The sequence below is a fragment of the Lonchura striata genome, chromosome 1A, assembly GCF_050655825.1.
Source record: "Lonchura striata isolate lonStrDom1 chromosome 1A, ASM5065582v1, whole genome shotgun sequence".
Classification (NCBI taxonomy): Eukaryota; Metazoa; Chordata; class Aves; order Passeriformes; family Estrildidae; genus Lonchura; species Lonchura striata.
The window spans coordinates 23874463-24100362 of record NC_140741.1 but is presented as its reverse complement, the minus strand read 5'-3'; the positions used below and the strand labels follow the sequence as shown (position 1 = coordinate 24100362).

General features: G+C 41.0%; 4 protein-coding genes and 2 long non-coding RNA genes across 20 annotated transcripts; 2 read left to right on the top strand and 4 right to left on the bottom strand.

Annotated features, from left to right (window-relative positions):
* Positions 1 to 8310: 8310 nt before the first annotated feature.
* On the bottom strand, positions 8311 to 79802 carry POLR3B (RNA polymerase III subunit B). 4 transcript variants are annotated; one of them, XM_085569525.1, is made up of 28 exons: positions 79766 to 79802; positions 78020 to 78052; positions 77442 to 77498; positions 77296 to 77360; positions 76863 to 76938; positions 73672 to 73772; positions 71363 to 71454; positions 70603 to 70720; positions 69464 to 69572; positions 62449 to 62571; positions 60814 to 60930; positions 60171 to 60305; positions 55017 to 55178; positions 51613 to 51813; positions 50395 to 50557; positions 48301 to 48454; positions 47019 to 47093; positions 46172 to 46270; positions 42515 to 42642; positions 35567 to 35776; positions 33605 to 33763; positions 32066 to 32183; positions 31469 to 31611; positions 21624 to 21727; positions 20598 to 20764; positions 18185 to 18298; positions 12946 to 13119; positions 8311 to 8896 (listed from the first exon to the last, which is right to left on the bottom strand). In XM_085569525.1, exons 4-28 carry the CDS (start codon positions 77346 to 77348, stop codon positions 8767 to 8769), a joined length of 3225 nt encoding a protein of 1074 aa, XP_085425651.1. In that variant the 5' UTR covers positions 77349 to 77360; positions 77442 to 77498; positions 78020 to 78052; positions 79766 to 79802; the 3' UTR covers positions 8311 to 8766. The 4 variants fall into 4 exon arrangements, with proteins under 4 accessions (XP_085425651.1, XP_085425652.1, XP_021391660.3 ...); XM_085569526.1 differs by lacking the exon at positions 79766 to 79802 and adding an exon at positions 79720 to 79739; XM_021535985.3 differs by lacking the exon at positions 79766 to 79802 and adding an exon at positions 79453 to 79553.
* A 1029-nt stretch (positions 79803 to 80831) lies between these two features.
* TCP11L2 (t-complex 11 like 2) lies at positions 80832 to 96575 on the bottom strand. Of its 11 annotated transcripts, none has more exons than XM_021536038.3 (11): positions 96206 to 96575; positions 93427 to 93539; positions 91324 to 91497; positions 89997 to 90129; positions 89635 to 89755; positions 88680 to 88900; positions 87659 to 87795; positions 86471 to 86658; positions 84952 to 85133; positions 84054 to 84226; positions 80832 to 83498 (listed from the first exon to the last, which is right to left on the bottom strand). In XM_021536038.3, exons 3-11 carry the CDS (start codon positions 91457 to 91459, stop codon positions 83254 to 83256), a joined length of 1536 nt encoding a protein of 511 aa, XP_021391713.1. In that variant the 5' UTR covers positions 91460 to 91497; positions 93427 to 93539; positions 96206 to 96575; the 3' UTR covers positions 80832 to 83253. The 11 variants fall into 11 exon arrangements, with proteins under 11 accessions (XP_021391713.1, XP_021391696.1, XP_021391682.1 ...); XM_021536021.3 differs by having other exon boundaries at positions 89997 to 90132; positions 96105 to 96550; XM_021536007.3 differs by having other exon boundaries at positions 89997 to 90132; positions 96206 to 96550.
* Positions 96576 to 101705: 5130 nt separating this feature from the next.
* CKAP4 (cytoskeleton associated protein 4) lies at positions 101706 to 109547 on the top strand. Its single transcript, XM_021536067.4, has 2 exons — positions 101706 to 102062; positions 106521 to 109547. The coding sequence occupies exons 1-2, from the start codon at positions 101721 to 101723 to the stop codon at positions 107850 to 107852; spliced, it is 1674 nt and encodes a 557-aa protein (XP_021391742.3). The 5' UTR covers positions 101706 to 101720; the 3' UTR covers positions 107853 to 109547.
* LOC146763409 (uncharacterized) lies at positions 108903 to 116852 on the bottom strand. Its single transcript, XR_014952097.1, has 2 exons — positions 113539 to 116852; positions 108903 to 111206 (listed from the first exon to the last, which is right to left on the bottom strand). It is a non-coding gene; the product is annotated as an uncharacterized LOC146763409 (long non-coding RNA).
* A 5406-nt stretch (positions 116853 to 122258) lies between these two features.
* Positions 122259 to 132896, bottom strand: LOC146763408 (uncharacterized). 2 transcript variants are annotated; one of them, XR_014952080.1, is made up of 3 exons: positions 127382 to 132896; positions 125320 to 126295; positions 122259 to 123753 (listed from the first exon to the last, which is right to left on the bottom strand). It is a non-coding gene; the product is annotated as an uncharacterized LOC146763408 (long non-coding RNA). The 2 variants fall into 2 exon arrangements; XR_014952078.1 differs by having other exon boundaries at positions 122259 to 126295.
* A 287-nt stretch (positions 132897 to 133183) lies between these two features.
* On the top strand, positions 133184 to 178826 carry NUAK1 (NUAK family kinase 1). The gene is made up of 7 exons (XM_021536077.4): positions 133184 to 133518; positions 155400 to 155520; positions 165795 to 165946; positions 167225 to 167290; positions 173114 to 173233; positions 173536 to 173668; positions 174743 to 178826. Exons 1-7 carry the CDS (start codon positions 133234 to 133236, stop codon positions 175894 to 175896), a joined length of 2031 nt encoding a protein of 676 aa, XP_021391752.3. The 5' UTR covers positions 133184 to 133233; the 3' UTR covers positions 175897 to 178826.
* Positions 178827 to 225900: the final 47074 nt, after the last annotated feature.

The following is a 225900-nucleotide window of genomic DNA, read 5'->3' as shown; positions in this document are numbered from 1 at the left end:
GCACCGCGCCGGGGCCCCGACGGGGCGGGCGCGGCCGGCTCTGTGCCGCCGCCTCCCCACGGCGGCGCGGCCCCGGGGCCCGGCAGCGCCCACCGCCTCCTGCCCGGCCCGCCCGGGGCTGCCCGGACACCCCCCCGCAGGGGAGCCCCCCGCTCCCGCAGCGAGCGGGCACGCTCAGCCCCGCTAAACGTCCCGCGGGCCGTGCGGGTGCGTTTTGATTGTCACCGCCAAACATTTCCCCACCTTTTTATAGCTTTCTCCCCACCTGCTTTTCCCCCAGGGCTTTACTGTGCATGATGCAAGCACTGAGGGGACCCCGAGGGAAGACCGTGGGTGAGGGCTCCTCGGGGCCAGCCTGCTCTTTTTAGGAGAGCCCCGGGCCCCGTGCGGGGGCAGAAGCCCCCCAAAAACCTCAGGGACATTTTTGTCTCTGAGCAGGGCTCGTTCTTCAAGGGGTTTTGAAACCCGCGTTACCTTTCAAACCCAGAAGATGCCGCCGGCGCCGCCTGTTCGTGGGGAGTTACCTGATGCCCCCACGGCTTCCAGCGGGTGGTCACAGCCCTCGCAGCCCCGGGGCTGAGGCGCCCAGCCAGGGCCGGCACTCGCCCGCGGGCACTCGCCATCCAGCGCTCCGGGCGCGGGGAGTGCCCGCAGGCAGGGCCTGGCTTCTGGAAATGTGGAACACCTGCCGCCGCAGCCGCGGGGAATCCATCACGGGCACCCTGCATCTGTAGAAATTCCACCTTCACCGGTGTAAATCTTCAGAGATGCTTACGTGTTGCTGGTATTTCAGAGATGAGCAAAATGAAAATACAGGATTTGTAAAGATAGGGATATGCTCTTTCTGGGGGCGATGAGAAGGAGGGGATTTAGCACAGCCTGGATGTCTTGAGGCTTGGGCTGTTTTTTGACAGGATGCAAAGGTGTACATTCTCTGCGGAGGGTGATGCGTGGGCAGGATCAGCAGCAGCACTTTTGTTAGACCAGAGGTACCTGCTGCAATGTGTTTACTCCCTGCCTCTCCAGGTTAGTTCCTGTCCCCACATTCTTGTGGAATACGTCAATGCTGTTGCCTTCTGGTTTACCTAATCCCCCCTCAAGTGTCTCAGATCACCCCAATGTACTTCATAGCTACATTATTGTTTCTTGTTTTGCTTACCTATTTAAACAGAATCTCATACTTCTGGATATCCCATAGGACACTTATTAAAGTACTTGAATCTTCTGAAAGCACAGAGCATCTCCTGTGCTGCAGGCTGGCAGTTTTCAGATGGAAGCACTACAAGTTACTAGCTGCAGTTTTTCATTTGATACAATGGGCAGGTCTCAGCAAGGATGCAAAAAGTATACAACTGGGAATTTTCACTCCAAGTTCTTGCCTATGCAGATCATCCAGAAGTCATAAAATATATGGAGTTTAACCCTACACTGCATCAGATAATGCATTTTTAGAGGAGAGGGATTCTGCTGCTATTGTGAAAAGAATACCACTTTTATTCAAGAAAGAAAACAAACTTTTGTTGGTGCAGGAAGGGAGAGCAAGATCATCAAGAGAAGAGAAGACACATTCTAGGCTGCTGAACAACTGGATGCAAAGCTGACATACCAATTTAGGTGACCAACAGATAATGAGTTTCTTTTGATGGCTTAGCAAAACAGAGGCAGATTGGAAGTATGACAGTTTGTATCAACTTACCATTCAGGTATTTTAAGATCTTTCAGAAAAATACATTTCTAGGACTGTCTTTTACTCTACAGCTGTCTGTGCCAGTAGGCTGTGACCACACCTTTTTTTGACATAAAAAGCTCCTTATGCTGATACTACACTCTGAGCATCTGTACTGAACTCTAACAAATATTTTGGGGAAAAACCCCAAGAAAAGCATTTTCAACAAAACTACTGGCACAGGAACACACACACAAAAAAAAAAATTTAAAAAAAGATACTGTTATATATTAATTTAGCTAATTCTACTTAAAGTACTTAAAGGCAACTTTGGGCTGAAGTTGTACTAAAGTTTTCCCATAGAATATCAGGGACACCAGCCTGCATTAGTTTTAGGAACGGATGGGAATTGCTTGTAAAAGGAGTTACATAAGATGGCTCTTTGCAATACCAGGGATCTGAGTTCAGTGACTCAGGGGATCCTTCTGGATCCGATGTATCCCTGTGAAGGCTGTAAGGTTGCTGGCAACAGCCAAACACACAGTGACACTTCATTATTTTAGCAGTGGCCTGTAGTATGTGAGTGGTTCCATATTTTCTTGCCTGAGCCAGCAGCCTCCTCCTCTCAGTATGAACCCATGCTTCTGTCAACCTTCCTTCCCAGCACTGTTCCTGTTTCTGCTATCTTCATCTTCTGGGCAAATCCCATGGAAGAAACAGAGAAGGATCTTGTTTCTGTACTGGCTTCTCTTTCCCACTTCCTCATCTTTATTACCAGAACAGGAAATGTTAACTTTATTTTACATATATTAACACCCCTGAGGAAACTATACATATAGGTGAAGGACAGGATATGGAGTAAGCTGACAGATGACTTCTGGAATCAACTGTGCTTGGGGAACATGATGCTGACAGATGCAGGAACTGGGAGAGGAACATCAAAAGGCTGCCTAGGTAAACAAGAGCACCAATTCCTTCAAAAACCTTTAATTGACACAAGCACCATGAGAAAGTGGCTAGGGCAGACACATATGCAGGTATCTCGGAAAAAATGAGCAGAAGAGCAGAGGCATGCAAATGATGGATTGCACATGCACGGGGCAGGGGGCACCTTCCTTTTAGTTGGAAAGAAAAGTAACATGAATTGCAGCTGGCATGCTGTAACTGTAGGTATTTCTGAAGCCAAGTTTTGTTGAAGATGAGCACAGTCAGCCTTAGATGATCTTCTCTTATTAATGTCTGTGAAAGGAATTTTGCTCAGCCCAAGCTCTCTTCTGTTTATAAAGTAGTGTAGTGACAGTGTTGCCAGAAGAGACCAGTGGAACTATCTGGTTTACACTGGCCACTGGTCAGTCTGCACGGAGGAAGGGAATTCACTCTCCTAGGTAGTATCAGTGTCTGTAGGAGTTGAGAAGAACCACTGCCCCCAGGGCTGCTGACCAGAACGCTCAGCCTGGGAGACACTTGCTGACTTGAGTTTGAGAAAAGGGCAAGCAGTCATCGATTTCTGAGCTTACACCAGATTTAGCTGGCTTTTGTTGTGTGTGGCTGGTACTAGTTACCAGAGGATTTGTACTGTGTGTTGGAAGAAGAGCCAGCCCTAAAAGCTATTATAGACAACAGACACAGAAAAGATCCATTCCAGACTGCATCTCAGCTGCTGAACAACTGGATGTGAAGCTGTCATATCCTTTTAGATGATCGACTGATAATGAGGTTCTTTTGATCTGCTTGGAGCACAGAGAATTACCTTCAGTGCCTGCCTCTGACTGGCAGGGGGAGGCTTGAATGCAGAGTTTAAGTCTCCAATTCACCAGGAGTTCAGGGGAAAACTGTTTCCATTATTAGAACATAATTTTAGCAAGAAATTAGAAATTCGTTGTTAAGCACACCAATTTCTTTCTTAGTTCTTAAGCTATTTCTCAGTTTATAATGGTTTATTATCAAGTAGACAATAACTACAGTGCACTGTCTGGAATTGTGAAGCGTATGCATAGGTCAAGTAGATCCCCAAAACTCAGGCTAGTGAAAGACAAAGGCTCTGCTGCAGTTAGCAGCAGGGAATTGCTTTTGATTTGTATCTAACATGCTGGTTTTATAATGACTGGGAGGAGGGGACAAGGACATGCACAAAGTTATAAGTTATTGGAAAAAATATGTGGTCAATGGAACCACCTCAGAGTTACCTGCCTCAGGAAACACCCAAATAAAGTTGTAACTGCAGTTAGGAAGAAATATAGTTGTGGGTTTTTTTCCCAGTAGTGAGATGCAAAGAGCAATGGGCAGCTCATGAGCTTGGATGAATTTTTTGGAAGATGGAACAAAGGCCTAAGTCCATTTGCTGGGTAGACAACAAAAATCTTTGCTGATTTTGAGACAGCAGGAATAAAGCCATATAGACTGCTTTCTAAAAAAAAAAACAACTTCAAAAATTCTCTGTATTAGCTCTAACCTAGGTTTGGAGAGCTTAACTGAGAGTTCTGGTGTTTTGGGATGTATGTTCATATGTAAGGAAGGCAGAGGGGCTGTATTTGCCTCCCAGGTTCATATGGTGAGTTTTTAAGTGATTGCAGAGATGCAAAAATTGATTCATGCAGTCTTCACTACCTGAAAGCACAGAGTCTGACTGGGGCCACATATCCAGGGCAGAGTAATATTGACAAAAGTAGTTGTCTTTACCCTTGCATCTTTCTACCCCTTCCAAAATGAAGAACTCCTCCACTGAAACTGGTGGGCCCATGCTGAGATGGAAATATATAATGAGAAAGATGGACTGAAGTCAGAAGTCTGTTCAAAAATGTTCAAGTCTCTAGCAGCATTTAGGTCTAAAACATGGATCCATTTTCTGGCCTTCTGAGCCTTAGACACAGAAACTGGAATCCGGATCCTCACCGTGCCTTGCACACGTTAAGCCTCCCAGCACTGGTCCAGATAATAGCAAAGAGTCACCATCTGGCTGGATTTTACGGTTTGATGAAGTGCTCAGTTTTAAGGCAAGCACGTGTCTGGCACCTGGGGACTGTGGAGCCCTGATCCCAGTTCTGGCACAGGTTTTCTGTGGCCCTGGGCAAGTCACGTCCTCTTCAGAGGAGGGAATTCATCAAGTGCCCCATGGCCCTGCTGAAATGGCAAAGGGCTGTAAAACAATCCTCAATCTCTCAGAGGAGAGGCCGGCTGGAGGGGCTCTTAGCAGTGCTAAGCCAGCTCCCTGCCACAGCTCCAGAGGTGCTTGTGCTGAGACATGGATGAGGAGGGCTCCCGTGGGTCCCTGTGGGAGGGCTGCAAGCCAGTGACCTTCTTTCAAGGCTTATGTTCCCACTCACTAGGGCCATCCTCATTCTCAAGAGACTTGGGGCAAAGTACAGACACGTTTTTAGCCCCTCTAGTTTGGTTTTGCAGCTGTGTGACACCAGTTGCTGTCAGGCTTTACAGGTGATCTGAGCAGGGCTTACAAGTCTATTGTCAGGTGCACAGCACTTTTCATTCATTTGCCATTTGTTACCACTAACCAGTGAAATATTGTTCAGTCTTTATAAGTTTTTAATTATGATGTATTCCCATTTTGCTATAAAACACAGATATTTTTCTATTTACCATTAGAAAACATGAGAAAAGACGCAATAATTTCTCATCATCATAAGTCTATGTTTTTCATTGGTTTTCCTCCCTGTTTAAGTAAGAAACAAGGAGTCCAACAAATTAAAAAGCTCTCTTTGCTGCACATTGAAGCTTCTTTGTAAGGAAAACTCTTAACGAGATATGGGAGTTACAAACAAAACCAATTGTGCATAGTGGGAGCCCTTCCGTTACTTTCATCTTAAAATTATTACATCGCAGTATGCCTTTATTTCATAATATATCCTCTCTGAATGCCATAATTGGCCAGTCTGCTTTCATTTTCCTTTATAGTTTGTTAGTTTGTTTTTCTTATTTCTATGTTTGGATACATTTACCTAAAAAAACAAACAAAAAAAACCCAAACCAAACAAAAGTTAAATACCTGTAAGAGTTATGTAAATTATTTGAAGTGACGCAGTTTTTCTGAACTCTAAACTAGTGACCTGTGTTGCTGTCAGTTCCAGAACCAGAAGCCCTGTTCTTTGCTCTCACCCCATAGCATTCTGCACCTCAGCTCTAGCTTCATTCTGTTTCTCACAACCAAACAGCAGGGCTGGACATGTACAGTATTCATTGGGATACACAGCATTTAAACCTTTATCTGCAAAGCAAGTGATAACTTATACTACATGGAGTTAGGTACCTTTTCCAACAGCAGTACACACCTCTAGCTCATATCAGAAAATGGACTGCATGTGGCATTTCAGCCGGGACTGATGCTCAAGACCTTCCTGCTCAACATCAATCCTAGGAAGCTTCTCCTGGGCACTATATACAAGGAAGAAAAAAGTTGCAATGGAATGGAAACCTTGTGGTATTTTTCTAGCCACAGCTCCTAGAGCTAAAGCCTTCAGATTTTGTCAGGTGTTGTTCAGAATATGGTATCTAATTCAGCAGTTAGACAGTGGTGGCAGGGTTGATCTGGGCAATACCAGCTCCAGCAGTGCAGCCATGAGCTTACATAAGACCTTCTTTCTGAAGGCATTCACAGTATAAAAAGGGGGGAGGGGAGGTTGTCTGGGAAGATGATTCAGATGGCTGCAAGGATGGGGCTTACCAGAGGAAAGTAATGTGACAGCTCTGAGGTTCTGTATTTTACCTCATCAGTCCATGCATTATAATTTTTTTCCTGACTACAGTAAGATTCCTTCCATAAATTGCCACTTTGACCAACCATATTCCAGGAATCCATAGGCATTTGTTCTGTTTCTGCTGCTGGTTTTGTAATGCTTATTCCATTGCCAAGAGATTACTTCAAGGTGGCAATTATGATGGAACACAGGCCGCCTCCTAGAGAGAAGTAAGAAGTAAGCATCAGAGTTTCAACCCAGATCTGCATTCAAATAAGCCTCCATTGTAGGCACAGGCTTAGGTCAGGCAAGAGTGATGAATAAATGCAGCTGATATAGGTATCACCAGAGTAGTTGATAGTGGGTGACCCTCACTTACTGCCAGACATGTTTAGTTTCTATGCTTTGCTGGATCCATCATTCTTAAGGCTGCTCCTTTCTTCCTAAACTTATTACAGGGTATCCTTCACCCTCAAAAATCCATTCATCCCCAAGCTTTCATCAGCTTGAGGTGAATGAGCTGCAAGGTTCCTCCTCAGGGTTGCACACAGACCTTTTCTCTCAATCAGGTTACCCCTGAGCACATTCTTTGATCCTCCTCCATCTCTGCTGTAACTGCTTCCATTTCCACACGTGCAGTGTACACATTGCTTAATCTTTCATGTCCTGCAGCTCTGACCACCCAACCTAGGAGACCACCTGGGAGAGGACTAGGGAGCAAGGACCCTTATCCTCAGCAGGTTTCTGGTGCCCCCAGCAGCTGTAGCCTTAGAGGCTCACTCCCTCTGCTGGTGCTCCCGAGCTGCAGCTGGGCCATCTCAGGCACCAAAGCAGAAGTTGTTCATTTGGTTGAGTCTTTTGGTTAACCTCTTCCTCCACAGTGTGGAGAACATTACTCTCTCACTCTCTTAAAACTCTTTGATAAATAACCCTGAGCTGTTTGGGTCCTGGAAGAGGTTCTTCAAGAGCTTTTCCAATCCAGCTGTGCTGTGTTGACATCTCTGTTGTCACCAGTCCAATGGGAAGAAAAATGGGGGGAAAAAAGAGAAGGAATGTAGAGTGTATTTCTTCAGGCTTGGTTTTGAAGTCCAAACACAAAAGTATTAGTTTAAGGATTTTGTGGAAGGCTAAAAAGAAATCTACTCAGGCTGATACTCATCTGTGCTCAGAGCTAAGAGAACAGCAGCAACACGATTGCATGAGCAGTGTCGGGATCAGCAGGATTGTCAGGATCAGTACACGAAGTTCAGCCATATGAGAGGCCAAAGAACATCTCAGAACTTCTACATCATAGGCAGTGTTCTGTATCCTCACTGACCCAGAGTGCTGCTTTTCACTGAAGGAAGTCTGTGCATGTTGATGTCCTTTGCTTAAAAAGGTAACTACATGCTTTGCTGAGCAAGGGCTGGTCAATTTAGAGTATTAAGTGATTCTTAGTTCATCCACTGCTTTATTTCTAGGCCTTAGACCTCATGAAAAAAATCCAGCTGTTCCCTTTCTAAATCCTTTCAGGTCATTTAAACCTGCTTCACTATCAGTGAAGTATTTGTTGTTCTTCATAGGTTTGGTTTTGGTTTGTTCTTAAAATGTTTTGGCTATGTTAATATTTTTAAAAAGTTCTAGAGTCCTGTGACAGCACACTAGGTAATGATCATTACCTAGCGTTTGCAGCCTGTCTTTTCAGGACTTTATTATTATCATCAGTGTATTATCAGATCTGCTACCCTCAGGAGGAATGGAATGGCTATCTGTGTGCTGTATCATGCACTTGCTACATATGCAGTCACCTCCTCCTGTGAGCTTCATGGAAACAGCGTACATTTAGTTGACAGCATATCACCTGTAAAAGCACACAACTGCCAGCACACAAATGCACCTGCATGTTGAAATCTCACTCAAAATGTCTGATCTCAAGCTCTTGAGAAAGTAGTTTCATTTATCTAACATTTACACTAGTTTAGAAAATTTTAACGCTTTAATGAACTGCTTTAGGAACAGCAAATGGTTTAGACATTTTAACACCTTAACATCCTTACACAACTGTCAGCATATTCAGCCAGTATTATTTAAAACATTTATTACAATGGTTTGGAAAACATTTTTAACCTCTATGAATAAGATGTGTATTTAGTTCTGCTTAAGACCTAGCCCAGCAAAGACCTTTCCAAACACAAGCATGGGATTTTTTGAAGTGATCCAAGTGCTTTGCTGGACCATGGCCTTATTCCTCAATTCCCACATCTTCTGTTCTTGACTAATCAAGGCTTCAGAACTGCTCCTAGTATTTTTCACTGACAGACTCTGTTCATTCAGGTTTTAGAGTTTATTCCTGTTCACCAAAAGTCCCAGTTAGATATGCTGGATTTTCATATCATTCCTTAAGGTACTTTTCTAGGGTCTTTTTCATCTTGTTCATTCATTGTACTTAGCAAGTTTTAACCTAGGTATGATGTTCATGGACTGCAGTTCTTGGAATAAGAGTTTACAAGCATAAGGTATGCGTAGAGAAGACACATGACATGATGATTTGCAGTAGTGGCACCTAGGGAAACAAAAAGAAAGTTAAGAGTTGGTCAATAACTTCTGCTGAAAAAACCCAATTGCCACTAGACACTGTTGTTTTATCCACCTGCATTTAAACACTGGCCACAGTCCCAGAAGCCCCAAATGCTTGAGACACATTTTAGTGCTTAAGTCATAGCTTTAAAGTCCTTAAATAATCTGACTGAAATCAACAGGAGCTTAATGTTAAACTTGCACTTTTCTAGGAGGGCAATCACAATGCTCAGGAGCTAACAGGACTGACTTCTGCTTCGTCAGCACTCACATAAATGTCAACAAATTCAGCAGTGCACAGTGACACAAAGAAGGTGAACAAAGCCAAGTGTTTCTGAAAAAATGGTTAATGGTCCAATTTCTGTGCTACATATATGTCACAAAAAGAAGCGTCAGGAAGAAAGAAGGTTTTAAATACACAGTTTCACCCTATAATGTCTCAAATCATTACACTTTCCAGAAAAGAGGCCCTTCTCATCTTACATCTTTAAACTTTAGTCAGCATAGAAATTCAGTAAAACTGCTTTAACACATATTCCTTGTCCTCTTTGCTCTAATGATCTTAAAAATCAGAGATAAAGGGATTTTTTGTCAAATAGATATAACCATGACTATATAAGGAATAAACAGGCTAGCCAGCCATCTTTACAGTATTGGGACTCAAATTCAGTGGTGGTAGAAAATATTTCTTATAAAAATCCATTTCCAATCTCCCTATTTCTTCTTTCTCCCGTATATGAAATTTTCTGATTTTGGAGAGTTGAGAAAGCCACTCCTTTGGGAACACAGAGTGACTCAGCATTTCCTAATGGTCTAACAAAGCTCTTTTTTTTTTTTTTTTTTTGTTCCTGTGTTTCAAATTTATATTTCTGCCATAAAGTCATAATAGTCTGAAGATCCAATCAAAGAAGAATTAGCAGAACTCCTGCAGGTTTCTGTGGTACAGAATGAGGATCACAGTCAATGCAGGTTTATAACCACTTTCCCAGTCCATAATTATAGGAACAGGTACATTTTAGGGTGGGAGGAAGTGACCTGAATGGGAGCCATTCTCCAGCCATGGCAAGCAAGCAGTTGCTCTCTACAGGAGAGACAGAATTCCTTGCAGGCCCTGGAAGCCTGATGAGACACAACTTCTCTGCTATGAGCACGTCTGGCATCTGATTACACCTCCTAGGGACTGAGGAGCAGAGACTACTCACTGCACCCAGGCTCAAAGCTACACCATTCTTGGCCAGCTTTGTACTCGATGGGGACCACCCAGAAAGGTGCAGTAAGCACGAAACTCTATCAAAAAGAGATCACAAAAACAAGTACATGAAAGAACATTTGGTATTGGAATTGACACTAAACTGGTCAGAAAAAGGCAACTGTACCATTCAAGGCTGAATTTAGACCAGAAAAAAAATTTTCTTCATCCATAGTTTAAAATGCACATACTAGGGAGATCAGAATACCTTGTCACCAAAAAATGACCAAATTTTGCTCATTGCATTCACTGCAGTTCTGCTCCTAAGCATCTGTGCAACAGCTAAATTGGAAAATCAGCATAAACCCAGTACATCACAGTAAGTTTCAACCACATTTTTTACAGGGACAAATTCTGTCACAGCCACAAGAACCCCTTTTCCCTGTGAAAATACCAGTTCAGGCCCCAACACTGATCTGCTGTTACTATCTTGCAGAAAAACCTACCCAGGGGCTAGTCCTTGTCTGAGAGGAAGGGCTCATCTTCTGTAAGACAAGTACCCTTAATGCCAGCCACAAACAATGTTTCTAAAAGATTTCTTGCAGCAATGCCTATTTAATGCCTGAGTCACTGAAAAGGCCCATTTGGAAATTTTTTTTAATGACTTCGTCTCTACTGTGATGCTCATTATAGGGCCACTTACCTCAGATACTGGTAGACACAGTATAAAATTTAGCAGAAGCTCTCTTATTGATTACTCTCACATCAGACAGCTTTTCACAGAACCAGATTGCAAGAATGTCTGGCTCTGTCTGAGACAGTAGTTTCTTTCACAATTATTTAAGGAGTTACTTAACTTTGCTATGAACTTCAAAAAATGAAATTTATTAGCAACACCTTAAAAATAGCATTACTTCTAAAGTTCAAATTCCTAATTTTCTTCTTCAAGGTACTTTCAGTTCCTGTGGACTCTGAAAATCTTCAAGGACTGCTCTGAAAGTCAAGGTCTTATTGAAAAAATAATTGAGCTACATCTCCATGTGAGGTTTTTTTAAAGGCAATGCTTTACAGAGTTAGAAGTGGTTAGTTCTTTGATTTATGGCACATGCTTCTTTTCACATTACTTCCTACAACTGTTATTTGCATTGCACTAGCTTTAAGAGACCTGGGTCAGAAAAAAGCTTCCCTTTTTACACACATGGAATACACACTCAAGAAAAACAGGACTCTCAAAAAGGGTTATGGCACAAGAGCCAGCAGCGCCATGCCCAACTGAAAATCACCAATTTCAGGATGTACAGAGGATGAGCAAGATGCTCATCTCTCCTCTGGATTACACATGTTTACCCACCTCTGTCTAAACACCTGCTTCCCCAGGAGCAGAGCTGCTGCTGCTGTCAGCAGACAAAGGTGGTGCTTGGTTTCTGGCCAGAAGCCACATGCTTCAGAAGAAAGGTCTGACCAAGGGCAGAAACAGTAGCTGTCACCTTTACACATCTACAAACTGAGAATACACCTGACTTTCCTACTTCATTACATCATGGAAAAATCACTCTTGAGACAATGAAGTGAATAAAGTCCAATTTCCTGCTTTTCCCAATAAATTGATGCTAATATCAAAGATATGATGTTTCCAACTGTGGTTTTTTTTTGAGTTTAGAAGTTAATCTTTCTCCTCCTCCTTTTAATTCTCTATCTTTTACCAACATAATATTAGTGTAACTTGAACTTGCACCACCTATTTTTTCTTCCCTTAGTTATGGGATTTCAGGTCACCTGGTTTTGCAAAGCTTGCAAGAACATTGTATCTCCCTATTGGTCTCACAAGTTTGTTTTCTGCTTGCCTAAAACAAAACCAGGTCAAAGCAAAATATCAGAGACCTCTAAGACTGTAAACAGAAGTTTGTTTATATTCTAATAATAGTGGTGTATTTTCAGCATGCTACAGGACAACTTTAAATCTAACATCTCAAAATTGCTGAAGAGAAAAGACAGTTAAAGCAAAACCCAGTGTGTTACATGTGGTGAACTCCACAAAGCTTTGACATTCAGTTTTATGCTTCCCCTACATGAAAAACCAGTTTGTTTTCAGGAGACCAACTCAGTACTGTGTTAGGTCTCAGAGTAAGACAGCAAGACCATTAGGCAGTCTAGAAAGAAGTTTCCTAGGGACAAGGCATTCAGGCAGAAGCCAAAGGAATTTCCAAACAGGTAGCTGCTTGTCTCTCAAGTTCCAACATAGCATCAGTGCCTGATGCTTTGAGGAGGAACTCCTTGTTTTATAAGATTACAAAGCTAAAGGCATTTGGGAGTGGCACAGCTAAAGAAAACCAAATGCATGGGATTATGAACTCCATAGCTAGAGAACAAGAAAGCAGGGGATATTGCTTTTTGCTCCTGTTCTTCTGAGCCTGCTCTCACTATTCAGCCTTGCAAGGTTCAAGGTGGGAGTGTAGCAAGAAGATGCGCGACTAGTCCAGTACATTGACACTGCTGTTACCCCTTTTCAAAATACAGATGATGTATGGGATTGGGTGCATGACAACACCTTGCAAGGCTGGGACGGAAGGTCAGCAGACAGACTGAAGGATACAGCCTGCCTTTGGAAGAGAACACTTGTGCCCCCACAACAGGAGAAATCCCCGGCCCATTGACTACACACTCAATTCAGTCCTAACTTCGGTCAGACCACAATAAAGAACCATCCCCATTTTTCCAAATACCAGTTTTGAACTTTTTGATTAAAGTGCATGAGATTGTTAATTAGTGCCTGCGAACTCTTGAAAACTGAGAAGCACTGCAACCAAAGGCAAGGTTCTGTTACACAGAGGAACTTGACAACTTACCATCCAGAGTACCCTAGCAAGCCACACTGGCCACAAACATCCACTTCGAAGGCATCACTTGAAATCATCAGTCTCTCCAACAAAAGCATGCTGGCTCCATAACCTATCAAACAATCCCGTTCCATCTCTCCAAGACGTAAACCACCATCACGGGATCGACCTTCAGTGGGCTGCCTTTGAAATAAACATTTGAGAAATGTAGTAAGTACTCCAAAACACACATTCTATGACTCTAGGTTGTCTTCAAACTGTAAGAACAACACAGGGTTGATGGGCTTTACAAACCAGAGCTGCTGATCTCACAAATGTGCTGCTCCTGTACCTGCAATATGATGCAGTTCTGTAAGTGGCAACTGCAGCACCAGGCTGCAGCTCTTTACCTCTCAGAATGCAGCTGAATAAGTGAAAACAAAAAGATTTCTAAGAGTATCCAAGACAATCTGGACACAGATTTGGCACTTTTTCTTGATGAGACATTGTCGTTTGTAGCGGACAAAATGAAACAATATTCAGCAGTTGAATCAATCATCAGCCTAATGTTTCAGCTGAACTACAGCTAAGACTAATTTCTAAAATAAAGATGGTTTTGATCTGTGAGAGAACATACCAAAATAAGTCAGCAAACAAGTAGTACACATATTGCTACCTCATGATTGAAATGCTATTTTTTAAAGTAACATTTACCTAGTTTATTTTTTTCATGTATGATAGTTAATATACTAATTTTTGTGTTCTATAGGTTCCTCTACACAAGTTAAACTATTATTTATTGTCTGAGGTGTCTTCCTGTCCTTATGGTGCTAGAGGAAAATTTTAATAAAGTAGTAGAGGATACACTAAAGTTTTTGAGGTAAAAAAATAAGATACTGTATATAATCTTAACATTACAACTGCATAAGACAATCTTTTGTTGGATACAATCAAAACTTTTAACCTCTTGTTCGTCATTCTGCAATTTCATAGTAACAATTCTACTCTCATATACCAGTACAATGATGTAGTACTTAGGTTGCAAATATCAGAGCAAACTATGAAGCAAAAACAATCCTGAATTCCTACAGCACTAATATACTGCATGCATTTTGATGAGCATTTCCATCTTAGTATATTCCCTGAAACATGACAGCAAAGAGAAGGAATTTAAAAGAAGTTACTGAGCTTCAATGCTCCCTGAAACCTCATATATATGTGCTGTTTATGACACTTGTAGCAGTGTAATCCACTTAAAATATTCAATGACAGATCTGGCTCATTACTTTTGGAGTATATTTTGTTTCTATTATTTCTAATAACTGCATTTGTTAAGCTTATTACAGATAATAAAAATAAGATTTTGCCCACTTGCTGCAAACCATAGGGAAGAACTTATAAAAGCCTTCAACATCTAATAATCTTTTGTAACATGTAAAAACTAAGCCTAATTACCAGATCAAAACACCTTCTAAAGATGCAAGTTGTATTTGTTTCTAGGGGGAAGTAGTTTCTCTTACTCTGACCACACTGGAACTTTAAAACTAATCTGCTTGTAATTCAAATTGTCCTTTTCATTCATATAACCTTCTGTTTTTCCAACTGTTGGGAGAATGGATAGAAGTTGTTTACATCCTGATTACACTCCCCAGGGCCCCCTCCCTGGATGATGGCACCATCACTGTTCAGATGCTGTTTTAAAGGCTAACCCTGTGTGAATGCAGTTTCTCTTCTGAAGTGCCAAGAGGCAGATTTTAAAAGCAGTTTGGACCTCCAAGGAATCAGGCATTTACTACAGTGCTAGAAGTGCCCAAGTTGTTTTATGAACTGACTGCTATAATATTATTTAATACACAAGTCTGCTTTCAGAAGTTTCACCTGCTGCTGTTGTACAGGTCAAAATGACAAAATAATTTTACAAATGTGAGCCCAAATAAAGTCCCACCCCAATTATGGCAGGATAAAACTGCTGGAAATAGTATGGGATCTCAACTCCATGTGTAGATATGCCATGGGTCTTTCAACAGATAGAGGGTGAACATTTTTAAGGCCGATGAAATTCCATTTAAAAAATACATAAAGCTCCCCAAACAAAAAAATCCAACTTGAACCTTTAGCTGCTAAGTTTCACTCTCACTATGATTAAAGAGTAGCCTTTTCTAAAGTACCAAAAATTTAAATACTGAGATTGAGCCTTTGAAATTAGTCTATCTTCTGCTTCCTAAGATTATCAGATTCTTCTTCCAGCTCACAGAAGTTTTAAAATTCCTCATATAAAAAGTTGTTTAAAATGTTAAAACAGTGCTTATAAAGCATTTGTGCTTCCCCATTCCCACTATACACATGTACAGTGCAGCTGTTGCCTTGGGTGACTAACTTCTTTCTTTATTCTAAATATAACATCAGAAAACAAAGTAGACTCTTGAAAATAAAATTTGGAATATAATGAAAAAGAGATATTTTTAATATTAAAGAAATATGTAAGTTCCTAAAATCCTCAAATGCTAAATAAAATGCAGTGATGTTTTAAATAAAAAATAAGTGATCTTCATTCTATTTAACAGTTGCCTTTAGAATAAAAAAAAACATAAAACAATTAACTTCAGTGTTTTTAAGCACATTAAGAATTTATTGGCACTAATTCTGAATTTTCTGCAAGAACAGTGGGTTCAGCTGAATGGTCTTATTCCTTGTTTCACTGGCCAGTGGGGGAAATAACTCTGCCTCCATGGTCTCAGCAGATCTCCCCTAAGCCTACTAGGGAAAACAAGTAGTTTGAATGAAGTTGTTAGCTGAAACTCTGACCTCCAAGAAGTGGAACATTACCTAAAAACCCTGCCTTGAAGGAGGAGGGCATCCTGTGCTCACAGAGCCCAGAGCACAAAGGGGAGCCCTGAGCACTGCTTGTCCCAGTGCTCCCCTGCAGCACAACAGGACCTGGCACATCTGACATGTCCAAAGACACACAGGTGGCAGCTCTGGCAATGTCCATCAAAACAACTCTGTATGCAGAAAGCTTACACTGCTCTCTTGTAAGAAAAATTAAAAGCAGGTTATCTATTTAAAAGATTCAGTAGGACTGGGTATCTGAGCAAGACCACATATAGAACTGTGTTACACCTTAATTGTCAACTACCCACGGCATTGAAATTAAGGATTGCATTTCATTTCCAGTACCAGTCCAGAGGGCAACATCCTGGTGGGTTTGACCATGTTGACAAAGAGTGCTGCTTTGCAATTCTAAAATGTCTTGTTTTAATCGGAACAATAGCTAGAATCAGGGATGATCAAGAAGCTCAAGTATTCTGCCTTACTCCAGATGGAAATACAGCTTTGCTCTGTCACTTAGGGTACATTTGATATATAATAAAATGCATTTCAAGACAATGACAGCCAAATTCCACGTTGGAAGCTGTTACAGGATTACTTTTAAAATAAAAAAAGAATGTTAGATGCAATCTACTCTCCAGGAAGTGTAATGGATGATAAAAGAATAGAGAATAAGAAAGCTGGCAATGCTGACTCCCTCAGCAGAGGCAATGTCAATAACAAATGTTTAATTATTTGAGAAGAAAAAAGAAAATTCCTCAAAGACTAGTCAAGAGGCAGCATAAATTGAACATCCACTAGCGCTTTCCTGAAAGTCAAATAAAGTCAACTAAGGAGCCCTAATTACATAGTATGATGCTACTGACCAAACAAAGAATTTGCAGAAAGTAAGGGAAGGGAAAAATCACACAAACTTAATCTTTACATATAAACATGCATTGACTTGGTATTCAGGTTTTATTTAAATTCAGTATCTCTGAACAGCTGAGAAGTTGGGGAGGCAATACAAAGGCAAATCAAGGGATTTGGGTAAGCCAGGAGGTCCAGTAAATCCTGCATACTGTAAGCTAAGATAGTTTTCACTTTCATGTGAAGGACCAATAAAATGCTTAACACGCTGAAAAACAGAAAATGGGGCAGACAGCCTATTATTTGGGAATATCATTTATGTTCACATAGGCAAGCAGCTGCGCTTGTGCTACACCTCCTTTTCTCAATGTGGTTGATGAAAATGTTCAGACAAGGGTTACAAAATCTTTTAATTATTTCTTTCCCAGTTCAACCACTGGCATTTATTTCCATGGAAAGCACAAGTTTGTCCTATAGACAGTGTGAGGCTGGAAAGCAAAAAGGCGTAGGAAATCAGCAATGAAAAGCCAAAGAGGAAGACACCTCTGTATCAAGTACAGCAGAGACCTGCTCCACCTTTCTCTAACAGCACATCAATAGGTAGAAGCTGCACTTACTAAGAGCTGTTGTACAGCCAGGTAAAGCAAGAGTGGCAGATCCTCACACAATCAGAGGCATAAAAATAACTGAAGAATTAAAGGATACAAATCATGTTTGTTACAGGGAAGAGTAAGGGACAGACATGACTGTGCTTACATGTTACAAACAGAACAAAGATTGCTATGGTCAGAATCAGTACAAGTTTTGACTGGTTAAAAAGAAAAGTGCCACCATGCAGGAGGTGAGGTATAAGGGTCTACATAATAGCCCAGAAACACTGGCAAAAGACATTTGGAATAATCTTTGCTAGAATATTCAAGATTAGCTGGAATTTAATTTTCTGTCAAGTTTCCGTAAATAACCCTATTGTGATGGAGAGAGGTGAACTAAATGACCCCTTAGAAGCATCCCCAAAGCAAAACCTGTGCCATAAACTCTTTTTTGTGAGCAAGGAATATCAGAAACTTTGAACATGAGTGCAAGCAGACACAGACCTTGGCTTTAAGGAGAAAATGTAAGTAAGTAGCACCAGTAAATGCAGGAGACTTCAATTTCCCCAAAGGGTTTCTTCAAAGTATGTTGAAATAGACCATATTTAAAAATTTCTTCCTTCTACTCATATCTGATTTTGTTAAAGAAAAATACCTATGATATGAGCTAAATACCTAACAAACCTCTTACAATACCTATGATATGAGCAATTTGACAGGAAGGGCCCACAATGTGTACTGCAAATCAGACTGTGTTTTTACCAGCTGCTAGCAGAAGTCTGAGAAGCAAACTCATGTTTTGAACCACATAGAGCACACCTGAACCTTCAGAACAACCTCCTGCCACAGTCTACTGTCAGAGTTTGCAACAATGTAATAACAAGTTCATAGCATTTGGTGCCAAGTATCACAAGGTAAAAACACTTAGTTTTACAGCTATCGGTCAGCTGGGCACACTTCTGCATGTACACAAGAATTTTGCACTTAGCCTGTAATAATACCTGGTGAGCACTGCTCTGGGTCCTCGAGCTCTTGCATGCATTTTATCCAACACCATGTGCTTCAGTTTCTGGTAATACACGGGACCAAAATAGATATATGCTTCCAAAGGCTCCCTGGAAGAGTAAAAAGCAAAGCAAAACCGACAACCACAGTTAGCACATATCTACCTTAAGAGAGGCAAGGGTGTCATGCACAGGAGAAATGTGAACCAATTTGGACATTATGAATCCCAGAAAAATGTGTTTGGGCTTTCTGGGCAACCAGTCTGAAACCTCTTCCAGGGAAATTTGCTGAACACAGGGAAAGTACACTGCCAGCACCACATGCTGCTGTCTCTACTGCAGCAAGGAACAAGCTCCTAAACTCTGCTCTTATGTTGTACAGACGTGCTGCTACAGCTGTAGGTACCTGTTTCAGCTGTACCACGGTAAGCCCCTCCTCTGAACCTGTACAGGAGTGCTTCAACAGTGTCATCAGTAGCCAGGAAGGACTGTAAATGTCTCAGACTCTGAAGAGTGACTTAGTGTATTTCTGTTTACATTCATTCATAAAGGTAAGCATATATGTAAGCAAACACATTCAGCATAAATGCTCAAAACATCCTTTTTGTAGGAGCACTTTAAGAAATTTGCATTTACAACAACCACTTAGCACTGGCACACCGTGAGGCTGACAGTGTCCTCATCCACTAATTCTCCCAGCACAGCACCCTGAGGCACAACCCAAGGCCCAGAGGGGCGAAAGGTCTCCTTGAGTGGCTGTGCATCAGCACAGCTGTCCCGGCAGCATTCCCAGCAGCTGCATCCAGGGGACAAAGATTGCTGCCCTGGCTGGCACTGGGGGCTCAGATGAACTGGGTAAAGGGTTCTTGAGAACTGCATTTAGGCACTCTCATAAGCTTGAGGACATCTGTGAGCAGTGCAGAGGGTGCTACTCCATTCTGTGAGCTGGAATATGGCCGAAGATTTCTATGTTTAAAACACCCCCAACTGAAAGAAGAGTGTATGCGCCTAAGGATCAGAAAACAACCAGTGAAAAGCACTCAATCGTTTCCCAGCTGCCACCTTCACCCAGCTACCACCTACAGCACCGAGAATGACCAGAGTAAACACTGACAGACTCAGCATGGCCACTAATTTGTTTGAGAAAAAAAAAAAAAAGGCAAAATGAAAATGTAAAAACAAGCAGGAGACAACAGTATTATACATCCCTTTCAGAATCATTACTGACATTATGCAATGTTATTCCAAAAGTTGACTATTGAAGAAAATAAAACTTCATTAGACATTTGAAATCCACAAACTTTCACATTCTTATGAAATCTGCCTTCAAATTTCATAACAAACAGATTAAGCCTGTGTAATTTGCATGGAAAAAAGTATCAGTAACCTTAAATAACATCTCCAAATGGGGCACTTTAAAGTTGAAGTTTGGGGATGGGGGATTTTTAGAGCTAGATGATTTTATTCTCCCTAGAAAACATGATTAGTCAGATTTTTTAAAAGCTAACATGTTATACCAACAGGAAGTGTTTCAAGCACCAGGATACTTGATATACAATTTATGAAATATGGAGTGAATAAGGAAAATAAAATTGTATCTCTCAAGCAAAAAAAAGAAGCAACATATGGAATAAGTTGGTAAGAAAGGCAATTAAAATAAGAAGCATATAAAAAAAAAACTTGCAAAAAAGACCTAAACTTGCTCCTTGAGAAGAAGGGGACTGGAAGGATAATAAAAATAGCAGGAAGGTAGGATTAAGATACTTTTTGGAGGGGCAGGCATGTGAAGCCATATGGCTTTTTCCTGTTCCTAAACTATCTTGCGTTCTTTGAACTCTGTGTCTCAGAAGCCAGTCTGATCAACACAGCAGGAAGTTTGCAGATTAGAGTATTATGCCAGACTGAAACATTGTGTAATCGAAAGAAAAAAAAGGAAAAAGGAAAAAAAGAGCACACACAAAATATTCCCAAGAACAGATGCTTGCCTCCAAATCCATATTTACAGTACTATTAAAGTCAACATGAAAATGCTTATCTGATTCCAAGCATATGAAAGACTTTCTGCTGACAGAAATCTGAAATTTCTTCTGTCTCTCAATAAGAAAGCCTTGGTTTTAGCTTTTTTTTTGCCAGGCAGTAAAACTTGAGAAATTTTCGTATGTACCCACAAGGGCCATTCCCATTACAGCCACACATACACTAGCAATTTTTAAAATGTGGTACCACAAAATACTTCTAAGAAAAAAAAAAAATGCACACTATTCTTCAGCCTCTTTTCTCAATCTCACAGAAGAGTTTTCAAACAAGACAAAGTTCTCAAGCTCTGAGACATAAGAAGATTTTTCAGATGTGCCTAAACAGGATTCCCCCACTCTCCTGAAACACCTAAATCTAAAGAGCAGATTCTTACCCAGTGATCCCAGATGTTACATAGTCCTTCCCTAGGTAGTTATAACCATGGCGAATAAGATCTTCACACACATCCTTAACTTTACTGCCGCCAAAAGCCGTTCCATAGTGAAATCTGCCATCGAGTACCCCGGCCTTTCCAGCCAGGAGTTCAATCAACTTTCCTACCTGTGAAAGAAAAGCAGATTTAGCAGCCTGGTCATTAGCACAGGCACATTGCTGGATTGCTCACAGCACAAGTTAGTCAGAGAAAGTGTCCCAGATGGCAGCCTGAGCTATTGCATACAACAGGAGGAATGATTCTGTGTGAAGGGGAAAACTGGACTCATCACAGGGTCTGGGAACACGCTTAAGGTACCAAGTCAGGCAGTCCCACTTCTTCCAGTTATCTGAAAAATGGGCAGGATCAGTGTGGCCTTCTGCTGTAGGAAACAGTCATAGAGACTGATTTGCTGCAGTGTAGCAGGGGGAACAGAAGGGAAGATGCTAACAAAGGAAGAAAGATCAGAGGCTGTGTACAGGAAGCACTGAGTTCCCACAAAAACGCCAGGCAGTGAAGTATTTAGCAGGCAGTGACTCTGCAGCACCACAGGTGCAAGACTTGCCTCAGTTCCAGGGAGGTGTGTATAACTCAAGAAGTTTTATAGGTCTAGATCTATAATTGAAGCTCCTCTCCAACCTTCACCCCAGTCTGCCCCATCCAGATTAGTGGGCACAGGCAATAGGGAAGGAAGAGCAAGAAATTTTCAAACACAAAGGGTGCAAGTGAAGTATTTAGTCGCAGCCCTCTTAGCTTGACACAGAACAAAATGGGAATGGTGCTGAAACAGCCTGCTCCTTTTACAGTAGGATGTTTCAAAACACTGAAACAGAGGGCTGACTACTCAGATCAGAGCAAATGCTGGCAGGATGACTGGAGAATATTCTCAGTGAAATCACACTTGAAGCTTTTTTGTCTCTAGTGGCTCATGCCCTTCTCTTTCCCTCTTGGGGGACGGTGCTACGTGAACGGAGCAGCCCCACTCACCGTCATGCGCGATGGGAAGCCATGAGGGTTCATTATGATATCGGGGCAGATCCCTGTATCACAAAATGGCATGTCCTCCTGAGGAACAATCAGTCCGCACACCCCTGCAGAAGAGAAAACATTTCAATTCACAAAACAGCAAACCACCAGCAGGGCTGACGCTCATCACCAGATTTTCTTTAGTGTTTTCCTCCTCCTCTCTTTCTCATGGATCACTTTTTACCCAGACTCATTACCATGACCAGTACTCCCAACCTGCATACTAGAAGAGAGCCCTTGTGACAGGACTGGCAAAATTAGCATATCCTTATATAATGCTCCCAGTGATTTTTGAGTTAGCAAATTAAGGAAGAAAGCTTTGGATCCTATTTTCAGAAGCAACTAGAAGCTCCTGTCCAATCAGACTGAAATATCTCAAGAGAGACCCAGTTTTTAAAGCTGATGCTATAATTTCCTGAAAGAAAATAATTCAGAAATTTGGCCTCTTAAGTTTTGCCTTTTGACACACAGAATTACTATTGATTTGAAATTTATTTATCATAAGTATCTTTGCAAAATACAGTAAATAAAAACACAACAAATGGGACTTTGACAGGGACTGAGAAGAGACAAATAGGGGAAAATAAAAAATAACAAAGATTTTTTTTCAGATAACATCTGTTTCCTGAGCAAAGACTGCTATCAATAAATTACAAAGTGCAATCCACTACACAGACTGCTTTTATTTTGTCAGTCCATTAACACAATCTGTCCCTTTAAAAGTTTCGGAAGTTTTTTTTCAGTCTCTATATAAAACAAAGAAAATCCTCCAAACTCTAAAAATATTGCAGAAAGAATAAACAGAAACATGAAAACTCATTTTAAATATCCATCATGCATCTCAAAATTTTTCCTTCCAACCCTTAAAACTTTCTATAGTGAACTCTGCAGTTCAACATACTGCAGCTATAAACGATCAAGAGATCTAACATTCAGATTCAGGTGCTAAAATGCAGCTGCTTAAGCCCATACTCCTTTGAACCAAAGCTACTGTTTCAGCTGGACAATTTCTTCCAGAAGCCCTTAGAGCTGAAAAAGTCTGCAAGCTATTTGAGATTAGCCTGCTACAACTGTGCCAGAGCATGCTTTGGGAACAGTCCTGGAGTGGAGGGGGCTCCTGGAAGACTGAGGGTACTGGTTACATCCCTAAAAAGGCATCCCCCGACCAGCCAGCTCACAGGGGGATATCGGCGTCTGCTCAGGAGGGAGCTCCTCTTCCACTGTCCAAGCAAGACAGGGATAGGTGTATGGGACAGTAGTTAATAGAATGAGAATGGAAAGTATGGGGGAAGGGACCAGAAAAAAACCGTCTGGGGCAAGGGTGTGTGTGCTGTTGTATTTTGTTTTTAAACCTATTGAAACTAATTTTCATTGTTCTACTGTGATAAATCAATAACATCCTTTCAGCCCTCCCTGCCAAGGAGCAATCATTTGCTGAAAATAAAAATAAAAAAAAAAAAAAACCAAAAAAAACCCAACAAAAACCTCAAACCAACCCACTATCTCTTCCTTGCACAGCTTTTTTTTTGTCCTAAAATTTTATACATAAATACTCTGTTATATGTGTATTATTGTGCATACATTCTGCCTTATTTGCATCACCATCTAAGAAAGCATTAGGTTGCATCTGGACTTCACAGCACCTGTAAGCCAAGAATTAAATCTCAGCTAACTTAAAATTACTTTAGGCTCTGAAAACCTTTTATATGCCAAGCTGGTTCCCATAGCAGACAGCCACTGTGTTGTTTGTTTTGTGTGAAAGTGAATGATAAAAGATCCATGAAATCGACACAGAAAGGCAGAACAGCAGAAAGAACTGAGGGCTCTCCATCATAGCGGCTTCTACCCTCCGCTGACTTGTGTAACAATAGGACCTACACACCCAACTGCAGATCTAACACAGCTGTGCATTTCATTAGATGAAGAGCACTAGTGACACAAGTAAATAATTAACTTATTCTGGTCCGCTGACTGTGGTTATGAGACCAGTCATAGCTGACAGATTTTAATACAAGTTAACACAAAGACAGCATAATGAGCTTAGAAGTTAAAAACAAAATATTTAGACAGAATCCAGAAATGTGAAGCTTACTAGGCCATTTATAAAGTTTCTATTTTACAGAGAGGGGAAAAAAAGAAAAAAAAAGGGAAAGCTATAAAGCCTCAGTTCTAAGCTTCTGTATTTTAAGAAGTTGCTGAGCCTGTAGCAGATCTATAGCATGTCTGTGTGTATTTAGAGGACAGAGAAGCTTCTTCCTACCCTATGTTTTAAGAAAGTTCATTCAACTGTTAAAAAAATTGAAAGATACTTTTCCTATATACAATGCTACTTCTAAAAATAAGTAACAGCAATTCAATCAAAATGTAAACTTGATTTTATTTTGCAATTGCTTGCTTTCAGAAGCTCTTTAGGAGACTAATACTCGCCGGTCTACACTTTAAGCTCCTGAATTTGCTACTTTTTTTTTTTTTTTTTCTTCACCAGAACAGTACCAGGCAAGCCAACAGCTGCAAAAAAGTGACCAAGTGAATTAATCCATGTAAGGGGAATTACCACTTGCAACTGGCCAATAAAACAGTAAAGGAGAGGAGGCTGGATTTAAAACAGCCTCAAGTTCCAAACCCTGTTCAAGTACAAACTCCATTTCACAAATGAGCTGCTCAACTACACTCCATACAATATTCATAAATAAGGTACCCTCAAACTAGGAGGCTATTTTGCTCTGTGGCTCTTACTAGAGGTTAGTATTTCTTTGTTACTGATTTAGATATCACATGAAAATTGATCCCCAGCATTCATAGAGGACACATGGAATAATATGGTTTCATTCACTTCCCTTCCTTTCACAATTTTTATATGCTGCATCTGGAATCAAGTAATATAATTTGGGACTAAATTCTGTATTACAGTGGGCCTGAATGGCTCTCACCTATACATTCTGGTGTCTCATCTGGGACCAGAATCAAGTACTAACAATCAGAAAAGGCTGCAGACAAAACCAAAACCAAAATGTGTTTTTTAATGTGGATTAACAAGATGGTTATGTGCTTGAGCAAAAAAGCACTAGCAACTTGCTACATCTAATTTCTTTTAATTTAAAAAAATTAAATTCTAGAAAAAAAACTTGTGTACCTATTTTGTAATGTCACTTTAGAAAGAAAATCAGTGAAAATGCTAAGCAAGTCTTTTACAATATCAAAAAGGGGAAAAAAGTGGATTAATAAGCACGGCAGCTTAATGCAAGGGTAACAGTTTAAATTAGAATAACCTTAAATTAGACATCCACAGTGGTTTAACATGCAAGTATAAAACAGCCATAGGCAGTGTTTTTCAATGCTATTGTACAGCAGCCAATAAATGACAGCCCCCTGACTATGCACAATGGCCCCCAGCCCCACACACGCTATCAGCATCAATGCTGACAGCATCTCAAACCCATGTACCTCCACAAGGCACTGACAGCATAAAGAGCCCCTCGCCCCTGTACTTTTGTCTGAGTTTCTTTTCCTAATCAGGAGAAACTCAGGTTTCCAGAGCTGGTACCTTTCGTGTGGCTGCTTTTGCAGTTTGCTGACAAACACGAGCGCAGCCAGACTCAGAGCGCGGTTCGGCGCAGAAGGGGAAGGGGGGTGGCTGGGAGGGGGCAGGGACAGAACACAACACTATGGGAAAGTTTTTCACCAAGCTACGATAAGGTGCCTTCTATACACACACACATGCCAAATGGGGGGAAAAAAAAATCATCAAATAAGTCAAAACAACCTAATATAGAAAACTAATTACTACCAGCAGGAGGGACATTAGAGAGCAAAGGAGACGACGTGAATAGAAGCAGCAGCAGCAATACGAGTTTCTATCAGCAAGATAAAAAGAAGTGCATTACTAAATGTACTTGTTTACTCATTCTAATGATACGGTGGTAAAAGAGCTAAAACTGACTTGAAAGGCCTCTATTTCAGCTTTGCCAGATTTGCCAGAATTTGGAAATACTCTTGAGAAATAAGACAACACCACATAATTAAGCAAAGTTGTAGCAGTAACACTGTGCTGTATGTTACGGACAAGTGACAGATTTGCAAAAATTAGTAAGGCTGAACAACAAATGTACAGCTGTTTCAAAATTCTCTAATTACATACTTTGTTGGCTAACTACGCATAAAAGAAGTCTAGAAGAAAAAAGTGCTGCACCACATAAGCTTTGTTCAATATTGAATCATTCACTGATCTATCATATCACTTGCTACATCCCATTTGACATAAGAGGTAAAGAACAGAATTAAAATTAACAGATAAATAATGCATAAGTAAACTTGATTAGTTTTCTTATTAAAAACATCACTCTAAATGAGAGGAGGTGCTAGAAGACAATACAGTTTGTACACTGCTTTCCCATGAGCTGCTGAATGGTCTGATGTGATAAATTTGCATAGTCTGAAGCACACAAAGAGCTGATTAATTGAAACCCTTACAATGCTTCTGGAAGCAGCTATTGTAAAACAATAACCATAGGAACTTTACAAAATACACATGGCTGAATGAGTCAAGAGCTTAATAAAATGTGTGTTCAGGATACACTATTTGGAAACAGAATTAGAGATTTTTATTCTGTGCCATAAAATCCTAAATCACCCTAATTTCACAAGTTCAGTTGAGGATTTACTGAAAAGGTCAGAAGGTTACCTGTTTGCTGCTTGAGATAAAAAATGCTGTAATTTTCTTCTTAAGATAGGGAGCTAAGCAATGGTTTTGTTAAAAATAAATAGAAAAAACAGTATGAGAAGTTTTAATGGCATTCTGACATTTTTACAAATTCAATTTCTGAAGATAAAAATATGGTAAGATATCCCTACCTTCTCTGATGCCTAATAACTACTCATCATCCCACATTCCTGCAAATGATTGAGAGCAAATTCTTTTTAATGCCACTTAAACCATTTAATTACTATAAACTCACTGAAGTTCTATTAGAGATAAAGTACTAATTCTGACTTGTAACATGGGGAGAAATGACACAAGTAGCTATTTAAAACTAATGTTTTATTTTAAATGTTCTGCTTATCTGTACTGTACAAGTGCCCATTAAAAGGAAAAAGATAAGTTGATCTCCACTATGAAGTTAGGAAAGCAGATGGCAGATGCTCAAACTAATAAAAATTTTAAAAAGTAGGCAAGGTCAGACTTTGGTAGATGAGAGGGATTGTCATGAAGTTTATGTAATTGATAATGCAGTAAATGGATTTTGTTTTGACACTAAAGAACATGGTTCATTTAGGAAAACAAAGACCATCTTTCATGAATTTAAACTTGCTTCCTTGTTTTTAGAGTTGTTTAAGTGCAGATACTTCAGAAAGGTTTAATCCTTTATCTTAGATCTTCAGCTATTAAAAAGCTTCTGTTTGCCAGTTCAAACAATCTCTTGCTTAAATACAGTTTTTCCACTCCTCAGGAATACTGTTCAGTATTGCTGCTTAGTTCTGTGATCTACAGGACCTTTGTTGGAGGTGTTAATCCTTTTTCACATGAGAGACTGAGAAATGTTCTTTCAGAGAAGTGTTATATTGCTTTTTTTCACATCAAAGGAGCCCAACTTTTTCCTCATTGTGACTTGTAGCAAAGCAAGAGGAAATCTGGAAATATAATAATTTACTTTGTATGGAACTCGGATGAAGCTTCTTTAGCTTAACAATTATTTTGCCTTCTGTGCTTTGAAAAGTGACTTTGCTTGAAGAATACAAGATTAAAACAACAAAACAATTAACCAAAAGAAGTTTTTGTATCCTTCTGGAAAATATATGATGCAACATAAGCAAAAACAAAGTTCTGCAGTTCAGGATAAACATATAACTACCAGAGAGGATTTATTTGTGAGACACTAGAAGCTTAGTGACTTTACAGACTACAAAGACAGTCCAGCCCCAAAGATCTTACTGCAATATCCAGTTTGAAGATGAATATGAAAATAAAGCAAAATATATGCATTTCAGAATACGACATGGTGGCCTCATTTGTTTGCTTTTTTTCTCCTTCTCCCCACATAATTCTTTCTGAGAAGCCTTGAAGGACAGACAACCTTTTACAGGCAGCTTGGAAGGAGCGTACTTAAAACAAGGACTCACGTGAAAAAAGGGTGTGGTGGACAGGCCAGAAGTGGTGACCCTTGCCAATACCATGTTGACATGTGAGAGGACACAAACACGGCAGCAAATACAGAGGCAGTGACATAGATCTGTGTTATTACAGGGGCCTACAAAATCTACCTACGTATTTAACGAAAGGCTTTTCTGTAACAAAAGGCTAAAGCTGGTTTGTGAGATTTAATCTGTTGTATCCCAGACACTTTCTAATTCCTTTACTCTGCTTCCTTCTGCTCCAGTTACAAAGCAGAGCTTTGAAATACAAATCAATTTGGCATACAAGAAAAAGACCATCAAAAAGTTTGAGATGTGGTTTGTGCTATCTCTTATTTTGCACACATTTAATTATTTAAAACCCACTACTACTATGATTCCATGAAATCAAATCTCATCTTCATGCATTCCTAGAAAATAAATATACTTCACAAAAAAGACTGACAATGCAGACAGACATATGCTTTTTCTCCTCACTGAACCAAGGTGCTAGTTTAAGATCATTATATATTCAAATGGCCTTTGGCAGGCTTAAAGCTAACAGTCACGAATTAAACTTGAAGTCATCATTGCCTACATTCAGACCAAGATGAGAGAATAAATTCAGAGCTAATTAAAAATTCTCTCAATAGAAAAAATTAAACATCATTATGATTTTTGTTTCATGAGTGTCTATATTCTTCTGATACAATTGATCCTTCCCCAGTTTGATGTCAGAGGATGATACCAAATGTAATGTTAAAAAGCTATCAAAGGAGGTTTTCCCTTTCCTTTTCATGCCTTTTCTCCAGTTCTACTATTGTCAATATTGGTCTCTTCATTTAATTGTTAAACTGCAAAACAGTGAACTGCACTGTTTTCTTAGTATCTATCAAATGTACCTTCTCCATATTCCTCCTTTGTTTACTGCAACATCTTTTTCTATAATGCACTACAGGGCAGTGAACTGAGGTTTACTGCCAGGAAGGCTATGAATCCTAGTAAAATGTAATTATTTGGAATATGATCATTCCCCTGATCACAAGGGACTATGAGTACTATGAACACAAGGGACTAAGAGATTGATGTATGGGACAGCTACAGGCACATCCCTGCAAACTCTGTAACACAACTGTTGCAATGTTCCCACTCACATCTCCAAAACCAAGCTGAAAGTGACATTCTAAATAATTGATGGGTTTGGCTTTTTATTATGATTATTATTATAGTCCCAAGCACAGACAGAGGGTGACCAGCCATTGTTAACCTGACGCAATGCCAGGCATAATTTTGGGTACCCTCAAAGTTTCCTACAGCATTTAATGATACTGCTTTTCATTACCGTGGGATTTCCACAGATAGTTGCTTGCTCTACATTGTGAGATGTCTTATGTGCATTTTATCATATGGAAGGTCCTCAGCACCCAAAGCTGCAGCCTGCCAGACAGAATTGTTTCCTTTTGTCATTCTTCCACTTCACTCATGGTTTTACATTTGTGGAGTATTCTGGTTTTTTTTTTTGGAAGGATATGAAAAAAGTTCATTTACATTTTGTTCAACTATTCCAATTGGTGCACGTTAATAGCCAAAACTAGGAGTTTTAATGTTTTCAGGTAAATCCCCATATTTATAATGATTAATCAAGCAGCTTCTTTAATATAATTTGAAGGCTTTTAAAAAAAATTCTAGTAAGAAAATTTGTCCTGCACAGTACTGATTGCATTATTATAAAATAACTTGCTGTTAAAATACTGTATACCACTTATAAGGAGAAGGGTTTAATTACACAAAGCTGAAACTGTATCAATAAATAGTTATTGAGCTAACAGTGCTCCTAAGTTTTTAAGCACTGTACAACTTCATTGTGTATGAGAATGAAAAAGTGTTTGAAAGAGAATCTACACAAAATCCTTTCTGAAGGAGGATCTTCCCTAAGAAAAGGAAGAATGGGGCAGTTGAACATTCCAATTGCTCAACTCCGAAGCTCTTCCTCCCTTCACTTATCATAAATATCCTATAAGGCTGCAGTGCAAGAACCAGTTTTATAAGGAAGGTCAAATACGTAATGCTGCTTCTTTACTTTTTTGAAACTTTCAATAGTACTGATTCCTAAATCACCTGGGAACTCAGTGGGAATAGCTTTGTATTTTTAGATTAAAAACCATCTTGAAAATACAATCAGGAAAAACATTTCAATGCTTATCAGAAGAGTTTCTCTTCCTTAATAACAACAGAAACAATGGAAGTATTTCCTGAGAATACAGAGTTTCAAAAACCAGTTTTGTGGGTATGTGGAAAAACACGGTGGAATTACAGATGATCTTGCAGAGAGCTGGATGTACTGAGAAAGGCTGTGTTGACTATTCTTATAGATAACACACAGACTTGAGACAGTCTCTGGTAACAGCTGTCACTGTGATCAACTACTGCCTTCTGCACTCATTTTACCTCTTCTGATTGACAGGTCTGCTGTAGGCAGATGTCCTGATCCCCCAACCTGGATGCCACAGAAATGTGGATTACAGTGGTTAGCTCTGCATCTCACAACAGGGATGCAGTCTTTCACTTCAGTTACACCTGGCCAGGAGCTACTAGGACAAGATTGAAAGGGATGTATGGGCTGCAATGGAAAGGATTTGGTAATATCAACCTCTTTACCTTTCCATCACATCTGACAAGAGTCCAAGCAATGTTCTCAAGCCAAAATAAGACCTAAAAATGTAACAAGACTACAAAACCCAGGTAATAGCACAGCATATACATTAACAAATAAAGTCATGCTTCAAATACTACAAGTCTTGATTTTCCAAGTGTACAGAATGCTGAGAATGTGTCAAAACCTGTCCCATACTGACACCAATGAAAACAAGACATGCTGTTGAATTGGTTATAGTCAGGCTGTTTTCAGTCACTTCTTTCTTAACAGTCTTTCCATACCTTCCAACTCTTTGAGATTCAGAGGATGAGCTGAGACTCATTTTTTTTACATTCAGGTCAAACAGAGTTCACTGTTGTGTTTCAGCAGATATAGAAGTAGGTTCCTGATTTTCATTTTCCTAGTAACATTAAAACTTGAGAACTGCATGCCAACAAGCAGCTTCCTAGTGGGCACTCATTTTCAGGTTTTGGTCTGAAGATCCAGAGTTGCTCCAGATCATGTCCCAGGTGTATTTTTAAAAGCATCCCCGTCTTTCTGCTCTTTGCTGGTGAACTCCTAGTTGTGCTCCTGATTTGCTTCCCTTTTACACCGTGGTTCTGAGTTATCTATCTGCAGTCTTGTTTTTAGAGCAGAATGTCTGCACAGACCTGCACACTTCCCATTTCATCTCTCTTCTTTTCTATCTGTTCAGAACCTCTCCAATCTATTGACAACCCACTCACAAATTTATTACCTAAATCCAAATTGTGACTTCAAAAAAAAAAAAAACCAAAAAACCCAACCAAACCTCAAAAACCCGTACTTGTTTAAACTGGGCAACTACTGTATTTTCCAGATTCACAGATCAACCAGGAGTTGTTTTTGCTAATACGTTTCTGTTTCAGAAACATCATTGCTAAATTAGATGAACATAAGAAACTGATATGGCCTTCTACCACTGAATTCATAAAAGATCTGAACCAATCAACGGAAACATACATTATGTATATATGGTAGGGATATACAACAAGAATTTATTTTTATTAAATGTGTCCTTTACCTTTCTGCCCATGCCGACTGCTAAATTTATCTCCAATTTCTGGACGTCTGGTTTGCCTCAGCAACATTTTGATCAAGAAAGCATCCTCTGCATTTGATGAAATCATTACTTTTTCAATGTAAGAATCAGTGGCACCTTTGTAGCTAGTAAAAGAAGCCAAAACATTGGTTTTACTTCTATGAACCAAACACAAGTTACAGACAACTATGTGTGTCTTAGTAAGCTCCTGATCAAACTGTAATCTTTATGGAACTTACATAGAGGAAAAAGGATTTTACATTTATATATATATTAACATACAAGTTCCAGAGTACAGCCTGTTTCTGGAAAAGAAAAATTTTAAGAGTTGCAATAGAAACTAACAGAGAATTAAGCTGAACTTGTAAAGGATAAGGTATGGGGTTTTTTTCCACATGGGCTCTTCTTGACAGCAAAAGCTTCCTCATATATTGCAAATTCCTTCATCTTCAATTAAACAAATAACAGCCAAATATAGTTATAACTATAAGAGGAATGGAGTTTTCTAGAGTTGAGTATTTTTTCAGACAACTTTTCTGCATGTAATTTGCCCAGCTCTGAAGTTATATTGCAACATACGTTACTGGCACATCTTTGTACTGGGGCTGCTGAGGCACACTGCTTCCTTCCAGAGGTGTCTGGGTCACAGTTGGCATAGATTTGTTCACAAGAACTTGCTTATTTTCTACTTTTTCACCTACAGAGAACAAGAACAAAAAGTACCATGAAAATTCATCTGTGTTAGAAATACGTCCTAAGCTTTTAAAAAAAAAAAAGATGGAAGACAAACTGGAAGGAACATGCCCAAGAAGTATGGTCTGTTGTTTTACTAAATATTGAATGGTAAGGGAATCACAAAACCAGTTTTCTTGCAGAGCAGCTTGCATGGTGGGTGCACTATGAGAACAGCTATTCAACATACCCTGGGTCAAAAGTCTGCACAAACACATCTGAAGTCATCTGCTCTAAGTATGGAGAAAATTAACAGGGAACACTTTGTCATGATTGATCTGACAAATTTTAGAAATTCACACCTAAATTTGGGACAGCCTATCATTCCACAATGAGCTGTGCAAACCTACTCTCAGTCCCCTTGTATTTACATATTTCTATTGATACTGGTGTCATATATAGCTTCTGCCTGCTCCATTCCATTATCCTGCCCTTTGAAACCAGATTGAAAACCAGATCAGGAGGATGCCCAATGATACAACTGCACACCAAGTATCTACCTCCCACCTCCTCCACTAAATTACATTGATCTTCAGCCTGTGTCTCTTCTGTCCACATGAACTATCTCAAATAGGTTTTTACCTACATGCTGAGAACAGTCTCAGTCTGGAGTCCAGACCAGTCCTATCTATCCTAATACTTCAGAAGATTCTTGCCTTTTTTTTCTTAATTAACTTTGAAAGCTCCATTGTGATGTGTTAAAGAGCAAAACTGACCCAATTGTGTTACTATAATGGAATTAAATTTAATGCCCTTTAAAACACCTTTCTTACTAGATCTTAGCAGATCTATTAAGCCATTTTCTAACTAAAGGATGACAGTATGGGAAAATTCTTTCTCAAATCTATTACCACTGAAAAGTTATACACCTTTCTTTACATTTCTATTTATTTTTCTTGTGTCTCCCCAAACATCTTTCTAAAGTATTAAAACTGTAAGGTTTTACTTCCTCAAACAACTGCATTAACTGACATCTTGCAAGGAGATTTTGATGTATGAAGTCAAAATAATAAGGAGTCTATCTTTAGCCTTAAGAAAACAACAGTACATGACAGACAAACAGGGAAAAACTACAGTATTAAGAGTTTGCCAGCTTGGGAACATAAGAATACAAATTCTAATGCTTCAGTAGATTCACATAATTAAGAACTCACTCTTCTACTTAAATATAAAGCTACTTTTTTCCTGTACAAAAGTCCCCCCAGTGACTGGTAACATGCTGCTTTGAGGAACTTTTTTTAATTTTCCATTACAATACCACTGTCTTCAATACAAAAAACTCCCAAGATGCTAAGTACAACACAAGGTGCACAAGAAATACTGACAGAACATTAATTTCCACTTTGACTATGAACATGCCCCGAGTGAACATGCAGTCTGACCTACCTGGAGAGCAGATACCATCAGCATCTAAGATCTCATGGCGCCAGATGGGTTTCCGGGTAGCTGCATCCAGCATTGGCCCCATCACCTTATCAAACGTCTGATTCGTGTAACGCTTCAGTGTACACTTGGCATTCTTGTACACAAGACACCTTCCAAAGCCTAAAATGGAACACAAAACCATCTGCCTAGGAACTCAAAGATCTTGTATAACACATGACCAGGATAAAATCTGAGCTATGGAATATAAAATATTATTTATTAGTTTGATTATTCATTGGCTTGAATATGCATAATGTGTACACGGATACCTGGTGATGCACAACTTAAACATCAGATCATGTACACTACATTTTTTTAGACACTGGACTACAGTCCAATTCTGAACTGGCCCAATCTGCTTCTGTATCTCTGCATCACATAATTTCTCTTGAAATCACTGAATCTCTTGAATAATTTCCTGGTCTCCAGGAAGATGTAACATGGGACTGTAATAGGGTGAGAAGAACACCTCTTCCTTTCATGAGTTCTAAGAAACCTGAACTTTTACTCATGTTTGTGGCTGGCAAAAGCTAGTCTACCAGGAAAGTACTGAGTGTTTAGTATAATCAACCCATTATTCTTCTTTTCCTCACCTGAAATTACAGGTACTGTTATAAAGTAAGTGGGTTTCAGATGAGAAAAGTAGCATCTGTGGAATTTCTCTCCAAGTACAGCAACTAACCATGATACTAAAAACTTTAATCACATTTAGAATTACAGAGAGCGAAGAACAAGGCTTGCCAATAATCCTGCATTACTTTAGTTTATTTGAAAGATGGTTGTGGCCACATACAGTACATCTATATCCTCAGATTATGTCAAGTAATTCCTAACAAGCACCACAGTTCTCCCTGTAAATGTTACCAGTCTAACAGAAAACATTCAGTTTTAAATCATGCCTGTTGTTGTTTTAGAAAAGGAGGCATAAATTAAATGCAGCAGACATTAATGCCAAAGATACATGTCTAGGAATACTATTACTGCTGCCTAGCAACTAGGAGGAAGGGAGTTTGAGGGGGGAAAAAAGTGATGGACGAATCTGATTTTGGCCACCCGAAACTAAAACCAGCTTTATCACTGCACTATGCCAGCTCTCAAAGGAATTTATGGAGAAAAGGGAGAGAAGAGAGACTAAGTTTTCAGGCAACTCTCCTCCAGCCCTCAGCAGCATTAACATGAAGTGCTGAAGAAGTGTGGAGAGAGTGAGAGAGTCTAGACCTACACAAACATGGGTCTCTGTTAGTTAACCTTCCCTTTGGTGCTTATGTACTTTTACTTAAAATACATCGCACCACAAAGTTGGCATTTTTTTTTAAGGAAGCAGGTCATTAATTTAGCTCTGGATAAACACGAAATTATTTTGCTTTAGACCATATTATTATTTTCTCTCAGAAAGTAGGCAATACTGCTACTGCTCCCTCAGAACACCAAGCTCACAAACTGCCTCAGGTTCTATTAATTTCCCAAATACATTCACAAATCTAATTTCATCTATTGCTTTTCTTGCTGTGGAAATAATGAGATCTCTCTGTTAGTCATGAAAAAATGGTCAGGTAAACATCTAAAAAGCAAGCCCAACAGAAAAGATTAACTCATGCCTTATGTTTTTTGTAAACCAAGTATTTACACTTTTTTTATTTGAGGTCAGAAGTTAGCCATTTTTTCTTATAACAGCCAGACTCAGAATTTTATATGCATGTTGGCAACCTCACCACACTATTGTATGCATGGAGTTACAATCTCTAATCATACAGAAAACCAACAAAAGCATTCAAGGCAGTTTGGGAATTCAATTTCTTAACTGAAGATCTCATGCTCATAACTGCAATAAAGGTTATTACTGGATAACACTAGAGAAAACAAGTTTATTAGAATATATATTGGAACACACTGGAGAAGTGGGAAAGAACTGATGGATCTTACCTCTGTCCAAAGAGGCTTTATTTAAGACAAGAGCATCTTCAATATCATAGCCACTGTAGCTCATCACAGCGACTGTGGCATTCTGTCCAGCAGGGAGTTTCTCAAAATCTATCAGTTCTATTGTTTTTGTTTTTACCATTGGCTTTTGTGGATAGGCCAGCAGATACATCAGAGTATCTATCCTGTTTCTTTGATTGTATCCAATAGTACCTGCATGTAAAAGAAAAAAAAAAAAAAAGCAGTGAACATTAGTGAGTTTTACATTATTATATTTAAATAAATATATAAGTAATTTCTTAATTTAAGCTCACAGAAAGAATTATTTATTTTCTCCTGAACAGAGAAAACCTGAGCATCAATATAAAAAGAACAACAACAACAAAAGAAATAAAAGCCATTTGAATAAATACAGATAAGATTTTTTTTTTAATTACAACACTGAATCCTGCAAGTATGAAGTTTGCTTTTATTGTTCTCATAGCCACTGGGCTTGGGTTTTTTTTGTGGAGTTCAATTTGTGTTTCAGAGACCTGATCCAAAATTTCATGAGAATCAACAGCCAGACTATCACTGAGTTAAAGAGAAACTGTGGATCAAGCTCTTAATTTTCAACAACATATTTCCTTCCTTTTTGGACAATAATTAGCTCAACAGCAGCCTGTGTTAGAAAGGGACAAAGTATTAACAAAGCATACCACTAGCAGCAGCCAAGAGTGATTTACTTTCTAAAATTAGAAGCACCATGGATAGAAAGACTACAGTAGAAGTCCACTTCTATATTTGTCTTTTTACATGAAATTAATTTTAAATTTACAGTTCAGAATTCAACCCTTTGTATAGACCTCCCAGCTTGAGACTGAAATTTTTGGCCCTGTCCCATCAGAATGCCAAAGTGTCTCCTGAAATCTGAGGAAAAAATAATTAAGACCCAGCAGGGAAACAAACTGTTGTGTAGCAGAACAAAAGTTAAGGCAATCATATGTTATTGGAGTTAGCTGTACCAGGACTATGCTATGTCTCTAAGCAATTAAGAAATTACAGTCTGAAAAGTTAACACCGATTTAAAGTTTTAAGTGCTAAACATTCTGCAGTACTTTGTCCTTAGGATGTAAGTCTTTCAAAACCTTTCCATTTTGTCCTGCAGTATCAGAGCCTGGCTGCTTTCTTGGAAAGGTCAAGGCAGTCAGCATACAAGGAAGATTCACACGGCCAGGAAGCACATCTAAACATAAACCTGCTCATTGGGGAGGTCAGCTTCACATTTCACATGCACCTACTTGCAATTCCCATTTACATAAAGCGTCTAGAAAATCAAACTCTAAAACCAGGAATTTCCAAAGATTTATCCTGTACTTGGCACTAGGCTCATTCTCCTAAACCACAACAGGTCTACCCTTCCCAGGGACAAGAATGGAGAGAGAGTTCAACAGCTATTCCCTCAAAATGGACTGCTACAGCTGGCCTGGACTTTCTCAGGTTCTAGAAAGCAGATTCAATGACACAGGCACAGAATTTAAAAATGACAAGAAAAATCTGGTACAGCTGACAGGTTTGTCTCTTACTTTAAAGCAGATGTTTTTCTGTCTTTTTCTTGTATAAAGAAATGAATCATCTTTGAACAGTATTTTTTGTCTCCAGTAAGACACAACCCAGTAAGGCCTGGATTCCTCAAGACTGAAGACCTTTGCAGTCCCACCCTCAAGGCCCATCATGAAGGCCTATTTCTGATATACCATATATATATATATATATATATATATATATATACCCTACTATATTTCTGATATACCCTGAGATTTCAGTTAGACTTTGTTCCCACTGTACTTTTGACTCGTCTCCCCTGGTTTTCCCAGTATACAGATAGGAAAATATATTTCCAAATTAAAAACTTAAAACGTTCAGAACATTATTCCCCTCTTCATCTAGAATCTCTGTGCTTTCAGGATAGGTTGCAGTGAAGCTCAGCTTAAATGCTTCACAGATAGGTACATTTTCCTGATGTTGAGAAAAAACTTTCCAAGAGAAAGTCATGCCAAACTTAACTTTCAAACTGCTTGCAATTTTCTTCTCCTCTGATATGCTTTGTTATACCTGCTATGGTTTACTGGTTAGGGATGCTAAGACAGGATGAAGTCTGGAATGCTAGTTTATCTTTTACACTTTAAGGGTGTCCTTTACACCCCAGTAACAATCTGTGGAAGTCCCCTATATATCAAAGATTTCAAATGACACTTTAACATATTTCAGGTAACACAAATTATTTCTCTTCAAGTGTTTTACATATTTCAAAACTGGCATTTTTATCAGAAGTTCAGATAAGCCTAACAGAACTGCTACTGTCTGGGAGCCAGAAGCAACTGATATTACTGAGATTTTGAGCTTAGATAACAAACTATATTCAGGCTATTATTCAGGAGATGAATGCTGTATCAAATGGAAAACATATACATATATATCAATGACAGATATCCTAGCAGGAAAGAAACTTGTTAGAGAGTGATTCCAGAGCACAAACGAAATAAATTAGTCAAAAAATATGCAATGTATCAGGAATATTACGCCTAATTGATAGGATTATTTGTATAACCATTAAATCCTTTCTTTAAATTGGGCTAACCAACCACAGCCTGAAACCACAATCTGCTTATGTAAAATAAAGCAGCAGCTCCCTTCAGAGGACTGGTGTTCTGGGATGAGCCCTCTGTGTGGGCACTGAAATGAAGGAAGTCACTAGCTTTATTTCTGTTTTCTCTCTGAAAGAACAGAGCCCTTGTTTGCTCCAGCCAAACAACCAAGCAAAAGTAACGCATAATTAAAGTTCACCATAACAAACCCTGCTCACAATGACTCACATTTATAATTATCCCACCAGCAAGAACCAATTTTTTTCATTGGTAATTAGCCCTGGTTAAAGCAAAACACACAGGGTTGACCTGGATACAACAAAGATAATTTTCTTGCTTTTCTCAGTACTTGATATATTGTGAATGCACGTGTGCATTCTTTCCTTTTTTCCATTTCCTGACAGTTTTTTTCTCTTTCTTTTCAAGTATAATTTGAGTATCCTTTAGTGTGAAATAATCACTACAAAAGCACTATCTACTGATATTTAGCATAAATGAGGCATTGTTATTCCAATGCTGAAAGTTTTGAGAACTCACCAAAACAGCCAGCTAAAATAAGCATTAATCCAATTCTCTGGTGTATCACTTACAACAACATTAAACTGTACAATCTAAATTAACAAGGATACAGAAATCAATCTACTTGAGCCAAAAGGGCTTTTGCTGCACATGTCAAGAAAAGAATTGCTGTTATTCTGTATTTCCTCTGTTTTCACCATGGATTTTCTATGATGTTGTCATTTTATATGAGCACAAAGCAAGAAAGAAAGAAGTACAGTTTTTAAATGTTAGAAATATTCTTTTCACAGTAGAAAGATTAAGGTGCAGGTTAAAAAGATTATGGGTAAAATATGTGTGTGTGTGTGTGAGCTCATTTCTGCCTCAGCACTTCTGTGCCTACTACCAAGGAGAGGAGAGGTGTCAAAACGAGGTCGTGTTGCATAGCACAAACACTCCTCAAAAAGCAGTGGCAGAACAAACTCCAGCCACAGTGCACTCAGATCCAGCTGTGATGACCAGCAACAGTTGGTTTTGTTTTGAGGTTTGTTTAGATTCTGTGCCCCTAGGCTAGCTGTACAAAATCTGGGAGGACTCTGGCTCTCAGTCCACCAAAGAGCTTTCACAACTGTCAAAACCCCTCCAGCACTCAGTTCCTTGAAGCTATTTATCTTTTCAACTCAATTTTAACACATTCAGCTGGCTGCAGTGCAAGGCAGAGCAGTACATAAACGGCTTTGCTACTTCACAGAAGCAGAGCAGAAAGTACATGATACAGTAACAAGATTTTTTTGTAATATCAAAGTTTTTTTTCATTATAAGCTTTTACAACAAAGCTCTCATCTACCTGTGTCTGGCCCCTCAAATACTTCCTTTTCTTTCAGAGGATAAAGTAATAATCAACACCCAAATCCTCCTTTTCTTAGTCAAGACTTGTGCTATGTCATTTGGGTTGAAGCTGCAACGCACAGTTGTTCTGTGAGTGTACAGCTTGCTTTGTGTACCCACACCATCACTTACACAGCAGCACATGTGCATATGCAATATGGGGGATTACTGGCAGGAAAACTGTATTTTTTCATTTTTCAAATTAGGTATTTACACAGTCACAGATGTACAACATGTAAAACTGACTAGGTTTTTATGTCTTAATGGAATTTAAAAGCTCAGTTTAGAACTATTTCTCTGAGTGTAGAAGCCTTTGATCCTCTTAAGCATTATTTTACCAACACATGAAATGCAAATATTTCATTTGTTTGCAATTGAAAAACAAATTGCAAACAGTTGTAGCTTAAAATTGCAGAAGTACTTAAGACAAAAATATGAGAGTCGTGTATTTTCATTTTAAGTACTTCTGAGATTTTAAGCTATAACTGTTAACCTTGCCCTGAAATGTCAACATTCAACTGAGGTCTTTGCAGCTGCTGTTATATTTACTAACTAACTTCCTCTCAGTCTTACAGTTCAAACTGCAACACGTGGTAAGTAATCTATGCCAAAAGTGAGGGGTTTTAATTCAATTTAATTTTACCGAAATCCAGTTTGGTCATTAAGTGCAGCTCTAGTCCTCCAACAAGATGACTCATACTCAAGGGAGGTATTTTTCAGGACATGTAATGCTCTCCAGAAGAAACATTACTATTTTAGGATCTAACACCTGTCAGGGACACTGGATTACAGACTTTGTTGCAATCTCCGATGTTCATTCTTCACTCGTGCTTTCACACCTCTCCTTAGCTTGATGCTGCTTAAAAAGACTTAAAACAAAAAGACTGTCCAAAGCTGCTGGCACAGCCCTGTGATGTGACCAGAGGGGGTGGGTCAGTGTCGACAAGCACAAGGCTCTCCTCTCCCAGCCTGAACCCTGGGCTCCCTTCACCACTCCAGGTTTTGACAATCACGGGAGTGCCACAGAGGACTTGGACATGAGATTCCCCATGGCAGTGCTGGATGAGGAGCTGCTCTGCAATCTCAGTATGGAGGAAGAAAGCAATAAAGGTGGATGGTAAATTAAAGGTTGAGGTTTGAAGCACTACATTACATCTCTTCACAAAAATAAACAGAAAAAAATATGTGCAATGTTTTAGGAATACCCTCTAGGTCTTTGATCAGTGAGTGCAGAGAAAAATCATCTCTGCCCCTACATATTGCCACGTAGGGTGGCTTTTTTTAAAGCAATTATTACAAAAAGCTTCAGGTGTTTGCAGGTACTTCAGTCAGAGCAAAATAAAGCTCAAGTCATGTGCCAACTTTTAAAATTTACTTTTATCTATCTGCTTATTCTTTGAGTCAGGTGTTTTGTCATAACAAACTGAAACAAAGACTTTTTTTATTGCTCAAGATATTCAATGGCTTTTGTGTTCCTAGCGTCAGCAGGAACGTCAGAGGATTGTATCCAAGGAGCTAAATGTGCAAGACCTAGGGTCAAAGCAGCTGAATACACCAACCTCAGAAAACACAGACAATGAATTGCAAATGACACTCAAAACAAAACGGGGAAAAAAACCTTCACACAGAAAACTACAAAAGAACTCCACAGATACTGAATTGGCTTTCTGTACACACTGATCCTGCTTAACTGTGTGTGGTAACTAACCAAACCTTCTGAGACTAATAGTCATAAAATAGAGACTCAGGGGTGGGGGAAAGATAATGGGATGGGGGAGAACTGTAAGGAAAAAGATTGCATTGCTCCTCTTTCCACCCACCCTCCCTTTTTTTTTTAAATTTAAATGAAGAATATGCATCTTGCTATTTTCTTTTTTCATGTGCTCAACATGATGGTTCAGCACAAGGCAGTTACTTTGCTATTAATTCTGCTGGAGAAGTCTCACAAAAAGTGTAGTGTTTAAGCTTTGAACACACAGCACAAAATAAATGGTTTAGTAAACCTAACTGAAGTGGCAGTTCCTTCATGGGACAGAGTTGTGCTACTGTAGCTCCCAACCTGCAAGTAAGCCATCAATACAAGCCATGAAACCAGCCTGTAGAGCACCAGTGTGAATGCAGCTGTCTGAATTGATGTATGACTGCTCAGGCTCCTCTGCCTTGATCACAGGTCATAGACTTGGACACTTTAATGCTGGTTCCACTGAGTATTAATGAAAGGACCAGAACTTAACTGCAGCAAATTTACAAAACAGTTGTGTTTTAATGACTAGATATGACACTGTCAAATTAAACAATAAGTAATCAGAAAATTAATTTTGTTTCAGTGCTCGCCCTCTTCATCCAAAACGGAAAAAGCAAAAAAATCTAAACTATGGCTGTGGAAAGCATTCAAATTACTAACCACTGTCTTTCACACTTGATTCTTCTTATTCTCCGATGTTGGTGTTAACTATTGATATATTTAAGACACTCAACCAGTCAAAGAAATGCTCCTCAATCTGTGCTCTGCCTCTCTTTGTGAGAACACTTTTTAACTCTTTTTTGTCTGGAAACCCACAGCACATTGCAGCATAAAGAGAAGTACAACCCCACTCTGCCAGTCCTGCAGATATGTCGAAAACTTGGAAGTTGTGATAATTTCCAATAAAACGCAATAGAAAATGCAAAAGTGTCCCAGTTTATTAAAATTTTAAGCATTAAGAACTGCAGATATAGTCTTCATTAAGTAAAACTTACTGGTACTTTTCTCACATTAATCTTACCAAGTTTCAGAGGTAAACTCTTTCTTTTCTCAAATCTAAAGAAGCGCTCTTTTACTGTTCCTAGCAAAGTTTTTATGTGAATCAGGAAAGAAGGAATTTTTGTTTGCCACTTTTGCTACATAGCTTCAAAAACTACATAACACTTCAATAAGGAATAAAAAGTGAAGGCTTACCCATGGCTTGTTTCCCCATGGCACACTGGTAAGTGTTCCTTGGGGACTGGTTGTGGTGAGGATATGGAATCAGACCAGCACATACACCCAGAAGTGTGAAAGGCTCAATCTCCAAATGGGTTGTATCTCTTAAAAGAAAGAAAGAGCACCAAATATGGCAGGCTTGTGAACAAACTACTTCAGTAGAATTTATTTAATTTAGCAGTATCTCATAACACTTCAATTCTGTTCAGGAGAATGTAAGTCAGTAGGACAGCAAAACACAGATTCATGACAGGATTTTTATTTTTATTACAAAAACCCAACAACTTTCTTTTGGTTATAAGTGTTTCCACATGAAAAGAAATGAAGGAGAAATAAATCAGGGTTTACGAAATTCCATAATGGAGGAAAAGCCTCCAGATAAGACAACCTGAGGGAGGCTCAGTAAGACAATAAAACATCAGTTTATACAGCAAGACCCAAAATGCCTTAAGGAATGTTTTCTCATGTAATGAGAGCACTCTGCATCAAACTACTAATCTCAGAGATACAGAAATCCACTGGGGAGATGGAAAAAGGAAGAGCACAACAAATTCAGGGATTAAAATGAACTGTTTTAGTTTTCCAAGGTCAGCTATATCAGTTAAGGAGAAAACATCTATCTCCAAACCAGATCCACTACCATAGGTACATGACATAATACAACACTATTTGAAAAGCTCTGCAAACATTTTGGAAGTGATTACGTAGTTAAAAGACAGTAATGATGAGAAGCAAAAAGACAGAGAAAAGGAGTAAAGATAGAGAGACAATTTGTTCTATCTGGCATGAGCTTCAGAAGAGTCCATGACCAACAAAGACAAATCATAGCATGCACTGGGATGCAAGCGGAGAGACTAATAACTAAGAATGAAGTGTACAGTAAAGCTTGGCTGGAGCAGATATGAATTCAAATCAAGGTAAGTAATTAGGAAGTGGGGAATTACAAAATACAGATGATTGTAACTGAACCTATTCAAAGCCTATCTTTCTTGTCATGGATTTACTACAGAGACCTTGGGCTTAAGCATACATTGCTTCTCCCAGACATCTAAACCCAATGTATGCGCAAAATCTCATCTTTAATCTTTGACTTCTCTTGGAAAACTTTCAGAAGACTTTAATTATTTAAATAAATTAATTTGATTATTTAACTTCAGGATCTTGCCAAGGAAGTGACAGAGAAGTCTTTATCATGGCAACACTCAAAATTGACAGCCAAGCTCTGTAAGCTAAAAAAGACTAAGGAATTACTCACATACACATAGAGACTGAAGACAAGTGCCAGCAGGAACTTTCTAGATAAACAATGTATGTACTACTGAAGAATAATGAAATCTGAAAGCTTAAAAAAATAGACCAGGAAATCCTGAAGATTAAGCCAACAAAAATATCTATCAGTGCTAGAAATAAAGTTTTCTAGCACTGAAAAACCTAAAAATCCTGAAGAACCTAAAAATCACCTGCTGACCAGAGGATAGACACTGCTTTTCTCCACTTGATTAAAAGCCTGTTTTAAGAAAATACTAATGGGAGAATCCAAACTGCAAACTTTCTCAATTGCAAAATGGTCTCAAGAGCCGGTAGCAAACTGGAAGCAGAGACTCATCCCCCATTCTGCAGAACTTCACATAACTGGTGACACTTTTCAAACAACAAAACCAGAAGCCTGACACTTACTGATAATGAAGTTTGCAGATTTCTTCAGAGGGTACAAGTGCATGGAAATAGATACACATTTGGATTTAGGGTATTCAACAAATGTCTTCTTCCAGTGAGGTCAATACTAATTCCAAACCAAAGATGATGCAATATACACAGATCCTACTACCTTGTGAACTACTCCAGAGTGCTGATGGGAGACCTTCAAACTTTACAGGGCAGTTAAATTTCTGCAGGTCAGAAATGCCACTGCCTGAACCAGGCCCAAGAAAGGACAGGCAACCTCATGAGTTTGAAAAGTGGAGTTACTAATGTGTAAGGAAGAAACTGAATGCATTAGAGTCAAGTACTCCAAAGAAAACCCCTCTAGTTGGATTGGAAAGATAAAGAGAGGATACTGTAGATGTAAGAAGCCTGTATTATCTGGGATACTTCAGACAGTGGGCTGTATCAGTGGCATTACCAGAACAAGCTGTACCAACATGGTCACACCATTTAAAATGCAAGATGATAATTTGGGGAATGGGGTTACACAACTCAGCTATTCACGATGTAGGGAGCATCTTTACCAAATACAAGGAGGAATGTGCTCATGCAATGCAAGCTCAGATACTTATGGCACTGTTAGCCACTGTTAGCACTGAAGCCATCTCAAAACCATTGATGGACAGTACAAGAATCTTCTGAGCTTCCTGGGAGATGCTGAGGAGTCCTTTCCTCATACTGGTCCACTGGAAGTTCACTTTCTCCTCCACTTTTAGACTAAACAATGATTTCATGTGATACATTCCATTAACCTTTCTAGCTGAGTCAGTTGTCCTGTAACTTAAATTTTCAGCTCTGGTGCTTTATGGAAGCTATTTAATTTTGGCACAAATGACAGCAATTGTGTGTGCTCTTCTTTGTTCATGTACACAGAACTCAGTCAAGAGCATGCAAGAGTAATCTCTTAAAGTGATAAAGTCTTCAAAAGCCTGGGTATGAGCAATGCAATTTAATTAGCAGAGTTAATGCATTATATTTATCAAAGGTTAAAAATAATTGAAGAGGTCACCCAGCTCCTCTGAAATCAATGATGTATATCTATTAGCTTGCAGGAGTACTTGACTGGGACAGATTATTTAGAAAAAGAATTTTCTACTGATCAAAATTTTCTACTTATCATCCACAGAGATAACTTCTAGCATTTCATATTCAGGCTTCAGTTTACAGGATATTGTCAGAGAAACATCAAAAAACAGTAAAAAGATAGGAGGACTTAAAGATTTAAAATAATCCTTCCTTTAATGTGGGCTATTTAATCACAGTCAGAAGACACGAGTAAAAAAAAAAAAATGCAGCAAGTCCTTGAAATATGTTGAAAACGTAACAGATCTGGAAATTTCTCTGAATTAAAATTGCATGTCAAAAATGGTTTTAAGATGTGAGGTAAAGAATACACAGAATGATGCTGACATTTTTATTGGGGCCAATTATACATCCAAAAGTTAAAGGGAAGGTCTCCTTCCAGCACTCCACTTACTGTAAGGTGGATGTCTAGGGTTCCTTTATAGCCAGAAAAGAAATTTCCAAACAATCACGATATGCTAAGATAATCAAATAACATGTGGAACCATTTGCCTTCTGGATACCTATTGGATAAGATTATTTATGATGAGCAGCCCAATGATCAGAACAAAGAAAAGAGCCACATCCAGAGAAAGAAAGGATATACCCTTAAGTATTTAATATTTTTGAGAGTTAGTAGCAGAAAACAACTCTCCCAAAATCTGAACCATTTTTAGTAACTTCCCATGGATAACTTAGGATGTGTGCAGACAGATTTCTATCTTTAGCTTTCATCTGGAGTAGTTTCAACCATTAGCAAGGGAGCAATGTGTACATGTGAAAACAGTAACATTATTTATATGTTTGCATTTCAGAGAGTTAACCTATGAAAGTTTTTCCTGTACTAGTTACTGAATGCATACTTACTTATTGATTGTATTTTCATACAGGGCAATGTTACAGTCATTTTCTTCATTCACATCCAAATATTCGACAAGGCCTTCATGCAAGAAGTCTTCAAAATTCCTATAGATAAATTAAAAATTACACTGAAAGTACTGACCTTATATTTCTGCAAATATGAAATACTTGGTACATATATTAAAGGAATGCAACGTGTAAAGCTAAACCAGATAAATTCTTCTACATGTAAAGTTCTGTGCATATTACATATTGAAGAAAAATGTGGTTTTTTTAATTAATCCTGTTGCCCATTCATTGCTTCACAGTCTGACAGATGAATGTTACTTACTTGAACACCTAAATAAAATCTTCCCATATGTACTCATCATCACTGTAAATGTAGGCAAATATAATAATAATCACACATGTTTTTATGATAGTTTTGTGAAATTTAATTAGCGCTGAATTTAAATGTTTTTGTGTTAGTGTAGGTTTTCTAAAAAATACATTAACTAAGAATCTGCAAGGACTTTCAAAAACTCTGAATATGCCCAGTTTAGGGTGGTTGATACTCCTGTGAGGTGTTTGATTTTTCAGTCAGGAGGATGATACTGCTTCAAACCTTCCACTTGCAGAAAGATGAGGCTGTGAGATGTTTTTATTCTGTATACTCCCCAAATCTCACAGCAGTAACAAAGTAAGAACAACAGCCTGTCTTTGACTTTAAACAGAAAATCTCCAGTACAAAGATTATGAATTTAAATAGGAGAGCAGACTTCTCTAATTAGTTAACCCCAAGACTGTGAAATATTGACTGACTGAACTATCTCCACACAGTATTTACTTAGTGAAGATGTAATGAATGGTGTACCTGTAGCCCTGAGCCAGTTCTTCCATATGCTTGTTTGTGACTGCAGGTTTTTGCTTCTTGACAATTATGTAAGGCCTGAAATTAAAAAAAAAAAAAAATTATAGCAAATACTTAGGCAGTACTGTTCTTAAAATTTATCAGCCTTTAACTGATAACCACATAAATAAAATCAATAACTATTCAGACCTTAGCTTGATACAACTTAAAATGTGTATCAGAAAAAGCAAGACTTAAATTTTGAGGTGAAAGCCATTTTTTCTCCTTTAAATCATTCAACTAAAATTTTGTAAGTTTTACCTACAGATTTTGATGATGGCTTTACAAGGTTTGAGCTTTCTCAAACTAAAAAGCTAAGAACAGCATTTAGTACCGTGGTTATTGCAGGGATTTTAGAGAACACTAAGTGAACAGTTTGTGCTCAAGTGTCCACATGCAGGGCTGCATTTTGCAATTGCCTAGAGGCTGTAAAGTACAGACATTTACTGTGGGTGATCTCTGATGAATCCATAAATTTCAATAGCACATGGATCTCTGAAGGCTTCCCTACCACACAAAAACACTGACACAAAGGATGGCATGCAAGAAGGCAACGTCAAGGGCTGTTGCTATTTGGACAAGTTGCTTTGATAAAGAGCAGCAAATAGCTACAAGATACTTGTGGAGTCCCCTCTGGAGTCCAAATAACTGTTAGAAGACTAATTAGCACTTTTAAATGGTTAATAAGGATACCTGAACAATTGCAGGGTGAGGGGTGCCTCAAAGCAAACTTGGTAAAGCCTTGCAAATCTACATTATTTCTCTTGCTTTTATTTTAAAAATGGGAAGCTTTACTGCCATCTCCCAAACTACACAGATTAGCCCTGGCTGGAAAAGTGATTTCTCTGCCACTGAATATGGCCCTACTCAGGATCTCTTGACCAGGTACAATTAATTGATGGTTTGTGCATTTACTATTTTAGAGCCTCGGACATGCCTCAGACTGCATTCAACATGCTCTGAGATTCAATTAATGAACAAAGCAGAATGCCACCAGTATTTGTGACTGCTGCTTTGGTGAACACAGAATATGCACACAGCCAGTCAATGCTAAAACAGGGATATATTCATTAACCCATTCTGCCTCTCCCAGCCTCTGCCTGTTTTGACTGAGGGCTATTTAAGGAGAAAAGAGATGCTCAAGTCTTACTGAATTTGCTTAAATCTCTTCCCATGAAAGTCTTAGCCCAGTGCATAGAAGTTTATAGCCAGCTCAGTAGTGAGGTAATACTGATGAGAAGTTTACCTGCACAATCTCCCTCCATCAGAGGAAATGTAGACACATCTGTCAGACAGGTTTGTGGAGATGGAAACGAACTCGTTGATATAACCCGCTCGACGCAAGATCCGAAAGGTGTTGACTAATTTCTGGTGATCACGTATGACACCAAGGATGTTACCTGGTCAGAGAGAGAATAAATACCCCTTTGCACATCCAAAGCTATTTACAAATTCTGATCATGTGTGGCATGTGTGGAAGTACTTCCTGCTTCTTGTAAATAATGAGTTGTAAAATCTCTCTTCTCTAACATGAATAAGAACCAGCTCTTTTTTCCTCTCAATTCAAAATTATCAGGATTTCACAAGTCATCTACCTGCATGCTTCCAAAGAGCCCAAGAAACCAAATGGTGTGGTTCTTCCAGCCTTCTTCAAGTATGTTTCTGCTCAGGTGCCCGTTCATCAGTTGGTGCACAAGTTAACAACTCTGAAGTCTGCAATTTCACCTGCACTGAAATGGATTCAAGTTTTCCAAGAACAGACCAAGGAACAGCCCTGCTGCCTTGTCAGAAATTTTAAAGTCCTGATATTTTAATGTAAGTGATCACTCACAACAGTATTAGAATTTCTCTTTTAGGTACTTAGCTCAACTCAGCTATCTTAGGACACTTCAGCTCATACTTTAATATTCTGATGCATAATAAACAAACAGAGTAAAATTCATTTCAAGAGTCACCTGACCAAATTTTAATATATAAAATTTATATTAAAAATATATTTTTTAATATATAAACATCTATGCTCACATTTTTAAAACTTTAAAGGAGAAGACAAAGGATGATAGTTTAGGGAGGTTTTAAGACAACAGAAGGGTCTTTACAGCTTTAAAGAATTTGTACTTAACAGACTATGTGCCTTCTTAAGTCATGAGTTTAAATCAGAATCAAGTCAGCTATCCACAAGTTTGAATTTTTTATGGATTTAACCCACAAACTAGTGGATTCAACAGTAACTTGGCTTGTCCCACTTAGTACTAGTTTATCTACATTTGGGAACAGACTATCTTGTTCTGTACTCTGAACTGAGCTTGTCAAGAAAGAATATTTTGCCTCTGCACTCCCCTTTTGACCATAAGACAGAAGAGAGTGCATGTGGTTTCACTGAACCTTATCTTCAACACACTGCCAGTGAAAAGCAGAGCAAAGATGTAGTTTAGTCAAGTGTTGCTTTTATGTTACCAGGAAAAGGCAGGGTTGAAGAACAACTGCTGCTTAATTCAAGGGTAAATGGAAAACTTACTCATGGTGACAGACATTACAGATTAGTCCCTGGAAGTGGATGCTACTGACAAAAGGCTGTTTTGAAATCACAGTCAAAAATGTCAGTATTTTGAAATATGATACCTGTTGTTTTAGAAACCTAGATCAGTTGTAAAAGAAATATAAACATGCAAATGCAAAGCACGTGTGCCAAATCATCCCTTTAACAAGACAGGCCTGGTTTCCATGGTCTAATTTTTCTCATCACACACAAAGCAAGATGGCCCTTCAAAGGTATTTGTTAAGAGAATAGCATTGCTAAACTTCACAAACAATATTCTGATGTTTCCTTCCTGTTTTTAAAGGCTCTTTAAAATGCACAAATATATATAAAACATATAAAGATAACAGAAAAATAAATGCTTTCTGTATAGGATTTTGTAAATTTATTACAGTATTACATATTACAAATTGAAGTTATTTTCTTTTAAAAGAATCTTATGAATGGCACCTCCTTTGGCCAATAGCTTAAACGCAAACAAACCTCTAGTTGAATGTACATATTTTTGTGCCTATTTATGCAAGTGAGCTTAAAAACAGGGCTGAAATTTGAGAAAGCTTCAGTTTCCCAGCTACACACATCTGCAGTCAGAGTTCTGAAGAAACAACTTCATGAAACTAAGGGCCATCATCTGGCCCATCTACTTTGCCCAACCCTATCAAAATATTTACAGAGGAAATTATTTGCACGTGGAAAGCAGCATCTGCTGTTGACTGTGATCCAAGAACTACTGGAGGGTTTCTGAAGCCTAACTCTCCATCAGCAACAAATCAGAGTCAAGACTGCTGAAAAGTAACATACCATTAAGAAAAACCAGGAACACATTTGGGTATGAAAGTTCTTCACCACAGAGCAAGTTGACATCTTCAACTCCAAGATTACTGGCTAATTTAATAATTGGGCCATCTTCCATATCCGTAGTAATGTGAGTCATGAGGGCAAGGTTTTTAACCAAACCACAGGCCTAGGAAAAAACAAAAACAAAACCCACTAATTTTATCCCTTCTCTTTCTATGTGTTAATATCATATTTTCCTCTCCAAACTGTATTTATGATTGTCAGGAACAAAAAGATGACAAAGTGAAAGAAATTAAACAAACTAATTACCCTGAAATTTTGGAGGGGAAAAAAAAAGAATATTCTATATCACACTGAAATGTAGTGTTTTAGCATTTACAAGCTAATAAAAAATATAGGCGCTGAAATAAATTTTAAGTTAACCAACCAAGTATAACCCTGTACCTAACCAACCAACTATAACCCCAGCTGCTCAGCAACATAATGGAAACACAAAATCAATCAATTTATGAATTTTACACGTATCCTTTATGTTCTAGCACAAACATTAATATTGTTAAATGAAAAAGTATTTTACACAGTGTAACTTTACTTCAGCTGCCTAGTAAGACTAGTTCATATTGACTTATCCAGAAAGTTCATTGTTCTCGCCCCAGAGTTATCTTCAATTCAGAAAAAAAAAAAAAAAAAAGAAAGAAAAGGAAAGCCAAACAAATCAAAAAGACTGTCAGAATCAATTCTTTGACTGAAATATGTACAAAGATATTTTTCTTCCTCAAGCTGATGGCTAAAGAAATGCTGCTACATGTTTCCAGAAACACTGTAGCTTGATGCTGCAACTTCAAAACAGAATGTTTATTACAGAACAAAGGGAGAGGGGTTTAGGACTCCTCTCTTTCTGCTCTCACCAAAAGAGGGCAAGTAGTTACACTGCAAAAATGGGACCTGTTCATGTCATTTTCATATAGCCAAATGAGTTCAGAACTGTTTCAAGACCGTCTATGCAGGAGAAAAAAGGCAATATAGTAAGGAGAACCAGGACATAAACAGGTAGGATATAAGAAGTCACACAAGTTGTGCTACCAGACTGAGGATAATTTATCTCTGCAGAAACCTCCTCTTCAGAATTATTCCTCTGATGGAGGACCATCTGCTTCAAATTAAAGACTGCCTCCATTTGTCAGGACAAGAAACACAGAAAGCAAAATAGAAATTCCTCACCTCTCCTTCAGGAGTGTCAGAAGGGCAGAGCATGCCCCACTGAGATGGCTGTAGCGATCGAGGACCACTGACTTTCCTTGTCTTTTCAAATTGAGAGGAGATCCTGGTCATCATTCCCAGAGCAGATATGTAAGACAAGCGGGACAAGACTTGTGTCACACCTTGCCGGTCCATCTTGAATCTCTTCAGAGACCAATTTCCCTGCAGAATAAAATCATTGTTTCAAAAGAATTTGTGCAGTTCATCCTTGCCTTGACTTTTTCCAGATCTAGATAGAACAATATCTGAGGAGCTTTGCAAAACAAATGTTGCCCATTTATATAAACCAAGTTTCTAACTGCCTATGTGCCTATAAATTCTTACTTACAGAATATCTGTATTAAGTATTAAAGAGAAGCTGAAACAAAAGGACTGCTCTTTCAGATGAGAGGGTACTTTTGCTAATACATATTCCATCACAAAAATAGTCTTTTTCATCTCTCCCTCACAGGTAAATCAATACTCAAATTTAGCTAAATTAAATTATTTTGGTTTTGTTTTATAGATTTTTAAAAATATTTTAAAAAGAAAAAAAGGTCTTTGGAGTGATATAACACTTTTACAATAGATCCCACAAGCTTTCAGTTTTGCCTTTTCCATGATTTTTTACTTTTGTAGGAAACACAGACATTTATGCTGGAGAAGTCTGACATTAAAGCCCTCTGTACTTTTTTGAAGCCTTTTGTTTCTGGAATCCAGAGGAAAAAAGCTCACTGATGTGTCTTCCCAGAGAAGAGTGTGTGTGTGGGAGGAGTAGGTCTTCCCAACTTCCATTTGGTTTACACCTAATATGACATGCAAGATCCATGCACATCTCAGAGGTTTTCTGTTTCAGGACTGTCACAGGCACTCTCACTTTGAGGAGAACAGAGGCACTCACAGCATGTTCTTGGACACAAATATGTGTCCATGCCAAGCAGATTTAATAATCTCTACCGCAATACTGAAATTTGGTGCTACAATTTTTGCCTCCGTGACATTTACTCCATATCCAGTTCTCAGCACCTGAGACAGTGGATACAACAAGTTTCTCCCTGAAATACTATTTACTGTAGGCACCACATTACTGGTCAGTCCAAAGATAACATTTTCCCAAGGACTACCTTCAGCTAATTCTTGAACCCTTTTTGGCAAACTAAGCTCACTGATAAAAAATAATTTGAAGCTCGCTTGCTGTACTACACCAAAACCCTTTTAGAGGGTGATTTGCTTGGCTTTTTTATTTCTACTTTTAACAGCACAATCCCATTCAGTGATCCACAGGAAGAAAACACCATCCATATGAATGGTTTTGTTATTTGCTTCCAGTGGAGACTATCAAATAGCCTCAAATTTGTAATAGCAAGTGGGAAGATATCATGCCCAAGGGCAAGTCAGTCAAAAGAAACCTGTTCATTTGTTTAGCATCTTTGGGAAGGGTTCACTCACTGACCATTCTGTAAAGACTGGGAGTTATGGGAGTGTAAGTGGAAGAAAGCAATAAATCAGTAGTTTTTCTTCACACTAGAAAGTATTGCATCTGTAGGCTAAATAAGTATGTGGCTTCTCCTTTGCTGCCTAGAAAAGTCTAAAATCAAAAAAACTGAGAAAAAGTGGAAGTAAAAATGCTACCTGAAGAAGTCATACAAAATATTCTCTGTGCTTTGGAAGGGACAGATTGGATCCTCCAAAAGTTGTCCACAAAAAAGAAAATCAAAAGGGGCCAGGGCAGTTGTGAGACCACCTGCATTGAGACTATCCTATTAAGAACTCTTGTGAAAGGGAAGTTGCTCCCTCAGTGACATCAGGTGATTCTTCTGATGCTGAAATGTCCATAGGCTTGTGGCACTACTGCTTGCCCAACCTTCTCTTCTGGGGTTTTCCAGGGTAAGGAGAGGACCTGTAGCAAATACCACTGAGCACCACTGTATGGCTGAGGCAGTAGGACTATGAATTCTTTTGCATTCTACTGGTGTAATTATGAATCTGCTCAGTTATTTCATGCTCTTTGAGACTATCATTGAAGCATTCTGGTGAGATTGGAGATTGTCATTTCCAAGAATGATTGTTATGGTATTTGCTTAATCTCTTGAATGGTGTGCACTGGGCATTGTTCCTGAGAAATTATTTTTCAGTGCTTAAGAGCAGATGGTGTTTAACTGCTTATGTGGCAGTAAAAAAAAAAAGTCTAAAGACAGAGGAAGAACGAAGACTTTACTGAAAATGGACTGAATATTTGCAGATTTATCTCTGTCAGTCCAAATGGAAAAACTGGCACAAGCTAGAAGAAAGCACTAGCATTTAGAGAAACAAATCTGTCAATCGTTTTGGTTTCGTGTACTGTGGAGATTTAACTACATTTGAGGCACTCATAAAATTAAACAGTGATAAGCTTTAACACTGGGATTTGTAAGTTACAGACTGTTGGTCATTTTGGATGCAATATGTGGAATTAATTTGTTTACAAGAACCAAAGAAAAACCTCAGTTTCACGCTAGGCAGAAAAGCCCTCTCAAGAGCACCAAAGACTAAAAATTAAGTTCCACAATTTTTACCAGCTCCTAAAATACTTAAGACTAACCTAATTTCTTTTTTAAATTATGCATTTCAGTCTTTTACATGCTACTAGCTGGATTTCAGGAGCAATCTCACAAATTGCTCTTGCAAATCTGAGGTGAAAGACAAAGTTAGTAGCTATTATTGATCTTGTCCACTGGCATGAAGGAATGTATCTGTTCCAGCAGAAGACAGAAACAGGCTAAAATCCAACCAAGACAAATATTTAAAGGGTAATTATCAGTGTTTTTTTTAATATTATGGCATGCAGCAGATTTCCCTGTTACATAGATCACTACCATTAGCAGAGAAGTACCAACTTCTCTGCTGCAAATTTGTTCATTCCAGCAACTTCAAAATAAAAAGGCACTACCCTCAAAGAGCTCAAAATGGAGGTTGAGGGGATTTTTTTCCCTCCTGCTCATGATGTTTTCCTGCTGTTTTTCAAAAATCTTTTGTACAAATGATGTAACCTGACCCCAGCTAAATCCAGATAATAAAAAACCACAGAGTCAAGTAAAACCTAGAAGACAGTTAGGTGGATAAATACAACCATGATCTCTATTTTAAATTTGCCTGTTTCTACCATTCCTTCTCAAAAACTAAAACATCAGTTTGAAATAAAAGATGCTGAATGATTATTGATTCTTACATGAATTCCAAATGCCCTGTCCGTGACAGAGTTTTGCAATTTTAATCTATAAAAAACACGAAATAGATCTGCTTTTCAGACCAAAACCAGAAGATTCACCAAAAATAAATGTACACATTTCCATCATTCACTATGGTGGAAAGGCTCTGTATGCTAGAATGAGAACAGGAATACTCACTGTGGAGATGGCATTGACCATGCCGTTGGTGATCTGGTCCTGCCGCATGTGCTTCACCACATCAAACTGAGCTGCACGCTGCTTGGGGATCACCTGGTCAGCAATCTTCTTCAGCTCAGAGTTAAACTTTTTGAACAAATCTTCAAACAGAAGAGAAAGAAGCTGGAAATACAAAATGATAAAGGGAAAAATTATACTTCTTCAAGTCTAGGAAATGGGAAAGAGAGGGGAGTCACGTGTTCAACATTTCTACCTTGCTACTTCTCAGTTAAAATATCAATTTTCTGTTTCACAAATGATAATTTTATCATAAGTCTTTTGCCTTGTTACATTATTAGAGAACTTGTAATAGAAACTAAGTAGAATGGTCTCAGTTTATGCACTTATTCCCTTTTTTGCTTTAATCTTTCCTTCACAATATTTTAGCACAGCCATACTTCTCCATGCTATCCAACTATTTTCCCGATCTATTACACTACAATCCAGCTGATTTACTTCCTCCTCCCTAAAGTTACAAACTCTTCTGAAGATTTAATACCCTAACTGTACAACACTGCATTACACACAAGATTTGGAGGCAAGACTGGTTTTCACCCTAATACATATCTCAGGTTTCATAGACAGCCTCCTTACTCATACACACTTTTTTTATCCTGATACTTTCTGCCAATCACAATCTGTGGAAAACTAATTACTCCCACAGAGAGTTCACCTGTGGATGTTAAAATCTGTCACTGCTTTCTAGAACTGCTACTATCTGGAAAGTGCAATACTCTTCACAGGTCTCCCTTAAAAAACACAAGCCAACAACCCAGAAAGTCTACAGTTTAGGCAATAAAGCTACTTATCTCAGCTGAATAAGGAAAAAAATCCAAACAATCAATCCAAAATGAACCCAGCAACAGAACCACTCAATAGTGTTGCATTTTAACACAATTATTTCCTGTATATTAATTGCTTCTTAAAATAGCCATAAAAAGAAAAGGCTACCAAAGCTGTAATCTGACTCCAATCTGTTTTGTTCCTGCAGTTTGTTCAGCCTCTCCTTGCAACAGCAATAGTTTTCCAAAACATTTAAATCTGCACCTCATTAGACATTTTAAGTGCTCAAAACAATTAGCTTTGCAAGCAAGCAGTGTAAACTCTAAAGCCCGGCACTCCTGTCCTGGGACTTGAGTCTACAACAGCTCCAAATGTCAGAAGAACAAAAATGCAGCTGCTATCAGTGCCAGAAATGGTAGTTCCCAACGTATAAAGCACCTGGTGTAGAACAAGCTATGTGTTAATCCGTCACAAGCTAAGACATTCTGGAGTAATTTGTACCATGCAATTTTTGTGTATGCAGAATTAAACTGTATTTTAACTGTCTCCATGAAACATAGTCCCCACTTCTCCTTAACTTCTGGAAACAAGAAACTAAACCACACTCATTTCTCTCTCCCTAGGATGGGCTACTAGCTTTCATTTCCTTTCCCCTACGACATGCTCCAGCTGGGCTGACCAAATCAATTTTCAAATGACACTGTAAAGCTGGTGACAACACACACTGCATACTAACCCTTGACAGAAGTGGAATCCCATTGCCACTCTGGACAGACAGGTTTTATAGACCCAACATTGGAATGAGAGGAAGGTGCTGCAGAGCCTCTTCCTTTCTGACGTTTGTAATACCATTAGCAGTTCAAAATGATACTCCCTAACCACTGTCACAAGAAATCCAGTCACCTGCAACTCACCTGCAACATCACAGTTAATTTAAATTAGATTTCCACCAGAAATAAAAACAACTTTTATGAGGCATTGTATTAGGAAGGAAAACACACTGGAGTCCCCAGAAATAAGATTACACAGGAAAAGTTTCAGAAGCAGGAAAAAAGTAAGAGGGGGAAATGTGTCATTATAAGATGGCTGATAGTTTTGTTACATAAGAAATAAACTCTTTTGAAATTAACTACAGTAAACATTTGATCTCAGCAGGTTTGAGCAGCACTTAAAATAATTACTCAGAACATATTTTCATATTTGATTTCTTGGTCATAAAATTGCAAGAATCTCATCACTCCTTATGTCATGGGCACTATAAAGCTACACCACTCTTCCTCTTCTCAAATAAAATCAGTTACACCCCAAGTACACCAACTTGTTACTACTTGCCAGTCTGGAAAGCCTCATACTTTGCTAATTTCACTCACAGACTCTCTAAGAGCTCTGACTATCGGGCAAAGAAGAATTTCACAATAACCACATTATTTAGGTCAAGAGCAAGAGATTAAAGAAAAAGGATGGAATGCCACTGATAATATTCAATGGATTTCGAAGTTAGTCCAGGGCCTTGCAGCCTTCTTCAGAGAGGAGCACTAAAGAGCAAATTTTATGTAAGGAAAAAAAAATACTGACAGCTCACCAATTGATTTTCATTGAAAATCCTAAGAAAAATTAATAAAGAAGTTAAGCTGCTGAAATACAGTTTCAGCAATTAGCTTAATGTCAGAGAATTCTAATTAGGCGCCTTGAGATTGCTATTTAGCGTTTAAGCCTTTAGAGTGCCAAATTCTCCCTTTCACACAAACTGGTTGCAAAATTAAAGACATTAGGCAGCCTTAATTATATTATCAGAACAGCTGGGATTAGGCAATCTCTGAAGTCAAGGCGGTATTCTTTTGTCACAGGGTAGAAATCCCTTGCTTTCCAGGGTGCCGGATTTTGGTGCTGTTCCATATCTCACCCATACAAAGCAAGCTGCATTAGAAACAAAAAAAATGAGGACAAAGAACAGAGTAATGCTTAGCAAATAATGAACACATTAAGGGAAGAGAAAAGGTAGGTGAAAAGATTAAGCCTGAAATCGGTAGGTTTTGCTAACACCTCAGCTGGCACCTGGCCTACCGAGCCTCTAGTGGCAGACAGACTAAAAAAAAGCTCTGTAAACCAGCTTGGCTAGTGGATACAACTCTGTTATCTAAAGCTAAAGCACATTTCGTACTCTCTTGTCCCGTGGGGTGTGAAATTAGCAGCTATTGTTTTCACACATTTTTATAAACACAATGCCATTTATGTCTTTACACTGTTTAGACTGCTGTGTTTTTCTCCTCACATGGGAATCTTTTTTTTTTTTTTTAATTTATTCAGATTTTAAATCAACAGGATTTTTATTCCAGGAACATGCTGGCATTAAAAAACAAACAAACAAAAACCAAACAAACCACCAACAACTATTTTATCCACACAAACTTCAGCTAAACACAAACATCTAGAATCTGGCAAAACTCTACACTATTTAGTCTGCAATCCAACAAAATTGTTATTCCACCAAAAAAAAAAAACCAGAGGGGAATTCAACCATTCAGCTTGAAATGAGCATTTAAAATATCATAAGAGAGAAAGAACTACTCTTAGTAGTTAAAACTAAAATGTGTTAAAACCCCTGTGCACAGTTGTCCTTGATGTAGGAAAAATATGCAGTGGCTTTGTAGTGATGATCCTCTACATTTAAAACATTTTCCCACATAATTTAAAACAACTTTGGTTGTTAGGATCTGTGTGAGCAGAGGCCTTTTTTGTACAGCTTGTAGAAAATTCTTTACCTGCTCTACTTTCTGCTTCTACAAGTATTAGGAAAAAACAAACTACTCCTTCAATCCAATTAAATAAGAACCATCTGATGACAAAGCAACAACTAATTTACTGATTACAATCATACTGAACTACAGCAATGTTATAGCAGAAACCCAAGGAACCCACCACAGCTAAAAATATTTATCCCATTGGAATGTTGCACTAATGTCCATTTACTACTCCTTCCACTTGAGAAACATATTCTGCCTCAGCACCAGTGCAAAAATTTGATGAGCAGTGAAGACATTAATTTGAAGAAAGAATTTCCTTATCCTAACAAGTTAAGAAGTTTTTTTCATTGCCTTTGTGCTTTGAATGTGTTTGAGAGTGACATCTTAGTTTCTTCAGAAAACTAGGAAGCAAAGCATGTGGTTTTTACTCTGAAATAATTGCACTCTGTGTGTGTGTTCACTGTGTGTGTTCACATGTGGGCATAGACAGTAGGGCAAGGTGGAAGGAGGAGTATGATACAATATGCAAGCACACATCTTAAAAAGTGTAATAAAATGAGAATTTCCACTGGATAGGAACAAAAAGGAACAAATATTGTTATGTGTGCAGAAACAGAAATCCCAATACAAATGCCATGGGTGGCAGAGATGCAGCTTCTGCAGCCCAGTGCATTTTGTGTACTTGTCTGAATTTCTGATGCATGATCAATAACCATGGGTGATACCAACTACTAAAACTCCAACTTGCATTAGTACTTAGCACAGCAAAGAAATCCAATCCTAATATAAACTGTTTAACCAAATAAGCACACATGGCAAGGAAAAATCCATGCCATATTAGCTAAGCAGTTCCTTCACCTGACAGGTAAATTCTTCCAGCATTAGCAGAATGCAGTTTGGCCAACAGCTGTGAACTGCCACCCTCTCTACAAAACAACCATGCCAGACACCTTGAACCATTCTCTCCTTTACAGCCCTTTGATACTGCTTCTGCCTCCAGTGCCAAAATTCTGCAAGCAGAGAACCCCACAAAATCTACCTTAGCTGCTAAAGTTAACTTTGAACCACTCACTTTGTTAATTCATGCTACCCTAAAGGCCGGAGAGGCAGCTGACAACAAATGAGCAATCTTATGGGCACCAAATTACAGGAGGCTTGAGTGTCTGTTCTGTGCGTTGGTACATAAGCTGGGTTCTCCACCGTGGGACAGTGTGGACATGACAAGCAGGCACCTCCTTTGTCCCAGTTTATTTCCTTACCCAGCTGCTTGGAGGGCAACACTGGGGGGTGGGTTTTACTGCTGCCTTCTCAACACTAGCGCTGTTATGCCACACCTAGGACTGATGCTGTACTTGTACTCCTCTGTCATTTCATCTGGTATTAAGAGGCAATACAGAAGTGAAGATATATTAATCTCAATCATGGAAGCAGATCTATGAGTCAACACAGAAATGCCAGCAAAAATAAAATGAGAGGGAAAACACTTCAATTGAGAAGACAGGGATACTCTTTATTCTTTATAATGCATCTTTTAAGAGGAGGCAGTAACAAAACCCTTAAAAAACTTGGCTCTGAAGTAAAAACTCACCTGCCCTGCCAGCTCCAAACGTTTATTTCCATAATAGTCTCTGTCATCTACTTTATTTTCTCCTTGAGCCAAAATTACTCTGCGTACCATCACTGCTGTGTATATGCACTTGGCACGAAAATTGAATTCCTTCACCTGTAAACAAAACAAAAAAAAAAAAAACCAAAAAAAACCTAAACAAAACAAAAACATACCAACGTTTCAGGATCAGCCCTTTAGTTCTTATTCAGACAAATGCATCCATTTAAATCTCTGGTAATCTGGGCTGACTGAGTTACAAAAAGTATTTCAGTGCTTTATTTTCTTTAAAAATGCAAAAAATAAACGTTAGTGATTTAGAAACAGATAGCAAATGAAAGTAAGTCAGAATAAAGGTATAGGTCATGAGATGAAAGTCCTGAATTCACACCTAATACTGTCTGGCTACATAGAAAAAAGTGCATAGTTAGATTAGTTCAATGGTACAGCATTTCACAATGATTTCTTTTGACTCAATCCAAATCTTCCCCTTTATTTTGAGGATGACTTACTTTATCTCAGCTACAAAGCCATCAAAGACATTTTTCCCTGCCAACAAAGCTCGCACCATAAATAACCATACAGGCTTACTCCTGTTTAAAAAAAAAAACAGAATGTTACATACAAGCACATGGGTCAGAATGGTTGATGCCAGCAGCTCTCGGGCTTCTTCCATCTTTGTTTTCTTTGGGCCTCCCCACATCCTTTGCCTTCGTACTTTGTTTCCAATGTACTTCAATGCCTGTGAAGGGGGGAATTAACCTGAGTTAATATCAGAATTGTAACCTATATAAATACACACCCATGTGGAGTTATGTGTGCATTCCTCAACCAGTGAAATCTCACCACCAATAGATGATACACTTATCAAACAAATTGCAAAATAACAAAGATGTAAGTGATATGAAGAAAAAAACTCCTGAAAATTTACACAATTGACTATGTATACGATGTGTTTGTCACAGGTTGATAACATTTGGAATGGAAAGTGGTGGAAATTCATGATTACTATGATACTACAAGAAAGGATATAGCAGAGATACGGAAAAAAGGATTCTATAAATTCCAAAAATATCTAGTTTATTTAATCAGACTTTTCACCTTCAGTTCTTTTGTGTATTTGCTAAATTTCATTCAGATATTAAATCATAAGGCAGCATTCCCTGTTTAATATCCCCAAAAGCTACTGTGTGGCATCCAAATCTGTCTCCTGGAGTGCCTTGCAGTGGATTCTTATTCTCCTACCAACTGTCAATCAATCTGCAGAATTCCTAGTGAGATGAGTCAAGAAGCTATCCAAGCCCACACAGGAAGTTCCTGCCTGGAAGCCATGAAGCTATGTGAAAGAATCACCCTCTCCACTAAATGACAGATTATCCTTTTCCATCTGTTACACTCTTCCACAAAGAGCTATCTCTCTATTAACTTCATTTGACATTTCTTGCACAGAATAACTTCTCTATTTCTGTTTTTCTAACTTTGTGAATACTTCACATTCCTCTGTGTTGCTCCATCTCATTCATCTGACTCTGAATTAGGAGCTCTTTAAGCTAACTGGAACCCTCAAAAGCACCCAAAGATGAAAACCAGAAATATGTTCACTTTAAAACACTAAACATCACACACGGAATGATCTGGCAAAGTTTACAATGAAATAGCAGAAATAAGATTAAACTCCAAAAGCTTATTTTAGCAGATTAATATATACCCATTTACTCCCAGCAAAATGGCCCATGTTCTGGCTAACTAAAAAAAGTACTTGAGCTAAGAGAATTCTGCTGTGTCTTTAGCAGGACAGAGGGTAGCTGCTACTGTAGGCTTCCTACAGGAGACTAAAATAGAAGAACATCTACTCATGATGAAATGAAACATTAAATGAAACATCTACTCATGATGAAACATCAACAGGGCTTCAGCAAAATGGGACATGCAAGTCCTTTTCAAGAAAAATTCTGCAACAAACCCCCCTAATTTTATGGACATTGCTATTTGTTATATACAGGGTTATGCCATTAAAACACAGCCTTGGGCTTCTGAAAACAAAGCATTTCTTGACTTTGATTTTTTTTTCTTCTCCAGTTAGGTTATGAGAGCCAAGTCTCACATTTGACAAGTCCAGATCCTTTAAAAAGCCTCAGCTTGAAATAAACCCCCAAAACAAACCTTATAACACAAAGTCTATGTCCTTTGCTGACACAGCAGAGTGGTCAATACCCCCTGTCTTGATTTTTATGGTCTCTAGCCATGTGAAAAGACACACCTGCATCTGTGTAAAAATCTGAGCTTTTTGGCATTCTTCCAGGCTAGGAGCAAATGCAGCCATCACATGTTCCTCTGTGCCAATCATCTGTACAATCTCCTGGTCACTCTCAACACCCATGGCCTAGGAAAAGAAGAAAAGACAGAAATAACACAGGCTTTATGTTAACTCACTGACATTTGCTTATGCTAATTTGGTATTGTTTGTCTGCATTACTACTAAGCAAGAGCTAGTTCTTCTCTAAGAAACTGTGCCATCTGGCACTGGCAGCACATATTCCAACTATGGAAGAACGTTAAATGGAAATCTTGATAAGCAGCAGGAACACACACACTTTTTGGAGAGCCTATTTGGGTTTTTCTCTTTTCTTCACTGACAGGAGTTAAATTCTGTGGGTTTTTTCTTAAGAAAAAAAATACTGAATAAAAACAAAGCAAAGTGTTTAACAATGAAAGCCAAGTCACAATCTACAAGGAAGGAAGGTGAAATTTCTTAAAGGATTACTCACGGTCTCTTACCACAGGCAATTTTGCAAACTCCGCTGACTGTGATGTAGCTCATAATATTTGAGAAATGTTTACAATTTTCCCCCTTTGCAACTCTCTGCATTTAGAAGATGACTTCACTACACAATTCCACTTGAAAGACATTCTATTATTTCACTGATCCATGGACACCTTGTTAGACTTTATACCACGGAAAAAGCTTAATAAACTAAGAAAGCGCTTAACAGGTTTAGAAAAATCTCTCTATCTATAAGTGTTTCAAGGTGGCAGCCAGCAGTGAAGGCTTTTGTGAATTCCAGATGGTGCTAAAGCTCCCCCCTTCACACATTTGCCTGGAGCTCAGCCATATCAAGAAATGGAATAATCTCACTAAACCTCTTCTGGCTGAGTTATAATATGTTTCTCAGAACTTTGTGAGGAAGTTACGTTTGCATTCACATTATTCTCCAAAGTGCCTGCCACAAAGAACATTGTAAATAATGGCCTATGTAGACTCTAGTATTCTGGTTCTCATTAAAAACTGGCAGTGCCCCAAAAAGTCACATTTTACTCAAAAATGCAGAAATACCTTCCCTTCTTATTGCCTTCATGGAGTGTCACTTTGCTTAACACCTAGCTAATGCCATTCCCTCGCAAAACTGTTGCTCTAATTGTAAAATATTCAGCTTCTTTTTTTCTTTCATTTCCTTCTTCTTGAACAAAGAGGTGGCTGAAGTTCCTTTATATTCACACACTGCTTTTTCACCCTGTGGTTTTAAGAAATTTAAAGAACTGCAGAAGTATCACACACCCAAAACACTACGAGGACTCTCCTCTTTTAATGCAAAGCCCAGATCACAATTCCACAATCTCAGACAGACTTGAGAGCCAGCTCAAGATACAGTTACTTCACCAGGTATGATGAGTGTTTCATCATAGTGTGATCCCACTAAGTAGTCACCCCTCTGATCTCAAGCCTATTTTCAGAACCAGAATTTGGCAATGTGATATTATTGTGGCTCTCTGGTTTTCAAATACTATTACACTTGCTCACCCTTTTAAATAAGGTCACACAGTAGTTAAAACATCTCAGCAGAGAAGTTAACAAAATTCCCTTCTGACCTGAAAACCAGACTCAAAAGATAAGTCTACAAAAGCTTGAAAGCTTCACAACAGTAAGTTTCCATGTGTCTAGGATTTAATAGCTGACCAGCAAACTACTTCAGGAACAACAACTAGATTCATACAATTACTGCACTTAGTCTAAAAGCTTTTAGAAGAACAAAATTTTTGTGCCATTCTAGGCACATATAATACAAATACATTTATCTAAAGTACATCAACTGCAAGCTGATATCACCCTATTTCTGTCCATCAGGTTAATTCTAGATTAACCAAACCTTAAGTGTCATATAAAAAATGGAGGGGAAAAAAGTCAATCTAAATTTTTATTATGTTTTTTCATCCATTAAAAACTGAAAGCCATAATAAATTAAGGAGGGTTGATGATTTCTTCTGCCTTGATGAATTCTCTGATCAAGCGTTACATCAAAAGGATGAGAGTAAGATAGATCTTTATGCCTGTGTAGATTTTCTAGCCAGAGTCTGTAGCAGCAAAATCACCTGAGAATTCTAAATTTCTGAGTGGGAAAAGCTAGGATCTGTCACCAAACAACATACGTTGTATTGTTAAAAATGTGTAAATTGAAGGAAATTAATTTATGAGTAATGACTAAAACTCAGGGAAACTACTGAAAAAGATGTGCTAATACAACAGTCTAAAAGTAAACCCATTTAGTCTACTTTACAGTCTCAACAGTCCTGAGCAGAGTTGCATACACAAAACCACCCACATGCAACACTGAAAGGACAAGGAGCAGGCCCATGCTGCCATCAAACAGATTTGTAATCTTAACGCTTTGGTTTTCAGTAAATTTGACCTTTCCAAGAAAAACCAAATAAACAACTAAAAAACCAAACCAACACAAGAGAAGTACTCCATAATTAGCCTGTAGCATCATTAGGACAGCAACAAAATATTCCCTGGTTGTCACTTGTGTTACAGAAACACAGAGTACATCCAATATAGGAACAAGCCCTACACTTAAAACACTCGTGGTCCTAGGACAAAGCTGAGGGAAAGGGAATTAACATAAAAGCAAAGCAGTAGACAAGATGTCTTGTTTCTTTATGATTGGAAGGCAATGTCACAAAGGGGTAATTTTATGGGGGAGGGGGGAAGGAGACATTGTAAAAGCATGCTTTAACAGTGGCAGTGAAAGGATGAGGAAGGACAGAAGAGCAGGCTGCTGAAGACCACAGCTGAAGGCTAGCAGTCAACGAACATAAAACATACAAGGCAAAGCAAGCATTCAGAATACTTAGATCATCCTGAGTTCAAGCAGGAGAAAGTGATCCAAGTGGAGTCAACCCCCTCCTAAGTCTGGGGAGCTTCCCTCTGCCCAAATGTGTGTGTGTCCACCTTTGTGTGTGCACACACACATGTACAGATGAGAGCGTGAGCCCAGCTCTTCCTCCCCTGGCTCATGTCTTAATGATGATGTCTAGGCGTTTCCATGGCACTTCCCTAGAATGTAGTTCTGCACTCCATCAGGCTAAATTACAGCATGGAGACGGGCAGATGACTGGATTAAAAAGATGTCAGGGAAGTTCAAGGTTGACATCACAGACAGAATTGGTCTGGAGCTTTCATAATTCAAAAGATATGGCCTATGAAACAACAGCCATAGGAACCCATAATCCTGCAGATCCAGTCAGACCACCACCCCGCTGTTCACCTAGAGCTGCACCTCCAAGGCTAAAGCAGGTTTGTAAAAATGAAACTCAACTTGCTGTTCAAATCTTTTGCCTCAGGTCTTAAGAGTGGTTTCTTAGAGCTCCCACATAAACTAAAGATATGTCATCTAGTGATTCAGGTCATAAAATTAAACTTTTAAGTCCCTGTAGGTTATTTATAATCCTATGCCTTCCCTAAGTAGTTTTGATGCAGCCTGCAACCTTCACTTACTTCAGCTCCCAGGGATCACTCAAACCTACCAAACTGAGGTCACGAACTCTAAAGAGAAATAGCCCTTTCCTTTGAGCAGCTCTAACTCCCTCCAATGTAGGGAACTTCCTGCAAAAGCAGCAGCATCATCTTACCTCCAACTCCAATGACTTTCAGGATAGAAACACCCTTACATACCACACAAACATTCCACACCTCCTCCAATGCTCACTGCTACCTGAAACTGCCCAAGCCCCCCACGTAAAGCACCTCCTAGCCTGACATATTCAAAAGAGCACTGTGCAGAATTCACACAGCCCTATGAGATGTGAACAGCTGACAGCTAAAACAAAGGTCTGGCGGGTTGCAAAGCGGCTCAAGACACTCTAAATACCCCTGTGATCACATATGTATATTAACTAATGAAGTGTTAATAAGAAGAAGTGTTACAAAGTAAGCAAGACGCAAATTAGATGTGCTTGTTTCCCATTACAAGGCATTTAACAGCCCTTTAAAAACTGCAACAGACACACACTTAAGGGGCAAAATTGTCTGCTTTATGTCACTACTTCATAAGTAAAGTTGCATTTTCATACATAGGGACTGCACTAATGCTTCTGTCACTCATTAGAAGAAACATTACGGAAATCTCTTTAAGCTAGCACAGCTACAAAGCTCTAACTCCCTCATATCTAAAGAACAGATACCCCAAGTCTGCCCTAGAGTAGTGCCAGGCACACGCCTTGTAGCCTATCAAATTTCAGTTAGTTGTAGTCAATGTGCTAAGTTTCACAAAACCACAACTTACATGCATTTGACACAACTGGTTGTAAAATGTCTGAGCATCCCAAAGATCCCTACAGGTCTGGATGGCAGAAAAAACAACGCAACAGGACAAGGTCATTCAGGAATGCGATTATGGGGGAGGATGAACTGAATGCAGATGCCTCTTTAGGGTGACCCTACACAGTCCAGTCCCTATCTATCCAGATCAAGGTACCTTCAGATCTACTCTATCTACTCTACTCCCTACAGCCCAGATGCCTGGGCTTCATTCCTCACCAAAAGCAATGATGGAGAGCACCGTGTTCAGGTCTTCCCCTAGTATGCATCTCTGGCCATGACTTTGTACCTGAAACAAAAGGGTGACCTTAGATTCTTGTTTAGGGAGCTCTAAGAATTTTAGGCCTCAGATCTGCCAGTTGGTGGTGTTTGTAGTGCTCTCTATTTCACAGTCCTTGTTTTTGACAAAGATGTCTAGAGGATATATTAGTAGACCTCCACCTTACAGATGCAGTTGCTTTAAATACACATTAGATTATAAATCTGCAAGCCTTGCTGTCTCTTCTATAATGCTACAATGATTTTCTGCACCTGATCAACTTCTTAAGTCACATACAGAACATCATGTCAATTAAGCTTCTGGGATTAGAAAGACAATCCAAAATTGCCCACTGTCTCTCAGATAGTCCCTGACAATTTATCCACTCTAGCTGGACAATGCACTGAATGGCAGCCCTCTACCAATTACTATTTGTTTCCTTAGTCAAAACACAGAGGTCTGTAGAACTTGATTGTAGCCTGGATGCTGACCAGGGAGGAAATGCAGAGCAATAGATTTTTGCCATTGCTTTCTCATTTTAGTTTTTAATTAGAAATTAAATTTGCAGCTGTTTCAGTACAAGTTAAGGATTCAAAGGCAGTCAAAACTTCAGACCTCAAATCTATACAGCTCTATTTTGCCCCTTGCAGATGTGGATCTCACCATCACAAGAAGCAGAACAGCTACCAGTAACAAGGAAGACACATTCTTCATGCCCAAGGCTTGGGCGTTAGCAGAAAGGAATTATTCTCCTTGCTTTTTCAACAGATCTCCAGTGTATAATACTGCCACGTGAGAGAGCTGAAGTTAGACAGGCATTCCTAAATATGGGATTCTCCAGGCTGAAGGCTATTGCATTTGTAATCTTGCTTCTAGTAGTTAAACAGAATGACATTACAGCAATGCCCAAGAAAGGAAAATGGAGACTGGTGACTTCTTTCATTTCCAGCTGGAGACTCACCAGAAGTAGACAGAAGATGCCTGAATTTCATGTCATTAAAGGAAGAGTAAAAAAGATGACCATTCATGAGAACAGCTGGAATGGAACATTCAGAATAGTTGAAGTGGGTGTAGCTAATTTGCTACTGTATTAAATCAATATAAATAATTGAAAAGCACTACAGCCAAGAGTTTATAACAACTGTAAGCACTTATGTAATTAATAAATGAAAAATTAAGGAATATTATCTAAAATATAAAAGATACATATGAAGAGAGGGATAATTACAGCAAGCATTGTCAGAAGGTAATAAAATAGTCAGTATAATTTTGCTTAGAAAAACAAGCCAACAACCTTCTCTTGAGACAACAACCCAGAGCAGTTACTCTACATGAGCAGGTATTTATCTGTACCAGCACAGGGTGACAAAATGTAATAAAAATCTATAAGGTAAGTTGGAATCCAGCAGTTTGGTATTTGAGCAAATGGATTAAGAGACACATTAACACTTTCCTGCAACACAAGAGTCGTGAACTTAATTCTGGCACTCTTATGTACATTTCTGTCCATAAATACCTCCTCAAATTCCTTTAACCCTGGTCACTAGAAGCAGATTAACTACTCTCTTATTTGAAGAGATTTGCTTAATCAGAAGCACCAGCCATTTACTTCTCCAGCCTAAACCAAATGATTAAACTATTTGCTAGTACCAAGGCACAGCAAGTGCTGCAGTAATTCAGACAAACCCGTAAATAACAACTGCGCTGCGGGCCCGACCAGCTCGGATGCTGCAACCTCGTGCTGCCCTCTCCTGGCACATCACTTCCTGTGACCACCTCTCCAAACCTGTGCTGTAACCCACTACAGAGAACACAAAAAGAGAATTTTGCCTACATCCCTCCAGACGAGGCTTTTTTGTACCTCCAAGAACGCAGCCCAGTCTTCTCCTGCCCACACAACGTACCGGGCTGTAAAGCCACAGCAAAGCAGGACAGGACAGGAAGGAGCTCCAGCTGTTGGCAGGACAGCTCTCAACCTAAGGCCTGGCCATGCCCTGCTGTCTTCTCCAGCAGCTGGACAGAGCATGTCCACCCACCACCTTTCCTGGCAGTAGTCCATACATTGGATTTCACAGACAGAAAACCAGAAACAATGACCCTTAACACAACTTGCAACATAGCTCACAACAAACCAAAATGCTTCTGACTTGTAGCAACAGAGATACCTCATAAGGCAGAGTAAGGGGGTGGCAGGTATTTGTCTTGGCCCAGCAGTGCTCTACTTGCAGGAAAATACAGCACTTATTCTCGTTTTTGCTGTACAATAAAAATGATTTCCCAGGGGGAAAAAGTTTGCAGTTTCTAAGCTCTGCCAAATCCTTCTGTACATATTAACTTGAGAGCTCCTGTCAGTCTTCATTCTTGAACTACAGCACAGCATTTTCCCCCCCTTTTTTTTTTCCAAACAATCAGCTGTGTTACCTTAAATATGATAGCAATGGGAATATCTTCTGACAGAGTGTTGTGCCTCAGGTAAAATCTTCCTTGTTTCACAACCATATTTGTTCTGCTCTTCTTCTCATGAGTGGAACTGAAGTTAAAATAAAAATAACACTATGTCCAACAGAGTGCTTGCACTGATTCTTAGTATCTTTTGTATAGAACTTAGCAAGATTGAACAATCTTTCATCTGAATTAATCCCACTTTCTCCTCTTTTAAAAATTACATCAAACTAGTCAGGGATCAGCCTGTAACTTCAAGAGTGTTATCACCTGTGCTGGGCACTATTTGGAATATTTGACTTAAAGTAGAAGTCTGTGCTTTTCAAAATCATCTTTACATGCTTTGATAATCAGTTTTGATGTAACCAGCAAGGTCAAACTGTGAACAAGTACTGCAACAACAGTGGTAACAACATAACACCATCTGGTGGTCCATTAACCTCATCCAGACTTACTGAGAGACAGCAGAGCAGCTAGGAGAGAAGTGAGGCCTCTGGAGAAGAAAAACCAGCCCTCACACTGAATAGTGACAAGTACCATACAAAAGACCAGAATGCAGCTTAAAAAATAAAAAACAACCAACCAAAGGCCAAATAAAATAGAAACAAAACTTGATCAAGGAGGAAAGGCCAAATTTAGACTACTTTGCCATTTTCAGTAATTTGTGTTGTACAAAAATATTTGTTTCCTCCTCAGCTGCCATTGCCTTTAAAGGTTTCATGCCAGTTTTATGTAGAGAAGCAGACAAAAGGTTACATCCAATTTCCACTGCAGTAATTTCATGTTACTTGCTGCAAATTGAGACCAAACACCATCAATTACAAAGTGTACTTTGTTACACTAAAAATTAGAACTTGCTTTTCCTAATCTGAGATGAATCCTGAAACACATGAGCAACTCTCACTGATTTTTATGGTAATACTATACTGTTTAGGGATTGAAGTTTTAGTATACAAAATGACAGTAGCAAGACAGGAGCACTGAATGCCTACGGTTTTTTTTCAGCTTTTTTTTTTAACTATACTAGGAAGAAACCTCCACAGCTATTTAAACTTCACCAATTAAGTTCTAAAGCTTTGGGTTTATCTCCTTTATGAAATGGTAGGAATTTACCATACCTGGTAACAGAAGCACCAACTGTGCCTTTTCTATCAGCTTCAACAATGATTCTGTTTTTGGATAACTGCTCTTGAATAAGAATGACTTTCTCTACACCTTTAACAATGAAATAGCCACCTAGTTAACAGAAAAAAATATTTTGCATGTCAGTACCCTTGCACCTTACTTGGCTCCTCCAATATGCCTTTGAATATAAATTATTAGAAAGTAAATCTTAAGTACACAATGGGAGAGTAAATTCTCACTTAAAAGAGTAATGAACAAACTTGACAGATAAAAACCAAAGAAGTTGTTTGTTATAACCCTCCAACTCCTCTCTAGATATCAAATATTACCATGCATTATATGCAACACTTTATTCTTGCTTTACAAAAGGCAATGACAAAGGAATTCCCACTCTGGAGGACATTATACTCCATTCTTCTTAATCTGTTAAATTTTCAATGAATGAACTCCAACCTTTTCCCATATAGCACATCACTGTACAACACCATATACAAAATTAAAAATAAAATATTCTATATTTTGGTGTGTTGCTTTTTGGGGTTGAAAACTTTGTCTGCAAATACCAACTATTCATGTTCTCAGCAAAACCCTGACAATTTATTTTAGTTGCAAGCACACACTTGAGAAGTTTCCACAATGACTTAAAGGTGGCAGGAAACATACCAAAGGGGTATTTCTTTGCTGAAAAAGATTTAAAACTCAAAGCACAGACAGGAAAAAAAAAAAAAACCAAAAACATGAGTGAAAATGTACCTGGATCTAACGGACATTCATTTAGTTTGGCAAATTCTGCAGGAGTTTTCCCAGTAAGTACACAATTGGAGCTACGCAGCATTATAGGCATTCTGCAAGAAAACCAGTTACAATTTAAGTTCAGACTCAGACAGAAAAATATGAATAGTCAAATTCAGAACAAACACCAGGCTGAATAAACTGGAAATATACATTTAAGGTGATCAGAACTCATGCATGCTGTAACCAACAGCATGCTCATTTGAGCCCACCTTATTTCATTGAACATGTAATTCAAAAAAGACCTGAAACTGGACACCTGCAAGCAGAAACTACAGACTTCCTATTTAATTGTTGTGCAGCTACTCAGGCATTGTGACAAGCAGGGTCACCAAGGCCAATGACAATTATTGCAAAGACTCCTGGTCCCCAAAACAGTCTGCAGAGAAGAACATGCCACGGCAGATCCACTGTTAACAGTTTTTATTAGATAAAGTTAGTTGATATCTCATTTCCCATACAGGAATGACACCTTCTGGCTGAGAGAGATAGTGCCTCTAATTCATATCCTAAGCATGAAGTTTCCCCAGGAGTAAGCTCTGATTTCTCTGGTGTCCTAGCAGAGAAGCCTGCAAGCAAGCATTTTGTGAAACAACATGTGGTGGAAGGATATTTCAAGAAATTTTTAAAAATTCAATGCTTAGGGAAATAAATAAAAGAAAAACTAAAGATTGACAGACTGCATATAAAGCAAAACTTCTTCATCATGAGGGCGGTCAAACAGTGCAGAAGCTGCACAGGGAAGCTGGGTAGTCTGCATTCATGGAGGCCTTCAGGACCCAACAGGATGAAGCACTGAGCAACCTGGTTTATCACAGACATGACCCATTTTGAGCAGGAGGCGGTACTAGAGGCTGAGGAGATTGTACTCTTTCAACCTGAATTTTTCTGTCTGAATTGTTCTATGATAAATCATGGAATGCTTACTTTCAATTTGGCTTATTTAACAGCTAACCAGCAATGACATTGCAGTTATTATTGAAAAGTGTACTTTTATAGTCAGCTTCATAGTGTACCTTTTCACTCTCAGGTTTTTCATTAAAACTTTGGAAAGAGAGTAGTTTACTTCCAAAAAGAAAGCTGTATTTCACAAAAGACAAAAATAGTTTACCACTACATCTACCAAAAGACCTCCATGCCTTTAGCCTCTTCTACAGAAAAGCTGACTTTTGACCCAGCTTACAGAATTTCCCTCCTTGGTGTACAGCCTTTGTAAGAACTGTTCCAAGTGTTTTCTAAAATACACATTGACAAAAATTATTCATGAGTCCTACTACACAAATATTTTCAACCTCTGAGATTTTTCATTCAAATTTACTTCAATAAGAAACAAGATTGCACTATACTTTTTGTATTCAGATCTCATAAATTATTTTCCTTCCTGTTTTCATATTCTTTTATACTAAAGGAAAACTGATGAACTAAAATTCTGTATTTCTGCAGAGTATAAAAAGCTATCTTGTCACTGTATATCACTAAGAAAGTGCTTCCTAGAGATAAGAAGCTTCCTATGACAAGCAAAATCTATCACACACAATATAAGCTTAATGCATTGGCTGTTTATATCAGAAACAGGAAGCAGTTGGCATAAGGTAAAATGGAATACTCAAATACCATTAACTGAAAACTCTGGTGAAACATCTGTTCCAGTCCAAACTGCATGTCAAACAAGACCACTGGCCAAAGGAAACAAGTATAATACCAGGGACAGATAAGGAAAATTATTTCCCATGGAAATAATAACTAGATATTAACAGTTTTTAACAGCAAAAAACTTTTTGCATGTATGTCCTTAAAGCCAGTCTAACATTATAATTTAAGCAATTTTAAATGAAAGCTTAACTTGTGCAGCAGAACAAATGCTTGCTTTCCTGGTTTTATCATCCACCTTCCACAGATGCTACTCTACATACTATGTATGAAAGACTGAGTAATTTGGCTACAAAGCAAACATGCCTGATTTAATTTTACTATAATGCAGCTTGCAGCTCCAGGCATGCATTTTCCTCTGTGGTTTTATACCAACAGAATTAGAGACAACATTTATCCTTATATCCATCCTTCTCTGGAAGGAGACATTATCAGAAGCTTTTGCAAAACAAGATCTTAGACCATAAAAATCCTGTACAGCTGTTTATGAAGAGTTGCCTGTTCATTGTTTCTTTTAACAAGGGAGCAAGGTTGGCCTACATCTGTTTTTCAGTAAAAACTCTTCCCAGCATGGCAGTACATGAAAACTGATAGCAGCACCTCAGCAAGTGGTGCCTCACCTGCCAATGGGTAACGCATTGCGGATGATCCTCTGGCTGCCTCGGGTGTATTCAATATCCACAGTAATCGGTGCGGAATAGGTCATGTCCCTCAGGCGGCACTGAAACAACAACAGGCACACAACAGGTCAGGTGTTGCCTCAAGAATCTCTCTTAAAAACAGCCCTGTCCTGTAAATTCTCACAAAGAAATCAAGCAAAGCAAAGCTTCGGCAACATCTTCATGATACCTGAAGAATGTTTGACACACTCTCCTGTTTAAAACAAAATCTAAGAAAGTCCATATACAATTGCTCTGATTTTCAAAATTAACCAGCAGACCTCTGCCTTCAGAAGACAGCACTGCAGAGCTTAACTCCTAAACTCTCTAATTAAACCAACAGGTCTAATCAAACCAACAGCTCTAATTAACCAACAGGTCTAATCAGTAGTGCTAGCACAAAGATCAGCGTGTCTGAGCAGTGCTCAGCTCAGGGACATTTCTATACTGCAGACTCTCAACAGCTGAAGACCTGTGCTGCCATATGAAGTCTGACAGAATGGAAAGGCACAAGACTGAGAGACACACCATGCTACTTTATTATCAGAATGAGCAAACCTCACTGTACAGTACCATTTCTAAAGATGACTTACCGAAGGCTCACTACAGAATCACTTCCTGCAAAGATTCCCAGAATTTGTCTGCAAATTCCTTGGAGACCAAGAGAAGCAAAATAAACATATCTAAGGCATTAGATACCTCAAGGCTCAATAATTTCTAATCCAATCTTTCTGGTCTGCTCTCCCCAGCCTCACTCTAAGATGCTGCCAGCCCCTAAGGTATTGTGTCTCTTCATGCAAGACAGGCCTTACTGCACCTGCTGAACACAACAGAGCAACTCACAGCAAGTCATTCGTGACCTCACCGAGCATGCTTTACCTTTCAGCTCCAGGATTACAGGTTTATCAGTAGTCAGACTTGCACTTACACTTCTGCAGTCCTTCAGTGTATTGATTATGTACTAATAAAAGGCAATTAAGATTGTGCTGTGTATTGAAAATGCAGCTCTATAGAAAAATACGCCTCAACAATCTTCACAAACTTGATGCTTCTCCTCTTCACGCTACAAAGTAAACCTCTTCTCCAGTAATAAAATACTGATATACAGCAGCAGCTTTCAAGCCATACCTTGAACCAAACTAGGTGCCATTCTGCTCCCAGCAACTACATCCAATTTAAAAGTAACTGAGAGTATTTCCATATCCTAATTACTTTAAATTCATCTGTATGAATAGTTTGTGAAACTCCCATAAGGACTGGAGTAAAAAGAGTTAGACAGGCTTTAGTGCTACCTGGGGGAAAAAATCAGTACTACTTGGGACTCTCTGGGTATGCTTTTTTAACACAAGACACAGATATAAAATACAAATTACAGTGCAATATTCCAGTATGTGTATTTTTGTATCACCTTCCTTGAGGTACCTTCTTACTATAGACACCTGAAAATAAAAGACAGGCATGACTTGATATACACTCAGACCCTCATAAAAATCTAATGATTTTAGGTGGTTTTGGGAAGGAATTTTATAAGCTTTCAATAGAGAAACACAACAGCAGACTCCTATCTAATATTCTTTTAAGGCACCCAGGCTTGACCTGAGCAGCATCCTATTTAAGAAAATAACTATGGTCGCTGTTTGTGTACAGAACAGCAACAATAAAGAGATATTATGCACTAGCATTAAGCATCAATGAGAAGACAAGAGACACAAGAGTATCTCATTCTAAACTCAAGGTCAATGTGCTCTATTAAGCATTTATTTTGCCTTCTTCTGCATGTACAAACACTTTAGCTATACAGCAAGCAAGCATATTAATACCTGAATTCTTGAATATGAGTTATTTGCCACAAACAATTTTTTGCATAAAATTTCATTCATATTAATGTTTCCTGTTTCCTTTTGTGCATATTCACATTTACTGACAGAATATTAACTATGTATTTGTGAGATGCAGCAACAATCATGTATTACACCTGGCTGAGTTACTGGCTTTATTCTAAAGCTTTCCATCAAACCAAATGATATTAGAGTGAGGTCACTGCAGACAGAAAGTGGCTATGCCCAAGTGGCAGCCACTAGACAGCTGATTCTTACAGAATTTCTCCAAAGCACAGAATCTATTTCATTATAGTCTAGATCAGATGCCAAAAAACATTTCAAGTATCAAGTGGATAGAGCAAGGAAAAAGCATCTGATACATGAACTGAGTTATGAGGTTGACAACAGGCTGCATGCAGGTAAATAAGTGCAAGTTCCAAGCTCGGTTCTCCCTCCAGAGACCAAAAAGAAGTGGTCACTACCTCTGTTGCAGTGGTATAAATCTCAAAGCACAGTAGCAGGAGAGAAATACTGTGTTCCTGAGCACTTTGAAGAGAACTGAATGTCTTAGATACTTGAAAGCAATCCTAAGAAGTTCAAAGTTTATGTTAGCTTATGGCTTTCTCATACATACAAGAGCTACCTTGTATCCTGTTGGTCAAAACCAAGAGACTTTCCGATTTCAGTCACAGCACCATGTCCTCCAACACACATCTTTATTCCAGAAGTACACAACCCATCTGGTAACCTACATGCCTACAGCACTGCAATGAAATAAAATATACCCCCCAGAAGGATAATGTTCTTCTGTAGCTTCTTGTAATTTTAACAATTTCCATCTGTTTCTGCTTAAAATTCCCACGTTTGCTTTATGACTTTAAAAATAAGAGCAAAAAATCAGATACAAGTTCTCAAAGACTGGAAAGGAAACAGAGACTGAAGTGACCTATGGTGCAGACAGTAGCAAGGCTAATATTAAAAATAAGTAAATGAGAATATCAAAAAAACCTACATTATGGCATGAGGACTTCAGCTCTGTCATGAGGAGAGTCACAAGATGAAGCAAGAGAAGTATACTTTTCACTACTTTCATAGAAACCCACTCAAATTCACCTAACACAAAATACTGAATACAGAAAAAAAAAAGAACCCTCAACAATTTAGAATAAAATTAAAAATATTTATGTAATGATGTTTCAGTCTCTGAAGCTTGCTTTTACAGTGATGGTGGAATGCAATGCACTACCAAATGTAACACACATGTACTCAAAATTACATGCAGCTATTTTCCAAGACAAAAAAACTCAACAAGACAGATGCAAATATTAATACCTCATGAGGTGATACAGGTCGTGTCACATTGAAGCTTTCTTCCACATCTGGAGTACCCACATAGATATTGAGGTACCTGTAATACAGTTTCAAAATGAGCAATGAGGCAAATATTTTTCAAAGAATCTGAAGGAAGCAAAATTTTACATATACTGAAAAATTAAATTATTTTGATGAACACAGTTTGACAATTTGACAATAATGACCAATGATTCTTCCTAAAGTAACTCACTGTATTTGAGTTGTGGTCAAATTAGTTCAAATTTAGCCTGCATGTGCAGTAAACCTTTAAATCTTCCCATATTTCATTGCATAAAGTAGGAGATAAGTCATGAAAAACACCCTCTTGATTTATACCTACAGAAGTGCTTATAAACAAACCCCTGAGACAATACTCATGCTGCTACTGATATGGAAATCATCTCATGCTTACTTCAGATACCACATTGGGTCGGCATCACTTGTCACTTTTTCATTTGCCTTCATGATTTTCTTTATCTGGAGGAGAAAAAGAACAAAATGGAACCATGGCCTTTTCTGAGTATCAAGAGCCACTCTCCCCCACCCAGGAAAGCCTACCTCAACATTGATGAAATAGTTGAATGAGTCTATGTGCTGCTTCACCAGTCCTTTCACCTGAAAAATAATGCACGCAGCAAATAAAATCAGCTTCAGTAACATTAATCACATAAGGCAGAAATTAAGATATAAGCCTTTATAACTGGGTTTGGATAACTGTGCTAAATTCTTTCAGCTGACAAACTTCTGGGAAGTGGCTGGATGCTCACTCTGGTTCTACACTACATGTTCAAGTTTACGCTGGAACTGTCATATAAAGAGCATGGATAGCATCTCTGAGAGCCAGTAAAACAGGAAAATAATCTGGAAACATTACATATATACAGTATGGACTGAGAATAACCACACCAAAATGCAAACCTCTAGGAGGATATCTCCACAAAATAATCTCTAAATTAATCAAGAAAACAATCTATGGAACAAGTCTACTGATAACTGCAAGGAACTAAAACAAAAGGCAAAATCCACAGAAAAGTGAGGACAGGTATTCTGGGAAATAGTAAAAGCCAGAAGAAAGGAATGTGAAGTTAGAAAGGAGATGAAATAGTCACACCATTAAATGAGTGTGTAGCACTAACCTTTAAAAATGCTGGAAGAAGTCTCCATTTTTCCTGAAAACAAAAACAGTTTGAGACATCTTTCCAAGGACTAGCCAAATATCTAACATGCCTGAGCCTCTGTCTACATATTGTTGTTTTTTGAACAGTAGTATTGTTTAAAATCAGATCCATTTAGGAAAAAAACCAAGAAACAACTGTCTAAGGCCAACAGAGGTGGATAAAAATTACCTGGATCATCTCAGTAAACCATACAAGCAGTATTTACTTGGGATGCAATTGCACACGGCCTTTCCTGAGAGTAACTTCTGTGAAAATATAGTTTTTTGAAAAAACTCCTTAACACCATGTCCTCATTTAAGACCAACTAATGTTTTTCTGGTTTTGTTCTGTTAACACTGTAAATTATATTTGTAAAAAGGGAAGATTTCCTACAACATTTGCTTTACAAAATACATGCAAGAACCTCAGTCCTGGGAGCAGCTGTAACACTTACCAGGACCCTAAATCCTACAGAGATTTAGCAAAAGTACTGACAAGTGCTAAGTGTATCAAAGTTCCTACAAACTTTCTCCCATCTCTAATCATTAATGAGCACAGGGAACATCTCTATGTCAGCCCCATGTTTTCCCCACCACGGCAGTGCAAAAACTTGCATATATCTTTGGCTAGAGACAAAATATTTTATTTAGGAGGAGTGTTCCCAGTCCTCATATGCTTCTCTATATACTACCATTTTAAAATACTACAAAATTAATTAAACCAAAAACACCTGTAGAAAGTTGTTAGCTTTCTTCTACCCACAGAAATGTTGATGGTGCTCTTGGCTTTCAGCCTTCACTGCTACTGTTTGTTAATCTACTAATCTTGCTTGTGATCCCAATTTAACATCTAATAGTGGCAAAGCTAATGCAGTAAAAAGAGACGTACAGAATGGTGTGGCTTTTACCACTGGTCCCTTGTGGCTGATATGCAGTAGCGTTTACAGTCTGGAAAGATGAAGAGTGCTTGATTTTTTATAATTTAAATGCTATGTCTAAAAAAAAGGGGTTGAATCTGTTAAACAGTAATGCAATTAAACTGATGACCTAAGGATGAGACTAATGGTTTTAATTTTAAGTAAATATTTCAAGGCCAGGCTGGAAGGAGAAGGGTGCAGCGGAAGGTGTCCGTGCCACGGCAGGGGGATGGAAGGACACGAGCTGTGAGGTCCCTGCCACCCCGCGGGACACAGCCCGGGCAGACGGGGCCCGGCTTCACGAGGGGCTGCCCAGGGACAGCTCGGACCAAGCAAACCCCCACCAAACACCCACACACACCCAGCGGCGCAGCACGGGCAGCGGCCGCTCCACGTGTGCGCCGCCACAAGCCTCCTTCCCCCCCAGCCCGGCTCGGCTCAGCCCGGCCACGCTCCGGGAGAGCCCGAGGCGAGCCCGGCCGCTTGCCCCGCTGACCTCCACTGTGTTGACCGGGGCCGCCGCCTGCTCCGGGCTGAGCGCACCGAGCCCCAGCGCCTCCATGGCCACCCGCGCGCCGCGGCGCTGCGGCGCAGCGCGTCCCCCGCGCGCCGGCGCCGCCCCGAAGGTTCCGGCCCCGCGCTGCCCGGGCACCTCCGAGCGCGGAGCGCGCCCAGCCCCCGGCAGCCGCTGCTCCCTCTGCCCGCGGCCCGCCCCTCACAGCCCCCGGCAGCCGCTCCTCCCTCTGCCCGCGGCCCGCCCCTCAGTGCCCGGCAGCCGCTGCTCCCTCTGCCCGCGGCCCGCCCCTCACAGTGCCCGGCAGCCGCTCCTCCCTCTGCCCGCGGCCCGCCCCTCACAGCCCCCGGCAGCCGCTCCTCCCTCTGCCCGCGGCCCGCCCCTCAGTGCCCGGCAGCCGCTCCTCCCTCTGCCCGCGGCCCGCCCCTCACAGCCCCCGGCAGCCGCTGCTCCCTCTGCCCGCGGCCCGCCCCTCAGTGCCCGGCAGCCGCTGCTCCCTCTGCCCGCGGCCCGCCCCTCACGGTGCCCCGCGGCCCGCCCCGCTGGGCCACTGCAGAGCTGGCAGCGCCCCGAGGTCTGCCCTGAATCCCCGCCGGAAGGCGGCGGGGACATGGAGCAGTCGGGCTTTAAATGGCTTTCCTGTATTTTTTCGCATGTAAAGCAACGCGGGGAAACAGCTTTTAGCGTTGTTGTTATTATTGACTGCTGTAGCTGAATCACCTACAAACCTGCTCGTTCTCTTGTACAAGGCTCGGTGCTTAGAGACACCAAAATCGCAGTCAAATGGGGGGCTACTCATCTGCCCCAGTTCAAGATGAAACAAGAAGCACTAGTGATCTCTGCACATTCCTGTGGCAGTAAGGTTTTGAGCTACATATATATATATAAATATAATAATTGGCAAGATCTAAAAGCAGAGTGTGAAATCAGTGCATACAGACATCTATCTGCTGTGGCTCGGGTTCCTCATGAGTAACACTGACAGGGTTGGGTCTGAGCTCCACCCATCCTGGACACTAAGGCCCCTACCCTGAAGAGGAGTAACATTTCAGACTCCTTCCATTTGGTCTCCTGCCTAAAGGAACAGTCAGTGGAGAATTTGTTTCATACGTGGCAATCCATGGTTAATCCATGGAAAGCCTCTGTCGGGCACAGGGAGAAGCTTGGAGAAGTTCTCAGAGAAGCCAGCCCTGCAGTCCACTGCTCCTCCAACTCTGCCATGCAAACCCAATACTTCCTTCATCCAAGTTGTCAGATTTAAGCAGACAACTGTCTTCAATATTATTTGTACAGCTGGGTTAAACTCAGTGCTCTGCCAAAGGAGCTGCTTCTGAGAAGTAACAGAAAAACAGTCACAACAGAATAGTGAAGTCATTTATCTTTGGCATTCAACAATTTGTTGCATTTAATAATGTTCGTATAAATGACTTTTCACCACTGCTAGTATCACAAACAAAATTTAATGCATACAAATCCTCAAAACTTATTTTTTAATAAAGCTGCTACAGAATGGCATCTTGTTTCACAAGGACAACTTCTGAGTAGAGGCAAGTGCATTTCAGCCACAGTAGCATAAACAGCATGCAACACGTGACATTAAACAGATGCAATGTCCCTGTTGGAAACATTAAATTAAAACACATTAAACAATCACTTGAAACACAGGCCATGCTATAAAATGCCCTTTGCAAGTCACTTTAATCACCAAACCCCTCCAAAAAATGCTATGTTTTGAGTATTTACTGGTAAAAACTATTATGACAGTTTTCCCAGCTCATTAAAGAGCTAAACTTTGTGTTTATTTGTACAATAGAATGGATATAAAACACTATAATTAAAAGTTCATAATCATATTAACACCTTCAAATGTTCATAAAATCCTCCTTTGGCTGAAGTTCAAAATCATGTAGGTAACTTCTAATATTGTAGCAAATCACTAAGATTCATTCCCTCTTCCTGCTTTTGAAATGCATTCTTCTCTTAATTATTTTGAATTGCCTACCAAAATTTCATATTTATCTGAGCAAGCCTGGCTTACCTAGTGGCACAGTTATGATAGTCTAAGAGTTCCTTTTTTCTAGGTTTTCCAGGAAACAGTTCCCTTTAAAATATGTATTCATGTTTATTTTGTGCAATATTTTCACAAGGGGTAGAACAGAAGTGCACTAGAGAACTTTCTCTAAAAAGGCATTTTGAAGAAAGTTTTCCTTAACATTTACTTGTGACCAAAGTCCTTGGACACTGAAGAACTGAATAGAAGTAATTTCCTTTGCTAGAAATGGACTACAAAACCACAGTGCTAATAATGCCCAGGATTTTTTAGACCTTTATAATAGACACTGTAATGTACATAAACAATTTGTGTGACACATTACACTTTTACAGGTTATTTTTGTCTCTTCATAAAAATAGATTGTAATATAAAACATTAAAAACAAGCTCTAACTTGTACCACACTGAGGTTTTCTATATATGACATCTTAAAATGAGTATTATATGGTAATATAGTAAAATATCATTTTCAAGTAAATTATTCAATTTCATAGACAAGAACATGTCTATAATATGAATTCCAGCACTATCTGATAATCCCAGTAATCTGAAAGATGCAAGATAAAGTCTGTGTAAACTTAAAGAAGTTCCCTTCCACCTTTCTCCATTTCAATTCTATTCGTTTTCTGTATGCAAGATTCCCAATGCCTTAAGTGGGCACTAAGTATTGGGGCCCAGTCCAAAGGAATTGGAGGGAAACAGGAGCATTTCTCACACACTCCATAAAAAAGTGAATCTAATAATATTTTCAAAAATGACTCATTACTCAACTTCTTGCTTTCAGGCCTAAGAGTATCTTGTGAAAAATTTACATTCTATTGGATAAGGGCATGAAAGGGGCAGCTCTTCTGTGGTACACTGTAAGGTCAGGGTTAAGTGCTTTTGGGGATAAAGGTTAGGAAGACCTAACTTAAAAATACTGAACACCCATCTATTAAGATCAATGATCAATACATACACATATTAAAGATCTGTATGACCTCCACTGAATAAACAAGATGCTTATAAACACTTTATATACAGAAATTTACTCCACCCCCCCACCATCATGTTTCTCAGGTGTTTATCATTAATACCAATTAGAGTTGAGAAGTTCTGAATTATTCCTACTTGAAGTGGTGAATGCTGCTTCTGTAACTGCAATCCTGCAAACAGCTTGTAACACTGGCTTTCCTTAATGTAACAGAGGCAAAATTCTGGGTCCAGTAATTGCAGGAGGACCTCAACTTTGCCTAGTATGAACCTAGGATTGGTTACTAAAGCAGTTATGCTATACTGTCTTCTTCAAAGTATTCTCAGAAACATAATTGATGTCCGAGATGTTACTCTACAAAAATACAATGTAAGCATAGTACATTTTATCTACAGTTGTTTTGTAATTTCCTAATATGCATTGCTATATGTAAATATATTTGAGTTGAAAAATAACATTGTTTTGATGGTGGCAAAAAATCAAGTACATTGCCAGATCTTTCCTACTGCAAGTCATAATAAATGCTTGCTATGGAAATTAATAATTCACTGGCTATTACAAGTGACAATCCATTAAACAAACAATTTTCTATTAAAATATATATATGACCTTGACATTAATTTCTTTACAGTGAATTTCAGAAACTATCTGTATACATTTTACAAGACCTTTCCCCATCAACAGTCACTGGAGTAGGCTGTTCTTAGAGATCTGTGACCTCCCCACTGTCTTGGAAGATTAAAAAAAGGGTACATTTTTTAATTGCTAGATGTTTTGGCTTCTGTCTTCTCCATTGCTGCCTCAGGAAAAAGCAGTTTTCTAAGTATGTTTGCATAGAATGGTCCATACACTTTTTTATTGAAGTTTACAATGCTTGCATACTGAGATCCCAGAAACTCTATCTCTGTCTGAATCACAGAAAGGCCTCCTGGCATAGTAGGCATACACTTCTGAAAACTTGGAAGAGCAAGCAAGCTTCTCATGAAGAGCTGGATTCGTTTGTCTGAAATGGAATATAAAGTATGCTCAGAACAAATGTCACTTTGTAAGTACCCTGCACATCAGCACAGCAAAAAATCCAACAATGTAATGAACAACTCTTTCCCAAGATTGTTTTGGGGTGGGAAACAATACTGTAAGCTTAAGTTTAGCTACTGCAAGGTGGACACAGCATAAACCTACTGCAACAAGTTACATTAATTAATATGAAGTAGACTCAAAGGAAGGAAAAAAACTCAGAAGGTTTAAACCCAGAATGGATAGAAAGAAGACTAAACAATACTCATTTTATCTAAATTCTTCTCCAAAATACTAGGCTGCCAAGGCGTGTCTCTACATGCACTTATACAATTATTTCTTGATGTGACTAACCACACTCTGCAGCATACCAAGAACACCATCTCTAAGTAAACACCACAACCTTACTCTTAGTTGAGCCAGTGTTCTACTGCAGTAGGAAAATAGTTTTAGAAAATAATTAGACAGCTGATTAAGCTTGCTGGGAATAAGTTTATAAACAGATACATAGAATATGACAATTAAGTAGTATCTTACTAACCAATCAAGGAACAGACAGGATTATTCTTCTCAACAACATGAGCAATTTGACCCATTAAATTACTCTGCATTTCTTCACTAAGAGTGGGAAGACCTCTTTCACTTAGAGACTTGTTCACTATGCTGCAAATCTGGACACCAATAGCATTCAGAGCCTCCTTCAAGTCAAAACTTCTGGAAGAAACAGAAAAGCATGAAATTATGCAGTTTCTGTAGCATAGGTTGTAAAGTGCCCCCACTTGTCTCCTTTCCCTTTTATTTTCAACCTGGTCTCTGCAATGAGAATTTTGAAATGTTTTCATCTTTTACTGCAGATTTATGTAAATCTACATATACAGGAAAATTTCTGTGTGGAACATGAAATAAGGACCTAGTTGTGATTCAAATGGGAAAAGTAATTTCCAGTGTGCAGCAGTGACCCCAGTTCACTTTATCCTTGTGCCTAGGTGTTTTTCTGGGCCACGTGCATAGAATTTCATGAGGAAAAAACAGTGAAAAACTTTTAAAAGACAGTCGCATACATCCGACTTGCCTGTCATACAAGCAGGCAAAGAAATAGGCAGCCAAGTAACTTGAACTACCTACAACAAGTTTGAAGCAACTCCCAAGAGGAGTTAGTGAATGTATTGAATGCCACAGTCTCTCCAGTATTAGGAATGTATGAATGAACTTTACTACTAGGTTCAAAAATCTGTACATTAACATCAAGACTAAAATTTCATTAAAATTTACCTTTGAAAACATGTGTCTAACATATAGCAGCCTTGTATCATAAAGAGAATATATGACTGATTAACATTTCTATTAATAACAAGCACTAGCTATGATACTAGAATTGTTTCCAATTATTTACTGTCAAAAAAAAGAGTTAAAAAAAGGAAGCAAAAAAAAGGTCTTACTTCTTATTCATGCCTTCAAGAAGAGGAAAGGAGATCCTTTTCAGCTGGTCAGCAAAATCAGGCACATCTACAGTTGCTGCACCCACCATGTTATTTGTTATGAGAGAAACACAAGCTATGACTTTTAATTGATTGAGCTTTTCTCTCAGTTCCTGAAGACGAGCTTCATCTGTTATTAGAGTCTAGAATTGAAACAATAATACTAATTTAGCAATAAGGAGGGAGAGAGAGGAAAAGGACAGATTGAGGATGTAGTCATGAAGCACTACTATTTTTAATCACAAATACACAAACCCAGAGGAGACAGCAACTGAAATACCCTAAACATGCAGTATAGTATGAAGTGGCATTATGTACAAGTACAAGAAGTAAATCCGACATGGGAAGAATAGTAATGAGGAAACTGAGGACATTGCACCTTATTGTTCATCACTCCTAACAAATCTGCAACCAACAATTCAGCCCACAACATGGACTGCTCAGAGGATCCAGAGGACATTGTAATGACCAAGTTACAGCTAGAACAGTCTTCTGGATTTGGGTGTCTTTTGAAAAAATGCCAAGATTTGTAACTGATGGATAATAGCGAACAACTGTGCTTGACAACCACCAATTCAACCACCTGAGCAGGTTCTGCAAGTGATACACAACCCACTCCAGGCAAAAAGCCAGCTGATCATAACAAGAACATAAGTAATCCCCACAGCAAGATGTAGCTGGAGTTAATTTCAGGTTACAAAGAGTTCATCCTGAGCAGTACAGGGGCATTAACATCCAAGTGCAGTTGGTAGCAATTTCATAATATGGCAAGCTCAATCTACCAGAGGACATCTACATGTAGTTCTTACTCAAAACTGCTCACAGAAAGATAAGAAAGTCCACTGTCTGAGAACACCAAAAGCATCCCCACGTATTTAACAAATTCTCTGCCAAGCCATCCTACATGTAGCTAAGGCCCTCCCTGGAAAAGCAAATTTTAGCCCTGACTGGTGGCAAATTTCACACTTGCTTTATGGAAAGTTTCAGAGGTCAGTAATCAGGGAGGGAAAAACTAAACACTGAGTCTTGAAGCAATAGTTTACACTGAAAGGGAAAATACCTACTTTAGAGGCCTCAAGTTTTTATTGATTCTGTTCTAAAGAGCGATATCACCAGTTCCTGCTGCTGTTAAGAAAACAGGGTGGTAACAGTCAGTTCTTTTAAGGATACAGAGAGCCAAGTACTATCAATACAAGTGCAGCCTTTGACCACAGACAAGACTGCTCTTAGGGTGGAGCTGGTGAGCTATGATTGGAAAGAGGGAGAACAACCTCTGCCTTGTTCTTTTCTGGTTGTTGATTTGCTAATCTCAAATTTCAGAACCTCGACTAGAATATAATCTCCAAATTTCAAATTTAGTATTCAGAAATTTAGGGAGTGAAAAAGAGTATTCGCTTACTGTCATCAGTAGCAGGATTATTGTATCATACCAATGATTTCATATAGCTGGCAATCTGAAGACACCAAATACATTTCTTACCTCTGGAATTGTTTTGCAATAATCCCACTGTAACAGTTTCAAGTAGCCATTGTTTAGCACCAGTGTAGGACTAATAATTGGTTTTGAATTACTATCAGCACCAGGGGATGATGAAGACTCATCAGAAAGAGATGACAATTCATCTTCTATGGATTCCTTTATCCATTCTGTTGTGAGATTGAGGGCACCTAAGCATTGCAAATAGCACAGATTTACTGCATGCCTTCATCGAAATAAGCACTATCTTGAGAAAAAAAAATATTTGTATACATAAGAGAATTCAACTTCTGAAAACAAACATAGTGGACAGCTGAGTCTTCACAAATGGTAATTCTCTCACTTTCTTTCATTGATCACCTTTAAATTCTACCTGGTTTGTACAAACCCAGCCACAAATTGTTAAGACTTCAGACAAGATTTTTAGGTAATAGAAGTCTCAAAGTTTAAGCTCCCAGAGGATTGTGTTTCTTTTTTGGAGAGACCACTTATCAGATAGAGTGTAAGACTGAAAAGCAGAGGTGAAGGAAGATTAAAACATTTGATTTTTTTCTGGTAGAGTTTTTCTCAGGCTGCATAAGTGAACACTGCAGGCCCTACCAGTGGCTCAGCTCCCATTTCAGAAGTCCCTGCTCCAGATGTCAGTATGCTTACTTATTCTTTTTGAGGATGTATTTCTGAACACTGTTTAACCAAATCACACAAAAATTGTAATAGTGGATCAAGTTGACTTTGTATCATCTAAGAAATTTTGTTCAGAGCCTGCCTTTTGTTTATTAAAAAACTGATCTTACCCCTTCCAGCTTTCAGGCACACTAACTGGTTTTACATGTTCACTTCCCACTAACAACAGAACAGTTGCACATAAAAAAATATAAGTCTCATCATATGTAGGGCTTCTGCATCCAGACAGCAAGAGTCACCACTTGTTTGTTTTTCAGACATTAACCAATTTGGCAAGTCTAAGTTTGTCTGAAAGCGCCCCAGATTACAGACAGACAAACTTGGCAGCAAGTCAAGCAATCATCCAATGATAGTTTGCTAGTCAAAAAAATTTCCCATTACTTACATACAGACAAGAAATTGAAGTTTTCCTCTAAGTTAACTGCAACTTTTAGAGTTTTCACACCATGTATTTAAACAGTTTTATTTTCAAAGTAAAGTTTCAATTAAATATAGCATGGTACATACTTGGTGTTTCTTCAAGAATTTCCTGGAATTTTGTTCTTTCATAATCCACCAAGTTATGCCAGAGGTACGGTCTAAGGCTTTTAATTGTGTAATTTGCCATATCCACTTTCATCAGGTCCAAAACATGGAATATTTGTCTGAAAAGAGGAATTTAAGATTTCACAGTTTAATTTAATCTATTGATTTTCACCAGCACACATGAAGCACGTGGACATTATCACTTTAATTTGAATTTTGGAGAAGTTGGCATTTCAGAGCAAAAGATATGTTACCTATCATCTGAAATTCTTGAAGGAGTAGCATATATAAGGCTTGGCCTAAGTTAAAAAGAACAGTACTAATGTAGCATCACTAAATGCTACAGCCCTGTAACTAAGTTTTTAAAAAAACTACATGAATTGGTATATTTCAACCTAAATTAACAAATTTTAGCTTTTTGGTCACTAATTGCATTAAGCGAAACAATCATTCTGACCAAATTGTTTTGATCCCCATATATATATACAGTAGAACAACTACCATTTAGTCTTAATATTTCAGCATACCTCAGGAGCATCGTTTTCTGCCCTGTATGCAAATGTTTTACTCAAGTTCAAGTAATAAGATCTTAACTAAAGAGCTTTTAAATCCACAGTCTGGCCTTCTAGAAGAAGCATGCAATTAACACTTCCAGAAGAAACAGTACAAGTGTGCTGCTTACATTCTGTAAGAATGAACAAGACAGAAAAAAAGAGTTTCTGAAACAAGATTACTGCAAGAGTTGTTGGCTTAGCTATTCCAAGCCACCTGGTTTTATCTAGGTATCCTACTCATTTTATTACAAAGTGAGATACACAATCTGATCAGTGTGTCAGAGGTCTTCCCCTTTAATGCTTCAGGAAGTTCTCCTATAGTTTGAGAACAGGTGTTATGCAAACTGACACAATTTTAGACTTCCTTTACCCAGCCCCCCTGTCTTCCACCGTCTACTACCCTTTCAGAGAGAAGTTTTCTTCTCCAAAAACTACACTTAAATACCAACCTCAGTAACTCTACAATATTGTCAGTTGCTTTTAACTGTTTTATGTCGTTGTCTCTTATTGGAGCACATAACTTTCCCATAGTGTTGATGATATATTTAGCTAGCCCAGGAATATCAACAGCATTGTGTTCTGCCTGTTGTCTTATAAGATCCGTATCTAGAACTTCACAAATTTGATTGTGCATCCTGTTTGCTCCAGGAGTCAGGAATGAAAGAAGAATCTAAATTAGAAGGGGGGGGAAAAAGAAAAAGCTTATCAATAAAAACCAAACCACTTAGTAAGCACACTTGAGTGAAATTTTAATATTCATGTCAGGTGTATAGAGCTGACAGATTATAACCAGACATTTTAAGACTGAACATCAAAGGTTATGGGGAAAAAAGGACTGTTTGGGAAAACAAACAAACAAACAAAAAACCAGTACAGTTCTGCAAAAATGCTCAAAATAATAAAACAAAAAGCAAGTCATCAAGTAGACCCATTCAAAAGCTGGGAGGCTACCCTGTAAAACAAACATTTACTAACTTAAAGTTCTGAAAGACTTAGTATTGTGCCAGGATTGAAGGTTTGTATGCTCACCTGTGTGATAAACAATGAAGTCTAAGTGGGCAGGTGCAATCATGTTTATATTGTTGTTCATGCCCTAAGCTCTCAGTATGACTCTGGAAACAGGCTAGTAGAGATGTGAAGCTTTAGGAACACAGAACTTTCAGCTGGTCACTGTGCAGTGAAAGTTGAGTGAATATGCCACTGTTTATTTGTGGCCATATTCCTGGTTAATGTAAATATATTACAAGCAGACATCTATTTTCTGTTCTGAATAAAATCATGGCTTCATATTATAAAAAGAAAACTAGAAGGTGTTGGCTCAGCTAAGTTAAGCAGACCCTTCAATGAACTAAGGGACTCCTAAAGCTAAGATGACAAAACAATACAGAGAAGGAAGAACATTACCTCTTTAATTTCCTCAAAGAGCTTGATAGCATGTTCATATTCTGGAGGATCTTCATTCAGTTCCGATTCCAAATGATCCCAAAATGCCTTGTGTACAATTTGTTTCACTGTGCCTGCAAAGCTGTGGAGTAAGGCCATTAGATAGGGGAAAAACTCCCAACTAGCTTTCATCTTGTAAGTGTTTCAGATGGGACTGATCACTTGTTGGGAAACACACCTCCCACACCTCCCCAGATACTATGCCCTGCAACCACATCTTTCTTGGGTGGGATCATCAGCTCCCAAAACACAGTCTAGACTGCTCCATTCATTTCTCCTCTTTGCAACACCAGCACTGCTTTTTGCAAAGTTCAAACTCTTACCTGTTTTGTGGGTAGTCTTCATGTTTTATGCAAAAATTTGCATTTACAGCAATTTCATGAGCTAGAGTCCAGTTTGACAGATTTCTTGTAGCTGCCATCAGTTCATCAAATGTGATAACCTTGGGAGGGCTTGCTGCTGGAACAAACAGATCAATTCAAGCCAAATATCTATAGCTGATAAGTGCAATTGAATATACTAAAACCTAGAAATTTTACTGCTTGCTAATTGGACTCCAGTACTCTGAAGAAGAAACCCAAAATTACCAAGTATTTGTATCTTCCAAAAACACTAACTCAGGAAACTCCCTGCTTATCAGGGGTGTGTGTTTTTGTGGGGAAATACCACACAAGCCTCAAAACATTTTGGGGAGCATTTTCATATTTCCACATGTGAACTAAGATATCTTTTTTCCATTTAAACTGGGATCTTGCATTCCACAGATTTCCTACTAACTGCTCTGTCAAAGCCACCCAGCCAAAAGCATGGGCAGTAAGAGATACCAGATGTCCACTAGAATTCCAAGCACATGGTGGTTATATTGCCTGTTGAAAAGGTTCTGAAGTTACTGACTTGCAAACTCTCCCACTCAAGATCAGAAGATCTTTCATCTGCTGTGGAACGTAAGTTATACTAATTTTTTAGGAGTTAGCAGCAATGACAAAAACTCTACACTGGAAAACAAGAGCAAATTCCCAAAGTTTCTAAATCCTCAAATTCTATAATTTAATTTAGCATTTGGAAGACTGGTAACAAAGAAAGACAAAGAGCCAGCTGCCATCTGCAGCTCCACTAACTAGCTTGTTTTAATGTAAGACTTCATTTACATGGATGTAAGAAGTAAGCATAGTCTGCAAATGCTTACAGACACACACAAACTACATTTTAACCAGGGTTTTACTTACCATTACTCAAATTATCTTCCTTGTGCAAATATGTGTCTTCTGTTGGTACTACAAATCTCTAAGTTACAGAACTAATTTTTAAGTGCAGGGATCAAACAGAAGAAACCCACCCTTTGCACAAAGGCATATCTGGTTGAGTGGGAGGCTGCCACCAATGTCAAGGTTAGGAAGACCATGGTGACACACTTTTCTTACAGTTTCTGAAGGGAAGGAGTGCACAGTGAAATCCCCATGGATAAAGCTGGTGCTGGTGTTCCACACACAGGAGATGCACTGCTTCACAGCAGAGAGAAAGCCATGCCTCTCTGTTAATACTCTTAAATAGATTCAGAATCACAGATTCTACCCAGGACAGCAAAGAGAAGCAAGGTAAGTTAGCCTTATTGGTCCATGCACAGTGCAGGTAAGGCTGAAATAGGCTTACACGCTGGGGAGCTGGGTTTACTTGAAGAATCACTGTTAAAGCTCTGCCTGGAATATTCCGAGTCGCTGGAAGAAGCTGTGCTTTCCGAGAGCCGTGAAGAATCTGAGTCACTGTTCTGCTCATCATTGAGAGGCATTCTGATTCCCTTTACCTGGTTTACACAGTAAACAAGACCTGGAAAGACAAACACAATTCCCATAAAACCAGCACTTACTGCTGTTTGTTTCTCAAAAGTCAGCTACTGATCATTATATTGTGGATGAAGATCAAGTAGTTGCCTTTCCTAAACAGGAAAAGCAAAGGAAAGGATATCGTTATCAACGAACTATACCTGTCCCGTAAGAAAGCTTTGTATCTTCAGCTGTTTCATACCTTAATGATTATGTTGGAGACAGTCCCTAACTTGGTTATATTTTAAAAAATTAAAGACTATCCACAAGAACCACTGAAGCTGCTTGTTCAAGACTTTTGGTAGTTTTCAACGTCTGTGAAGGCATTTCATGATGTCACAATCCCCCACCTGATTCTCACAAAGAAGTGATGTGGGGCAATGAGTTTCCTTCCACAAACAGGCTGCACCGAGTGTAACAACTGTGAAGCAAACACAGAAGTTGCAGGGGGAGAACATTCAGAGTTTTACATTTCTGACAGGGTGTAGCTGAAAGTCTGGCTTGCTGCTTTAGGTGGGTCTGTGCTCAGTATCAGATCAACAATGGCACAGACCCAAAAACCACTCCTCCTAGGGATGAGGGTGGATAACTTTTCTGTTTTAAGTCAAATGGCAACTCTGAGCCGTCAACATTCTATTCAGCAGAGACAACAACCTCCACTGAGAAGTGTGGTGCTTCATAGTGTTCCCAGGCAGATAATCTGCAATTGCAGAAAACGTGGACAGCTGCACATTGTGATGCAGATGATTAACAACTGCATGACAGGAAGTGAAAAATATGTTCATAATAATATTAAAATGTGAACCTGGAAGTCAGCTGTAATTACTACCAAAGGAATTTGGCCCAGATACCAAAAGTAGCTGTCCATCTCTGATTATGGCTATGAAGCATTCTGTAGTGGACTTTATGAAGAGACATAGGCAGCAATGGTTTCCATCAGCAAATTTAATTAATATGTAACTTCATTTATTATTAAATCACATCAACTTCAGTAGGCAGGGAATACCACGCTTTACAACTGCTGAATTTATTCTGGCAATAAAAGGATGATCTTGGTCTGTACTTATGGGAAAAACATATTGTATGTTGATAGGGTCCAGGGATAGACAAAAGGTAGTGAAAATGAAGACTTCTTTATGCTGGCACCTGGTTACAGCTTAAGGCATTTGACTTTATGGGTACCAACTCATCCTGAATAGGCCTTTATAATTTGATGAGCTACTACACTGATGAGCACCCCCTGTTAATTGAGATGATTAACATTTCTTAAGTGTATGTTTACTCTTCCTCCTCTCCCAAGAAGAAAGAGGATGCATTTGATCACCTTATTTATGTCATACTTTACATTGGGTTTTTGTGTGAAAAGAGTTGGTCACATTAGCAAGAACACAGCTAACAGTTTATCACTATACTGGAGGAGCCAGTAAGAGACACTTGACTAGAACACAGAGGTCATGCATTCAGAACTTTCACCATTACCAGTGATCCTAAGCATCATAACTCTTATTAGAACAGCAATTTTTAAATTTTGAGCAAGCAAATATTTAAAACAGTATTGGCTAAACAAGACAGCGTTGTAAGAGAACCTAAAAAATGCAAAACGGAGATATTTTGGCTTGGAAATTCTATTGAAGTTACAATTAGAAATAGGTCACTAGCTAATGATAGAGAAGAAACAAACTATTTCTTCAACTAAAATCTGTGTTACAGATCCCAAAGTTAATGCTGATCAGAATCTAGTTGTGACAAACTAGTTGTAGAACATACTTGAGGTTCTTCATGTTGAACTGCTCACTTAAAATACAGTAACACTGTACAGAGCCTGCAAGGTTTTTATATTCTCCAACTAATTATTTTTAGTCAATATAAGAACCATTTATTTCCAGGCTTTAATCTTGTATAACATCCCTTTATTTCCATACAAATAACTAACCTCCAAAAGATTAATGTTGCAGGATGTGGTCCATCCAAATTTTGCAGTGTAGTGGCCCAAAGTCTTGCAAATCACTTGTCGAGTGTGAGCAATTCACGGTGTGTCTACTGCTTCTGTTCAGGTGTTAACAACATGGAAGAGGGTAAATGACCATTAAAATCCCAAATACGCTCACATATTTCCACATCATCATTTCACGAACTTCCTCTTACCTCTAGGTATGACAATGTTAATAAATATTCAGCTTTGCAAGGTTCTTCTGAGAGAAGCACTAAAAGCAGCCATGAAGGCAAGTCAGCACTGCCATTTTCCACCCCATCTTGATTTCCAAGAAGATCAAGTGGTTAAGGTAGAATTAGAAGTCTGTACAAATTAAGTCCTTAAGCACTAATCCCAGCAAACGATCAGTGCAAATAATCAGCTGCATTTCAAAGATGCACATGGCATTTTGATGTATCAAGACCATACCTGCTCCCACAATATATGCACACATACAGACAGCAGAGATGTCAGTAGAGTGCTTCAGAAAGCTTAATTTAAGTAAGTATTTCAACACTGCAACAGGAGGTGACACGCAAAAAACCACTGCAATCTTTTACCACAATAAATACATTTCCTAGTAGAATGCTTCAAGCACAATGGGAAGTAAGAATGGGTGTACTCTGCAGATTCAGAACATTATTGCTAAATTCTAAGTTTAAAAGATAAATACATCAAAATAAATGTACATGAATATACAAGCAGAACCTGCAGGGGCCACCTAAGACGCTTAAGCAAAAATACAGTCATTGAGCATATGAAAGGTAAGCACAAACCAAAAATGACATTTCTAATTAGTTACAATAGACAACTGAGTCACTTAGTCTTTGCTTTATAGCATACACTGGAAGAACTGATTTTCCTTACATTTTTGTAGATAGCACAGAAGTTCTCATTAATAACAAATGACCAAGTTAATTTAGAACTTTAAGTTTAAATTAGTATAATGGCCACAGAAAAATATTTTAAAAAGCTCTTCAGCCTTGCAAGATCTCTTGTAACTCGCCATCTTGGATAAAGAATACCATCTTGTTTATTTTTTTTTTAATGCTTATTAATTATTACATATTAGGCTGTTATTTTAATACATATATTAATATCCCAACTGTTCTATTAAAGAGTAAGCCTGAGGTTACAACCTGATTTACTCAGTTGCATTAAAGACCACTCACATTTACATTTATATTAGGTTGGACACCATCACAGTGGGCTTCATCACACTATTTGCTTTCTTTCAATCAGTACCATACTGTAGGGATTTTTAAGGATAAACTCTTTGGAAGACCAAGCTAAAAGTATCTTCTACGTGTACCAACCCAAAGATTCTAGCTAATGTAACAATGAAGAAATAAATTCGCACATTTCTGCTATTTAGACAGGTGAGGATTATTCTTTTTTAGTAAAAAGAAAATTAAAACATAACTGTAGATGCTTAAAGACATCTTGTCCTTAACTGGTTACTGCATTACCCAACTCGATTCTTCATTTAAAACTTATCAAGACTGCAAATCAGGTTAGTTTTAGAAGGCACAAACACACTTTTTATTTCTGTCGGTTCGCTTTGGAAGTAATTTTACAAAGCATCTCGGGGGAGGAGGGAGGAAGAGTTTCACAGTTTGCTGGGTATTTTCTTCAGATACCATCTTCAAACAAAGGTTTTCCACAGCCCTGCTTTGTTCAAAGGAAGTGTGCATGGACACAGAGACTTATGAGTGCTCTGTCCAGTTTTGCCACTATGAAGGTCTTAACTTTATTTATTCTGCTGGGTTCACATTCTTACTATCTTCAAGCTGGCACCGACTGAATCTCATTTGGTCTCGAGTTTCCCTTTCACTGACTCCACCTCTGTCAGCACTCACGACACGAGAACAGAAAAGAGCCTTTGTTAGGAGTTACTCGCATTTCCACCCGCTTCATTTTTCACAGCTTACAGCCGACATTTCTCCCCTTTAGCTTTCCAGTTCCACAACTCTCGGAACAGACACTTCTTTTCGTGAAGGCTTAAAAAAACTGTTTCGGCGAGAGTGAGATGCGGCCGAGGGGCCCGAGCGCTGCCCGGACAGGTCGGTGATGCACGGGGAGCCCGGGCCGGTCCTGCCCGCTGCCCTCCCCGCGGGGACAGCGACACCGAGGGGAGCCGGCGGCTCCTCCTCTTCCTCCATCTGTTTCGCTGCCTGTCTCCTCCCCCGGCCCCATGTTTTTAACACTTAGCAAAGGCAGGAGTTTGGCACCCGCCGACCAAAACAAACAGCGTTTCCAAGGAGGGGCCCGGGGGGAGGGAGTCCGGGGGAGAAGCAAGGAGGGAACACTCCGTGTCAGCCCCCGAGAAGGCGAGCCCGGGCACCCACGGCCCGGGGAGGGCTCGGGGTGCCCCAGCCCTGCCGGCCGGGGCTGCACGGGGGGACCCTGCGGCTGCGCCCGTCGGGGCGGGTCGTCCCGGCGGACACCAAGGGATGGGAAAGCCCAGGAAACGCGGGGCAAGGGGAGAACTACGGGCCCAGCGCAGGGACTGCGAAACCCACCTGCTGCAGCGGGTGCCCCACCGGGGCAGCAGGGCGACGGGCCAGTCCACCACCTCCCTGCCACCCACACCGCACAGGAGGGTGGCAGCCCCCGAGCCAGCGCTGTCCCGGACTCACCCCGCGACTCATCGCCCAGCGTGTCCGGACACCCCGCCGCGTGTCAGCTCCGCCGGCCGGCCGGAGCAGCCCTGCCCCGCTGTCCCCCGCCGGTCACTCACCGCTGCCCCTCGCCGTCCTGCCCCGCCGTCCCCCGCCGGTCACTCACCGCTGCCGCTCGCCGGGGCCGCACGGGACCCCCCCCTCCGATTTAAAGACCCAGCCCGGACTATTTAGTGTCTTCCTCGGGCACGTCCATCTCTGACGGCGGAAGGGGGGAGGCGCGTCATCTTTTCCCGCCTGCCATCGGCGAGTTACCCGAGGCGCTTGGGCCAGCCTCCACTTACGCCAGTAGAATCTGCCCGCATCTCCTCATTCTGCCTGCGACCGACACTAAGCGTGGAGAAATATGCGGCGACACGGCCAGATGCTCGGGCGGACTCCCCCGTGCTGGCAATGGGCTGTGCTGGCGCACGGGGGTAGGCCGGGGGCGGGCCGGGTGCTGTTTACGGAAGGGCCCCGTCCACCCGGGCCGGCCCCGCCCCCGGGCCGCCTCGGGGACGGGCACACCGACCCCGCACAGCCCGGCCTTGGGGGGAAAGGGGCTGTGCCCCCCAGGGGATAGGGCAGCGCCTCAGGCTGTGCGTGCACGCCTTTAACAATGTTCTTGCCCTGGTTTCCTTACCCTATCGATGTGGGATAGCCAGGCGCCCCTCCACGCGCCATCTTGGCTCCCCAGTGCCCCCCGCCGCCGCAGCTTCAGGGGAGCCACTGGGCGCCGTGCTGAGGTTAGTCACCCGGCTCGCTGCGGTGTCCGGACGCCTGCTGAGCCCCCACTGAGGAACGCAGCTCGGGGCAATGCAGCACTGTCATTAGAAATGCTTTGCTTATTGCTGTATTGACCTCACGCACTGGCAGCTTCACGCACCCACCGGGCCAGCAGTACCTGTCAGGGTCATCACCTCTTCCTGTCACAGGAGCTACGTGCCACCACTGCCTCACCCAGCAGGAAGCACGGAGGGCAAAACACCGGCAGTCACCTCTGAGGCAAGAGCTCACTAACGCCAGCCTTGCCCATCAAGAAGACAGAGCTCCCCTTCCTGCAGATAACCTTTAGCAAACGTGGTGAACTACACAGAACGGATGTTGTATTCGGGTAGACCAAAGCCCACTGTAGGTCCCATTAACCTCTGCTATAAAATCAAGGGCTCCAAGCAGGGAACAGAGTTTGGCTACGCAAGTGCCAAGTGCCCAGCTGGAGAGGGAGCGCTTGCTCGCAGCGATGCAGAGCACCTGTCAGCCTGGCCTTCAGAGACATTAAATGGAATTAAGTCCAACAGCCTAATCCGGCAGCTTCTATAAAGAAGACAATGTTTTAAGTAACTGTATTTGCACTACTTTGCCCCACTTTGTGCATGTCACATGGCAATGACAGTCCGAAAGAGGCTCAAAAGGGCTTTGGAGAAGACTGTGGTGGTATAAAGATGGGCTGCTTTGTACAGACCTGTTACGACTTCCAAGGACATAATTTGTTATTATTTTATATGTCAATTTTTTCTTAGACACCATCTGAAATATGGGGAATACATGAGTTTTTGCTGTGATGGCTACTGACATCTTTTATCAATTAACCAGCTAAAACTGCATAAAGAGTACTTGCAAAAACATCAGGGCCAGTGACTCAGGGTCCATTTTGTGTCTCTGTGGACTGGCACTTGTGGAAACCTGTGCTGCTCAGTGGCCTGGTTTCTAGCTTGCACAGAGAGGGAAAGGGATCAGCCTCACCAAGTGAGGTAGCTTCTAAATACTGATATAAAAGATAACTTCAGGGGGGAAAGCATCTCAGCCTAAAAGTATCTCCACCTAAATCATGGAGTGAGAGATAGGATTCCAGAGAGGGATGGCTTTAAAACAATTTTTTTTTCAGCTATAGTAGTATTCTTCTCTCACAAGCCCACCAGCCGTTTTGGAGCCATTCTTAAGTGCATAGCTTGCTCTATCTATCTAGCTAGCTATCTAGATATCTAGCTATCTACCGTATCAGAGATGTACATCTGTCATATATAACTGGGGCATCAAGGACATGCTTTGAGATTCTGGTCCAAAAGCCAAGAATAAGTTAGACACTGCAGTACTCAGCACTTCCCCTTCTTTTTGGTTTCAATTCTTTCCTGATCCAGAGGCACTGAAGCTATAGGCCACTATATGGATTTTGAAGTAGATTACCCATTGGAGAGATTTTCTCCACAGAGAAATTACACTCTTTTCTCACTTTCTGGTGTCCCCAATGTCAGCCAGAAAAATAATTGTACAGCCTTTAAATTTGTTCTACTCAATTAACAAGATCAATGTCCTTGTGTCTTATATAGCACATGCATATATGTCCTGGATTTGGCTGGGATAGAGTCAATTTTCTTCCTCATAATTGGCAAGGGGCTGTGTTTTGGATGCTTTAGTTACTAGTAACCAGTGCTTACACTGAGTCAAAGCCTTTTCTTCCTCTCACCCCACCTCAGCAGCCAGGAGGAAGGTGCACAAGAAGTTGGGAGAGGACACAGCCAGGACAGCTGACCCCACTGACCCAGGGGATATTCCATACCATAAGGCATTATGGTCAGCAATAAAACTGTGGGAATGTTGGTGCAGGAGCACAGCTGGGGGACTGGCTGGCCATCAACCACTTGCTGGTGAGAAATTGTTTTAATTTGCTTCACTTGTCTTTCTTGTATTTTATTTACCTCTTTGTTGTTTTCATTTTTATTACAATTTAATTTTTTTAAATTATTAAACTTATTTTATCTCAACTCGCAAGTTTTCTCACTTTTACCCTTTTGATTCTCTCCCTCATCCCACTGGGGACATGTGGGGTGAGAGAGAGAAACTGTGGTGCTTATTTCCTGGGTGAGTTAAACCACACAGAGGTACATATTTGGAATTTTGACTAATGTCTCAAGTTAACTTTAACTCTTAGCCTTTCACTACAGAAACACTGTTAATTGAAATTAAGGACTAGTTTGTGCTCACTGTTTGCAGCAAGTTGGCTCATAACCTTCCTTACTGCTACCAGTAAAACTGGCAAAGATAGTAAAGCCTATAATTAATGCTCTGCTTTATCCAGCAAACAGCAAGGCAGCTACTGAGTGGATAAGATGTCAGAAATGTCCCAATATGTGGCTAACTCAATGGTTAGCGTGGGAGGAGAGGGAAAGGGCAAGGCATTCTATGGTTTATGCCAGGGCCCATGACAACTAAGTTGAGAACATAATTTAAAGTCACAAGACATTTTTCCCTAATCCTAATAACTGAGCCAGGCAGATTGGCTTTAGTGCTAACAGATGGATGTTAAGACTCTGGGTTGACTGAGATCATCAGGCCCAGATTTGATAATAGGCTCAACGTCAAGACAGAAAGACTACAAGGCAGGTGTAAGGATTCTTTCTTGGCTTGTTCTTCTGTGGAGTTTCCTGTATTCCAAGGATAAATACGTCTTGTGAGAGGCAAACAGGGTTGCTACTTCTCCCCACTGAACTATCTGTTTTCAAGTTCACAGGCAAAGCAGAATATTGACACTTCTGAGAGAAAATGGTACATCAGTAACTTCCCCAACCACACCAGTCTTCAGTGTCTACCAACTTTACCAACTCAGAAAATACTTAATGCATACTCCCCTCAGCACAGCAATTGGTCTTTCTGTACAAAGGAAATAAGAGTTTGGCCCACAGTGTCAAATACAACAAAAAGCTATTTGTAGAATAGTACTCTTGGTCAAAAATAGCTTGAATTGGTTCTATGGTGAGAAAAATCTTTAGATAGTACATTGCTAACATTTTCCTTGTCAGTACCAAGTGAGAAAAGGAGAAATAGTGAGCTACCTATACTACCTTGCTCCCTGAAACAGATTTACATCCCTTGATACTTAGCATTGATGATCCTCGTGATTATTCTCTCTGGTGAAGTCCATATGGCTCAGTTCTTATAGTAAACTCTGAAATAAATGGCTTCAGAGCTAAAATCCTGGGTCTTAGGGTACTGCTAAAAATCCTAGCCTTTCTAGGCCCTTCCTAAATAGAAATCTGATATCCCCTTCTCATAAAGTGTGAGACAACTAAGGCTGTGGCTAGATGTTCATGGTGAAAACTGCTGTTGTAACTTTCCTAGGGTGCTTTGTTTGCTGCTGAAGATTTTTACTGTCATTGTATTGAGGAAGACAGACTATTCTGAGGGTCCCTCACTGCTTTAGTGCATGCCTCCTCGTGCCAGCTTCAGCCACCTCTGGGAAATATTTAAGACAATCTCCTTACCCTATGCAAGCTCTCTGTTACTTGTTAGAGTCAGGGCAGTAACTTCTGTTGTGCTCATAACCTGCAGTTACACCAACATCCTTTCAGATTTGTGCATTTGACAGAATTGTGCTAACAAAATGCCTGAGACAATTCAGTATAAATTCTCCTCTTACCACCCATTCTAGTAGTTACTAGAACATCATGTATAGACTAAACAGTTCAGTTCATCCTAAGCCTTGGCAGAGGTGGAACTGTATTTGACAGGCTGACATCAGGGGCTGTGATCAAGCTGACTTTATGAGTAACTGTTTCTACATAATACTCAACATAATTTTTAAAAAACTGTATATATATACAGATGTAAAGGAAGAATATACGGTAATCAAAGACCAAGAAAAGAAAACATTTTCCAAGACAAAATCCGATTTAATTTCTTGCTGTAATCAAATAGAGAAATAGATACATTCAGAGCCTCGAGCTCCAGCTGGAGCCCGTGGCACAGGGGAAGGCCTGCTCAGCCTTTCCTTTCCTTTCCTGTCCTGCGCCGGGACTCGCTCCGCGGGGAAGATGAAGGCAGCAGGCTCGTGTCGGCGTGGGGAAGCAAAGAAGCGTGGCCGGAGCGGAGAGGCTCTGCGGGAAGACTCGGCGCTGAGCTCTCGGCTCCCCGTCTCGGACAAAGCCGTCCGTGACCTGAGAGGGGCTCGCCTGGGGCCTGCCAGCCAGGGCAGCAGCTGTTGGGTCCCTCGGGACCAGCCCGAAGCCATACCTACCCTCTACAGGCACTAGAAACGGGCTGGGGACAGGGGCTGCGGATACAGAAAATAACTTTCTCTCCACGCCTTCCTATCGCTCATTCCGGAGCTTGCTGCAGATATTCCAGCCAAAAATCACAACCAAGCAAAACAGAAGTTGCCTGAGGCAGAATTCTGCCCAGTTAAACCACCAAAACTACGAGCGGGGCCAAAAGCTGGCAGAAGGACCGGTCAGGGTTGGGGGACGCCCGGCACCCGGGCCCGCGGGGGTGGAGAGCGCTCCGCGCCCCGAGACCCCCGCGGCGGGTCGGGCGGGGGGGGGTCTGTCATCGCGGGGCTGGGCCAGCTTCCTCTCCGCCCCGCCCGCCGCTTCCCGGTCCCATTGCTCCCCTGGGGATGGGGCTGGGCCCTGTGCGCCACGTCTGCCCCCCGGCAGGGACGGAGCCCATCCCCGTGTGCGTGGCGGCTCCCCGGGGCGGGGGCCGGGGCGGGGCGGGGAGTGTGGCGCGGCCCGGGCCGGCGCCTCCGCCTTCTCTCCATCCTCCCTCCCTCGCCCGCTCCCGCTGCTGCCGCTCTGCGTACGACGGCGGCGGCGTCCCGCCATGTCGGCCGCCAAGCACCGGGGCACTAAGGGGGGCAGCCCGCCCGCCGCCAACGAAAAGAGCGCGCAGCTCGGCGCCGGCGATGAGCCGCCGGCGAAGAAGCCGGCGGCGGCGGGGCACGGCCGGGGCGGCAGGGCCGGCGGGGGGGGCCGCTCCGGCGCCGGCCCCCGCCGCGGCTGGGCGATGCTGCTGGGCGCCGCGGTGGTGCTGGGCGCCGCGCTGCCCGCCGGCTGGTACGTGCTGCAACTGCAGGAGGAGGTCGGGCGGAGCGCCCGGGAGGTGGAGGCCTCCGGGCGGCAGCGGCAGGAGCTGGCCGCCACCCTGGACACCGTGGTGCAGAAGGTAGCGCGGCGCCGGGCACCGCCGGGGGCGGGCGGGCTGGGCACCGCCGGGGCGCTCGGTGCCGCTCGGCGGGACGGGGGCAGCGGCCGCCCGTGCGGGGAGGCGGGCGCGGGGGTTCGCCCCTTAAAGAAGGAGCTGTGCAGCTGTCGGATGGCCTGGCTTGCGGGAAAGCGAACGTGTCCCGTTGCCTTCCCCTCCTCTTCCGTGCTCCCTCAAAGATGCTTTCATGGCATTAGAGGGGCAGATGGAGTTCGGGCCGCGGTATTCTCCGTGCCTGCAAACGTGGCCCGGAGCAGCGAGAAATCCCTGCCAGGCAGCGTAGGGCTGGGCGGGACGGGGCGGGACGGGACCCCGCGACGGTGGCCGCAGCCCCCAGCTCTCCTTCCCAGGGCCTGTGCCTGAAGCCATTTTATGGAATGCAGCTCGCACGCTGCATTAGGTGTTGGCAGCGGTGCGGACCCGCTGTTCCGAAGGAGCCCGGTGCCCGTAATTCGGTATCTTCGGGGCCCGCGAAATCACTTAACCGAGCGGGGCGAACGAGCTGCTCGTCGCTGCCTGTCGAGTAGGCAGATGTGCACGCCAAGGGACACGGGGTGGCAGCGCTGTCAGAATGGGGCAGGATCCTGCCTCAGCGTCCCCACACTCTAGAAAACAAAACCCATGTGAGCTTCACCGAACAACAGAGGCTGTGCCCGAAGCACTGCTGCAGTACCCTGCCTCCCACGTTCCTGCCGCAGTCTCTGGCCCAGGCGGTGATACTCGCAGTGTCCAGGGCAGTTCAGGACCATGGAAAAGTTGTGAAGTTGCTTGCACAGGATGTGGCTCAAGTGAAGTGAAATAAATGCTCACTTCCCTCATTTTTTTTCCACTCAGTCCCTTATTAGCCTCCCAGCTATAGTTTCACAAATAGCACTGTCCACTTGGATACGTCCTAGGGTGCCTAAACCCTTTAAAAATGCCACCTGCGATTGCACATCATCAACATACAATTAAACTTCTCTCCCGGGAGTTGGTTAATTGGTTGGAAGACAGTATGTAAAGTTATGACTGAGTCAGATCAAGGAAAAGGAAATTCTTGTCTCAGCTTGACTGCTTTCTGCATGGCAGACCATTCAGACTCCCTATATTCCCTGTGAGCTTGGGCCTGGGCTGGCAATGGGATGACAGGCACTGGCAGAGATCTTCTGGCTGTTCAGTGCTTCCAGAAACACAGTGGCCTACACATGTGGAGATTATGTCATCCATCTTGGTGTTTCCTGTCCCATACAACAAGAAGAAAAAGGAAAATTCATGTTAGTGGAGGAGAAGAGTTGTAAACTTCAGGGCTATAGGGCTGTGTCTGAAGTTAGTTTTAAATCACTGATGACAGGACAATGATTTGAACTAGCAAAGGTTGTTGCTTTTTACTGTTTTTTAAGCCATTTTTGTAGACTGTAAGAAGGAGGAAATTGAAATTGCAAGATGTTAAACTACAATACACGAGTGTAGAACTCAGATGTACATGAAATGTATAATCCCTTCTAATAAAAGGAATGGGGACAATTTGCTGCCTCTCATCTCCATGTCATTGCAGAAAATCATAAGTATGTGTTACATATTCTAGGAGATGGGTATATAACAGAAGGTTATAAATAGTTGGTTTCAAAGACAGCTGAAACTTACTTGCCTTTGTATAGTAGGTGGCTGTTAAAGGTGGGGGAAAGAGATCACAGGGTTTTGATGTAACCCATGGAAGTCTTGGTTGCTGTGGATTGATGACACAGAAATTTACTTGAGGGAGAAGAGAGCAGGCTGTATTTCACTGCTTCACAAAGGTGTAGGATTCTGCGTTTAACTTGCAGAGTGCCATCAGCACAGGCTGCTGTGTAGCTTTGCCCTTCATCTGGCTGCAGAGAGCTTCTGTCAGGAGTAAGCATTATATAAACTCATCTGCTTAACACATCAAAGAGAAAGGAAATGATGTGGAAGTTTAGTCTTTAACATAGCACCATTCTTATAGAGGCCAAGGTCATTTGCTGTTTAAACACAAGATGTATGACCAGTTAGAGAAAACAGTACTCATTGGCTGGAGATACATTTTTATGTACTATTTGTGATATTAAATCTTTCAAGGGCTATGGCTTCAAATCTTACCAGCCATCTACACCAAAAAAGCAAACTCACATGAAGGTTCACACACAGACCAACTGCTTTGAAGCTGTGAGTTTTTACCCCTCTTGTGCAAGGGTATTGCTTTGGTCCTGGTGGCTCTTGGTTAGGACAAATCAGATTAGAAGCTGGTACATTTTGAAGACCCCAGTCCATTTTATTATATCAGAGCTCTCTGATCTTTAAGTGGCTGGCCCAGATGGGGAATAGCTTAAGCTTACACCATGATCATTGCCTGGATGCAGTGGAGGAGAAGGTATAAAGTACTTCCAACTGTGTGAGGTGGGATCCACCTCTGTCAGTCATACAGTTGCAGAGACCCAGCCCTCTGGAGAGTTCTGGCTAGTTCTGATTTCTTAGACTAAAAAGACTGTTACTGGCAAATATGAATTTGGTGATTTGGTTGAATTGTGTCGCTGTAATAAGATAGGGAGGAGAACTTTCCTGTGATACCCTGTTCAGTTTCTGACCTCCATTTATAATAATACAGAAAAAGCTCTCTTCTCCCTGTGGAAGTAATCAGAATGAATGACAGCTAAGATGTAACGAAAATGAGGTTGGTAAGTCAGTCAAATGACTGGTGCCCAGCTGCAATGTGTATGACAGTATTATCCTCTCCGCCCCTTCCCCTTAGCTCAGTTCTAATTTCCTATGGGAGCACTAGAGAATACAAGTGTAGGGAATGTAAGGGCATTAGAAACTCTTTTGCTGAAGAGGGAGAAAAGCAGTCATCTTTGTGGGTATTGTTCAAACTGCAGGGATCTGCCAAAGCAAAGGCAAGTCTCATGGCCAAACCCTACAATCCTTGCACAGTATAGACTTTAATGAAAACTAAGGAGGATTTGGCCAGGGATTTGCAAAAATACATAGAAATAACTTAATTTCTAATTAGGATATCTCTCAGGTCTTTAGAAAATAATGTCTAGGTTCTGAGTCAAGGAATTGCTGGAGCCTCCTTCAGTTGAAAAGAAAAAAAAAAAAAGAAAGCAGCTCTGTGTATTTTTTTCTAAACCCATAAAAAATATACTTCTTTCTATTTATAGAATAAAACCACCCCTCCAGCTGTGTATCTAATCAGTCAACATGGCAGCCCATGTGGCATGGCTGATTAATATACCCCTCAGACACAGGGAGTAGTGTGAGGCAGGGCAATGTGCATTACTCAGCACTTGCCATCCTGCCAAAGCCTTGAGGTATTTTCTGTGTGATGGATTCCTCTTGCAGCCAATGGGAGTTCTTATATTGCTTTACTAAGTTTAAGAAATTACAACCCACACATCCACAAAAGGGTTTTCCACAGTCTTAAGCCTGATGCTCTGCTTGGCCTCAAAATTAAGTAATGAGTGCTTCCCTGGCCTGGATCTTACTTTTAAATGTGAGAGTAAACTAGTGTGGCAGCCCCTTACTCCTTGACCTTTTCCCTCTGGCTGCTACTAAAACCAGCTGTAAAGATAGTTTTTGTAATTGGGAAGTTTAATAGTGTATCTGATGCAGTGTTAGGAACTTTCTGTTAACCTGAGCTAGATGCAAGGCAGGCTCTTGGCAGCTGCTGTGCTTTTGTTCTCTGTGTGTACATACATGAGCCCTGCTCACTGTGAGTGTGTGGGTGTATGCAGGAGTGGGAAAAACAAGCTGCTAACTATTTAGAACGTTAAAGACTTCCTATTTTTTTTTCTAATCTTAAAAAATAGTTAACAAAAAAAATCTCTTGTGTTTCCGTTGGTGTCTAGGAGCAGCAGAATGTTATTACTACTTTCATTCCTGGGCCCATCCCAGCTGCCCTCTCCCTCTGATTTTTCTTGTTGCTTTTTCTTGTCTACCACAAAACTTCTTTTTATGATCAGGAATTGTTCAGGTATTCATGGCTGATAAAATATAATCCCAGCTTTTTTGTATTCAGAAGCTGATGACAGATATTCTTTTGGTTTGGTTCCCTCCCCACCCCCTCCTTGTTCTAAAGACTTGTGGTCTTTAGAACCAGGAATCCTATATGGGAGGGATGGTTCAGGAGTCTGCATGGAGACTCTGGAGAACTGGGTTTCTTTTTCATTGCCACAGATTTCCTGGATCATGAGTGGCAGGTCAGTGAGGCCAAGGACCCTTAACAGAAGGTGTATGTACTATAGAGCTGTAAGGCTCAAGATGCTGGTTTTTTTTTTGTGCCTCCCATATCTGTATGCCACTGGACCACTTCAGGTATGGGGCCTGAAGGATTGCAGCATAATAATTTCATCTGGTAACAAGGGCTATAAGGATTTTGGACAAAAAAAGTGGAATTATTGGTATTAACCACGTGTATTTCTGGCCCAGGTACGCTCTCTTCAAACCACATTTGGAGAATTCGAATCCATGATGAAAATTGTTCAGCAGAAGCAGGAGGTGAGCGAGAAGGCTGTTAAACAAGGGGAGAGTGAAATAAACCGGATCAGTGAAGTGCTTCAGAAGCTGCAGAATGAAATTTTGAAAGACTTGTCTGATGGCATTCACATGGTGAAGGATGCAAGGGAACGAGACTTTACATCTCTGGAAAACACAGTGGAAGAGAGACTAACAGAGCTGACCAAATCTATAAATGATAACATTGCAGTATTCACTGAAGTCCAGCAAAGGAGCCAAGATGAAATCAACAATATGAAAGCAAAGGTTGGTTCACTAGAACAGGCAGATGTGTATAAGCATGAGATTAAGGTGCTAAAAGATGCTTTTGATGAGATGCAAGCATCCATGAAAATGAAAGAAAAGGACATAGAGACCTTGAAGAGTACAATAGACTCCATGGAGTCTGACGTGTACACTGAAGTGAAAGAGTTAGTCAACCTCAGACAAGAACACGAGAAGTTCAAAGAGGCTGCGGACACTGAACACCTTTCATTAAAAGCTTTACAAGAGAAAGTTCTGAGAGCTGAGGATTCTATTATGCAGCTCCCTAGTGACATTAAAAGACTTGATGAAGATTTACTGCAAGTTAAAGCCAACCTCAACAAATGGGAAGATAATGAACTCTTCAGAAAAGCATTAGAAACTTTTGGAAAGAACAGTGAAGGACTGGAGTCTCGAATGAGGCACATTGAAGACAGCCTAGAGTCTCTAGCATCTGTTGCTGTTCAAAACAGTGAAAAGTTAGAATCTTTCCTTTCTAAGGAGGCAGAATATGAGAATAAGCTCAATACTTTAGAACAAAGCATTACCATTCTTCAGGGACTCTCAGATACAGATGTAACTTCAGTGACAGATGTTCTGAAAAATCTTGGTGAGGCACAGACTTCACTGTACAATGACATGGAAAACTTAAAGAGAAGCATCAATGACTTGCCATCCTCAGGTGCTCTCCAGGATGTCCAGAAGCAAATAAGTACTTTGTTGGATCAAGGAAATCTTCAGGCAGATCAAACACATTCTCAAGGTTACCTTGAAAAGTTTTCTTCTATGGAAGGCTCTGTAGATGAACTGAGATCTTCTGTTAGCCAGGTTGATTCTGATTTGAAAATGCTAAGAACTGCAGTGGATAGTTTAGTTGCCTATTCAGTGAAAATTGAAAATAATGAGAACAGCTTGGAGTCTGTGAAGAGCTCAGTGGATGACCTGAGGAATGATCTGGAAAGGTTGTTTGTGAAAGTAGAAAAAATACATGAAAATATTTAGGCAGTGGTGCTCCTTGGGCAGATAATGGGTTAAGGAGAATAGCTTTTGTATGCCCTGTTTTTTACTCTTTTAAAAAGCAATTTGATACCTCCAAAGAGAATAAGAATACTTTCATAATAGAGACAGTTCTGCTTATTTCCTTTATTTCTTTTCCATGTAGTGTTTTGGGAGTTTTTGTTGTTTGCTTTTACTTTCCCCTAAATTTTGTTTTAAGAAAACACAAGTTTATTGGGGGTTGAGTTTCTTAAGGTCTCATTTTCTCTATGAAGTTGTGCCACTGTTAAGTGTAGTGGTATAACTACAGCCTCGTTAGCATGGGCACATATTTAATGGCATGAAGGTGATTCACACTGACACTAGATATCCCACACAGAAGGGCTACAGCTGTTCTGGTACCCAAAGCACACTGCTGCACTCACTGAGGATTTTACTGGTATGTTTTGGTTTAAGAAGAAAACTACATACTATTTTAAACAATTCACTGTTGTGAACTTAAGAGTGGAGCAGGTGTGGAGCACCTCATCTTGTTTCTGCAGTTTGGGACTCAGGTTTGTGGTCAGTTCACGAAGGGTCAGCTGAGCTGTAGTGTATTTCTGTGAGACCTTCATCTGTACCAAGGAACTAACAAAGTCTGAGGTAAGTGGCACTGCCTGGGTCTAAGGCCTAGGAGATTCATTCTTTGCCAGCATCTTCAGCTGCTGGTGCAGAAGATCAGTGCTTAGGAGGGACATCTGAAGGATGGGATTAATTTCAAGAGGGTACAGTAATATTTTTATCCTATTTTTAGACTGTTCACATGATTAGGCTGTGTCTTCCTTGGAAAGATCTAATTTGGTCTTTGATAAGGATTTTTCTGGAAAAAGTCATCACAAATTTGAGGAAAGGGAAGGACCAAAATTGCACCTGTTGTGTTCCATATGTAACAAGTATGCTAACAACAGCAATAATACGCTCCAAAACACACAAGAGGGAAAATCACCATGAAATCAGCAGAATTGCTTCTATGGCATATACATTTCCAGGTTTTCACACAGCTGACAGTGACCTGAACTCTTGTTACGTATTCAGGACTTGGTGCCTGATTCTTGTCACTATTTTTTGTCACCAGGCTGGGGCATTGGTAGCAAAGGATCCTTCTAGGAGATCTCCTCTAGGAGAGTGAGGGAAAAGTGTCATAATTCCATAGATGGTCTTTTAAAAAACACTTACTTATGGAGCTTCTTTGGTTTTCTGTCTTCTTGGAAAGGATTTCTAATATCCCTCCTTTTCAAGTTTACTTTTGAACTTCATCCAAATAATTGGTAAAGAAATCTGCATGTGGTTATCTTGGAAATAGGCTGTGGGCATCATGTCCACTCAGCTTGGACCACACAGATCCTCGACTGTGTTAGATGAAAAATTCCTAGAAATAGCATCTCCCAGAAATAGGAAGAGCACAGGTGAAAAGGAGTTCTCCTAGGTAAATAGGATACTGAACCATATCCAGTGTTGTTCCACTGTAAACAGGAAAGAATTGCTGTCAGAGAAAGAGGAAGCCATGGCATTAAGGTAACTGTTGTCACTGTTGGAACTGCACTGTTCATTGTTGACTTCTCAAGTTCTTGAACAATGTTGTTTAGGGTTACTGTGAAATGAACTGTATGGCTTATTTGCAGTATTTTTAATACATAATAAACATTTGGAATATTCTTTGCACCTTTTGTTTTTGATTGCTGCTTGCTTATTGTTGTGTTTCGCAGGGTGCTTCCAGTGGGAAGGGCTTGGGGAAGCACCAGATTTGCTGCACCCCTGTACTTGTTCTCAGCTTCCATAGGGAAATGTCAAGGCACTTGCCTGCTATGGAAGCAGCAGGGTTTGAGTCACATCAAGGTGTTGCTGTTGACCAGCAGACTCTGGAGCCTGAGAAGGTGATCATAAAGTGTGAAATACCTGATTGGTGCCATGAATGAGTTCTGTGCCAGACACTGCCAGCACGCCTCTCTAAGACTTCCTCAATGCCCAAGGCTTGTACGACAGAAATAATGCACAGAAAGAACCTGTGTGATATTTCTAGAGTGGCTGCTCCTTTTGCTTAGCTTGGAATGCTGGATTGTAAAGCCCATCAACTGATACCATCCTCATGATGGATATCTTCCTTTCAAAAGTTTGGGAAAGGGTAATTTCGGGAGTATAGGCTTGGGATTTGTAGCATCATCATATCTTGGCAATTCTTGAGGCCAGAGTCACAGAAATAGGTAATAACTCTTTAATTGAACTACGTGTGCTTGACAAAGCAGGTGAGCACCCAAGCCCTTCTGTTAAAGATATTTGAGGTAACCCCAAGTTGGCAGCAAGCTGGCTGGCAGCATGCAGTGACTTTAGAGTAGCTGCATGATGTTGGAATTTAAGCTGTTTTAAAGCCAGCAGTGCAGCTGGGCTGTATTTGATCTCAAAGATTAAACAAAGAATTACTAATTACACTTCTAGTACTGAATTTTTATGGCAAGCTATTGAAATTATTTATCTCACTAAATGAGAGTAATAATTCTCTCTAAATAATAAAATGTTTGAAGGCAGGCACAGAGACAAGGATCCCTTGGCAGACTGGTGGCTTAGCTTTTATGTCTGGTTAGACATTTTCATCCAATACAAACATTTCCTAATTTCCTCATAAATGCTCACAGACCATATACAGACCTAATTCTGCTCTTTACTGTCATTCTTCAACTTTGTAATAAAGCAGGGAGAAGGTCTTAAGCAGGACAGACTGTTGCCAGTGTTGCTGTTACAGTAACAAATTTCCACATAAATTGTCTTACCTGATTGAGGGGGTATTGATTGGATCTGTTCATTAACGCTTGCCTCCATTTTCAGCTCTCATAAATAGAGAAAACATTACACTGAGGCACTGTAGACTTGATCATTCTTGAAAGGACTTGCCCAAATAGCTATGCTGGCACATGTGATGGAGATAAATCTTGGGTTGCTGCAAGGACTTCTCCCAGTGGGAATTCAACTACTGCCTTGAGCTAAATTACTGAGAAGGGCATCTGGTGGTCCAAATGCACGTGTTGGAAGTTTCATTAAAGCATGGATTAGGGATTTAGTGGTTTTACTACCTTTTTTGACATAGCTCAGCTGGTACGGTAAACAAAACTGCAGAGGGGTGAAATGACTACGGGAAAAAAGTCTGTCGGAGATATACAAACACCCCAGCAGCCAAAAAACATCCAGTGTGGACCTTCCCCTTGGCTGGGCACTGCCAAGGACGCTCTCTGTCCAGTTTGGAGCACTGCAGACAGGAGTGGCTGGGCTGGAGCGACTCCCCAGGAGAACAGTGGCGACGATGGGAGGCGAGATGTCGCAGGAGAAGAGCTGGAACAGATGGGGCTGTTAGACACGGACAGGCGGAGGGGAAGGGAGGATGGAGGGGAAGGAGGAAGGGAGGGAAGAGCGAGCCCTGCCGCCCCGGCCTGAGGGCGCGGGGCTGGGCGGTGGCGCCGGGCGCCCCCCGGCGGCAGCGGCGCGGCAGCGGCGCGGGCCGAGCTCTGGCCAGCCCGGCCGGCCGGCCGTCCGTCCGTCCGTCCGTCCGTCCGTGTGTGTCCTGGAGCATCTCACTGGCAAAAGGCAGGCGCCAGGTGCCCCCGCCTCCCCTGCCCAGGTCCCGCCGCGGCGCCGGCCCATGTGCCCTGCTCGGTGCTGTCCTGCGCTACCACCGCCCCGAAAAATCCTTCATCCACTGCGGGGCTGACTCTAGAAGCAGCTGGCACTTGTTCTGCCCAGTTTTGCCATTTTGCTAATAACTGGTCCCTGGTTCATTTCTCGTGTCATCACCTGCTTGGTTTATCCATGTTTAGGGAGGGAGAGGCTGTGGCTCTTTTGGGTTTAATATCAGCTCTCTGCGGTACTTAGCACTGTGAGATGAGTCTCACAGTCCTCTGAGCAGTCATACACTATTGCTACCCTGGCCTTCCTGCATGCATTTTAGTCATTGTCATCCTCCACCAGCCAAGAGCAGATACTCACCAATGTAAGACATGTTGGTTCAGAGTATTTACACTCAGGGCTTTTTGAACACCTATTTGTAAGAACCTACTTAGTCTAACGCTGACCAGGGATGTCAAAGGGCAATTCTGCCTTGGACACCAAAAAAAAAAAAGTGTATTTTGTCCTTGCTCACATAGTAAAACCTCTCCAGAGTCTCCAGTATGCAATCCACTGCAGGCTCCCAATATAATGTAATTTCTCCAGAGTCTGTGCTTGCTCATGCACTCGGAAAGTGAAAGAACTTGGAAATCTCTTTATGTGAGCAGAACTTGATAATTCCTGCATTTATAATGCAAATACCTAACCCCAGAGCTATTCAGAGTTAATACAGCATCACAGTTGTAGCTTGCTAGATCTCAGACAAAGAGACTCCTAAATTCTGCTTTTTTTTTTTTGCTTATGGAGCAGGTGTCCCTTGGCTGCCATGGATTTTCAAATAGTACATCTCAAAATCTTTTCCAAGATGATGCTACTAGATGCTGTGCTTAGCATTACCAGAACAAATATTTTCTCAAGTGATTCCTATTTCACTGTGAGAGGGAAAAAAAAAAAGAAAGAAGCAATTTCTTATTTTACTGCATATCCTCTTTAGGAAAAAAAAATAGTTTTGAGGAAACACTAATTACACAATTAACTCCTGTGCCTCACCCTGGTGTTCATCTGCAATGCTAGAGGAAGAAGCTAGTTCAAATAAGGGTGGCTTTGTTCCACTCAGAAAGACTTTGCTTTGGCCCTCTCTAGATGTAAATATGTCAAATTCCAGTGGATAATCCTTTCCTGTCAATACTGCTTAGGTTGGGGTTGGGATGGAATCCTAGAGTTATGAGTAAGGATGGAAAACATAACAAGTGGAGAAAGAATCAGGGTTGCCTTGAAACTTTTGAATTTGTTTACTGCTCTGACTTTCAAAGTTCTGACAATTTTTTTTTCCCCTAGTTTCTCCCTTTTCACCAATTTTTTCAACTGTATATACATAGTAGGGGGATACAGAATATTATGCTTAGATTTTAATTGATTTACAGTAGAAATCTGAAGTCACAAGCAAAACCATGCCTTAAGATGAGAGCCACTGAAGTGTTACTTGTTTAGAGAGAGCACTGCAAGAGAAGTGATCTAAACATAGGAATTTATATCTTTGTCAGTGGCAGGTAAAACAAAAACTTTGCAGTTCCCAGAGTGTGTTTGAATAGTTCACACTTTGGTGTCACTCAGGCCAAAAAAACCCTTACTGACAAGTAGTTCCCTGCCCTGGAAACTCAAAATGCTTTTGCAGGGGAGTGAGATTCAACCTGCAAGGTGGTGTTGCTGTGAGCCAGAGGCCAGAGCCAGGGAAGGGCAGCAGACTACCTCTAGTCTGCTCAGCCCGGGAAGTTTTTCTTGGACAATCTCTGCTGAGTGTGCAAAGTATGTACATTGAAACAATGTGAACAAAAGAAAATTTCCACCCAGATAGGAAATTTATACAGAGTGACAATGGTCCTGATCCAGATCCCATTCAAGTCAGTAGCTATATTCCCCTGTTCTTTCCTGGTACAAAATTCAGGCCAAAGCACTTCACCCAAAGCCGCATAGAAAATGTGTCATATACCCGACAGTGGTTTGCAATTCCTCAAGTTCAAATAATCCTCTCCTTTCCTATGAGTGCATCAGAGTTGCTTACCAGAATACCTCTTCACTGAGAGACAGCCTTCTCCATGCTGTTGTTTCCAGCTGTCTAGAATTTCAGAGCAGCTACCTGGTACATGTTCAGCTGATGCCTTCAGAGATGCCATCACAGCCCTCAGAGCCTGAAACAAAAGGGACATTGAATGATCTGAATGTGTGCTCTGAGTGAATGAAGTTGTTGTTATTCTTACTTGTGCATATAACACCAGTGCCCAGAGGTTCAAACAGGTGCTGGATGAGGAGATTTATTTAGGCACCTGTCCACTGGAATGCTCTGGGCATCAAACCACCCTCCCAAGGGCATATTTTTTAGAATTAAATGTGGGCTTCGACCACCCCATTCTGATAAATTTTTCCTCATCCCCATACCAAACTTCTAATATCATACATTCATGTCTGAAGATGGTATTGGTCTTAGCACATCCATTAAGGATTCCACATTCTCAAGGTGGTTTCTTGGTTCTAATGTGATTAGCACTAAAAAATAAGATATGCAAGGAAAAAAGCAGGTTTTCCATTCAGAAAGGAGATATTTGTATTGCTAATAATAGCCCTACTAAGCTTTTATGACCTTGAGATTGATGGAAAGATAATTAAGGTTTGCCAGAGTCTGAATCCTTACATATAATTAACTGAGGTGATAATAACCTCTTAGAGCCATACCTCTGTAGTTGAATGCATTCAGTGATCAAAGTGCATTACAGCATCCCAAAAGAATGTCATGGCCTCTCAGTGACTGCAGTTTGGGGACAATACTGGAAAAAGCCCTCCACCCCCTAAAAGCAGCTGTAGAGATAGAAGGGTGATTCCTCCTGGCCTCTTTTGTGTTCAGAAGAACTTCCTTTGATTAAGTCAGGCTGGGAGACGTTGTAGACCCTTCCAAGTGTATTACCACACAAGCACATTTGGGTTATCCGGTAACAACATGGGGTAAAACTAAGCCGTGGAGCTGTGGGAAGTGAGGGTGCAGGCTCCAGCTGTCCTTTGTGTCACTGCTCCTTCCATCCACTGTGCAGTTAGACCCCAGAGCACCTGCCCAAAGGAGCTGAGCAACCAAAGAACAGAGAGACAGAGAGGGACAGAGGGAAGGTGTGCTAAAGCAGTGAGGCACACAGCAGAGACAGACACCAGTCCACATGGTTGATGGCAACCACAGTGCCTGTGACATTTTTATAATGTTAACTCTCAGGTGTTTCTGCATCCTCTCCTGTCTCTTGTAGAATTACATCTTTCATGGGACATGATCCAAGGCCTATGGACATAGATAAATCCTTCTTTGTTGACTTCCTTGGTCATTGGAGTAGTGTGTGTGTGGCACAGGGAAAGGGGAAGGTGAAGAAATACCAAATAGAATACCTGCTGCTTTCCAGCCTCCAGCCCCATTAGATATTTTCCAGTGTTTGGGGATCTTTATTAGTTTATGAATCTTCTCAAGGCAAAGGATCTCCTCTTTCTTCTCTCCATTCTTTTACTACAGGTAAGGAATACTTACAATGAAGTTGGCAATAGATACTGATGTTATTTGTTAAATATAACCCTTAAAAATAGGTTTTGGTTCAGGTCAAGGAGTAAGATCAAGGACTTTAAGCATTGGAACTAAGTGTTCCAGAAGTGCTGGTAGCTCCATAAATGCAAGACAGGAATGACATGTTTGAAGTGCCTAGAATTAGTGTATTTTCCCCAAAGTCCGCATGAACCACCAAGGGTAGGGCGAAGGGTTGCATTCTCATGTGGTTCAGGAGATTACTACTGACCTGTAATCTTGCTGTTGTCGTGGATGATCTGCAAGTACTTTTAGCAGAAATTGTGTGTCTCATGTGACATCTCTGGGACCTGTCTCTTGCAACACACATGCTGACTCTCTTGCTTATTGTGGCTCATAGCCAGGTCTGCCCCAAACCTCAAACAGTTGGAGTAAAGGTTGAATCTATCCAAGAGCCCTACTACTTTGTCCTTTGTTCAGATCCTGATTTGCTTTCACTTGCCTTCACAAAGCTCTTCAGTTTCCTCAGGTTTCATGTTTCACATTCATTAGAACTGGTATAATTTACTACTTTACCAATAAAATTAATTCAGCAACAGAGCTTCTGTTTCCAATGGCTGCACATAGCTAAATCCCTGTTCGTGAAAGTATTTGAACTAAAAAAAGAAGCACATCTATTAAAAAGAGTTTTTGGAGTGCTGTTTATTGTTCCTTTCACATTTTTTTAATGTCACCTTAACAAAAAGTACTCCTTCTCCTGAAGAGCAATGAAATAAATCTAAGTTCTCACAGACTTCACAGCACAACCCACGTTCAGGACTAGGTGTGCTTTCTTGTATTGGCAAAAAAGAATTAAGAAAAGATCTACTGTAGTGAGTGAAGTACAGTGTTTGCATTTTTGCCTGAACTATTTGATTTCAATATTTTCTGGACAGAATCTGGAAATAAATTTGTATTGGGATGATGACTGAGTCTAGAGACCAGCACTTGATTCCTGCAAAAAGGAATCAAGAGCGCAACATGGAAATGCCCATTACCAGGTGAATCCTGCTCACCTCAGTACTGCTGCCTGCCAAAGGGAAGAGAGTTTTGAGGGTGCAGCCACACTGTAACTTGAGTGTGAGCCTAAACTTCCTTTATACCTAAAGCATTTGGGCAAAAGCTTTGGGCATGGGGTTAACTACAGATTTGGGCAGAGGAACCCAGAGGAGCTTCTTTCTTTCCCTCTCTCCCAGCCTGCATTCCAGAAAACAGAAGCAGGGAATTACTATGGGTTTATACAGGCAAAGAGAGGCTTGAGGACTCAGGCTAGCAGCTAAATCTCCCAGCAGCAAGACAAAACTCCTAGCCAAAGTGATGACTACCAATTCAAAGTGCTTAGGTCCCTCTGAAGTTTGTGCTGAGTAAAGATAAACACATCCTGAAATGCTTTGTTAATACCACAGGGATGGGATTGACACAGGAACCAGGTCTGAGAGAGGAGTTCTTCACTACAAATGAAAAAAATCTAGTAACTGGGTGATTTATTAGTCTCTCTTCAATGATACTTTTGTTTTAAGAGGGCTTCAGTTACCCTCTGCTGACTGGAATTTTTCATTTATGTTGGAAAAGTATTGCTCCTTGACTTGAAAAATTACTTCCAGTGAGCAATAAATGCTGTGGGCCTCATCCTGTGGCTTTGGGCATGACAGCTCACCACCGGTCACTTTGCCATGGGATCCTTGCCATTCTTTCTCTGCTTTCTTTTTCTTGCCTTATGCTTTACACATGTTTGTAATTAATTTCTTTTCTCTTCCTTTCCTTTCCTTTCCTTTCCTTTCCTTTCCTTTCCTTTCCTTTCCTTTCCTTTCCTTTCCTTTCCTTTCCTTTCCTTTCCTTTCCTTTCCTTTCCTTTCCTTTCCTTTCCTTTCCTTTCCTTTCCTTTCCTTTCCTTTCCTTTCCTTTCCTTTCCTTTCCTTTCCTTTCCTTTCCTTTCCTTTCCTTTCCTTTCCTTTCCTTTCCTTTCCTTTCCTTTCCTTTCCTTTCCTTTCCTTTCCTTTCCTTTCCTTTCCTTTCCTTTCCTTTCCTTTCCTTTCCTTTCCTTTCCTTTCCTTTCCTTTCCTTTCCTTTCCTTTCCTTTCCTTTCCTTTCCTTTCCTTTCCTTTCCTTTCCTTTCCTTTCCTTTCCTTTCCTTTCCTTTCCTTTCCTTTCCTTTCCTTTCCTTTCCTTTCCTTTCTTTTCTTTTCTTTTCTTTTCTTTTCTTTTCTTTTCTTTTCTTCCTTCTTTTCTCTCTTTTTTTTTGCCTTGTTACATCTCCCTCTGCTCCAGGCTGTCAGCTCTGGGTTTCCCTGTATTTAAATCCCAGACATTCCTCATCAATGTGCTTGCTGAAATGCTTTTAGCACTGGAAGAAATCCTTTTCTCACATTGTTTCCAGTACATGTGGTAGAGTGAGTCCTTGCAGTTAAAAGAAAATCCCTCTGAGGAAAGATCCTAAGTGCAGTGACAGGCTCAAGACCACCAATTAACCTGCTTTCAAAAATAACAGCAACATTTTATGTGTAGCTGAAATTTTTCTTGTAAATTTTCATCTTATTTGCACATTTCTGACAATGAAACCTCTGTGTGGCTGTATTTTTGAGTCTCCTGTGCAGTTATCAAGGAAAAGGTTGGGTGTTTTGGCAGATCTCTAATGTAGGTCCTATCAGTAAATTTATTTAAAATGTTTTATTTAATGCGAGTTCTGCACTTGTGGAGAATCTTAATATTACTCTGCCTTATAATAACCCTTGGTAGGGATCTGTAGGGTCTGTATGTTCTTGCCCAGCATTCTCCTGCTCCTTTTATGCATTTGGCAAAAACAATTATGTATTTCAAGGCAGTTCAACTCCACTTACTCTTTTCAAAGTCCAAATGAAACCATTTTAAAGTAGGCTGTTTACTTACCAAAGCAACTCTTGCCTGCTTACAAAGGAGAAGAAAGCAGCACATTGGTATGATTCTGTTATTGTGGCAGGATGTTAAATGTCTGTGAGCTGTGTGGGACACCTTCCCAGGGCACTTGGGGACAGCAGGATGCAGAGCTTCACCACTGCCTGCTCACCCTCCTTCACTGCCTTTGCAGCAGATGGCAAAGGAAAGCTGTGGCACCCTTAGGACAAGGTGTATTGCTGAGCCCCTAATTCTGCAGCTTGTTTTGTTGAGATCTGAGCCCTCTCTCATCACTCTGACAGTATAAATGGACTTTAAAGGTTAAAAAAAAAATAAATCCATAATAAATCAAGAACTATTGCTGAAGATGTTGGGTAGAACAGGTCTGGTGATGCCTGTCTCTGAGCTAGAGGTGTTGATTAACTGCCTCTTGCTTCCCAAATGCCATCGTGTTCTCAAAGTGGGGCAGAATTTCCTGTTTGCTGCCCTAACAATACATAGGGAAGCCAGCTTCTGTTGACCAAGTTTTCTGTATAAACATGTACATGTCTTCCCAAGTCCAGTTACCTTTCTAGCTGATTTGTCTGTACAGATTGGGACAGATCTTCAACACTTTGATAATATCTTCGGACAATGCCTAAATTCTAATTTTTCCTCATATTCCTTTATATAGCATAATGAGAGTTGTGCCAGGGGATCCTTTCACAGCTACTGCAGTAGCAATGAGCAGAACTCACTCTTGTGGGAGTAACCTTGTCTCTTGCTTCATGCAAGATTTAGGCTGCAGCTTTCTGCTGAGACTTTTTCAAAGGCAGCTAGGAAGAACAAGGCTGCCAAACCTCACTGCAACCTTAATGGGATTCAGTCACCCAATTCCTCACAGTAGCTGTGAAATCCCACTCTCAGCTCCATATCTTGTTCTTTGCATAATGTTCACACCCCCATGCTGCAGCCTGGCTAGTCAGTCCCCAGGCAGCACCTTGTCTTTGGTTGTCTTTAAGGGCTGCAATTTAGGTTGATGTGCCCAAAGGAAACACAGGAAACACATCAGATTAAAGAAGCAAACCAAGAGAAAATCAGATAACAACACTCATCCTCATTACCCTGAAAGAAACGAGACATAGAGAACAGAAGGAAATGAGATGTAGAGAACAGAAGGAACAGCTACCAACTAAATAGGTCAGGTTGCCAGCATGAGGCTATTCAGACAAAGATAGCAGGAATGGTGATCAGATATTCAAAGCTTTTGAGATGTAGATTTAAATTCCCCTGGTCAATGGCTCCAGATGTTCTCTAGTGTAGCAGGGCAGAATTTTTTCCAGGGTAATCTCACTTTCTCCTCCTGGTTTCACTGAACATAAACTTTTCATGAGTGCCCTTAACATGAAGCACAGCAGTCTTCAAACTAACACCTGTTGCATCTATTTTTATAAGCTGTGAGACTGATCAGTTCTACAGGGGATTCAAGAATAGAACATATTTAGTGACCACAAACGTTTTCTATTACTGTTATGTTTCTTTTCCTTTCAGAACTTGGGACTATATAGCCTATATTTGCCACCTGCTGCTGTTCCTGTTTGGCATAAACATTTTTTTTTTCTCCTTTAACTCGGTGCCAGATTCTACTTGTGCTTGTGCCCTTGTAAATCCAAAATAACTCCCTGGGCACTAATGCTGCAATTCCAGGTTCACTCTAGGGTAAGTGAGAATAGGAGCCATCCTTTGTCAATTCAAGTTTACCCTCGATGCAACTTCATTAAAGGTGAAGGCGCTGCCATGGGGGGATTTTGGCCTCACTGCTCCATGACACTGCGTTTCCTGCAAGCAGCAAACCAAGTGCTGTCCAGCCAGACGTGGTGAGTGCAGCAGGTCCCGTGCCTCTCAAAGCTCTGCAGCTAAGCTGGCTCAGCGGAGGCATGGCAGTCCACAGCAGGTACAGACGGGTCTGTGCTGTTTGCGTGAAGCAAGAAAAACATGTGTGAACGCATCCATGCAAGCCTGTAACTGGAACTGACAGAGACAAAGGGAGTTCCCCGCTCCGCTCTCTCATCAGATATCCTCCATAATAACCCCTGACAGAGAAAGCCTCTTCCTGGGCAGCTGCGGATTTAATTTTGGGCTTTGTCCAGCCCAAGCAGCTCAGATCTCTAAAGGAGTGGATTTTCTATACAATAGGGGTGGGATGCACCGAAGCGTGAGGAAGAGGCGGAACACCAGGTGTCTATGAATGAGCTAAGCAGGAGCCTGAAATGCCTCCGGAGCCCTGCCCTGCCCCTTGTTCTGCCCTTGGACTGTAACACGGAGCAGCACAATGAATCAGTATCGGCCCCGGTGCAGCTGCGAGAGGTCAGGCCCCGCACTTTTGTACCGGCATCTTTAATTCAGGCTCCTCGGGGACTCGTTTTTTAAAGCGAGGAGAGGGCTAATGCTCGAGCTATCAGGGGAAGTTACATCAGTCGGTGAGAGCACAGCCTTTTAGGAAAGGCAGCTTGTACTTTAACCTCTCCCACCATACCCTCGGTGTGATGCGTAGGTAGCCTTTTCTGCCCTGGTCTCTTTTAAGTAGCCCGTATAAAGTCAACAGCGCAAATCTGTTCACCTATTCTGCCACTGATCTTTAGGAATGTAAAAGCTAAAAAGCTTAAGAAAAGGGAATTGCATTTGGTGGCATTTAGTGCAAAGTTAAGTCCAGAGACACAAAGTCTGACAGTAAAAGAGGCAGGGATAGACGAATACTTTTGCTAACTGCACTAAAGGGAGAGTTCAGATTGTCTTCATTCTGGTCTACACTCCTGGGTGCTAAATATTAAGCCCTTTACTTTGGCTCTGATGCTCTACAATGCTGCCTGCTATCTGCACTCTATTATTTTGTACCTAGTTTTATTGACATGGCCCATGTTATTAACTGCAAGCTGTTTCTCCAGAGAAAATCAGGTTATTTAGCCAACCCACAAGGAAGAGAAGGGATGCCTCATGCATATGAAACCCCTCTGTCTCCAGTCTTCAGGCAATTAACAAGCAGCATTAATGAACTTCTGGGGGAGGCAGCCCTTCCTGTCTGGAATGGTGGTGGTTTTGACAGTGGCAGGAGGGAAATGCTGGGGAAGGCAACATGGCAATCATTAGCATCAGGAATGGGATATGCACTGGTGAAAACCATTCACTTTAAGGAGCAGGTACTGGATGTGAGCACTGAACACCTGGTTGCCTTCTGTTTGAGACTATGCAAATCAGAAGTACATGTAAAAAATCAGGGGACAGCACCTGCAGAAAAAAATTATAGTAGGTTAGGAAAGGAAACATGTTATGAAAGTTGTCACCCACCATCTGTGCTGAAAAGCAAAAAAAAAAATTTTCACCACTTGTATAAGTTAGTATTATTCGTAACAAAGTGGAATTACACTGGCATAAAAACAAAGAAAAGTGAGGTCTCATAAAGAACAACAGCCTCTGGATTAAATCCATTACTGGTGTAAACAAATGCATTCCACAGGCCTCAAAGGATCACGCCTGCTTGTACACACGGTGAATTTGGTTAGTTTGCCCCAGAGGCTTTTTTCCATTTTAAGTGTGGTGTGCATGCAGATGGCCAGAGCTACAATGAGGTTCCAGCTCTGTACTAATACTGTCAGCTTGACTTCAGCTTGAACATAGTGCTGTGCTCTGCTGTGATTATATTTTTAAAGTTATACAGGAACAATATTTCAACTCCTTGTGGACTTTGATTTTTAGATAAGCATCAAGATAAACATAAAATAAATTTTATGTTTATCTTGATAACTGATAGTTAGTGTTGATAGGATCCCTACTATAACTGTTAAAGCAATGTTAAATGCATATGTACATACAGATGGGTACATAAATATTATTGTTTTTATATATTCATATATGCATGCTGCTGTATGGTATATCATGGATACACATGCACAAAGAGTTATTAATGATTATAATAATACTTTGGAAATGTGTTTTGCCTCTATCTATCTATCTATCTATCTATCTATCTATCTATCTATCTATCTTCCCTCAGGATCAATCTGCCCTTCTTTTCAGGAGTGCTGAATAGCCACTGCTCCTGAACACTGGCAGCTCTGCATAATCACTTCCTCTGAAAACCACACTGAGCTCTCACAAGCCTGCTTATGATGGGTCCTGGTCTGTTGGTGCTTCTCTTCAAATAAAAATATTCCCATTATTTGTCTGCAGTATTGTACTGGAGGATAAGTCCAATAATCATACCACTTGCAGCTGCTGTTTTTGAAACAGGGCTGTGTAAAGCTTCACCTGAGGTCCCTTTCATCTTTGCCTGTCATGCTAAGAAATGTATTTTTGAAAGCATATCTCTGTCATTAGGAATGCTGAGTCCTTCTGCTGCTTTTCCAAACAGTGGCACCTCAGGCATCTCTGGCTGTACTGCAAGTTTGCAAACAGGCAAACAGAATGGGCACTGGGCACCTGCTTTTTTAATTACAGAAGCATTAGCTGGTACAGAAGAAGGTAGCCTTTTATTCCTCCTAGGGCTCTTTGCACTTGGGAAGCCCCTGTGAAGGGCAGAGATACCTTTGGTCCCTGCCATTCCTGGAGGTAGAAGGGAGCTAATGCTGCTGTGGCACTGCACGAGGTCAGTGATGAACACAAGTATCAGTGTCCTGCTTTTTGGCCAGAAAATGAGTGGGGATTGTTGGCTGAGACCTAATGATAGCTAAAACTGATGAAGACAGCAATTAAAGGAGGACATGATAGCTGAGAGAATGACACCACGTGCCTTGCTAAGGCTGAACACCACAGACACAAAGGTTTTGCTCCTGCATTCAAACCTGCTGAAATCTGTTTTACACAGATGCAGCCTGATGATCTGGTCCCAGGAGCAGTACTTTAGTGTTTCCACAAGTCAGATTTGTGTGTTAAAAAAAAACCAAACAAAACCAATGCTGGTAGCATAGGCTCCTAAGGCAGATGCTTCTTTGCTCCTGAGGACTGTGTTGGGAGCCAGGCTTTACAAGGGACATCCAGCAATCCCTGTGCCTGGAAGTCTCTTTGTAGTGGGGGTGAGCCTGAGCAGCCAAGCTGTTATAGGCCTCTCTCCATCAGAAGACTCAAGGCAAAGGAGCCCTCCTTGAGTAGCAACCCTGAAGGTAGAGCAGCAACAACTTATGACATACAAAAGAGTTTCACTAATGACTTATCACTGACAAAGGGCAATTTTACACCAGCAGTCTTTCATGGCACCAGGAATCAGCCCCCATATTTATTTGTGATCATACACCTTTCATAGTTCTTCAAATATGATTTGTAAAGTCACACAAACTTTTTTTTTTCAGGAGAAGAAAAGTAAATTTTTCTAAAAAAGGCGTTACACCATCTTGCCTAGCACTGATTCTTGATATCAGTGAAAAAAGCTCTCAAAGAAAAACCTGTCTCTCACTCTGTGCCTGTAACATTAATAATACATTAATTAATATACTCCAGTCCTGGTTTTCACAGGTCAAGACATCTGCTCATCCACACAAAAACCAGATAAGCATTAAGTTTTGTCAGTCTTCTCCTGACAATTTTGAGTGCACCACACCTAATTCTGTCTTCACCCACACTCTGGCCAGCTTCAGTGATGCCAATCCCAATTTATATCCAGGTAAACAGACAGAAAATCATATTTACCACTCACAAGACTGTAAAGTAGCTGGAAAGTGTTGCTGTGAGGCACTGCTGAGGCTGGTTTTGAAGACAGATTTTTTCCAGTGATGCTCAACCACTTGGTGGTGCTACAGAAAAGGTCTGCTTCTCTTTTTAAAGCAAAGCAGGTTTCTTTTTCACCAACTGTAATCAGAGATCACATGAGATAAAGCTGTGGCAACAAGCCTTTCTTCTTCCTTTCTCTTTTCTTATTTGAGTATCATCATTGCAATGATCAGGTTGAAATCTTAGAAATCTAGCTATTGTATTTCTCCAAAGAATGTGTGTGTAAAGTTACAACCTCATCCAATTCATTTCCCTCTGTTGGACATTTTATCTACGTATTTCCATTGGAGTTGAAAATTGGAGGAGAGATGGTGTCCTGGGAGAATTCACCCATTTAAAAATGAATGCGTCCCTTACTATGCTCACTTTTCCTGATGATCCAGCTCTTAATTTTTCTTTTTCTCTGTCACTACCACTGGCAAGAATCAAGCAGATTCAAGAGCTCATGCCACAGTGACACAGAGCAGAAGATATGTGTCACTTGGTGTAAAACCAGTGAGAGCTGGGCAGTGACACCCCTTCATCTCCTTGGAATACCCCTGGCATACTTGTAGGTGCCAGCTGAGCACCTACACAGGGGTGAAAGGTGAAACCCTTCTTTTTTTTTATCAAGCCAGGGCAGAAAGGTGATGAAAACCCTGGTGGAACAAAGGTTTTGAGCCTTGTGTCTAGGTTCTAAGGGAGGAAATGTCCGCAACAGCCTGCTGCATCTATCCCAACAAGTGACTGTGGGCTGGGGACTGAGGAATGGGAACAGAAGGACGAGAGACAAGACTTCAGACAGTATCATGATGAGGGGGGATGCATATGGAGGGAGAAGATAAATAATTTCCATCTGTTTTACACCAGCATCTGGTTTATTCTAGACAGCATAACTGGTCTCATCTTCATAAGCTTCAGTGCTGGCAAAGGCTCCTGTGTATGGAGCCCTCACAGAGATTAGCACAAGCTGAGGTAAAGTGAGAAGGATTTGGTCTTGCTAAAGCAATGGTAAGTATGCAGAGGTCATGTTGCTCCTCTTATTAAATTTGAGTACTTTTTTCATCTTAGTAACAGACCTTCAAACATGCTCTTTGAAAATTACTGTCCTGTTCCATTAAAAATAAATCTGTTTCTTTCTTATAATACAATTAGTGTCAGCAAAGCATTCTGCAGATCCAAGAAGATTTATTTCTGCATAATTCTTGGGAGGCAGGAAAGAGTATTCTAGCTCTTTAGAAGAGATAAGGAGACACAAGTTTAAAAGTGTTTTTAGGCCCTGGGCCAGATTTTCTGATTGGCCATAGTTCATGGGGGAGATGAAGCATCTCCTCAAACCTCTGTGGACTTGCTGGGGGGAGTGGCTCTTTCCTACAGTTAATATTGCCCAAAATGTTGGGCACTTTGCATGGACACAGGCAAGCTGGTGGCATCAATGTGTTGCCTTGCTTCTCCCTGGCAGGTTGGGACTGGATCCTAAGATCTGTGTTGTCTCCTTGGGGTTGTTGAACTGTGTCTGACTGTGGTTTCAATGCAGGCTGGAGAAGCCTGGGGGTGGCTGTCATGCGGACCAGCTAGCATCAGCTCCAAAGAAAATGACCTGTCAGCATAGCAAAAACATGCTCTCCCACCCTTAAAGCCCTCCACCCCAGTCCTGACACTCACCCTCCTGTGGGTCCAGCAGTGAGGACAGTGCTGGTGTCAGAGGGGCTGTCACTCTTGGATGTCAATGCACAAGGGCATCCTCTGCTCCCCTATACCCACTATGAGCCTATAGAAATTTGTAATTCCCCTTATGCTGCAGGAGAAGCATAAAGGAAACAGAGAGAGTCACAAAACCTTCCCTCTCATGATTCACTAGACAGCAAAATTAAATTTTCATGCATAATGAGGCTTTGATCAAGTTTGTCACTTAGCCAATTTGCTATGGATTTAAAGAGTCCTCTCTGCTAGCAAAGAGGCATAAAGAATAGGATTTTTAAAAGATCTAATAGAAAATTATATTTGGTTCTTGGGCATCTATACACAAACAGATTCATTTTTCATTTAACTGCTCTTTGTAGTTTGCTGCCTGAGAATTCTGGGTATGTCTTTTTCCTATGAAAGTCATGCTGGATCATTGGTACACATCCTAAAGCCATAATATTCTGTTTATATTTTTCTAATAATTTGCCATAAAATTATTATGTTGCCATTAACATTTTTTTTATTATTTGACCTATTTTTTTTACAAGTCATAGAAAACACTCTTTTCTAAATCCAGGAAGTGGCTGCAGACAAATTAAAAGTAAACAAAGTAAAGCTAAAGGAAGCTGGCAGTCTCTGTGCTGAATCTATCTTCTAATTTAGTACTGTTTTGACTTTGACAAATTAATCATCAGTGAAGGAAAAATACAGCCAGTCTTACAGCTATGAATCCCAGTATTTCAGTGGGAATTTAAAGGGAAGTGAGGATGATGAGATGATTTCTCCATGTCAGGTTGTATCCCTAGCATAGAGCCTGTGGCAAAGGCACGGAGTTGTCCACTGCACCCTGGAATACCTTCAGGAAGGGAAAGCACTGCCTTTTGAGAAGGCACAATTCAGTCCTTACTCCTTTTGTCTGTGGAGGGCAAGGAGGATACCAGCCAGCTTGCAGCACCTGTGGGCAAGGAGGGAATAGAGAACCATGTTGTCATCTATTCCTTACAGATTTGTCTCCTAACAGGAGTCGGGTGGCACACACTGCCCATTTGCCCACTCAATTTGAACTGCACACCCACACTGCCAAGGGAAGTGATGCATGTTTATCAGTCAAATATAACAAATGCTGTTCTGTCTGATGGGGTACATCGTATGTCATAACATGCCAATCTCATGGGGTCCATTTTTGGTAACTGAGCAAGATTTTCTGTCATTATCCCTGATATCTGCCAGTCAGTGACAGTCTTGCAGAAAGTTTTGCTCAGGTGTATACAAAGGTATGAACATCTGGATCTGGTAACTCACTGGTGTCACATGCAACGTGACTTTTAGCAAAACATCTTGCACTTAATCTTCTTTGCTCTAAAAATTGTGTATATCTAAGGAAAAAATATATACTTTTATGTGTGCCTTTTTTATTTCCTATATTATTAGAGCAGTTTTAACTTTATATTTCGAAGAATACTGGTTATGCATCAAACAGCAGCATGAAAAGAGTGATTCAATCTAGACATGGATCCACAGACCTCAACATCAAAACAAAAGTCATGTGCAAAACATACTCTTGGTTTTCTACACAAAAGCCACAACTAAGGCTAATACCTTTCTCCTTGTAGGATCTACCCACTGGCTGTGATATCTCCATTCAATCAGACTGGGCAGGAAATCCCAGAGTCCTGGAGGGATGTATCTGCCCCATCTCATCCATGAGTCATCCAGGATGAAGGGGTCACAATGGCAAAAGTTCATGCTTCCCCATTCTGTTCTCACACAAACATCTCTGAGCGAAGGCCCTGAGGCAGGCGGCTCCCCGGTGCAGCCCCAGCAGGATGACACCCATTCCATCACCACCTCGGCTGCATTTCCCTCCCTTCTCTGTACCCCGGCCACGTCCCGGCCCCAAACCACCCCAAACCAACCTGGGACTGCACAGCCCCACCCTTTTCCACCACAACCCACAAACACCACCCAACACCACCTATGTTTACAGGATGAGGACCTGTGGCTTCTCCACCAAAGCCCAACAGGAAGACACCTCTCTTGCCTGCACCGTTGCACCGTGCGAGTTGGGGCTGTACGAATTGAGCGATGGTGGCTGGGATGACCACTCGTGGTGCTGCCTTGGAGGAGCTGGTGTGTGTGAGCCATGCCCAGAGCAGCTATTCCCGCTGTGGGACCTGGCGGTGGGCAAAACAGCCTGAATGCAGATCTGGCTAACGGGCTGATGGCAGAAAGCGATGCCCTCAGTCAGACGCTCAAAATAAGGGCAAAAAACCAGAAACAGCACAAGGGACGGAACTGAGGGCAACAAAGGAAGTGATGAGAGCAGGGGAGCATGCTGCTGAATGACTCAGTTATGTTTTAAATGTCTTTTTTTTGCAGTTTGCATTGTTGGAATGTGCAATCCACTGACCATTACTGAATGCAATTCTCTGCTCACAGTGTTACAACTTGTATGTGAATTTTAATCCTAAAGGGATTCGTGTGCAGGGAGAGGGAGGGAGCTGGTAATTTGGACTGTATTGCTAATATATTTAATAAATTAATACAAAGTAACACCACAGAGTTTTTCTGAAAGAACATCTAAACTGAATGAGAAAAAAGAAAGCAACAGGAGAAGGAATTGTGTGTGCCCAAAGTTCTTAAAGCTGTGCAACAGAAAGATGCTGAGCTTCAACCACTACATTTCAGTTTTTTCTTCTGTGAAGTTCGGGTTGTTTCTTCTCACTTCTCTGATTTTGAGGGCTCCAGTTTATCAATAACAGTGGGGAGTTTTGAGGAAATGTTGACCAAGAAAAGCATATTTTTTATGGATAAAATCATATGACATAAGCATACAGGCACATGTGAACATATAAACAAATTTTCAGATCTGGAGATGTAAATTGAGCAGGTGATGGCTATCCTCTGTACTATGGATATCCCAATAAAACACATCAAGCAGCAGAAGAAATAGAACAGTATTACAGGTAAAAGCCACAAAAGCAAAAGGTTGAGGCTTGGAAATAGAATTTTAAAAGGTATTTTATGGACTTACAGCTCCTCTCCTATTCAAAGTCTTATAGTCGTATGAAGAACCCCAGTCTTAATTCCAGACTCCTCTCTAAAAAGGCATTACAAGTATTCCTCAGTTTTCTCACTGTTCAGAAAGCTCTATAATGGGTCCGGGGTCCAGATCAGAGGGCTTAATTTCACTTGTCTTTATTCTTCCTACTGCATGGACATCGCAGGAGTCCTAGCACCAATCAAAGAACAAAATGAGACACATGAATTTAGATGGATGTTATAACCTCTGAATGTGGGCCCTGACAGTGACCATTACTTGACTGAAGTATTGTTTTAATAGTGAACTGACATCTCTGTATGCAAACAAGATACACCTCAAAAGACCATTACTTATCAATGCAAAGTTTTTTTATATGGCTCACTACAGAGAAAATCAGCATTACAGTCTTAATCCTGAACTTTTTGATTCCTGCAATTTTCATAAAGCATGCAATTACAAGGATTGGATGTGATCTGCCAGGGTAGATAATATACAGATATCTGCCACAGCAACCAGATGGATGCCAGCTGTCTCTGCCAGCACTGCTTTCTAAAGGATAATCCCTATGCTTTAGTGGAACACATTAACATGCTTTCACTTCATCAGATCAAAAAGCTGTCTCTCAGCAGGTACTTAACACAGAAGAGACAGTTCCATTGAGAGAATGTCCTCCAGTTTTGCCCGCCAGTATGTTCCAATGATTTGAAAGTCGTGTCATCTTTAGATTTGCAGTCTGGACAATGCTGAACACTGAAGCTTGGTCGAGCAAATGCATACACCCACATTGAGCTTGATCATCAAACATGAGCAGTCAAAGGAACTCAGTTGGCTTAACTATGGTTATGTTTTTCTCCATGTACAGATTATAGAGCTCAGCAGAGAGGACCGCAACCTAAGGGAGCAGCATGTTAGTATCCTAGAACACATGTCCATTGCATCCAGGAATCCCTTTAGTACTCATTTCTTCTCTTTCCTCTATCATACACTGTGGAGAACAGTCAAGGAACATATTCAACTGGAAGTCAATCTGTGTAAGGGTGGTAACAACACTGTTAAACAATTCACAAACACTGGAAAATGCTGAAGTGCAAAAGGTCTGAGTACAGATGAGACCATCTCACCAAGTTAAGTTGCAATATGCACAATCCTTGCACAGACAGTACCTGGCCTCAGTTGGTAAATTAAGTATTTTAGCAAGTGTCTTTGAAATCCTGTTTTGTTTTGGTTTTATTTAGCTCAGTACATGGAAAAAATTAACATCATCTCTATGAAACTCATTTCTCATTATAGAAGCTGTCAATTTTTTGAGGAGCCCTAAATATTGACTGAGCTCTATTAAGCAAATGGTATTTTTTATCCTGAGTGTCTCTATGCCAGATAGAAAATAAGTTGTGCTGTTTTGAAAGTTCATGGTAAAATTAATCTTAAAAAATGCACTAAATTTTATAATGATTTTTTACTGCTCGCATGTTGTAATCTTTCAAGATAATTTTCCAACTCACACTACTTCAGGAAGGTAAGCCTGCTGAAATCAATGGCTTTTTGTTATTGTGATAATCTAAATAGTTTAGATTTGGTACAACATATCCTCCAGTATTGTTTTCCAAATTAGAGCCTAGTCCTATTTCCTTTGAAGTTGGCTAGCAGAAGTCTCATGGTTTCAATAGGAGGATAATTTCTTTTTTGTGGATAAGGAAAAGCAGTTATGTAAAATAATACTGACAGAAATGAAGAATTCCCTAGTGGTGTCTATAAACTCAAAGAACTGAAATTCTTACCAAATGTTTATCTCAGAAACAATGAAACACTAAATGTTTCACATGGACTTGCTAAAAATTGAAAGGAAACATCTCTATATGTTGGTGATACATTCAAATATATGTATATATATAAGTATACTTATCAAATATATTTATCATTATTTTCAATTATCATTGCTATTACACATGAGCACAGAAAGTTTCTTTTGTCCAATTTCAATTTACATATCTGATTTGCTCAATGCCCACTGGCTTCACATTTAAGAGCATAGAAATTTAAAAGGAAAAGTGGTATTTCTTATGCTACATAGTACCTGTGCTTATTGCATTACAAAATCATCAGTTTTAATTTTGGAGGTTTTGGTAATTTATTATGCTGTCTGTCTCTCCAATCACAATCCAATATATAGCAATGATTTATGGAATATTTCCTTGAAACTGATGATTTCCATGAAAATGATGATGTATGCTTCCAAGCAGCTAGAAGGGACCACTCTTGGGGATATTAACAATGCTTATGAGTACAACATAATGAAACCTCTTTTCATCATGGGCATTCATGCTTTCCTGCTATTCAGGAGGTATAAAGGACCTGAATACAGGCTATAGTGAGTTTCAGCCTGAAGGGAGCTTCCAGACTGACAGCCTTAGCTGGACACTTCCCTGCCGCCTCTGGGGGACCCCAGCCAGTCCTGAGCTGCTCCTGCAGCACCGTCAGCTGGCACAGGTCAGAGCAGGATCCGGGCTGCTCCTCTCTTTGGTGGGACTAGGGCTTGCACTGGACATGCAAAACCACCAGGCAGTTCCCACTGTCATCTTGACAGACTGCTGCACCCCTGGCACTCAGCAAGACTGATTTAATCAACTTAAGTGAAGTTGTGCAGAGGTGAACACATGCCAGGACAATCTTTCACTTCTCCTGGCAGTCAAGGACACCCTTCATGTTCCCTGTGCTGCCAGCCCCTCTCCTAGGTCCCTCCTGCCTCTTGCTGCCAGTCCTTACTTGCAGCAGGTCTGTCCTGCATTCCTACACATGGATGTCTCTTGAGGCATCCCCTCAAATGTGAGAAGAGCTGTGTAAGTGGGTTTCAAACTGGGGGCATGGAAGTAGCAGATGTCCCTCTGTCCATGTTCACGTAGCCCAGGCACTGCTTTCTTCTGTGCCAGCTGGGGGGAATGCAACATCACTTCAGAGCATTGAAACAACAATAACCTCCAAGCTACAAATGTCATCTTGCTTCTTACAAAGAGAAGGCCACAGAATTTTTGTGCTTTCCACATTTAAGATAAAGGAAGGCTACAGGAGAAAAACGTGCCCTTTTTTTTTTTATTATTATTATTATTATTTTTAATAGTAACAGAGTGAAGAGCTTCCCTTGCCTTTCCTGCTTTGGAACAGCCACTTTCTGGTGCATTCTGTGAAAGAGATGTTAAATTCCATGCTCCCAGACTTTGATCAATATCGGGCTTCCAAAGACCAAGAAGCCAGCATAGGAGATGTTTCTTCTGAATGCTGCAGGATTCTTTCTGTCTTTTTCAACCCTTGTGGCATGGTGCTGGCTCCTGCCAGGAACAGGGTACTGCCCTAGGCAGACTTGCCTTGAGCCATCTCAACACTTTTGCTGATCCTAAAATGAAGGTGTAGTGGTGTAATTACAGAGAAACTTCTGTTTTCACGTTCAAGTCAGAGAAGCTAAGGCTGCAACCTCAGGGCAGAGTGTTCATGGTCTCAGGAAGAAACCTTGCAGAAATCCTGCTTTACACACAGGCCCAGTGAGTTAGAGGAACCAAACAAGAATCCTCACCAAAGTTGGTGCCTGGATATCATCCCATCACCTTGATACTCCAGAGTTAGTTGCCTTTGACAGACCTGAGCCTTTGTAGGAAACAGCCAGTAAAACTGTCTGAGCACATGGATCAGCTTCTGTGCTAACACTCCCTCAGCAAACCAGAGGGATGGGCCTATCGGCTCCCAAAATTCTGTGCCTTGATATTGCTGTAACCACAAAGTGGAACTCAAGATTTAAAAAGGTTTGGGTGTTATCTTTGCAGAGCAGACAACCCCAGCTGTAATCTGCACCTTAAGAACAGCCAGTGGGGAAGAGAGACACTGAACCAGGGCTCTCACTTGAAAGCCTTTGTGCTGGTCCAGAAAACTGGCCAGAGTGGAGAATGCCAGAATAGTTCCATCCCATGCAAATTTCCCATTTCTGCTACAAGCGACCATCTGCCCTCTCTGGTCATGCACTTGGGCATGGCTTCTTTTCTAAAGCGAACATCTGATTCATCTTAACCTTGGCAAAATTTCTCTGTCTGTATTGGTTTAAGTTTTCAAGCTGTCTTTGTGAAAGAAATAACCCTTACTTTAAAATGAAGAAAGCGCAAAACCGATGCATTCTCTGTAAAGCAGACATGGTGTTCCTCAGCTCTTGGCGCAAATTTGCAAGTCAGCCACAGCAGGACCGGGCTCAGGAAGGTTTCTCACCGGCAAAAACCTTGTGGAGCAGACAAACAGCGCCTGCCCATGCCAAGGACAGGCGGCACCTGGGCGTGCCTGAGTTTTTCTGCCAGCTCCACCAACATGGAAACCCTACAGGAAACCCTCGCCCGCTTGGTGAACGGGGAAAATTAGACGTTTTATGGAAAAACTTTCCAGACCTATATTTGGTGCAAGCTCTCTCGAGCCCCTGCCCGCCGTCCCTGCAGGTGCACACGCCAGACCCGCGGGCCGGGCTGAGGCGAGGCGGAGCCGCGCTCCCGGCCCCGCGGGGCCCAGGGGCTCAGCCCGGGGCCGCGGCGGCGCCGGGAGAGGCTCCGCGGAGCCGCGCTCCGCCCGGCGCACAAAGCAGCGCCCCACGCCGCGACCCCCGCAGCCGCCGCCCCGGCCGCGGCTCCCGGGCGGGGCGGGCCGGGCGGAGGGGCCGCCCCGCGCCGCTGCCGCCGCCGGGGAAGGGGCGGGGAGCGGGGGCGCCGCCGCCGCCCCCCGGCCCGCCCCGCCCGCCGCGCCCCGTGGTGCCGGCGCGGGCGCGGGGCCGAGGCAGAGGCGGCGAGGCCGGCGGGGCGCTCACACCGTGCCCGCCGCCGCCGGGCATGGAGGGCGCCGAGGCGGCCGCCCGCAGCAGCCCCAGCCCCGCGCAGCCCCGCTGCTCCTCCTGCGGCCCCGGCCCGCCCGGCGGCGGCGGCGAGGCGGCGGCCATGGAGGAGCCGGTCCGGGTGGCTTCGTCCCCGGAGGTAACGGCGGCGAGGAAGCAGCAGGGGGTGAAACGGCATCACCACAAGCACAACCTGAAGCATCGCTACGAGCTGCAGGAGACCTTGGGCAAAGGCACCTATGGCAAAGTCAAGCGGGCCATCGAGAGGTTCTCTGGCAGAGTGGTAAGGCAACAGAGCGGCTTCTCCCTGCCTCTTTCTCTTCTATTTACTCTTATATATACAGGTATATATAAGATAATATCCCAACGCCGATTTCGGAACAGAGCCGGCCGGGTGCATCCCCTTAGGAGCCCCGTCTGTGTGCGGGGCTGGCGGGTGGTGCCGAGGCGCAGACCCGCTCAGCATCCCACCCATGCCTGCGATCCGCTGCTTTGTTCGGAGTGCCCACCCTGCAGAGAGACTTTCATCTCAGAGGAGTGGCGGAGGTACTGTAGTAGCGCATTGGTACATTTTGAAGGGATGTGTTATTATTGGAAAATTAGGGTGACATTGTTTTTTTTCTGGTTTTTTTTTTTTTTTTTTTTTTTTACTTGCACGTCCACTGTGACTAGTTTTTTCCCCAGTGGAAAATCACGTTTTGGAGAAACCTGTCACATCCCCTGGCTAACCAGCACCACTCACAAAGTACTGTCAGAAGGGAAAACGTTTGCTTCTCTGGTTAAAAATGCTGTGATTCGCTCATACTTTTGTAAGCTGAACTTTGCTGACACCTAAAAATTTGCAGGGACTGCAGCCCACCCCATTGGTTTTTATGATCCATTTCAGCGCTCAGCGGTGCCGGCTGGCTTGAGACTTCAAGCAGCCCGGGGATTGTCCAGCAATAACTCAGCTTCAGCATTTCCTCACTGGTGCAGCGCTCCAGCCGGGCACAGAAATACAATTGAAGCAATCTACACGTTAGTCAGAATTATTGTCATTTTTCCTTCCCAGAAATACGTAGCTATCCGCAGAGGGCAGGCGAATGAGAGGCAGGCATTGTTGTGTGAAAGATATAGGGGGTTTTCTACAGAGGCCTTTGTCCTGAAGTGCACTATATGAGTTTTCACTAGACTTCATCTAAAAGCAAGGCATTTCCCCTGTGACGTTACATTTACCTTTCCCTTTCGGTTGCTGGGGAGCTCAACATGCACCCAGAGGCAGAAGGATCTGTAAAACAGAAAATGAAATTTCAGATGCTATGACTTTAATAAGGAACACTTACTTAGCAACTGAATATCTTTGAGTCGACAGTGAAAATGAGAGTTCTAGCCAAGTTGTAGAGTCATATCATATATGCTTTCAGTTTATTAGCTCATTTGGAGGCTAGCTAAAGAGAAACCAGAGATGGACATCTCTGCACATGCTCACTCTAAGTCCATGATTTTTAAAGTTTGCTGTCTTGGCTGTTTTACAACTTCAGGCTAACAAAAGCTTCAGTGCTATATTGTATGCTGTTATTTTTAAAGTAGATTAATTTTGAGTTGCATTATAAAATGCAAAATGAGAAAACATCTCTTTTCAAGGAGTTGAGAAATTAACGAAAAAAGGGCAGCAGTAATGTACCATGAAATTTGGCTTTGGAAAAAGCTCTCACAGAGGAATGGATGTAGAGTAGCTAGATGTGGGTCTCATCTAACTTAAGAACACGCTAGGTCTTCCCATATTTTGCCAACTGTCAAGCTCTTCAGCTGCACAGTTAAAGGTTACTTCGATGTTATGGTCTGAACTGAATTTATATGGCTAATGCCATATTGAAATGGAGAGAGTGAAAATCAGAATACCTATGCAATCTTAAATGCAATAAAAGTGTAACATTCGCTGTATCAGCTAGTATGTAGAAGCTGAACAAGTCCTTACCAGGGTGTGAGTTTTTTACTGGAGTAATGCAAGCCTTGGCGTGTGGCACTTTGTAATTATTAACTAGTCTGCAGGCGAGCTCTGGTGTAACGTGTCTATTTGAACTGTAACATCTGTGAGTGTATGTAAAATATCCACAGTTTGTCTGCTTGCAGAATAAAAGCTAGTAGTCAGGAATCCAGCCAGATCTCAGTGAATGGAAAACGCTTCTTGTTTCCTGACAATTCCCTTGTCTGGCTGTTACAGTGAACACTGATTCCTTTCCATGGGTGAGATAAGAGAAGTGATGGGAGATGACTGAGAGGGGCAGCTTTTCTTTGTTTTTTTCCACCCCTCTTTCTCTTCCCTTTCCTCTTCTCAGTTCTTATTAGTGGCAGTATTTGTATTATCCATGAGCAGGTTAGACCAGATGCTGCCATGTCCAGCAGGGGATGCACAGAGCAGGGGATGTGGCCGGCACTGTTAGTTGCACTATGTCTAATGCCCATCCTATTGTAACTGGCAGCATGAGTCCTAAGGTGCCCTTGTCCAGGCTGTTTCCTTCCTATTCTGTTACTGGTTTAGCTGATCATCACTTTCTTTACTCAGTGGTAAGCAGGTATTTGAAGCTGTATGGTAACAGATTGTAAAGCTGGACCTTATGTTCCCATTCATCAGTGTTGTTCAAGCAATTCTCCTGTTTAGCCTTTCCACTTCTCTTGTCTGTCAAGAATTTTTTTAGCTGCATGGAATTTAATAAAGGGGTTTATGTGATTAGCCAGGCTTTTAATGTGAAGCACAAACTTTGGATTTGTTGTCATCTGTATAAACAGAGCTTAGAAATTAAATAAACTGGCAGGTTTGGGTAAATAAAGTAAAACCAAGGTGAGAAGATAGTTCAACACAAAGTACAGATGTGCTTTAATCCTATGCCATTGGAAATCAATAGCAGGATTTCTGTTGACTTTAATGAAAGTAGTATTTGGCACGTGTTAGCAGGTTACAGGTTTATTCAAATTGTTATTCCTCTTAACTTTATTGTCTTTCCTTATAATGCAGTGGAATGTGATCATAAAGTTTCCTGCCATAAAGCTCCGGGGTAGATTGTATGATACATTTAGTTTGTTATTGGAAACAACTTAGGTGAATTTGTGCATTAGTTACCACAGTGACTGCAGACAGTATTGCATGCTGCATGGAGCAGTTAAAATATTGCCTGGTATATGATGTATGAGGTGCCTAATTTTGCCAGGAAGGTTTCTTCATTAGTGCTGTCTCAGTATATGCAGTTCTAACTTACAACATTTTAAATTAAGGCACCTGTTAGCAAGTGTAAGGATGAAGAGATGGTATCTCAAGCCTGTGAAGTAACACTCATGTTGATGTTTCTGTGGGTGTTTTTTCCACTTGTCATCTTGCACATGTTAAATCAAAGAATGGAACTTTTGTTCGTGTTATGTATTCAATGTTTGTTAGCCAAGAAATCCACAGTTGTGCTTATTTCAGCCTTATTTAAGGTGTGTATTGGCCACCTCTGGCTGATTCTGTGCATGGTGCACGAAGATGGTAAATGCTGCTGGATTCTTCTTTGAGTAAATTATTCCACTGGAGTAAATACTCATTAGAATGCAAATTTAGATTACAGATAGCCGTTTTCTGTTTGCTGTTTGCAAAAGCCAGGAAGTTTGTCTCCCTTTCTCTCCCTAGGCTGCACTTGGGAGGCAATGGGGAGTAGCTGCAGGAGCCTGCCTCCCCTCCTCCTTCATTTTTCTTCTTTCTGCCTGAGCCGCATCTTTTCTTCCTCCTCACCAGCAGGTGGAGGAAGCACTATTCTCCTCCAGCTGTTCCTCCAGAAAGTTAATTATTTTGGGAATTGATGACAAGCAGCAGCCCAACATGAAGAACAGGCACGTGGTGCATATTTGGACAGGCATGTTATGTGTTGTGGCTGCCGTGTGTTATTTATCTCTTTTGCATAATAAGTACAGGTAGAAGAATATTGCCAAATGAAATTGGTTTCTGGATCAAAATCTTGTAAAAAACCGTCAAACTTTAAAGCAACCAATTTTTTTATTTACAACTGCAGTGCAAATCTTTGCTTTGAAACAGGTCTGCTTCTTGATGTGTTTGAAGGGTCACTCAGGGTTTTTGAAACCTGGAACAGCAACAGATTACATGAAAGGAGGACTTTTGCTGATTGTATTTCTCCATATCACAACAAAACCAAAACATGAACATCAACAATGTCAGTAATTAAGGCCTTGTTGGCCACACAACCATTGGAGTGTGGTTTTTAAGAATTCCTTATAACAGGATACTTGTGGGTCGCTGAGGGCAGTGAAAGCCAGGTGAAACATTTGTTCTCTCACCTGTGCTGTCAATATCATAGAAAATGTCAGTATCCCTCTGATGCATGTGATTTTGTTTTTAATCTTTAATAATATATTTCCATTTTTTCCCTTGAGAATTTCTTCAGTTAGCACTTGAGTCACTGCTTCATATTGATTTTTATCTTGATTGCTCGGTGTGCATCTTCTGCAGGATAATGTCCAAATATGACACAGAATCTGTTTATTTCTTTTGAAGTTCTTTGTTGCTCTTACTAAGACATCTTCCCTTGTAGCAGACACAGGAATAAGTATCTATACAATGCTGCTGTGATGTGAAGCGTCTGTACAGTACTTTGCTTAGCAGGTTCCTGATTCATGAATGTGGCTTCCACAGCTCTGATAATACACTTCAATTATAGTAACAATAGCTTGTATTACTACCCCATTTCATACATGAGAAGTGAAAAACTTGCCAATTCAAGCCAAAATCACTGAAAATTTCAAGTAGTTTTGAGTGCACAGCCAAGTACCTGATTCATCCAGACATGTAGACTATGTAGCATCAGAGTCCTGTGGATGACACCCTCCTCTTGCAGAGCTCAGCCTGTCCTGCCTCCTGGCCTCTCTCTTTACCCCAGGCTTTTGTCCCTGTGTGACATCCAGCATCGGTCTCCATTCCTGGCCCTTTTGTACTCCGCTGCCTCGCGCTTTGTTGTGTGTGCCAGCGCGGTGACCCGCGCAGGGCGCGCAGCTCTGCTCCCTGCTCCCAGGCTGGCAGCTGTGTGTATGTGTGTGTGTATGTATTTATTTATTTATTTAAGATGTTTAAACCGAGTTCCTTTAGGGACTCCTAATGTGAGCAAATCTGGGCAGTGTTTTCATGGTGCTGAAGGCGTGTTAGTGAAACTCGGGTCATCCTCTGCATGCATGGAAATTCTAGATCTGGAATGAGTAGAAGTTGGAAAGAGTATATGGGTTTGAAAATAGTTTTGCTGTTAATTTGTTATTTGTTCCACCCTTAGCTATTAGATGTGTTCCGAGATTGTGGTTTAAAAAATAGCAGCAAATGGAAAGAAACCCACTGGAATTATTCTAATGTAATTCACAGTGAATATTGTGGGCTTTATTACCATAGGAGTTACTACCTTGTATCAAATTGCTGCAGTCTTCATATAAACACTTGGATAATTGAAATGCCAAAGAAAACCTTAACATTAAGGGGTGCAGACAGAAAAACACTGATTATAGCATGAAGGTCATCAGAAGAAATGCACTGGAACAGATTACTAGTTTTCTGCACTGAGAATTTCTGTTGGAGAAGCAGATTTGGTCAGGGAAGTATGGGTCAGTGGTATGAAAGTCTGAATTAATGACTAGCCAGTAAGGGGTCATCTGAATATATTAGTTTGTCAAATCTTGTACCAAATTAAAGAACAGCATGTTCTTTGAGCTTTGAGTGAAGATCAAGTGATATTCTTTCAATGATGTTGCACTTCCTTACAGGTGAAGAAATAAAAAATGTCCAAGAGACTTGCATTTTTTTTTTTCTCCTGCATTAGATTGAGCAATTTTGGGCAGATAATTAACTTCCTATGTCTCAGTGTATTCCTTTCTGGAGGGGTTAATATGGGAAGGTTAAACTAATGAACAGGACACATTATGGCTTGATGCATACATAATGTGATTCCCTCTACATGTGAAATTTCACAACAGAAGTTGAGCCAATGTTTTTAATGTAGCTTTCAGCTAAAAACACTATAAAATGTCAAAGTGTTTTTACAAATGGTTTCACAGCATCATGTGCTAGAGAACACAAGAGAATGGAAATTGCTTGTACAAAGTCTTTAATTAGATATTGCTAAAATGTACTGCATTTTTAATGGCATGTATTCTAAAAATTATTATTTTTTTAGGAACCACAGTGTGGATTTGCCATGTGGAGACAGTTATTGTATATATTGTAGTTCGGGGTCATACATGTTGAATAAAACCATGTGGAATGTTCAGTTCTTGTGAACAATTGTTTATTTTTCACAAAACTGTAATTGTAGTTAGTCTGTGTTTTGTCTGGTAAATAAGTAACTAGAGTCTCTGCTGGAGTGAGGAATTGGGAGGAGGCACACAGTGGCCACAACAGTGCCAAGGAAGAATGACACATGTGTGGATTGAAAACCAGCTCTGGGTGTATCAGCCCTGAACACCAGCAGGTGAACATGTGTACAGCCATGGTTATCCAGATGTAGAGCCTATGGGACATGTTTCCAAAAGCTGTGTACCAGGCATTCAGAGGCTGGTTGATGACCTTTGGTTTGAGACCAGCATCTGCCTGGTTCTAGTCTCTCCCGCCTGTACCACACTAATGTACTCTCTGTCTACATGAACTGGGATGCTGATGTCAAAGAACCTCTTCTTGCTGTGCAACCGTGCTCCTCTCAGCAGGACACTGTTCTCCTTACTGTTGTCTTCTATGTTTTCCTCTAAAGCGGGACTAAACAATATTTTTTGCCACAGCTCTGAATGATTCTCTGAAGCCAGAGGTGCAGGTTTGCCTCCAGGCTTGGGGTGGGATAGGAGCTCACAGCATGGATAGCAAAAGCCAGTGGTGGCTCCTCAGTGTGCTGGCCAGAGCCTCAGCATCTCCTGGCCTGGGTCAGGCTGGAGGCTGCAGCCAGTGCCCATCTCGGATGTTCTGTGTTGATGGTTTGCACGTTCGCATGGGAATCTCTGGCCTACAAGAGCACGTCCTTCTTGCCTCCTCCATAAGTCGGGATTTGTCCCTAAATTGCCCAGGTGTGTACCAGACACTTTATAGAAAAACCTCTTGTCATTAGCACTGATGGGTTGATGTACTTAGGATATTTAATATGTCAGAGGAAATGTCTCAGATGAAAAGGTCTCCAACTAAATATGTAAATGATATTTGTCAGCGTTTCCCTCAAATATCTTCCAGCAGATGTGAGTACCATGTGTGTCCATTTAATAAACTAAACTGAAAATAATTTCCACTTTGCTAGATATATGGGGAATAGCTGGGGAGGGCGGGGAGTGAACTACAAAGCAAGGTAAAAACTGCATATGTGTGTTGTTATATTTGATGACCAATTCATTAAAGCCATAAGTGTATCCAGGCTTTCAATAGTGTTCTCCTGCTGTTGCTTCCTGTACTCTCTGGCTACAAAATCAGTCTCTATGGCTCTCATTTGTCTTACCCACATGAAAGACTTCAAGCATCTGCAAGTTATGATTTGAGAAGTATCTGCTTTTAAACAGAATATATTTTATCACCGTGTCTTCACAGGCAGCATAATACATTGTATAAATTAGAGTATCCTAGACCTTTGAACACTCAGAGGCTGGGTGAGGTACTCCGTGTGTGTACTGTGTCTGACCATACCCCTCAAACATCCTGGACCCACACCAAAAATGCCAGATGTTCAGAAGACGTGGAGGCCCTCCTGTAACCTTTGCTGTGTGCTGCAAAGCATGGAGGGGGCAAAGTTGTAACCATCCCTTGATCTTCCATGGTTTTTGTACTCTTATTTGAGCTCCATAATTTCTGTATTTTCAACTACAGACCAAGGGCCAATCCTCAATTCAGTCTGTTAAACTATTGCATGGTATAAGCTCATTTTATCCCTCAGCTCTCCAAAGACGGATGCGATTTGCTTAGCTCTGATGGTTTATTAGCCATCAGTCCTTAAAGCTGCCATTGGTCCATGATATGATGGAAGTCCTGGGTCTTGCTCAATTATGGGCTTTTCCAGGCTCTATCCTTACTGGAGTAGGAGATAATAAAATACTTTAATGGGTGGTTCCTTTCACATGAAACAAACCCGCCACAGAGCAGCTATGGCACAAGGGGTTGGCATGGCTGGCATGTGTGAAACCATCCCGACCAGATGTAAGTCAATGCAAACATCACTAAATAAATGTAGGTCTTGTTTTTTACAAGTATTAAGAAAACTGCAGCTGAGATTGCTGATCTTAGCATGCTCCTAATGTAACTGTTAATTTCTGGATTCTTCTTGAGCCTTCTCACTGTCAGCATTTCCCACTTCACCTCACTGCACCTTCATCATGATGCCTGAGAGTCCTTGCTGCTGGATCCCTGAGACACCAGCCTGGTGAATGGGAGGGTCTGCTGCACCTTGTGTGGAGCTGGAGCATCAGTGGTTGGCAGGCTGTGCTTCCCCTGTTGCCTCGCCTTCCTGGGGAACATTGGTGATCCCAGAGCCCCTCGGTGACTCTGGCGCAGCAGCCGCATATGGGATGACTTAAGGCTGGAGCAGTGTCTTTGTTCTGAGGTCTGGCGGCTTGAGGGACGTGCAATTATCCTAATGTCTGGCTGGGCCGTGGAGCTGAGTCAGCATGTTTGGCCTTGAGCAGCACTGCCTCAGAATAAAGACACTAATTAAGGGATATTAGGCTTTAAAAAAGAATAATTTATTGTTCCTGCAAAAAGATACCAGATTCAGGGACTAAATTTAGCTATTCCTTGGTAGATCAGAAAAATTTGAGTCCTGCTGTTGATGGAGATCTCAAAGCCTTCATATCATGTTTCCTGTACACAATAAGGCATTTGATCTCTGATGGTATTTCTAATATCTATTAAATGCCTGATGGTGAAAGATATCTCCTTTTATTTGAGGTACAAGTGTTACTTTAAAAATGAATGTGAATATTTTTTTAATCACAAAAGATAGCAGTAAGGGTTGGGTAGAAATACTTTTTTGAGCTGTGTGGTAGCTATGCAAATGTTTCTTTTTGTTAAACGGTGCTTTGTTGTTGACAAAAAAAGGTTAAGTCCTTTCCACACAAGTCTGACAGGAGAATACAGCAAAGCATTTGTTAAAGAAATAGCTTCCAAGGCATGTGTTCAGAGCTGTCACTTATTTGCATATTTTTGCCACTGCATAAATCAAACATTATGGCTTCCCCAGCAGAGTGCAGCTCAGGAAGGAGGAGCAAAGGTGCCTGGAGATGCCTGGGGACAGCTAGCTGGTGCAGTGGATTCCACAGGGCAGAGCTGCAGGCTGTTGTTTTGCTGAGAGGAAATAAAACAGCCTTTGGGAGGGCAAGAGGGGAGAGTGCAACCTTCCCATCTGGTATGTGCTCTAATGCCATGTGGTCTGGAACCTGGAAAATTCCTGTAAATACCTGCTGGAGGCAATGCAGGCTTAGCTGACTTGTGTAGGGATGTAACTGAAGATGTTCATGTTGCCCTCTTGGGAAGATACCTTTCTAATCAGGACTATACATGAGCAATAGCATCCTTCATGCTACTCCTTTGTCATGTTGTTATTCTCTTCAGGGCACCAAAATGAGGTGAGCCAATTAAATGGTGATCTGTGGGTTTAAGCTCTAATTCCTGTAGGAGCCTGTTGTTACAGCCATGCTTTGGGCTTCCAGGAGGGTGAGTGGTTTCCTTGAGGTTCCTCTAGAAAGTCTGCAGTGGAGCCACAGTGAGAGAGCTGAGGTCGACCACAGCTCCAGCACTGTGCTGAACCATTCCTTGTGTGGGTATAACCATCTCAGAAAAAAATTCTCTTAAAATGAATGTCCTCTTCCAGGGCTTTAGTCACACTTTGAAGGGATGCTGCCAATTTTTCAAAAACCTACCATCTCTTGTGCCATGGAGACAGCTCATCACTGTTGAGCACCACCTGATACAACTCAGTTGTGTCAGCACAGCCTGGGAGGAATGAGGGCCTTTAGGCTGGACTGTGCAGTGCATTTTCATCCAGGCCAGAGACTAGCTATCCTTTTCAACTTCAGGGTTTTTTTCCGGTATACAGTTTGAGAGTTTTCTACCAGTGTTTCAGTAAAACAAAGTATTTCTCCATTCTGTCTGGTATTTTATTATGTAAATGTGGTCTTAAGGGAACCTGTGATAGGCCTCATTTTGGGTTATGCATTGCTCACAAGGAATTCATCAGGGAGAAGGATTTCATGCTGTACTTCAGCCTCTTTTAAGCCTTTCTTGGATGAAAGGAAAACTCTGCAACTGTGAATGTAACTGGTTATCATTATTGGATGTCATTACTCACTCACTCTGAGCATAAACCAAAAAAATTGCATCCCCTGTGATGTACATGGGTAAAATGCTGCTCTCAGTTGCGTTAACACTTATAAGCTGAAGAGTAGAGTTTGGCCCTTTGTTTCAATTGAAATATTTGCTTAACACAGGCAAGGACTAAACAATACACTTGAAAGCGATTTGTGTTATTGTCTGTAGAGCAGAACTTGTATTTTATGAACTGGCTGATCATAAAGACAGCATAAATCATGTAAAGCATTCTCATTTGCCTTTTCTTTCTTTCTCATTTTTTCTTTTTGCAGATGGGGCTTGTAGAGTAGAGTTGCAGTCAAATGTCTGCTCCAGGAAATTTTAGTTGAACTGTGCGAGTCCATTAAACAAATGTAATGGATTTTTGGAAAGAAGAACTGCATGTTTCAAACCAAATGTTTTACATAGAGAACATCTGGTTAGTTCTGGACGTTTGTATGTAGAGCACATCAGACAGCAGCCGTAGTGAGTTCATCTGGGAGGTTGCCTGGGATGTAGTTGTAGGATATGACAGTTCAGTTGTTATGGGAAATAATTCCTATGAAGTATTGCCATAAACTGAATGTTTGGCATGAACAGCAGTATCTTCGTTTCACTGCACACCCAAGTTAGTCTTCTTATCTGCCCAGCAAAACTCTAGATGCTGTTTAAATAACGCAGTAAAAGCTGACACCTCAGAGCTGTATTCAAGCATGCCCAAGGAGGCGAAATGAAGCTTGATCTGTGTTCAGGGAAGTACTATGGATTCCTGCCGTGGGCAGTGCAGCACGAGTGAGCAATGAATGCAATATGTGCAAATGGTTGTAGGGTTGAGTTGGAAATGATCAGTGTTCCACTGGTGTTATGTGGTGTTGCTTTGAGCAATGTGAATATGCAAAACTGGTGAAATGCATGTAATTAGCCTGACATTAGAGTTTATTTGGGCTACTGGAAGAACTTTAACCTGGGTAAATTGATAAGTCTGCTTTTATTTCACAGCATCAGAAATAATATATTTTCAGGAAATGTAGAAAAATGTCTTATTTGGGAGTTGATCCTTTAATTATTTCTGTAGTTTAACTGAGGAGTGTGTGGTTCAAATGAGATTAAAGTTGTAATTTCCAAAGTAGCAATGCAGCTTCCCATTTCAGGATTGCTTAACTAAAAAGTTAAACAAAGTGGGTTAGGCAGTCTCTTGGTCCAGTCCCTTGTGGACAGCAATTCACATTATGCAGCACTGCTTTAATAGTCCTGCTCGGTCTGACATGATTTGTGGTATTTGCTGAGATGAGTTTCTGGACTGAGCAGCATGAAAGGGAATTGCTCCTCACTCTGAGGAAGGGGGTATGTCCAAGTCTGTGCGAAGGTCACTGGCAGGGTGAAGTGGGAAGCCTGGGCTGCTGTTGTTACACTGCCTAACAGCTTAGCTTCTGGCAAGGGGATCCCAGAAATATGAGTTCTAACTCTCGCTTGTTCAACTGACTCCAGCCAAAACACATGCCAAAAAAGGTGTCTGTGCATGTTGAAGAAGGGGGCAACAGTCCTGGAGCTCGCAGGGTCTGGGGGAGTTCTTAGGCAAAAGCTTTCCATCCTGAAAAATAATTGCTTTGTGCTTTCTTTTCCCCTTCCAAAGTTAAGTCTCCTCATAACAGCTTAGAAAAACTGCCTACAGTTGTAAACTCCTCTTCTAGCGAGGAAAGCTGGAATTATGCATTTAAGGCTCCAGAATTGCTCGATCACCAGCCACTTAATTGTAGGAAAGTGTAATTCATTCCTCACCCTCTCACATCCATTCCAAGCCCAACTGGCTGCAGGGAGCAAGAGTGTTCCTGTTCCTGTGTTTCTCTCCTGAGCCATTAGGGTGGCCCTGGTAATTTACTTTCAATAAATAGAAGGGAGCAACAGGAGGTTCCTCTACCTTCAGGGGTGTAAATATGTCTCAGAAATCAGAGACGGATGGGGAAGAAATCTTAACAAACTCCTTTCCTCCTGCTGTAGTAATTCCACCACATTCCGTCATAAATTCTAAGACAGTCCCTTCCCAGAAGGGACCATTAAATAGGTAATGTCCAGGAAGAACAGTGTAATACTGAAGCACTGTGTTAACAAAAACGAGTTTAATATTGCAAAGCTATCTGTAAGCCCTGGAGCAAAATAATCTGGGTGAGGCTTTGATACATGATTGCCAATCTTTTTGTTTTCCAAGAGTATTTTTCCAGATAGGATACGGATTTATAGTTTGCTAGATTCCCACCAGGAAGTGGTGTTTATATTTTGATTCATCTTAGATCAATTTAGGTGCTTCTGATAGTTCCATGTCATTAACCATTCCAACTGTGCTGTTTAAGCACATCTGTGCACCTTCCATCATATAATTTCTGTGGCCCACTGTCTTTGCACAATGAATCCTTGCTCATCAATGTAAATCAAAAAGACTAAAGTCTATAAATTCGGCTTTAAAAATCTCTTCACACTTAAAAATTCCATTCTGTTAATTAGGAATTTCAGGTGGTCAGACATTATGGTGTTAGGTTTTAATGAGTGTTGTGGTGCTTGAAAGTACAGACATTTCTTTTAGAAAAGACTCTTCCCAAGTTTTTTTTCCTTGTACTATTGTAATTCTCATGGTGAAACAGCACTTCCCTTTTTTCTCAGAAGGACTGTAGAACTGGAGAGCAAAATCAAAGATCCACACAATACCAGCTGACTTCACATTTCTGGTGGAAGAGGCATTATAAAGATGTGCAAAGCTCTCAGTGATTCTGAGGTTTCTCTGAACTCACAGAAGCTTCAGTGAAAAAGATAAAATAATCCAAGTTACATTTATTAATCCACAACTTTCTCAAGCAGAACCTACCAATGAATGAAAATGTGCTGTAAGGTGGTTTCTTGGGAAAAAACTGGTTCTAAGAGTTCAAACAATGTCTAACCTTCTTCCTTGTTTAATGTGAATTACAGCCTTTCACTGATGTAGTGCCTTTTGCCTAAACCTGTAAAATCACTTTAGAGACTCTGGTAACTGCTAAGGTTACCATTATTTAGCAGCACATTGTAACAGTTTGCAGCAGTTGCTTAGAGGGTGTGAATAACCCCATTTCCAATTTAAATTATTGGAGGAATTACAGGAGACCGTGTAATTTTCAAACTGGAACTAGATCGAGGCACCAGGGCTTTATACCTGTCTTCTTAAGAAAGTCATAAAGGGCTTTTTTATAATGACATAGCCAATATCTTGGTTTTGTGTTTCATCCCCAAATTGATGCCTTGAACAGTGCGCACTCCTACTTTGGAGGATTACTTCAGTGTGGTTCACTGCTTATTCACAATGAAAAAACAACATTGAATTAAAGTCCCTCTCTGCTGCCTCAGGTTAGCATTTTGCATTACATCAGCAGCTGTGGTAGCTGTGAGATCAAGCCCCAAAATTACTGTGAAATCTATCTTCCAGTTTTTGGAGAGTGGATCTGTAATACCCATGTAACATTGAGAACAGTGAACTTGGGGCTTGTGAATTCTTTCACTCCTCTTTATCCTGACTTGCCAGTAATTTAATTAGTGCTAAACAGTCTGCACACAGACTCGCAGAAGTTAAAAGACTGACTGACACAGGATTCTCTTTCAGTGACTTTTCCTCTTTTGCTCATGTGCTGGATGGAACTATGCTGTGTTTGGAAGTTGATCAATAATGATTGCACAATTCTAACCTCATTTAAACTATGATATAAACAGACATGATAGAAACGGATGCTACCAGTTTTTTTCCTACTTAAAAGTGAAGTCAGCTTTTTTGTTTTAGTGCTTTCCCCCCCCCCCCCTTTTTTTTTCCCCCCTTTTGGTTCCAACAAAACTGTAACCTGGAAGAAAAGCAATTAGACTTTTTGAAATCCCAACTCAGTGTAGCATTTGGCTTTGGTAAATGTGGAAGCCAAAAATAAACATCTGCTTGGCAACTTCACTTGAAGTTAACTGTAAATGCAGTTTTCATCTTTTGAGTGAATGTGGCATTCAGTGCTGATTAACATCTATTAAGGAGAATGATCCATAGTTGAAGCTGTAAAGCATATTTTTTTCTTTTTTAATTACAGTTATGAACCTCCATTGCCTTGGGGAAATCCCCTACCCCAGTTTCTTTCCAGATCTAATTTCTTAGGTGCCAAAGCATGAGCTTTTCTTGAAAGTTTGAAAGTAGTTGGATGGGATATTTGTGAGTTATTAGGCATTGGAAAGGAGATGATCTTCCCATCAATCTGTGCATGATATGGAGGATATGGAGTTACATTTAGAAGTGTATTAGAGAAAATGTAAGCAGTTCCACTCTTTTCTCCAGGAGGGTGAAGTCTGCACATGATAGGGACTCTCCCAGGATACCAGACCAGCCATGGACTCCAGTCCTGACAGGACACAGTTTCAAACATCTTTAATAACCTGGTCATGTAAGATCTCTACTTTTCAACAAATCTTTTGCAACCTCTGCTCCTACCACAGCAAATGTGTTGTACTGTGGTTAGGGAGGATTGAAGTGGATGCAGATTTTTGGTAGCATGCTATTGGGACAGTGAGGAGGGGTGAGAAGGGTCAACTTGAGGCATCACTAAGGGAAACATCATTATTGCTAGGGATGGTGGTTATTTGTAGGATCTTTCTTCTACAGCTGAACAGTGCTATGACTTAGGACTTCAGTAATATGGTGTAAAAAGCTTTTGGGAAGGGAGAAGTTTTTTAGTATATTTCTGACATATATGACTTGATGCAAGGATTCTCAGCATTAAATGAAGAAAGGTCTGCCAGGGAAATTTGTCAGAGAATGCATGGTGTAAATATGCCAGGCGTTTTATACAGAGCTGAGGGTAGTGAGTACCAGACAATGGAGGGATGCAAATTTCCCAGTAAGGCAGTAGCTGCTCAGGAAATGTGCTCACAAATCCTGATAACAAGCACCGTATGCGGGGGTGAGGGAAGAAGTGAAGGAAGGGTGTTGTATGTTCCTCCTGGCACCCACTTTATATATGTACAGTATAAATGTGTTCATCTGGTACCTTCTACTGCTCATAAAAACTTGATTCCACAAACATCTTTCTCTGTGAATAAAGGGGGAGCTAGAGAGAATATATAATCCCCTTGCTGAGTGTTTGTGAATAGTTAATTCCTCTTCTCCACTTGGTGAATCATTTATGATATGATAGCAGCAGTTATATCCAACAGAACCAGAAAAGGAAAATTAAACCTCAGGTAATCATACCTTCATTTGCCCAGAGACAGTGGCACATTGTGCATCAGCTTATACAAATGGAATTTTGATTTAACATCTATCACACTGACTTGGGACTTCTACTGCCTTGGCACAAGGGTGAGTTTCTCTACAAGTAGTGACATCAGCTTTGTTTTTTAGAAATATAATCTGTCTGGTACATTGTGAAGAGGGGAATGAAACAGGGAGATGCTGATGTTTGCTATATGCTGTTACCATGCAGAGTGAGGCAGCTCTAAAAAATGCCACATAAATGGTATTGCACATGGACCTGAGAGGTGCATCGAGGCACGTGCATCCTTGCCCTTTATGTGTGCAGCTGCTGGCTGGCAACAACAATAACAGTGCTTTGTCCTTGGTAACATCCATGACATGAACAAACATGTGATGGAACAAAGTAATGAGCAGAAGCTGAGATTTAAATCAGCAAAGGCTCACATGGGTGCAGATGGCACTGGTTGCTGCTTTGAGCAACTCTCCCGATTACTGCATAGTTTGCCAGCATATCAAACAATAGAGTTGGGCTGCTGATAAATAATTAATAAGGATTTTGTTGAATGCTTGTCTCCTGGGCAGTATCACCATGGAGATGATCTGGCTTTTAGGATGTGAAAACGAACAATCTCCGAAACAATGGCGTTGTGTCAACCTTACTCTTTCCCTGAAAGGGAGAGCTCTCAGAGATGTGTTAGCAGATTGCACAAAGCCAGGCACTCATTTTGCTCACACTCACAGTAGCCTTTTTTCAACTTTTCAGTGACTAAGAGAAATGTTTTCTGTGACCGTGCAGAAGCTTGTTCTTAGAATTAATCGTCCTGCATGATGCTCTTTAGTGCTGCATCTGGCTCAGGCCTGGAATCTCAAAATAACTTTTTTTCAGCAAATGGACACAGCAAAGGTATAATCATATGGTAGGAGGCTTACAAAAAGAAGTCCTCATGAGCATACCTTTTCAGAACCCTTTGGATGCTTCATTACCCCATAGGAATATTTGTCCATGGATCCTTCTTCCCACCAGGAAGGTCCACAGGCCAATCAGGCAGTTATTCAGCCCACCCTCTGCCTTTCCTTTTTCTCCTTTGTGCAACCTCTGGAAGTGCCATTTCAATACAACTATATTATCAGCATCCCCCTCCTTATCATTTGATTGCAGCCACCTCAGGGACCACATAATTTTGTAGCTTTGTTTGTTTTCCTCTTGAGCTGGTGACGTCTGGGCCAAGAGCCATAGGCAGAGACTCCCCTGGAAAAAACATTATATGGTGCCAGACTTTATTCTTTCTTACTTGGCTCTGTGAAGCTGGAGAAAGAACAATGTACCTTTTCTCTCCCCACCCCCAGACATCCTCTGCTCTCCCTTTCTCTTCCTCCCCTGGCTGATCAACCTATTCTTTACCTCCACACCCCGTTGGCACTTGGCACATTGTACTTCCCACCTTCGAGTCTCAAAGAAAGGAAGCAGAGCTGTGAAACTGGCTGGGCTCACCCACTTCCCATTGCTGGGTGGGGATGGATTCAGTTCACAGCTTTCAGAAAGAAGAGTTTTATGTGTATTTAACCTTCCCCTCCCTCTTCACCGAAAGAAAATGTTTTTTAATAATTTTCTTTAAGTGTCTTTTCTGACATATTGCTCAGTGGCAACATGCTGGTTTCCCTTTCTCAGGGAACTTTGCACTCTGTCCTGATGCTGGTTTTTTGACTCTCCACAATAGTATTGCAAGAGCCCATTGGAATTTGTTCGAGCATGGGTGGCATGTACAAGTGCTGGAACCAGCTTAAAAGTCACAGCCTCCCTCGGTGGAAAAAAACAGTTCATATCTCACTATGGTCCTAAAAATAGCCTTGATAGATAATAGAGAGTGGAAGATTGTTTTCAATGGGTCTGAATGTACTGCATGCAGAAATTGCTGGGGAAGGGTCAGTGTTTTGTGGCATTTAAGTAGTCAGGCTCAGTTACAGCACTCACTGACTTAAAAAACTGTGACTGCACTGTGGCTAGTTCTATCTTTATTTATATTCACACAACTCAGCTGGAAATGAGGCAAGCTTAGGTTTGTTAGACTAAAAAAACACATGAACCAACTTCCTGAAATCAAGTGAAACAGGTTTTCTCTTTGATAAAAATACAGCCTTTTTTTGCTCAGCTGTAAACGATGATGCCAGCAGTGACTCAGCAGACATGGAGATATGATATGGAAATGGGCACCTACTGCCATGCCCTTTGCCAGATGTTTAGGCCTGGAGATGCTTATTTGTACACAGTGGTCTTGATCAGGCTCTGTAAAAATAAATTCTACCCGTTTGCTCTGCTAAGCAGCCAAGAAGCATGAAAAGGAAGAAAGACGTTTCTCTCACAGATATGACTGAATGTACAGAAACCTTTGCAACCATCATACTTTTGAAGTATTTATAGTTCAATTTGTTATTTGTATGAAACAAAAGCAAAGAAGCATGAAGTGTGTTGGAAAATACTTTAGAATCTCTCTACACCAGTTCAGGGAGTGAGTATAAATCCTCTTTCCAGCAAATGGAAACCAGTAATTTATTGCAGCCTTGAAGAAAGCAATTTATTTCTCTACACTTCCTGCCCAGCACACTCTGCAAGCTGACTCACGGAGGGATGAGAAGCCAAAAGCTCTCCTCCCTCTTTCCTGTCTGCTTCTAGAAGGCAGAGCAGCAGTGAAGCTTGGGTCTGTGCTTGTGCAGAGCAGTTTGGAAGTGCCTGACTAATCTGTAAAGTATTAGAGATTCACACCCCCTGCCTGTGCCATAGATTTTGGAGAGGGTACTTGTTTTACCTCCTTCTGAGCAGAGACTGGTACCAGAACTGGCGGTGCAGGTGGAGGCGGTTTCATCCCAGCTCTGATGGTCTTTTTCTCCCCCTGACCCATGTGTGGGACCATGCAGCCATCAATGCTGCAGAAGATACTGGGGATGGTTTTGGTGCACACAGCCAGTAATGATCCCCAGAGGGAAATTTCACATGGCCTACTTTTGAGCTGTGACCTTGGTGCTCATGCATGTTTTTAACTTTGCATGTGTGAGCTGTCCCACAAAAGTCAATGGCCTGCTCACATGTGTGAAGTTAGGCATGTGCTAAAGTGTTTTGCCAGATTGGATACTGTGTCTATAGGGGCTTTGGGTGAACTTGAACCTGCTTTGTTGGGGTGAGAGGCTTTAGATTTCATTATTAGGAATTTGATATGTTACTCTCTCTGAGTGCAAGGTCTTGGAGTTATCTGAAATTCTCATTAAGACAAGAAGCTAGGAAAAATACAAATTCCTCCACCAGTAATGTTACTAAAAATACTATAATTAAATTATCTATGTCTTAAACCCAGTAAAATATATTGAAAAGTGTGGTAGAGGTATAAGTACAGTGTTTTGAGAGTACCAGAGGGACTAACAGCACTTTCCCTGCAGATATTGAGCTGGAATATTTGGAGTAGTTAATGTAGCTGATGTAAAAAAGAGTGTTGCTTTTTCTGTAGTCTTGATTCATAGGCTGTGACCCTTAATAAATTTTGATGTTACTCACAGTGAAGCCGCTGCTTTCAGAGAAAGCAAGAAAGCAGGCTAGAAAGAAAGAAAGAAAGGAGCCTTAAGAATGAACAAACAAGTTCTTTCATAAGGTATTTCTCAATTGACATTATTTCCTATTATGCTGAAGTTATTCAGGTCCATCATGCAGCAGTCCTGTAAGTGGGGTTTAGAAAAATTGAGCCAGCTCTGTTTGGTGTTAAAAGCGTAAGCACTCTTTGAAAATGTATTTTCTGGAATATATTTCTGAAAGAAATAAATTTAATAAAAGAAGCTATATTATTGGTATTTTAGAATACCTGGAAGGGAGGCTTGTTTTATGGTCCGATACCATAACATACAGCTAGGGGTCTTATTTTGCTCAGAGATATGAAAACAATGAAACATGTTATAAATTCCTGGAATGTGATTGTGATTTGTGATGTTTCCATGAAATACTGAATAAAACCCAACTGGGCTGCTCTCTTGTTTGTGTTATTTTTTTCATATCAGTAGACTTGAGCCCAAGTATTCTTGCTGATGTGGTCTGAGCAGACTTGTGTAGGTGAAAGACTTGACTGGCAGAAATCTGTTTCTTAGAAGGGAAGAACTGGAATGAAGGCTGTCCTGCTCCACTAATCCTGCTCTGGGATGCCACCTCTGACAGTGACAGTCTGCTGACACTGATCACTCACTGTTTGGCCTTTAGGACCAGGTTACCAGCAAGGCTGTGCATGGCTGGTAGCCTTTGAAGTGTGGAACCTATCCACTTGGGGATTGTGCAGGACATCAGGCAGATGGCATGGTGTAAAAAGTATTTTTTGAGATGCCTTTGACCCTTTCACTTTTCTGACACCCTTTTTGAGGAGAAAAATAGCAATTGAACATGGGGAAAGGTATCAGAAATTATCCTTTAATAACCAGATGGTTTGTTGAATAAGGCACTTTTTTTTGTATCTAAAAATATGTTTTCTTATATACAATTTTTTCCACAGAGGCCAGTTGCAGTAATTATGGGTAGATGTGCAAAAGTCCTGTCTCTGAAGCTCGCAGTCAAGTTATCAGGAGATTGGCATGTCCTCTGGGCTGCTGTTATTACTTTACCAGTGGTGAATGGGGAAGAATTTGCTCCCTGTTGTATATTTGACAATGAAACCCTTCTTAAATTCTTCCTCAGAGCCAAGTACAAGGCTGTCTTTTAATAAAAAATGTGTTTTTACCCATGTCTATATTTATTTCTTGTAGGAATGCACATACTGCTCCAAGAGCCACCCACATCCTTCTGTATGCAGGGTGTATTTGCATTTGCAGTCAGTCCCAGTGCAAATGTAGGAAGGGGAAAAATCCAATATCATCTTTAGAGTTGGTTGCCTTTTCCATCTCTAGAATTGCTTGGAGGCTATGTTGGTCACTCATTCAATTAAGATCTGTTTTATTACCTTTTCTAGAAATATGTGCCATGTAAATAAGACTATAGCTATGTTGTTACTTTTAAAACCTCTATTCCAAATGTTTAGGTCAAGAGGAAAAAAATAATCGTTTTGGTTTTAACATGCAAATAATTTTGTCCCTTGACTTCTTTTTGTTCTGCTGTCCCAAAGTAGGGGAACACTTGAGCAAGAGCTTAATTTTAAGCATGTGCAGCAGTCTTTGGGAATTCAAGGGGATGGGGCATGTGCTTAATGCTTTTTTGAACAATGTTACTTTTCAGAGTTGAAGGCTTTGTAGGAAACCTGATCCTTTAAACTGGCTCCTGTTTATGTACATTTCAATTTTATAATATTGTAAGTTTTTCTCTTCTTTCCTCAATATCCTCAATGCTACATCATATAATGAAAACAATACTGGTCATGCCACTTGCAATTACTGAAGTAGGCAGTGAATTTTTTTTTTCTAGAGTAACTGGGGAAATAATGTAAATCATAGATTTACAAATGTTTTCCCAGGAGAAATCCACAGTAGTTGGCTGCAAAGAATGACACAAGTTTGGTGTGGTCATCTCAGCAGGTCAGTGATGTTTTTCAAAGACATATTGTTGATTTTGAGCTAGCTGATAATTTATTCCCTGAACTCTGGCTTTAAAAAATAATGCAGGGTAAATATTGAATACAATAATGGCCATGCTGCCATTCAGTATGCACAATGCCCTCACCTTCCCTCTCCCACCAGCTTCTCTGCATTGTTGTTTTCTGCATTTTTCATAGGGCATGAGATTACCTCCACGATTATTTATGGGGATGTTCAGATAAGCCCTTTTTTCACAGGCAACACACATACACACACTCACAAGGACTGTTATAATTTGAATTTATATTGCAAGTTCAGCTATCACTTCATCTGTTCCCACCCTGCCTTTTGGAAAGATATCCAGTCACATGATATGCTTGTAAAAAAGCTTGCTGATTGAGGAAGGATGCAGGAAGGATATGGTTTTGCAGTGACTGCATAAGTGTTGTGTAGGACCTCAAGCCTTGGGTTTATATGAGGACGAGTTTAGATGTGAATTTCAAAGATTTATTTATTCTGATTTTTGAATAAGTCATAACTCCTGAACAGTTTGCCTGCTTCAGAGAACCATGGGCTAACCTGTGTTAATGGGATCCTTTATGTATTAACATGCATATTAATTCATAATCAGCATCCTGGATTTCCTGCCTCTGTTCCATCAGCGATCTCAAAATTTTTTCAAAGAAATTGTCTCAAAAGTTTCTTTTCAAAATTGTCAGATGCAATCACATCTTAGCAAAGGTACTTCTCATCAAAATCTCTTGGGGAGTTTTGCCATTTGCATAAGGAGAGTGCTTAGGCTAGCACAGAGATCTTTCCAAAAGATGCTGTGTTCTCTCTTATTGAAGTCATAAGACCTGAAGAGCCCAAAACATCATGTCACCCATTATACTGTAATGCAAATGTATTTATTGTTATACAGTGAGGGAGCTACATGGAGATTTGTATTTTAAGGTTTGTTTTGGTCATTCCATGTTCTGCCAACATCTAACATCTGTATTTATTTTTTAACTATTCTTAGTGGATTAGATGCATCTGTGCAGTTCCAAGAATAATGCTTAATTTCCTGCATTTATAGGTTGCAATAAAATCCATTCGTAAGGACAAAATTAAGGATGAACAAGATATGGTTCACATCAGACGGGAGATTGAGATCATGTCATCCCTCAGCCACCCTCATATCATCACCATATATGAAGGTTAGTGAATGTGATTTTCCTCCCTTACTGTTCTGTTACGTTCTTGCAGACCTGATGTTCATGTTTCTTGAGATCGTGCACCAAACCAACCCTTACTCCTTGTGTAGCCCATCCCTTACCAACGAGACTGCCTTGAGCACTGCCTTCCCTCTGAGTTACCATAAGTGTTTCACAGATGCATAAACCTTTGCTTGGAAGAGCTGCTTGTGTGAGTTCACTGTGTCAGTCACAGGTGGGAGATGGTTGCATGTATCACCTCATGTTCTTGCTCCCACTGCACAGTTCAGTTTCATTTCACCCTCCCTCATGAACCAGTCTGATGTCTGTTTCTGTCCCCAGCCCATTAACCAGTGTCCTTGTTTGCTTTATTTTCCTTGCACAGCACAGGACTGCTCTTATCTGCTCTAGGACTTTGGTCCTCCCTTACCAGCCAGTTCAAGTTGCTAGTTTTGTCATTGCAGCTTTTCCCCCTGAATCCCAGCATCCACTTCCCGTCCATCTCTGCACACTTTCCTGTCTGTCTCGTGGCTGGCTTATCATTCCCGTTTCCTTATCCTGTCTTCCTCCTCTGCCTTTCTTCCTGGGACATGGCTAGGAAGATTTGTCAGTTTGTTTATGTCCCAGCACTAGCTCAGCGAGTCAGGCCATGTGCATGCTAAAAGACACCCACCAAAAGGCCTGTTGCTGCAAGAAGGGAGGCTGCATGTTTGACATGGGATATAGATTCCAGAGGTTCAGAGGGACCTGGGTCAGACAGCCTTGTCCCTGGGGATTACCCTTTTTCCTCTGTGAAGAACAGGAAGCCTGAATGTAGCCCTACACATTTCCATAGCTGTGAGGTAAATGCAGAAGGTGATGAGATGTGTATGGCAGCTCTGCTCTGAGAGTTGATATGACTGATTAAAACAAGGGCTGTCTTGGCGTACTATTACACTATCGCATATTGAGTTATTCAAAAGCATGTTCTTGTACTTGAAAAGAGATGAGTATCTGTCTTTTTATTGAATAAACTCATAAAAGGATCTGGAAACAGAAAAGGGGAGGGATGCTGTGTCAGCATGTGGGTTGCAAATGGAACAAAAGTTACTTCAAATATGGATGGGAACTCAGGAAGAAAAAAATATTAAGTATGCTGTGGTTCTTTGACCAGTTGCCTTTCTCATTCGTACTTTAAATTGTTTTTACTGAGTTAAAATATTTGTAAAAGTGAAAAAGATTACAGCATTTTTAGGAAGCAGACACTAAGTCCTGTGGGAGTAAAACTTCCCTCTCTGGCCCTGTGGGGGAGGAGCAGTGCTTCTGCAGCAGAACCAGTTGAGCTCCATGATGGAGAATTCATCTTGTCTGAGGAGGATGAGCACCTATGTCAGGTTCTGGTGCGTTTTCTAAGCAGTCAGAGTCCGTATTTGGCCTGTAGCAGCCAGTGCTGTAACTTAAGATGTGGTAGCACTGGGAAGATGTGTGGTTGTGCAGCTGAACCCACAAGAGCTGCTCAGAGGTGAGGGTGTGACCTCAGGGGCCCTTGAGTGTGTGCTTCTCTTGAAGCTAAGAGTACTTGTTGTGAATTTAAGTGACTACTGCATCAAGGACTGAAGTGTTTGTGTCCTCTCAAAAGTTGGACTTTAAACACATAGATTTTCCTCTTGAGTGATGCATAAAGAGTGATTATATTGCTATCCCCTGACAGAAAATGTTGAAGTCAGTAAATCCTAAGAGATGGGTTTAATCTCACTAAAATAAAGCAACCCAACATTTCTGCAGTTGGTCTATGCTACAAATCTAGTGTCCCTCTCTAGTCAAAAGAGATCAGCATATTCCCAGGGTGGTTGGCTGCCTCCTCGGAGATGTTTTCTCAGATAAGTGGGATAAATGACATATTGGAGGCTCCTCTTGGAATCTAGCTGACTAACTTAGATCAGATGCTTAACCTTAAGACTGAAGCCACCCTAGAGATATTTTACTTCTATCTCACAAATTTTTACTGCACGTTTCCAGACTGCCACTGTACATTTGACAGCTCTCTCTATAAGTGCCAGGTTGCACAGATATATGTACCATGGACAATGCTGGATATTCCTGTAATAATCTTTGAAAGCTCTCTGTACTGCATTTACAAACATGTGTTTTCCTTAAGTAGGGTCTTGTTTAGGTATCCTTTTGACCTTCCTGCTAATAGCAATTAACCTCTGAATTTGTCTACTTGATGTAAAGACAACCTTATCTTTTTTTATTGATACCAAGCAAATTCAGATGTGTGGAAGCTTTCCAGTTTAGAGATACTTCTTTGTAACCTAATCATAAGGCATGGACCTTGCCGATTACTGCCAGGGCAGATGTACAGTTGTGACTAAAGAAATTCTATCCTCTCAGCAGGGCTGTAATTGGCAATCTATCGAGTGTAGCTGTGAGGGAAGTGCTCCTTTAAGTGACTTTAAACTCCTTGAAAGGGGCCGGATAAATGAAGTCGGCTTTGCTGGCAGTATTCTGATTTCAGCACATACATTTTAATTTATAGAATAATGCCTCTGTCCATTCATCTGTCTGTCTCTGCCCTGCCCCTCACCCTTCCTTAGCCCTATTGCTTTTTTGCCTTGAAAACTCCAACATTTTATAATAAAGCCTTTGAGAGCTAACATATTTTTCCAGGGGTAGCTTGAGTGCAAAGACTACCTCATCTGGCAATACTTTATAAAAGTTAAACCAGGGAAGGAACATTCTGCAAACATTTAAACATGTGTTGGGCCAATCATGAGGGTAAAGTTACACTTGATATGTTTAGGAGTGAGCTCTTGAGTCTTTGTAGTGTGAAGTACAGTTGTCTGCATGACTGTTTCTGTGCTGAAAGAGTTGTCCTTGGTCAGCAGAAACATACAAAGTCTGCCCTTTTGCAAAATGTACTTAAAGGTGAACAAACTATTAGATAACATGTTTGTAGAAATAGTTTACTGAAGATCTTCCCTGGAGAATGAATAAACATTAGGATTAAAATTTGGTGCTTGTGGAACATGATGGCATTAATGTAAGTGAGTAACTGAAGGAAAGTGGGCTGAAGTGCTCTTGCTGAACTGGGGCCAGGATGCTTATAAGAGTGCTGCACACTTTACGTTAACAAAGCACAAAATATGGAACTCCCAAGTAAGATGCACTTCTTTTTTCTTCTAGGTTGCTTTTTTGGTACTCTTAAGAGAAAGCAGAGAGATTCTCCATCATATGTCTGCCAGTCCACAATGGCTTGAGCTAGGTTGCATGCTTAATCAGGAGACTGGTTCAGCTCTACTTTCAAACCCCAAAGGCAATAGGAGATAATCTGACAGTGTGTAACAGCAGTGGCATAGTATTCCAGGATACTCACTGCACTTGCCAAATACATGTGCAATCTCATGTTTTGTGCCAGACTTCATGCAACAAAGCATAAACACACTTGGTGTTTCACACATAGGCCTATCTCCAGTATGGGAAGCTGTGTCAGTCAAATCACCATATCATCAGCAAAACCAGCTGCATTGTCAGAAATCTGCCTGTGGCAGCTGTTAAAGGTGTGTGGATACAAGCCATTGCTGAGGAACTGCATCCCTGCAGCAGCACTGGCTCAAACAAGTGTCTCCACCATCAGATGCATGTGGACCTTAGGGTGGGGCAGCAGCCAGGGCCCGGGGTGGCAAAACAGTCACTTGTCTCAGGCTGTGACACTTCAGAGCAATCTCAGCCTCTGTCCAAGCCTTTGCTATCTCCTGGTTTTCACACATAATCAAAAAAACCTTTGGTGCCTAATGACCCCACCCCTTCTGTGTGCAAAACACCTGAAAAAGCCACGAGTCCCTTTAAACATCACATGGATGACTGGGCTTTAATCAAGAATGCTGGAAGTTGGAAAGCTGAAATTATTCTTTTTTTTTTTTTTGGCCAAGAGAAAGTACTTCAGTAATGATACTGTTTAACCACATTTCTAATTGATTTCCTCTAATTATGTAGGCTTTTGACCTTCAAGTACTTTATTCTCATTGTTTTCAGTTGATAACATCCAAGAACATCAAGTAATATTTCAGGTGTCTGGAGATACTAATGAAACAAGAATAAACAAACTTAACTCTTTAGTTGCCCTACCCCAGCTTTATGAATTTCCTGCCATTCAGGGTGATTACCTAAACAGCACTTCATTGGACATGACATAAACTCAAATGTGTGAGATCACGGCAGGTCCAGTTTAAAAGTCAAACTGATTGCCAGCAGTGATTAAATTTATTTCCATCTTCCCATTTACACAGTCCTACCATAGTAATGTAAATATTTGCTTATCTGAGTTCCTCAACTGTTTAAATCATGTTTAAATAAAGGGGAGTTAGTGCTTGTATTCTTTGCTGAAACAAAGACAATTAATGTAATGTGTTATTGTGGCCAAATTAGCAACTGTCATTTTTCCTTCCTTCTAAAGAGCAAACCATCATAATCTGCATATCCTCAGTCTTGCTCTGCGAGAAACAACCTCACCAAGGATAATAGTTCCCATTCTGATTTAATCTCCTCACTAGGGAGTAAATTATGGCATGCTGTCTGATTTAAAAAGATTATTGCATGATCTTTTTAAATCAGACAGCATGCCATAATAAAGGAGCTACGTTCCTTTAATTTAAAAGGAGATGCAATTTGGCTGAATAAGGCTATAATTCAGAAAAATAATTTAACACAAGTTTAGCATTAGAACACATATTTTATATCTTGATATCTTCAATTATAATTAAGTATATGGTTTTCTCATTGGACCTGGGATATTGTCATGTCTGCTATATGCTCTGTTAAAAACAGTAATAAAATACTACTACAAAAAAAAACCCAAACAAACAATTACCTAAATAAAAATTATGCCAAGGGGCTGTAAAACAGTCAAAAATACAAAAGCTGAATCAGGCTGAATTTCTAAGGTAAAAGACAGTTTTCAGTACTCGCATGACTTTTTGAAGAATAATTCAAGGCTTATTACACAAGTGAGGTAATTGGGTCATACATGAATTTTCTGAATGAAAAGGTTATTCTAGTCTGCATCTCCAAAATTAAAAACAAACTCACTTGTTCTTTTGATTTGGCTGACCTTTAATAAAAGAGCATTTTGTAGCAGTGGAAAGGTACTTCTGTCTGCGGCTGTTAGGAGAGTAATAAAAATACCACTGAATGGAAAGACACCAGATGGAAGGAATGTCAACATACTGGAACTAATTTAGGAGATTGCTCTGATAGAGAGCAAAGGCATGAGGAGAATTCAAATAGTTCCAGTGCAAAGAGATTGGCCACCCCTCTTAAACTAACAAACTAAAATCCTTACCCCAGGGTTACATGTAAACCAAATGGAATCAGTCCACAAGGAGATAGTCTTTTTGGGAGGGGGGGAAATAATCTACCCCCCTCAGCACTCACTGACTTCAGATTCTATGAGCTTCGAGGAAGGGCAAAAGCCTCCTGCTTTTTTTTTTCATTTTATTTTGGTAGTAAGTCAGTCCAAAGTGAGCTGTCCTAATAGAGGGGTGTACAATGTACCATTAAATCCTTCTGACTGATGTTTGAAAAACTTGCCCATCTGGGCTTTCAACAATTTTACGGTGAAGCACATCTTAGCAGAGAAGAAATGTAGTGAGTGTGTTCATTTGGTGTCAGACTTGTCCCATGAGTTTCAGAGGAGGTGACTTTGGTGTAGATAGAGGGACAAATTTGGCAGTAGGGTTGAAAAGAAGAGTGCTGATGAGCAAGAGGTCAACCAGCGCTATTTGGAAAATGGGAGGCTGTAGATAGAAGCTGAGGTCATAATTTCACAGCCTCTAACTATAAATAAGTGGAGAGATTATGTGCAAGAGCTATTACTATAGTAGAACAACCTGTGAAAGAGGGACAGGTTGTTCACGTAACAAAATGTACTTTGTCTCAGATATGTCTTTGATAGTGAAAAATGAAATTCTTTCGCAATTTCACGTTTATGTTCTTCAAGGAACTTTGAAGTCAGCCGATTTGGTTTCAGTTATGAACTTGGAGGTATAGACTTTTTCTTTGTCACTTCTAAAAAAGAAACAAACACATTAGACTTAAGGGTGGGGTTTAAAGAAAAGTAAGAAATCTTTGACCACTGTATCTTAAGTACCCTTTGCTGATTGGATTCCCAAGGCTGTTGGGGTGACCAGACCAAATCCCACAACCTTGTAGCCCCCTGGAAAATGCTGTTTCTCCATGTAGCTGTGGCCAGTGTCCTAGTCCTTTGCTCGTCTCCTGGGGATACAATCATGTTGTTCCTCACACCTTGAGGTTTGTGCTGTTCCTGCTCCTGGTTCCTGATGTGCTCTTAAACTGCTCTCCCTGCTTCCTCCCCTGTGACTGCATAAAGTGTGGTCATCTCCACAGTCAGTCCTTCAGCTGGGAGGCTCTGTCTGCTGAGGAGTAGCAGTGACTTGCAAGCACTGCTCTGCAGCAGCACTTGACCACCATGGCTGAGGAAGTGCAGCGGCCCTCCAGGCACATCAAGGTCTTGTTGCAACTCTCAGAGTAACCCAGCTTGCAGAGTGGTGAAAATAAACACAGTTGCTCAGAAATAGATTATGCATAGCTGGTAGCAAGCATTTCTCCTGCTGCTGTTCCCTCTAATAGGTGAGGCTCATGCCTCTATCTAAGCAACCCCCCCACCATTCTTGATTCCTAATTGGCAGGCCATCTCCCCTGCTATCCATGTCTGGGTGTTGGTACTGATTTTTTTTTTTACTTATCTAATTTGGCTAGCCATTTACAGAGTATTGATAGTTTGAAAGAAGCTAAAGCAGCCCCACCGTACTCATATGTGGTCTCCTTCCCTTGACCTTGCTCAGGGCTGAGGAGCAGACTTATCTGACATGGCTGTCCCAGAAGAAGCAAGATTTGGGAGGTTCCTGGAGTTCAGCATCCTGCCAAAGCCATGCTTCTCTGCTGGCAGAAGGTGCAACCAGGGTTCAGGCACACTTGTAGGTGGGGGTGAGTTTCAGAATGATTATGCAGTAGAATGGCAGGTAATAAATCATCTGCAGCAAAAACAAAGAGTAAACCAAGCAGTCCCAGAAGCTATATGGAGGCAACCCATCTGTCATCAGCCCACAGGTTACAGCCCAGGTGCTAACAGGGCAGTATATTTATTACCTCATTATTCTTTGCAGTAAGTCAATCCAGCCTTTAATTAATGCCCTCTTCTCTTCCACCAGCCATTGGCCACAAGGCGTTCTTGAGCATGTGTTTATAAAACTACATGCTGTGCTCAGAAGGGAAATTCAGAAGTGCCTATGTGAAACCTGCCTGACATCCTAAATACTACTGTGAAAATTCATGGTGTATTTGGCTGATAGTGTGAGACTTGCCAGAATACCACTTTGTCACTTGCCTGATAGTCTTGACCACTAAATTCCTCTTTAAGGCAGTGTGTGTATAGACATAAATCCCACTGCTTTTCAACCTCCTCTTCCTTCAGCTGCAGCTCTCATTTTAGATATTTTGTCTGCTGTTTAGTTCCCTCTCTGTGGGAAATAGCTGTGTGCCCACTCCTGAGGTTCAGCTGATAAAGTGGAGGTGCTCTGATGTGAAATGACGCAGTTGTAAAAAAAATACCTCCCTATTCACCTCTGTTCCTGGGTAGAGAAACTATTTGCTGTTTAATTCTGTAATTGTTCAGCTATGGTGATGGTGAGGAGGCCTCTGTAATGTTACCTAAGTTCAAGAATAGTTTCCCTCTCAAAATCTTCCTTGTGAAGAAAAATGTGCCAGTAAACTGAAAGCCAAATACAAGTTTCTGGAACAGTTCTGTTCTCATTGATTCTAGTGTGGCTTTGTGACAAAAATTTGAAATTTGGAACAGGGATTTATGCTTTCCTAAATTCAGCATGATGGTGTTATCTCAGTTTCCTAGAGGGTGTAAGAGAAAATTTGAAATGGAAAGCGCCTTTGAATGCACATTCCTCCAAACCAAATGCTTTCTACCTCATTTCTGTAGAAATGTTGGAAAATACATCTGCATCAGGACTTGTATTAATATGGCAAATTTGAGTCCAAAAGAATTACATTTTAGGATTTAAAACTTCAGAACATCAAGGATGATTTGAGAAAACTCTTAGGACTGAGTAATAAAGGCAAAACTTTCATAAAAACACAGTCTGGAAGAATGCTCTATCATGGCAGGGCTATTATTGTTGTTACTGTCATCAGCAGCACTGAACACCTGGTGGGGTATCAGCTTTTGGAGGAGTAGGGCAAGAAGAGCCAAGAACAAATGTGCCTCTGAGCTGAGGGTGGTCCTCAGCTGGAACTGCTTGGGATATGCATTTCCATGGAAGTACACTGAGATCGTTTGTGTCTTGTGGCAACTTCACCTATATGTGCATGATACAGTAACCCCTAACTCATGGACTCGGGGTTTGGGAGGGACTTTGTTGTTGTTGTTGTGTGGTTTATGTGTTTGTTTTAAATCATATCTCTTATATGAGAGCATTTTCAGTGATTTGTCTCAGCTTACTAAAACTATTTCTTTTTGTCTTCTTAAACAAGCCTGTACCTAACAAGCCTTTCTGAGCTTAGAGAAGTGAATGTGCACATTACTGTTTATTGGTAACACATCACAGCACCTCCCTGAATGACATGGGGCATGTTCAGTTTTTCCCAGACAGTATCAGTCTGTCGTTCTTGGAGAGGATACTGTATGTATAATCCATCCAGAGACGGCTTTCCCAGTTTCCGAAGTTTATTGCTAATGAGGATGCACATAGGATGTAATTGCTGGCAGAGGCCTCTGCTTCGGGGTACAGTGAGGCCAGCAGACAAGTAAGCAGCCAATTTTATCTGGCTGTTTGCTCTTTCTTTTATCAGAGCTGTTTGGCTGGGATTCAGGGGTGTTAGAGTGAACTGCAGAGGCTTTGGCTTGTAGATTTGAGTGACAAGGTGTGAGAGGACATGAGACAAGGCCTCAGAGAAGTAAATATCTGTGTGTTAAGAGAGGTAGCTTCACATTTCACTGCAAAAGCTGAAGCTTAATTCTGGGTTTTTTTTATATCAACAAAGACTACTGGCTGAGCTTTGATAAAGAGATATAGGAAGGCATCATTACAGTAGGGCTGGTCAAAACTAACATCTGTTTGTCATAAACCCTTTAACCTCATTAATTTGTATACTGGCCTTGCTGCCAGTGTGATCAGTGCTGCCACAGTTAAAAAGAAAAGGAAAATCACCATGTTTTCATATAGCAGTGGTTACTTATGGCAGGTGCAGGAAGTTTCCAGTAGGTTGCAATGGATTTTTGGTCACAAAAGAGAAGAACTATTTAGCAGCTAGGAAACTACAGCAATTCCAGACTATTAACAGCCTGCTTTACTAGATTAAATATTAGTTATCTGCCACTCACAGCAAAGTCCTTGACAGCATGTGATGCAGCAAACTCTCAGCCCTGAAGAAGAGCCGGGCTGTGATGTGTATGAGATGATTTTCCTTGCTCTGCTTACGCTGGTGTTGTGCATTGCTGCCAGCTCTGCACAACAGACAGAGGATTACAGCATGCAGTCTGTGACATGCAGTGGGACATGTGGTAGGGGCAGTCGATAAGGTAGCTGGAGGAAGAGTTGGTTGCATGAGACGGGGTACAGAGCCACACTGACAAGAGCTGTACAGCTCTGGAGGTGCTGCAGCCACAGCAAACTCAGGTGGCCATGCCCGCCATGCTGTCACACAGAGTTGGGATGGGGGAGGACACATCTATCAGTTCACTTGTTGGATTTTGGTGGAAGGTGAAAGCCAACCAGCTGTCATTTTAAGCCAAATGACAATCCTGTATCAGTTACTGAATACAAGAATTTATTATGCCTTCTATGAACCCTTTCCAAATTATATGAGGGCTCCTGTCCGCTTCTGTCCTCTGGCCTCAAGTGGGCTACTTGTATAAGGAATTCTGTGCTGGAGCAGGAGCTGTTTTACTGGCATAAATGTCCACCTCACCTCACTACGATAAGTTGACTTTACCACCTTCTGACCCCATATTATTTGAGAAAAAGAGGTTTGTGTAGCCATTTGAAAGAGAGGATAAACTCAACTTCCTTCTCTTGGTCTGAGATGTTGTAATTTTCCTCTGGTAAAAAGTAGTTTTGGCTTTTTGCAGTGGGATTTGTTAGTACATCTTTCTAGCCTGCAGTGGTGGTCTAGGATGTGGTCAGACATCCCAAGTCTTCACTCTTTCAAGTGTCAGTTTTCAAATGTATTGAATCAATTGTGGTGTTTTTTTCTTTTCTTCTGTGCAGTGTTTGAAAATAAAGATAAGATTGTTATCATCATGGAGTATGCAAGTAAAGGAGAGTTGTACGATTACATCAGTGAGAGGCGGCGATTAAGTGAAAGAGAGACAAGACACTTCTTCCGACAAATCGTCTCTGCTGTGCATTACTGCCACAAGGTGAGCAAAGGATTTCATGGTGAAAAATGCTGTTTCAAGGCTGATTACTGGCATATATTTCAAAGTATGTCTGAGGCAACAGCATTCATTATTAAGTATCAGTGCACATGATTTTATCAGTACAACAGGAGATCTTCATTAAAAGCACTACGCTGAATCCACTGCCTTTTTAAAGACTAATGATGTTTTCCTGTGCTATGACAGATACCAGACACACCCTTACTTTAGGCCTACTTTGCATTTTTGCCTTGAAAATAATTCTCCTGTCATTTAAAACCTCAAAAATTACAACATCAACTAAAGAAGGCATCCCATATAACCTCTACAGCATTAATATTAATACATTCAAACAAATGTTAGTTTGCAATTTGAATATATTATTAAACAACTTGAGAATAGGAGATACAATATATGAAATAAAAAGCCAAGAGAAAGCTATGAGGTTCATGCATGAGTTTTAGTACATACTCATTCTGGATAGGTAAAAGTAACTTTACCAGATGTAGCAGGAAAGATACCATTTGCTAATGACCTTATCCATCATGGTATCCACTTGGAATGACAAGTCAAGCAATTAAATCCAAGGTAGCTGACTGGCTGTCATCATGGACATTTATCCCTGTTTATGAAAAAACTGCATAGAGCCAAAACTTATATAGCGTTAAAGGCAATGAGCAGCTCACACAATTTTAATTTGAATTCTTAAAACACTTAAGTCTCTACTTGAATTCTGATAAAAAGGGGGTTTCTCAAAGTCCTCACTGCATAGAGCTGAAAAACTGCAGTGCCATTCCTGATACATTTAATTTTCCCAAGTTTCTGTAAAGAAGGTTCTGACCTAGACCCTAACATTTACAATCCTATGGGATTATAACTCTCCCAATCCACGTGGCTGCTCATTGGAGGAATGAGGGCTTTTGTAGGGGCTAACGTCATTGACAGATACTGGTTTCTGATGCCTGGGAAGAACATCCTGCTTTCACACACTGGGGGCAGGATCCAGGATGAAATTAAGTTCCGAAAAGACACCCCCCAGCCCTCCACCCCCCACCCCCCTGCTGTTTCAGAGTGTCTGTGGGAGGACAGATTCCAGTCATTCTTCCCTTAACCACACACCAAGTGACTAATAACAGCGCCTGCCACTAGTCACTGGGCCATGAGTGTTATGACAGTGAAATCAGCCCTGAAATGTAGATGCAAAGACCACCCTGCCAGCTCACCTTTAATTTTCCCAATGTTTTCTCACGCACTTCTCTGTTTTTTTCTTCCTTGTTTCAGAATGGTGTTGTCCACAGGGACCTAAAATTGGAAAACATTCTTCTTGATGACAATTTTAATATTAAGGTAGGATTCTTTTTCTTAGTTTCTCAGAATGGATTTGCATGTTTTATAACATTTTTACCCAAGGTATTAGAAGAGCCATTGTTATGGCAACAGCTACTAAGCAACAGTATCTGGCAAGAGGCTCAGAGTTTTGGAGGTTGGGGGAAGACACCACTGATTCCCAGTAATATACACTAAATGAAGCTTTGAATACTTTGGAGGAGAAGGCCTTGTCCTGCCATGCAAAAGCCACAGTTCCCAATGCAGTATCTTCCCACTGATAGAAAACAGCAGAGCATTCCATGCAATTGGGCTTATTTTACAAATGATATTATTGCTGGCTACTTCTGGGGCTAGGAAAAAACTGTTCTGATCTACAGGGTTCAAGTGCCTCCTACAGAACAGTCTGGATGTTCTTTTGATCATGGCTGGAAAATAAGCAAATAGAGTTGCAAAATAAACCTAGTAAAGCACATGTGCTTCATTAGGAAATGGCCTTGGAACTTCAGATACAAACGTATACTTTGGATAGTGATGTCAGTGATGTAATTTCCATACCATTTCTCCCCAGTGAAAGCAAGAGAATGACCCTTTTTCCTGTCTTTTCTTTTTATTGTTTATAGTTGTTGTACAAAGTTAAATAATACAGAGATTTAATTTCCAGAGTAAAATCCTACATATATCCTATCTATATTCCTCTATAAAGTAAGTGTAATTTCCAGGTGGCTGAACCTGTTTCACTTTCACCTTTGTTTCTCCTTGGGTAGCTGGATGTAAGGGTGGCTGGATGTGCTCATCCTTGGGCAAACAAGCAGAGGGAGGAACACCAAAGAGTTTCTGCTGATGCTTGAGCATCCTTGTTTAATTAAAAAAGTAATCAAGGCACTAGCCCAGTACCTAAATAGCCTGGGTCTTCCTTTTGTCTCCCCTGAAAGCCCTGGGGCTGTAGGCACTGCCTTCTGTGCTTCACACTGGAGAGATCGTCTTCATTTTGAGCTGATGTGCAATGGAAATGGAAAGTAACGTGGTCAATGCCATCTGTGTAATGCTGATGACAGAAGCTAACTTGGATCAGCTAGTACATTAAAAGCACATAAATATGTGGTTTCCAAAAATAGTCTTTTACAGAAGGCCCATCCAATGCAATATTTGGATGTTTTGCTGTTAGCATCCAGCATTGGAGCAGAACTCCTCTCTCCTGTTCTACAGGGCTGCTGTCTGCAGCAGCCAGAGCCTTTCTCAGCAGTACTGAAAACAAAAAGTAGCCTTTCTAGGACATTGTATACGAATCAGGCTTCCGCAGGCAGGATGACCTTTCTTTCCACATTACATGCCAAACTATCTTCCCAGCTAATCAGAGAATTCTTGAGAGAGAAGAGGAATTTGTGGAATTTGCTAGCTGTGGAGGGCTGGATCTCTGCACCGTGGTCCTCATATGCAAAACCAATTACTTCCTCAAGCCCCTGGGGAGCTGAGCTTTGTCAGACAGAGCTCCGTTCCCGCCCCTCTCTCCTTTATGGGAGTTGTTCTTCTGTGGGTAGAGTGGAAGGATAGGGCAAGTACAAGTGGCTTTGTCTGGTCCACACTTGGAGCTGACCCAGGGGCTTCAGAACCAGAGATGCCATAGCAAGTGGCATTGCTGTGGAAGAAATTCAGGTAGTTCTGCCTCCTCATGTACCTTCCAGTCATTTGGACGTCTTTTTCTTGAGGGTTTCCCTTTCCTGTCTTGCATGGTGTTTAAAGTGCTGTAGGTATTTTTCATATTTCCAACCTTTTCTCAGCTACATCTCTTCAATGTTAAGGCCTCTGAGCAGGCAAGGCTGCCTTGACATGGGCAAGTGGCTTCTTGGCTGTCCCCTAGTCACTACTTGTGCAAAGGGTCTTATGATGCTGAAAACCAGACTGAACTCAGGAAGGTATTGATATTTCATATATCTTACAGTCAATAGTGTTTGAATTTGGATTGCTTCAAGAGGTGACTTCTGGTATGTTTCTTTTTTTTCTTTGTGCTCTCTTTTTTTAAACCTTGTGACTAAGGTCAACTTTGAATACTTGATGTTAAACATACAGCCACTATTTCCCTGGTGCTGAATCTTTGAATATGTTGCTGTGGTTTCTGTGTTACTTGCACAGAATTTCACTTCCCAATTTTTCTTTGTTTCACTAAACAGTAACTGTTGGCAAGGAAACACATATGGAACTGTAAATTATTTATTAGGAGTAAATTTATCAGGTCCTCATTCTGAGAATATTTACATGTGGTTTGTTCAGGCAGAAAAAAAATGCAGGGCTTTGGTATTGACTGAAGGCTTCAAATAGTCAGGGGAAGACATTTTCTAGAAATGGATTGATAGTCTTATTTGTACTTTCCTAGTATTTATATTTCATTCAGTGGATTACAAACACAAAATTGGTGGTTTGATTTTAAGAATGGGAAAATTAAAGGAATCCCTTTGTTCTTGGGTGCAATGTGCAATTAACATACATGTTTCTGATGAAGCCAGTGATCTATGCATTATGATTTACAAAAACATTTCGTAATAATTGAAGAAAAAATAGGATGTTGTAAAAATGGATCTCTGTATAGCAGCTTAAACAATACTTTTAAAACAGGAAATAAAGAGGACAAGTAATCCATTAGAAATTATTATCCAACCTAAAAGGGCCCCAGGCCATTTTACTTGTTACTACACTAACTTGGAAACCATTCTTAAGCTTTAGATAATTAAATTGAAATCATAAAGCAGTGTATGGAGACATAAGAAGGGATCTTTTCTTGTTTTTAAGAGTTGTGATGGTGAGTAAAAATCTCTGGAAGCACAGTTATGTTAGAATAAGGCAACAAGGAAACACCAGTGTCTGGAAACAACAAAAAGTACACATTCAGATGAGTCTGCCTATCCACAGGCCAGAGGTAGAGTGCAATGAGAGGAAAAAGGTGATCCAATCTGTGGTGTACTACTAGGTTTTTCAAGGATTTGTATGCAGTACTATTTCCTGCAGACTTTTACTGAAAACCACTAAATGCAGCAGACATAAATGAATCATCTGAGCTTTAAACACTTGTGAGACTGAACATCCTTGTTCACAGTAGGGATGAAAACGGTTCCTGGGCTGGGAATTGCAGCTGAAAGAGATGTCTAGCAGAGGTTGACGTAAAGGTGTGATCAAGCCCAAAATGATAGAAAAGTAGAACAATGCAAGTACAACAGTAACATAATCCTGCTAACTGCACATTCTCTTGGGCTGGTAAGGGGACACCAATCAGACTAACCACTAAAAACCCACAAGGGTTTTGTACATACAGACTAAGTGTATAGAATTGGGATTTACTTTGCTGGAAGTCTCACCAACTGCACATATATTTCATTTGCTTTAGGAAACCTAATTATTTCTCTATCTGCACAACAGAGAGACAGATTCTTAAGTGGGATAAAGCTGACAATTTCCATGAGTGTGAACTTTGTGGAATTTATATTCCACACTTCAACAATAACTTACATCTGGTTTATCATAGCTAACAATAAATATAAAACATATACTCCTGAAGCAAGAGGAATGGAAGTCCACTTTTCTGCTCCTCCCAATTTAGGAAGTTTTTTTAACTTTTTTGACTTAGTTCCATTTAAGTGCCAAGAACATGAAGTAATGTTGGCTTCTATTAATCTTGTTTTGGGGGGCATGACAATTTTAATGGGAAAAGCTGATAAACATCAGTCTGTGAGCATGGGAGTGGATTGTAACATAAATACTCTTTTCCTGAATGGTCAAAATAAAAACATGAATGCCCAAGTCTTCTGAGAGTTTCTTAGAGTGAACAATGGTATGTATCCCTGTATATATATATATATATATATATATATATATATATATAAATGCACATCCACATGCATTTTATACATTCCATGGTGTTAAAGGAATGTATTTTCATAAGGAATCACACTGTGCAGTGTTTGTCCTTGTCTTAGCTGCCTCCTGAACTAAAATAAAAATCAATGACCAGCACAAATTTTTAACACTGAAATGATCCCATTCTTCCCCTGATTGACAGGGCACACTTCATAAGGCTTAAAACCAACTTCCTGCAAGCCAGGCAGGGTGACTTGATAAGAAAGTGGAATTTAAGGCAATTAAGTGCAGTCTGAGCCATGAGAATGTGTTTGCAGACTGCAATTCTACACCAGCTGTTTTCAATGACATTCCAACCATACAATGAAGATTTTACAAACCACATTTATTTAAGGGTTGAATTTTCTGCTGTGGGTTGATAATACGCTGTCTGAGGGACTGAGTGAATTCAATCTATGAATGAACATGTTGAGATGAATTAAAACTAATGAACAGAAATCAGCTGCTCTTTGAGCAGGATGAATACAGATTGTCAGTGAAACACCTGCACAAGCAGAACATAAAACAGGGAAGAGTGAATCATGAAATCTCATATCTGACTTGTGACTTTAAAAACTGTGTAAAAAGGAAATATTAAAAATGTTTGTATTTCTAACATGAAAGTATCTAACAACTATATATATATTTATATCTGTTTAAAAAGCAGATACATGTTCTGCTTTTGTCTCAACTGTGTAGTTTTTCAGTGTAGCTGTACCAGTTGAGATAATAAAAGATTTCACCTCTTCCAAGAGTTCACTGAACATTGTAATTCAACAGGTGTTAGAGGCATTGATGATACACGTTTTAGAAAGCCAAGAGTGAATGACGGTGCTGGCAAGTCCTTTTTTTCCCCACTCACTTTGTGTTTTCTTGAATTTTCTCTGTGAAAATTCCTGGGATTTAATTTCTTTCTGTAGAAAATACATGAATAAGGTGAAGAAAAGCCAGAGAAAACTCCTGTCTTTTATAGCTACAATATCTTCTATATGCTTGTGCTGTATGTCTTTTATGTAGGCATTATGTTGATTGTGGGCAGTAATACAAGTATCTCTGGGAAGCAGAAACATTTGGGTTTTAAACAAGATGAAAATGAGATGTGTTGCCTTGTGCCAGAGAAACAAAGAAAATGCAGAAGTTGTGGGAGTATTTAGTGTTACTGTCCTCAGCCTTTGTTTTGTAAGAACAAGAACAGAGAATTGAAGTAAACAAAATATTTGGACCTGATCCTGCAATTCCTACATGGGCAAAATTCCCAACAGTCCCAAGGGAAGTTTTGTTTGTGTTGGGCAAGCCGGATTTGGGCCCATTGTTTCCAGTTAAGAACCAGACTTGTGTTTATTATCTCGTGATAGACATCTTGTGGGCTTAACAGCTCAGATTCCTCAGCTCCATGTCCCTGAATCTGGAGGAGTGAGTGACTGCCTCACTTTGCCCCTTATTCAGGCATAGCTACATTGCAGATGATTTCAAAAAATCACTTTTTTCAGTAATGCTTAGCTTCCTGCATCACTCTTGCATCCCTCCTCCTGTTGTATTTAAAGGTCCTGACTTTCGGCTTGCATGTGTGTGATAAGAAGGGTGGTACTATCTGCTTGCTTTTCTCTGGCAGTAATGACTATACAAGATGAAGAGCAGTCAGTGCACAGCAGGTTTCCCAGTATGAGATTATCTTTGCAAGCATATGCAGTTCATCCAGGATAAAATTACCAGCTGATGGTTGTGCAGTTGGTGGCCTCTTTGTGAATGGACCCAAAGCATCTTTGTACCTAATCAGGAGGACTTAACCTGTGAGCCCTTCTTCTCTGAGGGATCTTTAGAGAGAAGAGTAAAGTCCACATCGAGTTATCCCTATGGCAGAGACAAATATAGCTAAGTCTTTCCTGATAAAGGGTTTTTTTTGTTAGTCTAAGAAATCATTAATATTACAAATGCCTTTTGCAATTCTATTTACAGATTGCTGATTTTGGACTCTCCAACCTTTATCATAAAGACAAGTTTCTGCAGACCTTTTGTGGAAGCCCACTGTATGCTTCCCCTGAAATAGTTAATGGGCGGCCTTATAGAGGCCCAGAGGTAAGAAGGGTCAGTTTTTCTGTGGTGATATGGGTATGTCTTTGATGATAATATTCTTGAGAGGGAGTCTTAATACAAATGTTACTGTACATGTGAGTTCACTTGTGTCTGTCCTGTATTTTAAGTTCTTAAGCTGCTTCACTTTTGTTTACATTGTGTGTGGGTGGTTAGCGAGATGTTAGATACCATTTTGCCCAGCAGTAGGTGCAGCTGGACATGATGCTGCTCTTGTGGTGCAACAGCATGGAGAAGGGAAAGGATCAACTTCCCTGGGCTTCACATGTGTTGTGTCTGTATTCCAGGTTGACAGCTGGGCCCTTGGTGTATTGCTTTACACTCTGGTTTATGGAACAATGCCCTTTGATGGCTTCGATCACAAAAATCTTATCAGGCAGATCAGCAGTGGAGAATATCGTGAGCCAACACAGACCTCAGGTATGAAAAAGGAGGCATAGCCATGTACTCAGCTGATAGCAGTTCAGAATGGAGCATTTTGTTTGGCCCCTTCCAACATGTTACAGTGTTTTATTAGAATGATGTACACAAAAAAAATAAATCTCATTCTAGTGCTGAATTAATCTGTTAAAAATTCCCATCTGGATACAACACTTTCTAAAAGCCCTTTTGAAATTAAAGTTTTGTAGCAGATAGATTATCCTGCCTTGGGGAGCTGTAATGGGCTCTTTTAAGTAGATCTGTGGCACTGGAATGTCTGTTAGCTATTGCAGGTGGAATTGTTCAGACAAACTGGTACAACATACTGGTACAGAACAGTCCTCTCACTACACTGTGGGCTATCACAAGCAGAGAGAAGGTGAATGGTCAGAGCAACACAGTCTCTTATTAAAGAAGGCAGGCCAAAATCTAGATTAATGCCACTGTGTTCACCACATTGGCTTCTAGGATAGCACATTGAGCAGTCACCTCACAGAAGAGTAGCAGCTAAGTCTGACTCATTGATTATAATGACTCCTTCTAGCCTTAAATATCTATACAAATACTATATTTAAATGAATATTTATCTTGTATTGGTTGTTTGCCATTCCTTTCAATTTTCTGTCTTCTCGCTCTTTATATGGAAATAAACCTTTACAATACAAAGAAGACAGCATTGTTTAAGGAAAAAAGTAAATACAGAAACAATAAGGTGTAGATAATTTAAAATATCCCAATTTTGTTTTATTTCCCTCTACGTTTTGTTATTAGAGTCAATAGATTGGTGACTTCCTTCAGTAATATGGAACTATTCACTTTCTAATACAGTACAAACATTAATTTATTGGAGAGCCCAGAGTACATTTTCCAGAGTGAATCATATTCTTCTGATAAAAGATAGTGCTCAGAGGTATTTTCCATCGACTGATGGTCAAAGCTTTGTTCCTTTTCACTTTCTCTGTAGTATGGAGCATTATTTTTGCTCATTTGATCGTCTTCATGCTTTCAATTTAAACTGACAAACCTAAGAATGCCCATGTTCTAAGAATGTTACATGCCATTCTTCACCTATAGATGCTCGTGGTCTTATCAGGTGGATGCTGATGGTGAACCCTGAACGCCGAGCAACCATTGAAGACATTGCCAACCACTGGTGGGTCAACTGGGGCTACAAGAGCAGTGTTTGTGACTGTGATGCCATGCGGGACTCTGAGTCCCCACTGCTGGCAAGGTTCATTGATTGGCATCACCGTTCTACTGGCCTCCAACCAGAGACTGATACCAAAATCAAGTGCCTTTCTAAGCCCAAAGGTCCTGAAGTCACACTAGAGAGACAAAGGTCTCTGAAAAAATCAAAAAAGGAAAATGACATTGCACAGTCCATCCAGGAAGGGGGAGCTGAAAATGCAACCAAACCAACCTCCAAGAGACCCAAAGGCATCCTGAAGAAAAGGAGCAACAGTGAACATCGCTCTCACAGTGCAGGTTTCATTGAAGGAGTTGTCAGCCCAGTGTTACCCTCTGCTTTTAAGATGGAGCAAGAGTTGTGTAGGACTGGCGTGGCCATTAAAAGTGTTGTAGAGGGAGAGGTAGCTGGCAAATATGGCACTAAGCAGTCTTCACTAATGCCAAAAAAAGGAATCTTAAAGAAGACTCAGCAGAGGGAGTCTGGCTACTATTCCTCTCCAGAAAGAAGTGAATCTTCTGAACTCTTGGACAATAATGATGAAACAGTAAACAGTGACACTTCTCCAGGGATCACAGAGCCATCCAGAAATGGGTCTTACAGCCATTCCTGCAGGCGTAAGGGCATCTTGAAGCACAACGGCAAGTACTCCACCAACAGCACTGAACCTGCTTTGATTAGCCCTGACACACCAACGCTGGAGGCCATGGAAGAAATGGTCTTGCCTGGGGACGCATTACCTCGAAGTTACAGTCGCCCTTCCAGTGTAATTAGTGATGACAGTATTTTGTCCAGTGACTCATTTGATTTGTTGGATTTGCAAGAAAACAGGCCAAACAGGCAGAGAATACGGAGCTGTGTGTCTGCTGAAAATTTCCTCCAGATCCAAGACTTCGAAGGACTTCAGAACCGCCCACGGCCACAGTATCTAAAGCGTTACCGCAACCGTCTGGGGGACAGCAGTTTTTCTCTTCTTACAGACATGGATGATGTGACTCAGGTCTACAAGAAAGCCCTAGAGATCTGCAACAAGCTCAACTAGCAGAGGGAAGATGGGAAAAGGGAGGGAAGGGAGTTATTCTGTGTACCTTTATGCTGGAGTAAGCCAGGTCACTGATTTGCTGACAATGGTAGGTTTTGATTCAGAGGAGTTGACTGTACCTTCTTAGCTGAACTCCGAGTAAAGTTACCCCAAAGTCATCTCACACTTCTCCAATTTTGCGTCCTCAAAATATTTCCTACCTGACCAGAGAAAAACCTTTGGTCTTTGTATCTGTGGTGAAAGCACATCAGGAGCTAGCAGACAAAAGCATCAAGACTTGATGGCTCAAAGTCAAAGCTAGACAGAATTAAAACTGGAAGTGAGGGACACATGTTTTGAGAGATTTGTAATTAATATTAGTTAAGCTTTTTGAAGAGATGAGCTGAACTCTTCACGTCAGATTTGGATGCCTTTTAGAACAGGAGGCTTTATTTCCCTCTGAAGTCATTTGTCTAAGTACAGTGATTGCTCAGTGGGAATCTTTGGCTTGCATTATGCAGGACACCAGGTGAGGTGGTCACCATGGTCCCTTCCATCAGAGTGACCTGAGAGGCTCTGAACGTGTTCTAAGATAATTTGAGAGACTTGCCTCAGAAAAACCTCATTAGGTGTTTGTGGACAAGCAATGGAGCAGGCATTCATATCTAGACCTCCCACAGTATCCAGACCCATTGTTCTTCAGTGAATAGAAAGTTCTAAAATTGTTTCCAACTTACCAGCAAAAACAGAGCCACAGAAATTATAATGGCAACTGGAAGGAATGGGTGTTATCAGCAACAAAATTACCTTTTAAGACATTTCAACCCATATGTTTAATCTGTGACTCTTTCAAAATGGCCAGCCAGATGAATGCCGAGACAAAGATGGTTCTGACAAAGAGTCTCAAGGGTTAACTGACCCTCCAATTTAGAGTTCAGTCACTGTCAGCAAAAGGTGCCACCTTGCTGCTAGCTTGTAGTATTTGGGGGTGACAGTAGTTTGCAATCAGAATGTTAGGTATGAAAAAGGTTGTAGAATGTAGGAAATGGATAGAGGTCAGAAAGTTAATGGGACAATGCTTTTCTGCAAATGAAAATGTTTCTAGGTTGGTGTTAACGGAGCAGGAAGAATTGAATGATGAAATGATAATGGTAGATTTAATAACAGAGTTAGCATAAAGTTGTGGGCCTGCCTCTATCTAGTGTAGCTGGTACTGAGTGTACAATGATACCAGTTAGAAAAAAAAAGGATATGTGTTTGTGTTCTCAGACATATACAGCTATCCAGACCGAAGGCTTCAACTCCCATAAAGGTACCACATGGGTCTACTGGATTCCTGAATGTAAGCCTATGTCAGAAAGGCACTGTGTGTTTGACAGGCCTGGGCAAACTGGAATCTTCAGATGCATTTCAGTCTCATTTCCATGAGCACATAGCCCCTGGCTTTCTTAGAGGTGCACTGGTGTGATTAAATCACAGGTTTCAGCCGATGATGTCAAATGATCCACAGCTGCAAAACTTGTAGCCACACTCGTACCCAGAACAGAGGGACGTGGGTCAAGTTCTGGTCTCACTCCTGCCCTGTAACTGGAACTGAAAGCAGAGTTTGACCCACTCTGTTCAAAATTGTAGAGATGGTGCAGAAACTGAATAGAATTCCTCTGGGGATTCCTTGGGAACTGAGGATAAGTCCATATATTGTTGGCATCTGGGACAGGGAGCTATTTCACTTGTAGATTCCTCTTATTCATTGTGTCATGGTACTTAAGTCTGCTGGTTCTTCCTAAAAATCGAGTGAGCTACCTAGCATAAAGATGAACCAGCTTGAGTTTCCTAAATCAGTTAATCTGCCTCTGTGGAGAACTTTTACCTTTTACTTATTCACTTACACTGGACCAAATTTGACTCTGAAAGAAATGGCGTCAATACCGCAAAATGTCTGAGAGATGCACTCTCAGGCGGTCAAGTGAAATCTGGCCCACTGTCATTTGCTCAGGAAGGGCAACTGCAGGTCACTTCTCTACAGATGTGCACCTCTCTGTATGATATTCAGATGTCTCATCTTCTCTCACAAGCCCTGCATGTGCTCTTTTGCCCCATCCCAAACCAGCACCCCATTTTGCAGTGTGTTGAATTAACAGGTTTGCTGTGGTGCATTTTAAAACAACTCAGCGTAGTCTTCATGGCCTTTCTGAAACAAGGGTGGATGTGCCTTGCAGCCAGGGCTTTAAACTCATGCCCTGGGTGTAAGAGCTGCATCTTCAGCTGGTATGAGTCAGTGCTGACCTGTGCAGTGCTATCCAGTGCATTGCACCTTCCCTGCACACGTGGCACTAAACCTTGAGTGAAGTTACAGAGGTTTCAGGAGGAAGGGAAGGGAGCTCAGCTGGCCGTGGCAGGGAAGTGAGGAGCACCCTGAAGGCTCCTATCTCCGAGGCTTTTGCCCAGGCCTGCTTCCTTGTGTACAAATGTGAATGAGTGAGTGACTGCTTGCTGCCAAACTGGAAATGTTACGTAGGGAATTACTGGCATGTTACTGGCATGTTACATGTTTACTGGCATGTTATCATTCCTAGAAGAGAAAAAAAAAACCAAACTTGACTGCACATTGTTACTATTAGTGTTGTGATTCTTATTTAATTTTTTTTTGTAATACAAAGTCAACTTTTTTATTTGAATTTGTCTTTTTTTTATTTATTGGTCTGAAAGCCATTTCAAAGTTATAATAATATATTTGGTGTAATTTAATTGGTGCAACATTATTTTACAGCTCCGGCCAAAATTGTTTGGTGTTATTTTTTGGGGTTTTTTTTGTTTTTTCTCCCAATCCTTGGTTGGTTTGAGCTCTACAAGGCACACAGGGAAAAACGCTGGATAATCACCCGAAGTGTTTGTATTTTTAATCTGATACTGTTTTTTATTAAATAAAATGAAATTAATGTAACTGTGAAGAGTCTCTCTCTCCCCCTTTTCTTTTTCACTGTACATCAACATGAGCCAATGCCAAATGGTAATGAACTTGTCATGCAGAAATACAGCAGCATCTCAGCACTTTGTACCAAGTTGTTTATGCAAACCTCCTTAGCTCATTTGTGCATTTGAATATAATGTGGGTGGCCACAGAGACTCCCTTGCTGTGAAGCATTTGGCACTGCAAAACACACAGGGCTTTCAGCTCTAGAAAAGTTTTGTGGAGAACAACTGGCTGGGGATTTTCTCTTGACAAATGAGGTTTGTGGGCCAGGTGTGCTGTAGGTGAGACAGAGCTGGTTGAGCAGACAGAGCACAACTCATTTGTAGCTCAGAGACAGATGGTCATGGTCCTTTCTCCTCCTCATCTGGGAAAGGGACAGTTTATTGACAGTGTTTTTGTTGGTAAAATGTAGGGGGTTTGAACAGTAATTTGATCAAAAAAGACTGATGGCCATTCACTGCTGTCGAGTGTGTGTTGATTTTGGTCAGATGGCTTTGAACAGACAGAGTAATCAGCTGGTGAGAGGGGGAAAAAGGGGAGTCAGTTTTAATTTTTTTTGAATTCCCATGATCACCAGAAGGCTTTAGATTGTTTTTCTTGGAAAACAAGTGGGCATCATAAAGGAAGCTGGGTGTTAGGTATGCTGTGTGTGCTGGGGACTTGTTAAAATAAAGGAAATGGTTGGCAATGTCTTCGTATTGGCTCTGAGCAAGACACCATTAAGCTTCACCCTTGATGCAGCCAGCCAAGATACCTGTGGTGTATATTCTGCTTTTTTAAATTACAGGCAGTTTGGTTAAGATCCAAGGTTTGGATATTATGAAGAAAGAAAAAGGCTTTAATTGTTCTAATTCATTTTATCTCTCTTGAGCTTTTTAAAACAAGAAGCCATGGTTGTAGCTGCTAGATTAAGAGCACTTAAAACCCAGTGGGAATAAAGGGAAGAAGCCAATGATGCAGAAGGGTAGGCAGGCGTTAATACATTACAAAAGGAATTATTATCTGCTGTGTGCTAATTGAGTCAGGAATTATGAGGTGTATAGTCAAAGCAGCATGCCTGTTCTTGCACCTGAGGTGAATAAGGTCTAATTGTGCTGGTGGTGGAACATATACTGCAAGTCTCTTCTGTAACAGCAATTATGAAACAACCTTTTTCTTTTCTTTTTTTTTTTTTTTAAACACACTAGTTAAAAAGTGAAGCTGAGGGTACACTATTTGTTCCATTTTAAAAATAATGACTTTTAGAAAGTTCTGGATGGCTGGGCATGCTGCACATTTGTGGCAAGATCTGAGGAGTAATGTAGATGTTTGTACAGCTCTGAGAGTGCACAGCTCTGTGGTGGGGTGAGAGCTCAGAGTTTTCATTTTCCTATTTATTACAGAAGATAAGTGCAGAGCAATATGCCTTAGTTGAAGTCACATAGTAAATCTGTAGACAGACCTGGTGTTCCTTTATGTTTACTGCATAGGCATTCCAGTGGTTCTCAGAAATTATTGAGTTTTTATGGTTTGGGCAAGACAGGAGCAAGGAAACGAGAGAGGAGCATTTTTAGTTACTGCAGACAAATTTGCAGATAAATTTGTTATTGACTTCATAAGCGTGTACAATAAAACTTTGCAACAGCAGAGCCTCAGTTATAGCTACAGGGTAAGTCATAACCAGCCTAATGAAGGGAGATGTCTGATACTCATGTAAATTTTGTATATATATAAGAAGCTTATCAGTTTGATTCAACATTTACCTCAGTGATTCACAGCTCATTTTAATGCACTGTTTCTGGAGACAAATCTGCAAGAATGCTTTTGTTGAGCCTGTAGACACTCTGATGTTTGCTAGCATCAGCCCAAGATCTCATACCTGTTTGAGGGTTACTCATTTCAGTGTTTCAACTGAAAGTTTTACCACAGCAGAGTACAAGCTGGGTTTCCACTGCCATTATTGGTATTTAGAATTCAAGTGGAGCCTTTTTTATTGTCTGGTGGAGCTGTTTTTTCCTCCTTGCCAAACCAAGACATCCTTCTCATAAAAGACTGAGTAATTTGTCTGGAGAAGCAACTTTTTTGGATAGATGATCTGAGCAGTTTTGTTTCTGGCTATCTCTCTCTATTCCTTGCTCCATGCCCCATATTTCCTGAATTTTATCAGTGCAGAAAAACTTTGATTTGCATGTCATCTGGCCATATAGAGCTCTGAACTTTAAAGGAAATTATATTTATTTGCACTGATGCTTAATTGCTCCTTGGAAAAGCATTTTACAAGACAATTCTACGAATCTCTAGAAGACTCCTCATCCCAGCCCAAGTTCGCAGTGAGTGTTGCACCAGGTGCAGGACCATGAAGGAGTTAGGCAGGTGACTGCTATCAAAATAAGGAAATCAGCTGTGGGTGCTGGCTACAGGTGCACTTCTGGATCGGGACATCACCTGACATCATCATTTAGCAAATCATCTTGACTGCCAGTGTGAACTCAGGGTTTTTTGACATAGCACTTCTGAAAATCTATGCCCAGTCTGTGACACAATGAGAGCACTGCACTGAAGCCTTTGTTGTCAGAGACCATGTGGGAATGTTGGCATCAACCTGCTTCAACATTTTCTTTTTTGCCTTTTCTCCTTTCACTTTATCCTATTTACTTAACACAAATAAAGCCTGTCTCTGTCTCACATAGTCCAAATCCTGCTTGCTGTCCAGTTTAGCTTTGCTCCGTAGACTGCATAAATGTCCTGTCAGGACAGTGGGTTGAACTTTTCTCCCAAGGTCCTTTTGCAGCTCTAACCCTGGCTGTGGCATCGTTTGGCCTCAGAGGCCATTGAGATCCATCTCTGCAGTGCTGGCTCCAGCACAGGTCCTTTGCAGCAGGCAGCTTTTCTTCCAGGATGCAGAAACTGTGGATGGAGCCCTGAGCTAAGCGCAGGGAGCTCTCTGAAACAGGCACCAAGCTATGGGACAATTATAAAGCTGGGCTGCCAGGACAAATGGGTTAAACTGACCCAGTAGAAATCCCTGGAAGATGGTGGTGAGATTATACCCTTCCCAGCAGGAATCCACTAAGAAAACTATGCTTCTTTCATAGGCTGGGGAGATGCTAATGCATTTAGAAATATGAGGAAGGAATAACTGTAGAAGGACTGTCTGAAAAGCTGTGGAGGAGGGAGAATATTTCTTGTGGCTCTGCAGTACATAGAGTTTATTAAGAAACCCTTCCAAATTTGAATCTCAGAGATAATAGGACAAGACATACTTTAAATAGAACCAAAGGGAAAACAAATTCATAACAGATGTTAGAAAATATGTAAATATATATTTGTATTTACATATAAAGTCCTAGGCCTTGCTTGCCAGGCAAAAATGTTAGGACCAGAGTGTGTGTCATCATCCCAGCTGCACTGGGAATTGTCAAAAATATTTCTTTAAATGCTCCTTCAAACTCTGTTGTTCTCTTTAGTTGCACAGTCTCACAGCTTGACAATTTAATCAGAAGATTCCTTGAGACAAGGGATCTGCTGCCTGAGAAGAGATCTTTGCTAAATTCCCATACAACTCAGTGCCACAAGGAATGTTCAGTTAGCTCCAGCCTTGAGAAACCCTAAGGTAGTTAAACTCCTTGCATTCCCAGTACACAGTTGTGTCAGGGTAGAAAGAGGCAGTGAGTAACAGTCAAGTATTACATCCCCAGATGGTGCAAACTGATAGTGACCCAACCTGGACAAGTATCCAGCCTTAAAAACCAAATTCCTATCATTGTGAAACTGTGACTGGATTGAGTGGAAATAGCTTCCAGCCCTGGGTGCTCACCATTTGACCCCTCCATATGAGGAATTCTGTATTTTCAAAGGTAGTGATAGAAATACCTTCTTTCTGAGAAGCCAGTTTCAGCTGCCTACACCTGAATTTTTGAAACTTATGGCCACTATCTTCTCTCTGTGACCTCAGCCTTATTGGACCTCAGTCTGGACATTTCAAAAGAGTGATACTCTGAAATCTTGAGCCTTTCCTTAGCTGTCTGGGGTCTTTCAAAACACTGACACACCAGGGCATTGTAAAATTCTGAGGAAATTTAACAGTTCTTCAGCTGAAAGGGAATTTTATCATTAGTGGTGATTTTTTAGGAAATCACAATGTTTTTAATTTCTCAAGAGTGTACGACTGCGAGTACTGCATAGAAGACAGGAAGCTTCAGCTCCTTAGAAAAACAAGACCCTTGCAAAGCTTTTAACAGCCCAGAACTTAAGTCTTGCAGTTCAATAAATCTGTCCTTTCCTAAGAGAAATGATGCTCTGGTCAAGTTTCTAGTGTGGTCTTATCCCAGGTTATCCTACCAGATTAGTCTGGGTGGGCACAGAAATTGTCCTCTTGACATTAATAGAGAAGTCACAAAAAGCCCAGATGAGTAGCACGTAAACAATATCACCTGGCCTATGAAGAAGTAACTGCAGCTACTGAAGTAGTAACTGAAGAAGTAACTGAAGCTGCTTTTTACTAGAGCCAGAACGTTGTTTTCTGAAAAGTTCTAAATTATTATCCTGATCTAGCAATTACTTAGGCAGGTAACTCTGGAACAAACAAAACTATTGATGATTACAGAAAATGCGGCAGAGTAGAGGCAACATTTTGTCTTGGTGAGAGAATAGAGGGACAATCTTCTCTTGCACTGGATATGAGTGAATAAATTAATTTCTTCCTACTGTTCCATGCTGAAAGTGGAGCAGATTTACTGGACCCTCCCTTATTTCTTTTCCCAGGGCAAGTACAAGTAGTTAGGTTTGCTCACAAGAGATGCAGATTTGTCCCTTGTCACCATTTGCAGCAGGATCACAGTTGCACTGAGAATGGGATCCTGCTGGCTGACATGTTGAGGGAGAGCCCTTAGAGCCCCTCCTGAGAGCCCTAGGACAAAGGCAACTTTAGCGTGAGAGAGGGATCAGAGCCCTTAATGCGCTTTAATGGGGCTGCCAGGGACAGCTTTTGTTAAAGTTCTGCCATGCAAACAAAGGAAGATTTGCATATTTTCCCCTCTGACATCAGCAGCTCCCAAGCACCTGCAAAATTACCCTAGCCACAGAGGGCATCTCTAAAAATACTTCAGAAAATACACGTGTTGAGAGCAGACCTGATTGCTTCAAACAGCAGAAAAGCCTTTTTTGACAACACACTCACTAAAACTTAATTAAAGCTGTGCTGTTCCACCACAAAGTTACCTGGCTTTTCTTCTGGCAAAGCTGGTACTGAGACAGAAATCCCTGCATTAGTTTATCTGCCTTGTCCCTTTAAACCTTTTCTTCTGAAGAAGACTTGGTCAAAAGCTGAAGCAAGGTCCTCCAGTTATAGAAACTAAGCTCAAGTCAGTTTGAGGAACGGAACAAAAGTGGCATCAGTTTTGATCAGTTCAAGCTTGTCCACAATGCCTGCATGAACATTCCATGTGCCAAATTCCCAGAAATACTGTGAGGCCATACTGAGAAACTGCCCACTAAATGAAAGTATGTTGGAAGCATCAGAAGGCTCTAGATTAATTTAGCCCCCTGCCCTACAGTATACAGTCCTCACCACATACAAACACTTGGTTGATGGGTTTTTGAGAGGACAGTAGAAAGCCTGCAATGCTTAAAGGAGAGATTTGGGTTTTCACCACTAAAGCATCCATACTGTCCTTCACATGCATGTGAATAGAAAGCTTTTGTTCAGATCAAGCCAAGAAGAAATAAACTGTTGTTGAAAGGTCACTTCAGTTTGTTTGAGGGGTGAGGAAGAGCTGGAAAAAATAAACTGATGTGGTCTTCTTACCAGTGATTACAAATACTGTCTTTCATCAGAACAGACAAGGTTTTGTTAGAAATATCTCTTTTTCTGTTGGATTAATTCATTGTAGATTCAGGACAGAGATTTTATAAAAGCTTTAGTTATCACAGTCCCTGAGTGTCCACTTGAGGCACCCTGGGGAGGTTTGATTTTTTAGAAGATGAGTGGCTCCTATGAGGACACAGCAAATGTAGGCACTCATCTACCTTGCAGGTCTTGGTGGTTGTTTCTTTGAGTGGTGCCTGTCAGCATCCAGGAAATTATGAGTTCAGCTAGCTGTTAGCAGAGGAAAGATATCCATTAATCTGTTCTCTATTGAGAGCTGGAGGCTTTACTTGGATTTCATATTCCACCATGACATGAATCTACCACTACATTGGTAAGCAACCAAGTCCATCCTCCAGCAAAGCACCACCACTTAATTATTAAGAAGAGTTTTGCTACTACTAATGCATTCATTTTAAAAGGAGGGTAGGCAGTGGGCCCATGTGACATTTCAAATGTAACTCTGCCAGGATTTCCTGTAGTTTAGTCTTATGACATTTTCCCCCTTATATCTCTCATATGAACCCTGATTCACTAAAGTGCTCTTATAAATAACTTTCACATATTTAAAGGTCAGCCTGCCTGTTCCTTGCTGACTCAGGACCATGGCTTTCTATCTGACAGTGAAATTCTACCCAGGAAAATCCCCAAAGGTCACTTTTCAGTATTATTTTTTGACATGAACTCAAAAAGGTTGGCAAAAATGTTTCAGTAGTGTTTTTCCTGAAAAAACTGAGCAATATTATACATCTTTCTGCAAATATGAAGCTTTGGTACAAACCAAAGCTTGCCTGGCTATGTCCTCTTTTCTTCTTCTATTTTGAGTATTTATTTCTGCAGATAAATGGTTTGCAGTACTCTTCATATAAGTGGTCATTAACAAATCAAAGCTGGGATTTTCAAAAACAGTCAGCATAAGCCTAGCTCTACTCTTGTTCAAGTTACTGGCAAAACCCCTAGAGATGTTATTTTTCTTTTTCTACAGATAGCCCCTCATAAGCCTATCCTATATCCAGAAGAGAATATAGGATTATAGGAGTTATTGCATAAGGAATGGACATTTTGGCAAGATAGTAATGATAACCCTGATCTTCTTTTATATAATTATGGATTCAGAAGGAAATAAAACAGCAAGCATAGTGATGGAGAGAAAAACTGAAAAGATTGTTCCAGTACATCCAGGGACACTGTCATATTTGATTTTGTAGCCCATAAAATCTTTCCTGCTGTAGTGGACACCTAAAATGAATGGCTTTATGTGCTGATTTTTCTTTCCCAAGTGACATAGGTAGGCTCCTTAGGTTATGGTTTAAACTTTTTTAAAAACCCAAGAAAAATAATAAAGCTGACCTTTAGCCTTCTTGATTTCTTTTTAAATGCCAGAATAAAGGGAATAGTCTTTGAGGGAAAGACGATGCAAAGTCTGAGCTCAAAGCAAATGGATGTTGTAAGGAGTCTTTCCTCACCTCTTTCCATACTGGGTTTCCCTGACCCTCCATGGTCTTTGTAGCACTTCTAGCACCAGCACAGGCTGGGCACATCAGCAGCAGCCTCCCTGCAAGCCCACACCTTGCTCCAAAAGTGCCATCACAGCCAGGAAGCCTCCAGGATCCCTGTTGTGTTTTCCCTCGCAAATATCCTCTGCACCACACACACCTTGAGCTGAATGACTTCAGGGATCCCCTGAAGGGTGTTTTTGTATCTTCTTCCACCACTGTTTTGGTTTTTTTCCCCTTGAAGCATAGCCTGCTGCTGCTCATTGTTACTCAAAGGCCAGGGTGCCTGCACCATGTGTTTTCCTCCAGTTTGTTCAAGCTAATCTGATTTCTGGATTTGCAGAGACAACATCAGAGACCGATTCCTAACTGGCCATCCCACCCCACAGTTCCTTTCCCTTAGACAAAGCTAATTCACACCTTCTTCTGGCACAGGCAATTTGCTTTAAGAGTAGATAGCCAAGCTCAGGAAGGAAGGAGTGGCTGGGGAGACTGGAGCAGTTGGTTTTTGTGCTGGGAATCCCTGCCAGGCTGCACAAAATCTCTCCTGTTAGCTGAGCAAGGAGGGAGAGTCACTTCGGGCACCTCAGACCTGCACTAACCTGCAGAGTTGGCAGGCACTGCCCTGCCTGCTGCATCCAGGTGGACTTCACTCGGTCGAGTGTCTGCTCCTGGCTGCTCATATAGCTTTTTTCCTATATGTTAAAACCAGTAATGTTTCTTTTATTTTTAAAAATATGAACTTAAAAAAAAAATCAAACTGCAGGCTGCATCTCCCATGCTGTTTGATCGCTGCTGTTTGTGTGGGGCACACTGCAGTATATTGTGGGAGCCCAACACGTACGCAGCTATGTAATTTTTATGTGCATGTATCCCAAAGTCATTCGCTGAGCACAGCTCTGATCACTGATGTCATGATTACTCATGCCAGATGTCTCAAGGTGGCTTTCAGGCCTTTTGTTCCACTTTCATGATGACTATGGAGAGAGCTTGCAAAGGTACCATCATCAGCCAAAGAAACGAAAATCAGCAATGATTTTGGCTTCTGCCAGTGAGCAAAATCTGCAGTTCAGGAAATTCTGAGCTATTGTAACAAAAGCAGCTCCCTCTCATCATTTGCATTCACTGGGACTTGGATATTTCTCTCAGCTTTTCCACACTTGAATTTCTTATGAATTTACTGTGAGCTAAACCAGAGAAACTGGAGACCTACATAACACAATCACTGTCTCAGTGATTTTGGGTACAGACACATTTTCATAGGAAAAGTTGTGAAAACACTATAAGACACTGAAAAAAAGAATTTTTTTCTAGCTTCCCTTCAATTTATAATTAGAGCACTTAATATAAATTTCAAAATACCAAAAACTTCAAGCAGCCATGCAGATCAGTCATTCTACAATTGTATTTAGAGGAGACTTGAGAATTTGTACATGAGAGGCCTGAAGAACAAAGACGTCTGCCCTCAGGAAGGATATTAATATTGAAGGAGGCCTACATTTGAGCATGCTTCTATCCCTGCTTCAGGAGATTTTCTTCCAGCAGGGATTTTCCTGCTTCAGTTGCTAATTTCCCTGAAGGCATTTTGACAAGTAAGATGCCTCTTTACACTTTTTGTCATAGCCCTGGTATTTGAGGGAGACGAAGTGAAAATCTACAAATCTGTGTGCATACAACAGAGGAAAGAGGTGTTAGTATATGCTTAAGGGCAGACAAAGGATTATATTGTAATCTGTTCATTTTGCTAAACAGAAGTTGTACAGATTTACTAGATATTACTTGTGTTTGTTTAAATTAGTTTATCTTTTAAAAAGTAACCAGCCTTGGTACAAACATTCCAGCGGATGAAGAAGCAATTGCATTCCTTGGGAAATTGTTTCAGTCATTTATTACTAATACACGAAGCTGAGATTTTCAGAGTCACCTTGAGAAGTGGGCAAACCAAGACCTGGAGGCAGTTCTCCATATGGAGGAATTTCTTCAGCCTTTTGATAATGCACCTCTGGAGCCTAGATGAAATTAAAGTGCTGTTAAGTCCCTGAAGTCTTTTGATCTCAAGGAGAAATTTAAAAATGGTTGGAAAATATGAACACTCAATTCATGTTTATTGTGTGCATTTAATCAGTAAGTGCAAAACAATGCTCTGGTTAAGCTTCCATCCAGTCCTGTGGGATGCATATGATGGGAAATGCTTCCCTGTTGTTTACCTAGATCTGAAAAATGGGGTTTTGGCATCCTGTAGAAAATGCTCAGGGAATGTGTGCTGGGACATTGGAGCACTTGTTTCACTAGTGCCAAACAAACAAACAAACAAACCACCAAAAATTCCTGGATAATATTTTCTAATTGTTTTTGGAAAAAAAAAATTCCACATCAGTTAACATATTGTCATGACAGGTAAATTTATTCCCAGCAGTATTCTACTGTTCCAAGTCTACCCACAGAATGGTCACAAAATTCCTAATTAATCTCTTACAGCAATTAGCTTTGAAAGTACTCTGCTGGGTTTGAATTTTGTGAATATTGACTGATATAAAAATTCAAAGAAAACCCTCAATTATTTGACAGTGGAGCTAAGTCTTGGTTACAAAAAGCAAAAAATTGACCTGGACTAGAAACCATCTCTGACTTACTGTCTGATTTTCTGATGCCTCTTCCTTCTGGTATCAGTGATAGCGTGTGAAAAGTAACCACAAAATATGTAGCTTCATCATACCAAAAAGACACGTAAGTAGGAGAAGGGGACTGGATTTCAAGAAAGCAAGCTGGATTTATGGAGGAAGATTAAAAAAGCTAATTATGTTTAACTTGGCTGACAGACAGCTAAAAAAGGGGATATGATAACTGCCTACAAATATTTGAAAGATGCATAATACACCAAGGAAAGAGGGAAATAGTTTGAGACAAAGTCTGGTAAAGCAAAATTTAGGCTGGGTAGAATGCTAACAATGAGACCTATCAGACTGCAGAAAAATTTCCCGAGGGAATTAGTCAACACCTCATTAAAAAAATACCTTGGACAACATGCACTGAGGGGGATTGAAGGGAATAATCCTTCAGTGAGAAAGCCAGGGACCAGTGAGCTTCACAAGCCACATTCTCTCCATTATTGCTCCTGTTTTCAATAGCATATGATTTTAAAGATTTTCCCAACAATATTTTTGAGGCATGAGACTTTTATTTCCTCCTTGACTAACAGTAGATGGAGGGAAATTCTCTTTGAGGCAAATTACTCTTTGTATGGAAAAAATTGAAACATCAAGAAAAAGTCACCATATTTGGAATGGGAGCAGTGGAACACACCAAAATCTTGTCGTGCCAACCTTCCCTGTCCCCAGGAAAGTTTCAGTGCAGCTGACAGGAGTGCCTCTCATTGGAGTGCCATAGAATTTGAGACAATCTGGCTTTTGGATCATGTATGAAGCTCCTGTTCAAAATAAGCTCTGTGGTGGACTTGCACTTGAGCAGCTATCCTGCATCCAAAGTAAATCTGCCTTGAATCTGTCTTTTTCTTCTAAATCAGCTAATTTGATTTTGTCAACCCAGCTCCAGAGCACTTTTTTTTTTTTTTTTGCAATCTATAACTGCCTTCACTATTAGTGGTTGTGTTTCTATGCCAGAAATACCAGCCTATATTTTTCCCCAAGACTGGATCCCCTTCATGATCTACCACAGCTGAGACTTAACATAGCTGGAGTGGAGCAACTGCAAATCTACTTAGCCTCAGTGTTATGAAAGTCAGTGGAAACAGCTGATGCCTTAAAATGAGAAGGGAACCGATGTTTCACTGCACATTTATGCCGATGTAACTCCTCTGCCTCATACTAGGATAAACTGAAGCTAGGCAGCAGTGAATCAGACCTAATATATTTAGTACTTGTATACGAAATTTATGGGGCACCCAGTGACATTTGCCTTATGTATAATGGTAACAATCCCAGCAGGATGATCTAATCATTCATGAGGAATTATGGTACAGTGTTGGAGTTTATTTAATGCTTAATGTTCACAATAACCTCCAGCATTGATTTTAATCTGGTTACTGCTCACATTGTGAAATAGATCTCTGAGGAGCAGCAGCAGCAGCAGAGGAGATCAACCACATCCCATGCAGTGTGGCATATATCAGCAGTACAAGGCTGCACTGTTTGTCTGACAGGCAGAGGAAGCAGAGTTGATTCACACACCAGAACAATCCCTCTCACCAAGACACTTAGGAATGCATCAAAGGAAACTGGTCTCCTTTTGCAGGCTTCCTCTGAGCAATGGGCTTACTGTAAATCAAAGGCTAAAAAAATAGCATTTTTTAAAAATGGTGCCCTTGACAAATGGAGCAGGAAAACCTGTGAAAATTTGGATGCAGCAGAATGACTTTTCAAGGAGTGCATGCCAAGGTGTTAATTTTGCAGTATGTCCTTGGAGTGGCACATTTTTCTGCTTCTAACGTATTCCCTCCAGGAGGAGGCCGAAGCCAAGAAAGGTTTGCCACCTCCAGGAGATAGACTGTCCTTTAAAAAGAACCAATAATAGAGGAAAAAAGGAGGAAAGAATTACATCCAAGTTGGTTTCCCAATTTCTAAGGAAAATGTTCCAAATAAGTGAATGAGCTTTTTATAACCAAAATCGCCTTCTGGGGTCCCTCTAGCGTGGTTCATGTTCCCTTTAAGCCATTTTCACAGCAAATATTTCCTGAGCAGGAAGGGCAAATTGTTCTGTTAGTGGAATTTAGTCACGAGGTTTTAGGGAAATAAAATTAATATTCACAGCTGTTGTGTCAGTGCCACAGGGAAGCAGATTCACGAGGATGGCTGGTTTGTATCCTGTCCAGCCTTCATCCAAGACTGGCGAGCTCATTTTGCTAATTTTCCCCTAGAGAGATCACTATTTTATCCCCTCAATGACTTCTTGAGCTACTTGCCTAAAACATGTATTTACATGGCATCTGTTTGTATGATTGATTGTTCTTACGCCTTGTTGCTTGGTAGCGGCTTAAATATTGCATTAAAAAAAAAAAAAAAAAGAAGCATAAAAAAATCCTTCCTAGTAAGTTAAAGTTACATCAAGGAGGTTCTCACATTTAACAGTCCTGTGACCACATATGACAACTTGGTGAGCAACTGGATCCATCCAACTTGTTTGCCTTGGGCTGTCAGAGAAACAAATGACCATGGACTTTTCTTAAAGATGCTTATAGCAGCGTTTTATGTGTCATGGGGCAACAGCCAAGGCTCTTGTATTCTCCAGACAAAAGCACACAGCCTGTGAGCGCTACCGGCACAAAGCTGCTTTCTGGCTTGCAGGAAAAGCAACCACACCGCACCTCCCACAGCCATTGAAACAGCTGGCAGAGCAGACAGCCTCATGTGGATTCTCTTCCTAGCTGCCCCACATTTGTAGCACAGTCTCCCTGCTCCCCATTGCATGTTGCTTGCTCAGTGAAATGGCCCTCAGTGTGCCACTTCTAGGCAGGTCTCTGTGTGTGCTCTGGCCAAGGATGCTTTGAGGTAGGGGACATGAGCCCTCAGCCCAGCATAGGGTGCTGAGTGCCCACCATGAACTCCCCTGAGCAGGAGCCCAGACTGCAGCTGTGTGCTGGGTTTTATCATGGGGGAATAGGGACATCTGAGAGTGAGACAGAGAAGGGAGAGGATTTTCTCATACCAAGAAGCTCATGAAACTAGAGGGAGTCAATCTATGACTCTGCATAGTTTATTTCTGGGGTAACTCTAACGCAGTTCGTGGCACAGAACATTATTGGGTACCCCTGGGTTTCTCCCCCGGGAAGGCTTGGAGGGCTTGATCTCACCATTGGCAGTGGCCATGGGACTGTTGGGAAGGATGTTCCTGCAAGCCTGGCAGATAGTGCTAATTATCAGTCACTCTGCAGATGCTCTGCAAGGCTGGCTGCACAAGCTGCTGAGGAGCAGCACTATTATCGGGTACCATGTCTGGTTACATTATAGACCCAGTTAACAAGAAGGGTGGTGGGGGGGAAATTCCTACATCCTTTCTCCCCCCCTGTTGTTTGGATCTTTGCCACTGTTTAAATTTAAGCAGATTTGCTATCCCAACATCTGCAGTTTGATTATTTGACTATTGCCTGGCTCAGGGTCAAACCACAGCAGAATACACTAGTCTGTGATTTACAGCCTAGGCTGTGATTATAATGGTTTTATTTTAGTTGGACCCCTATTTACAAGCTCATTTGTATTAGTGCACAGTGTTGTAATAACAATGGTAGAATTATTAGGTCTTGCGGAAACAATCGCACGTAGTAAATGGCTGCAGCTCACAGGGCGCTGCTTAAGTGCTCCAGCAGCCCTGCGATGTCTGCAGCACAGAGGCTGCCATTTAATAGCAAGGTGGGGAGGGGAGCGAGGACAGGGCTGCAGAGGGGGAAGGAGCCAGGGAGAAACGTGGTTGTTATTCATTCTTTTCTAAGTAAATAGAAAGGACGTGTGTTTCCTGGATTAGCCACTGAAAACAAATGCTGAGAAGGGAAAGAGCTGGTGTTTCCCTCAGCAGGGTTAAATGAGGTACTCTGCCTCGGCGCTGATGGCCGGCGGCTGCTCCGAGATGCCGTGAGCCTTCGAGGGGCACCTGTGGCACTGGGGAGGGTCCTGGGCGGCCCGGGGTGTCTCGGCTTGCCCTGGAGAGCCCATGGCCGCCCGCGGTGGAAGTGCCTGAGGTGCAGAAGCTCAGCCCTGGGGCCTTACCTGGCAGCGGGTGGGTGGAAGGACGAGGTGGCACTGGGGTTTTGTGGCACCTCTGAGGAGCCTTGCTGAGGCCGGCGCAGAAGGACTGGGCTGGGCTGGGCCATCATCAGGGCATCCTGCCACCATGCCGGCCTGTGCAGTTCTGAAAATTAGGGGTTTTTCTGTGATTGGTGGGGTCAGTGCAGGGTGGACAGGATGGAGAGGAAGCCAGGCTCCAGGCCCTGCCACTCTGCCGCTCTCTCTGAGGGGAGCAGGAAGAGGACAGCTTTATCCACTCTGCGGCAGTGCTGCCTGAGGACTTCCACCTCCTGCCCCACCACTGGCTGAAAAGTAAATACTAAAAAATGATGATTAGCTAATCTCAGGCAGGAAAAAAGCATCTTCAAAATCAAGTAGAAAAAAAAAATCAAAGGAAGAGTAGTACCAAGAGTTATTATCATTCATTGTGAAGAATGTAAGACAAGAAAACAGCCCTGTCCCAACTCACAGGGCTTAAGTCCTTCCTCTGATGCGACTCCCTTGACCATCACCTGAGTCAGCACGTGAAGAGCAGGTGAGCTGAATCATCCTTTCTCCTGACTGTGAAAGGATCATAGGCTAAAAAGCAGTTCATATGGATGTTTCAGATAAATTACTCAAGATACTTGAGATTAAATCAGTTTTAAGATATCCTATTTAAGATGATGGTTATACAATTTTATGTCCTTAAGGCCTGTCCTGTGCTTAGCTACCCTTCCTCTTGCAGATGTTGTTTGCTATTGCTGACCAGCTCTGTTCAAGGGTAAAACCCTTCAGAGCTAAGAGAAAAAGTAGTATTTCTTTCTCTGGCTGACCTCTGTGTGTGTACGTCTCTCTGTTTAAAAGCTGCTGGTTTCCTGGGTGTTTTGATCTTTTAGAAAAGAACCTTCTGACTAGAACTCTGTATTCTGAGAGTTTTTAGGGGTTTCTGCAGTCTCTTTATACTAATTGATTCTCCAGTGCATTAGCATTACCAAAGCTAGATTAATCTTCTTTTCATTTTGGTGCTGAGATCAATGTCTCTGTCAACATAGTTTATTGAACCTGGTACAGTTTTATTACTTGCATTTACCTCCTCTAAGATGGCTTTTCTCTTAAGTATGTCCTGAGAAAAGATCTCACTTTAAAACTCTCTCTGGCCAAGCTGCCAAACAGAACTGGTCTCCTGTGGGGCACGATCAAGTGCCAAAATTCCTCCTGCTTCATCACAGATGCAGAATTTCCCAGAAGCTGGCATGTCATCCTGTAGCTTTAGGAATAAAGCTGTATCTTTTTGTCAGAGAGAATTTAGGATGGACTCCTCTGCTAAAGGGAAGGACTAGTGGGAGATAGTTTGACACATAGGCTGTGCTGCCTGGGCTCTTCTCATGGATGGAACACAACAGTTCTGCAGTACAAAACTTGCTATCTGGTGGAGTCAAATACCTTCCTTGTATTTTTCAGGAGCCATTGAAGAATCAGCTGAGAGGTAATTCCTATATAATTACCCCGCCTTATAAAACAGACTGCAGAGAAGAGGGTTTATAGACGGCCTTGCCTGAGCTCATTTATATCATGTCACGACAGTGTGGGTAAAGCAATCTTTCTGCTTGGTTTTGTGGATGGCACAGACAGCAAAGTGTCCAGCCCTGCCCTCAGCACTGTGCCTGCTGAAGCTGAAATTGATGCTGAATTGCCACTAACTCCAGTGGCAGGTGCACATGATCTCCTTCAAATTGGGTTTGCACTGTTTTCTCTTCTCTTGGCTTAAATAAGGATCAGTCCTTGCAAGCTTTCTGTGCGTCGACTGCTTCTACCAACTTCAAGGATGTATTTGAGAGGATGAAGATTATTTCCTCCTTTGTGGCTTGCAAGATTGGAGTCAAAGATGCACAAATCTTGCCTAAGAGGGCTGAAACAGAGCTTAGCTTGCTCATCTGCTTCTGTCACATGCGTGAACCTGACTTGTAGCTCTGCTCTGACTCTTTAGCATGGTGCTAAATACTTTATAGCACAGCACTTCCCAAAAAAGCTGGGAACCCTACATCTGCAGGGAAAATCAAACAGATTGCAGAAATTAATTGTAGAGTTCCCACACACAGCTCTACATTTAGAGTACAAACAAATAGGTCTGATAAGCTGGGCTACTTGAAAAAGAAGCAAGCAGTGTAAACCAGAGAAAAATACATTTGCATTGGTGATATTTTAATCACTTATTCTTTCATTAAACAAAATACTTAAGTAGATCTCATGTTGGAATACAGTTGAAGGGATTTGAGTATACTCTTTAAATGCTGTGAGTGCTTAAAAGTGCTGCCAAGCAAGGATGCAAGTCCTTAAAGTGCTTGGGCTAAGAGTATAGTTAAGTGTTTTGCTGAATCAGATCCATGGTGTCACAGAGACTCAAAGTGAGCTCAGAGGTTTCACATGAGATGAAGGATAAAGCCAAACAGCGTAACAGGAAAGTCTCAGGATTTTCCAGAGTCTAGTGCATAATTAGATTAAATGCACAATCCCATTTTGGGATTATGAGTGGGTTTGGGGTTTTTTAGACCATTAAAAAGAGAAGGAGTCTTCCTTTGCAGACATGGACAAAATCTATCAGGTAACTTTTCCTATGCTTTCCTAGTATGTGGCATTTCAAAATTAAACAAATGTCAGTGACACTGCATTTAGTTCTGAGTAATTAAAAACATTCAGCTTGTGAAAATAATTTATTCTCCTGTGTTCATCTAGGTAGCAATAAATTATTTCCCAAGTTTTCCCTGGGAAACTAAGTGGAATGTAATGGTAATGCAAGTAGAATATAACACTGCCATAGCAATTACATCTAAGCTTTACTAACCGTACATTTTAGCAAGCAGTTCTTAATTATATACTTTATGGCACACAAGCATATTTATTTTAATGTAAATATTTAATTTACAGATTTTAAGTGTTTCCCCTACCTCTGATCTGCATTAGCCACTTTTATTGCCTGTAGAAATGCATTAAGCAAATCAGATTGAACAGTTCTGTCCCACTGCTTCATGTCTTCATTCCCCTTAAAATTCTATCCTATTACTTGGCCACAGCCTGACCATGCCCCTCAGCACTACTGAATTTCAAAGAGGTGACAAATGCTTTGAAATTGATGGAAAGAGCCATAAAGGAGACTAAAGACATAAAAAGCTCTGTTACCTTCATGCTGACTTTGTCTGCAACTGCTATGTGATTCCTTTCCATTGTTTGAGTTTATTCAGTCATCCCAGAGCAAGTCCTGAAACTGTACACTCTGTAGAGCAAAATTTAATTGGTGCTAACAAAGACAATAAACCTCTAAGGAGCACTAGACAATCTCTTGCACTTATCTAGGCTAATCTTACGCTTCATTCATCCTGCTTGCTGGTGTTCTGTAACCTCCCCAGTCCAGGGCCAGAGCCCTTGGGGCAGCAATGTCTGCCAGCCCCTGTTGGCTGGGTTCAGATAGTCCCAAATGCCAGCAACCTGCCGGGAGTTGAGCTTGAATGGCCCAGGCTGACTGCTTGCAGTGGCATTGGGGTGTCTGCATCACATGCCTTGGGTAGCAGCTTTTGCCTTTTCTGGGATATCTCAGCAGTCCCTTGTCACCTTCCTCCCTCCCAAGAGCTATCTGGGGAGCAGTGCCCACCCCAGAGCTTAATGTACCCTGATGAGTTGGGATGGAGCTGGGATCACAGACCAGACTTGACAGTGCTTTAGCAAAAATGAAAACAACCTTAAACTGTAAAAGCTGTTTCATTTCCAAAGTGTTGTTGGCTTCCTTTGCCTTTCATACTCCCTGTATATCTGATTGTAAAGTGGGTTAGCAGCATGGCTTAGCATCCAGAAGTTATGAAGATATATAGGGTTGGATTCCCCATGGGCTTCCCTTGTCCTTCTGTGGCTCTTCCAGGATGTCAGAGCAGATCCATGCAATGTAGCCCAGACTCAGATTGAGCCCCCTTTATCCAGCACGTGCTACCTGTGCCAAGGGCCTCCCTTGGGGGTTACAAACTGGTGCTTTGTCCCAGCTCCTGTTTGCTCTGCACATGGTTGTGTAGATACCACACATGTTCCTTTTTCTCAGGCTTCAGCTCCACCGTGCAGTAGCAAAATGCAGGGAAAGCCAAAAGTTGCTCTTTTCTGCTGTCAGTAAATTACTACAGAGATGAGCCCAAAAGGAGGTGTGGAGGCAGGCACGGAACAGGACTTGCATGGTGCTTGGTTGCTGCTGACTGCTGCTCCAAAGGGGACAAAACCTAGGCATTGACTTCCCATATACATCTTTAAAGGCTGACTATAATTACTTTTTTAAAAATGCCATTGTATCACGTTGGATAATATCCCACTATGTCAGCTTTAAAATCTACTGGATCCAGGACCAGTCAAGATCTAGACCTCCTGTGAGTGGTAGCATCCTTAGTAATAAGGAAATTAACAGCTGGAGGATAAACGTGCCAAGGAAAATGAACCAAATAGACCTTTCAAAAGCACTTGAGAAAATATCATTGAGATTGCTCAATTAAATATGGATATTGTTTAAAATGAATGAGCGGAGGCAGCAACAGGCAAGGAACAGCTGTGCCTGTTGAATCCCATCCCTTTGTTTGAGCAACAGCACAAATCCCCACACGTAGGATCTTTTTTATTATCTTTGCCCCCACCCCACATATACTTATCTTTATTTATAGGATCTCTAACAGCATCTCAGATTGTAACCTTGATTTATAATACTGGAAAAGCTGACACCACACTTTGTTTGTGTGGAAGTGAGCTAGCTAGGTGGATTACATAGCTGAGCTGTAATGTTGCTGTGAAAAATAGCAGATGTTTAGCTGTTTTGATTTCCACTCCTCAGTGGACAATCAACAAGGTCTGATAACTTCTCTTGCTTGCTGTGGGGTGGCCCAGAAATCTAAGTGGGGGGTCTGGCCACAGAATAGCACACTGCTGGATCAGCAGAATACCTCCATCAGCATTTACATAGGCAATAACAATAGATAGCTCAGTAACTAGGGCATTGTTTAAAGCTTTTCTTGTACTTCTCATTGCCCTAGGTCTGTTGCTAAACTTTTTTGGGGTTGTTTTGCATATGTGATACTGTCCTCTTTTGGGACTTCCCACAGGAGGTCAGGCACCTTTCTTATCTTTTTTCAGGAACTGAAAGTACAGATGAGAAACATTTTTCCCCTAGTAAATATTTTCACTAAAACAGAAACACCTTCATATAACTGCATTTCCCGTAAACTCTTAATGAGAAACCTCCTGCTTTTCAGAAGAAAACAAACAGGCAAGCAAAATCCTCAACCCATCCTTGTGCTCAGCAAGTTCCTCCAGGAAGGAATCTAGCCATGTCTGCAAAAATTGTGTTGTGTAATGCCAAGGAAATGCAAGAAACCAACAAACACTCTCGTTCATCCCTCAGCCAAGCTTTCTTCCCACTCTTTTCCACTTGTTTTAAACTAATACCCATCTTGTGACTGCAGGGGAGCTTCTCTCTGGGAAAGTCATAGACTGCATGATGCAGGGCCTGTGTCACCCAAGCAATGATTTGCACTTGTACAAATAAGCTCAGCTTCTCTCATTAGTCTTGATTGATCAGATGCACTGGAGCCTCACTGAATTGTAAACCAGTTGATTCAATCCAATAGCAAAGCTGAGTCATGATGAATGAGTGTAGATTTATCTAAAATTATCCAAGAAGTGTGGCTACTTGAAAGGGTGTTAACTTCACCGGTGTCAAGGGAGTTACTCTTGTTTTATGCCACTATAAACAAGAGCACTGCTAAGCTGTGAGTCATCACCCATTTCTCTTTTGCTGCTTCTATTTTCAGAGCAGATCTACTGGCTTTGCTGCTAGATGAAGTTGCAGAGATGCTTTTTGGAGCTTCTTGCTGGTTAAACAGAGGTACACTTTGTTCTCTGTGGGAGAGCAGAGAGAAGCAAGATGTTTTGACCTGGGAAAGGCTGAAACCCAGAGGTTTCAGGTGCCCCAAACCCTAGGTTTTATCTCAGCTGGTAACAAGCATTTGAGGGCAGTCATTCTGTGGCCATACTGGGTACCCAAAAACAAAAAAGCAAAAAAAACCACTTAGCCCAAGCAATGAAAATAGAGGTTCCAGGAAAAAATTATTATGATATCACTTGGACCTGAACAAAGATGCCTGAGGGCTATAGTTGCTTTGACCCCCAGAACTATCTTCACATTTTCGTATGATCAGAAGGTATTTCTTGTAGGGACAGCTATTTTCAAACTCACTCTTCTGACACAGGCATGCACAGGCAGGATGCATCCATTTCCTAAGGCAGGCGATGTGGCAATCTGTCAGCTGAGAAACATCTGAAAAAGGGTGGTTTTCCTCAAAAGGAAAATGGCTAAAGAAAGCATGTGGCTTTCAGAGGAGAAATACTTTAATATTATTATTAAAGAATCCAGTCCCCAAAACATTTTTAGTCTGACATTTAGCATTTGAACTGTATTATGTGGTCCAGCATTGTAGTTATTAAAATCACTTGTTTGCACCTACCAACCAGCAAGTAATTCTGTGGCCCAGGTGCTGTGTTCATATCCTCTTTTTCTACCAAAGTTGTCCTTAGCTGTCTGGTCTTGGCTTCCATAAACCACTCATTGCTTTCACCAAGACTGAAAACAAGATGTGGTAGGAGCCATCATAAATTAACAGATCCTGTTTGCCCAGATGGATACCATGACCACAGGAGCTAAAGAGAGTCATGTCTTCCATGCTCACATGGCTTTCGTGTACAGTTTGTCCTGAAGAATGCCATGCTGGCAAAGATCTGCAAACTAGGATGAAACTCTCCCCTGTGTATGCAGCCAGAATGGAGTACGTGCTTTACCACAGTCTCCTTTGAGCTTTATTTTGACAAAGCAGTAATGTATAGCCATTTTGTTGGTCCTCTGAAAATGAGTGAATTCCGGTCTCAGAACTTAACTGGTGTCATATTGTTATGAATCACCACTTAAATATTTTCAGTGCTCCTTGGAAGAAATAGAAAACTCAAGCAAAAGCAGAAGAGCTAAATAGGAATTTAGTCCTTACATCAGGAGCCATAAAAATGACTCTAGTTAGAGCCCTGTAAGTCTTGATATAGAATATTCTGACTAGAGTTGCCTCTTTGTTTCTCTCAGACTTCATTTTCCTTAATTTTCAATCAATCTGAGTTGGGCTGATTTGTGTTTCTGTGTTGCAGCCCAGCAATCTAACAAAATAACATACCATGCTAGCAAACATAAAGGGAGCTTGTGGACTGCAAGCTCCAGTCTGGTGTGTGTGCAGGCATCTGTAGATATGCCGGCTTCAGAAGAAATTGGAAGAGATCCTCATACCACTAGGATGGGTTCTGCTGCTATTGTGCCCAGGCATTTTCTGTGCAAACCTGTTGACCTTGGTGGAGTCCACATGGCAAGAATCCCTAAAACAGAACTTGGACTACGGGAAGTCAATGGGAACTATGCCACATCCATTGGCTTCAGGAGGAACAGGGATATTGTTGGCTTAAAGTTACAGTCAGCTTGCAATTTTTATTTCTGGTTTAGGAGGGAAGGACCTAAAGACAAAAATGGATAGAGAGAAAAATTGATTTAAAAAGTTTAAGAGCAACATCATTATGCTTTCTCAGAGTAACAGGAACACAAAATATCTCCAGAAGAATGTAGACTGAAGTTGAATTGCAAGATTTGTATGTTTTTCCTTAAGAAAAGTGCTGTGGTGAAAAATGTTAATGATTTTTAAATAATGCTCCATTTTGCAGAGAACAATTTTCCAAGCAGTCTTTGCCTCCAAAGCAATTGCTGACCATTTAATGACATAGTAAGTATCAAATACTGGAAGAAAGTGCATGTGGTAAGGACTATATAATCACAAAGTAAATTCACCAGTATTTTTGCCTTAAAAACCAGCACACGTGTTAAATTATATTTTTGGGTCTACTGTGTATAATTACCAAGCATTGTACACTTTGGGAATACAAAATTATATGTATACTGCTTGCAAAAGGAGTATACAATTACTCCTTGGGCATCCCTTGGATGGTATGACTGTCCTGCCTGAAGGGCTAAGTGTAAACCCAAATATAGGACCCTTAGTGACCAGGACTTTGGTGACTGTCACAAAAATAGCCAGGTCAACATCTTACCCTGTTATGGTTTCCTTGAGAATACTTTGGGAGAGGCCAAGACCTGCAACAAATGCTGCAAAGAAACTGCAGGCCGGTTTAGTTACTTTAGCTTTATCACAAAGATGCTTCATTTGTCTGTGTCTTCCTCTTGCCATTGCATTACTGCACTGAACGATGCTAGAAAGGAGCTAGAAAGTTTAAAAATAGGTGCAGGAAGAGGAATGACACTGTGGCTGGAAAACATGCCTGACATGCAGACACTTCAGGCATCTACAGGAAGTTCAAAGGGGTGACTGGAGAAAACATCGAGTACAAAATCTGATGAAGGCACCACAAAATGGGTGCAGGCAGATTGTATTGATGTATCTGCTTGAGGTTAACTTCTCAGATGCTCCACCTGGGCAGATAACCCATTACCTGGAAGGACAGTGGTACAACCACCAGCCATGTACAACCACCAGCCATGCAACCACTGGAATCCTCGAGGGAAGAGACAGAGAGCCAAGTCCTGGGCTGAGCAGCTGAGTGAATCCCTCAGGGATGCTGCTTGGTGCCGTGGATGTGATTACCAGTGTCAGTATTTCACAAGAGAGAGAAAACCGGAGCTATATCCAGACATGATATCACACCAGATTTCCAGAGAATGCACAGAATTATTAACTAGAATAAAGTATTTTGCCAGAAAACTGCCAGTTCTAGAAAGCAATTTTCTATTGACTGCAAATCTCTAATGACCTGTTAAATCCCCTTGGTGAGGAAGAAGAATCCCTTTTATCTGTAAGAAACAGAACTAGCTGATTTTCATCTGATATCTTTCAGTCCTGGGAGTGTTCACTGAACTTTTTTTCAGCCAAGTTCCCAAAGCACTGAGTGAAAATATTATATTTTTCTTTTGGGTTCCCGCTTTGAGATGTTTTTCTTTCTATGGTCAGAAGCTAACAAGAGGCCACTTGTTATTTGAGGAAAGGAAGAATATTGTTTGAGCAGGTGAATGTAACCACAGGACTATAAACCCAAGTCACTAAAACTCTGCTATCCCTTCCTGTGACTCAGTGGTCCTGGTATATCTGAGGCATGTCCTGGCACCCTCTTTATCATTGTCTCACCAAGTACTTGATGCCTGAGTTTGAGAAACCTTTCTTACTCAGAGCTGTGCTGTGTCTTTAGAGGTAGATAAGGGCTCTAGGTCACTGCAATTCAATGTATGCCAGGTTTGCCTAATCTGAAGTCTATTATATGAAGGAACAATAATCCTGATTTTCTCTGTCTTCACATTTGTACTCTGCCGTCTAAGGATCTCAAAGCAAATCGTAATTAGTAAAGCCCTCAATTTAAATTTAAAATGTACTATAAGATTTTGAGAGAAATGTTAAATTTTGCTTCCGCAAGTACACTCCCCCTAATCCTAACCAAATCCTGCCTGTTCATATTTTAAAAGTTTTCCATATAAATATCACAAACACAAATTATTTTGCCATCAATTGCCAGTAGAAGCCAACTGAGAGCTGCTTCAGTGTAAAGCATTTTGCCATGTATCTAAGTAGGTGATTTAGCAAACCTCAGGCTAATGTCAAAGGTCCAGATGGCTCAAACACTTTCAAGGCTACTGCACTTTGCACCATCTGACGTCTGCTGTGCCTCAGCTGCAGAGATTTGTTTGGGATAATGCTCGAAAGTATTTCCTTTGATGTTAGATAGCATTCAGTGGGTAAATGAAAAGAAAAAGAAGAAAAGCCAACCCTGAACCTAGAATCCAATTTTTCTGAAATACTCAAGATAATAGTCTGTTTTCACAATCTGTCTACAAGAGACTGTTAATATCACGTTAGTTTCTTATGCTGATTAGTACTCCAGCACCAACATATATTTTGTAAGAATTTCGGAACTGCGCAGAATCTAGGGTATAGTTTCCAGCCTGTGCTGAGGCAAGTTTCCTTGTGTCATTCTCCCTGTCAGAGCCTTGAGTCAAGCCTGATGTGAGCAGGAGCAAACTGAAGTCTACAGTCTTTATTTGTGAAGAAATAAAAATAGCTGTGACACAGGAAATATCTGGAGGCAGTGTGACAAATGGCCCTTGTCAATTTACAGCTACTCACTTTTGGTCCTATATCACAGCCACTGTTTCCTGATGTTTGCGCAGATGTAAATGACCCAAGGAGACGCCTGGCAGTGGCAAGTTAAGCCCTACATGAATATTTCAGATCTTGTGGGTAGTGACAGGCAGACAGTGTTGCCTGAGGTACATGGCGCAATACCCCTCGATGCACCTGGACGTTGAGGCATTAGGGAACAAACAGTGCAGGGAAAACTGGATCTGCCTGCAGCTCACTGTGCAGGAACAGTGCACTGGAGTGCTGGCAGCTGGATGGGAACCATGGATCAGGAAGAACAGAGCGACGGAGTTAAGAAAGACTGTGGGTGTTCGGGAGAGCCTCAGAGACAGAGAAATTGTTTTGGCAGAGCAGAGGCAGCAGAAGTCTGGACAGCACAGCCAGGTCTGCAAGGTCTGGGGAGCAGTAGGAAGCATCCACATGCAGTGCAGCCCTTTGCAGCTCTTTGTGCCAACTTTTGTTGTTTTTTCTTCTTTTCTCAAAATAGTTACTTGTTAGAACAAGCTTATTGCCAGGATGTCGCAATTGAGATGTTTGCTCTTAATCCTGGCTGTGATTCCTGTAGCACAGCTATGCCGGGTAAATCAACCCCCACCCCCCCAAAGAAGTGGCAGAAAACCCAATCCTGGCTGCACTGAAAATAACAAACTTTGACTCACTTCCTCTTCAGAAACTCCTCAGTATGCCCCATTATGCAATTCTCCAGTGTCCTAGTACCAAGAGAGAACTAATATCCATTTAATCCCTGAAGAACAAGCTTCTAGGGGGCACTTTTTCCTGCACAGATCCTTCAGTTGTGGTCATGTTAAAGTAGTGAAGCCCTGTGCTGACCAAGAAATGCTCTGCTACTATCACCAACTATAATGTGTGTGTGTGTGTGTGTGTGTGTGTGTGTGTGTGTGTGTGCACATGTGATCCAGATCTCTCCTTGCTATTTATTTCACAGTAGACATGAGGTGCTTGGCATTTTAGTTGGAACACCCCAAATTTGTAGCTTAGACTTCAGCAGTCCAACCTTTCAGCTTTTCAGGGGTATTGCAGTCTCTAGGAATTATCCCAACTCTCTGTCATCGAACCAGCACCTGACATTTAAAAAAATGTAGGTTCTACCTCAGTGAATAGCATGCATTTCTTGGGTGACTACTGGGAGGTTAACAGGGAAAAAGAAATGGAAAATTACTTGCATATGAAATATGTATGAAGGACATTTTCATGAGCCTAGACTGCAATATTGCTGAGTTTCACATCTGTCTTTAGACCCTTCAGACTTCTGAGCTGTAGCAATGAATTATTTTCAATTTTTTTTTTAATTAATGACATCAAGGCAATTATTTAGGCAAAACTGTGCTGCATGCACACATAAAGACACATGCCCTTTTGGTGACTGGTAGTTGTAAGAAAAATATTCAATAGATCAAGGACAAATGTGCAAAAGTAAAAATATCTTCTTAGTCATTGATGTGAATGAGGCTTTACTAAATAAATGACAAAGATGAAAAGAATTTCCATGAATTCAGGTACTGGCTCAGCAGCTCAATCTGTAACAGAACCATTCCTCTGCTGAAAACTTGGGCACATACTATGACCAGTACTGTATCAAGGGAAAACCAGGGGAGTCACAGCATACCTTTTAGCAAAATCATTCCCATTTTACCTGCCATTTCCCACTGAGTACAGCAAAATGCAAGACCTATCCCAAGCATAAGGAAATGTAGCAACCCATTGATTATTATCATGAGGATAAACACTCAATGCTCACCTCTGAATTCAGTGCATTGAATTATGACATCTTCTGGCATATCATTGTGGAGTTTTAGTAATGCAGAAATACCTTTAGTAGGGACAGAGGACAATCCTTTTGTAAAAAAATACTATTTTTATTGCCACCCAGAAAGATGCCACAAATCCACCTGTTCACAGGGATCTATTATTAACTCCTAATAAAAAATCACCTGACTACTTTTGAAATCTGGACTTCTTTATTAGTGCCACCACCACAGACAAAGCCCTATCACCCCAAGCTCTATTCACACACACCTCTAATCCTCCAGGGTTTTTAATTTAAATAAGCATTGTCAGAGACGTTAATTTTGATCATCTAGGAGTCTTTTGGGGGGTTTTATTTCAGATTGCAGTCAAAGACATAAAGAGCTGGGATCTCGAGTATTTTCTTCTGTAGTCAGGTGTTTCTCTAAAACTGGGATAGGGTTAGGAGGAACACCTCTGTCTAACTCTGGGTGTCTGTATCCCTTCTCAGATCATGTCAGCTCTGCTACATGATGAATTTTTATTTGGGGGTCACACACAGTCAGGACTGATGAAGCAGCTGGCACTGAGGTGGGCAGCCCCTCCCTTGTGATTCCTCCAAGGTGCTGGTGGTTTGGATGCAGCAAAGCCAGCTGAGTGCTCATGCAATATATACATACATGCAGAAAATTAGCAAAACGCCTGCCTTGTTGGAGAGGCCAGCTGGCTGGAAGCACATTCTCAGTCAGCAGAAGCCTGCTCCTTCCAAATCTGGAGGCAGCTGTGGCCTGGCTGACGCTGTGACAGGCTGCCCACATGCATGTGTGCTCAGTCTTCAGGGAAGGGCCAAAAAGGCAGGTGAACATGCAATGCCCACCTGCCTGGGCTTGCTTGGAATGACACACCCAGCTCCTGTGCAAAAGCACTGCCTTGTCTCAGAAAGGTAAAACAACCACAGTTGGTGGTTGCCTTTGGAGAACTTGCTTACTGGGCCTGCTCCCATGGAGAAAAACACCAGGTCTTTCAACATTTAGGAGGCTTCCCATAGATGGACACAACACAAGGTGAAGTGACTGAGCTACAGTGCTGCCCATCCTTCTGCCCTACTCTTTCACAGACCCAGGTGATCCATGCAGGTTCCCACTCAAATGTTCTCAAGGTTCAGCCAACACCCATACCTGGGACCCCCTGCTTCAAGGCTGCTGAGGATTTGCACCATTTCTGGTGCCATCTCTCACTTGCTAGAGGAATGAGGTTTTGAAGGGACGTTTGGTGGCACACTCACTGCCCAGCTGGAAGGATGCCCTGAAGGGGGAACACCTGAGTCTGCTCTGACTCCAGCATAGCTCAGTGTCTTCAGTAGTGATGTTGAAGGTTGGTAGTGATGGTGTTTGGTTGATCTGAGGAAGACACAAATCTGGGAAATCTGCAGTGCATCAGGGTGAGAAATGGAATTTAAAATTATCTCATCACCTTAGGAAAATTGACTGGAGAAAGTAGGATGAAATTCAGTAGAGACATGTGCAGGATGTTGTACTTAGGCTTGACAATACAATTCCTTAAATCTTTCACCTTGAAAGAGTGAAAAGAAGTCCTGTTCTGCTAAGCCCTGGAAAAACTTCAGCTGTATTTTCATGCTCAGTTTCATGATCAGTTGGAAGACCAGATCTCTAGAGAGTTTCTTCATGACTCAGTGTAAAACAGAGACTTTGTAAACCAAAAGAGAGTAGGTGTTTAAAGATCTGTTATCATTTCCCTCTGGCACAAGTATTTTTGCTGGTTTGGTTGACAGCATAAGCTTCTGGTCTGAGCGAACCAGTTTTAAACTCTGAATTTCTCCTAGAAGGTGGTGATTAGAAAGTGTGTTTGAGACACCCTTTGAGTGGGAGAAACCATGATGATGTGGTTATGCTAGGCAAAACGTGGGGAATATGCCCTGCTTTCCTCTGGTACTGCTCCAAATCAATAGCGTTATTACTCTAATAACATCAAGGGCTTGTATGTAGGCTTGTATGAAACTGGAAATAATGCAGTGCTTCATTAGATGGTTTTGATAAGAAGAACTTAGCTAGAAAATGTGTAGCTAGAAAAGATTAATTGCAGTTTCATTTTCCAAGGTAATTCCATGTAGGATTGTCTCTGGTCACAACACAGTTTCACTCTAATGGTGCTGCACATTGTTAGAAGTCAGCAGTCATATATTTTGTGCTGAACAGACTACATTATGAAGGAGATAATCCAGTTTGCTGTCATTTTGGCAGCTTGCTAATGACGCAGGGCAGTGTAATATTGCACGGGTTCAGAATTCAGCTGCTAAGCTTCAAGATTTTTGCTTAACACATACTGTCATTCTTCAGAAATAGTTTTTGCTTTATCCCAAAACTCTGCTTTAAATTTATTGTCACTTTCCGGCTAGAGTCTAAAGGGCAACCAAATGCCATTTTTCTCCATGCCTGTTAAATGATCTATAGTCAAGTGAGGGCAGGGGGAAAACTCTGGCAATTAACAAGGCCAGAGCCTTTGCAAGAAGCAGACAGAATGGAAAAGTGAACAGATTTGAGCTGACTCATTCACAAGAGCTTTTAACAAATCATCCATTGCTCTAAATCTATGACCGTCATCTAGAAGGAAAGAAAGTCTAGTGGTATTTGATATTAGCCTAGAACCTGTGTAGGGCTAAGGACTGTGTGAGCCATGTTCTTCCCTCCTCCCCTCCTTCCCCTACTCCATCCCAATATCCTGATTTCTATGTAATGAGATGTCAGGTCTGTGGCCCTGCCAGGAGCCCGGCACACACAGCTGGCAGCACCATTGCCTCAAGTTTAAGGCCAGAGAGCAGGGGCAGATGAAGCTTCACGAAGGTGAGCTTCCACAGCATCCTAGGGATATCTCAGCCTTCTGCTCTTTGGCACTTGAAGGGGGTTGCCCACTTCTGCCCTTTGAACACAGCCTGGTGTCTTTCCAGGGCACAGGGAAGCATGTGGAGTTTGTGCTGGGGCATCTGCAGCTCTTGCTGGCACGGTGTCTGTGGGCACAGTAAAGCTTGTCTCCTGGTTCTTGTTTGCATGAACTTGTATCTTCTGAATTTTGCTTTGATTTTCAGGAAGAAAAAAAGAAAATCTGCTGAAAATGCCAGATTCACTGGCATTTCTGCCATACATCATCAAGATCGCTCTGTACTGTATTGAACTCTCCTGGGCCAGTTTTGCCATAGGTTTGGTTTCTCAGCATATTTCATGCTTAGAAATAATTTCAGGTTCACAGACCACAATGAACCCTTATGGAAATCTTGCAGTTTGTTTGGTGACCTGTTGGGTTTGAGATTTGGTTTGGTTGGTTAGTTTGACTTGGTTCATTGTTCATTTGGAAGTCCCCAAAGAGTAGAGGGCAATGGATTCTTCTGCTTGCTTCTATTCATAAAGGATGGGAACTCAGGCACCCTCTGACAGTGCATGCTTAATAAGGGCAGGTAGGCAGAAAGATCAGCCTGTGGACAGCATTCAAACTGGACACAAAAAGCCTGACCTTCATGTCCTGAAGCCAAGGGAGTCTGAAAAGTGAATCAAAGAGAACAGGAGGAACTGACAGTGGGCAATTGATAGGCAAAGAATATGATCTCAGCAACTGCATTTTGAAGGGAAGCCTTCAGGAAACAAAAAAAAAAAAAAAAAAAAAAAAAAAAAAAAAGAAGAAAGAAAATGAGATCAAGCTTTAAAGTTTTACCAAAAAGAGGTTGACTTTTACTGATGTTAATTGCTATGAATAATATCAGTTTTTACCAGCAGAGTAATTGAGCCTGAATTTATTTTTCTTATAGACTTCCCTATTAGGTTAATTCACTGGTGGATGAGATAAAAGTAGGGGGAAGCTGAATGCTGATATTGCTAACAGCAAAGCTCACCTCTCAGGCCAGACTTTCATACAAAATAGCTGTGATCTCATACTTTTGTGCCTTCTGAAAAAGACTGAAATAAATTCAAAACTGCTCTGTGCTGCACTGAATGGTATTTATAGCAGTGGAAAGCATACCAGGACCTTCATTCTGTCACCCTTCTCCCCTCTCCCCACCCAGTAAAACACAGCCAGTGGAAAAGGTGTAATTAATATTGGCTGAGAGCTGGGCTAGGTTTTCTTGGACATGAGTGGGTTGCCATACTGACTTCAAGGGAGGTTATGGTGGTGTGAGGAGCAGAAGATGAAGTGTTCAAGGACAGGTTGGATGGGCCTCTGACCAACTTGATCTAGTGTCCCTGCTCATGGCAGGGGACTATAACTAGATGATCTTTAAGGTCCCTTCCAATCCAAACCATTCTATGATTATGAAATGATTCTATGATTACTAGGAAAATACTGAAGTGACACCATTAAATGGAGCTCAGCAGAGCCAGGCTCTCAGCTCAGGACAGATAGTCAACAAGTTAAATCCTGTCCTTTCAAATGTTGCAGTCAAAATGAAGAAAGACACCAACCGGTTGTCTCAAAATGAAGAGAGGGAAAGAGGAAAAAGGAAACCTATTTTTAATGGTTGGAAGGTGCTTAAATACAAAGGGTCACCCTGGATAAGACAATACAGAGAAGGCAGAAACAGCAACATTTCTGAATGGCTCAGGAACAAGGAAGGAAGGAAAGCTGAGCTGAAGATGACTCATTCCAAGGGCCTGAATGAGAAAGAGGATGGGGTATTCAGCAGTTTCCCATTAAGAAGTATCTCTAAAAAGAAACCTTGCCTTTCAAAGAAAAAAATGTAAGAGAAAGAAACCTCGGAAGCCTTTCATGAGATTTTGTATAATTTATAAACATCTTTTGCATTTTTCTCATCCTTAGAACATTCCTTAAGAAATCAGTGGATCATTATTGTAGGCGGGAGCTTTCATCACCATATTGAGTGAGCAAAAATGTTCATGTCAATCTCATGCCTTTGAATCACATAAAGGACTGTGTGTGTCATCACAATGGCTGCGTTTGCACAATACCTCAAGACATTGCTGCTGATGCCTGTGGAAAGTGCAAAGAAGTCCCCGGAAAGCACTGTGGATTTATCAGCTGGTAATAGAGATAAATATTTGTCTTTCTCCTGACATTTTGGTTCCAGATTTGTATAAGGTGTGAGTGACAAGTATCTCCATCAACACTCTTAGATTTATAAGGTTTTGAATTAATATGCTGAGAGAGTGTAAGCATTCTGGATTCAGTTTCTATAATCCCTGTTTTAAAGAACTGTTTCGGTTTTTGTTAGGTTTGCTATTGTTATTGTTTTTCTTTGGGATTTTATTTAATCATTCTCTCTGGAGAAAGTAAATTAACAATATGACACCATGGTTTGACATACTCATATCTTTTTGAAAGATACATGCAGAATGAGGAATACTTCACCCATTAAGACAAAAAAGTCCCTGTTCTTTCTTGTGATATGGGATGTATGGGCATCTTTTCCTTTCTTTTGCTCTCTTCTTAGTCTCCTCTGCCATCTCCATCTGGAAAGACCTTGAAACTCTACATACTCTGTAGGAAATAGGACTCAAAGCATTTCCTATGCTTCATCACAGTACTTCTTTCCCTGCCTCTATACACCAGCATGCTCTTAATTCTCTACTGCTATTCAAGAGAAAAATGAGGGCATTTCAGGTGAGTATGCAGGACACAATCTCCCACAGTATGTGGGAAAAACCCTGCAAGAGATAATGCAGTGAGTCTCTGAGGTTTCCAGTGCTGTGGTTTTCCTGGGTGGTCTTTCTGATGAGAGGTGATAGGTATATTGGGGAATTTTGAAGCTGCAACTGTTGTTCCCTCTTGCAACTCCTCTTCCTCACTAAGACGTGATAAAATTAATCCTAATCAAGCCAAACACCATGTTCCAGAAGCAGCTCTTGTTTCTGATGCCTATTTTTGCCGAACAACATAGCTCTACATTCCACCTTGCAGCACTGCTCTGTATCACATTTACAGGGCTACTTTATCATGCTCATCCTGTTGTTCCTAGATAAGTAATTCCACTCTCCACTGAGTGTTAAGCCCTTGCAAATATTTATGCACATCTCTCCTCATACTGTCACTCAGCCAGTGGCTTCAAACTTTCCTCTGAAGCCCTTCACATTTCTGGTAATTGCTGCTATTTTTTTCCTCCATTCAGTACTCTTCAGGAAACAGCCTGACCATTATTTACATTTCTCCTAAAATTTCTTATAGACTACCCCATAGCCTACCCCCTTTTCCATAGGCAATAGCTGTTGTGACCATGATGGTGATGTCCCTGCTCCTCTGTGACCAGAACAGGTGCAGGTATCCCCAAGCTGCACATCTGGGGTTTTAAGTCCTGTGGTACTCAACTGCAGTCAGTAAACCCAGTCTCCTGCAATGCTCCTTTGTGTGAAATTATTTCCTCCCTGCATCTCCACCAGGCATTAAGTTGTAATGAGGGAAAGCAAGTTGCTCACTGTTCTGATTCATATAATTATGTATTTGGAGTTTTAATTAGAATGCCACAAAAATCAAAGAAGACAAATGAATCTAGCTCTAGGACATTATTTAATCATATAGATGTATTTTCAAATTAAGACAGAACTCTTGATAGCAGAGCCACTTCAAGCAACCCACATTGGTAATATTATTTACTAAGGGTCCATGCACACGCCACTACCTGCATCCATCAAAACTAAGGGTGCTCTAAATCATCCAGTGCCAAAATTGATGCAAACAACCAGTAAAAAGATAAAGAACAAAGCAAATAACATGCTAGTCCTGGGGCTTTTCTCTCTAATCTTTGGAAGAGCCTTAGGGAAGACACGTCAATTATTTTCCTTGTTCCTCCTTCTGTACACTGTTTGCATTACAATTCGGCATAATTATTTAAGAAGCCCTGAGTTGTGTTGGATGTGGGTGGTGGATTCATGGCCTGGAGACTGTGGTGTTGTTATTGTATATTACTGTCTAACTTTCAGGAGGCTGAGCTTACTGTACTCCATCTGCAATTAATTTATCACTTTGCATGTCTGTTTTTATACAAAGTACATATTATGTATAATACAGCTATTAAGCAATGCAATTCTGTTTTTCCCTCTTATTGCTGTAGACTGTAAATGAGTGCCTAGCCTTGTCCATTTTTTGATCACCTAAAACCTGATAGAGTGAGTTTTGTGCCATGTGGTTGAGCAAAGAGTAATGTCAATTTTCTTCTTGTGGTTACTGTTCTCAAGCAACAATACGTACTATAAACAGCTAGCAAGACACTGCAGGTACACAGCAAGATCTGCAGTTTATATGTTTACTTGGTATTCAGGGAGTTCATCCTAGTTTTCCACTGCTAAGGATTTGGTTCAAAAAGCTATCATCTAGAATCTGTGATATTTCTTCTTAATGAGCATGATAGGAGAGACATTGAACACATTGAATCAATAAAAGTGTGCTGGAATAACTAAAAAAAAAGATATGATCCATATTAGCTGCAGGCATGTACCATTGGCATATCATCCAAGAAAGCTTAAATAGTTGCATTCTTCTAAGATTCAAGTATGCTTTGAGGTGAAAATACCATTTAGCAAGCACATATATCAACAATTCATTTTGTGGCCCTCTTCCTTAGTACCACAGACTGTAGGCCAAATTCAAGACCGATGTCTGCTCCCTGGCTTCAGTGGGCTTTCATCTGAGCTAACATTTGGTGTCTTCCACTTAAACCAGAACCAAGCCCCTGCAGTGAAACACATGCCAAATATTAATGGCAGTACTGGAATATATGTAGGTAGTGAAATTGCTACTGAGGAAACTTTATGCTCTGAGTGTAACTGGACACGAAACAGGAAGAGAAACTAATCATCGAAAGCATTGGTAATTCTCTCCTGAGCTGCCAGGCCAATCGATTTGGTAAACTGATCCTTTGGCAGCATGGGATGCATGCACTGTCACTTTATAGAATAGGTGTTGACTGGATTTAGTTTCACCTGTTAGGAAATGCTCTGAGCTGTACAGCAAACAGAAGAAATGGTGGTTTTTTTCATTATTGTCTCATTAATAAGGAAATTCTGGGAAAAGCAATTTGTCTCTCCTTCCTAAACTCTTGCACTGGTTTGGTTCACTATTGCACTTTACTGTGTAAGTTGCATGAGGAGAGCAGAGCTGACCCCTCTCCACTAAACTCCTCAAAACCACAAAACACGGGTTACACAGAAGCTGGGAGTCAAACCAGGCACTCTCTTGGGGCCACCTTCTCCCTTGCAGATGCAGGGACTGACAATAACCTTGGCCTGGAGCAGGCTGTGTGGAATGAAGAATCGCATAATGACCAGCTGTGGGGAAACCTGCAGATGGTTTCTGCTACTTTGGGACAGGTAGGGAATGAGTAGACAGCAGATGACAGACAAGTTGTGTCATGGCACTAAAGAGATGTGAGAGAAAGCTCTGCTGCTTCAGTTTTATCTTCATCCTCCCTGCAAAGCAGATAGTTCTGAATCATACTTATTCCAGAAACTAGACAGAAGGCCTACTGATAGAGAATCATGTATTTTCTATGAGTTCTTTGACGTGGGAAAGCAAGAAGCCTCTAAGACATGAACTGTGAACATTTTCTGTGGTAGTGCTATGGTAATAACATGGCTTTTAAATTCAGAGTCAATAAAAAAGTCACATGACAGCACAATACTTCTAAGGATAATTGTTTGGCCATTTCTGCAGTGTAAGCAGAGTAGATATGAATGAAATCGTACAAAAGTGTGAAAAGCAAATTCTCTTATTTACAAATAACTAGATAAGCCTAACTCTGAGTGAGAATTTTGGTATAATTTGATCATTATGCCCATGGCTATAATTGAGAGGCATAAAAGGGTATCACAGAGGATAGATAGAGTTGTTACATGTCAGGGGTCTGATTTTCATTACATGTGTATGGTGTAGTTGTATAAGTTTCTGCCTACATCCTAATTTATGAGGCTGTGGGTCAAAGCCATTTGCTACAACTCAGAGTAAAGCCAGGAGATATATTCTTTACTTATTATGACTAACGTGATATCTGTAAAGAGTTAAATAAAGAGCATCTCTCCTCCATGGGTTTTTAAGCATCCTTCTACTACTGTAATGTGAAATAAATTCCAAGTTAAAGGGTCATTATAACACTAAAACCAACAAAGCAAGGACAACCTCATACATGTGCCTGAAACCTAAGAAGCTTCCAGAAGACCTCTAATGTCTGAGCCAGAGTACAAGGAAGAAGTCAGAGATTAAAATTGTGTGCTTGATTCTTTACTAGATTATACTAGTTGAAAAGATGAAGTTTCAACAGTCTGATTTGAAGATTAAAGAGTAGAAAATCACAGTGTGTTCTTTTAAATAAAAATGTTGCTGACCAGCTGATCAGCGAAGCTATGATACAACCCTAAAACCTCAATAAGGAAGTACATATTGCATCATAAGATTATGAAATCTTTTCACCCAGGTTCAGCTCCAGGTTCTGCCACTGGCCTCTGCTGTCATCTCAAATTATTCAAGAATAGGAGGGCTCAAATAAATGGTCATTATTTTGCATCTTAATGTCAAAGCCCTAAGCCTGACTTTTTGCCATTCTTTGAAATTCCAGGTGAACATGAATATTCTTTAGCTGGGCAGAACCTTTGAAAATCAAGACCAAAGTAGTTTGATCCTGAAAAATTAGAAGGTACTTATTACTCACATATGCATATCACAGACCTACTTCAAGGCTTAACCAGTTAAATGCTTTAAATTTTGGATTGGAGAATAACTCACACAATGAATGGCAGGTTTATTCTTCTTCTGGTGCCCATTCTTTTTTTTTTTTTTTTATGCATAAGGAATTTTTGTTTAAATTATGGATTGTTAGCCAGTTTCCATGTTTTAAGAAGTCGTCCAAGCAATCACAGGATTATACTAACACATTATGTCCTAGGAACATTTTAAGAAATGTAATGAGATTTGAACAAAAATTTGGCCCTGGTTCAAAACAAATAGCAAGATAAAAAATCACCTCAAAACTTGAGACACTGGCTCTGACTTGTGTTAAGTAGGGTATTTACTGTCTTGTGACCCAGGTGAAATGTGACCACCTGGTGCATATGTCCTAAAAAGAAGAGTTTTATAAATGCTCAGCTTCTGGCTTCGATTTACAGCTGATGCTTACACAGTGCTCATGAAATATTAAGGAGCACAACTTTCCTGTGCATTTTGTTTACAGGATCCTCTGTATGTTGATGTTTATAATCATCCCTACACTGAGATGTTCACACTAATCAGGAGGAAAGGGATATTCGCAAAGTTAAACATCAGATCCAAGAACAAACTTGTTATGTCCATTGCTGCATGTAGAAACATGAATCACCATGAAAGAAGTCACTTGTCCCTGTGTTAACACTGTTCACACCCCAGGGACTCCTGGTTTGTTTACCTCTGACTGCTCAGATGCGGTCTGGGTGAGTTGGGTCACAGTCAGGGAGGATGTGATTGCTCTGCTCTTAGGCATCTCTCACACTGCTGCAGCCACAGTTGTGTTTCCCTTTTGTATCATACTGTCCACCCTTGCTTATTCTATATTCTAATTCCTGACCAATCACTGTCAAAAATATCCATATGTGCTGGTTTCAGCAGGGGTCGAGCTGACTTTCTTCACAGTGGCTGTTGTGGGGCTATGATTTTGAACAAGGGGCTGTGTGGTTCCTGGTTGCTGGCTGGAGTTAAACCACAACACCATGCAACTTCTCTTGGGTGACTGATTTCTTTTAAAGAGGCATTACTTTGAAATTCTGTGCTGCTAAAACCGCTCAGCACTTTCATCATCCATAGCAGAAATTATGCTAAACTCACAGCACGTGTAGTACTATTTGAGAAATCTATTCTCAAATAGTATTTGGGACATCAAATTCTAATCTAATTTTTCTTACTTCTGCAAATTTTCCTCTGATATTTCTAGCTCTCTTCTCTTACCTATTTCTCTGAGATTTTTCCTCAGGGAAAAATGTCACAGGGAAAAATTTCCTCAGGAACCTATGTCACAGTGGATTCATTAGCTATGATACTGTTAGCTCTGCTTGTGATTCTGATTTGCTCAGAAGTTTCTGATTTTAAAGCTTGTAAATTCTTTTCTTCTGGCTTACAAGATCCACTACATGATATCACAGAAATAAAACCTGTAATGGGAGACATGGGAAGGACCTCTTCTGCTCTCCTTCCAAGACTTACTACATCAGTCAGAGCTGGGCACAGGCTCAAATATTTGCTTCAGTACAACTCCCAGGAAGTGTCAGGACTCACATAGTCTATATGTGTCAGTTATTGAGACAGGCTGTGAAAATTTGGTATTCTCAAACTGGATAGAAATGCAAAGCCAGGTGAGGTTAATTTTTGAAAAGTCCTTATTAGCAACTTTTATGTTTTTATGACTTCAACATGGAAGTCCATCCTGCAGAGGATCCTAAATCTTTTCATGTTGACAGTGATAAACATGAACAGATTATCCTTACTCCTCATGCTGAGTGATTTCACCAACATAGTGGGAAAGATCCTTCTCTTAATTACACAGAACAAGTAGAGAATTGCTGTAGTGACGTGAATGGAGTTATTTTGGATAGGCACCAATACAGGAGAGAACACAATCTGGCGCCTTGAATGCTGCCAACAAAAGCTCAGTTGTATTATCCTGTGATTTGACTGTGGCAGGCAGTCTCACTGAACTGATGTCTGACCTAGCTCCCACGGAAGTCAATGTGAGCCTTTGCACTGATTAAAGTGCTTTTCAGGAGACCCTCTCGGCAGCCGGATCAGATTTCAGATCAAGAGCTCCCTCACTGACTTTGATTGAAGCTCACATCCTTGATGGTGCTGACCTAAATGTCATCTTATCTCAAGACTGGCCCAGCTTTGGCTGAGGGTACCTTCTGAAGGCTTTTTAGGTATGAAATATTCTCTGTGGCTTGGTAGTGAATAGGGCTGTGGAAAACACAGCAGTGCTCTCATCCATCAGTCCAACCTGCACTTTCAGTGGAAGAAAGACTCCCGCGCAAGAGTCCTTGGGAATGTCAGGCATTATTTAACCATTGTATTAGCATACCTCTCCTTATTACTTTACAATGCTCTCATCGTGTTACAACATAGATGAGGACAAGTCACAAACCCCAGAGATTTATCTTCCCTAAAGGAATGTTTCCAAGACTTTAGCCCAGTAAACACTGGAGTTTAGCTGGGATTTAGAAAGAATGTATTTTCCTATTTGATTTGTAAGGTTTTTGTTTCTTGTCTCGCTACAGATTGCCAGAATTTTGGGTGATAGAATTTCATTTAAATAATTCAAACTCCCAAGAAAAAAAATCAGGCACATTTAATTTTTCATACAGAGAATATCTCAGTTGACACAGTTTTGGACCTACATGCCAGTGTGACCAGACTGCTAAAAAAATTAGTTTTTGCAGGATCCATCCAATCGTCGAGGTTTGTACCCAGCAAAATTTGCTTTAAATATTCACTTTTAGGCCATCTGGGCTTTGCAGTTTGTTTTTATCTTCCATTCTAATGTGAGTTTTTGCACATTGAAAAAAGCTATAATTTTTCTTCTGGAACTTTGGACCAAGGATAGGGATATGGTAGAAAGATTAAATAAGTGTGTGAAAATGAGTATCTATTAAAAATCAGAAAGGAAACAAAAATAGAGTCTCTCTAGACCTGACCTTTCAGCCAGATTCCTCTGTACATCTTGGATTATGAAAAGACTGATGATCTGTCCGACTGACCACTGAAACATATTCTTCTTCCTTACTGCTTTTTTACCTGAAGAACAGCTTATGATTGCTGACAATATTCCCTCCACTAGAGAGATCACACACTCATAATAGGCAGGCTCATCTCTACCGAATCCCCCTCCTTCCTCACACAACTATATGTCCCTGTCCTAATTTGGACAGGTTTTCTATGAAATCATTTTGCAGTTTAGTGAATGCAGTTCTCTGACACTGAAGAGATCACATTAGGGTAATTCATCTTCTCCCTTTCCTCTTGAAACTCCAAGCCTATAAGCTGCACATTTAAAAAGAAAAAAAATGGTCCAGACCACTTTAAATTACCTACAGACTTGACTAAATTAAAAAATAAAGGCGTCATAGCTGTTGTTATATAAGTGGAGCATGAGATATTCATAATTAATGGTGAATTAGTCCAAAATTTACCATAATTGTCATGTTCTTATTAAAGATGACATTTGGCCAAAACCACAAACATTTTGGCAGCCAGTTTGGTACCACACTAAGACAAGCATGTATTATGCAGGTCCGATAAGGTTTCATACGATTATGCTTTTAAACTGGCAGTGTTCTGCACCTTAGTTTTAGTCAGAAGATCTAGGGTCTGAGATTACTATAATTTCATAGAGTAAAATCTTGGGCAAAGTTGCATTTAATCTGATAGGCCCAGTACTGAAATCCTTACATGGTTAAATGACTCATTGACGTCACTGGAGTTTTGCCCGAATAAAAACTTCAGATTAAGGCCTGGAGGGATTATCTGTGCTCTTCTCTACTTACTCATTGAGTAAATCCCATGTAGACTCTAATGAATGTAAAATGGCCTAAATGGAAATATGGGTCTTATATAAAGTTAAAAAGTATTTACTGGGTTCATTGCAGATATCTTAATTTAGGTTACGTTTTTACTCTTTTTCCCTCAGAAGAGGACTCTATAGAAGAACAGAAACAAAACCACTTGTAATCGGAATGTTACAGAAAATATCTCAAGATTTTTCAACATTTTTTATTGATGTGGAGAGCTCAAGACCACTTCCAAGGGAAGTGCAGGCCTCCTAAAGTACTGTCAAGTTGAAAGATATTTCTTCATTGTTTTTAATACATCTTTTGAAAGGAGCCTACCCACCAACCCTGGATTTAAAATCAGTGTTGTAAGAGGCTGACTTCTTCCAAAGAGGCAAAAACTGCAGCTACTTGGATTGGTCCCCATAAGCAAAGACAAAAACATTTGAGAGGGAAACATTTGGATCCAATGCAATCACAAGCCAACGCTGGAGCCTTGTGTACGACCCTCTTGCTCCATAATTCTCCAGTAGGAATTGTCCTGCTGGACAAGAATCAGGATCCAGTCCTGACACCTATCCTTCCTTCACAATTGATCTCAAACTGATGAATGTGAACAACAGAAGGAGAGCACACTGCTGGAGAAAAGAACTCTCCTGCTTTCCCCTTCAGCACTACCAATAACCTTGCAATTTTCTAGCAGCCAGACTAGAGGGCGATTTCTAATTTCCCAGGCATGATGGGTTTTTTTGGAGACAGCTTCCAGCCATCACGAAGGAGATGATGAAAGTGTGAAGTCAAAGGAATACTTTATAGTCTGCACCATGGTATGTGCCCATGCTAGATTGCATCTCAGGTGCTTGACTTCATGAGGGAGTCTGGCCCCACTTATCCTGGTAAATAGTCTTTCAGTTCCCTAGGTCACATTCCTAAAATTCTTCTAGGCTGGTAGATGCTTTAATATTAATCCTAACTGGTGTCAGCAGCACCGACATTTCCTGTCCCCTGACAGCTGTATGTCATTCTACCTTGACAAGACTTTTATTCACCTACAAACAAACAAACAAACAGCATCAAAAAGCCCTGGAGATACCAGAAACACTTAATGGCAACTCTTGTAGTATTAAATTCACTGCCTCTGTTTTCCAGTGCCACAGAACTTCCCATTCCACAGCAAGTCAGTGCTGAGGGGCTGCTCAATGGTCAGGTGCCTTCACTGCACAGGACACCCTCTGATCCTTCTGACAGGCTGTTTCTGCTGCATTCTTGGTGTGTGAAGGTGCTGAGCACCTTCTGTTGATGGAATCAAGGGGAACATCTTGGTTACCCAGTCAGGAGATTGAACAGACAGAGGTAGAAGAGACATGGATAATGCTCACACCTTCCCCTTCCAAAATTAACACTTTGATGAATTACATTGACATTCAACTAAAAAGGGGATTAACAGGTGTTAGACCAGGCCTGTAAAGTGCTACACTTTGCTGCTGAATACTTTTTTGTATCTCTCATCTTGTTTGGGACAATCCCTTTCCTCAGCTTCTCAAACAAACCCATAAATGGGAGACTAACATTAAAGTTTATTCCTAAATGGCAAAGTAGGTTTTATATTATTCCCTAGTACTAGGGCTCTGTTTTTGAAGACAGAGAACTTAGCTAACCTTGCTATGTCCCAGCAAGTACAGAGACTTCGTTTGTTGTGTCATGAAAATGAACAACACATTTTCAATATTAAATAAACATTTATCCAGAGGTTCAGCGTGACTGCTTAAAACTTAAGTAAATCAATGACTGTAGGTTAACCTTTGCTCATGACACTGTTCTTTCTTTCCGAAAGCACTGTAACTAACAGATCTCACAGTTACATGTATTTTTCAACATGCCACTGTCAGGACAAATACTTAGTGGAGAAATCTGGCACAGTAAATGCTTTTCCACCCAATGCTGTGTGGAGCTCAATAAGTTTATGGGTTGCTGTGCTGTATCTTAAGGACATTAAAGATACAGTTTCAGCTATAATCCATCTGGAAAAATACCATTAATGTGGAACTATTGAGAGTTTAGAAGACGTTAATGTTCCCTGGCACATGCATATCAGCGCAGTTCAATTACACAGTTACAAGCATGCTTTCTGTCTAAATTGGCTCTGTGGAACAGATCCTAACATGTCATACTAAGGTGTTTACATTACAAAGGCTTATTGTGATGGAGTTTAGCTGAAGAAGATGAGAATATGAAGACACAAGAAAACATTTTCAAGGAATTGAAACTGTGGCAAACATTGTCGGCCTCTGCTCTCTGGCGGAGCAAATATTTTTGTACGTGCAAAGCTTGGTAAGATGGATAAGCAGAAAAGTTACCCAGCTTAACACAAGACCAAAATGGAAATCTAAGAGCAAGGTGTCCTGCTCACTCTGAGGCAGCATTTTCTGTTTGAGTTAATTCCCTCTGCCTGTCAGTACAGATGGCTGTTTCACTCTGCCTGCACATCTGACACAGGTGACAGCACTGCACAAATTAAAGGCAGGAAAAACACATGGATTGAGAACAGAAGTGGAGTTCTTTCAGTGATGGAAGGCTCTTTCTAGAATAGGGTAGATGATACAGCAGAGGTGGACAAGGTAGGATCCATTTCACCATGTATGGCTAAGACAGATAATGTTTGTTCTAGAAGGACTCTTAAAGAATCTTCTCACTTCCCTGGAAATTCCTTTTTTCCCCCCTCCTATAAAATGCCAGAGAACTTTTAGTTTGGATGAGAGCTAACTGTGACAGGAGCTAGTACTGTGGGGAGGGAACATATCTTATGTGTCCTGCCTACATTTTGGAAGTAATTTCTTTTCACTATATGTCTCAGTTTTTCATTGTTCTACAGAGATTTTCAGTGACAGACAGATAAAATCTCAGCTGTATTTATGCCATGTACAGCCATGGGATCTGCTTTCTGTGTCTCTGCTGAACTGGACTGTAAGCGTACTCTGTGGGCTTCCAGTGCCCTTCCTCGAACACTGAGGATCCCTGAAGCCCCAGTGAGCTCTTGCTGCTCTCCCCATATGGCAGCTATTATCTTTCCTTACACTGTTCAGACCCTAGAGTCTCTTTCAGGGGTGCTGTTCTCTAACACAGGAGGTGGACCTTGCTTCTGCATGCAGCAGGTATCTGGAGATCCTTTCTCTTGTGTTATGCCAGGGCTGCTGCAATTGTTTACTTCCTCCTTCAGGTTTGTCCTTGCAGGTTTCTAGGGATGATTCAGCCATTTCATTGCAATATGTAACTAGGCCTGACCAGGCTTAAATGTATGTCCTGAAGATGGAGAAATACCTAAGGAGTTTATAGGCTCACTAGTGTGTCTTACTCCGTGTAACCAATTACATTAGGCCCTTCTCTCCACCCTCTGTGTAGAGATCCCATTTCCAGGGCCAGCCATGTGTGTGAAAATTATATGGACTCAAAAAGGGACAGGCCACTTTGTCACAGCCTCTTTAAAACACTAACATCACGCATAAAAAGTGCCATAATCTACTTCCACATTATTTACAAACCCTGAAAATGGTGGGTTTCAATGGCAATCCATGTCGCCTCACAGCTTTATCTCTAAGTTTATTTCCTTTGTGTCTGGAGGCCCTTTGATTTAGGCAACATTCAACTTTTTTTACTAAGTGTAAACACGGCAAAACCTTTCAACTCCCAATAAATTCCAGCCTGCTCCTGGAGAACATGCAAGAGGATACATGACGTATGTACAGCCTGAAACTTAGGTGATAGTAGGGATGTATATAAGAGCCCAGAAAACCCTGTGAAATTAGTTTCCTCAAGCTTAATGAAGAAAAAAGGCACACTTTACAGGAAGGTTCAGAATGAGCACCTAATTTAGCTGCTTTGCATCTCTCCACAGAGAAAACTGTTTCTCTGCTAACTAGAGGAGAAGTAAACTAAATGAGACTCACCGAGACAAAGACATCTGTTGTGAGTCCCATTTCTCCCTGAGCTGCAGGCTCTCACACACCCAAAATCTGCAGTGTGGTGGTGGTCTGCCAGGACTGGTAGGCATCTGCTTATTGCTCAAGTTAGGCCCCCAAGGTGGGAAACAGGGCACAGTTTTGCTTTCCACTTGCTGTGTCTCACTGCCATGCAGCCCCTCCACCCTCTATGGTGGTGTCCAGTGCAATCCCCAGAGCACCAAACCTGAATGATCTCATCCAAATTGCATCTTGGCTGGTAGGCATTTTGGATGACAGCTTCAGGCTATAAATAAATCTACTGAAAAAACATGTAGGTGGGTAAGATGCTGCTTTCCTTGCAGTTGCTACTGGGATGCTCTGGTTGTGGATGTTGGCAAGTCCAGAACCCAGCAACAATTGCTGCCCACTGAAAGCCATTATGGAAAATCCCAGAGTTCTGCCACAGGACTTTCCCTTTTCTCCATGTCTAAGCAATATCCACCAAATCCATGCTGCTGCAAAACCACTATGGCTGTGGTAATCTTCTGGTTAAAGATCTAAATTATTTCCTCAATTTTTTGAGGTAAACCACTTAACCCAAGTCAATTGTGTGCAGTGTTACTTGGTTTGAGCCTCACCCTAGAAAAGCTTTATCCAGTAATCAGAGAGGTGTTGATATACATTGTGCCTTCCACTAGTACAGGCAAAATGGGCTGTGGTGGGTGACATGGGAGTGCCTGTCACAGCTCCCTGCTCGCTCTGTGGGCACGCAGCTGCCTGCAGCCTGGGGCACAGACACACCCCCTTCAGTGAGTGCCCTGCATGGACAAATCCTTTGAAAATCGCCACTGCAAGAAAGGGATTGGCTTTGAAGGTACTACTACTTTGCTTCAGTCAGAGAAGGGTATTTTAGTCTCACCCCTTTGAAAGGAAAACTGCAAACAAATGATTGTTTCTCCAGCCATGTAGCAAAGTCCTATTTGAAGCAATTTGCCCCTGAGGCAGAACACATAAAAGATACACCCCAGTTACAACCAGCTGCAGCTTGCTGGGGAAAAACCACTCCAGCAGCGCTGGATCCCTGCTGCAGAGTGACTCACTAACAATGTTCATCCTTCATTATGATGCAGGTTTGGTTCATTCATTGCCTAGCTATTATGTCACTAATTAGAGACCCTTAACTGACTAGGACAAGAAATGTTCACAACAGTTGGGGTGTTGTGAACAGTTCACAACTTGGTGGGGTGGGGGTAGTTACAAACAGGTCAGAGACTAGAGTGGCCTAGCTTTCGAATGGCGTGAGAGTTGGGAGAATCTGGAACAAAATCTTTTTTCTGGGGGTCTCTTCCCCAGCTGCTACAAAAAGAAACATGTTTTTCTTGCTAGGCTGTGGGCTGCAGAGGCAAAGCTTTGTCACAGTTGACTTATTCCACACTTATTGCTAATATGGGCAGGGAAACAGAAGGGGGCAAAAAACGACATTCTTTTAGAGCCAAATAATTCTCATAAAGAGAGCAACAATCAGAACTAACACGCTCTATGGGCAAAGTGACAAAGTGACAATGCCAATGCTGGATGAGTAGAGCATGGCAAAAGAACAAGTTACCTGGAGGAAAATCTGCTTTTTGACAAGATAACACTTTATTAGTCTATTGTAAACATGCGTGGTCTCAGCCCTCAGCAGGCATGAGGTTTCCTAGCATTCTTCTAGGCAAAGACAGCTAAATGTCCAGCACATTGTATGTTCTCTGCTTCTCGCCCCCTTCAAAATGACTGTGGACCTAATAATTCTAAAAAAATGGCTAAAAAAGCCCACCATAGATGTCCATAGCATCTAGATTTATGAAGGGTACTAGATGGAATAATCTAAACTACTCACGTGGAAACACCCATGAAAAGCAGGCAGTTAAGCCTGGAAGCAGACTGCCTGAAAGTGTGAACTTGAGGAAGTTGAAAAAGCAGGCATCAGAATGTCAGTCCTTCATGTTTGCAGTTAGCAACCAAACATATGGGGGAGGGGGAGAGCTCTCTGCTTGCTTGGAGTGAAGCAGCTGTTACACTAGAGACGCAGCAGTGCCGAGAATCCCAAGTTCAAGGCACACACACCTCCCTGTGAAGCAGATATACGGCCACATGCCCTGCCTGCCTGCCCCATTGCATGGAGCTGTGGCACTTACAAGTGGGTGATTGCACACAGCAAGCTGGAAGTGGGGCTTGTCATGGTCAGCATTTGATGAGAGTTGTCTGAGATGCCAGTGTGTCTCCTGTGTCTCTCTTTCAGCCAAGGAATTTCATATTGATACTCCTCTCCAAAGCACTTAGAAATGAAAATCATTTTAGTGATTAGTTAGTGTTAGTCAGTGTTTAACCCATTGGTTTTGCTTTTTCCTTTTTTAGGAACTGCTTCACATGTTTTGTGGTAGAACCAGCTGTGCCCTCCTTTCACTAAGCACTTGGCTCTTGGCATTCACTGTAAACATTTTCCAGCTGTGAGATGAAAGGTAAAAGGTTTAAAATTATATAGTGGACAGTAGACCTCTGAAACAGTTTATTCACAGTGAATCTGACATAGTCCATGCTAAATACCACAGGTTATAATAAAATCTTTGAGTGTAACAACCTGATAACTTATTTTGGAAAATATAAAAACGGGACACCTGACAATCTGAAATCTTTCGGCTGTGTTGCCCAGCAGCGGGCAATGTCCACTTTTGTTCAGAGGGTCCTAGAACATTCTGACTTAACAAGCCCAGCATCAAGCCCTTTACTGCCTAGGACCCAGTAAAGGAAGCACCAGGCAGCAGCCATTGCCCAATACTTTAGGTAAACTTTCTGTCATGATTATTTACTAAACAATGTGGCAGCTGTATAGAATCATCCTGCTTAGGGGTCCATGCCCTTTCATCCATGTATTATCTTTCCAAAAGTACTTCTCTCTTGGAATTGCAAACTCATTAGACCTCCATCAAGGAAACACTCCTTCTCCCTCATCTGCCTCCCTCCGTGCCCCATTTGGTGGTTTTCTCACTCTCTGGTTCCTCTTTTTTCAGCTGCTCAGAACAAGAATATTTTCATTACAGGTAAATACACCCCACCTACTCATTGCCACAACATGCCTTTAAAATTAGCTTGAGCAAAACCCCATTCCAACAGGTAAAATATTACTGGAGGCTCAAGTGAGCCTTGGAACAGTGCAATGCACTATGAAATTGTACAGGAGAGAGTAGATATTGTCTGCAGCTGAATTAATTAGACTTCAACATAAAAGCTTGGAGGTGGGCCTGTTGAAAACCACAAGTCTGGGTTCTTCAGCTCATTGTGACTGCACACTTCTCTGCTGGGCTCATAAGACCATCTCCCAGTAGTCCAGGGTGCTTCAGATCCCAAGGTGTTTCAAATCCAAACTGAAATTTTCATGAAGTTCAAGGTATATAAATTCAATGACCAAATAGAGAAAAAACTTGCAGTTCTATTTCTGTTGCTTGGTCCCAAGCCCAGCATGTAGTTCAAAGATATATCTGTGTAAATTTGCTTTTGGTGCAAAAACCTCAG

Coding starts and splice junctions, on each gene's coding strand:
- POLR3B (XM_021535985.3), bottom strand. CDS start 79,518: ATGGAGGCGCTGGGGCTCGGTGCGCTCAGCCCGGAGCAGGCGGCGGCC. Junction 76,939..77,295: donor GACCCAATGTGGTATCTGAA/GTAAGCATGAGA, acceptor ACTGTATTACAG/GTACCTCAATATCTATGTGG. Junction 69,573..70,602: donor GTTGGTGCTTCTGTTACCAG/GTATGGTAAATT, acceptor TTTTAACTTCAG/TTCCACTCATGAGAAGAAGA.
- TCP11L2 (XM_021536021.3), bottom strand. CDS start 91,459: ATGCCTCTCAATGATGAGCAGAACAGTGACTCAGATTCTTCACGGCTC. Junction 88,901..89,634: donor TCTTTGAGGAAATTAAAGAG/GTAATGTTCTTC, acceptor CTTCTAATTTAG/ATTCTTCTTTCATTCCTGAC. Junction 87,796..88,679: donor AATATTGTAGAGTTACTGAG/GTTGGTATTTAA, acceptor TCCTCTTTTCAG/ACAAATATTCCATGTTTTGG.
- CKAP4 (XM_021536067.4), top strand. CDS start 101,721: ATGTCGGCCGCCAAGCACCGGGGCACTAAGGGGGGCAGCCCGCCCGCC. Junction 102,063..106,520: donor TGGACACCGTGGTGCAGAAG/GTAGCGCGGCGC, acceptor TTTCTGGCCCAG/GTACGCTCTCTTCAAACCAC.
- NUAK1 (XM_021536077.4), top strand. CDS start 133,234: ATGGAGGGCGCCGAGGCGGCCGCCCGCAGCAGCCCCAGCCCCGCGCAG. Junction 165,947..167,224: donor CTGTGCATTACTGCCACAAG/GTGAGCAAAGGA, acceptor TCCTTGTTTCAG/AATGGTGTTGTCCACAGGGA. Junction 173,234..173,535: donor GGCCTTATAGAGGCCCAGAG/GTAAGAAGGGTC, acceptor TCTGTATTCCAG/GTTGACAGCTGGGCCCTTGG.